Below are 214,337 nucleotides of genomic sequence, written 5' to 3'. Positions count from 1 at the left end.
TATATTACACCAGCTTTGCCTGAAAAACTTTATTGAAGACACGGCTCAATGTGAAAATTGCCTTTGCTTTTGAAATTTATTCTGCTTTTCAACTGGCTGCAAACTACCACGTTTTCTTATGTTTTCTCATGCTGTCGATACATGAGTTTCTTTAATTGAAATTGCTGGAACTCAAATAAGGAGAAATAATATGTAAAAATATCGTACAGATATGTAAGTTTCTGAACCGTCTCTATTTGACAATACGGGAGAATAAGGACACGGAAAAAAAAACGAAGCTATCCACAGCAAAAAAGAAAATAATAATTTTGCAAAAAAAAAATCTTATTTGAGCTATGATTTCAATGAGGCTTTTTCAGGAAAAGACTTCGCGCTTCTGATTTTTTTTTTTTTTTTTTTTTGTTTTTGCAACTAAGTGGATTTGAAAATTGTTTCCACTCAACCAATTTTGCCTAAGAAAGCTGTAATAAAGAAAGGTCAGTATTTGGAATTCTAATTTTTTTTTATTTTGTTGTCCTGTTGCTTTGCATTGTCTTGCTTTGCCTGCTTGGTCTCCGAACTTATTTAAGAAAACGCTCTAGTATGTTAATTTAAAAATCTAACCCAAAATACTACTCTAACCTTATTATAAACTATATAGGATTAATCAAAATATAGCTCATGCTTTATATACAAAATATTTTGTTGCTAAACTCCAATTCAGCTCAGGTTCGTTTTGATGGAAATTGGCATTAGGGCATTGTCAATAGTCCTTATCGAATTTACTTGTTATGGCACTTGGTATTAACCAAGTGACATATAGCAATCGCCAATTATGTCGGTCTGTCTGTCTGTCGGTCCGGTTTTGCTACTTTAGGCACTTCCAGGTAAGCTAGGATGATGAAATTTGGCAAGCGTATCAGGGACCGGACCAGATTAAATTAGAAATAGTCGTTTTCCCGATTTGAGCATCTGGGGGTGGGAGTGGGGGGCCGGTTAATTCGTCAAAAATAGAAAAAATGAAGTATTTTTAACTTATGAGTGGGTGATTGGATCTTACTGAAATTTGATGTTTTGAATGATATTGTGTCTCAGAGCTCTTATTTTAAATCCCGACCGGATCTGATGACATTGGGGGGAGTTGGAGGGGGGAAACCTAAAGTCCCGGTTTTGCTACTTTAGGCACTTCCAGGTAAGCTAGGACGATGAAATTTGGCAAGCGTCGTTTTCAAGATTTAACCATCTGGGGGGGGGGGGGGGTGGAGGGCCGGTTAGTTCGCCAAAAATAGAAAAAATGAAGTATTTTTAACTTATGAGCGGGTAATTGGATCTTAATGAAATTTGATGTTTGGAATGATATTGTGTCTCAGAGCTCTTATTTTAAGTCCCGACCGGATCTGATGACATTGGGGGGAGTTAGAGGGGGGAAACCTAAAGTCCCGGTTTTGTTACTTTGGGCACTTCCAGGTAAGCTAGGACGATGCAATTTGGCAAGCGTCGTTTTCACGATTTGACCATCTGGGGGTGGGGGGGGGGTGGGGAGCCGGTTAATTCGGAAAAAATAGAAAAAATGAAGTATTTTTAACTTATGAGCGGGTAATTGGATCTTAATGAAATTTGATGTTTGGAATGATATTGTGTCTCAGAGCTCTTATTTTAAATCCCGACCGGATCTGATGACATTGGGGGGAGTTGGAGGGGAGGAAACCTAAAATTTTTGAAAACACTTAGAGTGGAGGGATCGGGATGAAACTTGATGGAAAAAATAAGCGCAAGTCCCAGATACAAGATTGACATAATCGAAACTGATTCGCTCTCTTTGGGGTAGCTGGGGGGGGGGGTATAACTCTTAAAAATTAGAAAAAATGAGGTATTTTCAACGTACGAACGGGTGATCGGATCTCAATGAAATTTGATGTATAGAAGGATATCGTGTCTTAGAGATCTTATTTTAAATGCCGACCGGATCTGGTGACGGGGGCGGGGAGTTGTAAGGGGGAAACCTAAAGCTTGGAAAACACTTAGAGTGGAGGGATCGGGATGACACATGGTGGGAAAAATAAGCACAAGTCCTAGATAGATGATTGACATAAACGGAACGGATCCGCTCTCTTTTGGGTAGTTGGGGGGGGGGGGGTATTTCTGAAAAAAAAAAAAATGAGGTATTTTTAACTTACAAACGGGTGATCGGATCTCAAAGAAATTTGATATTTAGAAGGATTTCGTGGCTCAGAGCTCTTATTTTAAACCCAACCAGATCTGGTGACATTCGGGGAAGTTGGGGTGGGGAAACCTAAATTGATGGAAAACGCTTAGATTGGAGGGATTGGGATGAAACTTGGTGGAAAAAAAACACGAGTCCTAGATACATGATTGACATAACCAGAACGGATCCACTCTTTTTGGGGTAGTTGGGGGGGGGGGGGGTTAATTCTGAAAAATTAGAAAAAATGAGGTATTTTAATTTACGAACGGGTGATTGGATCTCCATGAAATTTGATATTTAGAAGGATATCGTGTCTCAAAGCTCTTATTTTAAATCCTGACTGGATCTGGTGACATTCGGGGAAGTTTGGGGTGGGGAAACCTAAATTGATGGAAAACGCTTAGATTGGAGGGATTGGGATGAAACTTGGTTGGAAAAATAAGCAGAAGTCTTGCATACGTGATTTACATAATTGGAACGGATCCACTCAATTGGGGGGGGGGTAATTATAAAAAATAAGAAAAAATGACGTATTTTTAACTTACGAAAGAGTGATCGGATCTTCATGAAACTTAATATTTAGAAGGACCTCGTAACACAGATATCTTATTTTAAATCTCAACCGGATTAAGCTTAATTGGGGGGGGGGCAGTTGGGGGGACCGGAAATCTTAGAAAATACTTAAAGCGGTGAGATCAGGATGAAACTGGATGGGAAGAATAGAAACCTGTCTAAGATACGTGACTGACATAACTGGACCGGATTTGCTCTCTTTGGTGGAATTGGGGGGGGGGGGGTAATTTAAAAAATTGAGGTATTTGTAACTTACGAAAGGGTGACCAGATCTTAATGAAATTTGATATTTAGAAGGATCTTGTGCTTTAAAGTTCGAATTTCAAATTCCGACCAGATCCTGTGTCATTCGGGGGAGTTGGAGGGGGAAACCGGAATTCTTGGAAAACATGAAAATTGGGGTATTTTTATCTTACGAATAGATGATCGGATCGTAATAAAATTTGATTTTTAGAAGGAATTCATGTCTCAGAGCTCTTATTTCAAATCTCGACCAGATCTTTTAACATTGGAGGGGGAAATCTTGGAAAAACACTTGGAGTGGAGGAATCGGGATGAAGCTTGGTGGATAGAATATAAAAATGTCCTTGATACGTGATTGACAGAATCGTACTGGATTCGCTCTCTTTGGGGGAGTTGGGGGGAGGGGTTCAGTGATTTGGCGAGTTCGGTGCTTCTGGACGTGCTAGGGCGATGAAAATTGGTAGGTGTGTCAGGGAGCTGCACAATTTGACTTGATAAAGTCGTTTTCCCAGATTTGACCATCTGCGGGGCAAAAGGGAGAGGAAAAATTAGAAAAAATTAGGTATTTATAACTTACGAGAGGATGATCAGATCTTAATGAATTTTGATATTTAGAAGGACTTTGTGACTCAGAGCTCTTATTTTAAATCTTAACCGGCATTAAGCCTCTTATTTTCCTTTTTAAATCAATCTATTGATTCACATAATTTTGTTAGAGCTCATACCCTATGATCTCTTGGCTCTTAGCTCTTCTCGCCTCGTCACAAGTGCCATATGAGCTCTTAGCTCTTGTTCTAATATTAATATTAATTCTGGTTTTATGTTTTAGCCCTCTTCTCTTCTTTGTTTATTTATTTCTATCACATCTTTACATGTCTTTTATCTCCAATGGATTAATGTCCTTTTTCTTTTCTAGGTTCAAATCAGAGCTAAAAAGTAAATTTCGATCATCCTTAATTCTGTTTAGTCTGTATACTGTTGCCGTCTTTTTTTGTGATAACATTCATTTTCACAGAGAAAGGCGTTGCAGCAGACCAGACTTCTTGTAATTGTAAAGTTTAAATAAAATTCAAGGGTTCTCAACCTTAAGTTAGTTTCATTTTCCGTAAAATTCTTGTCTGTGCCTTTTTTTTCTCCCCTTTTTTAATATTTAAAAAGAAATAGAACCCTTTACTTTTTTCAATAAATTATACTTTTTTCTCATCCCTCGCAAAATGAGTTTGCTGCTCATTCAAGCTCTTATGCTCCTTGTACAGCCTCTGCTTCTCAGCCAAGAAATCGCCTCCTGAGTCAACAAATAAAATAAATTCGAGACATTTTATTTAATCTTTATCTAAATAAAGTTTAAAAATCTTGTTTATATAAAACTCTAGTATTTTGTATTCTTAAAGCTATCCATATCTACTAATTGCTCCTCCTAGAGTCAGGAATTTTTTTTAAGGAACCCTGATAAAAAGGTTGAGTCGGTTTTGAAGGTGATCTTAATCAAAATCATAGTCCTGGAATCCTAGAATGGTTTTTGTGTTAGAAAAAGAAGTTCCGTATCTTTACGCTCATTAATCTACACTGCTGAATTAATAGAATTATGATTATAAAATAGATAAATAGACTGATAGGTCGCAAATAATTTTAGAGCAACCAATTGGCAAAGCAATACTTTCAGTCTTAATTTTGATAACAGAGGAGCGGATTTATGCTATGGGGAAGAGTTCAACCTTGGAAAGCCCCGTGTTTTCATAAGAATTAAAGTAAACTCAAGTAGTTTCGGCCATCTAACCAAGGCTTGGCGTGTTTTCATAAGAATCTTTGTGGAAAACTTGGAAGTGTCCTAGTTACTACAGGGAATTGTAACACACTTCAAGGTCTATATGCCAAATATATGTAAACATATAACGTTTATCTGTCAAATATAGAAATATTTTAAACCCATAAAAATCTGCAGACAAAAGGTATTAGTTGTGCTATAATTATGCTATTAAAATGAATTGTGAAAGATTTAAAAAAGGGTTTTTCACAAATGAAGCTGAACAAGAAGCTACCTCTGTTTAAAGCGTATATTTTTCGAATTTCCTATTGAGTTTCTGCCTTTTTGACAACCTGGTTGAACAGATCGACTTATGGTTTCCTTCAAAATCCTCAACAACTGTGAATAAGCACAAGTCCTAGATACGTGATTGATATAGCTGGACCGGATTCGCTCTCTTTGGGTGGGGGGGGGTTGGTAATTCGGAAAAATTAGAAAAAATGAGGTATTTTCAACTTAAGAACGGCTGATTGGATCCTAATGAAATATGATATGTAGAAGGGCCTCTTGTCTCTGAGCATCTATTTGAAATCCTGACCATATGTAGTGACATTAGGGGAGTTTGAAGAGGAAACCATAAAATCTTGGAAAACCTTTAGAGTGGAGAAATCGTAATGATACTTGCTGTGAAGAATAAGCATAAGTCCTAGATACATGATTGATATAATCAAACCAGATTGGCTCTCTTTGGGGGAGTGGGGGGGGGGTAATTCGGAAAAATTTGAAAAATGAGGTATCTTAACTTACGAACGGGTGACCAGATCTTAATAAATTTGATACTTTGAAGGACCTTGTGTCTCAGAGCTCACATTTTAAATCCCAACTGGATCCAGTGACATTGGAGGGAGTTGGAGGGGGAACTGAAAATCTTGGAAAACTCTCAGAGTGTAGAGATCGAGATGAAACTTGGTGGGAAGAATAAGAACATGTCCTAGATAAGTTATTGACATTAAACGGACTGATTCTGCTCTCATTGGGGGAATTGCGTGGGTGTTAATTCGGAAAAATTAGACAAATTGCGGTATTTTTATCTTACAAACGGGTAGCCAGATCTTAACGAAATATTTGATATTTAGAAGGAAATCAAGTCTCAGTGCTCTTATTTTAAATTCTGACCAGATCTGGTTATTTTCATAATATAAAATACCTCATTTTTGGAGGTTAAAATATCTCATTTTTTTTTCTAAATGAGGTATTTTTAACGTAGGAATTTGTGATCGGATCTTTATGAGTTTTGATATTTCGAAGGACCTCGTGTTTCAGTGTATTATAATCCTAATCGGTATTAAGCCTCTGATTTTCCTTTTAAACCAATCTATTGATTCTTAGAATTTACTATTCTCTTTCTCTTCTCGTATTCTATTTTCATTCATCTGTAATGTTTTGGACTTTCTGGATCCGGTCGGGATTTAAATTTAAATCCCAGTTTGGATCCGGTCGGGATTTAAAATTAGAGCTCTGAGACACAATATCATTCCAAACATCAAATTTCATTAACATCCAATCACCCGCTCATAAGTTAAAAATACTTCATTTTTTCTATTTTTTCCAAATTAACCGGCCCCCACTCCCCCCCAGATGATCAAATAGGGAAAACGACTATTTCTAATTTAACCTGGTCCGATCCCTGATACGCTTGCCAAATTTCATCGTCCTAGCTTACCTGGAAGTGCCTAAAGTAGCAAAACCGGGACTTTAGGTTCCCCCCCTCCAAATCCCCCCAATGTCATCAGATCTGGTCGAGATTTAAAATAAAATCTCTGAGACACAATATCATTCCAAACATCAAATTTCATTAAGATCCAATCACCCACTCATAAGTTAAAAATACTTCATTTTTTCTATTTTTGGCGAATTAACCGGCCCCCACTCCCCCCCAGATGGTCAAATCGGGAAAACGTCTATTTCTAATTTAATCTGGTCCGGTCCCTGATACGCTTGCCAAATTTCATCGTCCTAGCTTACCTGGAAGTGCCTAAAGTAGCAAAACCGGGACCGACAGACAGACAGACCGACATAATTGGCGATTGCTATATGTCACTTGGTTAATACCAAGTGCCATAACAAGTAAATTCGATAAGGACTATTGACAATGCCCTAATGCCAATTTCCATCAAAACGAACCTGAGCTGAATTGGAGTTTAGCAACAAAATATTTTGTATACAAAGCATGAGCTATATTTTGATTAAACCTATATAGTTTCTAATAAGGTTAGAGTAGTATTTTGGGTTAGATTTTTAAAGTAACATACTAGAGCATTTTCTTGAATAAGTTCGGAGACCAATCAGGCAAAGCAAGACAATGCAAGGCAACAGGACAAGAAAAAAAAAAAAAAAAAAAAAAAAATAGAATTCCAAGTACTGACCTTTCTTTATTATAGCTTTCTTAGGCAAAATTGGTTGAGTGGAAACAATTTTCAAATCCGCTTAGTTGCTAAGAAAAAAAAAAAAAAAAAAAAAAAAAAAAATCAGATGCGCGAAGTCTTCCTGAAAAAGCCTCATTGAAATCATAGCTCAAATAAGATTTGTTTTTTGCAAAATTATTATTTTCTTATTTGCTTTGGATAGCTTCGTTTTTTTTTCCGTGTCCTTATTCTCCCGTATTGTCAAATAGAGACGGTTCAGAAACTTACATATCTGTACGATATTTTTACATATTATTTCTCCTTATTTGAGTTCTAGCAATTTCAATTAAAGAAACTCATTTATCGACAGCATGAGAAAACATAAGAAAACGTGGTAGTTTGCAGCCAGTTGAAAAGCAGAATAAATTTCAAAAGCAAAGGCAATTTTCACATTCAGCCGTGTCTTCAATAAAGTTTTTCAGGCAAAGCTGGTGTACTTTTTTAATTTTTCAGGGCAACTACAATGAAAAGGCCTTAACTAATTATGGTGTTTGAAATAGAAAAAGGAAAAATTATGAACTTGTATAAAGCTAATAGATTGGTATTATGTGAATTTTTTTTAGGTAATTGGGGGACCACTGTTAGTTGATGGGTTGAAAATTGAAATTTGGACTGAATCAAATTTTGAATGAGGGTATATTTGTTTCACGTCTACTGGACTACCCTTCTAAAGAGCTTTTTGTCAGGCACTTGACAAGATCAGAAGAGTATTATATTGTAATGTATACTGAAAATACTTAGTTCAGTAAAAAAAAGAAGAAGAAAAAAAAAAAAAAAAAAAAAAAAAAAAAAAGCAAGCAAGCAAGTTCTATGGACCTATCAAGATAGAGCGGTGGTAGGCCTTAAACAATTTTGTCAAAGATTGAGCAAAGCACTAGGTATCAGTCAAGGGCCCTGTTGCTATATCAAGCATTGTTAACATTAAAGAGCTACAAAAAGAAAGTGGAACAAATCTTGAATTGGCTCTCACTACGTTTGTTACTAAAAAGAACCCGTCCATCAGCAATATGGACACCCCGCCAGAGATATTGAAACAACATGCACGATTCGTAAGGTATTCAACTTATGGCGTGCTGACGCCTTCCTCCCCCTACGGCAAAATAAAGTTTAACATTCTATTTTTCACTGATTTTATTTTCTTTGGCCAAATTGAATGGAAATTTGGCCAAAAATGGCCAAATTGAATGGAACTACAATTAGTGTTACAAGGATTGCAGACAGGCAGATACACAGAAGAAATGTCTCAGCCGAAATCAAAGAACAAATTTAAAGAATTAACTTATTCATCTTCTGGATTGAAAGTATAAAACTTTATAGAAGAACTTCTCTTAAAGCACAAGAATATTTTAAAAGGGTTTCACTGTTTGCTTCACACTTATCCATAGAAGAGTGAAGAAAGTAAAGAGATGAAAGAGCCATTTTTGAAGTTGATCGAAATTTATGAAGAAGATTTGGAAAACAACACCTTAAACGTTTGATGGCGGAAAGAAAAATTTGGCAAAAATTTCTCTAACGGAACAAGGCACACCATGTCAATGCAACTGATTTTCTAAATATTTGTGGCAAAGCAATCTCTCCGAACATCCATATCTTGCTTAATATTTTAATCACTATACCTGTATCGACCAGCACAACAGAGCGCTCCTTTTACACTTCGGAGAATCAAGACATACCTAAGAAACGTGACGTCTGAAAGTAGGCTAAATGGCTTTGCGAATCTCAATGTCCACAGGGAAATTCTAGTTGACACAGACAGTGTATATATCCATACTGACGAAGACTCAATTTTGTTTTGTAAGACAGCTAATATAGGAAGATTGTGTCAGAATAAAACATAAAATCGTATTTAATCTGCTGGGTTTTATCAATTATTCTTATAGTCCCTACTCGAAAGTTGCATCCAAAGAGCTAAAATAAACTTTAAGTAATGCCTTAAATTACCGGTTTTTCTGAGGATTTTTGAAGTTTTTTGTTGATTAGCCCGCACTAGACATCACCACCCTTACTTGCGGCAACTTACGTTCATTCTAAGCTTGCTTTCATTCACTCTTTTCATTTTTCTTCATTTTAAGTTTCCTTCTCTTATGGATTTCTGCTTGATTTATCAAAATTATTTTGCTCAAACTAAGAGTTTATGCAAAATATTTTGGATTTTACTTTTTGGTTCTCGTTTGGTTTGAACTTTTTGCTTTTTATGCAAAACTCCCTGTTTTCAATAATATAATTCAAAAGAGGCCATTAACCATTTTTATTTAAAGGGCAGGTAATAATCTTGTCAACAGAAAAAAAATCGGCTTATGTAATTTAAAATGCATTATGGTGCAAATATTAAATATTAGTGGAGAACACTTTCTTTTTGATTTTTTCAACTTTTATCATGACCACATTTATGGACAAGCAGGGCTTTACCGTATGCAAGGTGCAATACATTAAAACAGATTGGACTAATTGACAGTGTTTTCAGATCGACGCTGTTTTGAGGTAAAGAATTCTCTATACTTTTTTACTGATACTGACAAATGTCCTTAGAAATGGAGACACAACCTAGGTTTCCCGGTACCCACAGGTATAACTTGTGGAGACAGAAAAGTTATTTATTGCCAAGAGGGTCAGTTTCCAAAAATCAAAGACAGAGAGAACACACAAAAAAATCAGTTAGTCAGTCAAAGATCGTGCAACACCCTGGTTTCATCTTTGGAGGTAATGCTGTAAAGAATATTGATTAATCCCATCTCCTCAAAAATATATTTTCACCGTCCATTCACGCGGTAGATATTTTCGAATGGGTTTGTTCCTTCTGGGCAAGAAAGCATGGTGAAATTATACCTTCTATGGACACAAAGCCATCCATCTCAATTATACTTCTCTGCAAATTTTACACAAAGCTTGTTCCCAAAAATGAATGCCCGTGCTCTGCAGAGCTCATAGAAAGCAGTTTATACTCCTCCAAAGGATTAATAATACGGCTTCTAGAGATAAAACAGGGTGTCAATGGATATTCTTCTGAGTACCCACCATTCTTACTAGCTATATACTAGTATCACCGTTACGGTAGGTAAATTAACACCTCAAAAGGGATAGTCAATTCCTATGTTTAGACAGCCTGATTGCACTAAAGTCATTACTAAAAAAAATACTACTGTTGCCAACAATCTATGAAAAGGGGTTGAGCCTTATATCTCGAATCGGCAAAAAATTGTTATAAAGGGTATTTTCAATTACAACAGCAGAAAGAACTTGTTTCCCAAAGAGCAAGCTTATGAAAAATGCTGTTGCACTTATGCTATAAATAACTAACGCTTAGTGCTATAACCTCTTTTGTTCTAGAGTTACTTTCGATTTACAATCAACTCAAAATCTATTATAACCAAATTTTCATGAGTTTTAGAGACCGAAAGCGTTAAGTACAGGTCTCCCCCACAGTCAAAAGTAGAACGTCTTTTCAACATTCGACGGTTTAAAAGGCGTTTTATATATTTTTATGCTAATCTTCAACATTTTGTAAAATGTCATAAAATATATGCCATATTTCCACGACCTTACTGCATAGTTCTTTTGAAGGACGATAAAAATTCTTCTTCAATAATTTTATTAGGTTCTTAAAAGTTTCCTCTAGGCATCTCATACAAGCCTAGATACTCATGAAAACGCCCAAAGGTTTTTTGGGGTTAGGATGCTCATCCATAGACCAGAAGCTATCGTCAACGCAAAAGTACTGTATACACAGTTATTTGATTTAAAAATTCAATGCATGAAAACGATGCATTTTCGCGAAAGAAGAGACACAATTTTAGAGATCAGAGCGGGCATAAGTCGAATCCTCTAAGTTAACAATCTTAAATCAAACAGACTAAATTGAATGAAGAAATCCAGCACAAAAAGAAACGGAAAAGGCCATTAATATGAGTTGTGCAACCCTCATTTAACTCCTCAAAACAATTAGTAGCATTGCCTCTTCAATGAATACGCAATATATTTTCAATTGAAATTATTCTTTACCTGATGGTCAATATATTTGAAAGAATGAATTATTTTAGTCATTTTATGATTATTATTACTTCGCCATTAGTAAGCATATAGATACAGTAAACCCTAGCATTGGGGTTTTTGGACAAGCAAGATCCCCTTTCCTACTTTTATCAGGTTCACTCTATATATAAAAAAGTCCTAGCTACATTTTTTAAGTTTAGCATTAATCCGCAAATATAAAATGGCGGGCCCAAAATAGGTCTGTCGAAACTGTTTTTGAAACATAACCACAATATCACTTTTCATTTTGAAGACTGACTAAATACATTACAAGAGCGAAAACCTCAAATTGGTTGCGATGTCTGGTCAAGATCTTTTTTCTTCACATGTAATTATGCTTGCTATTAACAAATCCTTTTAGACTTTCCTGGAACATTTTGTGATATAGGAAAAGCACAGATACAAATGTGTTCCTTAAAACTGAATTAGTCAATACAAGATAAATGCTAAATGTGAAAATGAGCACTACCTAAGGAGGGGCGGGGGTAGCATGGATTAGTTTTTGGCAATATATATATTTGGCTCTCAACATGTCACACCAGGAATTAAACATGAAAGTAGACTAAAAGTAGACTAATATCATGATTGTCAAAATGGCTAGTATACAATAACTGAGCAGCTAGGGGTTTTAAGTTTAAACTTTAAGGAGAAGGTTGAGAAGAAAATCGAACTGAATCATAAGAATATATGTGCATCCAGGTAGTCAAAAGAGCACATCTCCAATATCTTAGTAATTTCTAAGGGTATTAAGTTGTAACCTTCAATCACTGGTGAGGAGGGTGTCGAACACAATCAAAGTATACTATGTACACCTAAGAAGTCGAAAGGGCGCGTCTGCAAAATATCAAAAGCGGCTAAGAGTATTTAGTAGACGCTTTCAGAGGATTCTGGGGGAGGATTCTAAACTAAATCGAAAGACACTATGAGCATCCATTTCGTCAAAATGATGAACCTATAATATAACAAGAATCGCTTAAAGTAGATATAATATAACAAGAATTGCTTAAAGTATAAAGCTGAAACCTTCGGTGCATGTTGAGATAAATCCCGAACAAAAAGTCAAAAGACAGTATCCAGAACATGTCACGAACAGCTTTTGATATCAAGTTTAACTTTCAAGGAATGATCAGAGAGCAAATTGAATTCAACGATAAGATACTACCTGCATTCAGGTTGAAAAAAGGGCATATCAAAAATATCTCAGCAGCTTCTTTGGGTAATAAGGCGACTTTCAGATAATTGTACAGATGGTACTGATCAAAACGCACTAAGTGCATCAAAGTTGCTAAAAAGACATATTGACAGTATCTCAGGAAGTTCCATGGACCACAGTAGAAACTTTCAGGGAATAAACAAACATTGTACAACAAAGTCAAAAGCAACTGTCAACATAAAGGTAAAAAAAGGGCGCATTTATAATATTTCAGGAACAACTAACAGTATTAAGTAAAAATTTCGAGTGAATATCGAGAGGTATATTGAACTATACCTCTCACACAAAAAAATTCCTCCAACGAAGTGTTTGATCATTATTCGTCTATATCAAAGGTTGTAACAGTAGATTCGACGGAACAGCTTCACCCCCCAAAAATTCCCAAAATTGTTCACATTTTTTAAAATACTAGTACCCGTACCCAACCATTTGTAGTTCTATAATATAGCTGTTTTTAGAATTCCTAGCAAAATTTTGTCCAGAATATGAAGAGCAACCCAAAATCTTTTTGCTTTTATTCATCAATAAAAAAAATATCAACAAAACTTACAGAAATTAATTTTTTTAACTTAACAAACAGAAGATGTTTCAACAAAAGAAGTTTTTTAAAATAAGTACAGAACTAATTTAAACCAAAGGGGAGCAGTAGTAGTGAAAAAAAAGTCATGCTTAAAACGTAAATAAATCATTCTAAATAAACTAATGAAACCCTCTGACAGACCGTATTTCAAACATTAGGTGGTGCAAATATCGTAGGTAAATACCGCTTTGTAGGGCTGTAATGAGAGAAAGGTAGATATAGCTGGGGCACAATCTGCGGATAAAGGATGACAGATTACCAAAAATTGTCCTTTTCAGCCAACTGTCTAGGGCTAAACAGAAAGCAGGTTGTCCGCAGTTGAGGTGGGAGGATGTCATAAAGAAAGATTTAAAGGGAATAGAAACTTCCTGGGAGGGTGTAAATAGGGAGGCTCTGAATAAATTGGGATAGAGGAGCGTGCGTAGCTGTGTTGGACTCCAGTGGCTTGGTGCTGCGGTGAGTTCTTCATAGTAGTAGTAGTAAAGAGAGTGGAGGGGGTTTCCCCCCCAACTCCCCCCCAATGTCGTCAGATCCGGTCGGGATTTAAAATAAGATTTCTGAGACACAATATCATTCTAAACATCAAATTTCATTAAGATCCAATCACCCGCTCATAAGTTAAAAATACTTCCTTTTTTCTATTTTTTGCGAATTAACCGGTCCCCCCCCCAGATGGTCAAATCGGGAAAACGACTATTTCTAATTTAATCTGGTCCGGTCCCTGATACGCTTGCCAAATTTCATCGTCCTAGCTTACCTGGAAGTGCCTAAAGTAGTAAAACCGGGACCGACAGAATTGGCGATTGCTATATGTCACTTGGTTAATACCAAGTGCCATAAAAAACCAAAGGTCCTCTATGAAGTTCAGGCTTTAAAATAGTGAAATGGGTGACACTGACTGCTTCCTTTGAACGTGAAAGTTTATTACGAAAGCATAGTCATATTGACTTTTATATACCGAAGCCAAGTCATATTGCTTCGATATATTGATTTTGTTTTTCAAAGTGTGAATAAGGTAACCCCTGAGTACTTTTATGATTTTTTTTTTTAAAACTAACTCGCTTTATCACCCTTATTTTGCCCGAAATTTGGAGGATTTGACTCACGAGAGAAGAAATACAACGAGAGCAGGATTTGTTCTCAGGAACATAGGTGTTAGCGTCTGGAATGACCTTCCAGTATCGGTCAGAGCGGCAGTAAGTCTGGCATCATTCAAGAGTTTGGTTAAACTCCATTTTTTAAAAAGGAGAGAAGTGTGATAAGAGGAAAGGGTATTTATTTATTTAGTATTTAATATTAATTATTTTGTTTTTTTACCCCCCCCCCCAAAGATTTTTTTTTCTTTCTTCAAAATCATTTGAAGAAATGATTTAGCAGATTCATGGTGGTTAGAATTGCGGCCACAGTCAGGACTCTTTTGTCTTAAGAGTGGCCGTTAATGGTAAATTCTTTGTTTAATTTATATGTTTTGGATGAAAATAAAAAATATCTATCTATATAAAAGAAAAGAAAACATGAAAGAAACTAGAACCGATGAAAAATTAAGATTTCTGTTACTGTTTCCAGTCCTATTGATTTTCTGTTTTTTCTTTAATTTAACACATTCAAATTTTAAGAATTTCATTCAAACTGTAATTTTACACTATAAGAGACTTGCAAGTGCATTGGCAAGGGAGCAGTTAGATAGAGCCACTGAAGTGTCTTTATTGGTTGAAAAATTCCGGGATTTGAAAGCCAAGCTTTCGAAGGTATGTTCTAGAAAAGCGAAGGAAGTAATTGAAAATTATGAGGTATAATGATCACTGACTCTTATATATCCTATGTGACCGCCTCAAAAATAAAGGTATCTGTATATCACACTTTGTGACTGATCGTCGCTCGAGTTTATTTTTATTTAAATAAAAATATCAAGCTTTTGAACTGCAGGTAAGAAGCGACATAGGAAGCTGAGGAATAATAGTGACTCTGGAATAGTTCTATCGGTGTCAGTGTCGCCACCTAAATATTATTTCTGTCAAAAACTACTACAAAATTTGCCCAATGTTTACATATAGTATTTGTTATTGGGAAGTATGCACATATTTCTCGGGAGATGAAGTGGAGTTATCTGCTGGCAGGATTTTCCACGGGGATAATTTTCGATGATAAGGGAAGCTTCCAGGAATTTAGTTTTTCAATGAGAATTTTACGCTGGAGAAATTTGCTTGAATTGACAACTTGCATGCAAACAACGTCATTTGATTTTTTTTCCGAAATCCCCTGCATATTTCAAGGTTTGAGGGTTGAATATTTGAAGGTTAAGGAAGAAGGTTTTCACCTTCACACCCTTAGCCTTAATTGTAGTATTGGTCACAGTAGTAGTAAGAGGTGGCGTTTCGAACAGAGTGGGGTGGAGGAGAAGCGTAAAAGACATTCTAGGACCACTGGGCCGATACGATCACCCCTGGAAAAAAAGAACACGCATTCGTGATTTGCCTTCTGGCCAAAAATACAAAATTCCGTATTTTTTTAGATAGGAACTTGAAATTTCTGCATAGGCCTAAATTTCCCAATTATATTTGAAAAGACTTAGTCAGGTTTTAGGTTTCAATTTTGGCAGCCCTTTTCTTGCCCCCTTAAAATTATGGGTCAAGTTTCAATGTTTTTAATTCTGTAGGGCTCTAACAGCCAAAATTGTAATTTATATTGTTGCTGGCGATTTTCTTTTTTACTAACTTAAAGATAAGAAAAAACAATTTTAATATTAACTACTCCATTATTCAACCAAGTTGTTCTTTGGAGAAAAAGAGTTATGACACCAAACAGGGTCAGTGTTGCGATTCCCTGGGCATTGAGATAGCTCTATGACCAATACTGTACCTTTAGAATCAGAATTTTATCCTGCAGCAAAATTTTGCATTAATTTCAGTTGTAATGTTACTCTTTGACTCCCCCCCCCCCGACTAACAGACAAATATATACCCAAAATAATATAAAGAAAGGGATTGCCATTGTTTTGACAAATCGTTAAATTAGTTTTAAAAAAAGAGTGACAATTAGGAAACTCACCTTAAATATACAATTCAAGGTATATATTTAACCATTTGGGGGTAGGGTGTGGGTTATTTAACTTTCCAAACAAAATGAATGTTATATTTTGATTTGGAATAAAACTTCACTTCTAAAGGTATGTCTATTTCTTAGGTATCTCAAACAGTGAATACAAAAATTTACCCGAAAAAGTAATATTTCCGGAAAATACCTTTTCTTAATTCAGGACCAAGCAAAACACAAGAAGGTTTATAGAATTAAATGACAGAAGTTCAAGAATTTTTATTATTGTTAATTAAAGGTTATTTTTTATCATACTTAAAAGATAAGAAAGCAAGTTTTAATATTACAAATTTTAAATCCCAATTTTTTCTTCTTTCAGGAAAGCAGCTTTAGCGTAATTTGAAAAAAAAAAAAAAACAAAAAAAAAACAAAAACAAGTAATCAACTCAAAAATAGAAACGTAATGAATTCCTTGTTTAAACTTTTAGAATTTTGATTGGAATCAACGAACAGTTCTTTTTTCGAATTTGAAGACAAGGAAAAATAGCTTTGATATAAGAATCTCTTTAATTAGAAATAATCTTTACATCAGAAAGCACTAACAGTTTCTTTTCTTGAGCAAAGGAATTGTACCCTTTCTTAGAGAAAAACAAAACAAAAACCTCTGTTCATCTTGCGTCTATATTAAAATTCAAAAAGCTGATTGAAAAAACTGATTGAAGACACTTAGTCTAACTGATTGAACAGTATGAATGTGAAGTAACACCTGCTGAATAACCCCAATCAAATTGGTTACTCAAATTTACAATATTTCGCGTCAAGTTTTGCGAAGTTAAAGGATTGCTTCTTTATTTGTCAAAATAAAACCTAAGTACCAATTAAAACTTATGTTTTAAACTTAAGCTTTAAAGTTCTAAAACCTATAAGAATTATAGAGAATTTATATAGTGTTTTTATTTGCACTATGCAAATTAATTGGGATAAATTGTTAAACTTTGTATTTTAAAGACCCTAGGGATTTTAGAATAATAAAATTATTGTTATTATTGTACCCGATTATATTTCCGTCGAAAATGCCATTCGTTAGTCCTAAAATCAGTAAAAGCAAAAGTGAAACAACTTGTTTAACCCATTGTCTCATTTTCTCAGTACTGTGAATTGTCGATAAACTCTACTTATATTCAACCGCCAACATTGATAATCTACAATATTCAATATCGATATCGATATCAATATCAATATCGATACTATCGATATATTCAACCAAAAATACTAATCATCTACAGTATTCAACCAACAAAATAAATTCAATCGATAGATTATTCCCTTCTTTGCATAAGTATAGTCAATTTGTCCTATTCCGAGAGAACCTTGAAAGTTATTAGAGAAATTGAAATAATATTTGGATTGCAATTGAAAAGTATTGAAAACAGCCAATGATTAGCTCTGCTTCTATGATCGTGATATTTGGCATATATATTTATTTTGTGAAATATAATGCTTAATATGAAGTATTTAGCAGTTGCGTTAAGATCTGGCTACCCATTTGTAAGATAAAAATACCGTAATTTGTCTAATTTTTCCGAATTAACACCCACGCAATTCCCCCAATGAGAGCAGAATCAGTCCGTTTAATGTCAACAACTTATCTAGGACATGTTCTTATTCTTCCCACCAAGTTTCATCTCGATCTCTACACTCTGAGCGTTTTCCAAGATTTTCAGTTCCCCCTCCAACTCCCTCCAATGTCTCTGGATCCAGTTGGATTTAAAATGTGAGTTGGATTTTAAAATAAGAGATCTTAGCTACGAGGTCCTTCTAAATATCAAATTTCATTGAGATCCGACCACTCGTTCGTAAGTTAGGGTCAATGGGGTATTATGAGAAGGCCAGGTGGGGTTATACCACTTGCCATCCCCAAAGGCTGGCTCTACTTAATGCTTTCTTATGAAAACAAGAGATTCTCAGCAATTACATATATGACTCAAATCTTAAGAATTTGTTTTATAAAGCGCCTAAAATTTCACCACTGGCCTTGAGATATAAATGTCTACAAAATCGTCATTGAGGGATGCGGACTTATAAACAATAAAATGAAAAACAATATTTCCTTTGAACTGAAATCAAGGAGTAACATTAAAACTTAAATCGAACAGAAATTGTACCGTTTACAAGGGGTCGCCCCACCTCAATCCCTCGCCATTTATGCTAAAGTTTTTGAGTTATTAAAAAGCGTATTGTTCTAATTAACAAAACATGTGTTTCAGGAGTCATTCTTAAGCAATTGGAGCAAAAAGTCAAACTTCAGCGTAAAGAGTAAGATATTGAGGAGGGGTAGCCCACTCTAAAAAATTCTCTATAAAACTCTCCACCATAATAATTAGCTTCCTATAAAATGTCTCGAAGATAAATTGGAGCCATGATGCATCCTATTCCCCCCCCCCCCAAAAAAAAGCAATTCTATAAATTCTCCAAACTTTGACAATTACTCATAAAATGTTCTGCGTCTCTCCTATATTCTCAACAAAGGGTGCAAGTAGACCAGCCTCCCGGCCATTTTCATCATAAGAATCCAAGTGTGCCCTACGCTATGGCACAAAATTTGCAAACACCTACCGTCAATGCCTTAGGACGCTCTACGGTAGTTTCAGTATAAACTGAAATTCCTCTCAAAACATTACTTTAATCTGGTTATAAAATCATAGGCTGCTTTAATCTACTGGTGGTAAAGAGCCAAATCCAACATGCCAAGGAAATCATTAGGTTTGCAATGAGGACCCTGGTTATTATTCCATGCCCATGTGAAGCCAGCTTCTTCCGGCGTGGCTTTAATCTGTTTTGGCCACCTCGCCTTTTTAAAAGATTACAACAAGTTATTGTGAGCCGCCTTCACTAGACGGTTATCGAGCAAATGTAATATCTGTAACAAAAATTTGATCATCTTGATAATGCTCTTATGACACAAATTTGGTAAACCCAGGTCACCTTTAAGATCCAAACTGCTTTCAAGCCGACTACTTTTTTAAAATACATACAGTGCAGAGACTTCCAATTGTCTCATTGTAGTGGCCCCCCACAATAAAATCATGAAACGCTGCCAAAAACCTAATAAGATGAAGAAAGGCTGAAACAGAAAATTTAAAGAAAGCGAGAACTTTAAGGGAAACAATCATGAAAGAAGTTGTAACTCAGTTAATACATTTGTGCATCTTAAATTCAGTAAGTCAGAGAGGCAAGAAATGTCCTCAACAAATTGTTTTAGCCTTAAATATTCTAAAGAAATTTGGCTCCTCGTTACAAGGAGTATCATTAAATTAAGCTTTTCAATACTTTCATTACAGCTGTGGCCAGGCCTCCCTCCTTAACCAGGTATGGCTTGAATGTGTAGTTTTATCGTTGGACGACACAACAGGTTCCAATTTGATCTGCAGTTGGTCTTTATCCGCCAAGACCAAGATGTAAACTGGTACGCGTAGACATTCCAAGGGAGAAGGTTGGGCGGTGCTTTCGGTAGCAATGACAAACCCTATGTGATGGTAAGGCTTTATTTGTAGTTTTTCCATTGAACAGCTCTAGTTTAGAAGAGAAAACTCCTACAAAGCCAGAGATTTAATTTTATTCAAGATTTAAAACAAAAATGGTACTGATAATGGGTGCTTGTGAAGCGAACATTAAGCTAAATCTTCCTTTAGTAATGGAGCATGGTGAATATACAGGAGCATTGTGAATAGAGCATCTGTAGGGGCACTATGATTGGATTTGAATCTAAAGTAGTCTATACTGTTGTCCTGTGATTGTGTTTAAGCACCATCTATAACTCAAATCACGGAAAGCAGTTAATAGACCTGAAAAAGAACAGAACAAAAAATGAAAATCTTGAAGCAAAGAGTTCAAAAAAAGAATAACTAAAGTCTAATAAAGAATAGACAAATAAAAAGAATCAATGATGAGGAATAAAAAAATAACGAATACCTAAAATTAACCCGACTACCAAGAAGGCAGATCAAGCAGAAGCATTCAAAGGTATTAAATCTTGGGCCAAAACTGACCTTAGTGAACCTACTTCTAACCTTATGGTTTTGAACTGCTTTGCTTAATTACTTGCGTTTCAAGCTTGTCTAACTTAGTTTAGTTTTACTTACAAAAAAATACCAAATTTATAGTTTTACTTACAAAAAAATACCAAATTTGAGCACTTTATATATTTGGCATGCTTGTTGTCATAGTGTTGTATTTACATTTAAATGAAACTACTATAATGTTTCATCTATTTCTTTACTTTTAATTAATGTAAAAACTTTTCTAGATTTATAGCATTGTCTATCTTTTGCTATAGCTATCAGGAAAGTTATAGCTTCAAGAGCCCCAATACTATGTGGTTTTTTTCGCTCATTTTCAACTGGTTTTTCAAAGGCGTTCCTTATTTTCAAAGTTGACGCCCGCTAAGGGTAAATCTACCAAACTGCATCTGGAGATCTTTTGCATTGAAAATTGAGCTCCAGAATTTTCCTCATTTTTAAGACACATATGGCAGTGAAAGTTTCCATTTAACCAACTTAAAATCAAGTTCCACTCTTAGTGTTTTTGGTAATTTAAGGTCCATTTAGCCGCAAAGTCGAATTCATTACTTTTCATCCTCTCAAAACTTGAAATCCCAAAGTGGCTGGATCTAGTCCTGGCATCGACGGCTATTGTGTTGCGAGAGCAACACTTTGGTTTTGTCCCGTTTTTTTTTTTCTATGCCGCCGATCTCGGCTTATTCCTGGACACTGGTAAGTGTCTAACCTGTGCGGTTTTTACGGAAAGTGTGGACCTCAGGCTGGATTGATGAATATGGCATTACATTTTGGAAAGCTCCGCAGAACTCTTGCCTAGGGACAAAAAAGATGGTTTTCGCTTGTCCATGAGCCAGAGACTATGGTGTGCTAAGTGAAGTGGAGTTATATAGCCTATATCAGAGAGAAGTATCTGAAGTTGTGCAAGCTTTCGTTTCATCAAACCATGCTTCTGCTTTCGAGTGGAAAGCTCCGTTCTAGCAGGCAAGCAGGTAGGCACCACTTTCAAATGGAAGATGGACTAAAATCTATAAGTGTTAAATATATGCGGCAGATACCCGGCTCCACAGCTAATACATCTTCTTCGAGTGATAAATAGAAAAATTGACAGAAGCAAAAACGCGGCATTTTCCCACGGGTCTGAAAGTACTGCCATCTATTGTTGCTACCCATTTCTGTTCGTGATTTCAACTGATTTTATCATTAGGTTTTTCGGACATGGGATTGCGGTAGAGAAATGGTTTCAGGTGTGCTTTATAAACTTTAAAAGTTCTCTCATTGCTAAAGAAATTGGAGCTTATCCTCCACTCCTTTCTAAGTGGTGACGTTAGAAAGTTGGCCAATGGCAAAAAAAAAACAACTTCAGAACTAAGACAGATAGAATTTTTTATTCGACGGCAATTGAATATATATATATATAAATACTAGATATGAAAAAGGACATACAATTTGGACTAATCGCTTTCTGGAATGTTTCTTTGATATTTCTTCTTTAACTTTTTCTCTGACTGATAAAACTTTAGGGAATCAGCTCAAATATCAATTCCTGAAACTTGGCGCTTAATCCATTAAACTCAGTCACTTTCTTTAAAATTTTCCTGAAATCTTGTCAGTGGCGTCAATTCACAAAAATTAGGGGGAGGGGGAAAATATTATTTTGTTTTTAATTTTTTCCATGAATATACAAAAAAGGGTATTTTTCAATGACAATACCCAGAATATATATATTTTAAAATCTAGATGGGAAGGGCATACAAATCAGGAGAAAGGAAGGAGGAGCACCCCTCCCCCCATAGAAGCCATTGAAACTTGTCACTGCATGACTTAGTAAGGAGATCAGCAAAAATTGACGTGTACCATCACATATTACCTACCATCTGTCTGGAATTAATTTTGCCGAAAATCCTCTATGCACTCTCTGTATCTGTTTGGCTTTCCATAATGGCTAATAATAGCTTACAGGCATTATTCTTCAATTTAAAAGTTTGTCTGATCTACAAGTACACTAATATCATCTGTTAAAAGTTCAACTACTATGTCTAAGCTGTTTGATTCATTCATTACTATACATTTCTGATTATCATGGCTTACTACGGATCCCTGAAACTAATAATAACTATTAGCATTAAAACAAAGAAAAAAAAAGTTAAGGTAAATAAAGAAAGAGAAACTGTCAAAAGACAAAACGAAACTAGAAAAATCACTCCCAAAAAAGTAGACAACTTAAACAAATCTTTGAAATTACAAATTTACTCAAATTTGCTTTTCATCCAGATTTGTCAAATTGCTCTGGCACATTACGAGAGGATTAAGATGTAGACATTTGATTTTCTTTATGTATTGACTTCCAGTGGAACTTTTTTTTCACTTCCCAACCTGTAAATTATTTACAAGGACAAGAATTTATAAGGGCAGTGCAAGTTTATCCTAAAGAATCACTAGAAACCAGAGAACAAAGAAAAATTAATAGATATAGACCAAAATAAATCATTGAGAGCGTCATAATAATGTGAGCGTGCTTTGTTGCCAACATCAATATCAAAGCAATAAAACATTGCAGAATGTAGTATTTGATTTAGTTCGAATGCCTGAATCTTTCCTGAGTTTTTATGTTTATTTTGTGCTATATCAGTGGACACTATGGACCTAAGAGAGTTTTTACTTGTAGAATGATATCTTTTTATATATAAAAAAAATCAAACATTAATACATAAATGTATCTATAATAGATATTAATAGATAAAGACAAGGGGAAGGCATAACACAAAAAAGTAGCCTGTCCCAAAAATGACAACAACCACTTCCTAATTCTTAAGCAAGATGCTCCTGTCCATTACATATGATTTTACATTTAATTCTTTACATTTTTAAAATGAATTTTGCATGCTTTTTTGACAAAGAAAAAGTAGAAATTACAAAATAGAAATTGACTAATAAATCTACCCCAGAAACATGAATCTACCCCAGAAACAAGGGGAGAGCCTAAAACTTTGTATAGCAGAGGTTTCAATAGATTCCATGAAGAGATTGGCCAACAAAGGGGAGAGAGATGCCCCCATAGCCAAACCAAACACCTGTTTGTAAAATTCACCTCTAAATTGTACCTCTAATTGTAAATTGACAATTGTATTTATTATTATTGGTGGTGGTTTTATTTGTTTTTAGTTTAGTGGGCTTTTTCTTTTTATCTCGTGCTGAGGACACCTAGTTTGGATACAGGCGAAATATCCGCGTTGTTTTAGTCTTTCCTCTCTACTGGCCGTAGTCTCGTTTGAGGTTTTTTGTGGAGTTTTATCTGTCTTTTTGTTTATTTTTGTTCAGGTCAAGGGACTATAAGTTTCCTATTTAGCTATTTCAGACAAGGCGGTCTGAAACCCACGAGCTGACGTGAATTATGTGTCTGGCTGATAAGTGGCAGCAGTTGGATATTGGAAAAAAGTCTTACAACTTAATATCTTTGATTTGTCTGGGGAATTTGGTTTGAGTAGTGTCTAAGGTGCTTTGGACCGAAACAGAAGCAGGTTAGGTCTTAGCACAGTAGAGAAGAACTTGGTTTACAGTGGTGTTGCATATACGCATCTTTGTTTTGAGCGTAATGCCGGGCTTTGATCAGACAGAGCGAGACAGTTGGACCATTGTTGAGGCCGCCTTTGCGATTCAGGACATACATTCAGCTTCGATAGATCTGTTGTCCCTGATGAAGAGGCCAAGATACGTGAACAGTTACACAACTTCAACCGTATTTTTCACTATATTGAATACAGATGAGTACAGATTGCGTCTGCCGGGCCAATAATCATTAGCATAGTCTTTTGCCCGCTGATTTTCAGGCCCAGTTTAAATACTTCTTCCAAATGTATGGTAATGGCTTCTCCGAGTTCAGCTGATGAGTTGTATACCAAAGCAATATCATCTGCGAAGTCAGAAAAAACTTAGGACTCGGTCACCAATCTGCAGTCAAGAATAGAGACGATTGGTGGTTCTTTCCATGGCGTATTCGATGAAGACATTGAAAGTTTGTAGGCTGGTGGTGGTACATCCTTGCCTCACATTTACTTCGAATAAAGCAGAATAGCTGTAACTTGTGTCAGCACAAATTATGGATTCTCGAATCTCTTAGTACTTGTTTCAAAGATTATATTACTGGTTTCATCGGGAAATATATTTATCCCAAGTTAGAAATAAGAAGGAGTGAAATTTTCAAAGTGAAGAAGGTTTTAAGAGGATTTAGGACTCCATACCACCCTACTCCTTGGTAAGGTGTAAATGTCTTCATTTGTAACATGTTAAAACGTTTCATTATCCGAATTGCAGCAATAGCTAGTAACCTAGTAGGGCACAATCCCATCCCATAGTAAAAAAATTAAATAGCCAATAACTACAAAAAAAAATCTAGGTTGCAGTGGTGGCTAGCAACTTGGTAAGAGACGACCACATCCAATACAAAAATGTAATGGCCGATAACTCAGATCAAATCAAAGATGATTTATCAGGCCGATAAATCAGTGTCGGATCAAACCAAAAAGTACACTATTAGAACTACCTTTTCCGAAACCTTTGTGTAGGAAATTTAAAATCCCTTTGCTTGAATAACGAGGAAAATCCATTTGCTTGAAAAACCAGATAAGTTGCTTGAGCTACGATATTCTGCACCGATGGCATCTTTGTTTTCTTTTTTTTTTTCTGCAGCAAGCAGGGACGAATAATTTCCTCAAAGAGATAATTATCGGACCTTTCAACTACGTTGAACAAAATGGGTAAAAACCAAAAAAAACTAAAAAGAAAAAAAGGGGAAAAATAAAAAAATTTATTTAATCATATACCATTCCAAAAACGAATGTATATACAGACCGGGACACCGGGATACAAATGACGACCGGGACACAGAATATAAATGATGACCGGGACACAGGGACAAAACTACAACGGGGACGACGGGGGGCACAGGGGAATATATAAATGACGACGGGGACACAGGGAATGTTCGATTAGCAATCACCATCAACAAAGCTCAAGGGCAATCATTAGAATCATGAGGTATAACTAAAAAAACTAAGAAAAAGGTAAAAAACTAAAAACTAAAAAAAAGACCAATTCAAAAACGAATGTATATACAGACCGGGACACCGGGACACAAATGACGACCGGGACACCGGGACACAAGAAATATAAATGACGCCCGGGACACCCAAAGAGAAATCACAGACTGGGACACCGGGACACAAATGACGACCGGGACACAGGGAATATAAATGACGACCGGGACACAGGGACACAACTACAACGGGGACGCCGGGGGGCAGAGGGGGATATATAAATGACGACGGCAACACAGGGAATGGTTGATTAGCAATCACCATCAACAAAGCTCAAGGGCAATCATTAGAATCGTGAGGTATAGATCTGAATACGGATTGTTTTCCCATGGACCATTATATGTTGCATGTTCAAGAGTCGGTAAACCTGACAATCTATTTATATGCACAGACAATGGGACAGCAAAGAATGTTGTATACCGCTTGGGGGGGGGTGCGAGGTGCCCCCACCAACTAGTGTTGGGGTGGCGCTTTGCGGACACAGGGAATGTTCGATAAGCAATCACCATCAACAAAGCTCAAGGGCAATCATTAGAAAAATGTGGTGTAGATGTGAATACGGATTGTTTTTCCCATGAACAATTATATGTTGCATGTTCAAGAGTCGGTAAACCTGACAATCTGTTTATATGCACAGACAATGGGACAGCGAAGAATGTTGTATATTCGCAAGTTTTACGTACTTAAAAACATAAATATATATACTAGCTGTTGGTGGAAACCTCGTTGGTGGGGGTGCTTCGTGCCCCCCAAGCCCCCCGCGCACGTAAGTCGTTACGCACCATTGTAGTTGTGTCCCTGTGTCCCACCTGTGAATATAGAAAGATATTTATTTATATGTTTTTAACTACGTAAAACTTCCAAATATACAACATTCTTCGATGTCCCATTGTTTGTGCATATAAATAGATTGTCAGGTTTACCGACTCTTGAACATGCAACATATAATTGTCCATGGGAAAACAATCCGTATTCAGATCTATACCTGATTATTCTAATGATTGCCCTTTAGCTTTGTTGATGGTGATTGCTAATCGAACATTCCCTGTGTCCCCGTCGTCATTTATATAATGCCAAAAAACTTGCTGCTGATAGAGAAAGTCAGAAAAGAATGCGTGCTGAGGAATCAAAAGAACAGCAAAAACAGGCTTGAGGCTAATACAGAAAGAAAGAACAGAAAGCGTGCCATTCTCAGGCGAGAATCATAAATTTTTACAATTGTACTTCATCAGTGATAGAAATTCGGAATTTAATGCATTTATGATACGATAATGCATTGTGTCGATAACAACATTGGAGAAATTTTCTTTTTGGATGTGCCAGGAGGTACTGGTAAAACGTTTGTGATAAAACTGCTTTTGGCATGAATTCGATAAAAAAATGATATAGCGTTGGCAATTGCGTCGTCCGGAATAGCCGCAACATTGCTGCCTGGTGGAAGAACTGCTCATTCCGCTCTCCTGCAGACGAAATGAATGCTTGCCTGAAAAATTCTAATTTATGGGCACACGTAAAAACATTAAAATTAACTACAAAATGCGTGTCCGATTGCAAAACGATGACTCTGGTCAAACATTTTCAGATCAATTGCTGGCAATTGGAAACGGAAAGCTCCCAGTAGACTCAATTTCAGGACGTATACAACTACCTGCTGATTTCTGTAATTTAGTGACGTCCAAAAATGAATTGATTGAAAAAGTATTTCCGAATATTCTAAGAAATTATAAAAATAATAAATGGCTAAGTGAAAGAGCGATTCTCGCACCGAAAAATATAGACATCCACGAAATTAACAATATTGTTTTGACCAAGATTCGAGACCAGGCAGTCCTTTACAAGTCAGTCGACACAGTTTTGGAACCAAATGAAGCGGTTAATTATCCATCTGAATTTTTAAATTCCGTGGATCTTTCAGGGTTTCCACCACACGTGCTACAACTAAAAATAGGCGTACCAATAATACTTTTAAGAAGTATCAACCCACCAAAGCTTTACATTGGCACGTGACTTGCCGTAAAAAAAACAATGGAAAACCTAATAGAGGCCACAATCTTGACAGGGTCTTTTGAGGGTAAGGCTGTTCATATTCCTCGCATTCCCATGATTTCAACTGATCTGCCTTTTCAATTTAAAAGATTGCAATTCCCAATTCGATTAGCATTTGCAATCACCATTAACAAAGCTCAAGGTCAATCATTGGAAAAATGTGGTATAGATCTTAATACTGATTGTTTTTCCCATGGACAATTGTACGTTGCATGTTCGAGGGTCGGTAAACCTGACAATCTATTTATATGCAGCGACAATTTGACAGCGAAGAATGTTGTATATTCGCAAGTTTTACGCAGTTAATTTATATTGTATCTATCTATCTATATAAAAACGAGTTGTGTGTATGCATGTTTGTTTGTTTGTAAAAAGAGCGTTTGCATATGACGTCATTATTAGTAAATACAGCTTTGTATATGCACAGACAGTGGGAAAGCCAAGAATGTTGTATATTCGCAATTTTTACGTAGTTTGAAACACATATATAAATCTATCTATATTCACAGGTGGGACACAGGGACACAACTACAATGGCACGTAACTAATATGGCACGTAACGACTTACGCGCGCGGGGGGGGGGGGCTTGGGGGGGGCGCGAAGCACCACCCCAACAGCTAGTACCTGATAAAAATGTCGATAAGGGCTTATATGATATTGTGGTAAAAAATATGATACATGGACCTTGTGGTGCACTGAATGAAAAATCACCATGCATGGCCAAAAGAAGGTCCACAAAGCAATATCCTCGTTTTTGAATTGGTATATGATGAAATATTTTTTTTCTTTTTAGTTTTTTTTGGTTTTTACCTTTTTTTAGCTTTTTTTATTTTTATTTTTATTTTTTTAGTTTTCCTTTTCTCCTTTTTTTTCAGTTTTTTTCCTTTTTTTAGTTTTTTTTTCTTTTTTAGTTTTAGTCTACTTTTTTACCTTTTTTATTTTTTTAGTTTTTTTAGTTTTTTAGCTTTTTTACTTTTTTATTAGTTTTTAGTTTTTACCCTTTTTTTAATTTTTGTCTGTCTGTCTGTCTGTCTGTCCGCATATGACGTCTGAATTTTTTCATCGTCATTTATATATCCCCCTGTGCCCCCGGCATCCCCCTTGTAGTTGTGTCCCTGTGTCCCGGTCGTCATTTATATTCCCAATATCCCGGTCGTCATTTGTGTCCCAGTGTCCCGGTCTGCAATTTTGTCATTCGACAAACATGACGTCAGACGACAAACAACTTCATGACGACATACAGCTCAATCCTTATATTGACGTCAGTCGACAAACATGACGTCAGTCGACACACAAACATGATGTCAGTCGACAGACACACAAACAACTTATTTTTATATATATAAATAGATCTATCTATCTATATTCATAGGTGGAACACAGGGACACAACTACAATGGCGCGTAACAAATTACGCGTCCGGGGCTGCTTGGAGGGGGGGGCGAAGCGCCCCCACCAACTACGTGTTGGTCTGCCGCGGAGCGCCACACCAACAGCTAGTTCATTCTAAACAGGGACAATGAAAGTTTCGTCGTATATAGCTAAAACGTAATAAAGAACAAACCACGGCTTATAGTAACTAAAATTTCATAGTAAAGAACAAACTGCTACAACCGGTTGTAGCGTAACAATAGGAAATCTTCGTTACATAAAAATAATATAAATAGGATATCAATGTCAATTACACAACAGCGAAAACAATTAAAACCTCTAAAAAGAACTTAAAAGCGAAAAAAAGCTGTCATTCCTAGCTCATTAAGCAATGAAAACCACCATCTAAGTCAGTGTTAATCCACTATCTAAGTCAGGTTAAACATAAGATGATCTTATGTTTCAATAAAATTAATTTAACTAATATCACATTTGGTGGCGTGTTCACTATAGGGTGAGGCAAGTTAAAAGCATTTTCTGTGAACAATAGATGGTCCAGACTCATCGTATTCCTGTTTAGAAATCCACATCTCTTGGAATGTTGAGAGGGAAGCTAAGATAGATCCACCAATCCATACGGAGTATTTACGCTCAGGTGGGGCAATAACTTTAATCTTCATGGTGGCTGGTGCAAGAGCAGTAATTTCTTTTTGCATTCTGTCAGCAATGATAGGGTACATGGTAGAACCACCAGACAAAACGATGCTGGCATAGAGATCCTTTCTGATGTCGACATCACATTTCATAATACTCTTGTACGTAGTTTCGTGAATCCCACAAGATTCCATACCGAGAAAAGATGGCTGGAATAAGACTTCTGGGCATCTGAATCTCTCATTACCTATAGTGATGACCTGACCATCAGGCAGCACATAGCTCTGTTCAAGAGATGTTGAGCTGGCAGCAGTTGCCATCTCCTCTTCGAAATCCAAAGCAACATAACAGAGTTTTTCTTTGATATCTCGAACGATCTCTCTTTCGGCAGTTGTGGTAAAGGAATATCCTCGCTCAGTTAAAATTTTCATCAAGTAATCGGTCAAATCTCGACCAGCAAGATCCAATCTTTTAATCGCATGTTGAATGGCATAACCTTCGTAGATGGGTACAGTATGTGAAACACCATCGCCAGAGTCAAGAACAATACCAGTGGTTCTTCCAGATGCGTAGAGGGAAAGGACTGCTTGAATGGCAACATACATAGCAGGGGTGTTAAAAGTCTCAAACATTATTTGAGTCATTTTTTCTCTGTTGGCTTTTGGGTTAAGAGGAGCTTCGGTGAGTAAAACTGGGTGCTCTTCCGGGGCCACACGAAGTTCGTTGTAAAATGTATGATGCCAGATCTTTTCCATATCGTCCCAGTCTGTGACAATTCCATGCTCTACAGGATACTTAAGTCTCAAAATTCCCCTTTTTGCTTGAGCGTCATCACCTACATAAGTATCCTGGCTGCCTGAATTAATCATCACTCCCGTATGTTTTGGACGCCCAACCACAGCAGGAAACAAAGTTTTTGGATGATCATCTCCTGAAAATCCTGCTTTACAAATACCAGATCCATTATCAATAACAATTGCAGCAACTTCTTCTGTCATTTTATCTTATTTGTAATACTAATAATATCCACGTGTCGAGTAGCTAGAACCTAAGAAAAAACAAAACTAATTTTTAAATTTTCTGGTATTTTTATGGTGTGAATTAAAAATTTTAAATTATTGCTCACTGACCATAAATATTTTCCCTGTTTCCAGTTAAATAAAATTATGTTATATAAAATTTTCAGGAAATATTTTAGTTTCAGTTGACACATCAGATTTTTGTTAAAGCGACCCAAAAATTACTGCATTTTGTATAACTATGTCTGCATTCTTTTTATAATAGTAAAAATTCCATTTTGATTTTTATCGATAAAAAAGAACAGAAAATTAATTTAGAATTTTTTTCCACATGACAGGTTCCATAAAAAAAGTAAAGAGCTGAATTAACTGGAGATTTTGGTTTACTTCCACCAGTATTACAAAAGCCCACCAAAGATAAAACATATCAAAATTAATTAATAGTGGAAAAATGTCACAGCCTCGACCAAACAATTGACATGGAGAAATGACCTGGGATTAGAATGCAATACTTTAACTGTTAATTTTTGGCCATGCATTTTTTTCCATTTGGGAATAGAACAGTTACAACTGACCAATGAAACTAAACTGAGAGTAGAAACTTGAAAGACGTCAAAAGAGGCTTTGAAATTCATGGACAACTTTGCTTCTCACTTTTCTACTGGGACTAACCATCATGGTGGAATGAATATTGAATACACCGAAAAAACTCACGAATTTCAGCAAAATGTATATTAGAATTTTAACGAAAAAAACATAAGAGAGTATCAGGAAAAAATAACTAAAAATCTAGAAAACGTGGGGGGGGGGGCTAGGGGGGTCAGTTAAAAGTGTCACTGCTGTCAGAATATTATAACAGAATGCTAGAACAGTTAGAATAGAATGTCAGAACAGTTAGAATGCGACACAAGCGACAATGAAAAATCCAACTATGGAAGCCAGCTGCGTGGTGACCCTCCACGTGTTGCTGTGATTTCTCACAGCAACACGTGTCTGTAATTTCTCTTTGAGTGTCCCGGTCGCCATTTATATTCCCTGTGTCCCGGTCTGTATATACATTCGTTTTTGAATTCGTATATGATGAAATAAATTTTTTGTTTTTTTCCTTTTTTCTTTTTAGTTTTTTTTGGTTTTAACCTTTTTTTTTTAGCTTTCTTAGTTTTTTTTCTTTTTTCTTTTTAGTTTTTTTTTGTAGTTTCTACCTTTTTTAGTTTTTTTATTTTTATTTTTATTTTTTTTAGTTTTCTTTTTCTGCTTTATTTTTCAGTTTTTTTCTTTTTTTATTTTTTTTTCAGTTTTTAGTTTTTTTAGTTTTTTTTTATTAGTTTTTAGTTTTTTTCTTTTTAGTTTTTTTGTAGTTTTTACCTTTTTTTTTTAGTTTTAAGGTTCGAACCTGGAACCTCTCGGTCCTAGAGCCTGGAACATAACGCTTTACCAACTCAGCTACTTCGGCTTGAATACATTCGTTTTTGAATTGGTATATGATGAAATAATTCAGACGTCAAATGCGGACAGACAGACAGAAACACAAACAAACAACTTATTTTTATATATATAGATAGTGTAACAGACATACAACTTATATATAAAAGATAGTGCAACAGACATTCTATCTTTTTCAATGTTTATCAATTTATCAATGTTCATTCTAACATTGAAAACAGAAGAAAAAACTTAAAAAAAAAAGAAAAGAAAAAACAAATTAAAAAACATAAAAGAAAGAAAACAAAACAACAACTAAAACAACCCAAAGAAAACAGAAAACAAATAAAGAAATAGAAAAAACTATAAGCAGTTAAAAATTAGCACCTTGGGGTGCGCAGTGCCTCAGCAACGCATGGCAGGGGTCAGTCCACGTGCCAACTGGCTAGCTGACAACCCACGCATTACTGGGGTGCGCAGTGCCATTGCAACACGTGGCAGCGGGAGGTTCAGGGGGGTAGGGGGACTAGCTTTAACTACACGTGTTGCTGGGATGTGCAGCGCCCCTGCAACGCGTGGCAGGAGTCCGATAGCAACAGATAAAAACAACAGCTATACATTTTACAATTCAATAAAACTAATAATACAAACTACTGTAACCCATAAAAATGCTAACGACTATAACACATCAAACTTCTAACAACTATAATGTAAATTATAGTGCTAAGTAGTATACCAAAAGTAATGTGAGCAACTATAACGCGTAAAAATTCTAACAGCTATATAATATAAACTGTAGAGCCGACAATCATAACCCAAAACGATAGAAATTATACCACATATGCAGGCTAACAAATATAATGTAAATTGTAGTTATTAGCTCCGACTACAAACTCTAGTCCATATCAAATAATTTAATTTTAAAAAGTAGGAATTGCGGCAGAAACCTATATGGTAGCGTAATCAAACAGTTAGTGGTAACGAACCGTATTAAGGAGCAACCCGGCTCAACAGTAAACGAAACTCTAAAACACGGAATTTCGATGCTAAAAGATACATCAAAAGAATCGGATTTTCATGCTGATTCTAAATATATAAGTTTCAGCAAACTTAGTTGTTGTCATCAAAAGTTACGAGCCTGAGAAAATTTGCCTTATTTTTGAAAATAGGCGGAAACAAAAGTTTGAATCTTTGCCACAGTTCTACTTTTTAAAATAATTAAAAGCTTTAGCGTAAAGAGCGAGGGATTGCGGAGGGGACAAGCCATTTCATATACGGAGTAATTTCTGTTTGTTTGAAGTTTTAATGTCGCTCCTTACTTTCAGTTAAAAAAACTAGTTTTTTTATTTAATTTACATAAAGGATCGAAATAATTCATTATGAATAGGGACAATGAAAGTTTCGTCGCATATAGCTAAAGCATAAAGAACAAACCGCGGCATATAGTAACTAAAATTTCATAGTAAAGAACAAACTGCTACAACCGGTTTTAGCGTAACAATAGGAACTTCCGTTCCATAAAAAAAATATAAATAGGGATATCAATGTCAATTATGCAACAGCAAAAACAATTAAAGCTCTAAAAAGTACTGAAAAGTGAGAAAAAACTGTCATTCCTAGCTGATTAAGCAATAAAAACACCCATCTAAGTCTGTCTTAATCCACTATCTAAGTCAGGTGAAACATAAGATGATCTTGTGATTCAATAAAATTAATTTAACTAATATCACATTTAGTGGCGTGTTCACTATAGGGTGAGGTAAGTTAAAAGCATTTTCTGTGAACAATAGATGGTCCAGACTCATCGTATTCCTGTTTAGAAATCCACATCTCTTGGAATGTTGAGAGGGAAGCTAAGATAGATCCACCAATCCATACGGAGTATTTACGCTCAGGTGGGGCAATAACTTTTATCTTCATGGTGGGTGGTGCAAGAGCAGTAATTTCTTTTAAGTTATACAGTTATACAAAAATAGCAGTATAGAAATATTTTAGTTTCAGTTGACACATCAGATTTTTGTTAAAGCGACCCAAAAATTACTGCATTTTGTATTCTTTTTATAATAGTAAAAATTCCATTTTGATTTTTATCAATAAAAACGAAGAGAAAATTAATTTGAAAAGCTTTTTCTATAAGACAAGTTCTATAAAAAAAAATTTAAAGAGCCCCATTAAGCCAAGAATTGGCAAAAAGAAAGTCAACAATCTTCCAAGCGAAAAACTACAACAGATCACTATCAATAGATAAATGAGACTCATAACAAAAAGAAATTATAATAGAAGCATAGAGAATGTGGCTTCTGCCCCACCTAAATCTACCATTCAATTTACATCATGTTTAGTCCATTTTAAATCACTTTAACATCAATTATTGCACATTTTGAATATTTTTATCCATAAATTCAAAATGAGAACTAGTCCTTGGACATCAAAGTTGGTGTTATTTTTATATTTTTATATTTTTGAACACGGGTTCTAGATCCTACTTAGATCACCCCATCAATTTATCGCATTTTAAATTGAGTTCACACCATTTTAAAAAAGAGTTCAAACATTTTTACAATTTTTGATCCCGAGCTTTAAGATCGAAACAGGTACAATAAGAGTTTATTTATTTTTCCTATTCTACCAATAAAATGTAAATAGTTCGATAACTATAATTTATCTTTATAGCTTTATCTATTTATTTAAAAAAAAATTAAGATCAACGGCTTCAGAAACAAAACGCTTAGAGTTAAAATTTTTTTTTTTATATAGATTTAACTTTAAACTTTTAGATAGGACTAAGTGTAAAGGGTTTTCTTTTTTAGATTTTAAGTTATAAACTCTTAGATAGAGTTAAATTTAAACTTTTCTTTTTAGAGTTATGTTTAAGTTTTTCGTTTTAGAGTCAATTTTAAACTTTTCTTTTAGATTTAATTTTAAACTTTCTTTTGTTGGACTTACTTGTAGTATTTTATCTATTGTCATTGGAATTCTTGCTTTCTATTTATCTTTAAAAAAAAGAAAAGAAGACATAGAGATTATATTAGCGTGTAAAAGTTAATATAGACTTTTAATGGAATGAATTCCTCTTTTTATATATATAAACTAGCTGACACCTGCCACGTGTTGCTGTGGCACCGCGTGCCACAGCAACACGTGGAGGGTCACCACGCAGCTGGCTTCCATAGTTGGATTTTTCATTGTCGCTTGTGTCGCATTCTAACTGTTCTGACATTCTGTTCTAACTGTTTTAGCATTCTGTTTAACATTCTGACAGCAGTGACACTTTTAAATGACCCCCCTAGCCCCCCCACGTTTTCCAGATTTTTAGTTATTTTTTCCTGATACTCTTTTATGTTTTTTTCGTTAAAATTCCAATATACATTTTGCTGAAATTAGTGAGTTTTTTCGGTGTGTTTAATATTCATTCCACCATGATGGTTAGTCCCAGTAGAAAAGTGAGAAGCAAAGTTGTCCATGAATTGCAAAGCCTCTTTTGACGTCTTTCAAGTTTCTATTCTCAGTTTAGTTTCATTGGTCAGTTGTAACTGTTCTATTCCCAAATGGAGAAAAATCCATGGCCAAAAATTAACAGTTAAAGTATTGCATTCTAATCCCAGGTCATTTCTCCATGTCAATTGTTTGGTCCAGGCTGTGACATTTTTCCACTATTAATTAATTTTGATATGTTTTATCTTTGGTGGGCTTTTGTAATACTGGTGGAAGTAAACCAAAATCTCCAGTTAATTCAGCTCTTTACTTTTTTTATGGAACTTGTCATGTGGAAAAAAATTCTAAATTAATTTTCTGTTCTTTTTTATCGATAAAAATCAAAATGGAATTTTTACTATTATAAAAAGAATGCAGACATAGTTATACAAAAGGCAGTAATTTTTGGGTCGCTTTAACAAAAATCTGATGAGTCTACTGAAACTAAAATATTTTCTGAAAATATTATATAAAATAATTTTATTTAACTGGAAACAGGGAAAATATTTATGGTCAGTGAGCAATAATTTAAAATTTTGAATTCACACCATAAAAGTACCAGAAAATTTTAAAACTAGTTTTGTTTTTTCTTAGGTTCTAGCTACTCGACACGTGGGTATTATTAGTATTACAAATAAGATAAAATGACAGAAGAAGTTGCTGCAATTGTTATTGATAATGGATCTGGTATTTGTAAAGCAGGATTTTCAGGAGATGATCAACCAAAAACTTTGTTTCCTGCTGTGGTTGGGCGTCCAAAACATACGGGAGTGATGATTAATTCAGGCAGCCAGGATACTTATGTAGGTGATGACGCTCAAGCAAAAAGGGGAATTTTGAGACTTAAGTATCCTGTTGAGCATGGAATTGTCACAGACTGGGACGACATGGAAAAGATCTGGCATCATACATTTTACAACGAACTTCGTGTGACCCCGGAAGAGCACCCAGTTTTACTCACCGAAGCTCCTCTTAACCCAAAAGCCAACAGAGAAAAAATGACTCAAATAATGTTTGAAACTTTTAACACCCCTGCTATGTATGTTGCCATTCAAGCAGTCCTTTCCCTCTACGCATCTGGAAGAACCACTGGTATTGTTCTTGACTCTGGCGATGGTGTTTCACATACTGTACCCATCTACGAAGGTTATGCCATTCAACATGCGATTAAGAGATTGGATCTTGCTGGTCGAGATTTGACCGATTACTTGATGAAAATTTTAACTGAGCGAGGATATTCCTTTACCACAACTGCCGAAAGAGAAATCGTTCGAGATATCAAAGAAAAACTCTGTTATGTTGCTTTGGATTTCGAAGAGGAGATGGCAACTGCTGCCAACTCAACATCTCTTGAACAGAGCTATGTGCTGCCTGATGGTCAGGTCATCACTATAGGTAATGAGAGATTCAGATGCCCAGAAGTCTTATTCCAGCCATCTTTTCTCGGTATGGAATCTTACGGGATTCACGAAACTACGTACAAGAGTATTATGAAATGTGATGTCGACATCAGAAAGGATCTCTATGCCAGCATCGTTTTGTCTGGTGGTTCTACCATGTACCCTATCATTGCTGACAGAATGCACAAAGAAATTACTGCTCTTGCACCAGCCACCATGAAGGTTAAAGTTATTGCCCCACCTGAGCGTAAATACTCCGTATGGATTGGTGGATCTATCTTAGCTTCCCTCTCAACATTCCAAGAGATGTGGATTTCTAAACAGGAATACGATGAATCTGGACCATCTATTGTTCACAGAAAATGCTTTTAACTTGCCTCACCCTATAGTGAACACGCCACCAAATGTGATATTAGTTAAATTAATTTTATTGAACATAAGATCATCTTATGTTTAACCGAACTTAGATAGTGGATTAACACTGACTTAGATGGTGGTTTTCATTGCTTAATGAGCTAGGAATGACAGCTTTTTTTCGCTTTTAAGTTCTTTTTAGATGTTTTAATTGTTTTTGCCGTTGCGTAATTGACATTGATATCCTATTTATATTATTTTTATGTAACGAAGATTTCCTATTGTTACGCTACAACCGGTTTTAGCAGTTTGTTCTTTACTATGAAATTTTAGTTACTATAAGCCGTGGTTTGTTCTTTATTATGTTTTAGCTATATACGACGAAACTTTCATTGTCCCTGTTTAGAATGAACTAGCTGTTGGTGTGGCACTCCGCGGCAGACCAACACGTAGTTGGTGGGGGCGCTTCGCTCCCCCCCCCCCCTTCCAAGCCCCCCCCCGGGCGCGTAATTCGTTACGTGCCATTGTAGTTGTGTCCCTGTGTTCCACCTGTGAATATAGATAGATAGATCTATCTATCTATATATATAAAAATAAGTTGTCTGTCTGTTTGTCTGTCTGTCAGATGACGTCATGTTTCTGTGTCGACTGACGTCATGAAGTTAGTTGTCGTCATTTTTGCTATGATGGTGACGTCATTAAAGATATTTAAGACATATATGTTCACGTAGAAATCTATTAGTGTTTAAGTTTAAAATGACTGATGAACTTACAATGGCAAAAGCCGATGAAGATGCTCAAAGAGTCTATGCCAAAAAACTTGCTGCTGATAGAGAAAGTCAGAAAAGAAAGCATGCCGAGGAATCAAAAGAACAGCAAGGAAACAGGCTTGAGGCTAAAGAACGCAAAACCGCGCAGTTAGATGAAGATCCACCTGGACAGCGAGAGTCAAAACATATCAAAACTGAAAATGATAGCGATGATGATTGGGTTTGGGATTTTGACTTGGATAAGGTCATCAATGCCTACCAGATTTTAGTTAAAAAAACAAAGGTTCGGCGATATGTATTTCATAGTGAAGTTGAAAAATAAAGAAGAAAAAGAAAACTGAAAAAAGAAAAAATGTAAAAAACTAAAAAATACTAAAAAGAAAAAACACTCAAAGAGAAATTACAGACCTGGACAAAAATGACGACCGGGACACAAATGACGACCGGGACAGAGGGAATATAAATAACGACCGGGACACTCAAAGAGAAATTACAGACTGGGATACCGGGACACAAATGACGACCGGGACACAGGGAATATAAATGACGACCAGGACACAGGTATTTAAGAATATCGTTCAAAGACAAATTTTTAATTGTAAGAAGACCGTTGAAAGAGAAATTTCCAATTGTAAAATGACTGAAGAACCTACAATGGCAACACCCGAGGAAGCTGCTCAAAACGAATGTATTCAAGCCGAAGTAGCTGAGTTGGTAAAGCGTTATGTTTCAGGTTCTAGGTCCGAGAGGCTCCAGGTTTGAACCTTGGCTTTAGCATTAATACAAAAGAAGAAAAAAACTAAAAAAGGTAAAAACTACAAAAAAACTAAAAAGAAAATATACATATATATATTTATATATATATATATCTATATATATAAAAATAAGTTGTCTGTCTGTGGATCTGTTAGGTGACGTCATGTTTCTGTGTCGACTGACGTCATGTTTTCGACTGACGAAATTACAGACCGGGACATCGGGACACAAATGACGACCGGGACACCGGCACATAGAGAATATAAATGACGACCGGGACACAAGGAATGTTCGATTAGCAATCACCATCAACAAAGCACCGGGACAAAAATTAAAGGTAAAAAACTAAAACCTAAAAAAAGACCAACTCAAAAACGAATGTATATACAGACCGGGACACAAATGACGACCGAGACACCGGGACATGACGACCGGGACACAGGGACAGAACTACAACAGGGACTCCGGGGGGCTCAGGGGGATATATAAATGACGATGGCGACACAGGGAATCGTCGATTAGCAATCACCATCAACAAAGCTCAAGGGCAATCATTAGAATCATGAGGTATAGATCTGAATACGGATTGTTTTCCCATGGACCATTATATATTGCATGTTCAAGAGTCGTTAAACCTGACATTCTATTTATATGCACAGACAATGGGACAGCAAAGAATGTTGTATATTCGCAAGCTTTACGTAGTTAAAAACATATATATATATATATATATATATATATATATATATATATATATATATATATATATATATATATATATATATATATATATATATATATTCATTTCGTCATGTTTTCGACTGACGAAATTACAGACCGGGACATCGGGACACAAATGACGACCGGGACACCGGCACATAGAGAATATAAATGACGACCGGGACACAAGGAATGTTCGATTAGCAATCACCATCAACAAAGCACCGGGACACAAATTAAAGGTAAAAAACTAAAACCTAAAAAAAGACCAACTCAAAAACGAATGTATATACAGACCGGGACACAAATGACGACCGAGACACCGGGACATGATGACCGGGAGACAGGGACAGAACTACAACAGGGACTCCGGGGGGCTCAGGGGGATATATAAATGACGATGGCGACACAGGGAATCGTCGATTAGCAATCACCATCAACAAAGCTCAAGGGCAATCATTAGAATCATGAGGTATAGATCTGAATACGGATTGTTTTCCCATGGACCATTATATATTGCATGTTCAAGAGTCGTTAAACCTGACATTCTATTTATATGCACAGACAATGGGACAGCAAAGAATGTTGTATATTCGCAAGTTTTACGTAGTTAAAAACATATATCTACTAGCTGTTGGGGTGGCGCTTCGCGCCACCCCAACACCTAGTTGGTGGGGGCGCTTCGCGCCCCCCCCAAGCCCCCCCGCGCGCGTAAGTCGTTACGCGCCATAATAGTTACGCGCCATTGTAGTTGTGTCCCTATGTCCCACCTGTGAATATAGATAGATATATATATATGGTTTTAACTACGTAAAACTTGCGAATATACAACATTCTTTGCTGTCCCATTGTCTTTGCATATAAATAGATCCCCGTTGTAGTTGTGTCCCTGTGTCCCGGTCGTCATTTATATTCCCTGTGTCCCGGTCGTCATTTGTATCCCGGTGTCCCGGTCTGTATATACATTCGTTTTTTAGTTTTGTTTTTCTCCTTTATTTTTTTCCTTTTTTTTTCTTTTTTAGCTTATTTAGATTTTTAGATTTTTTAGTTTTTTTATTAGTTTTTAGTTTTTTTTTCTTTTTAGTTTTTTTGTACCGGTCGTCATTTATATCCCCCTGTTTCCCCCGGTGTCCCCGTTGTAGTTGTGTCCCTGTGTCCCGGTCGTCATTTATATTCCCTGTGTCCCGGTCGTCATTTGTATCCCGGTGTACCGGTCTGTATATACATTCGTTTTTTAGTTTTGTTTTTCTCCTTTATTTTTTTCCTTTTTTTTTCTTTTTTAGTTTATTTAGATTTTTAGATTTTTTAGTTTTTTTATTAGTTTTTAGTTTTTTTTGCTTTTTAGTTTTTTTGTAGTTTTTACCTTCTTTTTAGTTTTGTTAATTTTTTTTTTTTACTTATGTCCTGGTCGTCATTTATACTCCCTGTGTCCCGGTGCTTTGTTGATTGCTAATCGAACTAGTTTTTTAGCTTTTTTATTTTTTTTATTAGTTTTTAGTTTTTTTTGTAGTTTTTGCCTTTTTTTAGTTTTTTCAGTTTTGACGTCACCTAATCCAGTTTTTTCAGGTGACGTCACCTGACACATCCATCCATCCATCCACAGACAGACAACTTATTTTTATATATATAGATTTATTAGTTTTTTCCTTTTTTTTTTAGTTTTTTATTGGTTTTTACCTTTATTTTAGCTTATTTTTCAGTTTTTTCCTTTTTTTTAGTTTTTTTTTATTTTTTATTTTTTTTAATTTTTTACCTTTTTTTAGTTTTTTTAGTTTTTTTAGTTTTTTAGCTTTTTTACTTTTTTTATTAGTTTTTAGTTTTTTTTTGTAGTTTTTGCCTTTTTTTAGTTTTTTCAGTTTTTTTTTTAGTTTTTTATTGGTTTTTACCTTTATAGTTTTTTTAGTTTTTTAGCTTTTTTATTTTTTTTATTAGTTTTTAGTTTTTTTTGTAGTTTTTGCCTTTTTTTAGTTTTTTCAGTTTTGACGTCACCTAATCCAGTTTTTTCAGGTGACGTCACCTGACACATCCATCCATCCATCCACAGACAACTTATTTTTATATATATAGAAGATATATATAAAAATAAGTTGTCTGTGTGTGGATCTGTGGATCAGGTGACGTCATGTTTGTCCGCATATGACGTCTGAATCATTTCACACTAATACAAAAGAAGAAAAAAACTAAAAAAGGTAAAAACTACAAAAAAAACTAAAAAGAAAAAAAACTAAAAAAGCTAAAAAACTAAAAAAACTAAAAAAAGGTAAAAATCTAATAACTAAAAAAAAACTGAAAACTAAAAAAGCTAAAAAACTAAAAAAACTAAAAAAAACTAAAAAAAGTAAAAAACTAAAAAAAACTAAAAACTAAAAAAGAAAAAAACTAAAAAAAAGGAAAAAACTGAAAAATAAAAGAGAAAAAGAAAACTAAAAAAATATGAATAATCCCCTTGTGCCCCCCGGCATCCCCTTTGTAGTTTTGTCCCTGTGTCCCGGTCGTCATTTGTGTCCCGGTGTCCCAGTCTGTGATTTCTCTTTGAGTGTCCCGGGCGTCATTTATATTCCATGTGTCCCGGTGTCTCGGTCGTCATTTATATCCCCCTGTGCCCCCCGGCGTCCCCGTTGTAGTTGTGTCCCTGTGTCCCGGTCGTCATTTATATTCCCTGTGTCCCGGTCGTCATTTGTATCCCGGTGTCCTTGTCTGTATATACATTCGTTTTTTAGTTTTGTTTTTCTCCTTTATTTTTTTCCTTTTTTCTTTTTTTTCTTTTTTAGTTTATTTAGATTTTTAGATTTTTTAGTTTTTTTTGTAGTTTTTACCTTTTTTTTAGTTTTTTTAGTTTTTTTTACTTATATCCTGGTCGTCATTTATACTCCCTGTGTCCCGGTCGTCATTTGTGTCCCGGTGCTTTGTTGATTGCTAATCGAACATTCCTTTTGTCCCGGTCGCTTTCTCTTTGAGTGTCGTCATTCATATTCCCTATGTGCCGGTGTCCCGGTCGTCATTTGTGTCCCGATGTCCCGGTCTGTAATTTCGTCAGTTGAAAACTTATGATGAAATAAATTTTTAATTTTTTCCTTTTTTTTGTTTTTAGTTTTTTTTTATTGGTTTTTACCTTTTTTAGGTTTTTTAGTTTTTTTCTTTTTTCTTTTTAGTTTTTTTTGAAGTTTTTATCTTTTTAGTTTTTTTATTTTTATTTATATTTTTTTAGTTTTCTTTTTCTCCTTTATTTTTCAGTTTTTTCCTTTTTTTAGTTTTTTTTCTTTTTTAGTTCTTTTAGTTTTTACCTTTTTTAGTTTTTTTTAGTTTTTTTAGTTTTTTAGCTTTTTTTAATTTTTTTTATTAGTTTTTAGTTTATTTTATGGTTTTTTCCTTTTTTTAGTTTTTTTTAGTTTTTATCTTTTTTTAGTTTTTTTTTAGTTTTTAAGCTTTTTTAGATTTTTTTATTTTGTTTTCTTTTTTTTTGTAGTTTTTACCTTCTTTAGATTTTTGCTTCTTTTATTTTTGCTTTTTGGTAACATTCTACCTTTTTCAATGTTTTTCAATTTTTCAGTGTTCATTCTAACATTGATGTTAGAAAAAAATTTTACGTACCAAGCATGCAAACACTCGACAATTTATAATAAAACTCAAAATTATAAATATCTGTTATAAGGTTTTCGAATTACTTTAATCTATTGTCAAAATATATAGAAATATTTATGCAATTACCAGTTTCTACATTTTTAGTTTCAGTTTGCTTTTCAGTTTAGTTTCATTTTTATATATATTTAAGATATAATCTGGCGTAACGGACAGACAGCTTATTTTTATATATATAGATATATATCTATCTATATTCACAGGTGGGACATAGGGACACAACTACAATGGCGCGTAACTAATATGGCGCGTAACGACTTACGCGCGCGGGGGGGCTTGGGGGGGGGCGCGAAGCGCCCCCACCAACTAGGTGTTGGGGTGGCGCGAAGCGCCACCCCAACAGCTAGTCTATATATATAAAAATAAGTTGTTTGTGTGTCTGTCGACTGACATCATGTTTGTGTGTCGACTGACGTCATGTTTGTCGACTGACGTCAATATAAGGATTGAGCTGTATGTCGTCATGAAGTTGTTTGTCGTCTGACGTCATGTTTGTCGAATGACAAAATTGCACAAAATGACGACCGGGATACTGGGAATATAAATGACGACCGGGACACAGGGACAAACTACAAGGGGGATGCCAGGGGCACAGGGGGATATATAAATGACGATGAAATAATTCAGATGTCATATGCGGACAGACAGACAGACAAAAACTAAAAAAAGGGTAAAAACTAAAAACTAATAAAAAAGTAAAAAAGCTAAAAAACTAAAAAAACTAAAAAAAAAAGTAAAAAAGTAGACTAAAACTAAAAAAGAAAAAAAAACTAAAAAAGGAAAAAAACTGAAAAATAAAGGAGAAAAGGAAAACTAAAAAAAAATAAAAATAAAAATAAGAAAAGCTAAAAAAAAGGTAAAAACCAAAAAAAAAAAAAAAACAAAAAGAAAAAAACAAAAAAACAAAAAATTATTTCATCATATACCACCTTGTTTTCGAAGTTCAAATGATTTATTTTTAGTATTTCACATGTATTACGAAGGCACTTCAGAATACAGCAGTTTTTTTGCAAAAGAATCATTTTGACATTACGAAAAGAAAGCAGTTAAAGTTGTATCTTGTGGATTCAGGGCTCTTTGTTGCACGTTGGTATCAGAAAATAAACACGTTGCCCGTTCAATAGATGTACTGCTAAGTGAACAACAGCTGGACTTCGTTCATGTATCGGAAACGAAAGAAATCGCCAAACAGCTTCATTACTGCTTATGTATCTTCCAGCCTGATATTGTACAATTTCATCGATATCACTGATTTCGGACTGCAAGCCAAAAACTGCCATGTCGCTGCCTTTGTTGACGTATTTACATATGTATTTGATTGATTATACGGAGTTACAATATTCAACGTTTATGTATGCATTAAATGTTTTTGATAATAAAGGTGAATATGGAACAGCCCACTGGTTATCTAATTCGATGGTGGTACCGTTATGCTTATTTATTATTGCTGTTTTACCGCCATCTTCAGTAGATCTTCTTCTATATAATGGGTATCCATCATTGTCGGTAATTGTGTTGGGTACTACAAGTCGAGGATATTGCTTTGTGGACCTTCTTTTGGCCATGCATGGTGATTTTTCATTCAGTGCACCACTAGGTCCATGTATCATATTTTTTACCACAATATCATATAAGCCCTTATCGACATTTTTATCAAGTATTTCAGCGGAAATCACATCGTCAATTTCATTAGAAGTAATTTTATCATGTAGCCAGATTAGTATATGTGCGTGTGGCAATCCTCGTTTTTGCCAGTCCACTGAGTAAATCCAACATTGCACAAACCCAAACACTTTAAGTTTTACTATGTAATTTATCAGTGATTTCAACTTTTGCCGGAAGACAGGGGCCGTAATGTCATATCTATGAACCACCGATTGTCCTTGAAGAAAAAGCTTCTGTATCTAGTCCCAAGATGGATTACATGTAAATGTAATAATCAAATCTGGACGACCATAGAGACGAGCATACGCAATGGCATCTTGAGCATATTCATGCATATGACGGGGACTGCCAGCATATGACGAAGGTAAAATTGTTAATCTTCCAACGTTAGTGGTATTACCGTCATTTACAACTGCATCTCGCAAATGAATGTATTGTTCCGAGCGGAGCTTGGTCTGTTTCAGAGGGATAAATAGCAAACGTTCTGATTCAATCTTTGCATACATATCACCGATGTATTGATGAAACAATTGACGGTATTTTAAAATATAATTATCTTCATTCTGATGAATCATTAGTCTATAAGAATAACAATTCATTGCACTGCATTTCTTATCCATTTGTTTGTTAGTATCCATCTGAGTTTTTAAATTCGCAGGATCTTCCAGGGTTTCCACCATACGTGCTACAACTAAAAATAGGCGTACCAATAATACTGTTACGAAATATTAAACCACCAAAGCTTTGCAATGGCACGCAACTTGCCATAAAAAAAAACAATGGGAAACGTAATAGAGGCAACAATCTTGACAGGGCCTTTTGAGGGTGAGGCTTTTCTTATTCCTCGCATTTCATGATTCCAATGGATCTGCCTTTTCAACTTAAAAGATTGCAAATCCCAATTTGATTAGCATATTTAGTTTTCAGTCCAGAACCACTAAAGCTATTATGTAAACATCAAAAATATTTATGTTGTCCCAGCAATAATTTTTAGTTTTTATTTCAAAATAGAAAATTACCTGAAATATAGATAAAATACTGCAAGTAAGTCCAACAAAAGAAAGTTTAAAATTGTTTAAAAGTTTAAAAAGAAAAGTTTAAAATAGACTCTAAAAAGAAAAACTTAAACATAACTCTAAAAAGAAAAGTTTAAATTTAACTCTATCTAAGAGTTTATAACTTAAAATCTAAAAAAGAAAACCATTTAAACTTAATCCTATCTAAAAGTTTAAACTTAAATCTATATAAAAAAAATATTTAAACTCTAAGCGTTTTGATTCTGAAGCCGTTGATCTTAAATTTTTTTTTTAATAAATAGATAAAGCTATAAAGATAAATTATAGTTATCAAATTATTTACATTTTATTGGTAGAATAGGAAAAATAGATAAACTCTTATTGTACCTGTTTCGATCTTAAAGCTCGGGATCAAAAATTGTAAAAATGTTGGAACTCTTTTTTAAAATGGTGTGAACTCAATTTAAAATGGGATAAATTGATGGGGTGATCTAAGTAGGATCTAGAACCCGTGTTCAAATTGTGAAAAAATATAAAAATAACACCAACTCTGATGTCCAAGGACTAGTTTTCATTTTGAATTTATGGATAAAAATATTCAAAATGTGCAATAATTGATGTTAAAGTGATTTAAAATAAACTAAACATGATGTAAATTGAATGGTAGATTTAGGTGGGGCAGAAGCCACATTCACTATGCTTCTATTATAATTTCTTTTTGTTTTGAGTTTCATTTATCTATTGATAGTGATTTGTTGTAGTTTTACGCTTGGAAGATTGTTTGACTTTCTTTTTGCCAATTCTTGGCTTAATGGGGCTCTTTAATTTTTTTTATAGAACTTATCATATAGAAAAAGCTTTTCAAATTAATTTTCTCTTCGTTTTTATTGATAAAAATCAAAATGGAATTTTTACTATTATAAAAAGAATACAAAATGCAGTAATTTTTGGGTCGCTTTAACAAAAATTTGATGTGCCAACTGAAACTAAAATATTTCCTGAAAATTTTATATAAAATAATTTTATTTAACTGGAAACAGGGAAAATATTTATCGTCAGTGAGCAATAATTTAAAATTTGTTTATGAGTTGTTGTTTTTTGCAATTTTCTTTTAGAAATTGGAGATTCGTTTCCAAATAAAGACATACAGGGGTTTGAGAAATTTAATAAGCAACTTTTCTAAAATTACAATATTTAGAATTTAAACTGGATCTGAAATTGTTGGCACTTTTTTTTCCAAAAATTTGTTTGTAGCATCTGTTCACCAAGCAGAATTAGTTTTAGAATCGTCACTCCCCATCCCATCTCCTTGGCTGATTTTCATACAAGTCAGAGGGTCAAAATGGGAGAGGAAGGAAAAGTTGAGCCCTCTTTTCCCCAGGTCAGCCATTTGAAGTTCCAGTTATTTCAAATATGCTTAAAAGTATGTCATCACTTTCTGAGCTGCATCAATTAGCTCTTAATTGTGGGTGGTACTGCTTCCAATTCAAAAACTTCAAATTCTGTTCAACTTCCTTGATAACACTCTTCTCAAGGCTCTGAGCTCAATCAAAAACCTCAAGTAAATTTGACAGAAGTTACTAGGTGATATTAAAAGGGTCTAGTTTAGTCCTGCTTATATGAACTTGAAAGCGTGAACTGGACCTAGTCCGGCTCAGAAACATGGTTAGCTTTTCAGGCACGGTAGGATTTTCAGGAGAATGGCTTTGATCATATATAGCTATTAGCAAAAACGAAGGTACACAGCCAATAGGTATGCTTATGCTGAACGTAAAGTGTACATTTCTTTTCCACTAAGGACCACCAAGGTATTTAAAAAAAAGAAAAGATAACCATCAAGATGTTCAATAGTATTCATTGAGCATTGCCGAAATAAAGATGCTTGTTTATTCATTATCGCTTCTTTTCATTTTTTTCAGCAGCTTTGTATGCAAAGAGTGACTGTAAAATCTGGAGAGAGGGGGCCTAGTTTATTGAAATGTGCACATTCTAACGAGTTATTCACTAACTGGAGAGTCGAAAGGCCTTTGCTTCGCTTTTTTGGCTACTTTTACTACTAGGCCATCCGGTCAACATTAAAGAAGTGGTCTATTTGTCTGAAGTAGTCAAAAAACTAAAAACTCCTGTGGTTATAACATTAGTTCAATTAGTCCTAGAGTATGGGAAGTTAATTATGCAAGTTAAAATTTGATCTGACAGGGGTTTTGGTGTGGAAAAGGTGAGATTTTATGGCTGGAAAGTATCAGGAATAAGTCTCTCTCCCAATAAGCGTTTGTTTTGTTTAACTCTTATTTGTGGTGGGGGGGGGGGGTATATAAACGAGCCAAAAAAATTTTTGTCAGTTTAAATTCAAATAAAAGGAACTTCTGAACCTATTTCAGTTATTGGAAACCTACCTTACATAATAAAACTGGTGAGAATATTTGGCTACCCAAAACAAGAATCCATAAAAGTGCCAAAAGTTTTATTACAGCTGAGACGCAGGTCATCCAGCTATGGGGCCTGAAAAACCTTTCTCCAATTCATTTATCATAAGGGAGCCGAAAAATTCGTTGGAAAAGGGAAAGGCAAGTGCGGGTGGGCAGACATGGACTCAAATCAAGTTATCCCTGACCAGTTTTAAACTTGCAGTCACAAGTCTTTCGGCCAAGGCAGACTAAGCGTAAAATAATTAATTTGGACACAATCTTTCCAAAGATGATCCAAAAACTTTCTTTTCTATTGACTTGAAATTTTCAAACTGAAATTCCCAATGCACAAAGAGAAAAAAAATGATATTACCCGACAATATTAAACTTTTAATTTGGTCCTGAATATTCTAAAACAATATAACTGTCCTGTGAGAAAAAAACAACTATGGTGGGTGAACGGACTGCTTTAAACTAGGACTTTAAAACGATTCCCTTTTGTCTTGTCATTTATATCCGAAAGTGGTTGGTGCAAGGCAACCCTGTTTCCTAAAGCCAAAAAATAGGTTGCCTCAAAATTATTCCTTTGTTTGGGGGGGGGGTCTCACTGGTTTTGCTTAGGAAGTCTTTTTCTTGCATTACCCAATCATTTTAATTTTTATTCCCTCTTACCTTGTTAATCGAGGTTGGGGCAGCCCCATTCCACTTGTGACTAATTAGAATTGAGGTTTTATTTTAGAGCATCATTTCCACTTGCTTTCCCAGAAGTCTTAGGAAAGCTGTTCAAGTTTTTGCGTTATGTAACGTAGGTAGATCGTTTAAATAAAACCGACATTCCAGAATTTCACCGGGTTACGAAGCTACCTTTGGTGCAAACCACTTTGAATGATGAGCTGGCCCTTAAAGTGTCCTAGCACACCAAATAAGAAAAATATCCTTTCAGAGGCTTTTGCAAGAGATCGCCCAGGATTCCAAAACTGACTTGAGGCTCCATAGCTCGGCTGTAATGGCCCCATTAGAAGCCAGTGAGTCGTATCTAGCTGGACTTTTTGAAGGACATCAGCTTTTGCACCATTCACACAAAGAGAGTGACCATCATGCTCAATGATATTCAACTTACCCGTTGTATCCGTGGCGAGAGAGCTTATGTACCCTAATTCTATGTAATTGATTCTTAGCCAAACGTCCTTTTAAGGACCCCTACAGGGTTCAGACAAACACGCAAAATAACTTTAAACAGCTTAGTGTTCCTTTAAAAAATTGAGGGTATGGTTAAAGGGGTAAAAAAAATGTATGCATACTTCCCAATAACAAACACTCTACGTAAATGATGAGCATTTCTTATAGTTTAAAGACCTATATCAAGGGGCTGAAGGGAGTCATGTTATCTTCAAAAGTAGAGATATTGGGTTTTTAAGCTATGCTGAAAAAAGATTAGCATTCTCAAAATTTTGATCAGGCTGCTTGATGTAGAAAGAGGATTGCCACAACTCTAAGAATGGCACACCCCTTTCAGGAGAAACTTAAGCTGATGAGTGATTTCTACAATTTGACTCCAAGAATCGAAGCTTTGATTAAAGTGTCTGAAACAGCAAAATCTATTATTTATGCGGATCCTTTCTATACAAAACATACATTTTAGATTTGCCCATTGAGAACTACTGGCCAAAGAGAATTGAGGGCTTGAATGTATAAGGATATGTAGAATATGCTTTTTGGCATTATTGCTTTAAAGAGTGGTTTGGGTAAAAGTGATGATATTAGGGTTCTTTCAGTGGTAGAACTTCCCAAGAAAAGTCAAAGAATTTTTTCTGTGAGTGTTATATGTTTATTAGTATACATATCATAATAAGAAGGCTAATTAAGTAGTTCTGCTACATGCAAACAACTGTCGTTATGACAACAGTCTTGAAGAGTTCAAGTCTAAGCAAAATTGAAAAAAAAGGTCATAGCAACAAACAAAACGATTCTGAATAATATGGTAATAGAATTCCAATCTGTTGATTTCAGCAACCATAAAAAATCATCGTTCCTCGTTATCAGTTCGTTAGCAGGAATTATTTTAAATGTTTTCACAACCGGAAGCTTAAAACCTCATAAACCAAGTGTATGTGGATAAAAAGATATTTGTTACTGCAGTCCAGGAATCAACTTAATGGTGGGACACTAGAAAAGCAAAATTTTTCAATAATGGACCCCCCTCCCCCTGCCCATGAAAAAGTAGAAAATAAATACGAAAACTCTCATAACGGTACCATAACAACTCAACCAGGGAATATCTAGAAACTCGAACTGATGCCCTTCATCTCTTTCCGGTGAAAGAAAAAATAACCTCTAAGTGAGTATTTCTACAATCAGATACCTTATAGAATAGCTTCACAGAGGCTTTTTAACCTATTAAAGGCTTTTAACTAAAGGTCTTAAATTCTCAGCTTCGTTTAACTGAGTTTTAACCATTTTATTTATCACAGACAAGACAGGATAAAAAGAATCGTCAAAAAAGGGAAAAAACAGAATAAAAATGAATATACAAAATATTATGAGTAAAATTAGCTTATATTCCTTCAAATCCTTTTGAGTATCCCTTTTTCAAACGATTGTGACGTTTGTTCAAGACAAAACCCAAAATAATACAAAAATAAAATGGATAAGGTATGACAATGGATAAATAAAGTTTGACCTGCATACTGGCAACATATTTGTACTCTGTCATTAAATACATAATTAGTAGTTAGAAATATCACTTGAGACCCGTATTTCTTCCAGTCTTAGTTCAAAGACATTGACGCAAGTAAGGGATCAAGGACGAGTACATTTAGGTTAGAAATATAGGAAATTCCCAAAATCAGAGTCAGTTAACAATGCATTTTAATATGAAGATCATTTACATCTATATAATCATTGGCTTTTCGGATATTCTGGCAATCTTATTCAATCCAAAGCAGTCGATTGGAGGTAAAAATGAGATATACGAAACTTTTTTATTTGCATTCTCTAAAAGAATTAAAGCTAGGTCTTTAATTAATTTGTGGTGGAGGCAACTGGGTCAAAGTTTACGCATCAAAGGTCCTTTGCCTCAACATTCAAGATGGCTAAGCTTGTAGTGTCACGCCTCTGACCCCCCTCCCAAGCCAAGACTTGGGAATTTTTAAGCGAACCAGGATTTGAACCCGCATCCCAAAGGACAAAGTATTGCCATTTCATCAGCCAAGGGTGGTTCTGAGTTTAGATCTAGATTTTATAAGCCTTCTGATAACACAGATTTCAGTAATTTCGAGATGCCTCCTTTAAAAATTGTATGTTTTAACGTCTGTGGTGAGGCAAGCGGGATTTCGAAAAAAAATATTCTATACAAGTAAAAACCAAACGAAATTATATGTAATTTAATTATATAGGTAGGTGAATAAGAACATCAGAATTGCCACTAATTCAGCTTGGGTAGGTCTTATTTGCTTTATTCAGATATTCAATTGATTACCATTAGTGCTGTTCCGTGTTGTCCTCGTACCGTTCAAAAAAAAAAATTAAGCTCCTTGCTATTATTGCCATAAAACTAAATCAAAAAATACTTTTGATTTATCAAAAGAACGTCTGTGCAATATCCCAGGAAAAGCACAGGGTATTATGTTGAAACTTTCAGGATACGTTGTTGGGAACGATTAACTATACCAAAACACATTACGGGCATCAAAGGTTGTTAAAAGTGTTTATTTGCAACACCTCTGGAATGACTAAGGGATTAAAATGAAACGTTGGGGGAATTTCGAGGTTGATCTTGGACTAAATCAAAAACCTAAATATAAATAATATTGGAAAGTTCACCCGGGTAGCTATGAGGTATCGTGATGATTTTCTGAAATAATTAGTTTTAGTGTCTTTTCAGTCTTCGTTAGTCTATATTTTGTTAGGTACTTTATGTATGATAGATAGATAGATTGATTCACACACACATTGAAACTTTCAGGATATGTTGTTGGGAACGCTGAACTGTACCACACACCTTATGGGCATCAAAGGTTGTAAAAAATGTGTATTTGCAACACCTCTGGAATGACTAAGGGATTAAAATGAAAAGTTGGGGAATTTCGAGGTTGATCTTGAACTAAATCAAAAACCCACTATATGTATGATAGATAAATAGATTGATTCACACAAAAGCCTCAGGTCATGGTGACATTCACAAAACAAGCAAAAAAAAATACAGCAACAAAATATAGACTGACGAAGACTGAAAAGACACTAAAACTAATTATTTCAGAAAATCATCACGATGCCTCATAGCTACCCGGGTGAACTTTCCAATATTATTTATATTTAGGTAACACCTACTTCTCAAAATTTCCGAAATCAAATCTCTCTCCCCGACCTTTCTACCAAATATTTCCAAGCGCAAGTCCTTCAACTCCTTGCATTCCCCTGAAACAAATTCAAAGACTCATCCCCCAAACTACTTCTCTCTAAATATTTCCCACGCTCTCCAATAGGCATGAAGTTCACCCTTACACACATTACCCATTTTAAATCTGTGTAGGTTGTCAAAAAGGGGCATCAACAATATCGCCGGGACAGTTAATGCTATTAAGCGGATACTTTCAGAGATACTACTGCTGCTAATACAACTACTTCTACTTCTATTTCTCTCCCACTATTACTACTATTGCTACTACTATTAGCTACTACTTACAACTACTACTACAACAATAGTGGCTACTTATAACTAAGACTCAAACAATTTGTGACTGTGACTAGCTTATGACTTAGACTCTTAACGCTTGCGATTACGACAACCTGTACATATGACTACTAACTAAAGAAACTCCTTGGGACTGTTACTGGCTAATTAAGACTGTGACTACTAATATTATTATTACTACTACTATTAGTAGGCCAACTACTATAACTAGTACTACTTCTACCGCTACTACTACCTTCTGAATAGTGAAGAAATAGAAATCACTATTAGAAACAATAGGAAAACTTTCTCTCTAAAAAGTGGCATTCAATTCAGCAAATATTTTTGCCCTATGTCCAAGGGCTGTCCACAGCACAACACAAGCAAGAACAAAAACATGTTGAATTTATAGTATATACCTCTTTCGTCAAATTTCGTATATATTTGTAGATAAATTTTGTTGCATATGTTTGGTTAACTATGCACGACGCATTTTCGACATAATACCTTAAATTAGACAGAAAGCCAGTGTAGTCTTGAAAATGAAAGTACCAAATTTAAGCTGTTACGTCAAAAGTACGTCGTAAATATGAGGAAATGTGATCTATCAAGTATAACATCCTTTACATCATTAAATAATTTTTTTTGCAACTAGAAGAAGAGGGAGATTTTGCCACCTTCATTAGTAATTCAAGTCAAATTTAGGTAACATTAAAGAAGAAAATTTATAACTCGAGACTTTGGGTGAACTCTGTTAATCAACTCTCTGAGAAAAATCTAGCAAATGCATCATAGGCCATTTGTGCATCGGAAGTTATTATTGTGTACTGTATAAATATGTTAGCTTTGATGTTGTAGTATTTCTACTGATGTCGATTACTGTTCATGTCATCAACGATCCATACTTTTTATCTGTTTTCAGTGTCTCAATGAATGGACTTATCCCCATCTGAACGTTTATTTGTTTATCATATAAAGGTAGTGTGGTCTTGGAAAAGAGCCTAATTTAAGGTATGGCGTTGAAAATATGTCTACGTAGATTTGCCCTACCTTTTCAATTATCCATGATATTAACTTTTGTATTTCTAGTGCAACGATTTCTGTAAAAATTGGCACACTGTATGTTTCTATACACTACCATGTCAACTACAATATTTTATTGATTTTCCTGAGAGCAAAAATCAGTAGCCTAAGTTCATATTTTAAGATACCTTTAAATGCACCGGGCGCCAAAATTGGCAAGCTCCTGCCCGCTAACTACCGAATCAGCTTTAATTTTACCCATCTATCTTTCTAGCTTTTTTAATCCCCTATTTTTAATCTTACATATCTGTTTTAAACTATTTAATCTTTTTAGCTGACCAGTTTTCTTCACCCTGTGGGATACGATTTCTGCCAACGCAATTTGCACGCATAGTGGGCGGACAAACTTCAAAGCCGGGAGAAATTCCTTGGATAGCATATTTGGAATCAATGGGGCAAACATTATGTGGAGCAACGATCCTGAGTGAGCGGTGGGTTATAACTGCTGCACATTGCATGATGAGGTAAGTTGGATTACTTGAACTCTATTAAGGAACTAAATACGGGAAATTGCAGCTAGCACAAATGAAAGGTAAACCTTTCAGCAATTTCTACCTCCTAAAGTACGAACTAATCGTTACGCCAACTCATTTGTGTCTTTCTTCACATCAATTTTTAACGCTGAGTCGTAGTGAATGATTTTTGTTTAAATGCATGATTTTTGTGAAAAAACTGAATTAGCTATGCTACGATAGTTTTTAAATATACCGATATCTCTCTCTCTCTCTCTCTCTCTCTCTCTCTCTCTCTCTCTCTCTCTCTCTCTCTCTCTCTCTCTCTCTCTCTCTCTCTCTCTCTCTCTCCCTCCCTCCCTCTCTTCTCTCTTTCTCTCTCTCTCCCTCTCTCTCTCTCTCTCTCTCTCTCTCTCTCTCTCTCTCTCTCTCTCTCTCTCTCTCTCTCTCTCTCTCTCTCTCTCTCTCTCTCTCTATATATATATATATATATATATATATATATATATTATATATATATATATATATATATATATATATGTATATATATATATATATATATATATATATATATATATATATATATATATATATATATATGTATATATATATATATATATATATATATATATATATATATATATATATATATATATATATATATATATATATATATATATACTAGCTGTTGGGGTGGCGCTTCGCGCCCCCCCAAGCCCCCCCCACGCGCGTAAGTCGTTACGCGCCACATTAGTTACGCACCATTGTAGTTCGCGCCCCCACAGTAGTATGTTATATATATATATATATATATATATATATATATATATATATATATATATATATATATATATATATATATATATATATATGTATATATATATATATATATATATATATATATATATATATATATATATATATATATATATATATATATATATAGCTGTTATATATTATATTATATATATATATATATATATATATATATATATATATATATATATATATATATATATATATATATATATATATATATATATATGTTTGTGTGTTTTTAACTACGTAAAACTTGCGAATATACAACATTCTTCGCTGTCCCATTGTCTGTGCATATAAATAGATTGTCAGGTTTACCGACTCTTGAACATGCAACATATAATGGTCCATGGGAAAACAATCCGTATTCAGATATATACCTCATGATTCTAATGATTGCCCTTGAGCTTTGTTGATGGTGATTGCTAATCGACCATTCCCTGTGTCGCCGTCGTCATTTATATATCCCCCTGTGCCCCCCGGTGTCCCCGTTGTAGTTGTATATTCCCTGTGTCCCGGTCGTCATTTGTGTCCCGGTGTCCCAGTCTGTGATTTCTCTTTAAGTGTCCCGGGCGTCATTTATATTCCTTGTGTCCCGGTGTCCCGGTCGTCATTTGTGTCCCGGTCTGTATAAACATTCGTTTTTGAATTGGTCTTTTTTTTAATTTTTTACCTTTTTTTTGTTATACCTCATGATTCTAATGATTGCCCTTGAGCTTTGTTGATGGTGATTGCTAATCGAACATTCCCTGTGTCCCCGTCGTCATTTATATATCCCCCTGTACCCCCCGGCGCCCCCGTTGTAGTTGTGTCCCTGTGTCCCGGTCGTCATTTATATTCCCTGTGTCCCGGTCGTCATTTGTATCCCGGTGTCCCGGTCTGTATATACATTCGTTTTTGAAATGGTATATGATAAAATACAATTTTGTATTTTCCCCCTTTTTTTCTTTTTAGTTTTTTTTTTTTGGTTTTTACTTATTTTTTAGTTTTTTTAGTTTTTTTCTTTTTTCTTTTTAGTTTTTTTTTTAGTTTTGTTTTTCTCCTTTATTTTTCATTTTTTTTTTCCTTTTTTTATTTTTTTTTCTTTTTTAGCTTTTTTAGTTTTTTTTATTAGTTTTTAGTTTTTTTTCTTTTTAGTTTTTTTGTAGTTTTTACCTTTTTTTTTTTAGTTTTTTTTAGCTTTTTTTTACTTATGTCCTGGTCGTCATTTACACTCCCTGAGTCCCGGTCGTCATTTGTGTCCCGGTGCTTTGTTGATGTTGATTACTAATCGAACATTCCTTGTGTCCCGGTCGTTTTCTCTTTGAGTGTCCCGGTCGTCATTTATATTCCCTATGTGCCGGTGTCCCGGTCGTCATTTGTGTCCCGATGTCCCGGTCTTTAATTTCGTCAGTCGACAAACATGACGTCAGTCAACAGACACACACACACACACACACACACACAGACAACTTATATATATATATATATATATATATATATATATATATATATATATATATATATATATATATATATATATATATATATATATATCTATTCACAGGTGTGACACAGGGACACAACTACAATGGTGCGTAACGACTTATGCGCGCGGGGGGCTTGGGGTAGCACGAAGCGCCCCCACCAACTAGCTGTTGGGGTGGCGCTTCGCGCCACCCCAACAGCTAATATAGATATAAAGCAGTTTCTTCATAAGCAAGTTTTTGCGTTTTGGCTACTATGACCCGGGGTTTTTACTCTAATAGGTTGTAGCTAGTGCTTCGACCATGTTAAGATTAATTCATTTCACATCTACAACATAAGCAAATTGAAATTTCTTACTTTTTTCCTTTTTGGAAATTCCTTTTGTTTGGTATTAGAGCCAGGAAAATGGGCAAAGATGGAAATAATCTTTTCATGGCTGTTTCATTTTGCAATGTAATTAGTTACAAAAATCTAATCGCTAATTGTATGACTTTTAGTCCAATTTGTGTTTTTCCCATGGCAGAGATAAATTACTTCTTTTTTTTCAGTCCCTCAAATTTTTTTCGAGTAGTGGCTGGCCAAGTAGACACCCAGATCCCAACACCCTACACCCAATTTTCAATTCCCCTATTCGCTGCAAGAGCACCCGGCTTCAACGGTGGTTTCAGTTCAGACATTGCGTTAGTGCGTTTGGCAACACCCTTTCGATGGTCCAACTACGTTCAGCCAATTTGTCTTCCCTATACCCCTCTTGATGGAGGCCGTGGATTAGTGCGACCATTTAAGAAAGGCTTCAGATCTAAAACATTTAACAATACAACAAAGCGCAAAATCATATCCAAGGAATTTTCAAATGCGTCAAATACTATACTGTCAAAGCAGGATGAAGAGCTTTTGGACATAGATGATGATTTGACGGAGGACTTTCCATCAGCTACAAAGGGTATAATAGCAGGATGGGGATGGCTGGATGAACAAGGTATAGAAGCATATAAATAAAAAATGTTGTTTCACTTTTACTGGGTGGGAGGGGTAGAAGGGGATGAAGAGACGAAAATCATCGTACTGGATATCACGGGCGTGAATAGTATTCTCAATCCTAATTGGGATTTTTCGACTGTTCTTAATGTGTTTATTTGGGTTTTTTTTACTAGCCATAGGGGGTAAGACTCTAAGTGATGTCCCTTATGATGTAACTTAATAATTAAATGAAAGGTGGTCCTAATAACCAGTTATGTGGTTGGTTAAAAAAATAGCAATACTCAAAACTTTTAGAACTTCATTTCTTGTTAGGAAAGGCATGGTCTTAAAGACTGATAAGTAACTAAAAATATCCTTCACTAAGGCTGTGTCAACATCCATGAAAATTTTCAAAATCTTAAGACCTTTCAACGTACATCTTGAAATTTTCGAAGTATCATGGATACGTCGAAATTTTGAATTAGTTAATAAAATTTTGAATTAGGTGATGAGGAAACTCATTCTACTCATAAGATATCTCTAAACCTATGATTTGAGTATTTTCTTTAAAAATGGTGGTGGATGTGATTTAGCTGTGATGTCAAACAATGTCCATCGAAGCTGACTGATAGTTCCTTAATGAAAAAAAAATCTATTCATGATTCTTGCTTACTTGCTATGTATCATGCAACTCATCAAACCCTTATGGTCATACAGTCTAAATATTTTTAGCGTCAAATCTCAGAAACTAACTTAAACGATTAAGTGATGCTCCACTGTTATACATGCAAAAAAAATATGCAGTTTCAATTATGTATCCCGGTCGTAAACTATGATGTTGAAAACTTACAATTTTTATTGGTGAAATTTATATGAAATACAGGTCCTTCTAAATTAAAAGAGGTGGCCGTTGAGAACAGTAGCTCCAAGGAAGACAGCTGTGTTCCCCCCTACCAACTAAAAGCTGTAGCTTTGCCCCTGCCTATCTACGAGATGAACCGAACAAAAGATACTTTGACATAGCTTTATAAAGTGCTGGTTGGGAACAGATTAGCGTTGATACTAGCTTTTAAAAGAACTCCTTATCATGTCAGTTCTCTTCTTCTGTAGGATAATATTACGTTAAAGTCAAGGAAAACCCATATCGTTGATGGAGGCTAGATGTTATCTTTTTTATTGACAGGTTCAACTTTCGTATGGCTTGTGCATAACTTTAATGTTAAAATTTAGCGTTAATTATTAACGTTAAAATTTAGCTAAGACTTAACAATAGATGACAGCTAACTAATAGTTTTATGAGTTTTATTCGTACAAGGAGATCTTAATGTTTTATGGCAGTAAAAAAAAGAACAATTTTAGAATAGTAAATCTGTACAAATTCGCTTCGTTACCATTATTATTTTTATCAAACGGAAAAATAAAAAGGATTTGAAGTAAGATAAATTATGAGGTTATTAACTTGGTTCGACCTACACAAAAAAGATACCTGATTAACAGAATATTTTATCGACAGGTACTATATAGGGGATTATTTGGAATTTTTCGTTTGATAAAATGGGTGAATAATATAAACAAAAAAGTGAATGGCCAACTGCAAAGTGTTTTAACTGCAATCCTGCAATAAAGCCAAGCTCTGACAGAAGATAAGACATTTTGTCAATAAAAAACGACCAAGCAACGTCACCTTTGTTAACTCACTACCATTAAACTCAACTCTCGTTCAACTCAGGTTCGTTTAGCTCAACCTTTCTCCAACTAAACTTTTGTTTAACACAGCCCCCTTTGAATAGAACGGGAGTTCTAGCCACTCAATTATTCAGCCTATTTAACTCAATTCCTATACAACTCACCCCTGGGGTTGCCACCGTTGGTGAGTTAACACCAATATTGGTGTTTTTTTTTCGCTTAGTGATTTTTGGGTGATCTGATGATTTTTTTTTTTTTGGTGATTTTACCTAGAATTTGACGATTATATCATAAGATTTGGTGATTTTACTATGGTTACGTTCCAGCTTTCGAATACAGTGAGGTGAACTTTGATGAAAATGCTATTCAACAGACTTGATTGTCGGTGCATAGCGAATTTATTGCGTATCAAAATAGCCAATCTGAGGAAATGACCATAAATCGTTCCATCTATATTAACAAAGAAGGAAAATTATGGAAAATATACTTGAGAACAGGATCTACAACACACAACTAGTTTTTAAGCTTGTTGCAGGTGTAGATAATATACCAAATTATTTCTATTTTAGCCTGTTCACATTCTAACGTCTAAGTGGATGGGTTATAAACATATTTCTAGATTTCAGCTGCTATAATAAGCAGAGATGGGATATACTCTTGATGATGTATAATTCCAGCTTCACAATCTAAGAAAATAGTTGCACTAGGAGAGTCAATTTTTTGGAAGTAACTTAAACCCTTATTTATGCACGGAAAGGTGTTTTCTGGCTCCCATTTCAAGGTCATTACTGTATCATTTGTCCGGAAATTCAGTTGAGTCTGGTTGAAAAGAAGTTGGTTTCGTAATCCTCGATGCATATAGGCGGTCCAGATTTCCGATTGAAAATAGGAATACTTATTCCAAATCCTAAGTCTAAAGTACTTGTTGAGCGTAGCCTTCTTCTAAGCAAAGAACTAGTCATGTTAAGAGAAAACTAGTCAGTAAACCAGTAAAGCATTCTATCCCAGTCCCGTTTATTGTTCCTCCTAAAAGCACAAATTTGCATGAATAGCTCGGTGAAAATTTTGCAAGTGAGGCTGTTCAAGAAGTGACAGAGGTAGCTTATTTTGTTAAAAAAAAAATCTGTACATACGACATTTGTTCAGACTTTTACGACACTGGATGCTTCTGTTGTAAAGAGTTCTTGTACAAACATTAGATCCCGATATATTTTGTCAGAAGAAAACGGTCAATAAACCCAGTTTGCGATGTAGTTAAACCAAACACAGCACAAAATTCTGGACAAGAAAGTGATTTCAACATTAATGGTGTTAATAATACTAACTACGTTGAAGACTCTAATGGATTGTTTCAGGCTCCTCCAGAGAAAAAACTGCCACTGACTTCCAAAGGAGGACAGATTGACGAGGACACCAGTTGCAGTAAAAGTTAAAAGTAATGAAGCAGTCAGAAAAAAAAGAAAAAGACAAACCTTCCGTTCACGTTACGGCCACAGTAATAAAAGATGTAACGTGAAAAGCACGTGAAGTCGAGACAGATGTAAAGACTTTTGCGATACAGGATGCTTCTGTTGTAAAGAGTTCTTTTACCCAAATTAGATCCCAATATATTTTGTCAGAAGAAAACAGTCAATAAACCCAGTTTGCGATGAAGTTAAATCAAACACTGCAGAAAATTCTGGACAGGAAAGTGATTTCACCATTAATGGTGTTAATAATACCTACTATGTTGAAGAGTCTGATGGATTCTGGACAATTCTGTTGTAAAGAGTTCTTTTACACGCATTAGATCCCAATATATTTTGTCATAAGAAAACAGTCAACAGACCCAGGTTTCGATGTAGTTAAATCAAATGCTGGAGAAAATTCTGGACAAGAAAGTGATCTCAACATTAATGGTGTTAATGATAAATTTCTTGCAATAATCGTTCGCTACTGATCCACGTAGGGAAAAGAAGCTATTAGAGTTACTTCAATGAGAACATCAAATCAATTGAGGAAAAATTATGAAAATTAAAACTTAGTTAACTATTATGTTGCGAAATAATCCTCTTTTAAGCTAATATTGAAGCAACTCTTTTTGGTCTAGTAGGTAATCTCTAATAGTTTCTTTTCCCTACGTGGATCAGTAGCGACAATTCTATTTAATATTATTGGTAGTAGTTTTATTTGTTTTTAGTTTAGTGGGTTTTTTTTCTTTTTATCTTGTGCTGAGAATGCCTAGTTTGGATACAGGCGAAATATCCGCGTTGTTTTAGTCTTTCCTCTCTACTGGCCGTAGTCTCGTTTGAGGTTTTTTTCTTGTGGAGTTTTATCTCTCTTTGTTGTTTATTGTCATGTCTGGCCATTTCGGCTTAAGAACTTTCATTCTTTGTTTCTTGACCTTCCCCAGGTTCATGAAAATATTGATGTCCTTGTCTCACTCCAGTGCTTCAGCAGAGGGACATTTTTATCTGCTGAAGCTCATTAAGAGCCTCCAGCAAAACAGGCCAGACCCCAATGCCATTTAGTCTCTCATGCATGTGCATAGGTTTGTCCCGGATGCATTCTGGGACATATTTCTGTCAAAGACCAAAAAATGGAAGTTCAAGAAGATTAATAATCAAAACTCACTGAACCCAAGTATCTGTTTATATAATTAAACTAAGTCAATATTTTTTGTTGATAGTTGGAAAATCGTATTTTGCTATTTTTCTTCGAAAGTTCGAAAGTTATTACACGTTTTTTCTTTAAATTCAGGAAGAAGCTGAAAAACCTTGTTTTACTATCAAATTGTTAAATTCTAGTATTTCTGTAGGCAAAAGGCCCCGGGATATAAAGTTACCGCAAAAATAAATAGTTGGAATTACAAAATGTATAGGAAAACGTCTAAATCAAAGACAGCCGAACAGGAGCCTTCTGGAATGGAGTAAAAGGAAGGGATCCCAAAATCCCCGTTAAACAGACTGAAAAAGGAACTCGCAATCTCACAGGACTAAAAAGTTCAGGATTATGCCTTTAAAAAAATACCACTTGATCCGTGTATTTCGCGATAAAATATTGAATTCTTGAAAAGATGGCCAACATAAAGGTTGAAAATTTAGACCTGTTCGGAAAACAATTCAACGTAATAGCAAAACAAAATATTTTCAGGATAAATTTGTAATTTATTCAGGAACTATTACCAGAAAATTGCAAGAAAAGAGTGATGTATGTTTGCAAGATGTTGCGTCTCAGAAAGCAATCTTTGAAAAACGGTAATTTGATACCCTTATTAAAGTTAAAAGTTTGACCCTTAGATTTGATGGAATATAATATCCCCTCATGATGCACAAGCTCCTAACGGCAGGGTTGGGAACAAAAATATCTGTTATGAACTACTTGCCAAAAAAGGATTGCAGCTGCTAGATAGGGATCTGTGACAGGGAACAGAAGAGTGGAGGCTCCACATAGAGACTCCTATCCGGAACTACCAAACGAAAAAAAGAGTGGATGATCTTTATAGAATTTGTGGCACAAACTACCTACCAAAAGCAGAGTGAAGAATCTAGTTAAGGGTTGGCAAATATTGCAATTGATTAGCAAAATTCTATAGAAAAACATAGTCTTTAGATTCAACTTACTAAAACAGTTGCTATTCTGGTATAATAATAATATTTGTGAAAACACAATTTGGAGAGGAGGGATGCATAAATAGATGGGGAAATCGGAACTAGAAAATGCAAAAATCATCTATTGGGCGCTGAACAGGATTCCTTTCAACTTTTACGGATTTTCTTTCAACCTTGGAGGAAAATACTATTTGCCTGATTTAAAGTAGAATCAAAGGCTACTGGTAGAATCCTTACACCAATGGTAGACGCACGTTATTCTATTTTATTTTTTTTTCATCAGGGCAATCACTTAAAATTACTTAAACATAATATTAATAATAGTCAGAAAAATAAGGTAGGATATTATCTCAGTAAACTCTTCTTAATAGAGGTTTGTGAAATAGCATATAACGTTGGATCTCTCACTTTTTTTTTTTTATTTTAAGTGATGACACTAATTGAATTATTGAACTCAGACGTTTACATACTATTTTTGGATCAAAGTTTAGTACATCAAACATTTTTAAAGTTCCGACATTTTTAAAACTAAAATTACAGTATCTAGGAATTATTTCACTGAAAAAGAACAATGGTAAACTTTCTTTTTCATTAATTAATCCAGCATTAGAACAACGTTTTTCTCTTACTTTACTCATTTTTTTTTATTTAAGTTGGCTTGGGCTATGATTTTGATCACTAATCAAGGTAAAAGATGCTGTTTCAATTTTTGAAATTTACCAAGTTTCAGTATTGTTTTTTCTTCTTCTTTTTTTTTAATACGTAGTTTGGGCATTATTGGATTATGTGACCATAAACAACAGATTAATTCGCTCAAAAGGGACCATTTTTTTTCTTTTTGGCTAATTAATACAGTACCAAAGGGGAATTCGATGGTATATAAAACTGAAAATATGATTTTTACCATACTATTTGAAAGTCGCAAAAACAAAGTCAAATTTAAGCAAATGCTATTCCAAAAATCCTCTTCATTATTTCAAACATCGTGCAGCTTCTTACGAGTACATAGATAATGACAGAATTATTGTCCACCCTCATTAAGTGTAAGACATGTCCCCGTTTGTTGCCGTGAATGTCCAAAATTGATGAATGTTGACATTTACCGATGGATGTCCGAAATACCTATTTTTCTCCTTGGATTTAGTCAGTGTCAGCAGTCAACTTTTTCAGTTCTACGCAAGGTTTGATGATGATAATCTAGGTTAAGCTAGGTTTTTAACCCATTCTTGACATCTAAACCTAATTTAACATAATTTTAACTTTTACCATCAAAGCTTGCATAAGACTGAAAAAGCTGATTAGCAAAGCCAATTGAATACAAGCAGAGAAGAGGAATTTCATATATTCACCGGTGAATGTCTACATTAACCAAATTTTGGACATTCATGGTAATGTATATACCGCAATAATTCACTCTTCTAATTATTCTTTTAGGTACCGTTAAAACAACTGTGTTACAGCAGCTCGAGATTCCAGTGATCGGCCCTGACGAATGTAGAGAATGGTATAAATCAGGTGGCTACCCAGCCGAGATAAGCGACAACCTTATATGTGCTGGGATTCCCGAAGGAGGAAAGGACGCCTGTTTGGTAATTTTCTTTTATCTCACTCCAAAAATGATTACGTAAAAATAAGAAGAAACTTAAGTTGCTTTCTTTTTATTGGAAGTATTGTATAACTTTCAAAAACACCTTTCTACTGCAGGGAGAATGAAATATATGTTTTCGCCTCATATAACCCAGTTCATTGGCTGTGACAGTGCCTTCCAATCCGCCTTGATCAATGAAAATTATTGTTTCTTATTACTTTTGTCCAAGAATTGAAAACAACATATTTTTGGCCCTTTTGGCATCAAAATAATTGGAAGGGACAAAGTTCACACTCTCTTCTAATTTTAAGAAGAATTGGCCATAATTGACTTCCGCAGCGTGTTCATTGTGTTACTGCTCTCTCAGCAAGCAGGTATTGTTCAGGCATACATACAGGTGGGAGTCGCCTGGGATTTGGTCCTACGCAAATCTCACCACTACTCTCAGTTTCGTCATTTCCAACTCTCGTAAAATTTACTTTCTCCTCCCTCAAAAGAACATTCCTTTATACCTGAACTATTTATTCTGCTGTGAGATCTGTGTAGAAATATTTCACCGCAGTAAACGACTGAAAATAGTAACGCTGATGAACTTTCTTGGTCTTGTAATACTTTTTTATATAATATGAACTCTAATAATGGTAACGAACTGTAGTAAGGAGCGACCCGGCTCAATAGTAACCAAAACTCTAAAAAATTGAATTTTGATATCAATAGCTACATCAAAAGAATCGCATTTTAATGCTGATTTTAAATATATAATTTCATCAAGTTTAGTCTTACCCATCAAAAGTTACGAGCCTGAGAAAATTTGCCTTATTTAAGAAAATAGGGGGAAAGTCCCCCTAAAAGTTGTAGGATCTTAACGAAAATGACACCATCAGATTCAGCGTATCAGAGAACCCTACTGTAGAAGTTTTAAGCTCCTATCTACAAAAATGTGGAATTTTGTATTTTTTGCCAGAAGACAAATCACGGGTGCGTGTTTATTTTATTTTTTTTCTTTTCTTTTTCCCACGGGTCATCGTATCGACCAAGTGGTCCTAGAATGTCGCAAGAGGGCTCAATATAACGGAAATCAAAAGTTCTAGTGCCCTTTTTAAGTGACCAAAAATTTGGAGGGCATCTAGGCCCCCTCCCACGCTCATTTTTTCCCAAAATCAACAGATCAAAATTTTGAGATAGTCATTTTGTTCAACATAGTCGAAAACCATAATAACTATGTCTTTGGGGATGACTTACTCCCCCACAATCCCTGGGGGGCTGCAAGTTACAAGCTTTGACCAGTGTTTACATATAGTAATGGTTATTGGGAAGTGTACAGACGTTTTCAGTTGGATTTTATTTTGTTTGGGGGTGGGGCTGAGGGGAGGGAGCTATATTGGAGGATCTTTCCTTGGAGGAATCTGTCATGGGGTAAGAAAAATTCAATGAAAAGGGCGCAGGATTTTCTAGCATTACTATAAGAAAAAAAATGAAAAATAAACATGAAAACGTCCTTTCAAATGAAAGGAAGGAGTAGCATTGAAACTTAAAACGAACAGAGATTATTATGCATATGAAGGGTTCTAAAAATACTTTAGCATAAAGAGGGAGGTATAAAGGAGGAGATAAATAACTCGCTCTTTATGCTAAAGTGTTTTTAGTAATTTCAACTATTTATTCTACGGCCTTTCTGATTCAGGGGTCATTCTTAAAGAATTGGGACGAAACTTACGAATTAGTGTAAAGAGCGAGGTATTAAAGAGGGTACAAACCCCCTCGTATACATAATAAAAATATGAGATTATGAAAGTTTGTTACGTAAGTTAATTCTTAAGTTACGTATATTTATTACTAATAAAAACGTTCGTTAAAAATTAAAAGTTCTAGTTGCCTCTTTAAGTAACCGAAAAATTGGAGGGCAAATAGGCCTCCTTCTCCACCCCTTATTTCTCAAAATCGTCTGATCAAAACTAAGAGAAAGCCATTTATCCAAAAAAAAGAATTAAAATACAAATTTCATTTTAATAATTTATGTGCGGAGAGCCAAAACCAAACATGCATTAATTCAAAAACGTTCAGAAATTAAATAAAAAAACTAATTTTTTTTAGCTGAAAGTAAGGAGCGACATTAAAACTTAAAACGAACAGAAATTACTCTGTATATGAAATGGGTTGTCCCCTCCGCAATCCCTCGCTCTTTACGCTAAAGTTTGACTCTTTGCCACAATTCTACTTTTTAAAACAATTAAAAGCTTTAACGTAAAGAGCGAGGGATTACGGAGGGGATAACCCATTTCATATGCGGAGTAATTTCTGTTCGTTTTAAGTTTTAATGTCGCTCCTTACTTTTAGCTAAAAAAATTAGTTTTTTTATTTAATTTTAAACAGGAATGGTGCAATGCATTGTATCCTTAAAAAGGGTGTAGATACATCGCCTTTTTCAATAGCTTAGTATATAAACATGTTTACTAGGTCAAAATTACTAAGAAGGTCAGCTTCTAAAAATAGAAAGACCCCAGCTGACGCACCCGCATCATCTGCAAGGAATTAGATGTAAAATAATCATTGATAATTACAGAAATAATGAAATATTGGAATTCAATAAAAAATTTAATATTCTTATAAAGAAAGAATACCAGAACTAAATCAGCTATTGAAATTGCTTTTTTTTTTTATGCCTCAGTGATATGCTGATGATAAAATTTAATTCTCCTTCTCACTGGCGTGAATTGACGATCATGAATTTTGGATGAACTTGTGATTGTTTTATTTTGAAAGTTCATAATCAAACAGTTCGTGGTAACGAACTGTAGTAAGTGACGTAATTGACGAAAATTACGTAAACAAAACTCTAAAAACCGGAATTTTGATGCTAAAATATACATCAAAAGAATCGGATTTTCATGCTGATTTTAAATATACAAGTTTCATCAAATTTAATCTTTGTCATCAAAAGTTACGAGCCTCAGGAAATTTGCCTTATTTTGGAAAATAGGGGGAAACGTCCCCTAAAAGCCACAGAATCTTAACAAAAATCACACCATCGCATTTGGCGTATCAGAGAACCCTATAGCCAAAATTTCAAGCTCCTATCTACAAAAATGTGGAGTTTCGTATTTTTTGCACGAAGACAAATCACGGGTGCGTGTTTATTTTTATTTTAATTTTTATTTTATTTTTATTTTATTTTATTTTATTTTATTTTTATTTTAATTAATTTTATTTAATTTTTTTTTCTCCAAAGTCAACGGATCAAAATTTTGAGATAGCCATTTTGTTTTGCATAGTCAAAAACTATATACGATTTAGTGTAAAAAGCGAGGTATTAACGAGGGTATAAGCCCCCTCATATACATAATAAAAATTTAAGAATATAAAAATTTGTTACGCAAGTTAATTCTTAAGTTACGTATATTTTTTACTAATAAAAACGTTCGTTAAAAATTAAAATATATTTTAAATATATATATTTTATATATATTTAAATATATATATTTTAATTAAAATTAAAATATCTGTCGTTTCGTGACTGTTCTGTACCTATGGGCCGTTCGAATTTTTTCGAATTGTGCACAAACTTTGATCGAAGTTGAGCTCTATTCCAGCCTCAAATTACTGTTGATCGAAATTCTTTGTGAATTTCAGCAAGAGAATAACGAGAGCCAAAACATACCATTGTTACACAAATGCGTGTGCATGAAAGCAGAGTTACAGGTGAATGAGTATCCATGTGAATTTATACTACTTCCCTTTTCCTTTCTTCCTCATAAAAATGGGTCTACAATAAGTTCGTTTACTCTCATTACTTTTTAAAAATTTTACTGACGCATGTGAAACAGAAATTAAATACTGTGACGGCCAAGTAGGCAAGGATTTAAGGGACTTGGATTCCGTTTTTCTGATGTAACATCGGTGATAAATGGGATTAAAATATTTCATAAATTAAAAATTTTCCTTTTGGTAAAAATAAATCATTTGTCAAAGCCATTCATGAGATACTGGGTGTATTAGTCCATTTTTTATTTAATAAATGATAGATTAAAATAAGAGATCTTTTCTTGCAGGGAGACAGTGGAGGTCCATTGGTTCTTGAGAAACATGGAAGATTTGAACTAGCAGGAGTTATAGCTGGTGGACAAGGATGTGCCAGACCAGGGTTGCCAGGCGTTTACGTTAATATTGAGAAATTTCTTCCATGGATTCGTTCTATGATTCGTTTCTAAGTAAACTGATTAATGTAAACTAAACAAAGCTGAGTAACTTTAAGCTTAATAAACTAAGGTGAAATATTATTTTCTATGAATACATTTTTTCGGTTAAGCTCTTCAAGGGATTTTTCACAGGTTTTAGGGATAGAAAAAACCACGTTAAAAAAAGTTACTAAGTTATTAAAAAAAAATTGTAAAAAAGGAATCTAGACAGTTAAAACTGTTGGTTTAAAACAGTGAAGAAAAAATGATAAGCTGATACCAAGCATCAAGAAATAATATGCGGGATCCTATTACAAAAAAGAAAAGATTTAGGAAACAGGATACTACACGTATGAGGAATAAGCAGACACTTATACCTAGAAACCGCTTCCTATAGTTTTATGGCTTGTAAATATAGCTTTCAATTTCTTAAATGTAATGTTTGTATTACTTAAGGTTAAGAATGAAGCTAGAACTAGTCACTGCTGTTCCACTACTCACTTGTAGAGCACAAACACCACAAGTGTGGTATATTGCAATTTATTGATTCGGTAGGGGGTGGGTTCCAACGCCTCCAAGAACTTGTTAGAAAACACTTGTTTTTACCCTAACATTTGATATCAGTGAAGAAAAAAGCCTATCAGGAAAATTTGGGGAATCAAGAGCTACAGCCAAAAGCTATCTATACTAGCCACATAATAAAAAAGAAAATGGAAACAAATAATAATGGGATCACAAAATAATTGATTATGATGAGCGTCGACTCCATTTTAAAGGTGCAGCTGATTGGCACAATGCTTCATCTGTGATGAAAAAAGAGAAGTATTTAAATGAAAATAAAAATGACAATGTCTGTCACCCCAGCATAGGCTGAGCATCGCTCTTGAAGAGTCAAAAACTGACTAATTCAAACGGAGACTGAAAGCAACAGATTGGAAAGAATCTCTCTCTGACTGATCTCGATTATGCGGATGATGTTGGCTTCCTGTCAGACCCTGTAGAAGCCCAAAACATGCTTGACAGCGTTGTGGCCTGGGCAGACCTGATCGTCTGGAAAGTCAGCACAGAGAAAACGAAATTCATGGCTATTAACCACGACAAAGGACCATTCTCACTAACTGTCAACCAGGCTCAGCTGGAAAAAGTCAACCGTTTGACATACCTAGGCTCCCAGCTTTGTACTGACGGATCTTCCGACGCCCATATCCAACAGAGAATACAGAAAGCATAGACAGTCTTTGCCTCCCTTCGGAAACCCTTATGGAATCGCCGCGAAATCAGTGTCCAAACGAAAGTTCGAATCTACATGGCACTAGTCCGCACCGTTCTCCTTTACGGATGCGAAACATAGTCGGTAAAATTACAGCATGAGAATACACTGAAAGTGTTTGAGCATACTTGTCTGCGAAGAATTCTCAGAGTACAGCTACGTGACCGTATCTCCAACGCGAATATACATCGAATGTGCAATATTCAGAGAGATGTTGTGCTCACTATTAAGGAACGCCGTTTGAAATGGTTGGGCCATGTATTACGGAAACCGCCAGAATACCTGCCTCGCCAAATAGTTCTAGTTGAGCCTATTAGCTACTGGAAGAAACGCCAAGGAGGACAGAGGAAGAACTGGTGGAACCTGGCCAAGTCAGACCTTGAACCAATCGGGGGTTTCAGAAAATTCGGTCACAGATGGTCAGCACAGTGGCTCGCTTTTGCAGAGCAGCTGGCACAAGATCGTAAGACGTGGTCCAAGAAGGTCTCTAAGATCATCGATGCCGGGGGAGGTGGAAACGCCTGATTCCCGCCACAAGTACAAGTAAGCAGTAAAAAGATAAATACGATATAAAAGGTGTGCATGCAAAGATCACAATACACATAATAAGGTAGAGGGAAATAGCAAAACAATTCAATGGATTCATTTATTTTGGCGCGTTTCACACTTTACCACTGTATTTACGATACTTTAAATATGTTTCATATTCCATTTTGAACACTTCACGCGGACCTGAAGATAACGTCACCAGGAGCTGAGAAACAGCAGGTTTGTCTAGTATTGACATCAGACCGTACACACCATGAGCTAGTTGTTCCTAAAAATAAACACTATAAACAAAAAAAAAGTTCAAAATGAATAAACATTTTCTTTTCATTATTCGTCATCAAGAGCAAATGGAATATGTGACAACATTTCCAAGAAAGTGCTATCATCTTTGGCTTGACACCCGATCTAGCCAATAGAAAGAATAACCCGATAAATGCCTTAGAAGGAATAGTCCACGCAGAGGTCGCTTTAAAAACATATGAAGTTCTAAACACATCCATTTATTAAGTACTTAATGGCAAAAGCTTGCTTGTCGAGATAATCATAGCCTTATCTGAAAAACGACACTTGTTCAGATGATTAGCTTGGGAAAGCGTAACAATTCCATGAGCTAATATTTAGTATATAGCATGAGTAACAGTAATTCAGCTTTGAATTCATCTTCAGCAAAGGTTGTTGTCAGCCTTCTGAAGGAAAAGAAGCCACCTTCCGAGAATACTTGCTAAAATCAAACTACACCGGGATAATTTTTACTGTTTTCTAAAAACACGTGGAAAAGGCGTCTGAAAAAAACTTTAGAGAAAAGGATAAAAAATATCCATACGCCAAAAAAACTTTCAAGGTGATGATAAATTTCACAAACCCGTTTGAGCTCTTAAACATATCCTGTTTTTATTCCTTTCTACATTAAAAAAGAAAAAAATAAAATAAAAAATTACAAACAAACCATGAAAAATTATTTACTAGAATTTTCGAAGTTTCCCTGTAAATGTGATATTTAGTTAGTTTTTCTGGAAGAAAAAAGGAGCAGAATCATCGCAACAACAAGAACTCGCATGCCAAATGGTGCAGAGTGAAAGATAACCAATACCATTTCAAACAACAATAAAATAAGCCAGAGATTTAAAATCTATTTTCTCTTTAGCTCTTTTTTTAAGGCTCTCCATACTTTAGTATATTTAAAAATCGAAAGGATTTCCGAAAAAAAACGTAATTGTCACATTTATGTCAAATATTAATGATCCGCAATATCATTTTTCTCCTTTTTTATTTCACAACTTTACCCATTTCAGAAAACAACGGCATTATATTTATGTCTGAAAATTGTCATGCTACCATATTCCGGCGTAAAAAAACGATGTAGATAGGCCAAGACTTTAGGAAAATTCGTTCCTTCCTCGCAACCTCTAGTTTTCCATTTATGATCTTCTGACTGAAATTTCATGCTCCTGAAGGTTCAAAGCCTCGAGTATAAGTAGGAGGAGCAATTTGTCAGTTGAAAAATCAGTTAGTACCGAGCATTTACAAATAAACATTCCAGTTTGATAGCTGTGAAGAAAGTCACGGATTTCTAATTGCATCGCACTAAATGATAGGTATTGTTACTGAAAAATTACAATAATAATCTGTTAACCAGGGGGAATGAGCTTTGCTCGATGATTGCTGTCATTTTAACAGTATTGTTTGAAATAAGATCATTGACGCTTTCCGGTCTAAAAAACCCTCTTGATAGGCCACGATATTTTTTAAATCCGTTTTATCGGTGAAAATTGAATTTTGAATAACTATTTTTCCCATAAACGGGCATCACAAAAACCCAGACGTCCAGAATTCTAATGGTTTAATTTTCTACGGTGAATAAAACAAGATAAAATTAAAGTTTGCAAAAGAGATGAAAAAAGCAGTCCTTTTTTACCAAAATACTTGGCCTCCTGGTACTAAATATATTAAGTAAGTATGTAAACAAAATCAAATTGAAAAAGTTACTGTTGTCTACCATTTACCTAGTAATCCGGAACTCAATTAAAATAAGCGTAAAGTGTCCTTACTCTAACCCATAATTTAACTGGATAACTTGACAACAACCATTTAAATATTTAATAGGAATACTCAAAAAGAAGTCCTTGTTGAAGGAGATAGTTAAACATTTTTGGTAACACTTCGCTTTATGGGGAAAAGGAGTGTGTGCACCTGTGTTGGCCTCGAGCGATTTGGTCTGGTCACAAGTTCTCAGTAGCAGTAGCAGTAATTTTCTGGGGACCCAGCACGGTTGGGTAAAGTTTCACGAGTTACCAGGACATGACATAACTCAAGGTGTATTCAAAGAACGATATACTGTACTAATACTTAGGATCGATGATTAATAGAATTTCGACAAATTATTCCAAATTTTGTAAGTTTTTTTTCTGTCTTTCAGCTTGGACGAAAGACCACTTTCGGTGGAATTTTTCTGCTTCCAATACTGTTTCAAAGTTCAATATAAGCCATAAGACATAGCTTAAGGCATGTGATAAATTCTAGGGTATGGTTCATGGATATTTGCCCCTCACCATCGTCTTACGCGATTTTTTTTGTTGACCGTGATTTTCTTTTGTGTAGTTATTATTACTCTGCTTTCCACATTTGTATGTGTGGGTTATAAATAAAAAATTAAATAAGCAACAAATAACTTATAAAATAGAAATGAGATTATATCTAACGGCTTTGCCAAATAACACTGAGATAAAATACCTACCTTGCTTAATAAAACTTGACAGTTTATATTTAAAATTTATTTTTAAGCTGAAGCATTTGGGGATAATTTTTTAAAATTGTCTTTTTAAGTTATTTGTAACTGATATTTTGCTATCAATGGAGCTCGTTTACAAAATAAAATTTGTATGTTTATATGGTGAAAATCTTTGATAGTGACGCGTCCTTTGTCGTAAAAACTTCAGATCGAAATGGCCAGAATCATTAAACCTTATTGAAAAACGAAATTTAGAGTTAACATTCCTTTACTTTCTAAATCAAGTTAAAAAAATTATCCTTTATAGTTTAACTGTTTTTAAATATTATTTGTATATAAATTTTTATTAGTTTATATACAAAAGTATAAAACTGTATATAAATATTTGCTATTTGTATATATATTTTAATTAATTTATATAAAAAAGCATAAAACTGTATATAAATATTTGTTATTTGTATATATATTTTAATTAATTTATATAAAAAAGCATAAAACTGTATATAAATATTTGTTATTTGTATATAAATTTTAATTAATTTATATAAAAAGTATAAAACTGTATATAAATATTTGTTACTTGTATATAAATTTTAATTAATTTATATAAAAAAGTAGAAAACTGTATATAAATATTTGTCATTTATATATAAATTTTAATTAATTTATATAAAAAAGTATAAAACTGTAGATAAATATTTGTTATTTGTATATAAACTTCCCAAAACTGTTTGCGTCAACCTATGCGTTTGAAGATGTTGAATGCACTTAAGCACATTTTGGTATAGACTACGTCCAAGTGGCTTCTCAAAAAAATGTTCAGTTGCTTTTTTTTATTTTCAGTATTACTAACTATTTAAAGAAATTATCTTAGGAGTGTATTAACAGCTTAGACCTAATGAAAAACCCGACTGAATTAATTTGTTTATTTAGATGATCTCTTTTTTTTTTTTTTTTTTTTTTTTTTTTTTTTTTTTTTTTTTTTTTTTTTTTTTTTTTTTTTTTTGTCATTTAAATTATCTTATTCAGACTAAAAAAAAAGACAATGATTTTTCAAGAGCAGCCCCCTTTCCTGTAAACTGACGTCTCTTGACCATTTTAAGTTTGTATTTTTTGTGCAACAAATTTGAATAAAATTTTGTGTCTTTACATATAAAATCAATTAGAGAGAGAAAAAAAACGAACAGACAGAAAAATAAAGAAGTGACAATAAAACACAGAAAAACAAATCAGAAAAGAAAAGCAAAGACAGAAAAAATAAAGCAGATGAGATAATAAAAAATAAGGTCTTACTCTTATTAGAGGATAGAGTGTGAATTTTTGAAAATGCTCCAGCATTTCCGCAATTATGTAGGGAGCGACTCGTCGAAATCGAAGCTTTTGATCAGCCATCACTTCTCCAATACTGAAAAATGTAAAAGATTACAATTGAACATTACTATTTTGTCTTCTTCTTTCAACATTATTCGGCTAATATAACACCAGAGTTTGGAGGGAGATCCAAATGATTGACAAACACGAACAGAAGAAATATGTACAAGAAAGCGATAAGTTATACATATCTTCACAACCAAAATACCATATCCAAGTGTTTGGATTGTGGTCGCTGCTTTAAAAATCGAGTAAACCAGGCAAATCTAATGTCAACATCAGAACATATAACTAATCATTCTCTCTTTCGTTATAGTGATTTGAGGTCCAACCATTTTTTTTGTAAAACTTACTGTGTGATATATAGTCATTGCAAAAGGGTGCTTACAGCAATCCACAGACAAATCCACTGAGAAACATTCAGCGTATCTACCTTAACTTTACCAGGCACCAAGGGCATCTACCCCATGCAAAATTTTATCAACAAAAGGTAAGAAAAACAAATCACAAAATAAATGCTAAAGGAAAAAATATTAGGCCGATAAAAATATTAGACTTATCAATGTTCAATTATTTTGAAATAAGTTATTGGAATTTAAATTGAACATGCTATTAAATCTTCACTGTCATCCTGCTTTCATCAAAATGCAGGAAATCAGCCAATGAGGATTTCTAAACTAAATAATTTCTAAGACTTGAGTATAAAAAAAAACTAACTTTCCAAGCTTTTCTGCACATATGATGCCTGACTTCAATTCAGTGTCTGTAAGATTCTTTCCTTGATGAAATCGGTAAATAGTGGCGGAGAGCAAGATACTAAAACATCGCAAAACAGAAGGCATTCGGTCTGCTGCAATTTCTTCATGTTTAGTCAAAAACCCATGCAGTATCTGAAAAACAAATATTGAGCAAATATTCAGCAGCGGTAGATTAAACAACACTGGAGAAATAAAAATTTTCAAATTATACAAATTCGCAACTTTATTATATATATATATATATATATATATATATATATATATATATACTAGCTGTTGGGGTGGCGCTTCGCGCCACCCCAACACCTAGTTGGTGGGGGCGCTTCGCGCCCCCCCCAAGCCCCGCCGCGCGCGTAAGTCATTACGCGCCATTGTAGTTGTGTCCCTATGTCCCACCTGTGAATATAGATATATATATATATATATATATATATATATATATATATATATATATATATATATATATATATATAAATATATATATATATATATATATATATATATATATATATATATATATATATATATATGTATGTTTTTAACTACGTAAAACTTGCGAATATACAACATTCTTTGCTGTCCCATTGTCTGTGCATATAAATAGATTGTCAGGTTTACCGACTCTTGAACATGCAACATATAATGGTCCATGGGAAAACAATCCGTATTCAGATCTATACCTCATGATTCTAATGATTGCCCTTGAGCTTTGTTGATGGTGATTGCTAATCGACCATTCCCTGAGTCGCCATCGTCATTTATATATCCCCCTGTGCACCCCGGCGTCCCCTTTGTAGTTTTGTCCCTGTGTCCCGGTCGTCGTCATTTATACTCCCTGTGTCCCGGTGCTTTGTTGATTGCTAATCGAACATTCCTTTTGTCCCGGTCGCTTTCTCTTTGAGTGTCGTCATTTATTTAGATTGTCAGGTTTACCGACTCTTGAACATGCAACATATAATTATCCATGGGAAAAACAATCCATATTGAGATCTATACCTCATGATTCTAATGATTGCCCTTGAGCTTTGTTGATGGTGATTGCTAATTGAACATTCCCTGTGTCCCGGTCGTCATTTATATTCCCAGTATCCCGGTCGTCATTTGTGTCCCAGTGTTCCCCTTTTAGTTTTTTTTTTATTGGTTTTGACCTTTTTTTAGGTTTTTTAGTTTTTTTCTTTTTTCTTTTTAGTTTTTTTTGAAGTTTTTATCTTTTTAGTTTTTTTATTTTTATTTATATTTTTTTAGTTTTCTTTTTCTCCTTTATTTTTCAGTTTTTTTCCTTTTTTTCTTTTTTTTTTCTTTTTTAGTTCTTTTAGTTTTTACCTTTTTTAGTTTTTTTTTAGTTTTTTAGATGAAAATTTTTTTTAGTTTTTTTCCTTTTTTTCTTTTTAGTTTTTTATTGTTTTTTACCTTTTTTTGGCTTTTTTAGTTTTTTTTCGTTTTTTCTTTTTACTTTTTTTTTTAGTTTTTATCTTTTTTATTTTTTTTTTTATTCTTAATTTTATTAGTTTTCTTTTTCTCTTTTATTTTTCAGTTTTTTCCTTTTTTTTAAGTTTTTTTTTTAGTTTTTAGTTTTTTTAGTTTTTTCAGTTTTTTAGTTTTTTAGCTTTTTTATTTTTTTTATTAGTTTTTAGTTTTTTTGTAGTTTTTGCCTTTTTTTAGTTATTTCAGTTTTTTTTTTAGTTTTTAGTTTTTTACCTTTTTTAGCCTAACCAGGATTTGAACCTGGGACCTTCATTCTCCGTTCTGACACCCTCTCTCACCGAGTGACTACTCCAGCATGTTCATTTTGGTGTTTTAAATGGTATATTATTAACCAAATTAATGTGTTTTACAATATACTAAGCATCGTCAAAGCAAAAATGATGGCAACTAATTTCATGACGTCAGCCGAAACATGACGTCACCTGATCCACGATCCACAGATCCACAGACAACTTATTTTTATATAGATAGATATATATAGATATATATATATATATATGAGTAACTATTGTAACTTTACTCACTTTTTTCTTGTTCGACAGATTTGTAATAATATAAACCTCTACCCTAGATTTAATTTATGGATACATAAAAGAGAAGTTCTGCCTGCCTTATTTGGTAAGACTCGCAACGTACAGAGAGAAATTACATGGTAGGGGAATGAGTCATGGAGTTAATTTCCGTATTATTACAGCCTTATTTCGTTGGTATGTCTTGGTTGTAATTACACCCATTGGACTATCAAGAGGCTTATTTAAAGAGCTGATAGGGTTGCGCGTTTAAGCTTTTGTAAATTTTACTCATATCTATTTACTGACAAGTTTTTAATTCATAAGAAAATATCCCCCTCTTTCTTCTTCTAGTTTTTTTCCAGGTTCTTTATTTTTTAGAACAATAATTGCAAAAAGACATCTTCAAACGTTCAATTACAACTGCACTTGGCTCCGATACTAAAGGAAAAAAATAACCTACAAAAACTACTTTTGTTTCACCTAGGCGGCTTCGCTACAATATTTTGCGATAAATTACGATATGTAGTCAAAGAGAGGATTACATATTCTTAAAACTCTAATCGTAGCCTGTCTTTACTTCTCCAATGAGGTATTATGTCTTTACAAGTGTAATGTATAAATACACATCCACCCAATTTATCATGTTCCTTTAAATTTTTATTTCCTTTTCTCTTTTGTTTTTCGGTACTTGTATGAAAAACCCCCTGTCACTCAAGTTGTTCATTCATTGACGCATTATAGAACTGATTTTTCTTGGTTAGTTTCTTTCGGCTTAGCGTGAGACAAAAAAAAAGAGAAGTGACAGAATCGATAGAATATGTATATAATTTGGGCTATATATTTGCATATTAGGGGATGGGGGGTGGTGGGTAAAGTATTTGGACAGTGTAAAGTTTGGAAACAATTCCTACTAAATAATATGCAGAATAATTGTACCTAACATATTAGGTACACAGACCTGCTATTTTCAAGTTGTCCCCACCCCCCACCCCCTCCTCCAAATGTGCGGATATATAGTCTAAATGTGTTTCTAAAGCATTGTATTTTGATATTAATTTGGTATATTTCATTTGGATTGAGCATCAAAGAAACATATTAGAAGAATATTACGTAGGGGGTATATCATACAAGTACCGTTTTTCTTTAATTGTGGTCTAAACTGTATTTCTTGTTTGTTTTGTATCGATGTCATACTAAACAAGAGTATCAAGTTTTTGAAGAGTACCAAGGTTTTCTACGATCGTTTCTACATTTAATAGCAATAGAACAACATTCTATTTCAATGTGTTGTGTTGAAACACAGGCGAAGTAACCGAAGAAAACAACGTGCTGAATTGCATTGAATGGGTTCAACAAATCTAAACTGGTCAATTCATTCAATTGCCTTCAGACGGCAGATTATAAATGCATCTCCCACACTTTGAAGAATCAATAGGAACTTTCACTATTCCTAAAGGTATACTTAATCACTCGATAGGTTCTTAGACTGCAAGGCCTTTTTATATTTACAAATAAAATTAAAATATACAGACATACTATTAAGAGGAAAAGCTCATAATCAAGACAGTGAAACAAACGAAAATTCCTGAATGTTTTGAGTTGACGTCCGGAAACTTTGTCAAAGGAGGAAACGAAAGAAAAACTAGACTGAATAGCTAAAACATACAGAAATAGAATATATTAAACCTTATTTATTCGTTGATAAAGGCTTCGGGACATGAAGCCAAAATATTCAGGGCGTTTTTAGTATATTTTTCGCCATCTTGGTTAAACATTTTGCCTGTCACGTACATATCTATGAATTTTTTCTTTATCAGCTCAACTCTTAAAATAAAGTACTAAATTCAGGCTAATGCTTCAAGATGTTACATTTTAGCGTTGATTATAATGTAAAGTGGTAATTCGTCATCATCGAGTAAAAACTAGTCATTCCACATGGCAAATATCCAGGGTCTCTACGTGTGGGGGGAGATTTTCCATGGAGGTGGGACCAAATTTTCTTGTATTATTTAAAAAAGAAAAACAGAAAAAAAACAAGCTCTTTCAACTGAATGTAAGGAGCAACATTGAAACTTAAAACCAACAGAAATTATTACTTATATGAAGGGAGTTGACCCCTCTTCAACACCTAACTCTTTATGCTGAAGCTTAAATTGTGTGCTGATTTTTTTAATAAAGACTCCTGAAATAAAAGGGTCGTTTAATTAGAACAACAAGAAGTTTTTCTTCAGTACTAAAGCAATAGCGTGAAGGGCGAGTTATTTAGGAGAGCTTGACCCCCCTCATAAACATAATAACTTATGTTCGTTTTAAGTTTAATGTTGGTCCTTACTTTCAGTTATAAAAAACTTTTTTTTTTATTCAATCGGTTTTAAGACTGTGCACTGTTTTTCTGTGGTTATTAAACATTGTAAAACTGAACAAAAGTGGTTATTTCTTTTAACTATTTGAAATTCCTTCCATTATTTATAGTTTCAAAATTAATTTTCAAATAGAACTCATATATATTATAAGTTGAAAATAACACAAAAACTAGTATGTCAAGGGATTCGATGCGCGATGACAACTTTAGAAATTGTTTCTTAATGCATAGTTCATTTTTGGTTATACAAGAGTGCATATGTCCTTGCATATTTTTCATGGCATTAAATATCCAAAATATAATACATCAAAATAAAAAAAAAAAAAATTGAAAAGATTTTTGAAACAGAAGCTGGAACTTCTGTTTTGGAATCAGGATTTATGGTGACGTTTCCAAAAAAATTTATAAAAGATGGGGTGATTTTGCTTAATTTTTAGAAGAGATTAAATTCTATCAGTATTCAAAGTTGTTTGATTTCTTAAAAGCTTGGTTTCGAAGCTATGGCATTTTACTTAGGCAAAATTTAGGGAACTTACCAAACCAGAACTTCACAGCAGAGTAATTCACAAAAGCAATTTTAGTTCTAAAAATTTTTTGAGCAAGTAACCCTTACCAATCAGGAGCTATAGATGGTTGATTGCGAGAACGGTTGAAAGCTATGAAAGCAATGGTGTTCCTCCGTAACACAATGAACTGACGAAACGTTCACTGTCTTACGGCTTAAGTTATAAACTTTATATTTTCCTCCGTTTCCCCAAACATAGTCATTTTGTGATTTTCCTACCTAGTTTTCCTCGTTATTCTTCTACTTTTAGTTTTATCTTTATCAGTTATTTATTATTCACTTCTTTTATATACACAATTAGTTTTTCTTAGTCAAAGAGCAAAACCATAAAATCACAAAACAGACCAAGAGCCAATACTTACTTTGAATGAAGGTAGAAAGATTGAGAAAAATTCAGGGACGGTGTCACATATCTTGAATGGTGCTCTTATTATAGCCTCCAAACATAGACTTAGCTCAAAGGGGCATAAAAAAACCTAAAAGATTAGCAAGATCATAAAGCAATCTGGGATAAAATTGCCTAAAACACAAGGTGGGTATTAATGCAGAAAGAAAAGAAAAACAGCTAGTGCATTAGAAATAAAGCATCACTTTACCTTTTTACAAAAAAATTTGTCACTTGACGAAAAAAAAGAAAAAAAGACCCCGTGGTTTATGTTGTGAGCATAAAATTTGCCTTGAAGCAATCATAACTTCTTGCTCATCTAGTTACTGAAAATGTATTGCTTCAGAGCCCCTCTCCTAATTGATTTAATATACAATCTACTATATGGGCTATTTAAACCTGTAAGACCCCCTGTACTATAACGCTACCTAATCTAAGACAAATATATTGATTAAAATTTATGTTTCCCAAGTTTAAACAACATATTACTAGTTTTGATGACAAAGTAAGCCTGGAAGTAATATAATAGACTATAGACTCCATAGAAGGAAAAATCTTTATAGAATAAAAGTATTTCAATATTTTCATTCTTTTAAGCTTTTTAGATATGATCTTTGTGTTTTTTACAAGGGATCACCCTACTCAGATATGGTGTTTACGCCTTTCATATGTTATGAAATACACGATTCGACAACAAAGAAAGTTACACCAAGTAGACAAGATACTTATACCACCTTGGTTCCGCAATTCAATTCAACAGCCAGAACTATAATAGCTGTTGCACTTTTTCTTAGAGAATGATCTAAGCTCGCTTAAAAACTAAGCAACCTTCCTTTTTTAACAATTTTCATACAATTTGCAGCAAATTCCTCAAACTAAAATAAAGTAAAGCAAATTTAAGAAATGCAATAAGGTCGCGATAGATGGATGAAGTTAAATAGTAAAATATAGTATAGTATAGTATAGATAAACAGATAAATTTATCCACACGAAAGCCCTATTCGGCCATGATGACACGAAAAAAACAAGCAAAAAAAAAAAAAAAAAAATACAACAAACGTCAACTGAAAAAACAATAAAAGTAATTATTCAGAAAATCATCACGATACCTCATACCTACCCAGACAAACATTCCAATATTATTTATATCTAATAATAACTTATATATCAAAATTTCTAAAATCCCTACCTCTCCCGGGCGTATTTGCCTCAATTCCTTACATTCCCCTAAAAAGTGATGCAAACACTCATCCATCTCTTCACACATAGGGCAAGTGTAAGGACCATTCCTCAGTCCAGCCATCCCTAAATATTTCCTCCGTTTTCCAAGAGGCATAAATTCCCCCATACATATATTACCCAATTTAAATCTTCCAGACTTAATCACATTTTTAGGTAAATTCCTTGGCCCCAGTTCTCCTTGACCTCCACTTATTGCCCCAGCTACGGTGAGGCGGCCTTCCCAGCATGTCAAATCTGAATTTCCTGAGACTCTAACCTAGTAGCAACTAGCCTAGATACAGTCCCTACCATCCCTCCTATCTCCTTTCCTTCATTCCAACAATTACCAAGCCCTGCACGATCTAATATATCCTTCATCTGATTTGGCCACGAATCCTTCCTCCTATCTTGAAGCGTCGGTAAAAAAAAAAAATATTTGAGGCAAAAAATACCCGCGGGGTCATAGGCACAAAAAACACAAATAAAATTAACAACATACAAATACAATTAAAGAATTCAATTTAAACCTTTGATGAAAAAGATTAAAGTACAGAAAACCATTCAACAACACTAATACAAACAAACAAAGTTATCAAATAACACACTTACGGCGGGTTATACCCCACAAATAAACCATGACAGATTCTTAATAATGATAAAACACCCATTTCCAAAACAAATACTTCTACCCAAAGCTCATCCCCCCCATCCACTTCAAAAATGTTCTTTCTCAAAACCTTAACGCATCATACTTCCCCAGAAAATGCAATAAATTTTCCTCAGCTATGGAATAATAACCAAATTCCTGTTGTATGTGGAAGGAAAGAACTGTAGGAGTACAGAAAATTACGATATTAAAAACTTGCACAAGAATCGTAAACCTTAACAAAAAGGTAAACATTAATTTTAACCTATGAACTGCTCCTTAAGCAAGACTTTTCATAGCTTTGGTGATAAAACTTCACTCAAAAAACAATATTTAGTTTCTCCCTAACGCTTCCAAGAATTGAAATTTGAAAAAAAAAAAAAAAAAAAAAAAAAAAAAAAAAAAAAAAAAAAACATGTGCTATCATATTCTCTTCATAAGTCTACGTGATGGGGAATGCATAGGAAAAGAAAAAATACAAATGACAAAAACCTAAAACAAAAAAGAATGACGAATTTCCGCCCGCTACTCATTACCCACCATTAGCCAAGCCAGAACGAGGACCTACGCAGAGTAAATGTTACCAAAATACTTTTCCAATATGACCAAGATATATCCACCTCATGGGAGGGGAGGGGCAAAAAAATAAAAAGGAAAGTCAAAATGATTTTGCTTTTTTTTTTCTGAGGGTACTAAACGAGCGACACTCTTTTAGCTGATTCAGAAAGCATATTAGAGAAAGCATGACTAGCAGATATAGAGTTGGAGTCCGATCTGACTGACAGAGCGAATGGAAATAGAAATATTGCCTGAATTGCGATATTGATATTATTGATTAGATTGATAGTTGATTGATTAGAGACAAGAGAGGAACGAGCTCTAAGGGTGCCGGTAATGTTGCTATGCAGTTGAAATAAACTGAAAAACACAGATGAGAGATGATAAAGCAACTTCAAAACAAGTTAAGTAGCAGAAACGTTTCCTTTAAAATAATATTCCTTGTGTCATTAAGTATCCTGAAGAGTGGTTTCAAATAGGAAGAAAAGCTCGGCGTCCATACAGTAGACTAATAAGAGACGTAAGACTGAATTAAACAGTTAAACAGAACTTCTAGAATGCATCTTGGTGTCTAAACTTCCTAAGAATTCCAAGACTCCTCGATATCTTCATTTTGCTTAGAGTAACATGATGTATGAATGAGATATTTTCGTCAAGAATGTAGTAACAAACACTAATCACCCAAAAATCAATTAAGAGCCACTAATTCCAAAAAGGCTAATTTATCCAGTCTTTTTTTTTTAAGTAAAATGCACACACACACACACACACAAATACACATCACTACGGAGGGGGGGGGACTGAAGAAGCGGTTATTTTCCCGATATTAGCAAAATTAAATTGCACACTTCTTGAACTTTCAGTTCATTCTGAACAACGAAACCATAAATCATCAATTTGGAGAGAAAACATTATATCACAATTCCCTCCAAAATTTGAGTTCCCAACATTATACTATAAATCTGTAAGACCATTAAACAACTTTTAGACATATGTTTGATGGCAATGATAATTTCCAGTAAAAGCTGGAGATATTAAGGGAAAGTAAATTAAGGTGTATTTGGTTCACAGTTCTTCTGAAAAGACTAATTGATTTCCCTAGCACTGAAGCAACGAAATTCAATTACTTTAAGGTAAATATAAAATTTCAGCTACGCAGGGTATCGGACTGAAAACATCAAAAGAGGGGTTTGGTGCTTTTTAACAATGACCGCTACTACAGTAGCGATTATAGAAACCCATATCTAAAGACTTTAACAGAGTCTACCTGTTTTTGAACTTACACCTTTAGTCTGACGGTTGAAACACAAAAAAATAAAAATAATAATAAAAATAAAAAAATAAATAAAACTCCGTCCCCCCAAAAAAAGGTCAGTTACTTAGTTACTTACAGTGGTCAACGATCTTATTAGCAAGCAGTCAACTATGGTAACAAGCATAAAATGACGATAGCAAAAGCGCAAAGACATATAATTAAGGTTTAAATTCGAATACTTTGACATAAACAACTAGGACTCTTTAATTTTTTCACTCAAGACTTCGAGCTCTACGAGTTCAGACCTGGACTAAGATTCAACTGTACATCTTTTGCTGTAAAAATAGAGCATAGATGGAATGACGCTTTTTTTATATCAGTCCAAAGAAACATATAAGTGTTTGAATATAAAGCAATTTCTTGGGGTGGGTGGGGGTTACTCAATACAGACTGCGATAAAAGAGGTACGGTGTGAGTGCAAACATTTACGGGAAGACAAACTACAATTATTATGGGTTTTATTTAAAAGTAGTAAATACGCAATGCATTGAATAGCAACATGAACATTCAATAGTTCACAAGAAGTGTTAGCAATGAACTTCTGTAAACAAATTATCACATCTCAACATATTTCCAAACTTTTACCAGTTCCTTTAGTGTGATTTCGGATTTGTATCGCAAATATTGGCTTTCAGATCTTCATTTGTATATGGGTTATTACGGCACACTTTACCCTAAACTACCCTTCCCCCCCCCCCAATGAAAATCACTGAAAGAGAGACTTGGCAATCTGGGATATCCTAAACCATGGAAACTGTACGTTCCTTTCCAAAATTCCGATGGAAATATGACATAAAACCATGCAGAGTGGCGGCACCACCTAACTGAAAAAAAAACACTCTTATTTTTCTCCATAGTTGTGTTACGAATATGAGGGGCATTCAGTGAGCAAAGAATTATTTATTTAACCAATTCCAAACTCTGGCTACTTTACAACACAATTCCTGGAAACATTTACATGTCATTTAATTTCATTTAAATGTCACGTAAATGTAATTTACGCGACATTTAATTGTCATGAGTTCTAATTCATGTGCGCCTTTGGTACATAATTCTTTGGATTGTTCTCAAAGCTCTTTTTGTACCTGATTATTAACTTCTTCGTTGAGTCAAAATATTTCTGGGTAGAGTCTGTTTAAGCAGTCCAAACTGAAAGTCTGATTGGGAAGAAGTAATGGAAGTCTGATGGATGACAGTATGGAGGATTTAGAGGGATCTCCGAGTCCAATTTTTGGCCTGTTTCATGATTTAGCAGAGCCATTTGCGGGTACACGTTGGCGAGAAGAAAAATAACTCCATTAGTCAAAAGTCCATGAAGTTTTATCCCAAATGGCAGGTTTAAGTCATGCTTACAGTATACTGAAAAGTAACAAAAGCTCACCTACTGTGACCATCTTGAAAATCAAAAATCCATCCACAACCAATAATGCAGTCATATACTCTCAAAACAAATCTTCACAGACCCTTGACTATGGTTTTAACCTTTCTTCAAGACAATGTGGGCACACATGTGACACTGCTAATTCAAGCAACAAGTCACAAAGAGGGGTGGGAGACACTTCCAAATCACTCATAATACCCTGACCTTGCCCATCAGACTTTAATTTGTATGGACGCCTTCAAGAGGATATACACAAAAAATTTTCTTGACCCAATGAAAAAGCTAAAAATCAGACATTAAAGCTGCTTTGGGATCAACCCAATAAAATGCACAAATGTTGCTGGGGACTGCATTGAAAAGTGGCCTAATTTTTGAAGTGATTAAATAAATCAAATCTGAGCTACAGCGGTCTTGTTACTTAATGAATATCCCTTGTAATGACAACTATTCCATTACATAAATCTTAGCTTTCTACGATTCTATTAAACACCATGATTTTTTTGTTCTACAATCGGATAGGGTGAAACTGCACACCAAACACCTATTTTAGGTCATGCAGAGTCCTCTAGGAGCTCGTTGAGATTGCTCATTGACCAAGAATGAGCTTTTTAAAGTTCGTTTCTCATAGATAAAATCACAAAACTATAGAGAAAATCACACCAAATGAACAGAAAAAAAGTTTTCAGAAACACTTTCATAGTGCTAATTCGTAAATCAAAATTCGTTATACATACTTGCAGCAGTATATATTCACAACAACTATCATTCGATAACTACTGAATCATTATATTGGTATTATTTGCATTTAGTATTTGCTACTTTTTAAGAAGAAACAGGAGATATTAGTAACTGTCTAAGTATTTGTACTATTGTATCCACACTAAACCTCTTTTATCATAGTCATTCTGTTACAGGGAAAAGAAAAAAAAAAGTCAAATTTGCATGTAGTTACCGTTTGTGAGCCAATAAGAGCACGATAACTACCGAGAATCACCAGGGATGACTGCAAAATGTCTTCTTTTTCTTCCCAAGTTGTACTGCAAGTAGAAATCAAGGAGAAACACTTTTGTAGCGCAAGACACCGCACCTCTGCTCTTGGTCCAGGCGCTATACGAGCTTGCATTATTTGACACAGAAAGTGATTATACTTCTTAAACTGAGACATGTTCCGCATTTCAACAGCATAACGCTAAAATAGTACGAAAATCTTATTATTTTGAATTTGCAAAAATGACCCTAAACTACAATATGAGCCCTTTACTGTACAAAGCGAATAATTTGCCTGGTTTGTCCAAGAAAAGGCGGCTAAGTCGGATATTGAGAAAATCCAGCTTAAAGTTACGTCTGGTTTTGCCTTGATGAAACAAATACAATATTGAGATTTCTGGCATTTCTTGCATAGTTTCTTCATCTTTCATCAAATAAAGATTGTTTTTTTTTATTAAATAAGGTCATAAGAAACTATTGAAAGAAAATTAGGATTTCTTAGGAGGGTGTAAAGAGGGAAGCTTTGAACCGATTGCGCGGCAGACGGAGCGTAAGCAGCTGTGTCGGCCTCATTGCGGCACGGTGCTGCACTGAGGCGTTAGTAGTAGCATCAATAAAAGCTTTTGCACCCCGAAAACGTCTTTTGCACTAAGCTGCAAAAATGTCAAATTCATTGCCAATTTTTACCGAAGGGATTGCTAGTTCTTGCAAAAGGTCGGAGTTACGTCATTTCAATTTTAATCACAATTAGTTGACAAAATGGATAAATTTAGCCCCATCTGTAAGCATGCTCAATGAATACAAAATTTGTAAGTAAAACTTTCGCATGACTAACATATAAACTTTCATCAGATTTAGGGAGATTTAGTGGCAAAAAGGCGAGACAGCAGTTTTCCCACCAAACAATCATGACCACTTAAAGCGACGAATTTTAATGAAATTTAATAGGAGCTAAGGACAGTATTAAAAAAGAATAAATATGAAATAAATACAGAAAAAAAAAACCTATATGTGCCCAGAAGTGTCTGTTGCTATTAGGCGACTAAATAGACGAAAACCGAAGCCATAACTAGGGGGTTAGAAGGTTTAAACTATAATGTTTGCCCAACTCGTAAAAACGTAGTAAAAATAGTAAAAACGCAAAAAAAAAATGTTGGATACGTTTTGTTTGTTAACCCCCCCCCCGAACAAAAATCCTAGATACTGAAACAGTATAGCATTTTCCGTGTTTTCATGAACAACCTATTTCAAAGCATTTTACAGTCGTAGATTTAAGGATTACCTGATTCCTTAAAATTTTACTGAATACAGAGTTGCCTCAATACGGAAAGTCTCTCATTGGTTGGTTTTCTCAGTCTGAATTTCTATTGAGTATTTTAGTGTTCATGCGGTGTACAATCACAAGAACGTGCTACTAACATCACTAACAAATGAACATGGGACAAATCCCTAAGCTTATAACTTTGCTTTTCAGAGACCTAACAGAAAACAGACACAAGAAGAGAAAAACTATAGATGTTCTTTACAGGGGACATCAGTACAAAGAAATCAGAATAAATTCAAATAATTAACAGATAAGAGAGATAAAGAGAGAAAGGTGCTGTTTTTGATTATATCAATACCAAAACAAAGGGAAAGGGGATGGGCTTAAAGAGAGGATTTCCACTGAGAATGATCCAAAATACCTGTCTCCTGGAAACACTTTGACCTAAAAATGCACGTCTACATGTTTTACGAGAAATTACACAAGTTGGGAAAATAATTTTTATGGAAATGTTTTTTTTCAACTCTGATATATGACAATAAAATCTAGAGGAGTGGACTAGCCGATTAACGCTTCAACCATTCATATGGTAAAGAAATCGCTACTTTTTACTCCTTTGAGGAATTAGGGTATTAAATCAAAAGAGACCTATTTTAAATGTCATTCATAAATCTTGGCTTTTTTATCAGCAGGTCTCTGCCACGAGTATTCTATTATACTTAGTCTCTCGGATCTTTTTTGTTCTTCTTCTTTATTAGTCTCAGCAAAAATTCACGTTTATTATCATAAGATACTTAGTGTCAAATAAGCGTAAACGCTTGCACACTATGTAAAATGTTGGGTATTTCCTGAAAGTCAGTAAGTCCTATATTTCTTTCTTTTTAGTTTTATTTTTATTTACAGTCTACCGAAGTAGTTAAAGTTTAAAGAAATACTTACCAGTCCAAGGACTATCTACTATTATAAATTTTATACAATCTGAGTTTTTTGACAATACTATAAATTATCTTGTTGTACCATCATGCCACCTATTTTCATTTATAATTTTTTTATAAGCCTGTCACAGTTCTCGTTTTCTAAAACGTTGGGAGTTTCTAGAGATGCAATAGATCCTATATTAATTTTTTTTTTTTTTTTTTTAATTTTCAAGTCTACAGAAAACTTTTAAGTTAACAGAAACACTTACCAATCCAAGAACTATGTCATTACAAATTCTTTCCAAAGTGACTTTTTTGACAATACTACAAATTATCTTCAGCGTTCCATCATGCCATCTATTTTCATGTGTAGATTTCTTATAAGCCTCCCACAGTTTTGACATCACATTGCTAGGGGTTTTCCGAGCCAGTTTTTTCCTATTGACAAGAACAATGTCAAATAGTTCTTTGGAAGCCTCGGCCCATTCTTCACTTCCACTTTCTATTCCTCTGTAAGCAATGCTAAGAATTCTGGGAAGACGATTTAAGACCGTTTTGGCTTTCAATTTTTCTGTTTGTTTGGCTTCGGTGTAAACTCTGAGGATACTGGAACAAATAGAAAGCAATGTACTATTTTTTGTTGAGTTTCCCATGTCGACAAATAACTGTGGGGAGGCCTTTAGGCTTTTTTGAAAGCTCTTGATGATACTTTTTAATATTTTGTCTGCAGTAGCTTTGTTTGGTGATTTCTTAAGACGTTTTTGACCCTAAAAAAAGAAGAAGCTTTTAGAATATTTTAAGCTTCTATTATAAAAACAAAGAAAAAAAGGTAGAAATACCAGTGCATTTTACGCGGGCAAGACTGAAAAAAGTCGAGAGGAAGAGGAAGAAGAAGAGGTAAAGGAAGAGTTAGAGGAAGAGGAAGAGGTAGAGGAAGAGAAGATGTAGAGGAAGAGGAAGGGAAATAAAAAGAGGAAGAGGAAGAGGAAGAGAGAGAGAGAGAGAGAGAGAGAGAGAGAGAGAGAGAGAGAGAGAGAGAGAGAGAGAGAGAGAGAGAGAGAGAGAGAGAGAGAGAGAGAGAGAGGGAGGGAGAGAGAGAGAGAGAGAGAGAGAGAGAGAGAGAGAGAGAGAGAGAGAGAGAGAGAGAGAGAGAGAGAACAGGGTGGGGTGTGTGTGTGTAAAATTTAAGAATCCAATTTTAGTTCTATCTCACCTTCCGCAAGTTCTCCAGAAAAAGAGCTCCAGCCATTTGAGATAAATCTGTTGACTCCTCCTTTGAAAAACCGGAAAAATTATCCATATTACCCAATGATTTTGCTGCTATCTCTGTAAATACTTCAAAGACGGCTTTCAGCACCTTAGGATTGTCCAATATCTTTCCTTTTCTTATAAGCCATGGGAGTATACTATTTGGATCAAAATAGGTCAATATGGGGCAAGTTTTGTCCCCTGAGTCCAAAGCACACACTAACAAATAGCACACTTTTTCCGATATGTCTGCTTGATTTGTTGAACTCAAAATTGCAATAAGGTAACATACTAAAAGAATTTTCTCGACGCGCCTAAAGCTGTGGACTGGGAAGTGCCCCAGGATTTCCAATTTTTGCAACATAAAGTTGACCTCCATATTTCCTTCAATTGATCTTTCTAAAAAGTCCTTTTCAACTATAGCCGTAATTTTTTTTAGACTGTCTTCTTGCATCCTATTATTGTTGGAATAAAATATTCCATGATTTTCTTTCACTATCTTTGTAAAACTAGACCAGCCGTCAATATTTTCATCAATTAAATTGAGCAATAAACCAAGCTGAATCCTTTTATTGTCTACGACATCATAAACATTTAGTAAACTTGAATGTGAGGGTATCATAAGCAGACTGGCCAATTTGATAGAGGCTTCAGGAGAAGAGCTTTTACAGTATAGCGCGAACTGAGCTGAGTTGGGTTCAATCTTATGGAGGTGATCAAAATCTTCAGGAGTGAATTCCTCACGTCCATGTAGCTTGAAAAATTGGAGATGAATCTCACTCTGAAACAATGGAAGATTATAAAAACCAAATAAAAAATATACAAAAATGTAATGGTAGTCAGAATATATATGCCTAAGTTCTACAGGAATGGTAAACATAAAAGGATTAAGTTAATAAACAGATTTGGTTTAAACAGGAATCATTGGAGTGACTCTGTAGGCTCAACCAGAGTCGATACAGCTATAAATTGGTACCTGGGGGAAGTAAAACCCCTATCGCACTTCCTGGCGGAAGGGCCATGAAACGGAGATCCGCAACGTCAGCACGGATTTTGAAAATCTAGAGGAGAGTAAAACAAGCCTATGAAGGAAGGAGGAGGGAGTAAAGAATAAGGATTTTGACCTATGATTGTATTATTGCCTAACTACGTGTACCGGGTAGTGGTGGTTGTTTCCCTGCTTGAGACTAACTTGATTTTCTGACCTTATTTTTATCTGTTGTCTTTGCATCCGCCTTTATAGCTTCCTGTTTGGCTTTGCCCTATGGAATATGGCAAAGACTTAGAAAAACATGGTATAAATGGGAAGATAAAATTTTTTAGACTACGGCTATGTAGATATCTTGATCACCCATTATTGGAGTGACTCTGTAGGCTCAGCCAGAGTCGATACAGCTATAAATTGGTACCTGGGGGGAAGTAAAAGAAAGGGAGTGCGAAAGCACAGGATGCTTGGCCCCCAGCCCCCTATCGCATTTCCTGGGTGAAGGGCCATGAAACGGAGATCCGCACCGTCGGTATGGATTTTAAAATACAATGCCATATTCTTTATAGTTTTTCCCTGACCTTGTTAGATGTGTATTGCGGGAGAAGATGCTCCCGAAAAACCCTCGAGCAGGATTCTATAAATAAATTGCAAAAATGTAATTAAAATATCTTTGAAATTAGACCAGTTACAAAACCATTAGATTCCCCTTTAAGGTTAGAACGGATTTCACACAGGAAACATTCGACAGAATAGCTACATAATTTAAGATGTACAAAAAAATAATTAGGGAAGTTTTAGGTGTAATTTTTTAAGCGTAAGAGTAAGTGACTCCAACCTAGCACTGCAAATAGGGAAAATAATTAGAATACAATAGCACCCAGTACTAAAAAAGACTGGTAGATGGCAGTGAGTCAGTTTAAATTCAAATTAAGCTATTCTAGACTATAAAGTTTACATTCAAATTTAAATCCTTCAAACTTTCACTTAGAACCATTCTTTATATTTCAGGAATAAAAGAAAAGCCAAAAGGATCCTGCAAATTTTCTCTACAAGACGGGTGGTGCATTAAAGCCAGAATCAGCAATGAGTCTTTATTGTGAGTTTTCTCTGTTGTCACTTCGAATCACCTGCTCAAATTGGCCTCTGAACGGCTCGCGTAACATGGCTCGCACTCAGCTTAATCAAAATCAATTAGTTCTTTTAGGTCTAATTATCTTTTTTATTATTACTGAGAACACTCAATTATAAAGCATTTCGAGAACTTAGAGATCTCTTACAGGATTGCAGTTCCTTTTCCACCGTTTTTCGGAATATACCTATTTTAATATAACTATTAGACCTTTTAGGTCTAATTATCTTTATTATTATTATTATTGTTGAGAACACTCAATTATAAAGCAATTCGAGAACTTAGAGATCTCTTACAGGATTGCAGTTCCTTTTCCACCGTTTTTCGGAATATACCTATTTTAATATGACTATCAGACCTTTTAGGTCTAATTATCTTTATTATTATTATTATTGTTGAGAACACTCAATTATAAAGCAATTCGAGAACTTAGAGATCTCTTGCAGGAATGCAGTTCCTTTTCCACCGTTTTTCGGAATATACCTATTTTAAATACTATTCCGAAACCTGATCAAACCAAAAGTAAATCTGGTAGTGTTGCTAGCGGTGATGAGGCAAAGTACAAAAGAAGAAACCTCAGGAAAAGGAATCGCATGCGTACAAGACGCCTAAGAAGAGTCACTGATGTTTTGATCTCAGGGTCAAATTAGGCTCAATGAGACTAGAGAAGAGGCAACTCCTCCAGTCAATCCTCTAAAATCAAAGCATATAATGTACACTATCACATTCGAACAAAATGACGTATCATACATATTTACATCTTTATGGGAGAAGAAAAATAGGGGTTGAAAGTTTCACAGAAACAGTTTAATTCTTTTTATTTAATAGGTTACCTTTGCAACATGAACACAATTTAACTTGTTATTATTCAATGTTTGGGGATGTTTAGTTACATTAACTCTAGATACATGGTGCACCTTTGCGCTATACGGGGTACTTGAAATTTTCAAATGGCAGGCCCTAAAAGTTTTTTCTTTACAAGGAATTCAAGACAAATCAAAAAATATTTCGATCGGAACTTTTACAAGAATGCTTAAATCAGAAGTAATAAGCATTTGAAATAAATATGACTAACAATCCACTATAACACCATGCCTATAATTTACCTTATAAAAAAAACGTAAAAATTACATTGTTAGCTAAATAATATGACTTTATTAGTATGTAAAAATAAGTGAAGTACTTTTTCAGCTTGGGTTCGGATGCATTTTATCCCAACTGTAAATGATCTTTCCTCCCATCTATAAAATAAATACGCAAATGCAACTGAAACCACTATAGATGGAACTAGGGAATGAAGGAAGGCAATAGGATTATTTCCTGACTTTCTAACTCATTTCCGAAAAAAATTAAGTACAGCCTTTTGTTTTTGGGCATGACGAAATAATTTCAAAGTGTCATTTTTTCCGCACAGAATGGTGTTATCAGTCCTCCATCATCGATCGATAACATTTTAAAACCTGTTAGATATCTTTATTCAGATTTATTTTTATTCAAAACACAATGAATACGATCCTATTTCTTCATACAAGTAACTTCAAAATGTACAACTGAAAACTGAAAATTTGAAAATTGAACTCGGCGGTTCTCCTTTTGATTGGCTTTACTGAAAAAATCCTACGAAAAGGAATAATAAGAGTTTCGATTGAACTTAAAACGAAATTTGTTAGAAATTTCGCTAAAATGGTTTAGCCATTTCTTCGAAAAATAAAAGTTATATGGGATGCAAACTATTACTAAGAAAGGGCAGCTTCATCACCTCATAAAAGTTTACCTGAAACTGACAAAAAAGACTATTGACCCATGTCATGTCATGGTTTACTAAATACAACAACAATAAAAAGCACGCATATTAATAGGTAATTGCTCAAATTTTTAATAAAACATTTATATAGGAATAAAAAAGTTTATATTTAGATTTTTGCTTTTAATTCGTCTTTATTTTTAACAAACAGTTTTTTCACTGAATTCAAATTTTGGTCAAGGATCTATAGCAGAAATATTCGTCTAGCTTCTATTTTAAGTACTGTTTTCCAAAAACTTCCTCATTCCATATAACTTTTCATTTTTTGGAAGATAAAAGCCAGTGTAGTCTTGGTCATTACTTAAGCCGTTTGCTAGAAGACTTGATTTGTTAATACTTGGAAACGTTTCAATGATTTACAGTCACCTTGCACAGGCCTTAATACAATAAATGGCCGATAAAACGACGGGGTCATGGAAAAAAGGTCAGTCCGTCGTTGATTCAAGAGCAACCGTTCTCGAACGGTTTTTGCCCATGCCTCACCTAGGCAATCCTAAAATTCTGATGCCCCTTCACGGTATTTAATTTTGTTTATTCAATATTCTACGCGTATTCACCTGAAGAAAGCTTAAAAGGCCATTAGGTTTAATATTTTTTTTTCGGGTCGTCCTCTAGGCAGAGCTGTTCCTAAGATTGGTGGCGCCCGCGAGAAAATTAATTACAGTGTCTCCTCCCGATTCGAATATAATCAAAAAATTCGAATCAAAGTTAAAAATTTGATCAAAGTGGGCAACTCCCCAACCCTGCCCCCCTCCCCCCCAGCTGAGGAACCGGGGTAGCTGACCTGATTGCCCTCCCCCTTTGAACGACTCTGCCTCCAGGCAAAGTTTATGCTAATAAAGAATATTTTCTGAATACGAAGCCTTTTATACGACGCATAGCGTCATTACGATAATATCATGTATCTTTTTGCCCCTTTAATGCATTTGAACGTGACGCTATTCACGTGAAACTATATTTTATTTTTTTCAAATAAGGTTTTGAAGTCAGCCAAAGGGTGCATATCCTATTCATGAAACACGAAACTATTGTCATGCCCCACCGATGGGTCCTACGCCTCACGTTGGGACTCATGGTTCTAGAGCCAAAATTTGAAAAAAAAAAGATTTTAAGTCATCCACCAGATGTGAGTCACTATAAGTCAAAACGAAAGAGGTATCACGTGCTACGGGGACTTATATGAAATAAGACTCTTTACAATCACCCTCCAGTCATCCCTAGCCAATGATTCCCCCTATATTTGGATATAAAGATACAATCCCTCCTAGATATAGATATTTATAGGGATATATCTGTATATACTATGTTCTAGGTCATTCCTAGAATATTTATCAATATCTGATTGTCCTGCGTCCTTCTCAAAACACCCATCATGGATTGGTTTCTGTCTCCCAAATATCCTTGTCCATAGGGATAAAAAAAAAACCGGTTCTTATCAACATTTGGCTCGATTAAACTTAGTTTTTAATAATTATGAAAGTGAAAATAGAAACACATTCATACCTATATAGTATATATACATTTCTATACAGTAAATATTTTTAACAAAAGTAATTTACTGAGGTCTTATCATATTGAGCTATGAACAGAATCTGAGCAAGTGACATATTTCTATGCATAAGAAATGAAAGGACATTTTTCCACAATTTTAAAGAGCATACATTTGCACAATAAACTGATTTTCCAAAGGTAATTCACCGCTTTCTTAGCGCTTACTTTAAATTAATAAAACCAAAAGTACTAAACTACCTAATAGGTCAAAGCAGCGCCACGTATATCTTTATTATTACATGAGTCTAGACATAACATACTGGCATTTTCAAAGATTCAACATCAGAAAAGAGGTTTTACTTGTCAGTAGAACAACATATTATTTAGGAATCAGCCTACAAAATATAAAACCAATCAAAAATCGAAATATAATTCCTAAATCTGAACCTCCCGTTTTATTTACAACCTTATTGGTAAATTATAACCATTCTAGTTTGGACAATGCGATATCTGGCTAGTTCTTCAATAGTAAAATTGTTTCATACATTTAAGATTTGTATATTACTAAAGTTCGCTGGCCCAGGATAAGCCAAAATAACTTCCAAGCCAGTTGCCCTTTTTGGGGGTTGGGAAAAAGAGCGGGATGCCTCCCTTAGATATATGCAGTAAATAGAGTTTTTGCAAACATTTCAATAATAACCACGTGTAAATCGACTAAATGCATCGTTTTAGTTTTTACAACCTTATTGGTAAATTATAGCCATTCTAGTTTGGAAAATGCTATATCTGGCTAGTTCTTCAATCGTAAAATTATTTCATATACTTAAGATTTGTACATTACCGAAGTTCGCTGGCCCAGGATAAGCCAAAATAACTTCCAAGCCAGTTGCCCTTTTTGGGGGTAGGAAAAAGAGCGGGATGTCCCCCTTAGATATATGCAATAAACAGAGCTTTTGTAAACATCTCAATAATAACCGCGTGTAAGTTAACTAAATGCATCATTTTAGTTCAACCCTTTGTAATTACATGTACATGACGCTCCAAAACAAGGAGTGTCGATCAGGTATAGTTAGTTATCATTCCACACTTCTCATCTTTGAAGAAATAATAATAATCTTACTAATAGTGATGCATCAACCCTTTTTTTGAATTTTTTTGGTGGTGCAACAAGTCCTGGAATACTGTCACTGTCTTCATCCATTCTTTCTTCATTCTGACACTGACGGTAAACAGCAACATACCTCATTAGATTTGAATGAAGTTCGTTATAACTCACTGCCAATTTAAGAACTCCATTCTGATCATTCTAAAAAAAGGAAAAAACAAATCAAAATCAGATATCCGAATGAAAGGAGGCTGAGCAAACATTTCCCACTTTTTAAGGATTTATACTTACTTTGTTCGCCCACAGCTTGAATATGCTTGTCCAGTTTGGCACACTGACATCTCTTACGAAGAATCGGGAAGAATTTAATCTATTCAAAACAGAGCCCCGCGAATAATTTTAAAAGAAGCTAAGGTTCCAAGCTCTTTCTTCTAAAAAAAAAAGCCAGATTGGAAACATTTAAGCGCAGGAGAGTTCTACTGTGTCTCGGTTTTGCAAAAACTGCAATAGCAAACCTTTCATCGAAGATATTTTCCCCAATAGACACTCCCAAACCAGATTTCAACTACCTCGAGTTATTTCTGAGCCCATGCCTATCTATGCCCCAGTTCCCTCCTTTACCATCAAATAAAAACATTTGGCATCTACATTATGGAAAAAATCAACGAAATATCCTGGTAGTTGTCTCTTTTTAATTATTTTGTACTGGTGTTGCCCAAGTTTTGAATATTGTTCGCTTGCTTTGCCAACCCCCTTTTTTTATGCGACTTTATATTTTTTTAAATTGTATATGTTATTTAATAGTTTTTTAGCTTAACCAGTTTTTAGCATTTTAACTTGATTTGACACTGCATTTTAATTACTTTGACTAAGGAATGATTTTTCATTTTGTTATTGTTGTTTTACCATCGTTTGCCGGTTTTTTAATTTTCTTGTTTTTTTCAGCATTTTGCATGTTTTTTTTTATATGTTTGAAATTTGAATTCGGTATGTGTATTTTCATACAAAATTCATAGATATTACTGAAAGAAACTGTAAGAAGGGGTCTAAGGCCAATGGAAGCCATCAAAGAAAAATTTCCAAGAGTCCCACATACATTTAACATAATTGGCTTAATTGTTGCGTCTTGGACTTGATCTCTAAACTTTGTAAGATAATAAAGCAAGAGCCTTCCTAGGATTTTTGTTCAAAAGGAGTCATGAAAAAAAAGAAAAAAAATATATCAAAGATCTGTTAATATGCATTTTTGTTATATTTTTACGAGTCAGACAAAATTGTTTTCACGAGTCACAAAACTTAGGTATATTATGTTAAAAAATTTGCTAATGTTTTAAGTTTTACAAGAGGTCTGATATTTAGATGCCCCCTCTCCAACCAATTTCACTGAACTATAGTCTAAAAATGAAATATCAGTTGAACTAAGCAGCAAACCCTGAAGCTTTCATGTAAGATATTTCATATACGAATACCGTTGAATAAAAGGTAAATCTTTAAGCAAGATCATTTTTACATTATTTGGCATAGTTTCAGAAGTAGTAACAGATAAAAAGGCCAATAAATCCTTCTCACCTTGTCCAAGTCTTTTTTCTCAAAAATTTGTTTGATCATTTCTTGAGTTCTTGTAGACAGACACGAGATCTCTTCAAATTGGACTTCTGGTAGTGTGTGGTCCACCAACTTTCCCGATAGTAGAATCGATCCCAGAATTAAACACGATGGCTGGCTGACAAAATCTACTTAGAAAAGACAAGGATGAGGAATATCGCATTATTTATAGCCTATTCATATGTTTCCTAACAGTGTTAAAGGTAGGTACACGCAAAATGGTGAATTGATGTATTCTGCTTGTGTAGCGGCCATTTAATCGAGTAGTTGGGACCTTCTTAGCTTTAGCTTCATAGGTTTTAACTATATGAAGTAAATAAATACAATTCGTCGTTTGATTTATTATGGTATACAAGTCGTTTCACGAGAATACCCTTAGGAAACACTGGAAAATCCTAGTTTATTCAATTGCCCCTAAGAGTTTCAAATTGATCGGACAATCAGGGCCGAACATGACCACCTTTTTTACTGTAACCTATCCGTGAAAGAGAGTTAATATATATATAATTTAGGGCCATATACCCCTTGAAATGTGGGGTTACATGGACTCAAGAGACATATTTTTTAGATTATTACACTATTCTGAACAAAATGACTTTCCAATGCCCCAGAAGGTTACGACGATATTTAGGGGCAAAAAAGGGCACAGGGGGGAGGGAGCTGGTCACCACCCATCCACTTTAAGCCCTGAACAGGTCACTACAACTTTGAGTTTTGTTCGAGTGAGCCCTCTCCGTTTTGTCGAAGACCACACCTTCCACACCTTCCACACGAGTAATAGAGAAAAACATGGGAGGCACATGGCAACAGCAGTGCGTTGCCCCTGATTCCTAACCGAATTTTTTACTTTTCTCCCTCAAACATCGTCTGCTATTTTATCAGTTATTTCCCTAAATCATTCTATCCACCCTCTGTGTTACGAAATTCTCCAGTTGCATATTTTGCTTTTAGTATCCCTCTCAGGTTTTAATCCTGAAGTCTATTAGCAGTAAAACTACAAATGAAACAACTACGCTTCTTAAATGTCATCTTTAAATAGACTCCTTTACTTTTAAAATAAATAGGAGCATTCCTGGCCACTCTAGTGTCCAAAATCGATTCTGCAATCTTGAATTTACAGTAGCATAAACAATAAGTTTAGCCGTCTTATGTGTACTTGGACCTTTCTATGAAGCAATACCGCTAACTTATTGTGCTAATACGAATCTTCAGTTCAATAGAAGGGAAATACTGAAAAAGGAAATAAAGAATGGGAAATATATAAATAAGCTTAGGCAATTTTAATGGGAGAAAAATTTGAAGAGGAAAGAACTTCTTTCTTCATTGATACTACAATAAGTATGCACTCGAATGAATTATATGTTTGCCAATCATCAAGATAAAACAGCGAAAAACCAATATTTAAGTACCAATAGAAAAAGCGCAGGCAAGCCAGGTCGTGGTGAATAGGTACAAATATCAATAAAACAAAATCAAATCACGCCCCATATGGCACAATAGGGCATAATATCCAATAAAAACATAAGCAGATAGACAGTAAATAAACAATAAACGTAAATATAAACAGCAGATAGAAAAAAGCACAAGTACAAACGTATTCCCCCTTTAAATTTCAGAATTTCTATATGTATTTTTGCATAGTTTGTCGATTTTTGGCACTTTTAAAAGTCTCAAAGCCATGTAATATCAGTTCCCACAGCTTGATGGTCATGACTCCTCATACAATAGAATACAACATAAAACTAAAAAAAATCGACATAGGTTATTTTAGTATATATAGGTTTCAGTATATTTCGTTTTTGCACTAAAGGTGAAACACAAGCTATTTTTGTTTTGGTATTTTGTTACTTTAGCTCCCTATTCTTTTCAATATAATACTAAATAAAGAAATTAAAAACAATACCTGATTTAAAGTCATTCTCAATGCCCTGTAATATTAGTTCCCATAACTTGATAGTCTGAGCAGAAATCAGCTCCAAAGTCACAACATTCTCCAAAGACTCCAAAAATGGCCTCCCCACAAAGTCTGATCCAAGTTTTAACAGGTTTGAAGCTTGCAAGAGAAGCTGCACAAATTTAGACACATCCCTGAGCTTCACAAAAGCTGTCAAAATTGCTGATAAAAGACTATCACAATCATTATTAGTTACATCAGTTCGGCTACTTAATACAGATTTGATAATAGGTCCAGGAACATACTGTATAGAAACTGGGTTAATATTCATCAATACTTCACAAACTTTCATAACCTTGGGAACAGTTTTACCAAATTCTTTTATGAGGTACTGTACTAAATTTTGAAGCCAGCTCATAAAGGATAAGCCGTTTAAATCAGTCATCAGGTTATATTCTTTCTCTTTTAAGATTGACAACATGCCTAAAACAGCCTCAACTTGAGTTTCAGGCTTTGAAGTCGCCTGAACAGAAAGCGAAGTTGAATCCCTACTTGTCTTTGTTATTATAGCTGGTTGATCTTTTGCTTCCGGGTATATCCCCAAAATAGCCAATAGCAAAGCCATAAATATAAATGCTTCCGTCTGTGATTTCTTGTAGCGACGCAAAAACCCTTCAACGAGAAGTCTCACAATAAGTGGACACTTCTCGTTCTGAGACATTTGTTCTTTGCATGCAACTATTATTGCTTTCAAAGTGTCAGGATAGTGGGGGATTTCCTCCTTCTTTTCTGGTATAGAATGAAGGAATTTTTTCCAGTCTTCATACAACTGGTTGCCAAATATGAAGTTTTGCACAACGACAGACCAACGAACTTTGGCTTCAGTAGCATTTTCGGCTACTGGCGTTGAAACTAAAAAGGATATTGCAGGCGGAAAGACGGCAGACATGAAAACTTGCAGAAGCTGAAGTGATGGCAAAAGGCGATTCTTTTCTTGAAGCTGAAATCCAAGTCGGCCAAGAAGTTTGAAATAATTTCCAAAACTTGAAAGAAAGCTGCACTGACGAAGAACGGAGCTCGTCTACAAAAAAAAAGTAAATTTAAGATACTTTTAAACCATGCCACCATAAACAGCGAGTTATTTTAACATCTTTCGAACTAAAGCAAATATCTTTATTTTTAAATTTACACAAAACAACCAATATGGTATTGTATTATTTTCCAATGGTTCAAAATTTGACATATTAACAATAGTTAAGAACAGCACTATTTGGCTTCCCTTTCTAACGTACACTTGGGGAATAATGTGATTTGCCTAAGAGGACCTGTCAAAAGATTACATCAATAGAATTAAAACATACCTTTAACAAGGATTCATAGCACTAAACTATTCTTTTTGAAAATACTTCCAGAACCACACAGGGTCAAAACTTCTGGAAAAGACTTTCTTTACACAAAAGATGGGTTTCACAGCAAAAAGACTACAGGACACTGTTCAAACTCAAAATACAAGTTGTTTCCAAAGAAAAATAATTGGCAGCATCAATCGTTCCTTAATGAGTTTTTAAGCTTTCCTAATTAAAGTTTCAGTTTATATCACGGTAAGTTTATTTGATAATGTAATTTTCTTTAAATTTTTGGCAAATAAAAAATCATTTTCAACCCATACATACTTTCATAAGAAGAATAGTAGCAAATATTTTAATAACAAATTTGGAGTTTCTATTCTAGCTTTTGCTCTCCCGAATTCATACATATAGCACATAGTACCCAATGCCATAGTAGCTTGTATGTGTAAAAACGCCACTAGTGACCACAGTGAAAATGCTTGAGGAAAGAATTTCTAAGGAGTTATTAAGCAAAAGCCTCAAGAACATCTTATGACTAGCGACTTCCATTACTCATAGTTTTCAAATATGCAAAGACCGAATGTGTCGCAGAGAGCTTTTAAGAATAAATTTGAATTTGCTCTGAAAGGGTGTACTGTTGGTGCTAAGATTATAAACAAATTCAATTTTCAATTTAGCTATGGAGTAGGGGAGATGGGGGCGAAACCGTACGTTTTTGAGTTTTTGACCCTATAAGATGTTCTTCTAAAGATACAAACTTTGTTTTCACATGAACAGAAAGATTAAATATTCATCTTTCTTAGGATTTTTTTTCAATGACTTCCATCAAGTCGTTTCACAGTGAGACCCAAAAACAAATGACGTCTTAAAATGTCCGAAGTCGCCCCTACCGTGGAGCGAATTCGGACACATGAGGGGCATTTTCGGACATCTATTAGTTAACGATTCAAACAGTGCATTCAGATAATATAAAAGTAGCAGAATTAACTGGAATATCAAAAGAGCTCTAAGGGTATTTCACATTATTATTTTATGGCATAGCGAGACAAGTCACACCCAAATACAAGGCCTTTGACTGCCTGATCGCCCTGTCCCTCTTGCAGCAAAAGGAGTAGGCAACTTCATAATTATATCATCAAAATCAGTTTCAGGAAAATCAGGACATTCTGGGAAGATGAACTTTTCACTTGATTTGCGGAGGTAGTTTATTTTAGCTAATCTGCCACTCACTTCTTCAATCTCACAAACATAGTGTTGCAATCTTTATGTTTAAAATTTGATGTTTTTGATGTTTTGATGTTTATCAGAGTTTTTTTCGCCATAAACCTCACAAGCACCAGGAGATTTCCAGGAGAAAATTCTTCGTCAGTCTGAAGTTCACTAACACTTCCAATGTCTCCCTGATGGCATGTTTGAATGGTGCATAAACCGAAACATCAAGGGGGTGAATGCGATGAGAGCAATGGAGAGGAAAGGTCAGAAGATGAATGCCATTATCTTTGCTCAAGGAAACTACTTCAATTGAAATATGTCTTTCATGATTGTCGAACAAGATCAAAACAGGATTCTCTTTGCTAGGTTTAACTTCTTTCTGGAAGTGCTACAATGAACAAACGAAATTTTCCGAGGTCATCTATCCACTGCGATGGGCTAAGCCAATGCATCCTGGTGGTCCATCTTGATACATTCTCTCAGGAGCCTTGACTCTTGGAAAAAAAAACACTGATGGAATAGTCTGACCAGTTGCAGACACAAAGCACAGCATTGTGGTATTTTCCCCTCTTTCTGCCGACACGGTCTGTGCCACCTGTTTTGCCCCCTTTTTAGCAATCACCTTCGGAGCCTGAAAAACTGTGGGTACTCCTGTTTCGTCGCAGTTCCAAATCCTACCAGGACGAAATTGTTACTTGCTATACAGTCCCTGAAGATTACGAAAGAAGGCACCAATTACAGTGGCATTGAAGCCGGCAGCACAAGCCTGGCTTGTATTTTCCGGTTTTCTAATGGACAAATTGGCATTACGCTTCATAAATACTTTAAACCAGTCAAATCCTGCTCCTTCATTCAGCTCCCAACTTGGTGGGAATTTGAGCTTCAGAGTTGTTGCCCATTGGTAGGCTAACTTTCTCGTTGCATTTGGATTTAGTCCGTGTTTCAATACTGAGCAGTTTTCGAGGTATATAGCAAGATCTCTCTCTTGTTTGGGAGTAAAAACGAACTTGGAACTCTCCTGAACACTATCATTATCATTGTTTGCACTTGGGCTACCCTTCCCAAGATCTTGCATTCTACTCTTGTAGCGTTTCACGGCATCCACAAGGGTAGACTTCTTCAAAGAAAATTCTTCCGTGGCTGATCAGAAAGATGAATTCTCATTTAAGACTTGTCTCACAGCAAGCTTCAATAATTCTGGACCTGGGGGGCCACCCCCTTTTCGAATATAGGTGCTAACCATCTGTAAAATCAAAATCTAAAATGTCAAGCACGGAGAGAGAAATGTCCCAAAGTTTTGTGAGCTGATTTTCTTTGAGAAAACATACTTCAAAAATAGTTCTTTGCCTGGGTGTCTGGATTGATGAATAATAGATTTTAATATATATTTTGTTGTGGGATTCTCGCGCTGGGGTGACCTCCTCTGTTAACTTTTATCTTGTATGTTTTTTTTTATGACGAGATGTTGTGTTTTTTCTATGCATTTATACTGTCCCAGCCTTACGAGCTCTGCTCGCTGTTGGGGCGTAATATTGTTTTTGTTTTTTGAAAGTTGAATTTAATAAGTTCTTATTCCTAGTCTATAATAAAATTGAAATATTTGGTAATTTCCTAGACCTAGCTACTTCAATTCCAGACTCGGAGATACTTCCATCAGCAAGGGGTGAAACCGGACACCACGAAATGTGTCCGGAGTCGCCCCCATAAAACTGTCCGGAGTCACCCCTTATTGACGCCATTTTGAAAATTTACCTTTTTTTGGAAACCGCCAGACATTTCTTGATGAAAATTACGAGGAATATACCGGAAACATACCTCTTATGATCCTTCTAACTTACGAACCTGTAGCTAAAATAGCTTGGAAAATATATGACGAGGACTATAGGTGTCGAAATTTCCAGAGAGTATATAAAAACTTCTTTACCTCTTATCTCAGTAGTCTTTGGCATCAAATATTCAAAACTTCCGCCTAATGTTCGCTACATGAATGGCATCTAGCAGCGATTTTCTGAATGTATTAGTTCAAAGACTTTGGACGAGAGGTCCAACGGACGGTTTCGCCCCCGTATGGTTTCGCCCCCCTCTCCCCTACTATGATGCCTGTGATTCTATTATTATGATTTTATTAGTTTCCTATATTAAAGCGCTGGAGATCCTTTTGTTTTCAGTTCCCCATCTCCTTTAATTTAGAGCTTAAAGGATGGATTTTATGTTAACTATTTTATTTCCTTATACCGTAGTATATTTTCCACTGAATATTTTGTTTGAACGGAAAGATTTTCTACAGTCCCCTCCATAAGCACATGTTGTTACTTTTAGCCTGAAAAATTAACAAATAAGTTTATTATGTTTTGAAAGCAGAAGTGAAACTATTAAAAAAAATGTCCAAAATATTCAAAATTTCAAAATTAATAAATTATCTTTCTTTTCGAAAGGAATAAGAGGAGATACCACTCGATTGTTCCCTATTTTGTCTCTTGCTTCTTAACTAATGTAAACAGGAGGTGAATATACAGTTCAATATTACTAAAAGAAACAAACAAGACGAGGCCTAAATGTCGTTTCAAATAAAGGAAAATTCCTTTATTTTATAGTCAGAATCTAATGACTAGCCAAGCCGAGCTTACTTTCTCCTAACGTAATGAGGTAGGTTATCACACTGATGGTTATTTCTTTGAATCATCTAAAGAGCATTCATTATGAATTGCAGACATGGAGTAGGTGGAATGATGATTCTTTTACACTGCAGTTACAATTTATGGTTTATGAAACCTTTCCCAGGTTATTCAAAACGGGCAAGATTCTTTTAAATTACTTGATCCTTTTGAAGAAATTTAAAGTGCAACCGAACTTCTCTATTTAATTGTAAAAACTTGATGGCTAACTACGGTAAGCACACCAGCAAATAATATATATATATATATATATATATTTAAAAGTTCTGAGCCACAATTATATTGCATCAAAATGTCATGGCAAGAATATTATTGCATATAAACTAGAAAGAGCATATACTCCCATTTTTAGTATAAAAGAACTTTGCCCATATAAAACTTGATGGCTAACTACGGTAAGCACACCAGCAAATAATATATATATATATATATATTTAAAAGTTCTGAGCCACAATTATATTGCATCAAAATGTCATGGCAAGAATATTATTGCATATAAACTAGAAAGAGCATATACTCCCATTTTTAGTATAAAAGAACTTTGCCCATATATAGTCGCTATAGTCCAGGACTTTTAGGGTTTGACCCGGACAAAATTGCAATATAAACGAAAATGGTACCAAAATGATCAGAAAAAAATTCTGTACAACATACTAAAAGTCCCCATAAATCCGAGTGGGGCGAGTACCCGAAAAATAGGGGAAAAGGGGGAAATGCGGGGGAAAATGGGGAAAATGCCGAACATGCCCAGAAAATAGTTTAAAGTGAGTTTTCTGGGGTTTTCACATACGCTGATTACGAAATTGACATCTAAAATTCAGTATAGAAAAAGAGTACTATGGAAAACGGGGGAAAGAGGGGAGAAAAGAGAAGAATACAGGGTAGGGGTAGAAAGCGGTTTGAAAGATATTTTCTGGGGTATTCCTATCTGGTGATTACGAAATTGAGAAATAAAATGATATAAAAAAGTCGATTAACATAAAACGGGGAAATGGGGGGGGGAAGGGAAATATACAGGGTAGGGGTAGAAAGCATGTGGAAATGTGTTTTCTGGGGTTTTTCTATCTGCTGATCACGAAACTGACCCCTAAAATGAAGGAAAGAAAACGAGAACCATGAAAACCGAACAAAACTTGAGGAAACAACGGAAAAGGGGAAGGGAGGCCAGACTCCTGAGCCAGCTGCTAATGGCTAATAAGTAGGCCTATGGACAAAATAACTCGCTTAAGTATCAAACTTGTACTTTCTTGAATCACAGACATTTCTTACAACCATTTGAATTACTAAACATAAAGAAAACAACCGCTTGGCAGTTATATATAAAATGGCTATTATATGTAAAATTTGCACTTTCGAAGGCAGTATAGTTGACTTGAAAAACACAGCATTGATATCACTAGTCGAGCTCCTCGTCTTCGACAATCTCGTTGTCCCTGTTCAAACAGTTGATACACTGACATTCTCCGCACGCGAACGTACACGCTAATCCATTTTTCTTGCAGCTGCATCGCGAGTTCTCGCAGCCTGTCTTACAGTTGCATCTCACGACACTCAAAAGAGTCTGAGGTGCGGGCAAAAAATGGGTCATCACAGGTGAGTATTTATGGTCTCTGAGGACTCAACCCCAGTCGGCCGGGTCGAGGTCAGCTGGTTCCCCTTTCCAACGGGATATCTGGAGGCGCACTCGCTGGGAGTGGAATGAAGCTGCAGCTTCGGTTGGCGGAAGCCTTTCAGGCTTAACAAACGCCGTAGTATTAGACGAAGAAACTTTTTCCAAGAAAATTCGATGTCGCAGCTTAGTGAGATCTTCGTTTGGTCGTGCTTTATACAAGCTGAGGAGAAGATATTCACCCGTTTTCACAATTTCATCTTTGGACGATGATTCATCCGGAAACACTTTGCATTTTTTTCTTAACACTTCGCTCTTTTTCAAAAGAGGTAGCACAGCTTGCTTTCCAAGTCCGAAAACTCGTGAGGTCGTGTCACATCCCAAGACTGCGTGCCCTACCAGAAGCAGCCTGGATACTTCTCCCATTTTTTTTTGCACTTCGTTGAGGCACCAGACCGTGTTATCGCTTCTTTTGCGTTCGTTGACGATTCGAAGTAAAGTGTTTTTGCATTAGGCGGGAGGTGATACAAGAGTAGAATCAGAAGGTCAGTGTCGTTGCCAAGAACTATTGTTTCAGAGTTTTCTGCTTTCGTTACGGCAGTCTTCACGATTAGATAGTCAGCATCGTCCTTCGCATGGACGACTTCAAATCCTTTGGCTCTGAGTTTTTCCCCGATGTAGCTTATAATTCGCTGTTTGTTCTGAGAGTTGCTCAAAAACTCTTCCTTCTTTTTTCTGGAGCTTCATCCCTAAACTGAAATCGATCACTTGATGCTGGCTTCCCTTACACCGTCGGTTGTGCGTGTCGCTCTTGCTTATCTAAAACTAGATGTCGCTCTTGCTTAATCTTGACAAAACGCAACTAATAACCATTAATTCGGGCACCCAGGGAAAATAATGAATTAAACTTGGCTTAGTACTGAAAGAAGAGTTGCCGATACGCAAAATTATGCTTGACTTAAAAAAAAATCTCGTCGTACCTTGATTTATCCTGCTACCATGTCACATGTGTAAGCATCCACGCAGACTGGGGACTATTGGATCCGCTAGATGTCATTCCGTCAGGATAGGTTTTGTCGTCGGCACTGGAACTCCGCGGTGACTAGTCTACCTTGCTTCTCTTACTGGATGTCGAATTAGAACAGGATTATGTTGACGAACCCACGCGCTTGTCGATAACGGCGAGGAATACGGAATAATGTAATTTCAGTATTTTTCCGTATTTCTTTCTCGAATTTTTTTTTTGCCTTTTCCGAACCTATGGGGTAGCCGAACCTCTATAGATCTCCTGTATTTGTTCTCGAACTTTGTTTTAGATGTCAATTTTATAATCAGCAGATAGAAAAACCCTAGAAAACACATTTCCACATGCTTTCTACCCCTACCCTGTATATTTTCCTTTTTCCCCTCCCTCCCCCCCCCCCCATTTCCCCGTTTTATGTTAATCGATTTTTGTATATCATTTTATATCTCAATTTCATAATCACCAGATAGGAATACCCCAGAAAATATCTTCCAAACCGCTTTCTACCCTTACCCTGTATTCTTCTCTTTTCTCCCCTCTTTCCCCTGTTCCCCCGTTTTCCGTAGTACTCTTTTTCTATACTGAATTTTAGATGTCAATTTCGTAATCAGCGTATGTGAAAACCCCAGAAAACTCACTTTAATCTATTTTCTGGGCATGTTCGGCATTTTTCCCATTTTCCCCCGCATTTCCCCCTTTTCCCCTGTTTTTCGGGTACTCGCCCCACTCGGATTTATGGGGACTTTTAGTATGTTGTACAGAATTTTTTTCTGATCATTTTGGTGCCATTTTCGTTTATATTGCAATTTTGTCCGGGTTCGACCCTTTTTTGAGCTAAAAGTCCTGGACTACTACTATATACTTAGTTGTTCCTATTTGTCCCTATAAAAAAGGTCCAACAGCTGAAATGTTTCGACACCCTATGCACCACCAATGGCTTATCTTTATCCTTTTTTTTATCTTAACTATATATATAAAAATAAATTGTCTGTCTGTCTGTCCGCATATGACGTCTGAATTCATCATATACCAATTCAAAAACGAAAGTATTCAAGCCGATGTAGCTGATTTGGTAACGCGTTATGTTCCAGGTTCTAGGTTCGAGAGGTTCCAGGTTCGAACCTTGACTTTGGTATTAATACAAAAGAAGAAAAAAGCTAAAAAAAGGTAAAAACTACAAAAAAACTAAAAAGAAAAAAATAAAAAAGTTAAAAAAAGGTAAGAAACTAAAAACTAAAAAAGAAAAAAAAACTAAAAAATAGGTAAAAACTACAAAAAAAAACTTAAAAGAAAAAAAACAAAAAACTAAAAAAGGCTAAAAAACTAAAAAAACTAAAAAAAAAAAAAGGTTTGTCTGTCTGTCCGCATATGACGTCTGAATTATTTCATCATATACCAATTCAAAAACAAATGTATACAATGTAAAAAGAAAAAAAAACTAAAAATTAATAAAAAAAACTAAAAAAACTAAAAAACTAAAAACTGAAAAAGAAAAAAAACTAAAAAAAGGAAAAAACTGAAAAATAAAGGAGAAAAAGAAAACAAAAAAATAAAATCTATATATTCCAGGTTCTAGGTTCGAGAGGTTCCAGGTTCGAACCTTGACTTTGGTATTAATACAAAAGAAGAAAAAACTAAAAAAAGGTAAAAACTGCAAAAAAACTAAAACAGCTAAAACAAAGGTAAGAAAATAAAAACTAAAAAAGAAAAAAAAACAAAAAATAGGTAAAAACTACAAAAAAAACTAAAAGGAAAAAAACTAAAAACTAATAAAAAAAACTAAAAAAGGCTAAAAAACAAAAAAAAAAATAAAAAAAAAGGTTTTTCTGTCTGTCCGCATATGACGTCTGAATTATTTCATCATATACCGATTCAAAAACGAACGTATACAATATAAAAAGAAAAAAAACTCAAAACTAATAAAAAAACTAAAAAAACTAAAAACTGAAAAAGAAAAAAAAACTAAAAAAAGAAAAAAACTGAAAAATAAAGGAGAAAAAGAAAACAAAAAAATAAAATATATCTATATATATAAAAATAAGTTGTTTGTTTGTCCGCATATGACGTCTGAATTAATTCATCATATACCAATTCAAAAACGTATGTATACAAGCCGAAGTAGCTGAGTTGGTAGAGCGTTATGTTTCAGGTTTTAGGTCCGAGAGGTTCCAGGTTCGAACCTTGAATACAAAAGAAGAAAAAAAAACTAAAAAAGGTAAAAACTAAAAAGAAACTACTAAAAAAACTAAAAAAGGTAAAAAACTAAAAACTAAAAAAGAAAAAAAAACTAAAAACTAATAAAAAAATAAAAAAACTAAAAAAATAAAAACTGAACAAGAAAAAAAACTAAAAAAAGGAAAAAAACTGAAAAATAAAGGAGAAAAAGAAAACAAAAAAAAGAAAAATAAAATAAAAAAACTAAAAAAGGTAAATGTATTCAAGCCGAAGTAGCTGAGTTGGTAAAGCTTCATGTTCCAGGTTTTAGGTCCGAGAGTTTCCAGGCTCGAACCTTGGCTGTAGCATTAATACAAAAGAAGAAAAAAAACTAAAAAAGGTCAGACCGGGACACAGGGAATATAAATGACGACCGGAACACTCAAAGAGAAATTACAGACTGGGACACAAATGACGACTGGGACATAAATGACGATGGGGACACAGGGAATGTTTGATTAGCACTCACCATCAACAAAGCTCAAGGGCATGAGGTATAGATCTGAATACGGATTGTTTTTCCCATGGGCAATTATATGTTGCATGTTCAAGAGTCGGTAAACCTGACAATCTATTTATATGTACAGACAATGGGACAGCAAAGAATGTTGTATATTCGCAAGTTTTACGTAGTTAAAAACATATATATATATATATATATATATATATATATATATATATATATATATATATATATATATATATATATATATATATATATATTATATATATATATATATATATATATATATATATATATATATATATATATATATATATATATATATATATAGCTGTTGGGGTGGCGAAGCGCCACCCCAACAGCTCGTATATTATAAATATGGCTAAGCCAATGGACCTTATTCTTTTATACTACTGCAACAACCACTGGCAGCTCATCACATCAAAAACCCGCCAAAGACATCACATCTGAATGCCCTCTCTTCCACCCTAGTCTGTTCAAATCGTCGCTCTTTATTCCAACTCATAAATTTCTGAAGAATGTTACGCTTGGGTAGAAATTCAAACATACTGCTTCTAGAATCATAGAAAATATTACAGTAAAAATTGTCTTATTGGCTCTTTTACGGATTGCTAAAAGGATTATGATTCAGCAGACAAAAACGGTATCCTCAAAGTCCTCAGTGCCAAATTCAAAACAAGATTGTTAAAGGTGAGTGGTTAGCACACTAGACTTGAAACCCTTTGTCCTTCAGGACGAGGGTTCAAACCCTAGTGTCACTGGTTATTAGGTTTAGAATAGGAGTCATTGGGATGACTCTAAGCTCAGCCGAAGTTGACCAGGCTCTAGATTGGTACCTGGAGAAAATCCGTGGAAGCTAAACAGGAAGGGTGTGTGAAAGCACAGGATGGCTGGCCTCTAACCCCTCATCGCACTTCCTTGCTGAAGGGCCATGAAACGGAGATCATAAAACGGGGCTCTTAGTAAAGTCCACTCTGAAATTGGGTTGCATCCCTTCTTCTTCCATGTGAGGTATTCTGAGCTATTTTTCTATGCTGAATTATTCTAGACAGAGCTAGTGATGCAAGATTAAGACGGGAAGGTAAGATGAATTCTGACTTAAATTATGCACATTGTCTCGGATTACTTAGGAACATCGTTGAGGAGTACAATAACATTCTCGATATTACTAATAAACAAGATATAAAGTCAGAGGTAAATGTAAAAGAGAAATTACACAATATGCTATCAACCCAGGTGATGAACAGGTTGAGGAAATACATATCATTCTTTGCTTGGACAGTGAGAAATAAGAGAATGGAAGCAATAGAAAAATTGTAGAAAGCAGTATTTTCACTCAACTTGAGAGCATATAAGAGAGCAAACGGATCCAGGGCGGTAGAAAATGATGATTTTGAGGCATGATCAATGATGATTTGAAGTCATCAGTGTGACTAAATAACGTGAAAAATCAAGGATATAAAAAAAGTAAAGAAAAAAATCAGGACCAAAGCAGAAGCTTTGGACAGGCCTCAGCATCTGTTGATTAATGCAGCTGCGAGTTTGTAGCAAAAGTAGTAGAATACTTTGTAGTTATTTTCCAGTTTTAATAGAGAGTTCGCTGGGTAAACACCTTATTTTTGGAAATAACCAATTAATACAGTAATCTTAAACATGTGTGATTTCCCTATGGACATTTATTGAAAATTCATTCATAATCAGATTATTTTCATTTGTTGGCTAAATAATAGTTTCGATATTTTAGTACAAACTCCCTTGGTACTTAGTGACTTATTAAGTACAAAGATTTTCATACAAGGACTTAATAGCTTGAATATATTTCAAATTTAGTAATAGGCAAGCAGAAGAGAGATTTTTTGCCACAAGGGCCGTTGTACTTCCCGGGAGTGGTTTCTCCCTTAAACTGCGGGGATCGGATAGCAAGAAACTACGCTTCCTTCGCTTATTGGTATCTGGTTCTTATGATATCGACTTGGGACTCGAACCGGATATTCTCTCGGCTGTATGATGGAGTGCAAGTTATTACATAACGCAGTGCTGAACAGTTAATATCGCTCGATGGAGACTGGTGTACAATCTGACTTGCTAATTAAATCCTAAATTCAGTTCTTTGAAAAAGATGCGATTTTGGAAGTAAAAAGTGCTGTATGATAAATCCGGATATGATGAGCGATGTGTTCGACATGTAAAAGAGGAGGATAATGTTATTGACATAGAAAAAATGTTGACAAGATGTGCGAAGGACCGGAAAATCTTGCCGAAGTTTGTGATTTACGGTCCTCAAGAGGTTCCAGCTCCCTCAGAACTGACCGAAGTGTAGATAGTATACAAATTCAAGAAATGTGCAAGAAAGTTGATAAGACCCTGCATAAGTTGAACCAAGTACCTGTAATTGTCATTCATGAGGGGTCTAGCAAAGAACCCGGATTTAAGTCTCCTCTTCTTTACCCAGTAGTGGTAAAAAATCCGACAAAGTCATTATAAACAGCAGAAGCAAGAACAAACGTAAATGACTCCGTTTATGGTGTAACTCAGAGTAAGAATACGATCAAGGTAAGACGAAAAATATTCGATTTTAAGGTGCTTGTAAACAACAAGCCCTTATCTGAAAAGATAGTGAGATCATTCACGGCATTCGATCAAGAAGCAACTAAGCCAAAATAATATGTTGGAATCATTAAGCAAATCCGACCTGAATTTCACAATGGTCTGTGCTCTTTCCTTCATAAGTGTAGATATTATTTTTTTTATTTTTTTTCATCCAAAACATATAAATTAACCAAAGAATTTACCATTAACGGCCACTCTTAAGACAAAAGAGTCCTGACTGTGGCCGCAATTCTAACCACCATGAATCTGCTAAATCATTTCTTCAAATGATTTTGAAGAAAGAAAAAAAATCCTTGGGGGGGGGGGGGTGTAAAAAAAACAAAATAATTAATATTAAATACTAAATAAATAAATACCCTTTCCTCTTATCACACTTATCTCCTTTTTAAAAAATGGAATTTAACCATTCTCTTGAATGATGCCAGACTTACTGCCCCTCTGACCGATTCTGGAAGGTCATTCCAGACGCTGACACCTATGTTCCTGAGAAAAAATGCTGCTCTCGTTGTATTTCTTCTCTCGTGAGTCAAATTCTCCGAATTCCGGGTAAAATAAGTGTGATAAAACGAGTTAGTTTTAAAAAAATCTTAAAAGTACTCAGGGCTTACCTTATTTACACTTCGAAAAACAAAAATCGCTAGCTGGTAATCACGTAGCTCGGCCTCATTCAAGTGCTGGTCTATATTAATCACTAATTTAGGAAAACAGTCTTCCTTTTCCCCTTCTGTCTCTTTTTTTTATGTGTTTGTACTGTTGCATTGGTGATTTCTCTTTTCATAATAATTATAATTCATCACGAAATTGCTTGCCCAAACAGAACAACCGTACGTGATGTAAGGGTGCACAATAGCACTGTATAACAATTTGACAACTGCTACCGGGAACACTTTTTTCAGTCTCCTCATCACTCCCAATCCTCTAGCTGTTTTTGCCGACACTATTTCACCATGCTTCTTCCAAGACAAATTACAATCAATATAAAATCCGAGATATTTACAAAAAAACACCTGTGTTATGCTAGCACCGTTAAAAAGCACATTTTCAAGAAGTTCAGGTACACCAGTTCTACTAAACGCCATAAAATTCGTTTTTCTTGGATTTACTACAAGGGAGCTTAGAGCTGTAAAAACATGAAGCCGAAAAAGGACGTGGTTCGCTTTTTGCACAACCTCTTTTGAAGTCCGAGCAAACACTGTGATAGCTGTATCATCGGCGAAAGAGGTTAAAACTGAATCATTTAGGTAAAATCGAAGAATATCCACACATACCAAGAAGAGTAATGGGCCAAGGACTGATCCTTGGGGAACACCACAATTTATAGGCATAGCTGCGCTAGATATATCACTCATCACCACCTTCATTGATCTTCCGCACAGATAAGACCGAAACCAACTTAATGCTGTATCTTTAATTCCAAGGTTTCGCAGTCTTTTCAGTAGAACTTCAAAATCCACAGTGTCAAACGCCTTCTTCAAATCAATAAAAATAGTTAGAGGGATCAAATTATTTTCTAACGCACTATTTACGCAATCTAAAAGGTAGATGAACGGCATGCACTGTAGAATGACCTTTTCTAAAACCAAACTGCGAATCTGACAAAACCCAAGCGAATTCAAGTACTCGTATATTTTCTTATACGCTACTTTTTCATAAATTTTTGAGAAGAGCGGTAGAATAGATATTGGTCTCCAGTTGGAAATATCTCTTTTATCGCCTCCTTTATGGAGGGGTATAACTTTTGCCCGCTTTAGTTCGTCAGGAAACACACCTTTTTGAACAGATAAATTGACTAGATATAATATCACAGGTAAGAGATATGCACCAACTGCTTTAAATGCTTTAATGTTTAGGCTATCAACACCAGCTGCATTAGATTTGATCGATTTCACTGCTTGGGTAATGTCATCCATAGTACATTCGGTAAAGTAAAATGAGTGATGAAGACCGCGGTTAGTAGCAAGGCAGAAAAATGTGGAGACTCGCGGACTTTCAAGGTATTCTTTCAAGATCAAGCGGACTTGGATTATGCAATCGCAAACCCATCAAAAATAGGATACGAAGTGCACAGAGTTGAGCCTTTTCTGTTCCTTCCCAGGAGATGCTGCAGGTGTCACAAAACTGACGGCCACCTGGCCAAAGACTCTAAGAACGCAATGATTTGTTCTCACTGTGCTCAGCCGATGCATATGAGCTCGCACGATTCTCCGTGCGAAAGCGACCTTAGCTGTGTCACTTACAAGTCGAACAGGCATAACTGCTATTCACTTCGCTGTCCCGAAAATAAGAAATTGTGATCCGAGAAACTCATAACAGTGTAGCTGACTCTGCCAGAAATGGACAGTAAGGGGAGCATTTCAATTGTATCCTGGAACATAAACGGCGGGGTTTGTCAGAAACTTCCTCTTCTAGAGTGACTGGTAAAGAAATTCGGTACGCCTTCGTATGCCTTCACGAACATTTTCTTTCCTGTGACCGGTTGGCGCTTATAGAACTACCTACTTCTCTTGTGACAGTGTCTCCAGCAGCATTTCGCCGGAAGAACCGAGGTCGCCCCAGCGAAGGCCTCGCAGTGCTAAGTAAGTGTCAACTCCAAACCCTAGAAGTTAGTGAAAGCTTTGTCGCCGTAACATTTAATGATCTTGCTGGCATAAATGTGTACTTACCAACTAACTATGGTGATCAAGTCTTCGAGGCCTGTTTCACCTCTGCTTGTCAGGGGCTAGCAAAGTTTGCTAAGAAAGCCCTCCGTTCTTTTCATAGATGTGTCATCACAGGTGATTTTAATAGTGATCTAACCCGTTCTGAATGCCCGCAGTCTGAAACTATTATAAGCATGTTGCCTTCCTCATTCTCATTACTTAGAAAGAACAAGGACTTTACATACATATCACAGGCTAGCACTACGTCAAATCTGAACCTTGTATTGTATTCAGGCAGCCCAGTCCAATGTGTGACGACAATGGACGATCAGGCCACCAGTGACCATATTCCTATATGTGCATTGATACGCGACGTGGAGACCAAAGCTGATGACTTTCAACCCAAGTGGTTCTTGAAGAAGATGTGGAGTAACTTATGCGTTCCAGAATTTCGTGAGTCTTGCGACCGTATCCTAGTGAAACTGAAAGTTCCATACCATCTGTTACAGCTAAGTATCGATCGAAGTGAAAATGAGTTAAGGTTACAACTAAACCTCTACTGTGAGCAAATAATATATGCACTGAAATGTGCAGATTACAGTGATTACAAATTATGCGCCGATTACAGTGAGGCGAGATACGTTGCAAGGGTGAGAAATACAGGTGGTCTAGCAGCCCCGTTCTAGTATCGGCCTGCGCTACGGCGAAGTGGTGGTTGCGGATCTGGTACGAAAGTGAGAGGCCAAGGACCGGGGTTGTAAATGCGGTCCGAATTTATTCGAAGAGAACATTTAGAAAGGCTCTGCAGGAGCATGTAGCGGCTGTCAAGTCGGTTACTACCAAGAAGAATGTAAATGAGCCTAATTACCTTTGGAAGTCTCGTCCTCTTTCTGAGAAGCAGAACAACGAGGGCCCCGATAGCATCCCAGAGTCTGAATGGGTTGCCCATTTCAAAAGTTAGTATGTAAAACCCAACAGCAGTGAAGAAATTTCTTTCGATAGTGAGATGGCTTCGTTACTTGATTCTAGTAAAAACCAAATTCTATTGTGATAACACCGTCTGCAATTAATGAGGCTGTGTTGAAGCTTAGAAAGAAGAAATTCTCGGCTGGCGCCGACAGTATTTGTGCTGAGAACTTTATTGTCGCAAGCGACCGCATTGAATTACTTTTTCAAATAGTTTTTAACGTTGGTGTCGTTCCGGACAGTTTATACACTGGAGTGATTAGACCAATTCTGAAAAAGAATAAACCAAATCATCATGTTCATCATATAAGCCACTGACTATGTCAAGCGGTTTCGCAAAGATATTTGAGCTTCTGATTGTTGACCACTTAAAAGAAAAGTGTACTATGCCACCATTCCAGTTCGGGTTCCAGTCCGGCTGAGGTTGCTTTCATGCCCTTAGAAGTCTCTGTAATATAATCAGAGATACAGAAGCATCTGGGAGCACTCTGGTTCTCAGTTCATACGATGTTATGAACGCTTTTGGTTCCCTTATCCACTCGCAAGCCATGTTGGAGTTGCACAGCCGTTGTGTTAGTCTTAATGCAATTTTCCCATTATACTATATGTACAGGCATCTAAAAGTTGGTTTGAAGTTGGGAAATGAACTTTCGGATAGTGAGCTCCCTGTATTCGTCGGAATAAAGCAAGGAGCCATCACATCACCGACTCTCTACAACAACGCGTCTCTTTCTGCGTAATTTGGCCTACCTATTAGTTGCAGATAACTTCAAAGACCATACTGCTTTTCCATGACGAAAGTATAACTGTCCAAAATAGGGATGAAACCTTTTAATTGACTGTGAACAGATACAAAAGCTTTAACTGGATATTTAGAACACATATACAGTGTTCATCATCAGCAGTAAAACTAAAAGACATCAATAAAAACAAACAAAATTTATACCCAATAAATTAATTACATATAGTTTATTGCTCTTATTTTTTTCAATGCAACATTAGTTGCTAACTATTAGTTGCATTTCAAAAGAGATGGATACATCAGAGCTTTGTTATGTGGACGATCTGTTAAATCCGTGCCGATCAATAGCTAGTCTTCAACGGAGTTTTGATAACCTATCTGATAGGTGTCTACAAATAGGGCTAATTATGAATGCTGCGAAGTCCCAAGTCCTCTTCTTTAATTTACACGGTAGTTATGTGTCTGATAGTGTCTGTCTAGGTGATATGAGGTGGCACCCATGCCTGTACTAACATATATAGGCCTCCCGATCGGGTCTTTGATTAAGAATACACGAAAGCTTTTGCTTCGAAATGCTGAACGCAAACTTAGAATTACTTATGCTAGTGTGGTTACATAGCAGCTTAATCTGAAACAGAAAGCCCTCTCTCGAATCTATGATAGTTTGGCTCTCCCGCATATTCTATATTTGACCCCATTTTAAGACATTTCTACCGAATCTGATAGGCAAGTGAAAGTGCTATTTTAAGTACGCGAAGTTTTTGCTCCAGGCCCCTTCGGTGATTCAAAAATAGGTACATCGTTAACCGTTTTGGTGTGGTGGAACCAGTTCAGGCCGGGGATGAAGTTTCAGACACTGAGTAACCAGTCCTCTTTTCACCCGTGGAAGGGCGCACTATTTTAGATTTGGTATTATTAGTAATTTGAGTACATCTTTATGACATGTTCATTTTGTTTTCCTTTCTTTTATTGTCCTCAATCATTTACTTTTTTTGTATATAGATGGGTAATAAAGACCATCCACTCATTTATTCATTAAACAAATAGTGTGTGAACAGGCTCTTTAAAAAATGGATTAGCCTAAATCCAGGTATATCAAAATGTACCCTCTTTTTTGGTTCTGCTAAACATGGCTTTAAGGTTAGCCCTGAAGTTATCCCCCTACTAATCTCGGAAATCATCTTCCAGTGTGTTTCTCTCTGTTCTTGGAAGTCAAATGAAAACCATTACTCACACCTATCCCACCCCCATCTGGACAGTAGAAAGTTTCAATTTTTCGAAGCTCTTACATTTTTAATACGGGGCCCAATATACTGCAGCAACAACAGCGGGGATTAGGGTGGGAAATAGTCGGGGTCCTTTATGGGTAGTTTCACTTTTTTTTAATGTCAACTACTAAATCATTAAAAAGGAACAAGAGGAGAATGCACGGCGGCTGTCCAAAACAAACAATGTAGATTTCTCCTATCTAAGAATCAGAAGAAAACGTAAATTTGGGTCTTATAAAATCAATTTTTCTTCAATTGCAGTTTTCTTAAAGCAATATCTGGGTTTTTTGACTTTAATACTTTTTAATGCAATTGCTCTTGATAGTATTATGACGAGGTTAGGGGCTTAGGACTTTAAAAAGTCAAGGAGTATCTCTATCAAGGTTAAACAATTCTTAAATTCTTCCAAAATGAGTGAGTTCACATACACATAGGGTTGTCTTGATTTTTAAGCCTCTCCCACGAAGATTTCTTGTTCCTCTCCATTCCAAAGACAAAAAAAAAATAGAATGCCACATAGTAACATGGCTATGAAACAATTTCTAAAATGCAGAAAAATACATTAATAAGCTTGACTTATAAAAACAATAATAACTTGACTTAATAAGGCTAGTAAGCCTCTAAACAATAATCAATACGAACAGGTTTTCACAATGATTGTTGTAAAAAGTCGCAAACTTATGCAGCATGTAAGGTAATGCAAACATTTAGCATAAATGATGGGACAAAAGTTCATTAGAAATCTAATAAAATATCAACATAATTTTCAGATTATTTAATTACTAAAAGACTTCCTGTTTAAACAGTTTTTTTTTTAAATTTAAAATACAAGAATTCTCCTTGGTTATACTGCATTTACATTAGGCCAATAAGCAAAAATTAACAAAATCCCAACCCTAAATTAGTTTGACTTAATTGAGCACAGTTTTGTTCTTGCCTCATATAACAGCTTGCACAAAAGATTTTGGCAAACAAATAGAATATCAGGACCCAACACAAGATGCTGGCTCAAAATATGCAATATATACAATTAATCCCATATTTGCACGCACCGGGAGGTTAAAGTTGGATACCTTATAAAAAAAAACAGTTGCTGAATAAAAATGAAATGCATTTGTGTCAACTTTCTTTAGAAAAGTAACCCATTTTGAGTACCAATACTGAAAGCTTCATATAAAAAGCTTACAAGTAGCTGCACTTTCTGTTGATTGCTCTTTATAAAATAATTTAAAAGAATTTTTAAATAATGCAGCAAAATAAAAGAGAAAAACAAAGTCCAGAATAAAAAAGAAAAATACAACTAACCCGATCCCGAACAGAAAAATTTATAAATTGTGACCAAAACTGCAGCTTCCTTGTGCTTTCTATCCCTACCCCAAAAAAAAATCCAATACAAATTACCATTTCAAAAGTTACACATTAAGAACTATTTTTTTGAAGCTTTTTATAAAGTATACTAATAAACATTCTTGAAAATGAAATGAAAGCGAAAAAATTAATGAAAACCACTTGCCAAATCTAGAAGTATTCTTTCATCTTTCACTATGCATCGCAATAAACTAAGATGGTCGAGGCAAGAATCCAGAAAAATAATATATGTTTGAAGTTCCTTTTCACAATCACTTTCTTGAATCTGTCTGGCAAGTAACTGGAAAAAACATATATACAAATGTACACCAATCTCCATTTTGTGCGATAACATAAATTTGATATATAACTCATGTATACATTATATATACATACAAATAAAATTTTTGGAAAACTATGGATGACGTCATATTTTAATTTTTTAAGGTCCACAGAAGAAAGATATAATTGTTAGATCCGAATAAAACAATACGGTCATATTTATTTGTTGTAGAAATAATGCGCTAAAATAAGTTTTCAACTAGTTATATGAAGAAAGCAATCATGCTTAAATCCATGACTAATATTTTATATTCCTTTTCGTCCGATTTTCTTTTGAGCCAACATGGAGAAAGAAGGTTCAAACTCAAGTAACTAATTTAGAAATTGTACAAAAAAAAAAACAATTGTGCTGTTGCTTTGGATTAATAATTGATAGTTCTCTTTTTCAGGTTCTCTTTGAGCCGACATGGAGGATGAAGGTTCAAATTCAATTAAGTAATTTATAAATTGTTTAAAGAAAAAACAATAACGCTCCAGCTTAGGATTAGTAATTGATATTTCTCTTTTGCAGGTTCTCTTTGAGCCAACATGATAGAAGAAGGTTCAAATTCAAGTAAGTAATTTATAACTTGTTAAAAGAAAAAACAATTGTGCTCTTGCTTTGGATTAATAATTGATAGTTATCTTTTTCATGTTCTCTTTGAGCCAACATGGGGGGCGAAGGTTCAAATTCAATTAAGTAATTTATAAATTGTTTAAAGAAAAAACAATAGCGCTCCAGCTTAGGATTAGTAATTGATATTTCTCTTTTGCAGGTTCTCTTTGAGCCAACATGATGGAAGAAGGTTCAAATTCAAGTAAGTAATTTATAACTTGTTAAAAGAAAAAACAATTGTGCTCTTGCTTTGGATTAATAATTGATAGTTCTCTTTTTCAGGTTCTTTTTGAGCCAACATGGTGGAAGAAGGTTCAAATTCAATTAAGATATTTATAAATTGTTTAAAGAAAAAACAATAGCGCTCCAGCTTAGGATTAGTAATTGATATTTCTCTTTTGCAGGTTCTCTTTTGAGCCAACATGATGGAAGAAGGTTCAAATTCAAGTAAGTAATTTATAACTTGTTAAAAGGAAAAACAATTGTGCTCTTGCTTTGGATTAATAATTGATAGTTCTCTTTTTCAGGTTCTCTTTGAGCCAACATGGAGGACGAAGGTTCAAATTCAATTAAGATATTTATAAATTGTTTAAAGAAAAAACAATAGCGCTCCAGCTTAGGATTAGTAATTGATATTTCTCTTTTGTAGTTTCTCTTTGAGCCAACATGATGGAAGAAGGTTCAAATTCAATTAAGTAATTTATAAATTGTTTAAAGAAAAAACAATAGCGCTCCAGCTTAGGATTAGTAATTGATATTTCTCTTTTGTAGTTTCTCTTTGAGCCAACATGATGGAAGAAGGTTCAAATTAAAGTAAGTAATTCATAAATTGTTAAAAGAAAAAACAATTGTGCTCTTGCTTTGGATTAATAATCGATATTTCTCTTTTTCATGTTTTCTTTGAGCCAACATGATGGAACAAGGTTCAAATTAATAAGTAATGTATAATTTTGTTTAAAAAAAACAATAAACAACAAAGAGAGATGAAACTCCACAAAAAAAAACCTCAAACGAGACTGCGGCCAGTAGAGAGAAAAGACTAAAATAACGCGGATGTTTCGCCTGTATCTAAACTAGGCGTCCTCAGCACAAGATAAAAAGAAAAAACACTAAACTAAAAACAAATAAAAGCACCACCAATAATAATAAATACAATTGTCGGTACTGATTCACGTAGGGAAAAGAAACTATTAGAGTTACTTCAATGAGAACATCAAAGCGGCTGAGGAAAAATTATGAAAATTGAAAGTAAGTTAACTATTTTGTTACGAAATAATCCTCTTGTTAGCTAATATTGTTGTTTCAATATTAGCTACAAGAGGATTATTTCGTATTGCTGTTTCTCTTTTGAATATGTGATGTTTCTCTTTCTCAGGTTCTCTTTTGAGTCAACATGGAGGAAGAAAGGTCAATAATAATTACGTAGTTTATAAACTATTTAAAAAAAAACCATTGATCTATAGCTTAAGAATAATGTTTGACATTTCTCTTTTACGGTTCCTTTTGAGTCAACATGGAGAGAGCAACTTCAATTTCAAGTAAGTAATTTATAAATGGTTTAAAGAAAAAATGTGCTTTCACTTATGACTAATATTTGATAATCAGGTTCCCTTTTCGGTCAATATGGATAAAGGAACATCAATTTCAAATAACTTATATTCTATTTATAACTTATATTTATAACTTATTTATAACTTATATCTATAACTAAATTATTTAAAGAAAAAAAATACTGTGCTCTAGTTTAAGACTGATATTTGATATTTCTCTTTTTCAGGTTCCCATTTAAGTCAACATGGAGGAAAAAACTTCAATTCAAAATAGGTAATTTATGAATTATTTACGTTAGCTTCACCTTGTGACTAATATTTGTTTTCCTCTTTTTCAGGTCCTCTTTAGAGTCAACATGAGGATGAAAAGTCAATTTCAAGTAAGTAATTTACAAAGTATTTAAAGAAAAAACAATTGTGCTCTGGATTAGAACTAATATTTGATAGTTTTCTTTTGAGTAAACATGTAGGAAAAAACTTTAATTTCAAGTATTTAATTTATAATCGTAAATTATTGAAAAACAAAATATCAATTGTGCTCTAGCTTAGGACTAATATTTGATATTTATCTTTCTTATGTTCCCCTTTAAGCCAACACTGAGGAAGAAACTACAATTTCAAGTAAGCAATTTATGAATTACTAACAGAAAAAGGTGCTTTAGCGAGTGACTAATATTTGACACTTCTCTTTTTCCGATTCTCCTTTGAGTCAACATGGAGGACGATACTTCAATTTCAAGTAAAAAATTTATGTCCGTAAATTAATTAAAGAAAAAACTGTTGTGCTCCAGCTTAGGACTAATATTTGATATTTCTCTTTTTCAGGTTCCCCTTTAAGTCACCATGGAGAAGTATCTTCAATTTCTGGCCAAAAATTTTGAATGATTTAAAGAAAGAAAAAATTCTGCAGCTTAGGACTACTGTTTGATTTTTCTGTTTCCAGGCTCTCTTCTGGATCAAGGGGGAAGAAACTTCAAATTCAAGTAAGTAACTTATAAATGATTTTTTTTTAACTGTGGTTTAGTTCATGACTAATATTTGATACTTCCCTTCTTCGGGTTCTTTTTTGAGTCAACATAGAGGAAGAAACATATATTTAAGTAAGAAGTACATGACTTACTTAAAGTAAAATATTTAAAATAACTATTGAAAGTGAATTACTTAATTTTACTTTGGCTTATGAACAACATTTGATAATTCTTTTTTCCCTTTTCTCTTTTGAGTTAACATGGAGAAAGAAACTCAAACATCAAGTAGAGCAATTTATGAATTATAAGAGGCAACGCACTAGCGTTACCAACAGTAAAGGGCCATAACGCTTCGATGTACTATTATTTTTTTTGTTTACCAAAGGCACTCCATATAAAGGAAGCGATCGTATGAACTTCGAAGGTAGCTCATCCGATAGGAAATCTAATGTTCTATTGCTCTTTTTAAGAGCCAAAAAGATTGGAGAGCAACCAGCCCTCACATGCCTTTTTTGCCAAATGCATCCGATCAAAATTTTGAGATTGCCATTTGGTTCAAAATATTCCAATGGTCAAATAACTCTTCTTCTGGAGTTTATAACCGCTCCTCAACTCCCAGTTCAAGGGGTGTAAGTAATGAAGGTCCATTGTTGACACAAGAGGGCAACTTACGATTACCACTACTGACAACTGCAAATGCGAATGCAACTCGACTATTACTGCTGCTAATTGCAACTGAGACTACTTGTAACTGCAAGAATGACACTTTGAGACAAGTGTGACAACTTGTGCCTGCTACTGCTACTGTTATTGCGACTGTGACCTTAAATACTAGTACCGCTTCTACTAATACCACTATATCTGTTGAACGCAATCAAAGAGTTTAACGGCATTCTGCTTGTCAAAATGGCATAGTTCAAGCAGGTTGTTAAAAGATCTTATCTGCAACACCTTATTACTGGCTAAGACTATTAAATCATAGATTAGATTAAATATTGTGGGGATGTTGCAATAATAGAGACGGCAGGTAAAAAAAAAATTAAAGTTTCATCTTAATACCCTAAGCCTTTTTGGAGAACCAGGATCAAATATGCCCTCTTTTCCAAAAAAAAATCCATGTGCTAATGGGCAACTTGCCCCTGGAGGTTGGGAGGCTGTCAACCCCAGAGGCAGAGGTTTTTTTTACTTTTGGACTATTTCAAGTAAAATGGCTATTTCAAAATTTTTATTGGATGCATTTGGATGCAGGGAAAAAAGGGCATGGGGGAGGCTGGTTGCCCTTTGATCACTATTGACTATTGAAAAAGGCAATAGAACTTTCAATTACCATCCGAATGAGTCCCCTCCAAAGTTTATACGACCACTCCTTTCATAAGAATCTTATGTGCAAACAATAGGCAACTTGCATACTTACATCCCTTGCCCCAGTGACAGTAAACCCTAGAGGGATAGTTATTTGAAGTTTGGACTGTTTTGAACAACATGGCTATCTCAAAATTTCCATCAGATATATTGGGAGGAATAGCACCTGACGGAGGGGCTGGTTGTCATCCGATCACTTTGATCTCTAAAAACAGGCACTAGAACTTTCCATTTTCAATCGAATGAGCCTCCTCCAAAGTTTAGGCGACCAGCCTTTCAATAAAACTTTATATGCTAATAATGAGCAATTTGCATGACTTACAGCCTTTCTACCGGAGACTGTGAGGGATTTTGTCCACCTCAAAGGCATAGTTCTTTGACCTCTCGACCATTTTGAGCAAAAAGATTATCTCAAAATTTGGACCGGTTGCATTTGGGGGAAAAAGTCCAGGGGCGTTGGTTACCATCCGATCATTCTAATATTAAACAAATTATGTGTTATTAGAATATGTAAAGTTTTAAGCGTAAATTATAAGTAAATTTCGCAATTTCTTGTTATATGCACAATTAACTTATGTCTGAATATTTAATCTGAAAACAATCCGAAAATTTTGATCGGCTGCATTTTGATAAAAATTATGTGTAATTATATTACATTTAAAAATAATATTAAAAAAAATTAATACAAGTTGCTCATTACCATTATGCATAATAATATTAATACATAAAACCCCCCTCCCATGTCTTAGGGCAAGAGCTGTACGTTATGCAAGTGCCCATTGGTAACATAAAAGGCTTTTAAGGAAGGGGTGGTCGTTACACTTTGGAGGGGATTCATCTGATTGAAAATCGATCGTTCTGGCACCCTATGGAAGAGTCAAAAGTTATTAGAGGACAAACAGCCTCCACCCACGCTTTTTTAAACCCAAATGCATCAGATCGAAATTTGAGACAGCAATTTTGTTCAAATAGTCCAAAGGTCAAATAACTATGCCTCCAGCGTACGACATCCCCTCCTGGGACAAGGGCTGTAAGTTACGCAAGCTGTCCATTGTTACCATGCAAGGTTTTATTATGGAAAAGAAGGTATCCTTCTATATATTTTTAGCTATTATATATCTATATATATATATATATATATATATATATATATATATAAAATCACGTGATATTGAATATTATCAATTAGTAGTTCATATGGTTAATATGAACTATTAATTTGAATATGTTAAAGTTAATATGAATATCAAGTTAATAATTAATCAAATAATAAGTAATATTGAATCAAAATCAAGTAGTTGTGGGCATCAAGTCATGGCTAATTGTAGAAAAAGCCAAGACAGATGGTCCGAGTGAGTGAGAGGCAAGTTTGTGCATGAGCCCTTTTTAGGATTGTATAAAAATGATGCCAGTTTATTTGTTGACAGTTAAGTCTATCTATCATCCGTCCATACGTCATTCCTAGGGATATTCATGGACCTCCAAAATAGTATGTAGCAATGTATTTTGCAATGCTTGTTTTCAGGGATTAGATTTTGATTGTTTGTCCACCATTTTTGCATTGGAGTGCTTATTTATGGTTCGAAAATGAGATAGCTTAATAGGAGATAAGGATATTTGTCTAGGGTTACTGGTTAGAGTAAGGAAGAAGCTTTAAATTAATTTTGTTACCTTTGGTTATTCTTGGAGAGGACGTCTTGGGATACTTAGCATGCTCTGTTGCAGCTTTTTGGGGAAGGATTATATTCTGATGACCCTTTCACAGAAGCTTGGCACACCGGATACATTTCGGGGCCAACCACAATCTGTGAACAGATTGTTACCGTCACAGTTGGTAAATTTAGCAGCTGCAACGTGTTTTCTTTCATCGGAAAAAGATTGATTGCCAAGACATTTGGAGCACTTCATATTAGAACTACTTCATTTCTTAGCAGTGTGATCAGGTTTGGAGATGGGCAAAAATAACAAGAGTCAAATTAGGAAGTAGCTGGTAGGATAAAAAGGACGAATCACGCTCACCCACACGAACGGCTTCAAGGACCTTTAACATTTCTCCATTATTATTCATGAGACTGTCCTTCAAGTCCTCTGTTGATAGTCTACTTGGGAGATTGTACATAGTATTTTGTCTGCATTTTTGGGAGGAGACTTTCAATCAGAGCTAACAGGGTTATTATCATTTTAATTTCGGTCAATGGCCTTGCATGCATCTTTTTTATTTTGGAACATAATAATCAAATTGTCATCTCTGTTTAAATCCCCAGTGAAACCACCCTTTGAGATTTAAAAGGGTTAATTTTAATTCAAACAATGTTATTGGCAGCAAGAGCTTGCTCATTCATGGTTGGGGCAAGGATGATTATGGACTTGTCCTGGAAATCAGTTGCTGGTATGGGGTGGGAGTTTCCAATTGTTTCAAGGGGATAGTGGAGGGCTTTTTTCGTTTCTTTTCTTTCAACAGTCGGAAAATAGTCATTCAGATGGAGATAAATTTGAAAATTTGAAGTCTCTCGGACAGATATAATGGTACCGTTCAAGCTATGTCCATCAGAAATTATAAATACAGCAATAGAATGCTAAGCATATACGTGTCAATTGGATAGTTGACTCCCTTCAATGATGGGCGACAAAGAATTGCGTAACATTAGGTTAATGAAAATATTGCAAAAATTATTTAGAAGACACAGAACTTTATGAAGAAAATAGTAAAAATTCTCCACCTAAAAGAATATTAGTGGCTTCTTCTTCTCTAGAACAAAAAGCAAGAGAATTTTGGTAAAATAGATATATTCAGAGCTCAAGGCAGTGTTGCCCTTACATTTAAAGGCTTCAATTTTAAATTCCCTGCTTATTTGTTACGTTTCCACGAATTATCAGGAAAGTAATTTGGTTAGTTGACGATTTTGTTTCTGCAAGAAAAGAGGTAATTACCGGCAACAATGGTTAGGAACAATAGAAACAGATCTCATCTATCAGTATTTGCAGTCAATGATTATTTATCTATAATTGACATAAGTTACCTTAAGATGTGAAGGCTTCAAAATAAGATTCAGACTTATCTCTTCTGCTTTTTCGTCAAGAAGAAACTTACTAAGAATCCTGGCAACACTGTCTTTCACAGAAGTGCCTTCATCTGTAGTAACTAACTGAAAAGAAACAACAGTATACATTTAAAAGCCTGATAAAAGATGAGTTAACAAGTTCAATTTTTGGCAATTATTTTAGAATATTGCTATGGACTTAAAGTCCATATGACTTAATTAAAAAGAATTACTAAAAATAAAACTTCACAATTTCTCGCTAAATAAACGCTTAGCATTTAGGAAAAATCGAATGGGACAACAACATTATCGTATTTTAAAATTAAAATTAATTTGAAAGGAATATAATTTGAGTATATTTTTCAAACAAACGCACATTTAGATAACTAAGACACACGGCATACCACCTCACAAAACAAACCTAATTAGTTATATAAAAAAAAATCTGCACGACGTGCAGCTGCAAAAAGATAACAAATATGAATAGCTTCTATTGATCTTTTTAATTTTTTGATTATTAAAAGAGAAAGTTTTAAATTTAAAAGTCTTTAATAAAGATGTGTTTGGAAATCCTTTGTATAGTTTCTTAATTATTCCACAAGAAAGCATTAAATTAGGTTCACTATAAAAACATCAATAAATCTTCTTAATTATTCCACAAGAAAGCACTAGATTAGGTTCACTATAAAAACATCAATAAATCCTGGACATTCTTTCCAACCATATGATTGACACCTTTAAACACATTAAATTAAAATAAAATAAATAAAAAACAAAGTTTTCCAATCTAACAACAGCATTCGAACTTGAAAGTGGTTGAATTTACCTTATGTAAGAAGTAACACATCATCAGAGAAAAATTAGTATGAATGAATTAAGGAAGCCCAAAACGTAAAGAAACAAGAATTACGTTGTTTATGCAACGCAAACTGATACAACAATCTTTGATCATTGATTAGTTTCACCAACAAAAGATTAAAGGAAAAACATTTTGTTTTATTGCTTTGCCATCGATCAGACGCTTTACCGGTCAAACTCTGGAATATTTAAAATACAATATCCTAAGTTAGAATTTTTGATTGAATGAACGAACTTTTAGAGATTTTGCTAGTTCAGGGTACTAGAATAGGTTTGAAAATTAATGTTAAAAAGGCTAAGTCATTAAGGTTAGGAATAAGTGAAGATGGAAAGGTGACGTTGGGTAGCGAAAATATTGATCATTAGTTAGTAAAGACGGTATTATTAGTAAAGACGGTAGGAGCAGTGAAGCTGGTAAAAGTAGAATAGCCAAGGCTCAGGGTGTTTTTTCACAATTAAAAAAAGTTTGGAAGAATAGGAAGATAAGTCTGCCGACCAAGATTAGAATATTGGAAGGTGCCTTGATGACAGTTGTCAAATATGGCTCTGAAGCATGGGCGCTCCGAAAAGCGGATAAAAATTTACTAAATGTTTTCCAGAGAAATTGTCTACGGATTGTTCTGGGTACCCAGCTGACTGATGGTACTTCAAACTGTAGGTTGTACAAAAAGTGTGGTTCAACCTCCCACTTTCTAGGACTATAATGAAAAAAGGTTGAGATGGTTAGGGCAAGTTCTGTGGATGAAGGATGACAGATTGCCAAAGATTGTTCTTTTCGGCCAACCGTCTTGGGCTAAACGGAAAGCAAGTCGTCCTCGTCTGGGGTGGGAAGGTCTCATAAAGAAAGATTTAAAGGAAATGGTAACTTCTTGGGAGGGAGTAAACAGGGAGGCTTTGAATAGATTGGGATGGAGGAGGAGCGTGCGTAGCTGTGTTGGCATCAGGCGGATTCGTGCTGCGAGTTGTTAGTAGTAGTAGTAGTAAGTTAGAATTTTTCCTCAAAAAAGACAACAAATTTCTTGAAAACAGTCTCAAAATACACTGTTTCTACTTAAAACTCAGATTAATTCTTTATTCTACAAAGCCCAATCAATATTGTTACTTTTTAAACGCACCTTGTGCAAAAGCTCATGCTGAGTTCCTTTGCCCAAAATAATAAAACTTAACCCAATCTACGGTGTCATTTCTAAGGTTGCAGCATGTGCAAACAAACTCAACGTTTTATTTTTCTTCAGACACAATACTTATTATTTGTTTCTGATACAAATGATCATGTGAACAATTCGTTTTTTGTTTATTAAGAAAGATGCCACAAACACTACTAATAACAAGGAAACTATGTCATTGCTTTGCATACTTATTTATGTACCATAATTGCGTGAAGAGAATCATTCCTAAAATAACATGAAAACGCATAAAAGATAGATCTGTTAACAAAATAGGTCACACCTTGCCTCCAAAGATGAACGCAGTATATCTAGAATGGTTTGATCGTGAAGGATAATGGACTAAAATTTCTTCATCCAATTCTCCATGGTTGTAGGCACTTTTCAACTAAATTTCAAAATTCAGACACTTTCTTGTTAACTTTATGTGGGGCTTGGAAGTTGCATATTCCTCTGTTGTTTTTTTATATATACATTTTTTTTGTCCCTTTACCCAAGGCAAATTCTTCATTAGTTTCAAGCTGATCAGAGCACTTTCGCGCAAAGATCAGAGAAGGTGTGTAGGTCTCTGATTATCGTGATCTTCATGTTCTCATTGTCATCTAAGATTTTTGAATAGGATATAGTATTTTGAATAGGATATGAACGTTTTCATACGATGATTAGGGAAGGGGCCTGTGACTCAGAAAACCTTCTTGTGTTCAGTGTCCGCAATGTACTTCCTCATAAGTTTCAAGCCAACTCGTGAAATAAAATCTGCTTACTTCTCCGCTGGGCTTAACTGGTTGATATGGGTTTTGGGAAGGTCAGAGCCCACGTTTTGCCCCAACTCATACAGACTAAAAATACTGACATAATTCTCCGTCAAACAGGATCATATCATATGACTATCTTTCACCTAAAAAGCTGGTAACGGTAGAGATATGACATTGTAGGGATCACAAGCCAGCTTTTGTTTACCAATCATATATAATAGAAATTCTTGTATAACTCAAAGTAAAAAAGGCACATCTTGCCAACCTTTCGACTAAAGATCTGGATTCAGGAGGGGCTGGAGGAACGAAGTATGTTGGGTGGGTCACAGGCACTCTTTGTACCTTTAATAATATCCTTGCGTGATTCTACTTAAAGCAAGGTTAAAAATACCTGTCTAGGTTCGTTGGGGTTTTCATTTCTTCGTTTAATTTTGACTTTCCTTTCTTGAGTTTCAGTGATTTTTTACATTTCGAGTTTGTCTTTTATGAGCTAGCTGTTGCTTATTTGAAAACTGCTATTTACTTTCTGTCAAAATTTCTTATTTTAGAAACACTATAAATTAAAGATTTGGATTAACTAGTAGGAAAAAAATGTCTAGAAATTGATGGTGTCTATTTTTTATTTATTTTTCTTGTTTTTTGTTTTGTTTTTTTTTGTTTTTTTTTAGTTTGGAACATTTACATAAGTACATTTTAGAACAGGATTGGTTATTTTAGCTTTGAAAATCTAAAAAAAAAAAAAATATAGAGCTAAGTAAAAAAAAATTGTCATTTTTGGGTAACATCCAAAAGTAAGTGTCAACCAAATACTTTGATGCAAAAACTTCAAAATGTCTAAAAAGTGAATCTGGTCAGACCAGCTTCTGACATACTCAACTATTCTTTCTAAGAGAATGTACAATATTTTAGACTGGCCTTCACGTAAAGCACTGGAATCAATTAAAAGTAATTAAGTGTAAAACATAGTTTCACTGATACTCATTTGCGATGATTTAGACACCCTGTTGAGCATTTACCATCAATAGTTTTAGTTTTGATTTTGCATTGGAAAATAAATTCTTGGAAAGAAACATCTCTAAAGCCACCTGAAATCTTTGATATTGCTCGTTATTATATATCAGGAGCTATAATTATAAATTTTCTTGCAATAGTAAGTAAAAAAAAAAGCTATTTCTTTTTTCTTATATTGATAAATTTTGATGAAGGATTATCCTGCTATTTACTATTTTAAAGTCATGTTTACGGGCCCAAAAGAGTATTTTTAAATGCAAAACGTAACGTTTATGTTTTAGTCATAAAACTGCACTAAATATTTAAGAATGTTGGTCGAATGATAATGGTAGAAGTGAGTAGGCAGGTTGGATTGGTTTTGTTTTCTACCTTCCTGAATTTTCAACAATTTAAATTTTGTTTAAATATTAAATTGTTTTTGTTCTGTATTGTTTTAATTAGTATCTTTATTTAAGCTTCATAGTTCCATACTTTGTTTAGCTTCTTTGTTCAGTACTTTTGAAGGCCAATAGTTCGGTAAAATCATCAACGAAAGAGAGAATTAGAAAAGGATAAACGTTGCCTTCAGAATGGTACCATAGCAGGGAAGCATCTGTAAGCTTGTATTACCTTTAGAAGAAAAATAAGACGCAGGAAAGCTTATCAATGAAACTTCACCCTATCCATTAACAATTTAAAATAACTTATCCTCTCGTTTCTCATGTTAACAGTTGGTTCAGATGGGTAGAAAAGTATCAGGAAGAATTTTTTTATTATCATATATATATATATATATATATATATATATATATATATATATATATATATATATATATATATATATATATATATATATATATATATATATATATATATATATATATATATATATATATATATATATATATATATATATATATATTATATATATATATATATATATATATATATATAAAGTTTTAAAGTTAAAAAAAATTTTTGTTCATATTCATTATCAATGCTTTTAGACACCCTCTAATTCCTCACGACAGTATCAGTATCATTTGTTTCAATTATTCATGATTGTTAAACGAAAGTTGAAGTCCTTCTTGAGGAATTTTTTGAAAGAGTTGTATTTATGCTATTGGTTTAGAAACAAAAAAGAAGTTCAAAATACACTTATTAATAAAGTACAATAAAATTCAGCACACAGACCTCATCAACAAGCCAGTCAAATATTGGTTGATTTCCAATGGTTAACAGTCCTGTTGTTACAGCTAGACAGTTTTTGGCAAGCCTGAGCCTTTTCTCAATGGGAACTCCATCATCTGATAAGCAATTTAACACTTCCATTTCAACAGCTGAAAAAAAAAGCAAAGATAAAACATTCACATGAAAGAAAAATACACCAAGTGTGCTTGAGGAATATCAAATATTACAGATTTAAATACTTGGGGGAGGGGTTATCTGCAATGTCAATTAAGTTAAATTATTCAACTTTTGCTCATTGGCAAATACTGGTCTCGGACAAATTAAATATAAAAAAAAACAAGTTTATTCCACTGAAAGTAAGGAGCAACATTAAAACTTAAAACGAACGGAAATTATTACATATATGAGGGAGGCCACCCTCTCCCCATCCGAACGCTTAAGTTCGGATTGTGTCCCAATTATTTAAGAATGACTCCTGAATCACAAAGGCCATTTAATTAGAATAAAAAGCTCTTCTAAAGTACTAAAAAAAACTTTAGCATATACAGCAAGGTGTTGATGAGAGGAGACCTCCCTCATATATGGAACAATTTCTGTTCTTTTTAAGTTTTAATGCTGCTCCTTACTTTCAAATGAAAAATATTGTTTTTTTTAATATAATTTCTGATCATTTTTTTAATAATTCTGAAAAATCCTACCCCCTCTCCGTGAAAAATTCCTTTCCCCCATGAAAAATTCCTCTATGGAAGAATTCTCCCATTTAACCCCCTACCCCACCCTCCACGAGAAAAAAATCCACTGAAAAAGTCTGTATACCTCCCAACAACCAATACTACTACTACTACTACTAATAACTCACTATAGCACCAAGCCGCCTGAGGCCAACACAGCCACGCACGCTCCTCCTCCAACCTAATCTATTTAAAGCCTCCCTCTTTACACCCTCCCAGGAAGTTCCCATTTCCTTTAAATCTTTATTTATGACATCCTCCCAACCCAGACAAGGACGACCTGCTTTCCGTGTAGCCCCAGACGGTTGTTCTTTTGGGAATTACTGGGGGTTGCATCACCATTAAAGACAACAGTTCTTAGATTTTTCGACTGTGCTTGAAAAAAGGCTATCTCAATATTTTGATTGGGAGACTTTGGGGGGAAATGAGTGTAGGAAGGGGGCTAGCTACCCTCCAATATTTTTGGTCACTTAAAAATGGCACTAAAATTTTGGTTTCTGATCAAATGAGTCCTCTCCCAATGTTATACAATCGCTGGCTCGATATGATCACCCCCCCCCCCCGGGGAAAACAAGCGAAAAAAAAAACGAATATACACGTTACCTGATCTTTCTTGTAGAAAAAAAAATTCGAAATTCCTCATTTTTGCAAATAGGACTTTGAAACCTCTACAATAAGGTTCTATGGTTCGCTGAATCTGATGATGCGGTTATCATTAAGATCGTTTGATTTATTTTTATTCTTTAGGGGGGGGGTCCTCTCTTTTTTAAAAACTGAAAAAAAATTTCAGTCTTGTAAATTTGGGTACTAATGGTTACCACTTATTTTGACGAATTTTACATATTTTGAATAAACATCGAAATTCAATTCTTTTGATGTGTCTGTTATCATCAAGACTCTGTTTCTTAGAGGTTTGGTTACTATTGAGCTGGATCACTCTTTAGAGTTTTGGTTACTATTGAGCAGCATCAGAATTTCACTTATTGACAAATATCGCTTTGGAGAAATAAACTTTCAGACTTTTGATCATTAGCAAATTATCATTGGTAAACTTCTAAATTTTTACTTGTTGATAAATTCAGATGCACAAAACTGAAACTTGGAGATAGGGGCAAAACTTTCTTTTTATGTGAAACTCAGCTTTTCACACAATCCACACATACAAACAATATTGCAAGAAAAGGAAGAGTAATAACTCATGTGCTATAACAAGCTAAAGTCATGAGTGTTGTTATTTGTACTTTTTTGGAAACTTTTCTCTGCCTCTGATAAAAAAAAAAAACAAATCTGATTGTTATTATTCAGTTTCTGCATGTATTTTCTCAGTATCCCTATTTGGACCCATAATAGTTACATGTCCTGACTGTGTGGTGTTTTTGGGATTTGTCAAAAAAAAATGGAGAACTGTCATATAGATTTGCTGACCAATGCAATAGAAGTGTCGATTTTCCACTGATTTGCCTTTGTTCTTTTCATTTTTCCTTTTCTTTTTCCATGATTTTATCTTTGAACAAGCACATAGTGTTGAAAGATGTAAAATCTTGTACAATTTGACCCTTGTTGACTGAGTGTTTAAAAGATAAGTTGTGAATATATGTGTGTAACTTTTGTTTTGTCAATGCCCTTGTTGTTTTTCCTTGTCTTTTTTTATATTCATCTTAGTGCACCTTTGTTATGTACAGAGGGTAACAATGAATTACTATGATCAGAAGTTAAAAAAGCAAAAACAAAAAGAATGTTTAATAAACCCATGCAATTAGTTTTCTGGAAATAATGCACAAGAATTGGTCTTCAGATTCTCGTTTTTTGAAAAAAAAAATCATTCAAAAATAAAGATTTGAAAAATATTTGTTTTTCAGCTATTCATTCCATGAAGCTATGGTTGGAAGGTAGACTCCTTTGTATGGATTGGTTTTATTTATTATTGTTAGCTATTATATAGTGTTTAAAATAGAAAGGAAAAAGAAAAATATATTATATAAATTAAAACTTTCTAAACAAGATAAGAGAAAAAACTTTATAATATATATAGGAAAATACTTTAATTAAATCTTATTCAGTTTTCTGGAAGAACATCAGCAGAATTAGGTCATTATTTGACGTAATTTTTGCATATAATTGACCACCAACATTTTTAACACCAATCAAGAAACTCAGTTCCTTCTTATACCCGAGGAACTACAGCTTGTGCTGTCTAAACACATTACATTTTTCTTATGCATTTTTAACATCTTCTAATGATATATTATAGAAAAAATAAGCTAGTGGTATTGTATAACACTAAGCTAAAATAAGCTAATAGTGGTATTTGTAAGAACTTTGTACAACCAAAAATAAATTCTTGCAGGGAGTTAATTTTCTTGTAGAACTTCACATGTGCATTAAAGCACACAAGGAAGAAGAGGCAAGGAGGACCCCTCTCAGTCTGATCTTTCATCTATAATATTAGTTAATTACCAGACAGTGAAAATGTTCAAATTAGGGCCTGAAAACACTTAATTTTCATGATTATATCAATAGCTGCAACCTGGTACAGAGAAAATCCCAGTACATAGTAACCAAAAGCTTAGAAACACTTTTAAAAAATGTCACATAAGAAAATTTTGATGTTGCTGCTGATTCATGAATGAAAGATACTATCTTGGTTCATCTTAACAATAAAGATAATTGTGAAAAATTTTCAGAAATTTTTAAAAACAAATTGTCTCTTTTGTTTTCATTTGGTTTCTCCACCAATAACTGTACAATGGAGCACCATTTATGGCTGTTTATGAGGTAGCTAATGCTCATATTTAAGCACTTTTGAAATTTCATCATGGCAAAACTATCGTAAAATGCTGGGCGGAATACAATAATGAGCTGGGACACAATTGTGCAGTGGCAATTATTATATTTGAAACTAGCTGTTAGAGTGGCGCTTCGCGCCACCCCAACACCTAGTTGGTGGGGGCGCTTCACGCCCCCTAAGCCCCCCCGTAATTCGTTACGCGCCATATTAGTTACGCGCCATATTAGTTACGCGCCATTCTAGTTGTGTCCATGCGTCCCACCTGTGAATATAGATAGATATATATATATATATATATATATATATATATATATATATATTTTTAACTGCGTAAAACTTGCGAATATACAACATTCTTTGCTGTCCCATTGTCTGTGCATATAAATAGATTGTCAGGTTTACCGACTCTTGAACATGCAACATATAATTGTCCATGGGAAAAACAATCCATATTCAGATCTATACCTCATTATTCTAATGATTGCCCTTGAGCTTTGTCGATGGTGATTGCTAATCAAACATTCCCTGTGTCCTGGTCGTCATTTATATATCACCCCCTGCGCCCCCCGGCGTCCCCGTTGTAGTTGTGTCCCGGACGTCATTTATATTCCCTGTGTCCCGGTCGTTATTTGTGTCCTGGTGTCCCAGTCTGCAATTTCTCTTTGAGTGTCCCGGTCGTCATTTGCATTCCCTGTGTCCCGGTCGTCATTTGTGTCCCAGTCTTTAATTCCGTCAGTCGACAAACATGACGTCAGTCGACAAACAACTTCATGGCGGCATAATGCTCAATCTTTATAATGAAATCAGTGGAAAATTTTAAAAATTTTTGAAAATTGTGAAAATTTAAAAAATTTACCACCAAAACCTATATAAAAAAATTGAAAAGCTACATTTCACTTACTGCTTAAGCCCTGTAAAAATATGAAAACATAATATGTCACATTTAGTTAAGGGCATTGCAATATAAGTTAGAAACTGCAAGCAAAGCAAGAAGCAAATTCTGTGATTCTAATCAGTGCTAGTTCAAACTTATTCATATACCAATTTGAATGAAAGTTGAGTCAAAAGAATTTGAGTTAAACAAGGTTAAGTTGAACAGAACTGGATTCATACCAATTATGTTTGGTTCCCCTGTAACTGAACCGTTTTTAACTAAACCTCATTTAACAGAACCCTTATTCAACTCAATCTCCCCTGCAACTGAGCCCATATTCAGGTCAACCCTCATGCAATTCAACAGTCATTTAACTCAACCCCTCTGCAAATCAACCCGATTTGACTCAATCAAAGAATATTTCTTTTTTTTATTTTCATCCATGTTTTTCAATAAAAGAATCCCTTCCAGACTTATGAAATTTAGAATAAGGAGACAACCTTTATTATTATTCTGAAGATGTGTTCTGTGAAATCTATTAATTATATGTTTACTTTTTATGCTGGCACAGTCAGTGTAAAAATTAAAAGTGAAAAAAAGTAAAGTTATATTAGCATCAGAAATCAACCTTACCATATCTGACCAACTCTTAATGTGCAAATATATTGTATGAGCTGTGTATAAGCACTGTATCTGTGTAAGTCATTCTTTCCTTCAAATTAATTTAGCAATTTGTCGCAATAATGGGTGTATATATACAATTCAGGGCATATATTTAAATACTAGGTGTGGAGGGTTTCAGTAAAATTCAATTAAAACACAAATTAATGCTATATTTTTGATTCAGGATAAAATATTGATTTCAAAGGTAGCCTATGTATCTTCCTTAGTTATGTTGTTTGCAAGTTAATCAGAAAATTTACCCAAAACAGTGATGTATGGAAAAATTGTGGTGATTTTTCTCAATGGGTAAAATATTTTATTGGTGTACTGAAAATCATGGAATGCATCTTAAGAATCACAATAATAGGTCACCATGATTATTCTAATTATTTTTACAGAAAGTTTGTAGAGGACACATTTTTAAGGTGTTTCTATCATACTCTGCCACCAACCCCTAATATGCAATTATATGGCCCAAAATATACATTTCTCATGCATTTTAACACAGGCCACTTTTGTTTCAACCTGTGTACTTATAAATTGAAACAATGTTAACAAAATGTTAAAGAAATGAAAAAAACATATTGGAAATATATAGCTTATTTGAAACTAAAACAGAATAAGCCATAGGCTTGTTTCATTGAAGATACAATAAAAAGCAGCAACAAAACCATAAATGAAACTGTCAGATAGCCATTGCAAAATAACAATGACAGTAAAAAAAAATGACAGTAAAAAAAGAGCAACAAAGTCATAGCTGTTATGGCCCCATCAGCCCTTCATAATACAAAAATTTTCACATAACGAAAATTCTGATGATAATTAATAAAAATAACTTTTGCAATGAACAAAAATGATAATAAACAAGACTTGTGCATCTGAGTGTTAATTCTTAGCATAAACAATAAATAGATTCCATAGACTTAACACAAAACAAACGAATACTTCAGGGGCACTAAGTAATACATATAATACTACAATCGATTTTATTGTCTCTCATAAAAATTTGGGCCATATATTTGCACATAAAGGATAGCTAGGCATAAATTATTATGGAAGCACCTTCAAGATGTGTTAACTAGAATTTTTCTGCATATTAGAATGTAATAATTGTTTTCTTAACATATTTTCTTTTCAATTGTCCTAATTTTAGGCTAGTACGAATAGAATTTGACCTATGTCAAAAATAAAATTTTACATGGAATTCCTGAAATACTACTGCTATTATATGACAATGCAAAGGGGGGGGGACAGGGATGAAGTAGTGATGGTTTTTTAGGAATAATATAGGTATGTATTTAAGAATGATTTTTAAAAAATTCCAGGATCTTACAGGCATTATGGCAGGTTGAACCACAAGGCTAGATAGCTTATCTACTTTCTTAGCGTTTATTAGTCTACTTGTAGTATAATCTTTGTTAGTCTATGTCTTTTTTTAGGTAAGGTTTATATTAATGGACTATTCAGGTAGCAAAGAAAATAAACTTACCTCTATAGTCAAAATTGCATCCTGAATCCAAATTTAACATTTATTTGTGTAAGAAATGAGCTTTGACCCCACCTAATATATAGCTACCAATTCAGAGCATATATTTGCACATTAAGGAGGTGGGGGTAAAATTCATTTCTGGTGAAAATTAATCACAAATTTGGATTCAGGAAGTCAATTATGACAGTAGAGGTAAGTTTGAACTTTACCACCCCCCCCCCCCCTAATGTACAAATATATATCCTGAATTGGTACATATAGGGGTGGGATAAAGTTCATTTCTAATATAAATGCATGTTAAATTTGGATTCAGTATACAATTCTGACTGCTGAGTCAAGTTTATTTCATAGATACCTGCTATGAAATAGTCCATTAATATAAAACTTACCCATTTTTTTTATAGCCTAAATGAGGCCCAAGATGGTCAATCATTTTGATCAAAAGCTTTTGTCAATTGATTGACATGTGCTTCAATCAACCCTTCAATCTTGACCAAAGCTAATTTCAAATTTATTTTTAACTTATGGCCAGGTTTTTATTTACAGTTCAGAGTCAGGTAGTGAAGTGTCTACCGTATGCAAAATGCAGTCTAATACTGATTTGGCCTCATTTCTAGGCAGGCATACTTTGTTTCATTCAAGTTAAAAGCAAAAATAATGCAAGGTCATTATAGTAACACAGGGAAGGTTGTCAGGTTTCATCTGCTGATGCTCTAAACTTCTTTCCCTGCTTGATCATCTTGTACTTGCAGATGAAATGTATTCTTAAAATGTTGAATTTCTTTTTAAGTTTAGAAACTGTATAATCTGGTTTCAATATCTTTACTACCCAGAATATCATGTCAAATGCTGTAGTTTTCTTATTTTGGTTATAATAGCCTCTTCTTTTAACTTTCCACAATGTAAGGTGACCCTGGTATAACTCTATTAATAAACAGATAAACTTGCATTTGGCATTTTGCTTAATTCTGATGTGTCTTCCATTGTTGTTAGTATGTGACTGATGGAATAATTACCTTAAATTACCTTAAATCGCAGCTTGGAGCAATATAAGGAATATCCATCCTTGTGATGCTCCATGAAAAAAAGAATTCATTTGGTGTAGATTGTGGCTGTTAGATTGGACTCTTGTGGAGGGCTCTGCAGCTTCCCAATTGTAAAGGAACTCCTGGCAGAGCCATTCCCTATCAAGGTGGGACTTGAACATGTCAGTTGAAGTAGCAGAAACTGTTCCTTCAGAGAGCTGGTTCCACATATTGATGATTCTTTGGCTGAAGAAGTGGCTTCTATGTCTACTCGTGGAACGCTGCATAGAGAGCTTCAATGAATGTCCTCTAGTACCTGAATGCAAGGGCTGTGAAAAGAGACCAGGAAGGATGTTTTTAGAGAGGATTTTTTTGGTTAAAATAATGTCACCCCTTTTTCGTCGGTATGTCAGCATTGGCAGCTTCAAATGACATAGTCTTTCTTTGTATGGAAATTTATTCATGTTGCTAACCATCTTAGTGGCATGACGCTGGACATCCTCAAGCAACTTTTTATCTTTTTTGAAGAAAGGGGCTGCCAATGGCATTCCAACCTCCAGGCGTGGACGTACAAGCGCCTTATATAACTTCACAAGAACTCTAGGGTGTTGGCTGGAGATGGTTCTTTTTATGATACCAAGGGTTTTATTTGCAGACAATGAAACAGACTTAGCATGGCTGCTAAACTTTAATTGGTGATCTACAATAACCCTAAGATCTCTTTCATCGGAAACAGTAGAAAGGAAGTTGTCTTGAAGGAAATACTTATGATGCTTGTTGTGTTTGCCAAAATGGATTACATGGCATTTGTCAACATTGAAAGTCAGAAGCCACATGTTAGCCCATCTTCCTAGACTGTCAATATCTGTTTGAATTGATTGCTGGTCAGAGGGAGTAGCCACTTTTCCAACTAGTTTGGAGTCATCAGCATAAAGGGTAACAAGATTTGAAAGAAGGGTGGGTAGTTCGTTAACATAAAAGTTGAAAAGTGTTGGTCCAAGAATAGTGCCCTGGGGCACGCCACTTAATACAGTTGTGGGAGAAGAGAAATGAGGAGTTCCTTGTGAATCAAAAACTCTGACACTCTGTGATCTTTCAGAAAGGAAGCCCATAATCCACTGTACAACACCTTCATTGACACCTGCAGCCCTCCATTTGATTATGAGGAATTCATGAAAAATTTGTCGAATGCTTTGGACAGATCAAGAAGAATCATGTCAACAGGAAAACCATCATCAAGAAGTGTAGTCACTAATTCATATGTTTGGATGAGGTTAGTGTCCACAGATCTACCAGATCTGAATCCATGTTGTGATGTGGAAAGGATGTTACTGACCTCAAGATGTTCAATTAGAGCTTTATTAACAAATGTTTCAAGCACCTTAACAACTGCAGAGGTGATGCTTATAGGACAGTAATTTTCTACTGAGTCTCTTCGTCCCTTTTTATGGATTGGGGTTATATAAGATGTTTTCCAATCATGCGGTAGTTCCCCATTTTGAAGAGATAACTGGAGCAGCATGCACAGGGGATAACTGAGAGCTTTTTGACACTCCTTAAGAAGAAATGGATGAACACCGTCTGGTCCATTTGACTTATTTACATCAAGCTTCTCAAGGCTATTGAGAACCATTACTTCACTTACTGACAGATCAGGCATAGGGAAAAGCACTTCATACAATGGAGGATCTGGTGAGTAGGTACCTGAGTTTTGGGTAAAGGCAGAAGCAAATTGTGCATTTAGAATGTCATCCTTATCTATTGGAGATGAGTGAAGTACACTGTGGTCAACAAGGTCAGGAATAGTATGATGATTTGGGTTTTTAGAAGAGACATGTCTCCAGAAAGATTTTGGGTTTAACTTGATCTCAGAAGCTAATTTTTCCTTGTAAGCAGATTTCAATTTTTTTTTACAGAATCTGTTACACGATTCCATACTGCCTTATAAATTGACAGGGTCTCCTGGTTCCTCTTCTTCATATATCTTTTCCAAGCTCTAAATTTCTGGTTAATCAGCTTCTTAACGTCCTTAGTGAGGAAGGGAAGTGTTTTGGGCTGTTTCCTAAAAATAACCCTGGAATGTTTCTTTTCAAGAGCAAGGAGAGTTTTTTTTTAAATTTAACCACAACTCAATGATGTCACTGGTGATAAGCATTGACCAGTTTGCAGATGAAAGTTTGCTGTATTGCCTCATAATTGGTGAAAGTCTGAGGACGAAAATTTAGGTTAAGGATGACTATTTAGGGACAACACAGATAGAATAACTAGGTGGTCACTACTAGCAATTGGCAATAAATAATCATTACAAATAAGGGAATCAGTATCATGCAATATGACAAAGTCTAACAGTGAGGGATTCTGATCAGCTCTATAGCATGTAGGCTTATCAGTAGTCTGATGAAGAAAATTATTTGATAGGCAAGATAAAAAAAGTGAGTCTCTACTATTAGATCAAAAATGTCCAGTTCCTTCAACCCACTCAATTGCAGGAAAATTAAAATCTCCAGTGAATATTAACTCAAATGAGCTAGGAAGGGATATTGAAGATGTCATTTCATCAATGATGGTTTTGAGGGCCAATTCACTATCTTCAAGGGAAGGAGCACTTGGACTTCAATAAATGCACCCAAGATGCAAATTTTTATTAGCAATAGAGATATCAAGCCATACACTTTCAATCAAAGATATATCAAGCATAGCAGGATTTACAACACTAACCTGGATACTATCTCTTACATAAACACAAACTCCTCTTCAACAATTTGGGTGCTCCAAGTTGCTAAATAGTTGATATCCTGAGATCTGTAGGGATGTTTCAGTAACTGCCAAAAAACTATGTTTTGGTAACAATTCAACAAAACTTGCAACATCTGCTGCTTCTTCCCTAAGAAGCACTCCAGATTCTAAAAGCTTATTTGTCAGACAGTCAACATTGCTTGAAAGAACACAGAAAGTATTTCCAGAAAGGGGCTTCTGACTTGGGAAATTTGGCTGTTGAGACTCAGAGGTCACATCAGATATGGTACTTGAAAAACTTGAATCTGCTGAGTTCTGACATGACACGAACAAATTATTAGATATAACATTTGAATTATCATTAGCAGAAATAACACTTAGATTGACATGGGAAACATTTGGAGAAGAATTGAATGAAGCTTCCCAAGAAATATCAACTGACAATTTATCAAAACAAAGCACTGGGGAAACAAAACTAAAAATTTGTGGAAACAAATTTGTTCATAAAATGAACAAAACTAGTATAGACAGTCAATCACCCTTGTCAACTACTTGGCTCATTTAAACTTTCTAACAAACACCATCAATGCTTGACTCAAGTGCCAAACAGGTTCCAAGACAGTCAGTCATGCTTGAATCAATTGATTGCTGGAAGCTTTTTATCAAATTGATTGACTATATTGGACCTCCATAATACCATGCAATTTACAAGTAAGAATAGCTTTTGGTGCCAATGCAGAATTACTCCACTTTAGAAATATATACTATAAAATCTGATCATAACTAAAAAAGCAAAATGCTAACTTATGCTACATTAATCCTAAAGTACTTCCCTTTACTTTTTTCAGACCCTCGTAATGTTCAAATATATAGTCCAAATTTTATATTCTCAATGCATTTTCTATACTTCCTGAATTCACTAATGTTTTTTCTTTGTCATTAAATCCATTTATAAAAAAAATGGTAAAATTCTAGTTAATTGACTTCTTGCTATCTCAGAAAGGGTTTAGGTTAAGAAAATGAAACTTTCAGGGAAGAATCTACAGACTAAAGTATGTCCTAGGAAGTCACTACCTCTACTTCTTCTCCCTCTAGAGGGCACTGACCTTTAAATACTTTAAAATACCTTCCCATGACATACTTTAGCCTGTAGACCCATCCCTAAAAACAATTTTGTTGTACTTCAATTGAGCAGAAGATCTATTTTGCAAGGTTTTACATTTGAAGGAGAAAGAGAAGAGAAGGAGAAGAAGTAGGCTAGAGGTAACCTAGTTGCTTCAAAATACATTCCTGGGACATACTTTGGTCTGTAGATTCATCCCTGAAAGTTTCATTTTCCTAACCTAAACCCTTTCTGAGATAGCAAGAAGTCATTTAACTAGAATTTTACCTTTTTGGTAAAATTCTAGTTAATTTTACCATTTTTACCATAATGATAAAATTCTAGTTAATTAACTTCTTGAAATTTCGGAAAGGGTTTAGGTTAGGAAAATGAAACTTTCAGGGATGGGTCGATAGGCTAATGTATGTCCTGGGAAGGTATTTTGCAGTACCTACCTCCACTCCTTCTCTCTCTAGAGGGCTCTGACCTTTGATGACCTAAACCATTTCTGAGATAGCAAGAAGTCAATTAACTAGAATTTTACTTTTTGCTAAAATTCTAGTTAATTGACTTCTTGCTATCTTGGAAAATTTCAGGGCCCTCTTGAGAGAGAAAGTCAATTAACTAGAATTCTATTTTTTTGGCAAAATTCTAGTTAATTGACTTCTTGCTATCTTGGAAAACTTCAGGGCCCTCTTGAGGGAGGAGTAGAGGTGGGTATATAAATACCTTCCCAGGACATACTTTAGTCTGTAGATTCATCCCTGAAAGCTTCATTTACCTAACCTACACCATTTCCAAGATAGGCCTAGAAAGAAGTCAATAAACTAGAATTTTAAACTAAATATATAATTTTCTATATAACTACACATTAAGGGGATGGGTAGGGTAAAGTGAAATGCTTTTATGAATGATATAAGTAGGCTATTTTAGGATTTTAAAAGTTGTTTTATAGTTTTATGGGGCTTCCTTCTGAGGAGATATAATTCTTCACTAGCATTTAAATATTTATCGTTACTCTAAATACCCACTACTTGTAGCAGATCTACTGGTAATAAAAACAAAAATTCAGTCACGTCTTCTGAATTTCGTATAGCTCAAAACTATGTTGCCGTTAGGTCAGGGTTGCAAAACTTTTTGGGATTAAAGTATCCAGGGCCATATTTACGTTCTTCTTTTTCAAATAAAAGCAAAGTGGTTTTTCAAATCCCATGTAAAACCTCAAATCCCCTAAATAGACGAAGAAGAATAAGAATTCAGTACAATTTCTAGGGTTCATATCTATCACTTTCAGAAAATAAGTTAAATGAACTTTTATCTTTTATGAATAAAAATTCCATTGATATTGCTTGCCTTCAAGAAACCCATTTGACTAATAACCAACAAACAAAGTTTCCAGGATATACTATCCTGAGAAAGGATAGGTCTTCTCAGAGAAAAGGAGGTGGCGTAGCTATAATTTTAAATAATAATATTAAATTCTGCGGTATTAATTTCCCAGATTTTTCAAATGATGTTGATGTTATTGGCATCAATGTTTGGATAAATAATACAAAAACATACATATTAAGTCTTTATAACCCCAATGGCCAGACTACAGATGCCATGGATTTTTTCACTTATATTACTAATTCTAATATGCTAAAAAACATAATCATCTGCGGGGATTTTAATGCCCACAGTCTTCTGTGGGGGGATAAGCCAGCAAATAAAGCTGGTAAGCTCATTGAAAGATTGATTTCAAATAATGCCGATTTAGCAATTGCTACCCCTCCTAATCTAAATACATATTTTAACCCCAAAAGTGGTAAATTTTCAACTATTGACCTACAAATTGTTTCAATAAATATACTAAATAAAATTTATATTAAGAAAATTGAAAATCTATGCACTGACCATTTTGCAATAGTATCCTCTTTAAATGAACCAGCCAACATTCTCCCACATATCCCTAAATATGTCAACACCAAAGCAAATTGGACCATGTTTAGAAACAAGCTTAATGAAGAAGTCCTAAGTTTAACCCAGAAATCTCATACCTCAGTTGTAACTGCTGACACGTGTGCTGAAGCTATGACATCAATATTAACAAATGCAGCTAATCAAGCTATCCCCAGAACTTCACCTAGGAAAACCATCCCTAAACACACCCCTAAAGCATGGTGGACAAATGATTGCCAAATTATGTGGAGAATAAAAAATGCAACTAGGAGAGCATACCTAAGAAAACCATCCCCTGACACATATTTAAGTAAATTACAAGCAGAGGCTAACCTCAAGAGAACAATAACTAATGCCAAATATAATTATTGGAATAATTTTGCAAATAATCTTTCCAGAGAAACATCTGAGCCAAGAATACATAGACTTATAAGCAAAATCTGTGGGAAAAAAACATCCTCCAACCCTCTTATGTATGAACTAATACATGAGAATTGCCACTATGATAACGACACTGATAAGGCAAAATTATTTGCCTCCCTTTTCTCAAAAAAGCTAACATCAAAAAACCAAAATATCACCACACAAATCATGACAAATCCTATTTACCAGCCCCGACCAGGTTCAGATTATATAAACCATCCCTTCTCGATACATGAATTGAATAATGCAATTCAGCATATCAAGGCCAATGCTACAAGTAGCTATGATAATATACACCCTATATGGATAAAGAATCTTTCCCCTTTGTACAAACAGGAGCTCCTAAATTGCTATAACCATGCATGGGCTACATCCACATTCCCTAATATCTGGAAATGTTCATCTCTCATACCAATTTTAAAGAAAAATAAACCTAAACATGACCCTCAGTCATATAGACCCATAATGATTACCCCAGTGCTGGGAAAATTAATGGAGAAAATGATTTACCATCGGCTGCTTTGGTTTGTTGAGAAGAATAGTCTGATACCTCATACTCAAACTGGCTTCAGGAAACACCACTCATCAACAGATGCTTTCATAGTGTTAACAAATGCAATAAATGAATCCCTATCAAAAAATAATGTATTAACTGCTGCATTCCTAGATTTTGAAGGAGCTTATGATAATGTTGACCACCAGATTCTATTAGTTAAACTTACAAACCTTGGACTACCCCCCAAACTTGTATCCTTCATAAAATCCTTTATAGAAAACCGAAGTTTCATTGTTTGTGTAGGTTCAGCCTCTTCACCCAAAACTTCAATAACCAAAGGCCTTCCACAGGGTGCAGTCCTGAGCTGCCTCCTATTTTCACTTTTTCTGTGGGACATGAACCTCCCACATACCAATCTACAGTACGCTGACGATCTGGTATTATGGGCAACTGGCAATACCTTCGAGATTACGCATTCAAAGTTGCAAAATGCACTTTTCCAATTTGAAAAGTTCTCCCAAAAGTCCATTTTACCTACTGCACCCACAAAGTCAAAAATTATCCAATTCCACCATAAGCGAAATCATTATGATGCTAGGCTAGCATTAAATGGAATACTTATCCCAGAGGATAATCAAATTAATTACCTAGGGCTCATACTTGACCAAAAACTAAACTTCCACCTCCACATCACAAATACAATAAAAAAGTGCTATAGAAAAACAAGAATAATTAAAAGGCTACTAGCCACACCTTGGGGCTGTAATGAGAAAACACTAATCCAATTTTATAAATCATATATAAGACCCCATATTGATTATGGCCTCATAGTGTATGGTGCTTGTGCTAAGACCCACATGCAAAAAATCGAAACGACACAAAATGATATAATTCGTCTTATATTTGGTCTTAGGAAACCAACACAAACTAAGTTTCTGCTTACTGAGAGTGGACTATCACCAATAAATGAAAGAAGAAGATCTCCACTAATTAAGTACCTTACAAAAATTGAAGCCAATGATTCTCATTCCCTGCATAACTGGTTAAGAAATCCATCTATGTTTAGAGGCGTTGCAAATGAATATGCAAATATCCAGAAGAAGTTCCCGGTGCCAGTAAAATCTATTGCACCCACATTCCCCCAAACCCCCCCTTGGAGTTGGTCAACCCCCATAATAAAGACTGACTTCTCAAAGTGGACCAAAGAACTTACCCCCATTTCTTTTATTCAGAAAAAATTTGCCGAATTAAATAATGTTGCTTATAAAAACTATTTCCAAATTTTTGTAGATGGGTCCAAAATGAATGAGAAAGTGGCAAGCGGAGCTTTCTTCCCAACCCATAATATCGGTTTAGGAGAGAGATTACAAGATAATTCATCTGTAATGTCTGCCGAGCTAAATGCCATAATCATGGCACTAGATTTCCTCATGGTTAATGAATATATGAATGTTAATATTAAAAATATTATAATATATTCTGATTCTTTGTCAAGCCTAGAGCTTCTTTCGTCAGCTTCTCAAAATAAGATGGATATTGACACATTTCTTTGTCTTAGGATTATTGATATTTTTGCTTCAAAAGGTATTTTAACTCATATACAGTATATTCCAAGCCACTCAGGTATAATAGGTAACCATAAGGCAGATGAAATAGCCAAAAATGCTTTAAATATTGACCAGCCAAGTGGGAGACCAATCCCCATTAGAGATATTTACCGCTGGAGATTTACAGAGGTACTGATAATTAATAAGAATCCTACCCCATCACCTTTCCCAAGTAAGCGCCTTTCCAAGATTTATCATAGGATTCGGTCAGGTTCAAATGGGCTAAATTTTCAGGCATTTTCATATCAGATTCCTAATTCAAGTGGCGAAGTTCCCTCGTCCCCCCTTTGCAGGTCATGTAATCTTAAGAATGAAACAATAGATCACTGCCTATTTGAATGTAATATGCTGACGTCTGCACAGTATACCCTGCGACGTAAAATGGTAGAATGCTTCAAACACCACAAAATTCCACTAACAGCCAAGAGTCTTGCTGACCATACTCTCCCGCAGAGCACAGAGATCAATATATACTCTCTTATAATTCAACTGCTGGTATCAAAAGATATACTTCAAGAAATCTGAGCGGATACAAATCATACAAGACAAACCAGCTCCATAGCTCTGTCGATCTCACAGAGTGAGCCAAAAGGAAAAGGGCTAAATAGTATCAACTGAAAAGCCCGTCTGCTGAATAAGAAGAAGAAGGGTTCTATCGACGCTTTGGTTGTACTAGTTATTCTTCTTCCAAAAATTCAGTAAATCTCTGTTTTTATTATGGCGTTTTCCGGCATCAGAGCTGGCTTTGCCACTTTTTGGACGACAGTTTTAATTTTCGTCGTTTTTGCCAAAAAATTCGAAAGTGCAGTCTTATTTCAGGAATTGCAGAAGATTCTGCATCATTTGTGCTGCGTTTGCGGTGTTACAAGAGTGTAAAGAAAAGTTGGAGTACAGCCAACATGAATGACAAAATGTGTTGTTTAGTTCTTACGTTTTCAGCCAAAATGTCTACTCGTAAGGCGAGAAAACGAAAACAGCAATAAAACCTGTTTTCACTATGAGCCGCCCGAGCCGTCTCGGCCAGAAAATGCCAGAATGAAGACAGGGCTTCAAAGATTTGCGCCAGCAGACCATAGATACGATGTCTGTCGCAGCCGACACGGCTTAATTGCCCTCGCTCCCTCTTTTTCTTCAGTAGCATATTAAATCTTCTGCAAAATTTTTTCGTCTATTTCCCGCAGACTTTATCGAAAAACGAGTGAAACGCGCTTGGCTTGGAAAGTTCTTAACATCCTTTTCACCTGGCTTTCGCCAACGCGTTTGGTAACGTTGCTCTTGCAGAAATACACAACCATATCGTTATTTCATCCAAACATTAATGTATTCATGAGATCGGGGATCGGTCATGAGGGTGCCTGAAATGACTCTAGGACCCCGGGGTTGCTTTAAGGGAAACTAGGGCCACTCTAGAGGGACCCTACTACGGTCCCAGGGCACTCAAAAGGCCCTACAGCGGGGCTGCCTCTGAGGCCTTCTAGTCCTAGCACCATGGGAACCCAGGACCAGTCCTAGTCCTAGTGCTAGGGGCACCTAATACTGCTGTAGGAGCACTTGAGCAGACCCAGACAACCCGAAAATTCACTAAAGCGGTCCCAGGAGGGCCTGGAATCGCTCTAGGGCCCTGGGGTTGCTGTAGGCAAAACTAGGACCACTCTAGGGGGACCTTACTGCGATCCCAGGGCACTCAAAAGGACCCTAGAGTGGTCCCAGGGATCGCTCTGGGGTCCTAGGGATAATTTAGAGGAACCGCTTTAGAGGCCCCCTTTTGTGGTCCCTGGCTACCCAAAAAGGTCCTAGATCATTCTCAGGGCGACTTAAGACGACCTAGAGCAATCGTAGGGGCCCAAAAAGCATCCAGAAGGCACTCCAAGAGGCTCCAGGGCCCGGTAACCCAGGTTGTTTTGCTAGCACGAGAACCTGCTTATATTTCTAGTATATTTGAAAATTTAGATAGTTTCCCCCAAGCCGCATGGCGTGAGAATCTCATTTTTCCAGTATATATGAAAGTTTAGATAGGTCCCCCGGTCACACGGCGTGAGAACTTGAGTGGGATTTTCAAGTATACTTGAAAATTTCGTGAAGTTGACCTAAAAAAGACACAAAAAGCCGCATAGTTTTTTTTATTGCGTGTTTGGATCGGGTCCCTTGACAACCTCCTCCCCCCAAACACACAAAAAACGAAAATCGTGTGTCCATTAGGTTGACTTTGGGAAGAACCTGTTGAGGTTCACCCTCGTCCAAAAAATGATTAAGCAGCAGCAAATCAGATCAGGATCAGATAGTTTGCTACTAACTGTTTTTCAGGCCACACCTCTGCATACTCCTGTATGCTACATGTCATAAAACACCTTAAGCTTTTACTTACCAGCAGTTATATGCTTGCGTCAGTTTTTTATCAAAAAAACTTTTCTAAACTCTCTTGAGCAAGTAACATGTTTCACCACATTTGAATTTTTGCGCTTTTAAAAAGGAAAGTAGTGCGGATATGATAAAAAAATCCTTAATTCGAAAACATAACCTGAAAAGCACAATGCACAACTTAAAACCAGTTGTAATCAAGAAAAAACTGGAAATAAATACATATGGTATTGATTTTGGAAAAATGCCAAAAAGTGTCCTGTTTTTTCAAAAAGTTGCCTTTTATCACCCAATAGTGGCACGGTGTCACCCACAGTGAATAAGTGTCAAAACAGCACTAAAAGTGTCCCTTTGGCAACCCTGCATTAGATAAAAGCCATGGTGAAGTTACTTTTACGGATGGTCTACAAAACATTCTGCTAGAGGCACTGCGCTACTCTTGTCTGTCCTTAAGAAGTAATTTATATGGTCGAAAAGAAAGAACCACAAGGCTATGAGCTGTAAGATTTCCAAGTTGAGTTTGAAATTGGCGGAGCGATATGGCATTTCAAGCAACAACGGGTATTCCTCGAGTTCCACGACAAGTACCAAAAATTCAAACTGCGGAAACTGACTTTTCATCGCTAAAACCAAGTTTTCAGAATCCGGTTGTTTTTCTAGACCTGGACAATCGACAAGCAGGTAATTCTCATATGCTTGTTGATGAAGGATGTACAGTGAGGCTAATGCCACTTGGTGAAATTGATGGGTTAGTGACATGTCCTGAGAAACTATTACCACTTCTGCTGTTCCTGGAGTGGTTATCCCTGCTTTAGCAATGCAGTTGCTCCATCCACTACCTCTGAAGGAGGTTATGAATTGTTCCTTGGTAAGCAATTTGTTTAGGCATACCAGCCAAAACCAAAATTGGCTTTTCTTCAGTGCTGGGTGTTAAGTGCAAAAACTATAGTTTTTTAGCTAATGCATAAAGAGCTTGATCAAAAGCGACGACAGCTGTCTGGGAAGGACTGATATAACTCAAGCTCTTAACCGCTAGATACAAGACCTTAGAGACCATTTCTGGAGTGTCGGCTTTCTTATGAAACAGGGTCACTAAGGAAGTAACAGCTTCTCCCATTTGTCCTTTTTCCAGTTATTTTTCATTCAATTTTATGCAGTTATTTTATTATATTATTAGGTTATTCTTGCGTTCATATTCGGAACCTATGCCACCGATTAACCCATACTAGCCTATTTGAACGGCCATGTCTCCTCATTTTGACAAAACTCGTATTTTCGTCCACCATTTTGGATTTGACCCACTTAGTAGCACTACGGTACAACTTCGGTTATTTTTAAGATCATATTCAGAACATATGTCATCAATTACTCAATATTAGCCCATTTGAACGGCAATGTCTTCTCATTTTGACTAACTCGTATTTTTGTCCACAATCTTGGATTACCAGTCACCAAGCAGCGTTCTGAGAAAAAAAAAATGCTGCTTACGTAGTCGAAACACATTAAAGAGCATGCTCAAAATTACATCTCAGCCAATTTTGATGCTTTCTCCAAACGCGAAAGTATTCTGGTGTTTTTCGACACTTTTCACCCAGAGTAAAATATATCTCTGCTCTTAGTAAAGCCCAAATGACGCAATAGCTTTTAGAAGGTTTACGGCTAAGGGTGGGACAGCAGTCAAAATCTTTGAAGTAACTCGTGTTCGTTTAGGCTTGACTTGAGCGTTAATTTTAAATTTTACTTGTTTAAGGGTTCATTTTTTCATTTACATCACTATCTTTGTGCCATTATTCATTTTAATCACATAAAATCACGGCAGGAGTAGGTAAAACCATTTACCAACCAAATTCGAAATTTCTGCAGATGATATTCAGTATTTTCGTGGTCTTTATTGAATTAAATAAAAAAACAAGTTTTTTCAACTGATAGTAAGGAGTGACATCAAAACTTAAAACGCACAGAAATTACTTCGTATATGAAAGAGGCTGCTTCCTCATCAACGCCCCGCTCTTTACGCTAAAGTTTGACTCTCTCTCAATTCTTCTTTCTAAAACAGTAAAAAACTTTAGCGTAAAGAGCGGGGCGTTGATGAGGAAGCAGCCTCTTTCATATACGAAGTAATTTCTGTGCGTTTTAAGTTTTGATGTCACTCCTTACTATCAGTTGAAAAAACTTGTTTTTTTTTATTTAATTTCTGAACGTTTTTGAATCAATGCATGTTTTGATTTTGGCTCTCTGCAGAGGAATAATCAAAACGAAATTTGCATATTTTTTTTTGGCTCAATGGCCTTCTCATAATTTTGATCGAATGATTTTGAGAAAAAAAGAGCGGGGGACGAAGCCTAGTTGCCCCCTGATTTTTTGGTTAATTAAAAAGGCAACTAGAACTTTTAATTTTTACGAATCTTTTTATTGGTAAAAGATTTACGTAACTTATAAATTAGCTTACGTAAAGAACTTTTGTATTCTCATGTTTTTATTACATATATGAGGGGATTCGCCCCATCGTCAGTACCTCGCTCTTTACACTAAAGCTTAAATTTTATCCCAATTCATTAAGAATGACCCCCTGAATCACAAAAGCCGTAGAATAAGTAGTTGAAATTACCGAAAATACTTTAGCGTAAAGAGCGAGGTATTAGACGGAGGTGAGCCCCACATATGGGTAATAATTTCTGTTTGTTTTAAGTTTTATTGCTGTTCCTTACTTCCAGCTGAAAAAGCTTTTTCATTTTTATTTTTTAATTGTTTTTTTTTTAATAATGCTAGTAAATCCTGCTCTCCCTTCATGGAAATTTTCTTCTCCCATTACAAATTCTCGAAGGAAAGTTCCCCCAGCATATCCCCCTCTTCTCAACCCCTCCCCCAAACCAAAAAAATCCTCTTCAAAACGCCTGTATACTTCCCAATAACCATTACTACATGTAAGCACAGGTCAAAGTTTGTAACTTGTTGCCCCTCCCACGGGGACTGTGGGGGAGTAAGTCGTCCCCAAAGACATAGTTATAAGGTTTTTCGACTACGCTGAATAAAGTGGCTATCTCAGAATTTTGATCCGTTGACTTTGGGAAAATAATTAGCGTGGGAGGGGGCCTAGGGGCCCTCCAATTTTTTTGGTCACTTAAAAAGGGCACTAGAACTTTTCATTTCCGTTAGAATGAGCCCTCTTGCAACATTCTAGGACAACTGGGTCGATACGATCACCCCTGGGAAAAAAAAAAAAAACAAAAAAACAAATAAACACGCATCCGTGATCTGCCTTCTGGCAAAAAATGCAAAATTCCACATTTTTGTAGATAGGAGCTCGAAACTTCTACAGTAGGGTTCTCTGATACGCTGAATCTGATGGTGTGATTTTCGTTAAGATTCTATGACTTTTTGGGGGCGTTTTCCCCTATTTTCTAAAATAACGCAAATTTTCTCAGGCTCGTAACTTTTGATGGGTAAGACTAAACTTGATGAAACTTATATATTTAAAACCAGCATTAAAATGCGATTCTTTTGATGTTGCTATTGGTATCAAAATTCCATTTTTTAGAGTTTTGGTTACTATTGAGCCGGGTCGCTCCTTACTACAGTTCGTTACCACGAACTGTTTGACTGAACAAAGAATATTAGCGGCGTCAGAAAAATCGTGGCGTAAAGAAGCACGATTTTACCGACTACTTTTTTTTACCAAGTGACAAAAAACGTTGGGGACGGAGCGTCCTGCCCCTGTTCCCTTTTGACTTATTTGGGGGAAATTGTGCATTCAAGGACCAAGCTAATGCATACACTGGGTCCAAAGTTGCCATCTTACCGGCTGATAAATGTGACGTCTCACCTACTAGTGAACTCTTGGATATTCTTTGATGGAGTTCTGTATAAACTCATATCCACTAAAGATTGTCTTTGATTTACTGTGGTCATTTTTCTCAAGTTAATATATGTTTCAAGTAATTCTTCTCCATATCTTAGAGATGTCGACCTTGGAATCCTTGTTGGAACGTCAGGTATAGATCCAAAATTCAACTGATACCGTTGATTTGCCGGGAATATCGTTACACAATATTACTGATACTCAAGCGGTAAAAACAACATGATTCATCTTGATACAATCTTACGATTGTATCATCTTGCGAAAATGCATATATTATTATGGGGAAAAACACAAAAGTAAACTTATTCAACTAATCAAACAATTTCTCTATTCGTCTACAAATCATACAAGGTCAATTAGTTCACTTCTCAGAATCAAATTTCTACGTTCCAGGTTTTAGTTATTCAGCACAGCAAACTATCCCTGTTTCACTGCTATGTAATTTCATATTATGAGGATTGCATCAAATAGGGAAGATTACTTCACCTTCAAATTATTTACATGCGACTAATTCTAAATAAATCATCACACAAATTATTTCTTAGCAATAAATGTTAGGCACCAATGAATCTCTCAGCTTTAAATCTGTCTGTGGCAGAAGAATTTATCTTGTACTTATTGGTACCTTGTTGTAAAGCAGTGTCTTTCTTAGTGTTTTAACTAACAATTATAATTTGGGCACAGCTCACGAATATTTCATCCCACAATTGTTTAAACTAATAGTGACTTCGTAATAAATATCTAAACAAGAAACAGTTTAAAATTTTGTGGGGGTTCTTAGGACAGTTTATAGGCTATTCTGTTACGCATAACACATACACATAAGAGAAAACTGATTTCCTGATTAGACCAAGAACCGAATTATTCCCAAAAGGAAAATCATATCGAGAGTAAAACACAACGTCTAAGAACTAGGTAAAATTATCATTGACGTCTCTTTCTAATAACATTAATATCAGGCATGTCATTTATAGCAATACTCTTACACGTAAGTTAGAACAATTATAAAATTACAGTAAATTTTAAAGAAGTTGACGATAATAGAACACTTGGCGGTGGCCACCAGTCTTGAGGCAAACAAATTTAAAGTACTTTTAAGCATAGTGTTGCTGACAAAATGTTTCGGTTTGTTCCATGTAGACCACGAACTGTTGCTGAGTGAAGCAGCTTTAAGGTGCTACATTTTTTGACAGTTGGTGTTAATTACAGTCCATTGACAGAGGGAAAAACTCTTTTTGGATTAAGTAGACCCGTGGAAGATCGTAGTCACGATTTGCTGGTGGAACGTCTGATTTTTTACGTGTGGATCATAAGAATTTCCTGAGTGCAACAGTATTGAGGTGTTCTGTTTCTTGGACAGTTGGTGTTACTGACAGTCTAATGACAGGGGGAAAAACTCTTTTTAAATTAAACTCTGAGAACAGCGTATTTAGGAATAACTGATGGAACGTTTGATTCTTTTCCAGTAGATCATAAACATTGACTGAGTTAAGCCGTCTTGAGGTGTTCTATTTCTTTGACAGTTAGTGTTACTGACAGTCCAATGACAAAGGGAAACACTTTGAATTAGACCCCGGGAAGAAAGTATTGAGGAATTGCTGATGGAAAGTTCGTTTCTTCACATGTAGATCATAAACGTTTGCTGAGTCAAGAAGTCATGAGGTGCTCCATTCCTTTGACAGTTGGTGTTACTGACAGTCTAATGACAGAGGGAAAAACTCTTTTTGAATAAGACCCGGGGAAGAGCGTATTCAGGAATAGCTGATGGAACGTTTAATTCTTTACATGTAGATCATACACGTTTGCTGAGTAAAGCAGTCTTGAGGTACTCTATTTCCTTAACAGTTGGGGTTACTGGCAGTCCAATGACAGAGGGAAAAGCTCTTTTTGAATTAGACCCGGGGAAGAGCGTATTGAGGAATTGCTGATGAAACGCTCGATTCTTTACATGTAGATCATAAACGATCTACATAAACTTTGAGAAATGCTAATAGCCTACCAGAGTTCAAAAGTAACATTAAAAGATTCTTAATGGAAAATATTGAATTAGATCCTAATTTCTTTTACCGATAGTTCTCTATGTTTTGTTTTATTAATTTACGTTTGTTTTCTTTTCTTTTCCCTTCTTCTTCTTTTCTTTTCTTACCTTATATTTGTTTTCTTGATGATTCAATGAATACTGTCACCCGTTACGGGCAGTGCTCTCTTAGCGTGTAGTTAGTTTATAATGTGTGATTTGTTTTTTTGTTAATAAACGATTTGAATTGAATTGAATCGATTTCTGAGCGAAGCAGTCTTGTGGTGCTCTATTTCTTTTACAGTTGATGTTACGGAAAACCCACTAATAGAATGAAAAACTGTTTTTAACCAATTAAACCTATGGATGAGCGTACTCAGGAAGTTAGTATTTTTTGCAATCAACTTTGTCGTCAGGGTTATTTTCTTGGCCACAGAGGTAACCGTATTGAGCCTATACCAGCCATGGTCATAAGTTTGGAGGGCAGGATTAACTCTCCAGATTATTATGTATCCGAAAATCATGAAAAGACACAGCTAATGTTGTCTTTATCAAGGGATTCGGCAGAGTAAGTCCAATGCATCTCCCACTGTGCTACACAGGCTTCTTTCGGCAGAGTAATGGAGACGTACAAGCCATTTTTCAAGCTTCACTAAACAGGTGAACAATAAATCTATGGTTATGCTAAGAATTTATTGTCAAACGAAACATCTTGCACTTTTTGTAGATTCCCAAATTTCTTATAGAAATTTAGTCAAATTCACTACGATTAGCTGTTTTATCTGTTTCAACGTTTGAGCTGATGTATTGACGTCCGATGAACTAATAGAGATTACTAATTCATATTTTTAACTAAAAGAAATTACGTCTTTTGAAAAAGGCAAAGTTCTCAGTAACTATTCCAGGATTTTCAACAACGATAATCCCCACGCAAAAACTGTTAATCAATTCCTAAGGTATCTTAAAGCACATATTCTACTGACAAATATCACGCATTATCTACTATTATTTTTTAATTAGCTGTGGGTCCTTAAGTGGAGTTGCAACATTCAGAAGCGGAATAGCTAAAAAAAAAAAAAAAAAAAAAATCAGAAGAGAAAAAAACAAAAAAATTCCCTTACCCCTAATCGGTAGGTGAAAGAGCGAAAAAGCAAACAAAATGAAAGATGATTTAAGCGAGACAAAGTATTGAATAAGGGAAAACAAATAAATCCTAAAACGAGTTTCATTTCAGTTGACAGTTACTTATTCTGCTCTCATAACAATTACAACGCAGTTAGGGATTTTCTGGAGCAATGGTCAACTTCATTTTTTCTCTTTTCCTAGACACATCAAGCACTAAATTTCCTGGTTGTTTCAATGCTTCATATATATCTTCAGCAACAACTACTGGCTCTCCATTTACTGCCGTCACTACATCCCCTGGCAGAAGCCCTCCACTGAAAAAAAAGTGAATAAGAATTGTAATACATAAAATGATATCCTTTAGCGTGCTATTATTGTTTAAACATTAAGCGCTTAAGCAGCTTTCCAGGACTAATCCACGAACATTGGTGATTGATAATGTACTAACAATTGCTAAAGAGCAGTAACTAAATGAAACAAAAAAAGATGACCCTCAACAAGAATGGAAAATATATAACTGTTCTAAAATAAAAGAACAAATGTAATATATTTGGTCAATTCCAAATGAATATTTGATTTTATGTTATAAAGTTATTGGCTTCTCAGAAGAGCCAGAAAATACGGGAATTTTTGGTAAAAAAAGATGGCTTTCAGGATTCCGGTTTTGAATCATGTTTTTGGAAGTGTTCCTAAAAATTCCTAAAAGCTTAGAAAGCTTAGCTGATCTACAGAAGCTATATAATATTCCAATTAGAAAAGTAAGATTTTGTTGATCAACTTTGGTCATAGTTGACTAAAAAAGATGAGCCGAAACATTCAAAATCACTCAAAAGTAACATCTTCAGGAGATTTAATTTTTAGCAGATTCTTGGTATCTTCTTTCTGTGTCGGAAGATAGCTGGTGACTCTAAAGATCTCCCAAAAATTGGTAGAAATGAAAACAATGACGCTATAAGACCTTAAAATGTTGGTGATTTAACCAAATTCGTCGGGGTATGATAGCTTAGCATGAGGAATGGGGAACTTTTTTTTGTAAGACAATGAAACTCAGACCATAAAATAAAATATTTAAACCCTATCTTCGGTGACTAAATAAGGTTGTAGGTGATGCCACGTTTCCGTTTAAAAATATAGTTGAAATGCATTCAACATTTACAAAATAAAGTCCCATTTATAAGAGTTCAAAAAAATACCAATAAAATTTCGGGAATTCAACAAAGAAAAGTTTATCCTTATTTAGTGAAGCTAAACATGAAGAAATAAAGATTGGAAACATAACACGAATATGCGTCCAATTCGTTCACTTTTTCAAAATAATTATATACTAAAAGATTTAGCCTGTTCTTGTTATAATTTTTTTCTCCTAGGTTAAGGGTAAGATGTTTGATCATTTCATTTTGTCAGAATATCGCATCAAAGACGATATCTCTCTCAATCTTTTGGGCCTTTAAGCTCTTAAAACCATAGGTTAGATTAAATAAGCTAAATTGGTTTTATGCTTTATACTCTCACAGCTAAAGTGAGAGCTGTCACGATTATGTTGCATGCTGCATGTTACATGAATGAAGAAAGGTGGAGATAAGTAAAGAAAGGATGCTAGCTAAGTGAATTGAGGAGCTACCAGCATGATACATGGATAAAAAAAGATGGAGATAAGTAAAGATAACTAATAGTTAAAGATAAGATAAAGATAAGTAAAGATAAGGAGATAACTAAGTGAATTGAGGAGCTACCAGCATGTTATATGGATGAAAAAGGATGGAGATAAGTATAAGAAAGGATGCTAGCTAAGTGGATTGAGGAGCTACCAGCATATTACATGGATGAAAAAAGATGGAGATAAGTAAAGAAAGGATGCTAACTAAGCGGATTGAGGAGCTACCAGCATATTACATGGATGAAAAAAGATGGAGATAAGTAAAGAAAGGATGCTAGCTAAGTGAATTGAGGAGCTACCAGCATGTTACATGGATGAAAAAAGATGGAGATAAGTAAAGAAAGTGAATTGAGGAGCTAGCAGCATGTTACATGGATGAAAAAAATGGAGATAAATATAAGAAAGGATACTAGCTAAGTGAATTGAGGAGCTACCAGCATGTTACATGGATGAAAAAAGATGGAGATAAGTAAAGAAAGGATGCTAGCTAAGTGAATTGAGGAGCTACCAGCATGTTACATGGATAAAAAAAGATGGAGATAAGTAAAGAAAGTGTGTTAGCTAAGTGAATTGAGGAACTACCAGCATGTTATATGGATGAAAAAAGATGGAGATAAGTAAAGAAAGGATGCTAGCTAAGTGAATTGAGGAACTACCAGCATGTTACATGGATGAAAAAAGATGGAGATAAGTAAAGAAGAATGCTATCTAAGTGAATTGAGGATCTACCAGCATGTTACCTGGATGAAAAAAGATGGAGATAAGTAAAGAAAGGATGCTAGCTAAGTGAATTGAGGAGCTACCAGCATGTTACATGGATGAAAAAAGATGGAGATAAGTAAAGAAAGGATGCTAGTTAAGTGAATTGAGGAGCTACCAGCATGTTATATGGATGAAAAAAGATGGAGATAAGTAAAAAATGGATGCTAGCTAAGTGAATTGAGGAGATACCAGCATGTTACATGGATGAAAAAAGATGGAGATAAGTAAAGAAAGGGTGCTAGCTAAGTGAATTGAGGAACTACCAGCATGTTACATGGATGAAAAAGATGGAGATAAGTAAAGAAATGGTGCTAGATAAGTGAATTGAGGAACTACCAGCATGTTAGATGGATGAAAAAAGATGGAGATAAGTAAAGAAAGGATGCTAGCTAAGTGAATTGAGGAGATACCAGCATGTTACATGCATGAAAAAAGACGGAGATAAGTAAAGAAAGGGTGCTAGCTAAGTGAATTGAGGAACTACCAGCATGTTACATGGATGAAAAAAGATGGAAATAAGTAAAGAAGAATGCTAGCTAAGTGAATTGAGGAGGTACCAGCATGTTACCTGGATGAAAAAAGATGGAGATAAGTAAAGAAAGGATGCTAGCTAAGTGAATTGAGGAGCTAGCAGCATGTTACATGGATGAAAAAAGATGGAGATAAGTAAAGAAAGGATGCTAGCTAAGTGAATTGAGGAGCTAGCAGCATGTTACATGGATGAAAAAAGATGGAGATAAGTAAAGAAAGGATGCTAGCTAAGTGAATTGAGGAGCTAGCAGCATGTTACATGGATGAAAAAAGATGGAGATAAGTAAAGAAAGGATGCTAGCTAAGTGAATTGAGGAGCTACCAGCATGTTACATGGATGAAAAAAGATGGAGATAAGTAAAGAAAGGATGCTAGCTAAGTGAATTGAGGAGATACCAGCATGTTACATGGATGAAAAAAGATGGAGATAAGTAAAGAAAGGGTGATAGCTAAGTGAATTGAGGAACTACCAGCATGTTACATGGATGAAAAAGATAGAGATAAGTAAAGAAAGGATGCTAGCTAAGTGAATTGAGGAGCTACCACCATGTTACACGGATGAAAAAAGATGGAGATAAGTAAAGAAAGGATGCTAGCTAAGTGAATTGAGGAGATACCAGCATGTTACATGGATAAAAAAAGATGGAGATAAGTAAAAATAACTAATAGTTAAAGATGGAGATAAGTAAAGAAAGGATGCTAGCTAAGTGAATTGAGGAACTATCAGCATGTTACATGGATGAAAAAAGATGGAGATAAGTAAAGAAGAATGCTATCTAAGTGAATTGAGGAGCTACCAGCATGTTACCTGGATGAAAAAAGATGGAGATAAGTAAAGAAAGGATGCTAGCTAAGTGAATTGAGGAGCTACCAGCATGTTACATGGATGAAAAAAGATGGAGATAAGTAAAGAAAGGATGCTAGCTAAGTGAATTGAGGAGCTACCAGCATGTTACATGGATGAAAAAAGATGGAGATAAGTAAAGAAAGGATGCTAGCTAAGTGAATTGAGGAGCTACCAGCATGTTATATGGATGAAAAAAGATGGAGATAAGTAAAGAAAGGATGCTAGCTAAGTGAATTGAGGAGATACCAGCATGTTACATGGATGAAAAAAGATGGAGATAAGTAAAGAAAGGGTGCTAGCTAAGTGAATTGAGGAACTACCAGCATGTTACATGGATGAAAAAAGATGGAGATAAGTAAAGAAATGGTGCTAGCTAAGTGAATTGAGGAACTACCAGCATGTTACATGGATGAAAAAAGATGGAGATAAGTAAAGAAAGGATGCTAGCTAAGTGAATTGAGGAGATACCAGCATGTTACATGCATGAAAAAAGACGGAGATAAGTAAAGAAAGGATGCTAGCTAAGTGAATTGAGGAGCTACCAGCACGTTACATGGATGAAAAAGATGGAGATAAGTAAAGAAAGGATGCTAGATAAGTGAATTGAGGAGCTACCAGCATGTTACATGGATGAAAAAAGATGGAGATAAGTAAAGAAAGGATGCTAGCTAAGTGAATTGAGGAGCTAGCAGCATGTTACATGGATGAAGAAAGATGGAGATAAGTAAAGAAAGGATGCTAGCTAAGTGAATTGAGGAGCTACCAGCACGTTACATGGATGAAAAAGATGGAGATAAGTAAAGAAAGGATGCTAGATAAGTGAATTGAGGAGCTACCAGCATGTTACATGATGAAAAAAGATGGAGATAAGTAAAGAAAGGATGCTAGCTAAGTGAATTGAGGAGATACCAGCATGTTACATTGATGAAAAAAGATGGAGATAAGTAAAGAAAGGGTGATAGCTAAGTGAATTGAGGAACTACCAGCATGTTACACGGATGAAAAAAGATGGAGATAAGTAAAGAAAGGATGCTAGCTAAGTGAATTGAGGAGCTACCAGCATGTTACATGGATGAAAAAAGATGCAAATAAGTAAAGAAAGGATGCTAGCTAAGTGAATTGAGGAGCTACCAGCATGATATACGGATGAAAAAAGATGGAGATAAGTAAAGAAAGGATGCTAGCTAAGTAAATTGAGGAGATACCTGCATGTTACATGGATGAAAAGACGGAGATAAGTAAAGAAAGGGTGCTAGCTAAGTGAATTGAGGAACTACCAGCATGTTACATGGATGAAAAAAGATGGATATAAGTAAAGAAAGGATGCTAGCTAAGTGAATTGAGGAGCTAGCAGCATGTTACATGGATGAAAAAAGATGGAGATAAGTAAAGAAAGGATACTAGATAAGTGAATTGAGGAGCTAGCAGCATGTTACATGGATGAAAAAAGATGGAGATAAGTAAAGAAAGGATACTAGATAAGTGAATTGAGGAACTACCAGCATGTTACATGGATGAAAAAAGATGGATATAAGTAAAGAAAGGATGCTAGCTAAGTGAATTGAGGAGCTAGCAGCATGTTACATGGATGAAAAAAGATGGAGATAAGTAAAGAAAGGATACTAGATAAGTGAATTGAGGAGCTAGCAGCATGTTACATGGATGAAAAAAGATGGGGATAAGTAAAGAAAGGATTTTAGCTAAGTGAATTGAGAAGCTAGCAGCATGCTACATGGATGAAGAAAGATGGAGATAAGTAAAGAAAAGATGCTAGCTAAGTGAATTGAGGTGCTAGCAGCATGTTACATGGACAGAAAAAGATGGAGATGAGCCAAGAAAGGATGCTGGCTAAGTGAATTAAAGAGCTAGCAGCATGTTACATGGAGGAAAAAAGATGGAGACAAGTAAAGAAAGAATTTTAGCTAAGTGAATTGTGGAGCTAGGAGCATGTTACATGGATGAAAAAAGATGGAGACAAGTAAAGAAAGGATTATAGCAAAGTGAATTCAGGAGCTAGGAGCATGTTACATGGATGAAAAAAGATGGAGACAAGTAAAGAAAGGATTTTAGCTAAGTGAATTGAGGAGCTAGGAGCATGTTACATGGATGAAAAAAGATGGACACAAGTAAAGAAAGGATTTTAGCTAAGTGAATTGAGGAGCTAGGAGCATGTTACATGGATGAAAAAAGATGGAGATAAGTAAAGAAAAGATGTTATCCAAAGGAATTGAGGAGCTAGCAGCAGGTTACAACGATGAAAAAAGATGGAGATAAGTAAAGAAAGGATACTAGCTAAGTCAACCTGCTATCTCCATGTTTGCGAAAGAACGCGTGTATAGGAACATTATCCTTGAGAAACTTCCGGGCGATTTAAAATCAAACATATATTTGACAATATAGGCTTATGATATATCTTGAATGAAGGCACAGGCCTTAATGACAAAAATGAGGATATTCTCAGTCACAATAGATTACGCCTGGAAGACCAAGATATACAGATGTGCACAATACCCTGAAAAATGGCTAGGCTTACCTTGTATAGTTGCATCAAGACAGCTTTCAATAGAGTTCCATTTCAAATTGAACTTACCAACTACGTGCGCACGGATAGGGCTCAAGGTGGAGGATATAGTTCACTATATTTTGATAAAAGTTTCTGGAGAAGAACCCTTGCACCGTTACTAAGAAAGTGTCATCCTATTTAAGTTTTGTTTTAAGGTTTGGTTTTTAATATTTTTATCATTTTTATTCTGCACTGAGGACGGTCAAGCTGAGGTCTTGACCGAAATACATGCATAATTTTTCAAATTTTTCACTGGCTGTTTATTGTCATCGTTTTCTTCCTTTCTTCACGGTTTTAGGTTTTAGCCAAACACAAGCAGGAGCTGATTCTATTAAGGCGATGATAATTCATCTCCGTGTGACTTAAATTGAACGTCCACCAAAGCATACAATCACTCTTGGCAAGTCTATTATTTAACTTGAGGTGCATTCAGACATCAGACTTCATTTGACTGTAGTTACACAATAATCAGCTTCTTGCGTTTCACCCTTTGTTGCTGCAACTACTACTGTGGTCCGAAGACACTCTTAACGAAATGATTTTACTTCATAATATCTCCTATTTTTTCCATTCTTTATCACATATAGACAGGGTTTTTTTCACTTCTTCACTTTTGAGTTTTATTTGTTAAACAAAAACATTGCGTAAGTGTATCGGTTTTTTACGTGGCTTAATAGTTTTCCTCACAATCGCTTTTATTATTATTATACTATCAGTGGCCAATAAGACAAAGATAGGGAAGGTAACTGAACAAATTTTGTGCGAAATTTTTTTTTATGAAAAGGTCCTGAATGAATAAAACGATAAAATAAATAACTAAATATTTACCTATGGGCAGGACTACCAACAACCACCTTCCAAATTAAAACGCCATGTGTTACATCTGCAGCTAGGTCTGATCCCCGCACTTGAAGCTCATGCATTAGTTGTGGGCTAAGTGGCAGCATAGTAACACCCATATAGCGCCCCTTTGATAGAGAAACGTCCTGCTTTTTCTTAGTACCAAACCAGCTAGTTTTTCCTGGAAATGTGATTTACAAAATAAGTAGGGCTGTTATAGATTTGCTAATCTATGCTAATCATTTGCTAACAAAATTTACAAAATTTGAAAATTTGATTTTTGAATTGAAAAGGGAATAGTTGTGGGAAAAGTCAAGTCATGGCCAATTGTAGAAAAAGCCAAGACAGATTGTCCAATTAAATGGGCATCAAGTCAAGGTTAATTTTACCCCTTTAATTGCCATTGTTACTGTCTCCCACTTATGCTACACCTCTCATGCATGTCACTACACAATGCCGAACTAGAGTCAACCTTGTTGGAGGGTCTCCCCGGGGAACACACACTGGTTGACAGTAGTTTACTTGAAAATTTTCCTATCATGCATGTCACTCCACAATGCCCGACTAGAGTCAACCTGTTGAGGTTCTACCCTGCCTTTTTTCAATTATAATAGAAAATTTTCTCTTAGAAGTGGAATGCCTGTCCCTCCACAATGCCGAACTAGAGTCAACCTGTTGAGGTTCTCTCATGCTAATTCACGCTGGGGGAACCGATATATCGGCAATCTGCCGTTTTTTTTACTTTATCCTCTGCAAAATTATTAATTATCGTGATATTCTGTAAAATAAGAAAGAGGTTTGAATACAAAATATTAAAAAAGAAAACAGTAGAATTAATTAAATTCGGTCTACTTGCTTCTATTTTAAAGAAATGGTGATGAAGATATGAGAAAAATGAAAATTTACTGCCAACTGCACTCTCTACTTTATTTTGATAAAAATAAAATTAAAACAGTTATAAAATGATTATAACTCTAGAATCATCTACTAAAAATTTTGCGTCCCTAAAATTTCCACACCTGGGGCCAGTGCTCCTTCTCCCCTCCCCCCTAAAACCACCTCTGGAGGGTCTAAATAAAATTAGTTCAATAGAAATGGTAACGACTGGGGAAAATTCAAAGAAAAACTGTTTTATTAAATTACTAGGTTTAAACAGTAGGTAGTGCAAAAGGAAATGATATAAATCCCGAACAAAAAACTTGTTTTTTGTCCCTTGAATTAAATCATTACAATCCCACAAATTACTGCTTGCGTGCCTTTATGAATTGTCCAAAAAGGCACTTCTTTCTTTAATTAGAACATTTCAGCTAAATATACAGCCGCAATCATTGTCAAACATTCATTTCTCTGTAAGAACAAAGAAAAGAAGCTTATTCCCTTATGGAGGTGAGTATCAGCCCCTGAAGGAATTAAATGTCAAAAACAAGTCCTAAATACTCAGCAAATATTTTTTGTTTTTCTTATTCATATTGTTATTATTTTTTCCGGGTTCCATTTTACGGCAATTTCGTATTAGTGGGATTAAAAATTCCAATTAAAAATAGGTGGAATCTTTCCCCCTTTGAAGTAGAAATTCTTGGTTTATATGACGCCTAAATAAAACATTTTAATGGGAGCCTTTGCATTCACATCAGAGGCAACGCTGTAGCGTTGCCTATAGTAAAGGCCATATGGTTCCAATGTTTTATCATTTATTTTTTTTTTCCCGGAGGCATATCATATGGAAGGGGTGGTCATATAAGCTTTGGAGGGGGGGGGTCAATCGATTGAAAATTGGAAGTTCCAGTGACCTTTTTAAGAGTCAAAAGTGATCAGAGGGCAACTAGTTCGCCCCCCCCCTCACACGTCCTTTTTCCCCCAAATGCATCCGATAAACATTTTGAGGTAGCACTTTTGTTAAAAATAGTTCGAACATCATATAGCAAAACTCTGGTGTCAAAACGACCCCCAGGCCTGGGGGCAAGTGTTGTACGTTATGCCCTGGGGGCATATATGATTCTTATGGAAGGGATGCTCGTATAAACTTCAGAGAGGGTTCATTTGATTCGAAATTGAAAGTTCTAGTTCACTTTCAAAGAGTCAAAAGAGATCGGAAAGAAGCTAGTCCCCCCACCCCACGCCCTTTTTACCCCAAATGCATCCGATTAACATTTTGAGAGGGAATTTTTGTGAAAAATAGTTGAAAGATCATATAACAAAAACTCCAGTGTCGACATAACCCCCAAGGGCCTGGGGGCAAGTGTTGTACGGTATGCCCTGGGGGCATATATGATTCTTATGGAAGGGATGCTCGTATAAACTTCAGAGAGGGTTCATTTGATTCAAAATTGAAAGTTCTAGTTCACTTTCAAAGAGTCAAAAGAGATTGGAAAGAAGCTAGTCCCTCCACCCCACGCCCTTTTTACCCCAAATGCGTCCGATTAACATTTTGAGATAGAATTTTTGTGAAAAATAGTTGAAAGATCATATAACAAAAACTCCAGTGTCGACACAACCCCCCAGGGCCTGGGGGCAAGGGTTGTAAGTTATGCCCTGGGGACGTATTTGATTCTTATGGAAGGGATGCTCGTATAAACTTCAGAAAGTTCTAGTTTATATTTTAACAGTCAAAAGAGATCGGAGGGAAACTCCCTCTCCCACGCCCCCTTTCCCCAAACCCATCCGATAAGAGCTTTGAGAAGTCCATTTGTTAAAAAAAGTTCACATAGCGAAAACTCTGAGGTGAACCCCCCCCTCTTCACCCAAGGGCTCAGGGGCAGGCGTTATAAGTTATCCCCTGAAGGAACATATGGTTCTTATGAAAGGGACGCTCACATAAGCTTCAGAGAGGCATTAATTGATTGGAAATTGGAAGTTCTAGTTCACTTTTTAAGAGTCAAAAGTAACAGGAGGGCAACTAAGCCTCCACGCCATTTTTCCCCAAATGCATCCAGTCAGAATTTTGAGATAGCTATTTTGTTCAAAATAGTTTTAAAGATCAAAGACAACAACTCTGAGGTCAACAAACCCGCCCACCCCACCCAAGGGCCCGGGGGAAGGTGTTGTAAGTTATGCCATAGGGGAACACATGATTCTTATGGAAGGGATGCTCGTATAAGCTTCAGAGAGGGCTCATTTGATTGGAAATTGGAAGTTCTAGTTCACGTTTTAAGAGTCAAAAGTAATTGGAGGGCAAATAGCCCCCCCGACCATTTTTTCCCAAATGCATCCAGTCAGAATTTTGAGATAGCTATTTTGTTCAAAATAGTTTAAAGATCAAAGACAACAACTCTGAGGTCAACAGACCCGTCCACCCCACCCAAGGGCCCGGGGGCAGGTGTTGTAAGTTATGCCATAGGGGAACACATGATTCTTATGGAAGGGATGCTCGTATAAGCTTCAGAGAGGGCTCATTTGATTGGAAATTGGAAGTTCTAGTTCACGTTTTAAGAGTCAAAAGAAAACGGAGGGCAACTACCCCCCAGGGCCCGAGGACAGGCGTGATAAGGTATACCCTGAGGGAACATATGGTTGATATGGAAAAAATGCTCGTATAAACTTCAGAAAGGGATCATTTGACTGAAAATTGAAAGTTCTAGTTCACTTTTTAAGAGTCAAAGAGATCCAAGGGCAACTAGCCCCCCTGCTCTTTTCCAAAAAAACTAATCCAATGAAAATATTGAGATACCCATTTTGCTAAAAATAGTTTAAAGTTCAGATAACAAAAACTCCAGTGTCAATACAACTACCCAGGGCCCGGCCGCTGGCGTGGTAAGTTATACCCTTGGGCATACATGGCTCATATGAAAGGAATGCTCGTACTAACTTCAAAGAATGTGCCTTTTATTGGAAATTGAAAGTTTTATTTCACTTTTTAAGAGTCAAAAGTAATCGGAGGGCAACTAGCCCTCCAGGCCATTTTTCCCCAAATGTATCCAGTCATAATTCTGAGATAGCTATTTTGTTCAAAATAATTTAAAGATCTAAGCCAACAGCTCTGACGTCAACGCCCCCCCCCCGCCCCACCGAAGAGCCCGGGCAGGTGTTGCAAGTTATGCACTGGGGGAACATCTGGTTCTTATGGAAGGGATGCTAGTATAGGCTTCAGAGAGGGCTCATTTGATTGTAAATTGGAAGTTCTAGTTCACGTTTTAAGAGTCAAAAGTAATTGGAGGGCAAATAGCCCCCCCCCCCTGACCATTTTTTTCCAAATGCAGCCAGTCAGAATTTTGAGATAACTATTTTGTTCAAAATAGTTTAAAAGCAAAAGTAGCAACTCTGAGGACAACAAACCCCCCCCCACCCAAGGGACCGGGAGCAGGTGTTGTAAGTTATGCCCTGGGGAACATATGGTTCTTATGGAAGAGATGCTTGTATAAGCTTCAGAGAGGGCTCATTTGATTGGAAATTGGAAGTTCTAGTTCACTTTTTAAGTGTCAAAAGATGTTGTAGGGCAACTAGCCCCCCCCCCCTTCGTATGAAATGGATGCCTCGTATTAACTTCAAAGAGGGCACATTTGATTGGAAATCAAAACTTCTACTGCACTTTTGAAGAGTCAAAAGTAATCGGAGGACAACTAGCCCCCCAGGCCATTTTTCCCCAAATGAATCCAGTCAGAATTTTGAGATGGATTTTATGTTCAAAACAGTTTAGAGATCAAGAACAACAGCTCAGGGGCCGACATAGCCCCCCAGAGCCCGGGGGCATGTACGGTTTTACGTAATCGGTGGAACTCCAGAGATTGCTCATTTGATTGGAGACTGAAATTTCTAGTTAGCTTTTTAAGAGTCATCAAAAGTAATCCCAGTAAAAATTATGAGATAGCCATTTTGTTCAAAATAGTCCAAAATTCAAATCATTATAGCTTGGGGGTTGAGAAATCCTCCTTAGCCCCCAGGGTGATGATTATAAATTATATAAGTTGCTGATTATTAGAAAATGCTGTTTGTAGTAGCGGTGGTCGTATTAACTTTGGAGGAGGCTCATTCGATCGGAAATTGAAACTTCCTAGTTTTTTTTAGAGTAAAAAGTGATCAATAAGCAACTAGCCCACGCCCCACTTTGCCAAAGGGTATCCCGTCAAAATTTTAATTTAGCCGTTTTATTTAAAATAATTCAAAGGCCAAATAACTTTGTTTCTGGAGTTGACACACCCCAATCCCGGGGAAATGGCTCTGAGTTACGGCACTTAATTATTGTTACTTTGATACTTTGTTTACTTTGATGCTTAAATTTAGTGACTTGCGTGATATCTTTGATTAACGGTGCAAGGACTTTAAGTTATACAAGTTGGTTATTGTTACTCTGATACTTTGTTTACATTGATACCTTGTTTACTTTGATGTTTTCTTTACTGTGATACTTTCTTACTTTGATATTGTCACTTTGATACTAGTTTTGATGCACTGATGAAAGGTCGATGTTGAAAAAAAAAGTCTTATTTTGAAATAAAGAAATTTCCAAAAACTTAAAATTTTTAAAAACTTTCCGCAATAAAAAAAAGCAAAATTCATCAAAAAAAACTTTCCGACAAAAAAGTTTTTCAAAGAAAAGTAAGGGCCATATTAAACTTAAGATCAGCAAATACAAAAAAACTCTTAAAATTCAAACTCAAAATGATCAGAAATAACTATTAAAGAATAAATGAAACCCAAAACGGAAAGAAATCAAATAAACAATTATACCAAAAACATACAACAAGTACTAATATAAATGAATAAATAAATCTTAAAAGGAATAAAGCTTAAATTGAAAACGCAAATCAAGCTTAAAACAAACAAGAATATTTTGCTATTGAAATATCAATAAAATCCAAAACGAACAGAAATTACGTAAACAATCGTAGCAAACAAACATTCAATAGGCTCTACTATAAATGAGTAAATAAATCTTAAAACGAGTGAAACTTAAATTCAATATGCAAATCAAGCTTGAAAAGAACAAATATCACTGTAAACAAGAGTTTTGCCTCCTTCTCTCACCGTAAAAGTCTAAAACTTACAGCGTCATTGGCGCTTTAATGAAAACTATATGTGTCTTGAAAAGCCTTGCAAGTCTAAATAAAGTCAAACTGAATGTTTGATATGGTAATGTTATGAATTGTTTAAAAATCATCAGTCCAACATTTTTAGTTCACTATAATTTTAGTTTCATTTTCAATGCTGCATTAACCAGAAAAGAAAATATTTGTAATATAATCTGTTTTCAGTGAAGCAACAATTGCGCAGTAGGCTTTAGACTTTCACAGTTGGAAAAGGGGACTGTATCCGAACTCTTGTTTGTAGTGAAGCTATATTTGTCTTGAACAGTCTTGGAAAGAACTAATAAAATCAAGCTGAATATTTGTAATATAATAACATTAATTGCTGAAAGCTCATCAGCTCAGAATTTAATTTTACTGTAATTTTTTTGTTTATTTTCAACATTGTAATAAGTACAAAGGAAAATATTTTTAACATAATTCGTTCTTAGAAAAGCACCAATGACGCAATAGGTTTTAGACTTTTACAGTGAGAGAAGGAGGCAAAACCCAACCTCTTGTTTGTAACGATTTCTTTTTGTTTCAAGCTTGATTTGCATATTCATTTTAAGTTTCACTCGTTTTAAGATTTATTAACTCATTTTTATTAGTACCTATAGTATGTTTGTTTGCTATAATTGTTTATTTACTTTCTGTTCGTTTTGGATTTCATTTATACTTCAATAGTAAAATATTTTTGTTATTCAATTTAAGCTTTACTCGTTTTAAACTTTATTTATTTATTTATATTAGTACCTATTGCATATTTTTTGTTATGATTGTTTATTTAATTTCTGTTTGTTTTGGGTTTCACTTATTCTTTAATGGTAATTCCTGATTGTTTTCAGTTTGAGTTATTGTAGGTTTCTATTTCTTCTGATCTTAAGTTTAATATGGCCTTTACTTTTCTTTCAAAACTTCTTTTCCGGAAATTTTGTTTTATTAATCGAGCGAAAAGTCTTGCACCTAAGGTGCAATTTCAACGCAATTCCTTAAATTAGGTTTGTTTTTGTTTTTTCTCGCATTACAAATTCAACTTACATTTAAGCAACATTGAACCTTGTTAATGAACTCTTTCACACTCAGCTAGAGAGTGAACCAGAAACTATTTGTGACTGGAAAGTAATTATTTTGTTCTGTATAAACACGTTTGTTTCAATTATAATGCTTTAGTTTTTCTTCCGATGACCACCACTGGTGTATGAGGTCGAAATATCCAGATGTTTTGTATCTGATTTCACTGTCTAATAAAATTAATTTTTTAGATTTGAACATTTAGTTGTTCGTTAGTGCAAAGGCGTGCCCATGTGCTCGGTTTGGGGAAAAGGGAGCTAAGACCTCGGATTTTGTTTTCAGAGAGGAGGTGCTTACACTTACTTTTTGCACACTTTTTACTAGGTATTGCAGTAAATTTGCAATTTCCTATTATTTCTCTAGTCAAAAATTGAAATATGTTATTGTAGTTAGCACACTATAAAGCTTTTCACCAGTATCTAGAGCAGTGCAAACAAGCGATTCTATAGTGAAAATTCTATCCCATCCCTCTCCCCCCCCCCTATTGTCTTTGAGAAACCGCAGGTTTGCTACCCCGATATAAAGACAAATTAGATTAATTTGACAATATCCTTTAAATTAGATATACGATAGCTTTACTTTTTAACTAGCACTACATTTGATAAACCTTGCATGTTATTGTACCGTTGCAATAGCTATACGAAACTAATGCAAATTTTCACGCTAAATTCAAGAATGCGATTTAATTTTTTCTGTAACATACATATTTTATTTTGGCTTTTTTCACAAATTTACAATTTTGGTATTTTAAAAAAGCAAAAGGTAATTGTTATGGAAATTTTTTTCGATTAAATCCACGTAACACAAAAATATAATCATACATTTTCTTGCACTCACATCTTTTCCACCATGAATTTGATTTCTTTTCTTTTTTTGCAGCATACGGTAAATATCAAAAAATAAAAAATATACAAAAACTAAAAGCTTCAAGAGCAAGACTTAGCCCTTCCTAAGTCCCCCGACATGGCTATTGTCTAGACAATTTACACTGAATAAGAAACCATTTCTGTTTGTTATGGCCATTTTTGAAAGGAGAAACCTTCGATTCTGTCGAGCAAAGACAGACAGGCTGTGAAATTCTTTTTCAGTAAAAATTCACCAAATTTTATACAAAAAGAATTTGTGAGCTGATAAGAAGATAAACTATGATGACGATGAATTTTATACACATATATTGGAAGAACAAGCGCAAATAAAGGAAAGGGGGATGAGGACAAGTTAAAACCTGCCTCAATATAGTCAAGAAGGACCTGGAACCGACGGCGGAAATAAAACCGGGTTTTCAACACCATTAAATAAATAATGGCTGGGAATCACTGTACCAATATTTCCAGACCAGATTGCTCAACCCTTCTCTGGTCTTATAAGGTTCCCAACTGCGAAATCTATGTAAAATTAATATTGTTTTCACAAAGTCGAACAAAATAATACGAATTAGTTTACTGTCTATTTTTCATACATGATTGTCTGAGAAATCATGTTTGAAATAGATGACAGTCGCAATTTTGACCTTCATCAAAAATCCCATTGTCAGAACCTGATTTCCACTGAAAATACTGAAATTGGATTATAACCTATTCTCAAATCAAAAATAGATGTTTTATAGGAATGAAAACACAATTTCTAAAGTATATAAATAACAAAAAAATCAATATGAAACAAGAAAATAAAACTGATACTTTTAGTGGACTAAATCAGCAGTTTTTAAGACTAGTCGAGGGAAGAAAATTATTTTGAGATAGTAGAAATCATTTTATGAATAACTCGTTTTTATTTATTACTAGATTGTTGAGTACACAAGCAGCAATCTCGATTAAGTATTAAATTGTAATAGACACTATTAGAAATCCCTGATAAAACTACCTTATGTTTTCCATCAAGGAAAGCCAAGCTTTACCTTCCATTACTTTTCTTTCTTCAGCAGCTTTCAGGAATTTCTTTCCATAATCAATAGGAATTGCAAAGGAAATCCCAGATGTGACTTTCATTGAATTTATACCGACCGCTACACCGTCTAAATTAACTAGAGGCCCACCTGAATTGCCAAACTGAAACAAGAAGATTTGCAAATTAAAGTAGCGAAGGAATGTTTTCGTTGGGTGGAAAAGGAGATTAGAGGGGGCACATAAGTCACTCTACAGTTTCAAGATAAAAAATATATATCTTTGTAAATGGATGTACTTTATGAAAACAGTTTTATTTTAGATAATTTAAGTTCCCACTATAGAATCAAAACTGAAAGTTAAGAGGTTCTGATTTCTAGCCATTCTAGTCACGCTGGTGAGTGAAGGATTTTCCCCATGTACTGGTGTTGCATGCAAAAGCTAGGACAGAAAAGATGGCAGTATTAATCAGAATTTTTCTCTCTTGATTAAAGTTAGAATCATTTAATTATTTAAAAAGTATTTTATTAGTAATATCATTATCATAGGCGAACTAACAAAACTGATTCGAGGCTTAACTCAAAAAGCTCATAAACATCTTCAAACCACCCCCCTCCCCATAAAAACTCAATCTAGCAACAATAGCCCCCCAGGGCCCTTGGTGCTCCTCTTGGCCGGGATATTTAGGGATTGGGCTTCCATATCTTTTTTCCTCATTAAAAAAAAAACCTTCCTTGATAGTGTTCAGGTGTCTAGCATTATTTCCCCATCCCGTAAACCCCATCCACCTGCTTTAGACCGGCTAGGACAGGCAGCACTTGTCCTTCAAAAGAAAGAAAAGAATTATAGCAACTTGCGAGCCATCAGCGGCAAGCAGTATTTGATCATCGGAAGTCGTATTAGGATGAAAACTCCTCCCCCTCCCCTCAGAATACTCCTTCAGTGACTTTCTTCGACCAGAGTCGGGGCTTCTTAAGTCCAGTGGGATTGACCGCCCAAGAAGGATTATTGGCACTCATACTGGCTTACCATTACTGGTCAGACGCTAACTAAATCAACGGTGGTAGGCCATTATTTAGGATTAGTTAGGTGGTAGGCCATTAAATAAAAGATTAGTAAGAAAATAGAGATAAATAGACTTATTTTCTCGTAACCGTACTACGCTAACACGAGAGCAAGTTGATGATGCATACTTTTGGATCAACAAGCATTCACAAGGAACAAGATTTTGATATTGCCTTTCTTATGAAACTGGCGACATTTCCAAATTCCATTGCATAATACTTAATTAAATACTAAGAGCTTTAATCCTTTACTCCAAGTCATAATACCATTTTAGCTATTTACGATTATGAGAATTATTGTTGTTTTATATAGTGACCAGCTGAGTGCTATACAGGACGGAATGGTTCTGGATCCATTCTGGTGAACAGCAAGGTTGTATTCTCTCTCCTATACTCTTCATGATTCTCATTGGTTACATACTTCGATTATATCACATTGTCTGAGTGACCCAGTTCAAAGAGAACCGCACTATCTTTGATGATGATTTTAGTCACATTGCAATCCTTTCAAACAGTTCGTGGTAACGAACTGTAGTAAGGAGCGACCCGGCTAAATAGTAACTGAAGCTCTAAAAAATGAAATTTTGAAACTCTAAAATCAATAGTTACATCATTAGAATTGTATTTTTATGGTGATTTCATTAAGTCTAGTCTAGTCTTACCCATCAAAAGTTATGAGCCTGAGAAAAATTTGTCTAATTTTAGAAAATAGGGGGAAACAATCCCTAAAAGTCACAGAATCTTAGTGAAAAGCACACCATCAGATTCAGGGTATCAGAAAACCTAGCTATAGAAGTTTCAATCTCCTATCTACAAAAATGTGGAATTTTGTATTTTTTTTTTTTTTTTTTTTTGCCAGAAGAGAGATCACGGATACACATCCATGTGTTTATTATTATTTTCCTTTTTCATTTCATCCAGGGGTAATCGTATCGACCCAGTGGTCCTAGAATGTCGTAAGAGGGCTCATTCGAACGGAAATTAAAAGTTCTAGTGCCCTTTTTAAGTGACCAAAAACTGGAGGGCACCTAGGCCCCCACCCACGCTCATTTTTTCCCAAAGTCACCGGATCAAAATTTTGAGGAAGGCATTTTGTTCAAAACAGTCGAAAAACCTAATAACTATGCCTTTGAGGACAACTTAATCGCGCACAGTCCCGGGGGAGGGGCTGCAAGTTACAAACTTTGACAATTGTTTACATATAGTAATGTTTCTTGGGAAGTGTACAGACGTTTTCGGAGGGACTTTTTGCGTTGGGATGGGGGTTCAGGTGGAGGGGACTATGTGGGAGGATCTTTCCATGGAGGAATTTATCATGAAGGAAGAGAATTTCCACGAAGGGGGCGCAGGATTTTCTAGCATTATTTTTATAAAAACGAGAAAATAAATAAAATAAGTTTTTTCAACTTAATGTAAGGAGCAGCATTAAAACTTAAAACGAACAGAAATTATTACGTTGATAAGGGGGTTTGTCTCCTCCTTAATACTTCGCTCTTTACGCTATAGTATTGTTAGTAATTTCAACTATTTATTCTACGGCCTTTTTGGGAATCAGGGGTCAATCTTAGAGAATTCGGACAAAATTCAAACTTTAGTGTAAAGAGCGAGGTATTGACGAGGGGGCGAACCCCTTCATATACGTAATAAAAATATAGAAGTTCGTTACATAATTTAATTCGTAAGTTAAGTATATTTATTACTAACAAAAACGTTCGTAAAAAAATAAGAAGTTCTAGTTGCCTTTTTAAGTAACCAAAAATTGGAGAAAAAACGCAAGAGGTACAACTCTGTGAAACATATAATTTAGCTATGATAGGAATAAATAGTAGAAATGAGAAGATAGAAAAGACAAAACGCAATTTTGGAACCACCCACCAACCTTGTTTCCAAGGAACATTCCTCAATGCAGCAAAAAAAAAATATCTAAAAATATCATAGGAATCACGAGACCCCAAGTTACTGTGGATGGGGATCAAGCCCATAGTCCCACTCTGCACGGGAGAATCTAAAATCTTAAATGCGGGTTTAAAGAAAAGGTTAAGTATACTGTTATAGCAGCATCAGTTTGAATATATTCCATTTGTTTTCCATGAAGCCCAAGCTCTTCACTTGCTCGGTTAATAGAGCTAACAACGCCAACGGTTATTGTGTTGGCCAATGACAAAGGAGAGCCCATTGCAACGACCCATTCTCCTGGCCTAACATGCGCTGAAGTTCCAAGCCGCAATACCGGAAGATTTTCCTAAAAGAAAACAAAGGAAAAGAATTTGACTGAGAGAGAAACAAAGAATATATGTGAACGGTTTTTAATTACATTTCAATCTCTTAGTAATCATAACCATTAAATTCTTTAGCATTATTTTACAACTTGTGTTCTTTAATCATCGAATAAAATACCTGAAAAACGCAATCACCAGAGCACAAACAAAATTCGTTCCAACTGTAAAGTATAAGAATGTTGAAAATGTGTATGCTAACCATTGATGACTATAACGATTTCAGCAATATATTTATTGCAGGATCGGAATTTTCGCAAGAAAATATGGATGACAAGCATACAAGGGCCAAAGGGTTATTCTCATTATAGGTGAGGGCCAAAGATACTAGCAACTACAAGGAGGTGATATCTGTAGCTAATTAGTGATGTTATTAGACGAAAAGATTAACACCTAATATCATTCTTTAGGGGTAACACCTTGGACCAATTATGACGAAGAACAAACAGTACAAATCAGGGTCACAATCTTAAAAAATGAAGGTATACCCACAATATGGGGATACAAGTACGAGTCTCAAAAAGGGGAGGAGGGTCTATGAGTTTTACAAAGGAAACTGAATTTATAGCACCTACCTTGCTTCAGGAGTCATCGTATCTATCTTGAGGGGGGCTTCCCACCTCTGGCTCTCTGTGAATAGCTGAAGAATCAATATGAAAAAACATAAACCTTTTCTGAAAAAAAAGCAAAAAAAAAACGATAAAGTACTCACACAAGGAATTCGAATGGTTGCCAAATCCGTTCTAACATCCACATCTTCAACGTAACCTTCAAAGGTTCTTCCGTCATACAATTTAACCTGAAAAACAACCATTAATGAACAAGGTTACAATCTAGGAAGGGGTTTCGAAAGTTTGACAGAGTTCATTCTGATTTTTTGTAAAGACTTGCCCGTTATTCCACAAAATTTATAAGCAACAAATCTGATTATGATGTTCTCTCTTGCTTCCTTATCAGTACTTTTGTCAACCTAATTCAAAATTCAACCTGTGCAACAAGAAACTAGTATTTCGAATTAGATACCCCATGCAGTATTATCGGCACTGTCGCATCAGTTGGCGACATCCAAAGAATTTCTAGACGACTGCTGTCCTGTTTATCCTTTTTCAAAACGAAAAATCGGCTATTATTTTCCACGAAACTTATAGAAGAGTATAATTTTTATCACATTTTGTTCCTTTTTCAAAATAGAGACATTTTTTTGGTTTAGCTCTTTCGCTTAAACCTCCAGGGAATAGAATTTGAATTTTGGACGGCCAAATGTTTCGGGCGATAAGCACGTTTTGTTTGGTATACTAAACGAAAAAAAAAATCATAAATAGCATATTTCCGTTGACAACCAAGACCTTAAAAAATGGGTAAAACCGCAAGTCAAATTTCATACAAACAAGAGAAAGAGTGTAAAGAACCTTCTATCACAAAACACCATAATTCAATTTCACAAAATCTGGGTAAAATTTGTCTAAAGTACGTTTCTCATATAGGCTAAGACACAAAAAAAGAACAACTACTTTTGTTGGGAATTTTATATTGACAAATTAATTATAATGTCAAAAGAAGAAATCGGGACAGGAATCCAAATCTTTGGTAAAAAAAAAAACTGATACTAAGAACATTTTTACCAAAGAAACGCCTCAGGTTATCTTATTGTCTTAAATTTCTAGCGTGAGACAGTTTTTTTTAAATATGTATTCTCTATCAAGCACCTATTCATTTTCGTGATCATTTTTCCTGCAATGTTAAAATCTGAGGAGCAAAAATACTGAAAGTATACTTTCCAATGAGAAGTTCAAATTCTTCGCAGTATTGCACCAGAAAAATTGCACTAACAATAACATGGAATTTTTTTTATCATATTAAATCCACATTTGAATTATTTTCATTTCCTTCAGGTTACTAAAATCTGTATATTTTTTTATATAGAATCATATTTCATAGATAATTGAAACTTTATTTTCAGCTCCACAGATACGTCAAGGACAAAATACCCCATTGACTCTTTATGTGACAAATTTAAGATTTTTAAAGAAAAAGTTTAAGAGAGATACGAAGTAAAATCTTGTCATATTTTAGTAAAAACTCATGTTGAATTGTTAAGTTTCTTTGCCTAAGTTCGAAAAATATAGTCTTATTGCCTTTCATTGCCTGTATTTTAAAACCTATAAAACACAAAAATAATTTTGAAAAATAAAGTTTTCGAATGAAAGTAAAGGACAAAGTTGGTTCATTGCCTGTCTTTTCAAAGCTATAAAACACACAAAAAATAATTTTGAAAAATAAAGTTTTCGAATGAAAGTAAAGAACAAAGTTGAAACTTAAAACGAAAAAGTTACTGCTTTGCAGCTTAAGTAACATATTTTTAAAAACTGTTAAAGTTAAACTGGCCCTTAATATTTTCTATATTTATAAAGGGATAGAGAATTTATTTACAAAACACAAAAAAGAGAAAAAATTTCCACAAAGCCTTATGGCTTGTGCGACCATTCTCGAAACTACTAAACAAATACCAGATCAATGGATTCCCCTAAAAAGCAAAAAACAAAACAAAAACAAGCAAGAAAAAGTCACCAGTTGAGACCATGTACTATACCAACCTAATATAACAACATTATTATGCACCATTTCCCTATTTCACATATATATATATATATATATATATATATATATATATATATATATATATATATATATATATATATATATATATATATATATATATATATATATATATATATATATATATATATATATATATATATATATATATATATATATAAAGAAATCATAAATGATAAATACCAAAATAATAGTCCATGAGCAATAACGAAAAGTCAGGCTATCAGTCTCTTGAACTTAATCAAAAGAAAGGGACTCCCATATAGATGGAAAAGCATGGCAAATCGAAAATGTAGACCTTATACCTGGTAACATATTTAGGCTATTTCCCTTAAACACATACACCAAACATTCAGGTGCATTTTTATGCAATATATCAAACATAAACAGAGCCTTATAAAAATAAAAATACCTGAAACTGGTAAAATATTAATTTTTTATAATTATCTCTAACTGATACACGATTATCACAATTAATAAGAACCCGAATAGCCGAATTTTAGAGAGCACGTAATGACTTCAAATATGCTTGAAGGATAGATGAATCAAATACAACAATAAATAAATAAAACAACAACAAACAACAATAAATCAAATAAGGGTGGACAATAGAAGAATATATCAATCTAAGTATATTAATTGGGAAAAAATATTTCAACTTTCTCAGAATCCCTACATTCCGAGTCATTTTAGATAATATACAATGAATTTACTTAGAGAAACTAAGAGCCTCATCCATAGAATCCTAAAAAAGCTTTCTTGACTTTCTTAGATAGCTAAAATCATTTAATAAATATATTGGTTTCACAGCCGATAAAAGACTATTGACATCTTTATAAATTGTTCTTTAATTTTCTGCAGGCCATTTAAGGTTGTTTCTGCTTTTAATCCTATTTTGTTGCGTTGATTTTTGTTTTCAGTAAATTTCTAGTTTCCAGAATTCTATAAACATAATGAAATATCAAAAGCAAGTTCATTCGAGACAATTTTCCAAATATAACTCGCACAAACTGTGAAGCAGTAATTTTTGCTCATTTTAAGATTCAGATTCGCTCTTTACTATCATCAGAAAAACTTCAAACAAAGAGCATATCAATCAATGACCGAAAAACACAATCCTTGGCAATCTGCGCTGCTTGATCTGCAAACGAGGCCACGCCATCTTATCCTTTCTTTAATTACAGACCTATACAGTGGGACCAAACCAGTTTTGTACAACTTATTGTCCAAGATACAGTCAGTAAAACGAGTTGTTAAAACTACTGTAAAACAATTCTTCTGGAAAAAAATTAACAAATCTTCATAAGCTTTTCGAAGCCCCCACATTTCATAGCCATTTTCAAATACTTTTACAACTACGAATAGAACACTCTGTGTACTGCATATTCTACTTTTTGTGTACTGCACATTCTACTTTTTAAATCTTCAAAGTATCCACCCTCTTTACAAATAATACTGCCCAAGTAAGTGAAGGTATCCATATAATTGATTTTCCTATTACCCAACTTCCCATTTTTTTTCCTACATAGCTTTTTTTCTATTATGTTCACTAACGTCAATTTCAAAACCTACTCTTATACCCTGAACTCTCAAAACATCCAAAATAAAAGTTCTACTTTCCTATTTGATACTATGTTCTCCCATAGCAGATTTCAAGCTTATTAGCTTTGTACAAGTCTGGGCTCATCTTCGTCTCTACATTATTTTCCATGCTTGGTGATGCTCTTTTATAAACAAGGGTCAATCTTCTGCACATTAATTCTCATGCCTACAGCCTCCACCTCATTCTACATCCATGTCTGCATATATTAAACGACAACGCGGAAGCAACCCGTTAGAAATAAGGCACCACTAAAGGGTGATATTCACGAGCTGGGTAGCAAAGACAGTTTCCTGCTCCATTGTTATTTATGATTAAGGAAGAGCGGCTGGGTGAGCAGCTTTCCATTATATCTTGGAGATGTGCATCTTGCAATACATATCCTGTTATACACATCTATATCTTGCTTCCCACTTGTATTCATGATCTCGGAGACCAAATCCAGGTTCCTAGCAGAAAAAGATTACCCTCACGGCACTAAAAAGGCCTTTGAGTTTCCCTTTTTTTTTCTTTTGTGTAAACTTGCAGCATCGTAACTGCAATATTTAATGTCCAGATATTATGATTAAGACATCATAACTTTACTAGGACATCAATCACTTTCACCATCACTTTTCATCATTGTCTTTTTTTACACTTATCACGCAATTTACTTTTTCAGTCGAGAAACATGTTATTTTTTTCCCCAGGCGGCCTTATAATCCAGCTTTCCTTTAAAAAAAAAATTGAACTTCAAAAAGATTCAATTTTGTTGCAACAAGAAGACTGCTTTCCAATGGGTTACCGTTTCAAATACGCTATAAACTGATGGTGGTTCAGGGTAATAAGGTTTAAAGCACAGGTAATCATTGTAATCCAAAAATCTGTTGAGCTAAAGGACATGGCAAGGTGGCCTCATCCTAGAGAGAAATCTCATTGGTTAAATGCGTTTCTAATGTGCATGATGGTAACGTGAATCTGTAACCTGGTTGACCCTACCAGTAGCATATGCTTGTCTCAAAGATTAAGCTATGTATGTCCAAGTACAAGCCCCCAGTGGATGAAACAGCGAACGCCTCAATAAATCAGTTATGGTTCCTTAGATCGTGCTATATCTTACTTGGATAACTGTGGTAATTCTAGAGCTAATATATGCACAACAGCCCCAACTTCACGCAAGAGATGCTTTTATTAGACCAAGACCAATCGGGCTTCGGCTCTTCTCTTGGTGACCGAATAAATATAGCCGATCACACGGTCTCACACCAGCAACGTGTCTTTCAAATGTCTGTCTTATCAACTTTCAATGGTAGGCTATGTGCCTACCATGGTAGCAACGGGTAGCAGGGAATTGGGGTTCGACTCCAGAAAGGAAGCCCGGAAAACGGCTACCACATCTAAGGAAGGCAGCAGGCACGCAAATTACCCATTACCAGCACGGAGAGGTAGTGACGAAAAATAACGATGCTAGATTCATCCGAGGTCCTGTGACTGCAAAGAGTACACTTTAAATCCTTTAACGGGGATCCATTGGAGGGCAGCAGCCGCGGTAACTTCAGCTCCAATAGCATATATTAAAGTTGCTGCGGTTAAAAAGCTTGTAGTTGGATATGGGTCTCCGGTCGGGTGGTTCGCGGTGCTCTTAACCGACCATCCTGGGTGGCTGATACGCTTCCTTTGAACAAATTAGAGTGCATAAAGCAGGTGCACCGCACCTAAATACCACAGCATGGAATGATTGAATAGAGCTTCGGTCTTATTATGTTGGTTTTCTGGAATTGAGGTAATGGTTAACAGAGACAGAAGGGGACATTCCTACTCTGACACAAGAGGTGCAATTCTTGGACCATCGCAAGAGGAATACCTTCGAAAGCATTTGCCAAGAATGTTTTCCTTAGTCAAGAACGAAAGTTAGAGGCTCGAAGGCGATCAGATACCACCCTAGTTCTACCCATAAACGATGTCAACCATCAAACCGCGGACATTACTTGAATAACTCCACGGGCTTATGGGTGCTCCGACAAGCGGATGAAGATTTACTAGATGTTTCCCAGAGATATTGCCAACAGGTTGTTTTTTGATACCCGGCTGATTGACTGTATTTCAAACAGTAGGTTGTACGAAAAATGTGGTTCAATCCCGCTTTCTAGGGCTATAATGAAAGGAAGGTTGAGATGGCTAGGGCACGTTTCGCGGATGAAGGATGACATATTGCCGAAGGTTGTCCTTTTCGGCCAACAGTCTAGGGCTAGACAAAAAGCAGGTCGTCTTCACCTGAGTTCGGAGAGTGTCATAAAGAAAGAAGGAAATGGGAAGTTCCTGGGGAGGGTATAAAGAGGGAAGCTTTGAATAGACTGGGATGTAGGAGGAGCGTGTGTAGCTGTTTTTGCCTCAGGCGGCTTGGTGCTGTGGTGAGTTGTAAGTAGTAATTAGTAGCTTCCTTTCAATCGGGTATATGTAACTAACACTTTTTTACTGTTGGCGGGAATGTGTATTTAAGCTAATTAACGTCTTTGTAATGTTAATATTAATGATTAACTTGTCTCGTCTTTTTTTCTAAACTTAGTCACTTTAAACCAGCATTCTAGTCAACACGGCTTTATTTCTACATTCGTCAACTAAAACCAAGGTCGATAAATAACATTGCCGTACTTATGAGATTGATAACAGCAACTGAGGAGTCTTTTTTTGCACAAGTTTAACAAAAGCCAAAGAAGAAAATATATATATATATATATATATATATATATATATATATATATATATATATATATATATATATATATATATATATATATATATATATATATATATATATATATATATATATATATATGATACTTGCATGCACTCGAGCATAAGGTCTGCTCACAACGACGTGGGCATTAGTCAAAATTAATCCATCTTCCTTCACTATAAATCCTGAACCATTTGACAGTGTTGCAGGTTTCCCGAAGTAATCTTTCCTAGAAACAAAACAGACAAATGTAAAGTCATTGACGTATCTGAGACATTACGTTTGACTAGTAGAATTTAATGAAATTTAAGATTGAATTTTTACTAGAAAGGTGCAACTAATTTAAATTTTTCCCTGAGACTAAACCCAAGCCATTCTTTTTATATCAGTGCAGGGCAGCCAGTGCAGTCGAATTCATTTTGCTAAGGTCTAATTTATATTTCATCATCCATGAATACCCTAATTTCTATCATTTCTCCAGCTTCCAGGTTGATAGAATGGTGTCACAATCACAGGATGGTGCCCTATCTGTTGTCATTTTCTCCATCCCTATTTGGAATCCCAAAAATTTGCTCAACCATATTCCTTCATAAAAAAGGCGTCGGGCCAAATTTCAGTGGCGAATCCAGGTGGGGGCACAGGAGGCGCACGCCCACCCCCCCCCCCCCTACCGTAGTGGCGGATTCAGTTTTTAGTAGTTGAGTTTTTAATAAGTTTAATTCTTAAGACTATTTCTTTTCACAAACAAATTTGAAACAAAGTTTCAGTTACTTTCTGTGATCTCTGTTAGATTTTACTGATAACGCATGCCGCCTATAAATATTTATCAAGGGAATCTGCCTGCATTACGAAACAAGCCAACTGGGAGGCTAAAATCTTCATTTCGTAATAAGAAGGAGGAGAAATTTATAATCCCAACTTCTTTAGGTTGTCGAAATGATATTTCAGGATTGTGCTGTTACAGCGGGGCTGAAAAACTTGATTTTTAAACTTCTTTTACTGTCAAAAACTTGTTTTCAAGTTTGCTATAGCACAGAGACGAAGAAATTGATATCATTACTTTTTTGGCTATAAAAAAATTTGAGTTTGCATACTTTGTGAAGCGGAGTGGTTTTTTAAAACATTTTTGATTTTAAGGGGATTTGCATAACAGAAAGTAAATAGATGAGAAGTGCAAAAATACAATTAATTTATGTTTTGGATTTCACCAAGCAAATGGTGGCCACTCTACAGCTTATTTTCATCTAATTAGCTCTGCATAATAGGACATATCACCTCCTCTGTTCAGCCTAAAACATTAAAATAAAGGCTAAACTCTTTAGAAAAACATGAACTTTAATAAAGTTTCGTATAAGTATACACTTAAAACTAAGTATATGACTCGAAATACTCCTTCAAAGGTCGGAGTAGTCATTTAAGAAGAATAGATTTTCGAAAAATTGTTAATAAAAGAAGGCAAATAATTATGTGTTTATTTTTTTTGTCTAATCAGTATAGATGGGTCTCTGACTTCTCAGATTGAATCAGTGGTATGGCAGCGAATTTTTTTTAAACGTTCATTAGCGAAATGTTGAAAAAAGTGGAAATTCACACCACTTGAGTTGACCACGGTAATGGAATACACCAAAAATATTATTTCAGAATTTCTCACCTTCTTAATACCAACCAGTCACAAAATATAGTTATGTCTTTGTATAGGGGCTGCATATACTTGCTCATAAAATTGTACAAACTGCTATATATACCGGTGAGGAATTTTATACTTATTTTGATACATGCCACCCAAAGATAGTTCCCCGATTGGTTGTTTACAAATAAAAAGTTTTACAGGACAATTCTCTTACTTAATGCTAAATCTGAGTCGATGTTTCAAATTTTTTTATTTTTGTGCTCAACAGACATGTCGAGGATTAAACGTTTACATTGAATATCTGGAAATCTCAGATTAAAAAAAAAAATTAGAAATCTACCACAGCTTGAAACCCTGAGAATTTAAATCAACAATTTATACCTATCAAATACAAAAATAACAAACACATAATTATTTAATTTTTAAGAAGTATTTTGACTCATATACTTAGTTTGAAGCACATACTTACATGCATCTTTATTGAAGTTCACATTTATTTGACGATTTTGGTCTTTATTCGAATATTTTAGGAAGAATGGAAGAGGAAATACTAACGAAGAGGTCTAAACTGAAAGGACCCTAGACTGACAGCACTAGCCATTATAAACATTCACCAAAATATTGAGGTAGACATCGGCCGTGTAATAAATAGATATGGCGGGAGTAGAAATATACATTCTTTTTATAAAACTGTGAATTCTATAACTTAAGTTAAATATACCGAACTTTAAAAAGTAAAAAATACGACTGTACTTAAAACCCTCGTTTTAAATGTTTTCCATGTATTTCTGTCTCTTTTTCTTGTTACACCCCTAAAAGAACTAATATTTAATGTTTAATACATCTTTTATGAATATAAAAGTTGTATCTTAATCTTCAATTACTACTCTTCATTACTATCATAAATACTAAGCGATGCCACAAATTAAGCGACATGCTAAATGGTTTGACATGTGGAACAAAGAATGTATGACCCCAAAAGATGGTTCAAGACCAATTTTTTTTTTTTTTTTTTTTTTTTTTTGACAATACAAAGCTTAACTCACTCGCTATATTGGTCAGAAGTGCAAAGGCAAAAAATTATGCAAACAAAATCAAATATTTTTCTTATAGATGGTAAACAGCTTTTCAGTTTTCATTGTGAAGTAGTTTTTATAACGTACTATTTTTTTCTATATTTTTATACCATTTTAATTTCAATAAATTTATTAGAACTTTAACCCTCACCAGATTTTGGATTAAAGTTATGACCATTTTCACTACCTACCTACGACCCATAACTATTGAGGTTCCTTTTAAATCAATGGTATTTCTTTGTTCACAAGTTTATTGAAACAATCTATTATGCGCCCCCCGCTAAAGAAAACCTTGGATCCGCCACTGCCCTATTTACCCTTATTTTTCAGCTTAACTATGATAAAAATGGAATTATAGGTCTAACGTGATTTACTCGTACCATTCCGAACAGACAGATCTATTTTTTTGTTGACTGGTGTCCCACAGGGATAAATTTCGGGTCCTCTCTTGTTCCTTATTTACGTTACTGATACTCCTAATGCTGAAAATGGCTTTGTATTAACATTATTATTTACTGATAACATTGCTTGCTGCGGTAAAACGGATGATGAGTTTAAGTACAGAAACAAATCGCGAGTGCTTTAATCCACCTACTCAAGTGGTTAAAAATTGAGAAAAGATAGGGAAACGTATATTTTGAAAACCTGTTTGCCGTCTCCATTTTTGCAGGCTGGTTTGTCTCCAGGAATGTCTATAAGCAAATATTCCTGCTTCTTACGATATTTCCACTATAAAGATTAGTCTTTAAAATAAACTAAAATTACAACTAGCCTTTCTATATAGTATGCAAATACAGTCATTACAAATTTCCACAATAAAACAATACATGCAGTCTGTTTCATTTAAAGTAAAATGCCAAAGAGATTGATCTTTCCTTTCCCATCTTGATTTCGCTCTGTCTCTCTATTTGTATGAATAGTTTCTGCATTTTTTTTGCCTTTAACTGCTTTAAAGGATTAGTTGAGTTTGCAATGTGGATAAATGTTGATAGATCTAACGAGCAAATGCTAAATTCACATATGTATTTTTTTTATCATGAAATGAATCTCTTTATCCTGATATAGCAATAAAAAAACACAAAAGTTTATAAAAAGCTATTTGACAAAGTATAATTAAACTATTATCAATGACCAAAAGATGACCTTTATTAGAAGGCCTTATCACATGAATCAGTCCCCTGCTAAGTTTTGGATAAAAGCTTCTTCACAATACATTACTACTACTACTACTTACTACAGCTCACCCCAGCACCAAGCTGCCGGAGGCCAGCATAGCTAAGCACGCGCCTCTTCCATCCCAATCTATCAAAAGCCTCCCTCTTTACGCCCTCTCAGGAAGTTCCCATTTCCCTTAAATCTTTACTAACCAAATCAATTTGGCTAGAAGTCAGGAATCATCTTGGAATTGGGATGGCAAGATTCAATCAGATTCATTATCAGAATCAGTAAACTTTTGGCATCACTCCGTTACCCACAGCATAACTTTGGATAATATGTTTAATAGTACCATTCTTTGAGCATTTATTTCTAGAATTGCAAATACTTTTTAAAATTTATCATTTTCTTTCTTAAAAATTTCTTGATAATTTGTAACTTTTTTTGTATTATTCTTCGTATTAATATTTAATTACAATTGACAGTAAAAGTTTTGAAAATTTATCGACCTTGCTGGTCTCCGTATTGATTTCTCTGCATTTACTTATTTTGAAAATAAAGGAAGATACCAAGAGATAGGGAGTAATCCCCAGCCCTCTCGAGATTTGTATAAATAAACAATGCACTTTTTGGTACTCGCTCACCCTCCTTCACCAGAAGACATAAAAGGGTGAGGACCCTCCAGGGCCATTACTGGTGCATGGTGCATCGGAATGAGGTTTCAGTTGCTTGGTCTTTTTTACAGCGACAACTAGCAAGCCTATCGCCAAATTTTGCAGCGGCCAGGATCGATTCCTGTGCCCAGTGTTCCCCAGCAGAGCTTCAATCCACAGTGCTACGACAGGGTATTAGGAGACAGACTCTTCTTATTATCAGAGGCGTGGACAAGTTCATCTATTACAGATAGAAAGGTGGGAGAGGGGACAAAAAGGAATCTACGTCACTTTTTTTCTTTTTTTTTCCAGGTAGTAATTTAAAAAAAAAAACTTGATTTGGGGAAACCCACTTCTCCACTGCCCCGTATGCTGGTATGAATATAATAATACAAAACTGTTATTAGATATATATTTGCAGGCATTACCTTCTGCTATCTTTGATCTCAATATAAACTACAGCAGGCGCAGTTCTCTCAACAACATCAGCGATAAAATTATGATCCTTCCTCATATCAAGACTCTCAATTTCATGGGCTTTAGATTTGGGATCCAGTTTATTAATATCCTCTTCTAAAGGTTCTTCAATGGTTACTGCGGCCAAGACAGAAGGTAATTCCAAAAACCATTTAGTGGTTTTTACATTTTGCATCCATGGGTTTATTTCAATATAGCGATTTTTGTAAATCGTCCAAGATATTAATAATCCAACACCTAGTCCAGTATATGATCTAAAGCTTTTCCATTTTGTCTGATATGGATGGTTTGACTCAATAAATGTTTGGGCTCTGAAAGCTAAAAATAAAATTAAAATAGCAGTAGTTTATGTATGAACATAGAAATAGCCCTTTTTCAGAGCTAATCCCTAGTTTAGGATGAAAAATAAAAAAAATGCTAAATTTAGCAAAATCCCTATTTTTTTCAAGCCAAAATTTAAACTATTTAGATAAAAATAACTTTTTGCATGGTTTTGTTTACCCCCTCCTCTTGAAAAAAAATCTCATATAATTGTGAGGCTTTAACCACTTAAACTTAGAACTTCCATTGTATGTGATTTATAATCAAAGATTTGTATTAGATAATTTTTCATGGTTGTGTTTTTCACCGAATAGACAAATAAAAAATTAAAATAGATCTACTATTTAAATTTACACTAAGGTAGCAGGCTCTGCACCATTATAAATAAACAAACAAACAATATAAATGACAGAAAAAAATCACATTTTATTTGGTTTACCCTGCAAGAATAATGTATAAAACATTCTTTAAACAACATATGTTACAGTACCATGTGCAACATCAACATGGGTGCCCAACATACTGCTAGTCCCTCACCACGTCCCCTTATGAAGCCTTATTGATTTATTAAACCTTCACTTTAAAAAATCATGGGTGCCCAACATACTGCTAGTCCCTCACCAAGTCCCCTCATGAAGCCTTATTGATTTATTAAACCTTTACTTTAAGAAATCATCAAATGGCTTTGATGGAATAGCCTGTGGAGGGAGATGATCCCAGACAGAAGTCAGCACTGAACAAAGTTATTTTTAAGTACTTTTCTTCCTGACGAAACAGCGATTCAAGGTGAGAAACTTCTTTAAAGGAGGTGAACAGCAAACAGCAATACAAGGTGAGAAAGCTCCTCAAAAAGAGGTGAGTAGAGGTTCTAATAAAGGCAGTCATAGACTCTAAATTAAATCTCAACTTTAAAGCAGCAGATAGTTTATGGTAGTACTACAGTTTACCTACACTAGTTTTATTATGAATGTCATGGAATACTGCCGAGCAGATTTTCAGCACTACAGTAGAAAAGCCAGCTATATTTGGAAACAAAATCACATGCAGGACTTACATAGAAGGAGAAACAAGCTGGATGAAGGAATACCTATGGAGGATGAACATTTGGAAATGGAAATTTGGAAGTGGATATGACCTGCTGCAGATCATAAAAAAGTAGAATTACTTCAGATCCAGCACCAAAACTAATTGAATTCTCAATTATTTGACATAGTAGTCATTTAACACACTGACTTTTCAACGTAATACCTTAAATTAGGTATTTTATCCCCAAGATCACAATGCATTTCTACAACGAACAAATAAACATTCAAAATGGATAAGCCCGTTTATTAGACAGTGAGAACAGATACAAAAGTCTGGATATTTCGACCACATATACAGCAATTATAATCAGCAGAAAGCGAGTATTTCTGCTGATGATGATTGCTGTATATGTGGTCGAGATTTCCAGACTTTTGTATCTGTTCTCACTGTCTAATAAATGAGCTTATTCTCAATTGAACATGTATTTGTTTAACACACTGACTCTGATGTAGCCCAAGAATATGTCCAAAAATTATGTTCGGTGAAGATCCTGATATTGATGGTGTTTAAATGTTATTATACAGGAATTAGCTTCTTGTTTAGTAAACCCTTGTCTTTGTCTTTAATCTTAGTTAAGAATTTCACTTCATTAGTGCTGATTAAGATCAAATTTCACTAATTATTTCCCAATCTCAAACACTTAGATTTTTTCAAGAAATATGGAAAGAGTCATTGTATCCTAAATCACTTCAAAAACAAGGAATTTGTGGGACGTAGGACAATAAGGTCTTGTAACATACATTTGATGGAAAAAATTAATCATTTTCAAAGGATGAAAGACTCCAATCAAGGGTTTGATTGCATTTATGTTGATTTGTGTAAGGCATATGACTTAATCTCAACACCTTTGCTGCTGAAAAGTCGTCAAAATTAACGAATTAGGTGCAGAACTCAATTATGCATGGGCTAGCCATCAGATAGGTTGCAGAAAGTTAACGATGGTGAGGTAGGTGCAGTGCTATCCGAGAAGTGAAGTTTTTATAGTTGAGCTCCCAGGGTAACTGCTTTGGTCTAGTTTTATCATGTTCATTCACAAGTGATTTGCTCTTGGTAACAATAATCAAACGTAAGACAACTAGAATGTTTGTGTATGATGTAAAGCTTTCTAAGGGTATCTTCTTTCCAGTTGATTTGCATCTTCAACAGAAAGACTTTAAGAATACTGGCTTTTCAAAAGCATTTGAAAGTTTTATTTTTGAATTTTTATTTGACAATGTAGAAAATAAGACACAGTCCCAGCAATTTGGATTTAGACCTGACACAGTATTGTACATTATTGGTCACAATGTTAAATACCATCGTTAAAAATTTATAAAACGTCGAGTGTATGTTGAAGCATCATTTGCAGACATGTTTAAAGCCTTTGACAGTCTTGAATGACATATAGTAGAGGAAGAGGCTAAGGGTATAGATCTCAATCTATTTGTTGCATGAATGCTTGCTAGTTTTTTTAGATTTCAGTCTGTCAAACTCCTTATGAGCCATCTGAATATTTTCAACCATATATTGGTAAAGATTTGCAAACCATTTAAATTTGTTGACCCCTTACTAGCTTTACAAATCCCTCATCAACAAGGATAGGGGTTCAAGTCCTGGTGTTGCTGTTTATTTGGTTCGGAATGGGAGGCCCACTGTAGATAGATTTAAACAGCATAATCATTCCTTATGTCAACCATTTGACACTCCTGGACCGAGATGAAACTGCTCTGGAAAATATATAAACAAGTATAAACACAGGTGACACTATATTTTCCACGGGCAGGCACGTTTGTGATAGAGGAAAATAAATTGTATGGGTGTAATAATGCAAAAGATGAACATAACATTCGTTTAAGAATAGAAAGAAAAACAACGAAAGAATTTATAAGGCTAATCAAGGTAAAAATAAGTTTTATTTGAACAATGCGAAAGAAAGTTTTAGAAAAATTTTAGAAATTGTGCCGTAAATGACTGCACAGACTCAGCAGTAAGAAATGCCATTTTATTTATTTGCTGATAAATAAACTGGATGAATATTTTAGAAGAGAATTTTCTATTGTGAAGAATTTTGGATCTACCACTAAAATTAATGTTTGTCTTTAAATTTGCCTCTCATGCATCTTTGCTAGATAACAGAAAACTATTAATTAGTATGACATATCTGATAGGAGAGAAGGTGGGTTTAAAGAAAAAAAAATAACACGAGGACCCCAGTACACAAAAATGGTCATTTTTCACGAATTTCGTTCTCGTTTTGAAAAGAAAATCCATTGTCGCACGAAGTTCTACTTTTGGACAGATAGAAAACCCTAATCTTAGAAAAAATAGAAGAGGCAACACTGTATTTATCAATAACTAAGAAAAATAATCTGCCAATTGTGCAACTTCTCTTTGAAGATCATGAAGATCTTTCATAGCGTTTCGAACAAAAGTTTATTCTGTTTTGGCACTTTGTGAGAAACAAAGAGAATCTTAATCCTTAAAACTAAGAATTGTTGAAATTACTTGAAATGCCAAATAAGAGAAATTCCTTGAAATGCCAAACTCTAAAGGCGGATAAGACAAATATATCTAAAAGGAGAAAGGTGAATTATAAAATTCTGTTAGCTACCACTTAAAGCCTAAGCGAGGATAATTTTCTTAGAAAGTGAAGCTCGTTATGCAAAGACAGCTAAAACGAGAACTGAATGTAAAGAATCAAAGAACATTATTTTGTGAAGTATTATCATCTTTTTCTGTTTTTAGTAATACTATAACAATTTTAGTTTTATTATATCTTTCAGAAACTACTCTCTATGTCAATTCTTTGTTATGTTTATTATCAATTTTGTAAGTTACATGCTTCCCACCTTAATTCAAATGAACTCTTTTTAGCTAATTTACCTTCTAACTCAAACTAGGATTCAATGTTGGTAGAATCGAAGATAAGACATTATATCTACTATAAAATTTTGTGAACCCTTTTTTACAACCATATTATTGTTACTATTCCTTTTCCAAGCAATTTGGTGTTTAACACCTATAAATACGTGATTAATGTCTTGACAAAAATCCAGATAATCTCGATAATGACTTTAAAACAATATGTCCATTATTTTGTTTTTATGTTTCAAAACATGAACCTAATATATATGCATCTAGATCAACCACTGATATATAAACTAAACTTGTGTTGGATGATAAGGCTGATAATCCATACAACATTTATTGTGTTATATTTTCAGAAAGAACAGAAAACATTGATGTCATTGGTCATAAATTACATGTTAATTTATAAATTATTTCCGATTCAGACAATTTATCTAATAAAATCGATGCTTCATAAATTGAGAAACTTTTAAGAAAAATCAAAATTGAAAATAATTACAATCAAACCGTTATAAAAGAAGACTTGGACCTAAGAACAGAATACGACATTAAAGCAACGAAATGTGTAAAAGCTAAATATGGAAACAAACTCGTAATTACTACTAATTTTAAAGGTTAAGCAGTTGATACCTTTGCACCAAAATGACTTGATTCTACAACATTTGACTTTGAAAACAAATTTTAAAAAATTAGATAAAGGTATGATTTTAAAGATTATTGAAAGAAAAGAGAAAGATAATAACAATTATGTAGATATTGATATCGAACTATTCGCTAAATATTAAATCATATTAAATTATTACATTTTATCAGTAATATAGGACGAATGGAAAATAATTAACTTTTATTTTTTAATTACATTAAAATTCTTATTTCACAAGGCCTGTTTTCATTTTAAAGCTCATGACGGGAAATGGTAAAATTGTTGGAAATTTTCATTTAAAGTCGTAAGAATATAATTGAAAGGGGGTAAATTGGGTTGATTAATGATGCAGTCCAGCTCCAGTATTTCTCATACTACACAACAATATTAGGATTAGTTGAGACAAAGCAAAAATCTGCTTACTTTAATATCTCCCAAAACTGGGGCCAGTTCCCTTTGGAGTTGTTAAAAGTTGGTAAGCGGGGTTTGGGACAACAGACTGCATTTTGAACTGATGTTAGAATTGGAGAGTGATCAGATTGCAGAGGGATCAATTACTATCTGGACTTGATCATAATATGAAGATGGCCAAGTATGACAGCCAATAAAGTATTATGTGAAATATTATACCAGGTTTGGAAATTAAATGGAGTGAAAGTCAAGTAACCAAAATATTGGACAAAATATTCTCTATGCCTCTTCCTGATTTATTACTACAGGCTATTTGTTTCCAGAGTGGACTACGTACATTAAAATCACCAAAAATAAAGGAACCGTTCCCTAAAAGTTCAGATTCCAAAGCATTTTTGATATCATTGTTTTCACATGGCTTATACAATGAGTTTATGACAGGATGATTACCATTAGCTGGGCTAAGTGTCATACATATGACCTCAATTTCATCCCTGTAAAGATTTAATGGTTGAGGGAAACAAGGGATTAAATCATGCACAAAGATAGCAATTCCATCTCTCTTTTATTGGGAGACCTATCTTTCCAGTAGTGCTTGCAACCAGGCATTTTGATTTTCTTGGACTGATGAAGATTGGTCACTTGTAGACAAATAATTCAATAATTATTAGTAGATGCATATAGGATAAGATCATCCAGTTTGTTTGAGTTAAGAGAGACATCATTTCCTTGTAGGATCTGCACCTTAATTGCCATGGGTGGAGTTGACTAGGTGACATGCTCAATGCTTGATAAGAATTGATGATAAGTTCTTTCCTGTCTCTTCAAAGATAGAAGTAGAAAAGTAGTATACAGCAATATCTTTAGTTATAGTAGCTTTAAGGGCTGTGAGCCAATTTGATTGGATGTTTCAGTCAACTGATGCAACATATTCAATTACATTTGATGAAGCCCATTCTTCAAAATATATACAGGAGTTTGGCAAGGTTGTGCTGTTGCGCCCGAACTGTTCAACGTCATCATAGACCACGTCATTGCAAAGATGACCTCAAGACTTGGATTGGACTTAAATTTGGCAATCGCATCTTCTCGGATGCTGACTTTGCCAACGACCTGGAGCTCATAGCAGAATGCATGGACCAATTGGTTGGAGCACTTCACATTCTACAAGAATAAGCTGCAAAAGTAGGTCTACAGGTCAACTGGGACAGAACCAAGGTTATGGTTGTTGATCCATCCTCTAGCATTGCCAACCCTCCAATGGCCCTGGACCAAAATACTACTATGACCTTGGTCCAGCAGTTACGTACTTGGGCTCTGCCATTGCTGCTGATGGCTCGCTTCTCCCTGAACTACAAGCAAGAATAGCCAAGGCATCTGCTGCCAAAGGGAGGATAAATTATCATCTATGGCGGAAACCAAGCATTAGTCAAAAAACAAGGCTGCAAATTTTCAACACCCTGGTTGGGTCTGTCATTCTTTATGGAACAGAAACCTGACCGGCCACAATCACAGTTCTTAAGACCGTAGACGTGTTCCAGACACAAAACCTTAGGAAGATAGAAGGCCTGAGATGATTCAACTTTGTCAGCAATTAGAAGTTACTACAGAGAACACAGCAGACACTGTTTTCCATCCAAATTCCAGACCAAACTCTACAATGGTACGGTTATTTCCTTAGATTCCCATCACACCTACCTGCGAAAATCATGCTGGGCTTTAACCCCACAGAATCCAGCTAGAAAAGACCCAACGGAGGACCAAAACACTGATGATCCAATAGTCTCTTAAAATACTTGAAGCTGGCAAACATTGATGTCCACAACACACCAGCACTAGCCGCTTATTGCCCCAGTTGGAGGAGGCTGACATCACTCTCTATGCTGAGCCATGCCCGACAGGAGACATAAGTCAAAGTAAGTCATGAGGACCATCTCTATCTTGTATAGTGTTTGCTTGAGTAGATTTATTAGGTGAGGCTGCCACTCATTCAGCCCATGATTTTTTCTTACCAAACCTAGGATTTTGGAGGGTTGGGCTTGTTTTCATTACATTGGGGTGCTCATTAGCCTGCTGAGGGGTAGATATCTCAATTGGAGACAACTGAGCCTGATTTTGGCTATTTTGGGGAGTGTATAGCAAAGGATTGTGTAAAAGGTTTGAGATTGCTTCATTAGTCTCATTAATTCCTTAGAAATGATGGTCCTTTGGAAAGCTAAGCAAGCTCCATTGTAGCTATAGGAAAAAGGACATTTTCTTGATGGGCTATCCTTAAAACTTCGGCCCATTAGATATATTTAGGACATAAGTTACAATTTGTAGACTGATGATCATCTTCACAATTGGTGCATTTAGGAGCTGTAGTACCTTTGATTTCACTAAAAAAAAGGGTAATTACCAAGACAATTTGGCCAGACTGTGTCAGAGGAGCAGTAAAGGCTCCTCTGTGTCAGAGGAACCAAGCTTAAACATTTTGAGCATTGAATAGACTTTTCTTGGTATGTTTTATAAGTTGTAGGTTGACCAAAAATGAACAATGAGCCAGACTGCATACTCCCTGGTAAGATACAACAAAATAAATTATAATTAAATACTTGATTTAATGCTGTAGACCAGTGGTTTCCAAAGTTGACTGGGCTCCAGTCCATCTAACAAAAATTTCACTATCATGGGACCCATGCAAGCATGTACTTCTCCCATCACTCTCTCTTTTCCCAAGCCACTAGCCATAATTAGGTTCTACAAGTAAGTTAATTAGGTTCTACAAGAACATTTTCTGGCTCCTACAATCAAAATCTTTATATTTCAATCCTAGTCACATCTTGCTAACTTGACTAGAACAAACATATGGAATCAGTAACAACAACAGAGAGTTGACATGTTTCCAGCTGATCAGTAAGTTCAATCTTGGGATTGTCTGGACCAAGAAAGAAGTAAGGAAATCTCCTAAAGAGCACAAGTGCTGCTGGGATTTTTTTTTTACCAAAATGTTAATGGGAGTATTCACCTTTTTCGTGTTTCCACACATTTCTCTAATATACTCTAATTTTCAAGGGGTTTATCTCCTATCTCCCAGTCCCCACAAATCAGACACAAGAAATGCAATATAATTCATATAATTCTACTAAATTTACGTTGATAATTACATTTGAAAATTTACAAAAATGCTTCACAAATTTAGGAATGATAGAGCCATGTTCTTATAGTTTTTAAAGTTATTTTAAGAATTCTACAGTGCTTCCATCTGAGTAGACCTAACTGTAAACTAGTATCTAGCTGCTGATTGTTTGGTCTTAGCTATACTCTGATCACTTTCCTGAGCAAGTACTTTTTAGAGAGAAATTATATTTCATCCACAAAAAGCATCAGTAAATTTAGCCTTCTTCATATGATTTAGCTAAGAAGAAAGTGAATAAATATCTCAATGCCTTTTTTATGCTCTTTCCAAATATAATTATTACTTCTGAGGGAATTCCATATTGATCTCTTGCTACAGAAACTTATACCTGCAAAACCATAAAGAAGCCATCAACAGAAATGGGCTTAAAAAGTAGTTAAAAACATACAATTTGTTTATAAATTAATTATTCAAAAGTGAAGTATTCCAAAGTTACTTATTTATAATAGCCTAACTCTACAATAACTTGAATTCACAAACACTGTTCTAAAATGTCTAATGTATTCCTGATGTTAGCAGAAAATGCTGCATTTTTTGAGCAACTAACTTTATCTCTAAGTTCTCCAAGGGATTTTATCTCTAAGTTCTCCAAGGGATTCTTCTCAGTTGAGGCATATTGTAACTAACGTTATTTTCCATAATTCTAGTGAAGAAAGACAAATAGTTATTTTTGCACAATTTTTTCAATAGCTATTGTTGTGTTGCAGCAAAGTTTATTGTGCAGAAAAAAAAATCCCTGAAATACAGACCTTAGAACAACTTTTTAAATCCAGATTCCTATTGCATTAGATTAATACATTTTGAATTAATGACCTATGAAATATATTAGCCTAAATTGAAGTAATGGAAAGGATAGCGGAATCACAGGCAAAATGTGTTAACTACAACTATTCTGCATATTATATTTTCTTGACATATTTCCTTCTCAACAGCCCCAATTTTAGGCCTATACCATAGTTTCACTGTTTTCTTTTATTTTGTATATATCTGAGAGGCTTATCAGGACCATCAGATGAAGGATGCAATATCAGAAAAGCAAGTAGGTAGTAATATTTAGAAAGGACACAATTCTAGTTTAGCTAGTTTTTGCTTTCTTGGAAAGGCATTAGGTTAGGAAAATGACACTTTTGGGATTGATCTACAGACTTAAAGGTGTCCTGGGAAGTCACTTTAAAGTACCTACTTCCACTCCTTCTCCCTCCAGAAGGTACAACCTTTGATGGCCCTTAAAAATCTTTGTGTTATAAAAGTGAAACCTTGCAAAATAGATCTTGTGCTGAAATGAAGTATTTGAAAACTGTTTTCAGCTTCACAACTTTGCTCAATCCCAATTTATCTGGCTTTAAAGATCTGCAGATACGTCTTCTAAATTTAGAAGAAAAAAACACTGTTAAGGCTTAAAATTCTACTTAAATGAAAGAAATCCCATTTTTAAGACTAAAACTAGGAGAAAAGAAATGAAAACTGGAAATTAAGGTAAAAAATTTATAAAAACTCTTTACCTGTCAAGTAGGCAAATATCTAAGATCTAGAAATCAGAAGAGGGTTAACATTGAAGCTTGGCAATACCTTCCCTGAGTATGTTTTTGGACCTGAATTAACTACCAAAAGTTTCATTTTTCCTAACCTAAGCCTTTTTCCATGATAGCAAAAAGTAGCTAAACTAGAATTTCAGAGTAGAAAATAAGAAATTCAATGGTAGTCCAAGTGTAGAGCTACTATTTTTACTTTGTTATTGTGCTTCATTTGGATGTAGCTTGCATAAGGGTACAGATGTACGAGCAGTCCAACACACAAAAAGACATGTTAAAAAAAAACGATTCTTACATCATAATCAGTGTTGCAAATTACATCAAGTACTACTTAAGTGCAAAATCAAGGTACTTGAGTTTTACATTAGTACATTCTTCTTGGAGTACATAATACTTAAGTAAAATAAATAGGTACTTGAAGCTCTCAGGTACAGATAAATTCTTAAGTACTTTCAAGTACTCTCCCCAGTACATTCTGCTTCAATGGAATGACCTTTTTTTACAGAAAAGAATTTTTCAAAAAAGAGAATTTCAAGACTCAAAAGTAGTAGGATTTAAGGATTTGGCATAAAATTGTTTGAAAAAAATTTCCTGAAAGAAAATGTTTCTTTGGTAGCATTTACCCAACAATCAAAGGCCTTCAGAAAAAGATGATGAAGCTCAAGCAGTCAGTGAAGTACACTGCTCCATTGGTTAGCACACTACTAGATGGTGTTGAGCAGTGGTTTAGCTTTCGGAGGGGCTCCATCCAAAACTACAAAGACTATGTCCTTGCAACATGCAGTATGCCCATGTTCAAGAACAAAATATTCCCCATGGGCTGAAAAGAAGCAGCTGCAACAATGTTGGTTGAGGAGGCTAAAAAGATGAGAACAAATGATCCTGATGATGATAGGTCCAGCCACTTTTCAGGTGATGGTTTCTACAAATTCTCAGAAGATGAGAGCAATCCATCACAGTCTAACCCTGCAGTTAACAAAGTTAAGACAGAGGTTTTGCAGTTTCTAGGAGAAAAATGAAGGGACTTTTATATTTTTAAGGATTGCCTCATGTGCAGCAAGTTTTTCGAAAGTACAACTGCATATTGCCATCTTCAGCTCCTGTTGAAAGACTTTGTTTCAACTGGAGGATCCATTTTGTCTCCACAAAGAATTTTGCTAGGAGACCCCAGGTTATGGGCTTAGCAGTGCCAAAACCAAATTCCCAGTAGCCTACCAGCATCTCCACTACTAGAAAAATCATTAACCTTGAGCAAGGGAGGCTACACTTCTTTCAATGTTTCTTGACCTAGAACAGTGCAGTTTGGACTAAATGGAAAATGAAGAAAACACCAATTGAAGAATTCCTAGAACTACCTAGAACCCCATAATTAGTTACTTTGGTAGACAGTTGCATGACTTTCCAAGTGGTTACATGTGGCACTGTTACTGTTTAAAACTAACTAACATTCAAAGAAGAAGAGCTCTACTGTCTTTTGTGGTGTTACTTATTTGTTTAAACTGCATAACTCCTTTATTATATGACTTAATTTTATTTCCATTATATGACTAGATATGACTGAGCTAGAAATGATGCTAAAAGAGTTATACTTAAATAGTACTTGAAGTACTACTTAAGTACAAGTTCTGTGCTTAAAACTCAAATACTACTTAAGTACAACTGTGGTCTGTTACTTAATACTTGATGCTTAAGAAGAAAAACTGGAAGTATTTCTTGATACTTAAGCAAAAATTTGAAGTACTTGTCACAACACTGATCACAATACGCACAATAATCCTACTTAATATATTTTGCAGCAGGAGAACCTTTGTCTTCAATTCTTTCCTTGTTTTTCTAAGAAATTCATGAATTTCTTATAACCTATATATTAACTGAGTCAGTGGTGTTGCCAAGGGGAGCAGTTGCTCACCAAATAATTTGGAAAAAAAACTATAATTTATTAGGTAGCTTTAAAAATGGTGCTTGTCTTACATGTCAAATTTATACTTTATTTTGAACCAAAAAATTTTTTTCTAATTAATCCATGATAATTTTTAACATTGGAAAACGAGAAAAATAGCAGTCCGTTACATTTCCTAATATGTTTCACATTAATATTTTTTTAGTAAAAATGTTAGCTTAGTTAATGGCAAAATTTTAAAATGTTCTATGCTTCCTGTTTTGCCACATCTGCCCATGTCAATTTTTCCTCTGATATTTAAGTTTATTATATTCAATTTTAATCAGTTCAAGATTAGATATTCTTGTTTTAAAACTTTCAAAAGTGGAAATGAATACATTCTCTACATCTGCAAAAAGGACAGAAATGGAATCACTGAAGAACAAGAAGATAGATCTCTGAATAATTTCTGAAGTGTAAAAGAAATAATGGAAAAAGAAAATAAGACTAAGCAATTTTTATAATGATATTTGCACTATAACACAACAGGCCAAATAGGTTGCAATTTAGTCATAGAATTCTTTACAGGGGGATCCACTCAAAAGATCAGTTAATTGTTTTAGTTTTTATTTCTAGTACTTAATGTAAACTCTGATTCTCATATTTGTCATTGAAATACCTAATAAGCAATGATGATGTCCTAATCTTGGCATTTTAGACTCACATACTAACATATACATATTGGAATGCCACTTTATACAATACCATGCTGATATCTTGCTAGTTTTGCTTTTCTAAATATTCCTTTTAGCCAGCTCCAAATAAAAAACTGATGTAAATGTGCCATAAATTATTACTGAGACTAGTTGCATTTCCAACAATACCAGGGATACATGTGGGATATTTATATCTGCATCAGCACGCCATATAAAATATCTGCTGAGAATAGAACAAAGTGAATGTAAACAAAATATGCATATTTCTCTCACAATTTAGAAATTTTGTTTGAAGGTATAAGTGGTACCAGCCCATTCTTTTTTCTTATTGTTATCAGTTTTATCACGCAGCACTAGGAGACAGTGCTTTGCTTGTGAAGGGAATTATAGACATGAAATGATATTTGTGTAACCCCCTCCAGAAAAAACATGATTCAGTGTGTAACCCTCTCCAGAAATGTGTCCCCTGATCTACACAGGAAAAACTTTTGAGTAATTTGATAGAATCCATTTTTTTTATACAGAGGGGAAGATAATTTTCAAACTCTAGGAGTGAATTTTCCCTTCCAACTGGTAGTCTCTGGCCATTTTTGATAATTTAAGGTTTCTGCAGAAATAATGCCAATAATTGTTCAGGTTTTCTGGATATTCTTTGTCAAACATTGCCCAATGGATAAGTTAATAATTCTAGCTTTATTTTTTGAATACTTTCAAAATTAGAAAACAGTTGCTATTTAAATGTGAGGAATATCACACAATGTGATGTTTCATAATATGTGGTAATGCTTTGACTTTTCCTGCATCTTTACTTACACAATGATGTTGCTCTGTCAATATTTTTGTTTTGACTTTGGCTCAAAACCAATGCAAAATAATAAATCAATACTATTTATTAATATAAATTAGCAAACCAAAAAACAAATAAATTTATTAAAAAATCATAAATAATATTTAAATAAGTAACATATCAAAAGTTTAGCAAAACAAATAAAACCTTACCAAATCAAAATCTATTCAAAATTACAAGAAATGAATACCACTATACTGGGATTATTTGATTATAGCTTTGTTCAATTAAGAGATTTAGCATCCTTTGCTATGTGCTGGGTCGAGAAACGTGGAGGGAGGATATGTAAAGCAGCATTTGAGGTGAATCTGGGTGGAAAAAAAACTGAGTAATATGATATTCACCTTCTCCTACCCAAATGCCTGTTTATACTATAATACTGTTGTCTGCAGTATATTGTTGCTAACAATTTTAGTTAAAGCCAAGCATCAACACTTATATTTATGACTGTTTACTGTCTATAATGTATTGCATTTTTTTTTTAATTCACCAAATTGTTTGATAAGCAGTTAGTTTTCTTTGCTGTCTGCTTGAACAGCACCAACTTCTATAGCACCCCTTCTTGCCTGCCTTCTCCCCAATAAAAACACTGTAGCTACAACCTTAACTAAACAGATTATAAGATCCACCCCTAACATGCAAATATTTGCTCAGTTTTACCCTAACCTCCATGGTGTGCAAATACATAGGCTACGCTGAATTGTATATATTCAAAGGTGGGGGTAAAGTTCATCAGTGATACATTTTGATTTAAAATGCAATTCTGGGTATAGATTTACTGATAAATTTATAGCAAACAGTATTACTGGCTTTTGTATAAAGTGAATATACCACTCAATGCCTTTTTTTATGCTCTTTACAAATATAATAATTGCTTCTACTGAAAATTCAGATTTAAGCATTTTTGACCTCTTAAAAAATGACCTAATTATGGGGTATAAAAAAGCTTAAAACATTGGACTCAAACTTATCAATTCATTATAGATCCATTTTTTTAATGTTATATTATCCACAAGTACTTATTTTCCATGATTAAATTGGATAAGTGAATTTTATCAATATTATGGCATTCTCTTCTTCCTTGTCACTGAAATTTCAATTAAAGCATGCATTTTCGGTTGTTTTTTTTACAAAATAATACAATATTTGGAATTACAAATCTGTAATAGTTTAGAAGCAAATTTGGGCTATATATTTCCACATCAGGGGGGCAGGGGTAAAGCATAGCATATATTAAATACATAAATTAACCATTGCTGTATTTAATATAGGTAAATTTATAGCAAACAGTATAACTGGTGTTTGTAATAGTTGGCTTTCATATTTTTAACCAAAAATGCATGCTTTTATTTAAAATTTGATGTCAATGTAGAAGAAAATATCATAAGATCAGAAAAATTAATTTATCAAAATTAATTTTGGAAAATCAGTGATTGTGGATTATATATCATTTAAAAAAATGGATTTATAATGAAACAGTAAGTTTGAAATCAATGTAATAAGGTATTTAAGGTTTGAGACCAATTTTCTTAGCCTTTTTTATACCCTATATTTAGGTCCCCTGAAAAAAGGCAATGAGTGGTATATTCACTTTATACAAAAGCAAGTAATATTGTTTGCTATAAATTTACCTATTTACTTCTGGTATTGACAATTATTAAGTATTACACAGAAACTAATTACATGTTTCTTTTCCCAAACCAATTTTGTCCTAGTTTATACTATAGGCCTAGGCCAACATTTATGAATTTTCTATTTATCCAAACAGTTTTAGCAGAAAAACTATCCAACTGCACATTTGATATTTTGGTAAAGTTCTAGTTAATTGATTTCTTGCTATCTTGGAAAGGGTTTAGGTTGGGAAAATGAAACTTTCAGGGATGGGTCTACAGGCTAAAGTATATCCTGGGAAGGTATTTTGAAGTACCCACCTCTACTCCTTCTCTCTTTAAAAGGGCCCTGACCTTTGATGACCTTTAAAAATATGTGTATTGTAAAAGTGAAATTTGCAAAATAGATCTTCTGCTTAATTGAAGTACAACAAAATTGTTTTCAGCTTCATAACTTTGCTCAATTCCATTTGATAAGGTTTTAAAGATATACAAATACATTTCCTAAATTTTGAAGAAAAAAACCTTGATATGGCTCAATATTCTACTCAAATAACAGGAATTGCATTTTTCAGAACTAAAGGCAGAGAAAAAGCATCTAGTAACTGAAAATTAAGGTAAAATGTTGTTTTGTCAAAATTTTAATAGGTGTAGACGTGTCATTTAGACAAATTTAGGGCTCTCTAGAGGGAGAAGGAGTGGAGGTGAGTCCTTTAAAATACCTTCCCTGGACATATTTTAGCTTGTACACTCATCCCTGAAAGTTTCATTTTCCTAACCTAAACCATTTCCAAGATAGTAAAAAGTCAATTAAATAGAATTTCACAGATACTTTTTAGGGGTCAGATATTTTTAAACTTTACTAGCCTACCTGGTTTTGACTTTAAAAATAAGTTAATCCAATCTTTGGGTGTCATGCTTTTATATTTCAAATAAATTTGCCTTTGTGTCAAAAGACGCTTAGAATTGCCAAACATAATGAATACGTGACGTCCGATAGAACAATCACTTTTCAAGGCAGGATCGCTTTATTCGCTATGAAGAATGGCCCTTAGAGGGGGAAGGGGCAGTCATTGCTTCAATATTTTGAAAAATATATTTTTCTATAATATCATTCAAAAATACCCCTTCTAAGTTTCGAAATAATACCTTTTTTGGATTTCAATAATAAGAATTTGAATCCCCCTTCGTTTCGTTCTTACGTTATAGAAATTACAATCCTGTGTCACATTTCCAGCTGAAATAGTCTTACATTAAAAAATCCGAGTTGGTTCTGGTGTAATCGCGAAATTACTCTTCTCGAGCCATTTCAAATGACATTTTCTTCTTGTCCAAGGAAAATAAAATTAAGTAGTCCATAATATTAAATTGATCAGTCATTTGAAAAGAAAAATCGCCTAGGGTGTAAAGGAATTAAGCAAATCATTTTTCTATGCATAGGGCACATTTGGTTAAACTCTTTCATGTGCTTCGATTTGTTCTTAATTTTTCATTGATTTGGATGTGATTTAGGATACTTTAAATAAAAGTCTAGTAAGGATTTCAACTTTATTTGGCAGCCTCTACAAAAAAAACCTCAAACTCTTGAATTGTCGCTCTGAATTGTCGCCCTTTTTGAAGCAAGAATGAAGGATTGAAACTTTTTTGTTTTTCAGAATTTTTTTTTGTCCAAATTTGGTCAAACAGCAGTCTGAGTTGAGCAGAGACAATCTCACCAATAGCTATATATAGTTTTGGAGGCGGACCGTCTTCATCAGGAGACTTATGGCTCTTCAGTGATCGAATGTTTTTTGTTTTTTTTTAATCGATAAAGGGAAATTCAAAAAAGGATCACTGGAGAAGTTCTTGAAAATGTTCTTCCCATCTTGATACTCTCACAGGCAGGTCCATTGGGTTATGCCCGTCTTTCAGCCATAAGATCTCAGAGAGTTATCACTTCTTTCCAGCGGCCTTTATCAGCAAGTGATAGAGCTTACGGGTTTCATGTGCCTTAGATACGGCTTCCATGGAGTCTATCATTTCCTTCCAGTGGTTCAAACCGGACTCCTAGGCCGAACGGGCAAACTACAAATCGAGTTGAGTTACTCTTTGGTCCAACTCTGGAATTCCAATCCCCAGCAAGAACAAGGAAGTCTCAGAACGGAACTTGTGCCAGAATTCAGTTCAGGTTGTTATAAAACCTACAATTCGCCTCATCTGTTGCAATTAGAGCACGCAGAGAAGACTGTAAGATTAGTTATTCACACTCTAAACTTTGCTAAAGCAAGTTTTGTAGACATTGGATCCCACACAATAAAAGCACGATTTGCAGCATCAGAGAGGAATTAACCAAATCCATGCAAACCAGAGTTGTCGCCAACTTCCGAATAATACAGGTAGTACGCTTCATTTGATGAGCTAATAATAGTCGATATACCACAATCGGATGTCCGAGCTTCGGAAAAAGATAAGATGTCTATTCCATGCTTCTGCATCTCATTTGCAACTAGCATATTCGATGCATCTGCATTTATTGATCGCACGTTCCACGATTTCGATCATCAAAGAGTGGTGACCTAGGTGTTTTGTGTGTGGGGGGGTACTGGGTAAATATTAATTGTCGCCTCCTGCCGCACCATTGATAATGTAAATGATACAATTTTTGTTTAGAGTGAAAGTTGAACCTACTTTATGGGAAAATCATGGTACCAGTTTCTCTTAAATTACGTATGTTATTTGTCAAAAATGCTGGTTTTATCAACTCGCAATTTATTGCTATTATTTTTGAAAAATGTGTAATATTATTAATTACAAGAAAAACTCCACTCCCTCAAATACAGTCTAAAGCCTAAGCCCAGTAAATTGGAAGTGGGTTATGCTAATGGAATGTAAAGCGTAACATTTATGAAATATACATTCACCCATTACAATCATCGAATAGTTCGTGGTAACTTTCTGTATGTTAGTCCTCTGACCGAACATCAGAAGAATTGGCTTTTTATATATATAATAATGTAAGAGTTGGTGTTTTAAATACATAAAATTAATTAAGTTTAATGTTACCCATCAAAAGCTAAAAGTTTAAAAAAATTTGCTTAACTTTCAAAAAAGAGGAAGCACACCCAAAAATTCAAGGGATTTTAATGAATACTACACCATCGGATCCAGCATATCAGGCAACCATATTTCAGTTTTCAGGTGTCTATCTGCAAAAGAATAGAATTTCGTATTTTTTGTTAGAAGAAACATCACAGACACGGTTATATTTGTTTTTCCCCCAGGGCTGATGGTATCGAGCCAATAGTCATAGAAGATATGGAGTGGGCTCATTCAAATCAAAATTAAAAAGCTCTTGTGCCCTTTCTAAGAGACCAAAAAATTAGAGGACAACTAGCCCCATCCATGCCGCTTTTTCCCCGAAGTCTTACAAATAAAATATTGAGAAAGACATATTGTTCAGTATAGTTGAGAAGTCTAACAACAATGCCTCTGGGGAGAATATTCCACTGAGAGGAAATTTTTCCTGATGGATTTTCAAGGGAAAATTTCAAACAGGGGGATTTACCAGAGCTCATATATCGAAATCATTTTGTTTGTCTTACCCTCACTTTGGTGACTCAATTTTACATGTGCCGATGTTCTGGGGGAACTATCCAGGATTAATCTGCTATCTGCTCCGGAACTATCTGCAAGGATTTTACCGCACGGAGGGGATTTTTCGCGAGAGAAATTTTTCACAAGGCAAACTTTTCATTGGGGGTAAGGGTTTCCGGGAAAATTTTCCTGGGGACGGAGAGGGGATTTTTCAGGCATGATTTGTAAAACGATCAGAAACTAATTAAAATTACTTTTTAGAATAAAAATAAAAATAAAAATTATCATACACGATTAATTAAAATATTAGTCTTTAATTAAAGACTTTATTTCAAATGTAAAAATAAAATTCTTTAGAGTACCACTTGTTTAGCTTTTGATTCAAGAAACCTGCTCTTTTTTTTTCTCTCGTCGTCCTTATCTTAAAATTTGAAAGACAAAATTTAGTATGCTCGTACAACCCAGTGGTTTTTAAAACTGATGCAAGCTTGTATTTCTTCTAGTACTGTGTTTAATGTTGAAAATTTTACCATTTAAATTTAAATTTTGATCTTAATTTTAATACGCAATTTGGGCTGAGACTAGCCATGAATAGTGCAAGAAAAGTCATAAGGCGTCTATATTTTAAAAACCTAATACACGGATTACGGATAATTGGTCCCGCTTTACCTTATTTCATGTATAAGATGATTGGAAGAGTTCATAATCATATCCACCCCTTCTTAGCGTTTTTATTGTCTCTCCTTAATTCTTCTCTTTATTATCTCCCCTTTCCTTGTAAGACAACCAGAAAAGATTACGCCTGTAAACGTGAACTGATTCAAATCCAAGGTGAAATTAGTTGAAGAAATATATTCAACCTAATAAAGTAAGAAAGATAGAGCGGTGTTCTATTTGAGCTTTATTCACCAATTTGCCCTACTATCTTTGATGCCCAAAAATAAAGGATGCTTAATAACCTTATCCGTCAACTAAGACTAGCCACCACGGGCTTTTAGTTGTTAAAAAAAACTTTTATTCGCCTGTCTCGCTTGCACTGAGTCGCATAAGCAATTCTTAAACCACGCTGGGCTTTAGCTTGTATTGCCTCCCCCGGGGCACTTGCCCCCTCGATCTTGCTCTAGTTAATCGGAGATGTTTATGATTGACTCAGTTAAGAAATTAAGCCTAAAGACTGCTAATTTTTTTTAGTCTGTTAATTCTGATTTTATCCGTTGTTTGATTTTTTAGTATTTTTAATTTTTCTAATTTTTTTTTCTACTTTCTTTCCACTTTTTTTTCGTTCGTTTCGTTCTGAAAATGTGAATCTATTTCTTTCTTTTATAGCAATGAAGAAGGGAAGCGGTATTCTCCCCAAAATATTCGTTTTTTTTTCGTCCAATATTTTTGCCGGCCTTGAAAAACTCCATTCTTGATCTTCATTTCTTTAATATAAACAATAAGTAATAGTACAAGACATGTATGTTATTAAACAGTGAAGAACGCAATCAATTTGACAGCATAGGTTTATGTTTTTAGTCTTTTTGTCTAACAAGGCCATCCGAAGTTTCCCAAAAATTTTGAGGAAACTCTTTTTCACACTTATGGTCAGGAAAGGTTTTTGGATGGAATTCATCGTTAATACAGAAATCCCATAGGGACAAAATAATGTCGGCGTAGAAGTATTCCAAATTTACGAAGAAGCTTTTGTTTTTGAACTGGCTACGTCTGCTTTAGTTGTTAAGAAAGGAAGCCGTCTCCGCTTTGTGTTTAGAATCTCATAATCAATAAGAGGAAACCGTTCTTTAAACACCAGAGGCACAAATGGGTTTATTTGCCCATATTTGACATCGTGTTTGAGAACCAGACTACAGACCTAAAACTGTGAAATATTTTTGCACTGTCCGACCGAAAGCAGAAAGATCGTTGATGGGCAAGCTTGAAGGATGGATTCATGCCTGAATACATAGATGACTTGTTTATTTCCATAACCGAAGCGAAGCTTGAAAGAGTAATGATGCGTAAATTTTCTAAAAATAAGAAACAACATCACAATTGGTGAGCATCTGCATAAGCCTGTTTGGCTCAAACCCTACTTTTATCGTATGATAAAATTATTAGATAGCAACATTTCCAAAGAATGTAAGGATGGGGTCTGTTGTAAAAGATTTGATTGGAATGCGAGTTTATAGAAAGGAGTGAATAATCTATGGAAATGCATAAATAAGTAAAACAGCGCAGTCAGTTTTGTTTCTTTTCATGAAGTTAAAAGTGTTTGATGTTGCTGTTGAAACTGCAGCTGAAGCAGAGTTTATAGAGAAGGGTTGAATGGTAAATTTAGGATGAGTTACCACAATAACTTGATTTAATGTTTTGTATTGTTTGAACATATAGTGTATATTTTTGTGAAAAAGAAAGTTACAATGATGGAAAACTTTTTTTTGTTCTGTTATTTTGGTTAAACAACGATGTTAATTTTTTTAATAGTTATTATTCTTCATTATTCTCCTTTTTGGAAGCACAGGGATTTTTCATTTTTTTTGTGGAAGCATGACTGGCCACAGTTTGGAAAAGGTTTGAAATAGTGAGAAAAGTCACCGTGAGAAGGGCGTCCTGTGGTGGAAGGACACCCTTTAATAGGGGAAGGGCAATTTCTTTTCAGTACATGGTATTTTGAAGTGTGGTTCGGATACTATTTAATCTTTTTTGAAAGAAGTCTCTAAGGTTTAAAGTAAAAGGTTTTAGACTAGGTTTAAACTAAGGTTTTTTGTTAAAAGTTGTCAACAGTGAGAAGAATGGAGGGAAGCTTTTTTAAATGAAAAAAGAAAGTGAGAATGTTAGATCGCAAAAACTCTTTAGAAACAGCTAATTTTAGAGAAACATTATTACTTATACGATTTTTAATCCATTTTCTGTCTCGTAAATAATACCTGTTGTGCAGCTCAAAAAGCTAGACCTCCTTGACTAAAATAATATATTTTTTTTATTGGCATTTTGAGCCAATAAACACCGGGACACTTGTATTTAAAAAAAGGGATGACCAGTAAGAAACTTGTTTGGTATCTCAAAAAAAGTTATATTAGCAAACACAGCTTTTTGAAAAAAAACACAACAAAATTACCCCGATCACCTCCTCCCATCCGATTGTTTATATTGACCCGGTTACTAGGATTTTGAATTAGTTTCGCCAAAAATACAGCTTTGAAAGACTTTGAATGATATATTTTATACACGATTTAACGTCTAGTTACGTAGCATGACAATTTGTTTGAGTCGTCATCTTAAAGTCTAATATAAAATAAATTTATTTCACAAAAATACATTATTCCTTGTAATAGCTCCTATTAAAAAGGAAGAAAAAAAGAAAAGAAAAGAAGAAGTAGTATGCAACAATTATATTTTAACTGGAGTCTTTTCAACAGATTATATTGGCCCAAGCTTATTTTATCAAAAATGAGAAAAGATGGGTTCAAGTCTGTTTATGTCCTCTTTTAAAACAAACTCTATTTCAACAAATATTTTACTTCACTATGTTTAGAAAATTTCCATCTATTTTTATAGTGAAGTTGTTGCAATTTCACATGAGAAAAAGAGCTTGCTTTAAAAGTGGGGAACCAGTTAATTTTCCGAGAAACAGAAGATAAAAGCAATATTTTTATGACCACGGCATTAACAGTAGCTTCTTAGCTAAAGTGTTATGAATAATGTCCGTAGCAACGTTGCTTTCAATAGAATCCATTCAAGCCAAATTTTCTGATAGGACATTAATCAGTACAGAAGAAAATCTCCAGATTTCAGAACCACCGGTATGCATAAGGACCCCAAAATACAAAAAGAAACAACAACCAAATATCAGTGGCCAATACGGGTTTCAACAGAGCTAGCAGCAATTGAATGCAACAACTTACTGAATAGGCGTTAGTATTGTACTTTACTGAATACAGTTTGAACATTAAATAAACTTCATGCAGCAAAATTTTGCAAATACATAAGAAATTACAAACCCATAGAGCCTATGAAACTAGCCAAAAATATCAAACTGTTCGTGGTAACGAACTGTTTGTGTAGTGAGGAGGTGATTTTAGTAATTTTTACTGTTTAACAAAGTAGAATTGAGAGAAAAAGTCAAACTTTAGCGTAAAGAGCGGGATGTTGAGAAGGGAACATCCCTTTTCATACACGGAATAATTTCTGTTCGTTTTAAGTTTTAATGTAGCTCCTTATTTTCAGTTAAAAGTACTAGTTTTTTTTTATTTAATTATTAGCTTATACTGATAGAGAAATATTTCCTTTACTCTTAATACCAGCGGCTTCAAAAATCAATCGCAAAAATTTGTTGAATACGTGGTAAAGTTTGAAGTTGCTATTTAGAGTTCTCATTACAAGTTCTCTGTAGTTTCAATATGACCTGTCTTCTCACTTTACTCTTAAAAGAATACGTAACTCAATATTTTCACTGTTTTCAGGCAAACTACCTGGCAAAACTTGCCCTTGTTAAACCAAAGCTGAAACCCTTGCCAGACCTTATTTCTTCGCACCCGTGTAAGGGTAATAAGATTGAAGAGCGTTTATAACCACAACCCTCCCCATAACAACAAAAACATCCTAATATTTTAGTTTTACCTATTCTAGCCCTTTTTATTCCTCCTCCCCCGTATGAAATTCTTTTTAGCATAAGTTGTCTATTGGGAGGAGGTCAGGAGAACTGATCTCCTAAAAAATTTTAAAATGTGTTAATTGTATTTTCATTAGGGAGAAAAAAAGAAGAAACAGCTATCACCTGTTAGAATTTGAAAAAAAAACAACTTTTTCTTGTATCCTTTGTTAAAAAAACGAATAGAAAAAATCATCTGCCTTTTAGTATGTTTTCGTGAATTGGCACAGCTGTTTGCACGCACGAGTTTGATTTTTCAATATCTAGTCCAACAGGCTTAATATATTTTTTATTTGTTTACTTTTTTTAATCTAAGGAAGACTATATTCCCTTGATCTGACCAAAACCTACTCCAGGACTTAAAAAAATTCTTTAGTTATTAGTTAACATAAAATTAGCATAGAGTAAGAAGTCCACATTTAAATCAGCATTCATTAGCCCTATGGTCTGCGGAAGTTTTGTAGATATGCGTGGTAAGTCTTTCGAATCACCGAACGATTTCTCGGTTCAGTCATTCTTATTTGATAAGACAAAGTGGAAGTAGTGACGTTTCCAAAACGCTACATTATACAGTTAATTTTAAAATAAAGAACGAGTACTATATATGAGGGTAATGCGATGCCTTATCTTAACTAGAAAAACGAGGGAAGTCCTGTTGTCGGCGGGTAAATTAAGTTTTAACAAGCTCTATTATGTTTGATCCATCGCATATTACAATGTTTTTCAGATTATAACCATGAGAAATGAAAAGCAAACAAAAATAATAATAAAAAAATATTTTGCGTAAAGCATCTTGAACGAAAATAAAAAATAAAATAATCGAGTATTACAGTCATTTTACAAACAGATTTATAGGGCTAAAAAAGGTTAGGGTTAAGTGTTGAAAAAAAAAACAACCAGTTTTGAGGTGATTCTATTCAGTTCGAGAAACTTAATTTGGGGCACCAAATTCCAAGTACTGTTATAGATGAACTTGCAACCAGCCCCCTTCCTTGACTTTCCTTTCTACCCCCCCCCTCCATGTGTTCTCCTACGAAAATTTACCAAAATTTGAGACAGCAATTTTGTTCAAAATAGTTGAGGTACAATAATCATGCCGCCAGGGATGATTATTCACACAGGGGCCACCGGTTGTAATTAGTGTAAATCGGCGATTGTTTAAACACAAATTTAATAGTGAAAATGGTGGGGATGGGCTGATTTTCGCAATATCCCAAGAGCGGCTAAGAGTATGTAGTTAAACCTTCCAGGGAATCCCAAAGGGGGCGTTGAACTAAATGAGAAGAAACTATGTGCATCCTGGCTGTCAGAAAGGTGCACCTGCAACATTTCATGAAAGGCTAAGTTGGAACTTTTAGGTGAATTTGAGGGGCATGTTTAACTAAATCAAAAGATGCGATATGCTACTAGGTCTTCAATAGGAACAGCCAGGTTGGATGTTTCTGTGATTTTCAATTTCTCAGGAACAGCTAAAGGTACTAAATTGGGAC

At 34.8% G+C, this 214,337-nt stretch overlaps 5 protein-coding genes across 8 annotated transcripts; 2 read left to right on the top strand and 3 right to left on the bottom strand.

Moving 5' to 3' along the window:
• The first annotated feature begins 19,415 nt into the window (after positions 1 to 19,415).
• LOC136027116 (testisin-like) lies at positions 19,416 to 68,525 on the top strand. 3 transcript variants are annotated; one of them, XM_065704069.1, is made up of 5 exons: positions 19,416 to 19,601; positions 53,961 to 54,150; positions 56,973 to 57,403; positions 64,095 to 64,249; positions 68,298 to 68,525. In XM_065704069.1, exons 2-5 carry the CDS (start codon positions 54,077 to 54,079, stop codon positions 68,454 to 68,456), a joined length of 819 nt encoding a protein of 272 aa, XP_065560141.1. In that variant the 5' UTR covers positions 19,416 to 19,601; positions 53,961 to 54,076; the 3' UTR covers positions 68,457 to 68,525. The 3 variants fall into 3 exon arrangements, with proteins under 3 accessions (XP_065560141.1, XP_065560140.1, XP_065560139.1); XM_065704068.1 differs by lacking the exon at positions 19,416 to 19,601 and adding an exon at positions 21,343 to 21,367; XM_065704067.1 differs by lacking the exon at positions 19,416 to 19,601 and adding an exon at positions 50,766 to 50,886.
• Positions 28,499 to 30,312, bottom strand: LOC136027115 (actin, clone 302-like). The gene has a single exon (XM_065704066.1). It carries the CDS (start codon positions 30,284 to 30,286, stop codon positions 29,159 to 29,161), a length of 1,128 nt encoding a protein of 375 aa, XP_065560138.1. The 5' UTR covers positions 30,287 to 30,312; the 3' UTR covers positions 28,499 to 29,158.
• Positions 35,821 to 40,657, top strand: LOC136027099 (actin-like). The gene has a single exon (XM_065704048.1). It carries the CDS (start codon positions 35,848 to 35,850, stop codon positions 36,973 to 36,975), a length of 1,128 nt encoding a protein of 375 aa, XP_065560120.1. The 5' UTR covers positions 35,821 to 35,847; the 3' UTR covers positions 36,976 to 40,657.
• Positions 68,526 to 70,325: 1,800 nt separating the features above from the next.
• On the bottom strand, positions 70,326 to 145,379 carry LOC136027112 (uncharacterized). The gene is made up of 14 exons (XM_065704057.1): positions 145,361 to 145,379; positions 132,922 to 133,067; positions 127,938 to 128,063; positions 120,267 to 120,401; positions 99,971 to 101,042; positions 98,032 to 98,198; positions 96,478 to 96,663; positions 89,911 to 90,726; positions 88,967 to 89,464; positions 86,482 to 86,718; positions 80,386 to 80,499; positions 75,059 to 75,231; positions 74,264 to 74,375; positions 70,326 to 70,510 (listed from the first exon to the last, which is right to left on the bottom strand). Exons 2-14 carry the CDS (start codon positions 133,057 to 133,059, stop codon positions 70,355 to 70,357), a joined length of 3,930 nt encoding a protein of 1,309 aa, XP_065560129.1. The 5' UTR covers positions 133,060 to 133,067; positions 145,361 to 145,379; the 3' UTR covers positions 70,326 to 70,354.
• Positions 145,380 to 158,182: 12,803 nt separating this feature from the next.
• LOC136027111 (serine protease HTRA2, mitochondrial-like) lies at positions 158,183 to 205,607 on the bottom strand. 2 transcript variants are annotated; one of them, XM_065704054.1, is made up of 8 exons: positions 205,513 to 205,607; positions 189,523 to 189,889; positions 184,689 to 184,809; positions 178,361 to 178,447; positions 177,420 to 177,614; positions 174,323 to 174,473; positions 165,341 to 165,533; positions 158,183 to 158,466 (listed from the first exon to the last, which is right to left on the bottom strand). In XM_065704054.1, exons 1-8 carry the CDS (start codon positions 205,556 to 205,558, stop codon positions 158,304 to 158,306), a joined length of 1,323 nt encoding a protein of 440 aa, XP_065560126.1. In that variant the 5' UTR covers positions 205,559 to 205,607; the 3' UTR covers positions 158,183 to 158,303. The 2 variants fall into 2 exon arrangements, with proteins under 2 accessions (XP_065560126.1, XP_065560127.1); XM_065704055.1 differs by lacking the exon at positions 177,420 to 177,614.
• Positions 205,608 to 214,337: the final 8,730 nt, after the last annotated feature.

Source organism: Artemia franciscana, chromosome 5 (assembly GCF_032884065.1).
Source record: "Artemia franciscana chromosome 5, ASM3288406v1, whole genome shotgun sequence".
Classification (NCBI taxonomy): Eukaryota; Metazoa; Arthropoda; class Branchiopoda; order Anostraca; family Artemiidae; genus Artemia; species Artemia franciscana.
Note: the sequence above shows the minus strand (reverse complement) of the source record. Positions and strands in the feature narration are given on the sequence as shown.

Excerpts from the sequence above, each read along its gene's own strand:
- LOC136027115 (XM_065704066.1), bottom strand. The coding sequence starts at position 30,286 with ATGACAGAAGAAGTTGCTGCAATTGTTATTGATAATGGATCTGGTATT.
- LOC136027099 (XM_065704048.1), top strand. The coding sequence starts at position 35,848 with ATGACAGAAGAAGTTGCTGCAATTGTTATTGATAATGGATCTGGTATT.
- LOC136027116 (XM_065704067.1), top strand. The coding sequence starts at position 50,793 with ATGCATTTTAATATGAAGATCATTTACATCTATATAATCATTGGCTTT. Across the intron at positions 50,887-53,960 it reads TCCAAAGCAGTCGATTGGAG|CTGACCAGTTTTCTTCACCC; the intron begins GTAAAAATGAGA and ends TAATCTTTTTAG. Across the intron at positions 64,250-68,297 it reads GAGGAAAGGACGCCTGTTTG|GGAGACAGTGGAGGTCCATT; the intron begins GTAATTTTCTTT and ends CTTTTCTTGCAG.
- LOC136027112 (XM_065704057.1), bottom strand. The coding sequence starts at position 133,059 with ATGGAAGTGTTAAATTGCTTATCAGATGATGGAGTTCCCATTGAGAAA. Across the intron at positions 120,402-127,937 it reads TGAAGCCTTCACATCTTAAG|TTACTTGCCAGACAGATTCA; the intron begins GTAACTTATGTC and ends TGTTTTTTCCAG. Across the intron at positions 89,465-89,910 it reads TTCTGGAGAACTTGCGGAAG|GGTCAAAAACGTCTTAAGAA; the intron begins GTGAGATAGAAC and ends TTCTTTTTTTAG.
- LOC136027111 (XM_065704054.1), bottom strand. The coding sequence starts at position 205,558 with ATGACACCCAAAGATTGGATTAACTTATTTTTAAAGTCAAAACCAG. Across the intron at positions 178,448-184,688 it reads GACCTTATGCTCGAGTGCAT|GTTAAATTGTATGACGGAAG; the intron begins GCAAGTATCATA and ends GTTGTTTTTCAG. Across the intron at positions 177,615-178,360 it reads CAACCATTCGAATTCCTTGT|GAAAATCTTCCGGTATTGCG; the intron begins GTGAGTACTTTA and ends GTTTTCTTTTAG.